Source organism: Ambystoma mexicanum, chromosome 11 (assembly GCF_040938575.1).
Source record: "Ambystoma mexicanum isolate Mex_15411 chromosome 11, UKY_AmexF1_1, whole genome shotgun sequence".
NCBI lineage: Eukaryota > Metazoa > Chordata > Amphibia > Caudata > Ambystomatidae > Ambystoma > Ambystoma mexicanum.
This window is the reverse complement of record NC_090934.1, coordinates 1,413,906,122-1,414,194,479: the sequence shown is the minus strand read 5'-3', so window position 1 is coordinate 1,414,194,479 and position 288,358 is coordinate 1,413,906,122. Positions and strand designations below refer to the sequence as shown.

General features: G+C 46.1%; 1 protein-coding gene across 2 annotated transcripts; it reads left to right on the top strand.

The window, feature by feature from the left end:
• The first annotated feature begins 46,858 nt into the window (after positions 1-46,858).
• ARRDC4 (arrestin domain containing 4) lies at positions 46,859-251,599 on the top strand. 2 transcript variants are annotated; one of them, XM_069625058.1, is made up of 8 exons: positions 46,859-48,251; positions 78,199-78,271; positions 104,704-104,851; positions 142,861-142,963; positions 167,980-168,236; positions 228,009-228,171; positions 230,017-230,177; positions 246,459-251,599. In XM_069625058.1, exons 1-8 carry the CDS (start codon positions 48,002-48,004, stop codon positions 246,513-246,515), a joined length of 1,212 nt encoding a protein of 403 aa, XP_069481159.1. In that variant the 5' UTR covers positions 46,859-48,001; the 3' UTR covers positions 246,516-251,599. The 2 variants fall into 2 exon arrangements, 1 of the variants encoding a protein (XP_069481159.1); XR_011279849.1 differs by lacking the exons at positions 46,859-48,251; positions 78,199-78,271; positions 104,704-104,851; ... (2 more) ...; positions 230,017-230,177; positions 246,459-251,599 and adding exons at positions 126,625-128,823; positions 136,707-136,766.
• The last annotated feature ends 36,759 nt before the right edge of the window (positions 251,600-288,358 follow it).

Here is a 288,358-nt window from a genome sequence, read left to right as displayed (position 1 = left end):
ACGTAATTGCACAAACCCAGAAACTGTTGCATCTGTCTCACTGTTTTTGGTTTTGATGTTTTCGTGATTGCCTCAGCTCTCTCAGGTGTCACTTTGTTTCCCTCATGTGAAATCAACTGACCTATGTATAACACCTCTTCTTGACAGTACTGTAACTTATCCTTGTCCACCTTATATCCCTTGTCTGCAGGAATGGTCATTAATCGGATAGAATCCTGTCTGCACTCATCCTCTGTTTTACTGCAACTCAATACGTCATCTACATATTGTATCACCACACTGTCATGATGCCTACCTCCAAGGAGCCAGACAGGGCCCGGCACCCTCAGAGGCAGGCAACATGTATACTAGGGAAGTCCCAGCCACACCAGATAGGGGCTCTTTGGACTCAGTACTGGCGCCGTTGGCGTCAGGCTCATAAGGGATAACAGTCCTGGCACCATCGGCGCCAGGCTCATACAAGATATGGAAGGAAATGTGTTTGGTGCAAACTTACCTGGCAGACCATGCTGCAATTTCCTTACCTGGTAGATCATTCTACAACTTCCAGATGAAAAAGAAACTACTTAACCACACGGGTGTGGCTGGTGGCAGGATACATAACTTCAGTGGAAGGATACATACCTGGGACTACTTGAAAGGCTATTTAAGCCACGCCCAGACAGCAAACCACACCCCTAATCCAATGCACCTTCCCAGATGCACTGAAAATGGGCCAGATCCTCCCCTGCTCAAGCCGCACAAACTCGGCCAAATGACCTGGCCACTGATGACCCCAGCACACATGTATGTTTCCTTGGCATTGTGATTGTAAATACTGTTGCCGTCCAGCTGCAGGAAAGGATCACGCAGCACAATTTCCAATTACTAATCTGGATAGCGACCATGATGTAGAACAGAGACTGCCATAATCCATGTTACTGATGACACTCTCTGCATTCAGGACAAAGGGGACTCCTGTCTACACATCCTACTGAACCTCTCTGTCGCCTTTGATATTGTTGACCATGAAGACCTACTTAACAATTTATCCACCTGCATGGAGTAAGCTAGAACCGTCCTGCAGACTTTGCCTCCAACCGACACCAAATTGTCTGCATATGCCCAAAAGTTCCCAGCCCAATCAAGTAACCTGAAGAGTTGTGCAAGGCTCTTTCATATCCATGATCATCTTAATGTCCACATGAAACATTTGGGCAACCCTTTGCCAACACTGATATCAAGATACATCGCTATGTAGATGACAAATGGCTTTACCTAAGGATCAAGTATATCAGTGGCATCCATTGGCACAAGCACTATCTGTCCCTCATCCAAGCCTGTATGTCAAGTGTCTACCCGAAGCTCAATTCAACCAGCAAACATTACATGAATTCTCCTAGTAAACCCCACCAGGCGGGCCTAATCCAGAAAAGGCGGAATTAAATAAAGCTTGACTAATTCCGGCCTCAACTTTCACCCAATGCAAAGTCTCTCCGCTTTCCCAGGGGACACAGAAAGTGGGGGAAAGAGTAGTAGCGGTGGATCAATACTGGGGTCCAGAGAGGAGTGGAATACAAGTAGAATGGCGGGGTGTGGGGAGGCAGAAAGGTAGCCCATCGGGGACCCCTTAAAAAAGAGATTGAAGGAAGAAAGGAAGGAACTAGAAAGCTTTCAGAATTTAAACCTGAAGTCAGTCAAGCGGCACATCCTCATGACCGCCATGTGGCAATCAATCACCACCTTACCATTAAAATTAATACGACAATCACTTTGAAAAGTCTCTATGTAGGTCTATTTAGAATGAACTTTAGGCATAGAATCATAAATGCCACTTTGGTTCCTCTAAAAGGTACCCAATATTCTGCAGAAAATCTCAACAGAGGACTAAGAAAATTCAGTAACTTTGCCCCCAGCCTAAAATAACTGTGATCGCTACCTTTTTAAGCAACCTTCATTTTCAAATTGGTATGAGATATACCAATACACATTTTGGATTTAATTCAGTATTAAACCTTAAATTCATGGATAAGCTGTCTTGGAATGGATCAGTTCTTTCAGTAACTTTTTCAAACAACTGATCGCACAGTGTGTGTTGACAAAAGTATGTTTTTGAGCATTTCAATTATACTCCCACACAAAAGATGGCATATTATCAAAAAACACAATGCCAGCCCAAATTCTCTTTACTTCTTCCAGGCTTGGATGAGGGACAGATAACTCTTGTTTGAATGGATGGCACTGATGTACTTGATCGTTATGTTCCAGAAGCACCTCAAAACCTATCTATTTTCTTCTGCTTTTTCTCCTCCTCTCCTCTGCTGACCTCCTGGCTATTAACTGGAACTGCACTGGCTACCTGGACACCCTCTAATCTCGGGCCCAGCTCCCTCCCCCATCAGCGTCACACACCTGCACTGCCCTCCCGGCTACCCCCACACTTGGGGACTGTTCTGTATCCCTACAGTCCCCTTACCAGCCCTTGACACCTGATGACTGCACTTAACCATGCACTTGCCACATGCTGGCCGTTGCTTACTTTTGTTTTCATCTTTTGCCATGTACTGCACTGTCCCTGCCCACTTCCCACGCACATGCGTGATCTGAATGTCACCTGGCCTAGTAGGATCGTTGTCCGTCCTCCCTCTGTTCCCCTCCCTTGCCTCGTCGCGCCTTGAAACACTTGTGTATAGGCGCGTTATAAATGCCATATCATATCATATCTCGAGTACATAGGAGCGCAATGTTTTTCACTACAACACAGACTTCTCTCTCTTTTCATCACGAGTACGGAATTTTTCATCAACAATGCTGTCTTTCCCTGACTACAGGAAGATACCCTTCACTATTTTGACTAACCAAGAAAAGCAAGGGGAGGGCTTCATCCACACAGTCAATACAGAATAAAGGGTCCCAAATACTCCAGAAAGGTATTACCCTTAAAATTAAAAACCAACCCTCTTTTTCCCTTATTACCATCTTGTTTTACCCGCCAAAGTGCACTCACGTGAAAGTGATATCTGAAGCGCTCCAAAGTGGTGCTCGTTCAATTCGCCCTTCACAGCTGGACCATGACACCACACCTTTGGGGAACCGACAGGCCTTTAACGAATATTGTGCCTGTAGACCTCTCCCTTTACCGTTCACAAATGACTGGTCCCCGCAGAGAAGCACCTCAGCCGTGTTGTGCGGATAAGAAACCCCCAACTCCTCTGAAAGCCTGGTGCCCACCCAGGGACACCAAATGTGTGAGTGGACCTTTGATGACTGTAAGTAGGCCTACCTCTTAAGAAACGAGTGCTTATTTGTCTGTAAAGCAAGTTTATTGTACAAATGGCCAGGAGGAGCTAGATGACGTCACAGAGTCAAACTGACCCGAGTATCCTCGAAGCACACAAGTTTTCACATTTTGCAACAGTTAAAACACTCCCACATATTTTATTACAAATCATCCCCCCAAACATAATTGGTCAAACCTATACAAAGCGTTGTAGTTTCCTTTAATTCCCATGCTTCCATGGACATTATTTAATTGCCATCCCCTTTCAACATGTGTTTGCATTAGCTAATATTTACAGCATACCCCTTTTTGGGATCTTTCCACGGTAGGTCATGACATTGTCCCATAGTTACACATTCACACAACAAACATAATTCATTAAAAGTTCCAACTGGCCGGGACCTCTAACTCCAAACGTGATGCACATGGTCTTTGCAAGGAGACTTCAACAATACGAGGTGGGAGGGACACAGACAAGTTCCATTTGAACTGACAATACATATATTATCTGCCAGACTTGCTGGCATCCTTATTTCACACTAATCTCAATGACTACCAATTCACCATGCATGTTCTCCGGGCACATCCCTGAGAACCTGATCGAAACCCATAAAACATTTGCCAACTCTGCCCTTAAGCATCCCTTGCACTGGGTTTTTTGTTGGTCTCAAACTAACTCTACCAGATGGCTGGACTACCCTGGACAATGAATAACATGCTCCATGTACTTAAAAAGATTACATCTTCTCTCCACAATACTACCAAGTTTTAAAAACCTGATCCTGGCCGTGGCTGACCATATGATATTATTGCAGCTGCCCGCTGCCTTTCCTCAACCTTCACCCTTGAACAACAAGTTTTTCCCAGTCACACAGAGCTTATCTCGCATCCGCAGGCTTCTGGGCTTGCACAATCCCTATCTATGAGAGGACTTGCAGCATGCAGATTTCTGTATTCACCATGTACCCCAACTCTCTCAAACACATGTCCCTAAAGACCCCCATATATGTATGTTTGTGCATGTATGTTCAAGATTACAGCATCCTCTCACAGTGTTTTCTCCATTGCAAATCTCCTTTCTCACGTGTGCATATGAAGCTCCTCGCTGCCCAACCTTTAGGTGCTACGAGACACACCACATACCTTCATTGTGTTTATATTGCATCGACAGATTTAACATTATCTTGCTACGCGCATGTGAATCTAAAATGTATCAACTTAAACACAAAGTAACACTAAAGTAACCCTTATCCCTTCCTTATTAACTACAGTAGATACAGGCTAAATTGTAGCACTGTGTCAACATCGCCTTCCCCTCAATCACCAATATGGCTTGCATAATGCAAACCCCTTTTCCGCATTGGGACCTTTATCGACCACACCAACAAATGGAATCGAAAAGAAAGCATTTTTTAAGTCAATCTCTGTAAAATAGCCTGCTCCAGTGGGGATGGTAAACAAAATGGTGGCCGGATTCAGCATCACCAGAAACTATGCCTCCACTATGTTAGACAATGGGAAGAGATCCTGGATCACTCTCCATGACCCACCCTTAGATTTGTAGACAGTGTAAATGGCTGTCAAACGTTGGGTTGGGTCAATGCACGAAACCGTACGCCACTCTGTTCCCTCATCATCTGCCTCTTGTAAGAGAACAATGTCTTTCCTTGTAAGTCCTGCTTCTAAGTGTATGGTGATGGTGGTCGCTGACACTACCCTCTGTAGTGCTGGTCAAAATATAAAATCTGTAGTCATTCGAAATGTGGGATCCTTGACCCGTGGCAACCCGCTTATACTAAATGCCTGGTGTGGAGCACAAAATGCCCTTCTCTGTGAATGAAATAGTGATGTTCAATTTGCTCATAATGTCTGCCTAATATGTTAATGGGAGTATACTTTGACTATAACAAGGGTGCTACAATTTGTTGTGTGCCTATGGTAAGGGGCAACTCTTCAGTTATAGGAACCATTTCTATAGCCCCAGAGAATCCATGCATGTCCATTACTTTGTCCGGCAGGGGAAGGGTACCCTTCATAATACAGGGCTTGATAGCTCCTCTGTCGACCAAAAACGAGAAATCTTTCTGGCCTATCTTCAATGCTGCCTTAGGTTCCTCCTCAGGGTCTGCAGTTACTGAAAGGACTGGGCACACCAGGGCTCCCTGTGGGATGGCCTATTGGGTATTTGTGCTGACCCTGGGAATGGAAACGGGGTCTCACTGAAAACTGCTGCCCCAGTGCAGTGGGGTACTACATTTTGTGCTAACAGGTTACTGTCCCACTGCTGTGGTGTGGGGTGATTGTGACTGGGTCTGTAGGGCATTTGGTTGTAGAAAACAAGGGGGGTCCTGGGAGACTCTCTGCCAGACATGAGTCCTTGTTACAAGAGCCTTACCCAGAGTCTTTAGCTCACTATCTTTCACAGAGAAGAAATATCACAAATATATCAGTCTTTGTCCTGCCCTGGGGCAGTCCAGCACCGAAATGATAGGCAATTCTCCTCTGAACAAGAGTACCAGCAGCAACCCCAGACATGTGTTTTGGTCTGGTTGAACCTCATCAGTAGGGTGTAGCTGTGCCTCTCTAAGAATAGTGAGCAATGGGTCCACATCTGGATTCCCCTAGTAACTTAGGGTGAGACCCAAAGTTACTTGAAATATGCAGATTACAAGGGGGTCCTGGGAGACTCTCTGCCAGACATGAGTCCTGGTTACAAGAGCCTTACCCAGAGTCTTTAGCTCACTATCTTTCACAGAGAAGAAATATCTCAAACATATCAGTCTTTGTCCTGCCCTGGGGCAGTCCAGCACCAAAATGCTAGACAATTTTCCTCTGAACAAGAGTACCAACAGCAACCCCAGAGAAGTGTTTCAGTCTGGTTGAACCTCATCAGTAGGGTGTAGCTGTGCCTCTCTAAGAATAGTGAGCAAGGGGTCCACGTCAGGATACCCCTAGTAACTTAGGGTGAGACCCAAAGTTACTTGAAATATGCAGATAACAAGGGGGGTCCTGGGAGACTCTCTGCCAGACATGAGTCCTGGTTACAAGAGCCTTACCCAGAGTCTTTGGTACTCTTGTTCAGAGGAGAATTGCCTAGCATTTTGGTGCTGGACTGCCCCAGGGCAGGACAAAGACTGATATGTTTGGGATATTTCTTCTCTGTGAAAGATAGTGAGCTAAAGACTCTGGGTAAGGCTCTTGTAAAGGACTCATGTTTGGCAGAGAGTCTCCCAGGACCACCCTTGTTATTTGCATATTTCAAGTAACTTTGGGTCTCACTGATATGAATCGCCACTGCGCTCCCCGTCTCCAAGCATCTCCAATTTAGCAACGCTGGAGGTTAGCATGGAGACGTGGCTTTTCCGCTGCCCGTTTATCGTATAGTCACATGACACAGCGACTACGTGCACTACGCATAAGGTAACGCCCCCTCCTTCAAATATGATTGCCAAAGATTTAAGCTGCTTCTAATTAGCGTTTGTCTTACCATTCCTTTGATCCCGTTTTCTTCCACTTTTGAACTCGGTACGTTCTCTCGACCTGTCTACCGGATTACCCTTGTATACCAAGTTTGACTGCGATTAGCCGTCCCAGTTGTCCCGCCTGCTTGCCGAGCCCGCACGCTGCCTTCATTCTATCAAGCAAGCCATCCTGCCGGCCTGCCTCACTTGCAGCGGCTACCTTAGCAGCTGTCCTGTCTTCCTGCTGAGCCCCCACACTGCCTTCATTCCCTACGGTAAGCCTGCCTGCGTACCCGCCTCTCCGGCTGTTAAGTCTATGTGCTGTTCAATACACTCATACCAAAGCATACCGAAGCCCGCTATTGACGGATTCAAACTCTTCTGTGTTTGGAAATACAGAGGACATAAAGCATTAATTCTACTTTCGCTCTGCTACACACTACGCAGCCCGCAACACTCAACATTGTATCATCAGCCTCTGCTTATGGGAAGAAGTTATGAACTCATGAACTGCCTACCTTGACCAAGTCCAAAACTACCCGGGGAACTATCTTGTGAACTACTGTGTTTGGGACGCTTTACACCAGCAACTGTGCACTTTCTGAACGCTCTCCTGTAGTGAACCATCCCGGATCTAGGTTGCGACCCTCATGCCATTCGGGGTAGTCTTCCTATACTAACCTTCCTTCTTTGTTTCCAGTACTCTTGGTCCCAGTCCAGCCACCCATAGTTTCCATAGAGCCCTATCAAACCCTTTGTTTATTTCTTACAGCCTGGGTTTGGCGGTGTGGATTTCCCTGCTCTTTTGGGTAATCAATTCCTCTGACTGTTTTGTTATACAGCAAAGAGGTGTGTTGCCTTAAAGAGGTCCTCGAGTTGAGGAGGTCTGGTTCTGGATCGTACCTTTGTACACTCCAGCTTGGACTGAATACTTACCGGAGCTGCTCCCTCTTCAGTTATATCCCAGGTTGAGCAACACCCTGACCGGTCCAGCAACTGGTGAGTAACACTCACCCTAAGTTACTAGGGTAATCCAGACGTGGACCCCTTGCTCACTATTCTTAGAGAGGCACAGCTACACCCTACTGATGAGGTTCAACCAGATCGAAACACGTGTCTGGGGTTGCTGTTGGTACTCTTGTTCAGAGGAGAATTGCGGTTTTATTAACAATTATCTAATACAGGGAGTTACAACGGACATCAATGGACATATGCTCGATTTCTCTCAGCAATCTTTTTACAAAACAAAGGTTATATATCCAAAATACATCAGAAGTGAGGTCATACTACATGGCAAATAATGAAAAACCTACTGGGGATTGGGATAGGCTTAACGGGAACATCTAAGTATATTATCTACAGGAACTAGGATTATAATTGGCCACCCAATGTCAGGTGGACAACATATGCCTACCTCTAAAACATGTCACCTTCAGAAACATTAGATACCCAGATCTCATTGGTTATCAAACTATAAGGTCCTTTGTTATATGGACCACTACAATTAGTTGGCACGCTTGTGCCATGTCTGGAACATTCGATTCACTTAGCAGCACGTAAGCCCAGACCCAGGTGCAAGAAGATGGGGCCAGACTCTACCTCCCCACCCAATTAGCCCAACATCCCTCATCACCTATGCCTTATGCCATGAAGATTGTCTTTGAACTTGGCCTTGCAGAGTATCCTTGTCTCTGACAATACACGGGAGTGAGGGCACTCGCTATCGTGTTCTAGGACTCCAAGTTTGAACTCTATTTTCATCCTTGGCTCACATGACAGGAGACCACGATTTGGTCCATTTTGCAGCTTTTAAATGTCTTAAATGAATTAAAATTGGCACCCTTAGTGTTCCTTCTTTGCACCTTAACAAGGGATGATTCATCCTTTGCGCGTTTGCTCCTTTCCAGAATAGATAGCTGACCTTGGTTGCTTCAGTCTTGACTCAGGCCAGACAGCCTCGCCATGGAGCTCCACGGTTCAGCTTATCCTTGCTGGAACATAGTTTTTCTCTTCCGTCTGCATGTGTCCTGGCTTACTAAAATTCATGATATTGATGTTCAGCTTCTATACAATGGCAGCTTTCCCTGCATTCTATTCATTACATATAGCCAGCTTCTATGATGACTTAGTCTACTTGCGTTTTAGCGTCTTTACAATTATTGAAAGGTTGATTCTCTGCAGCACTTTGTGCACATGTAATCTTCTTTTTTGTATTAAAAAGTTCACTTGATTCTTTACTTCGTCATTAGTCTCTTCAGGATCTATACATCCTTTTCAGCCAGCATCCTGAGACGTCGTTCATACTTTTTTATGACATCACAGGCTTCTTTTCTTTGCTCCTTATCATATTCCTTCAGGGAGATCCTCCCTCAAATTGTCGTCCCTTTCGGGATACATTTGATAGGGTTGTCTCAATGGGTATCTTCTTTCAAACTTACATTGCGGTATTGGCACAACTGCTGCTGTCAAACACTGCACAATCTCAGGCTTCCAACATATCAAAGGGAGGGGTTTCGTGCAGAGGCATGCAGCTGCTCCTCTATATTCCCCCTTCTGGTCGAGTCCTCAACCACCTCCTCAATTGTTTCCACATCCAGGTATTTTCTCTTGAAGAAGTGTTTCTTTGGTGTCCATATCTTCATCACCCCCCTAGGGGAGCCTGCTGATTTGACATGTTCATCTACACTCCAGGTCATGAAGTTACATTGTCCAGTCGGGGTACAATATACCTATCGTCCCACATACTTCTTATGATTCTTTGGATACAGGAACTTCATTCCTTCAGGTGCTATGATGCTGGCCTCTATGTATTTTCTGACAGCGTCATCAGTCAGCTCTTTGGCGTTTGGTTCAGGTTTGACGTTGATCATGCTCTTCATCCCTATCACCTTTTTTGCTGCTTTCTTGCATTGGCAATCACCATCCTGACTATGCAGAACCAAAACATCACCATCGCCAATATTACTCCACCTTGAATATGTTCACCAACCACTGAGGGATCCATGAAAACAAGGAAGCAAACCGACTGTCATCTTCAATATCATCCGTCTCATCTTCCATGCAGGTCTGTCAACAACATTGTGGCCTCTGTCAATGTTCCGTTTTGTTCATAGTGAGAAGGTATAAATGTGCAACATGATGGCCCGATTTTGGCACAAACTCCTCTTTCCATGGTTGTGATCATATCAAGGACATACCTATTCTGGAGGGTCATCAGTCGTATGGCCCTCAGCTCTTCTTTAATGGTGTTGAATCCCATGATGGTAGCATTGATCGACTGCAGATGCTCCCATCTAGTGATTTGTAACCACTTGGCATTTGCCACTGCTTAGATTCCAGGCATGAATATAGTCTTCAGTATCGTAGCAGTCTTACTGAACAACCTGTGCTCCTCAGGAATGGTATCATATGCTGTCATCGATTTAGCTGATAAATAATGTTCTCTTTTTGTCCGTCTGAGAATTTCAACTGATCTTCTTTCTCTCAAGTGGGCATCCACTTTTTAGAAATTCACCAATATTCAGGTTGCTTTGAGGAATCACTAATGCTGGAATATGAATGAGCACCAAGGAACACACTCTGCCCCAATCCTTGGGCAACTTCATATAGGCTCTAGATCCACAAGCCCAATATCGATCCATAAGGACTGCTGTCCCTTCTCCCATCCTGGGAACATCAATTGTGGTCTTGCAGTCTTTGTTATATCCCACATGGTTCTTTTCGTGTCTTCGGAAGCATAATGTTGCATTAACCAATGGGATTACAACTACTGGGCCTGATTTGTCTTCTACCCATGTCAACAATTTGGAGTGCTTGGCCCAAGACTTTAAGCATCTATCATTCACCTTCTGCACCTCTTGTACGTAATCTGTTTTCAGCAGATGAGCTGCACAGGACATCATTCCTTTTTCCCATCCCTTCTTGGAATGCACTCATCCATAGATCAATAATTGAGTTTGTTCCCAACATCCAGGTGATCCGGCTACTTACGTCACATAAGGGCAATTCATCCTCTTCATTTGTTCAAAGATCACCTCATCCTGTCCATCCAAGCTCCTTTTCCATTTGTAGAGCCTTAATGTAGTCATCCTGGTATGGAAATGACAATTTTGATCTCCATTGCAAGGTCACCCAACTTCTTTGGAACTGCCCTCGAGAAGTACATGTTGCAAGATGGCTGAGGCACTTCGAAATTGAGCTCTGGAATCTCCTTCGCAATGAAAGTTCTTACTGTATTCATGGCATAGGGGATGAGAGAGCAGACATAGCAACCCTTATTAGATGCTTTTTCCACCACCTTTTTCATGTGTTGGTACCACATTTTATTCCCCGGGTGAGCTGTATTATCTAGATAGGTATTTATACCTTTACTATCTTCATCTGCATCTCTTTGTGTCTCCCAATATATTTATAGAAATCAAAAAGACTGTCTTTATTTGTTTTTACAGTGGGAAGAACCATAGGAACTCTTTCTTCTGCAGAAGTACTAAGATGATAGACCCTGTGAAAAATAAGGAATAAAAAGACAAGAACAATCATGCAAATATATAATGCATAGAAATCTGAGCCTCCATTTCTTGTGCCATCCTACTGCTTGCTGAACTTGTTAAACTTTTATGATCATGGCATCTCTTTCATTAATAATTTTTATTACAATCATCAAATTCCTTTATATTCACAACTGTAAAATAAATTCAATTATAGCAATAAGGAGTCTTCTTATCACTTGACCATTTTTAGGATCCTGTAAAAAAGTGTGAATATTAACATCTCTTCTAACAAAAGCAGGGTAATATTGAATTATGAACACAAAGACAGCAACCACAAGCCGATGAACATCACTGTTGGCAGGTACCATATGTTTTGATCACCTAAAACAACTATTCTCCATGAAATCAATCTGGATACTGGTCTTGCTTCCAATTTCTGATCAAGAACTGATGTTTAGGCATAACTCTGATGCATTATTCTCTACGTCAATATATTTCTAGAAGTTCATTTAAAAATTCCTGGAATTCTCTGCAAGTCCTCGCACCCCCGCTAAAATAAATATAAGGAGTGTCTATTGAATTCCAGTTCAAATAAAGTACGCGTCAATCACTTGTTGTTTTATTGTCCTTCTTCTTAGCCATCGAGCAGGTCTGCACATGCAGAAATTCTTCTTCTTGTCTTGCTTCTGGATCAGAAACGGTGGGAGGGAAGGTCTTGCTTTTATAAATCTTCACGTCGCTCAAGTGCAAGCAAGCTCTTCTTCCTTGTATTTTAGCTGCAGAAGGTGACACTTCTTAGACAATGAAAGGGCCATGGAACCGTGGCTCATGCCACTTCCTGGTTAAATGTCTAATTAACACTAGAACCCCAGCATATAACTTAGGTGGTCGTAATAGTTCAATTGGATTGGTTGCTGAATTATCTTCTTCCGTGTTCTTAGACCGACCCCCGGCGCGTGATTTGACCTGAAATTAAAGAAATACTAGAAGCCACACATGTCAAATAATCATGCATCTCATCACCTAAAGTTTTTGCTATGCTCTGGGCATCACTCTTACTCCTAGACAGAGGTGTGTCATTCAATGCCCTGCTACTAGCTCATGTGGGGTGAGGTGGGGGTCTGATCTTGGCTGATTCCGAAGGGCATATAATGCCAGGGCTAGGCATTACAGCCATCACTTTCTCAAAGTAAATTTAATCTTGGCAATCCTCTCTTTGAGGAGGCTGCTGAGACTCTCACTTTCCCGTTCGCTTGCGGATGATAAGCAGAAGAGAATGTGTGTTTTATACTTAGTAAAATGCTATTTGTTCAAATCGCTCATTAACAAAATGCATTCCATTATCGGATCTTAGTACCTCACACACACCCCACATCGGAAATACTTAGCACACTAAAACCTAAGCTGCACAAGTGGCATCGGGGTGTGTACATGGACCTGCCTCGATCCACCTAGAGAAGGGACACACACCACTAATAGATACCTATATCCATTAAATGTCTGCAGCATATCGACATAGTCGATATGTAAATGTTGAAACTGACCATTTGGTCGCTGTATTACTCCTCTAATCGTTCTCAGTGTATGCCCAGTAGTAACCGTCTGACACACGATGCAATTCATCATAAACAGTGCAATGTGTTTCAATAAATTAGGAATGAACCAGTCTTCTGAAATACTAGCAGCAAGACTTTGAAGAGCGATGGGGAAACCTGCCCCCTCCTCCTCTCCTACAAAATGTATGACATGGAAGAAGGCCAGGAAGCACCACAATCACCCATTCTATTTCAGACTGATTCCCAGTGGTCCCATGAATGACCAATATATCGAGAGATTGCCCCTCAGCTGAACATACTCCCTCAACCAGCCTCACAGACCAGGTGCGGTGCAAATTTTCCTCAGTGTGGACAAAAGAGCCACCGACCGTGATAAAAGACACCTCTATAGACAGCCTGGACTAAGCACCACAAGCCATATTGCTGACGTCGTTAGAGACACCACGACATAGCAACGTTAGACATGAAGCACATGTGCCATTCGCACTTCGGGACACAAACATGCACTCGAATACATGAAGAACATGAGCGTGCAGTTCTATAGTTAGACAACAGACACATATACATACTGTCATTCCTTTTATTATTTTTGCCATTAGCTAAACGCGCCAAGCAGAAACCGCAAGAAGCAAGAGATCCTGAACAAAGCTTGCAGATGCTTACATGCGAATAACCCCATGGAACTGCAGGAGCACCTATGGGACCTGACAGAACCACGCGTGAAGAATTTATGGAGAATGTAGTATAACATGGACATGGTACAATCCACATTATAATTATTTAGGAAAATTACAGCAGGCCACAAGCCTTTCAGAGCCAGAGACGAGCTGAGCTTATTCAGCCTGGGCAAGGAGCAAGACGTGTGAGGCAGGACCCGTAGCCAAGGCCACAATATAGGAATGACATTCCAATCCAAAAATTACAAAGGCACCAGCTGCAGTAAAGGCAAATAATTCAGAGCTGCACAGCTCAAATTCACCGTGGCTGAACACGTGACTCGGCCGAAGCAGACAATGGACAGCGACCAGCGGTGGGAAAGAGAGCCGGTCTCAGGCTACCAGACATAAGACTGCAACAAATTTTGTCCCGGGAGGATAGCTCAGCGGCAACATGTTCGCCTTGGAAGCAAGACAACACGAAGCAACACAGGTTCGATCCCCGGGTCTGCGCTTAGAAACCTCTGGGAATTTAAGCGCATTATAAATACGCAACTAAGACAAAAAACAATTACGCAACAAGAACAAAAAAACTATTCCTGTAACAGCACCTGTGTGAGTGCTTTAAAAATGCAAAAAATAAAAAGATAAAACAAACATGCTACAACATGAGACAAGTGTTGCACCGAGCCGAGGAGCACTCTCATAGACTAAGGTGTATACACAAGTTACAATGCAGACACATTGTCATTCTTATTACCTTGAAAAGGTAAACAGAGAACTGAGAATCTTTACAGATCCCAGGCCTGGGACGTCTAGCCAATCACAGTTTCGTACCCTAGGGGTGGGTAGCAATGGGCAAGAACCAATGGTAAACCCACCACAATGCAACATTGTTATACATAGTAACTTGGGGATGGACCAGGCCAGCCACCTGAAATGCGAGAGCCAATAGAATAACATGTATAGTGTCCACAATAGGTGGTAAGGTGCTCAACACCCAATCGTGGTGCCCAATAGATTTCCTGGAGAAGGGCCCACATTGTGACATCACTCTAACGTACTGTAGTGTAAAACCGGCCTGCGAGCCGAGGAAGAGTGACTTGTGCATGGATTTTCCTTGTCCCTGTGCTGATCGCTGTTGGATTTGTTTGTAATAAACCGCAGTTTGAACTTGCCGTTGATTGAGTCCTCCGTGTGTCTGGGTAAAAGGGATTTGGGCTCTCCAAGTCCGAGGACTTCAGGTGGCCCTCTGGCATACCTGGGAGTTCTTCCCAACAACTTTCTCTAGTTACATGCACGGGGTAATGTAGTTGTTCAAGCACAACTTTCAGTAAAGTTACTGCATCACTGGCTTTTCAGTGCTGTCTTATCGCCATAAAGCTTCTGTGGGGAATAAAGAACATCCCCTTTGTTTCCACAGTTATTGCTCTTCCTGTGGAGCGCTTCCCTGAATCTCTATTAATTCGGTTATTGACAACTTGTTAAACCCTTCCTGTACCAACATGGTTGTAACTGAATTTTCTTTAATATCTTCAATATCAAAACTCAAAATTTCTGGAGAATTGCAACCCTTTTGGCATCTAAATCTGCGGCTTCATTCCAGCAACAGATAAAATCTGTTTGCTTAGTATGTGCTGCGCATTTAACAACCGCTATGTCTACTGTGAGTTGTAGTGCATTAATGGGAGTCATTACGACCTGGGTGCGAAGGGATACCGGGCACGGGTAATGACACCGGTGCCAGTAATCCCTTTTGCGCCCTATTCCGAGGTCCCTTTGCGGGTCCCTCCCTTAACGCCTGGTTTTACCAGGCATTATGGACGGGACCCGCAAAGGGATACCGGGGTCAATAATGGTACTGCAATTTGCGGTACCGTTATTGATGCCTTCCCCCTTCCCATTGAGCCCTATGGGGGCTCAAATGGGAATGGGGAATGGCTTTTCAAATGGGGATTTACCGGTCCCGCAAAGATCGGAATAGACTGGTAAGTCCCCATACCACGAAGTCGGTGGCAGTACCGGTATTGGTGCTAGTCATGGCGCTAATAGCGCCATGACTAGCACCAACCTCGGAATGAGGGCCAATGAGTCTGTCCAATAAGGATGCATGCTACACCGGAGTGCCGTCTGCATGGAGGTAGCCCATCCTTTTCCAACGTGCCAACCCTGCATGTACGGTTGACGTCACGTAGGCAGAGTCACACGGTCACTTTCTGTCCTTTATGTTTCTCGAGTGCGACAATAAGCGCTATTAATTCTGCTGCTTGCGCTGAAAAGTGAGACCAGGCTCTAACGTAATTGCACAAACCCAGAAACTGTTGCATCTGTCTCACTGTTTTTGGTTTTGATGTTTTCGTGATTGCCTCAGCTCTCTCAGGTGTCACTTTGTTTCCCTCATGTGAAATCAACTGACCTATGTATAACACCTCTTCTTGACAGTACTGTAACTTATCCTTGTCCACCTTATATCCCTTGTCTGCAGGAATGGTCATCAATCGGATAGAATCCTGTCTGCACTCATCCTCTGTTTTACTGCAACTCAATACGTCATCTACATATTGTATCACCACACTGTCATGATGCCTACCTCCAAGGAGCCAGACAGGGCCCGGCACCCTCAGAGGCAGGCAACATGTATACTAGGGAAGTCCCAGCCACCCCAGATAGGGGCTCTTTGGACTCAGTCCTGGCACCGTTGGCGTCAGGCTCATAAGGGATAACAGTCCTGGCACCATCGGCGCCAGGCTCATACAAGATATGGAAGGAAATGTGTTTGGTGCAAACTTACCTGGCAGACCATGCTGCAATTTCCTTACCTGGCAGATCATTCTACAACTTCCAGATGAAAAAGAAACTACTTAACCACACGGGTGTGGCTTGTGGCAGGATACATAACTTCAGTGGAAGGATACATACCTGGGACTACTTGAAAGGCTATTTAAGCCACGCCCAGACAGCAAACCACGCTTCGCGTTGTTCTGCTCATAGCTGCTGGACGCTCACCGTGCCTGCTCCTGCTCCAGTCCTCGACCACGCCTGCCAGCATCCTGGAAACACCTAAGGATAGAAAAGGGAAGAAGAAACAGGTGAAAAAACAAACCTTACCTGTTAAAGCTGCATTCCGGATTCAGCGCGCCAACGTTCCTGCAAAAAGACATCATTTTAAATACTCACCGCGTCGAATACATCTCGGCGCACTTCTCTTACCTGCACGTGGTGCCTTCGGCTCTGCGACGCCCATCTGGATCTCCTGCAGCATTCCAGCATCTACGGGGAGACGAAGAGAAGAAAGCAAGGTGAGAAGGGGAAAATAACCAAGAAGCACTTACCCGCCAAGCTAATTCTTCATACCTTCGGGTCGATGCCATTCCTTGGGCATTTCAGCACCCCAGCCCCTATGGGGAAAAAGCAAACATCACATTAGTGAATGCAAGAACCGTAGCAAACGAACTATTTTAAACTTACCTGCTTACAGGTCGGACTCAGCTTCTGCTTCGTACCGGCTCCATTTCTTCAGCATTCTCGAACTCCGGCCCCTAAGGAAAAAGAGACAGGAAAAGACAGTAGTGGGCCTACACCAAAACTCACCTGAAAATCAGGTTTTTGACGGAAACTGCCCTCAGCCCTGAGTCTTCCATTACCTGCAAAAGAGAAGAGGAACAGTTTAGACTCAAGCTTGCCATAAACATTTACGGTACTTACCGGAACAGACAAGCGAACTCGAACTTACTATCCAGTGACGTAACTGGATCCCAACGCGCCCCTGCATCAGAAGCAGGATGGAGAGCTCGCCTTTTCAATCCCTAAGGTGAGTCTCCACAGGGAATTACAGAAGGGTTGCAAGGAGGGTGAGAAGGGGAACAGGAGATCAACACAAAACCCGCAGGGTATTAACCCTTCCTTTTCGCTCACAGAAGGGTATTCATCTGAGCCAGACAAGCCGGATTTGGGAACCCAGCCCACTCCATCTTCAGGGTGCTGAACATCTCCTTCGAAGAGGCCACTGCCGTCCAGACCACGCCCGCGCCTCCGTGGGAACCAGGTGAGCGTTACAGAACGCGAAGCCTACCCACAATTACCCATCCAGGCGCCATGGAGACTTCCGAAACAGACCAACTGGCCCAACTATTGGGGGAATTACAGGCGGAGGTTCACGCCGCCAGCAAAGAAACCAACGTTCTTCGAAGAGAACTGATCTTGTCCAAAGAACGAACCGATGACCTGGCTAAACAGCTTTTGCAGAATCAGGCTGGACAAACGCCATTACCTGCTTCTGGGAGAGAGTACACTCCTATGGCTTCACTAACCCGGTGCAAATTAACCTGCCGGGAAACATGCCTTTGGCCCCACCTGAACGTTTTGAGGGGGGCCCCAAGAAATACGCTGTTTTCATGAACCAATGTCGTTTACACTTTTTATGTAGACCTGGGGCCTTCCCTAATGACCAAACTAGGGCGGCTTTCGTTTTATCGTATCTCAGCGGCTGTGCAGCCGATTGGTCTATTCCGTTGGTAAATCAAGATGATCCTATCCTTCGTGACTTTCAACGCTTCCAGGCTAGTATGGAGAGATTATTTGCCCGGCACGCCCAGGGTGAGGCCTTGGATAACGAACTTCTGTCTTTGCATCAAGGGAACCAAGACCTCCTATCTTATATCGCCACATTTAACAGACTGATCGTGGAAACTCGGTGGCCTGAGAATAAAAGAATCACCTTGTTTCATCGAGGACTTCGTGGAGAGCTAAAAGACGTTCTGGCTCAAATTGTGAATCCACCCCAACTCTGTGAGGAATACATTGATTTAGTGATCCAACTTGATCATAGACTCCAGAATAGAAAGACTGATCGGACTAGATTTGAAACTCGGGCTTTGGTAAAAACCCACACAAACCCCAAGAGTACCGACACTTCGGAGCCAATGCAAAATGGGGGAGTAAAAGGACCCCTAACGCAGAAAGAACGAGAAAGAAGACGGCAAAACCAGTTATGTCTCTATTGCGGAGAGTCTGGACACTTTCTACGAAATTGCCCGGTAAAACCACCCACGAAGGTGGTTGGAGCCACAGACCAAAACCTTCCAAAATCTGATTCGGGAAACGATCAAGCCCGACAAGCGTAGAGGTCCGCTTGCCGAGCGTGAAGACAAACACTTTGACCTCGCATTTCATCATGCCAATGACCCTTGTGGATCCAAAGCAGCCTCAACGATTACATGGCATAAAGGCCTATCTCGACAGTGGGGCTATTGGGAACTATGTTGATCTTGAATTGGCTTCCAGGATTGGTCTCCCTCTCTGACCAAAAATCACCAAAGATGTCATTACCACGGTTGATGGGACCGAAATTGCCTCTGGGCCGGTAACACATTCTACCACAGAAATGACACTGGTTGGCCAACATGGTCATAGGGAAACCATAGTGTTCGACATAATCAAGGCTCCACAATTTCAGGTAATCTTGGGGATCCCTTGGTTAGAAGCACATAATCCTCGAATTGACTGGCGAGCAAAGAGTATCACCTTTCCTAACTGCAGACAAACTTGTTATTCCGGAAATCCACAAGTGGGTCTAGCCTCAGTAACCTCTGTGTCAGCACAATTACCACTTGAGTATCAGGACTTTCAAGACGTTTTTCAAAAAGAACAGGCCAACACCTTACCACCTCACCGGCCATACGATTGTCAAATTGATCTGGTACCCAATGCTCAACCGCCTTGTAGTAGGATTTATGCCCTTACCGAACCAGAGAATCTTCATTTACGCCAGTATTTGGATCAGTATCTTGCCAATGGGTTTATTCGCCCGTCAAAGTCACCGGCTTCTTCAGCTTTGTTCTTTGTGCCGAAAAAAGGAAGGCGACCTTAGAACATGTATAGACTATCGCGCCTTAAATCAGATAACGGTTAAGAATCGTTACCCCCTGCCTCTGATCCCTGAACTCCTCGACCAGGTGAAAGATGCCTGCATCTTTACCAAGCTGGATTTAAGAGGGGCTAACAATCTGGTGCGCGTCAGAGAAGGCGATGAATGGAAAACGGCCTTCCGCACCAAATACGGACTCTTTGAATACCAAGTGATGCCCTTCGGGTTGTGCAACTCACCTGCTGCCTTCCAGTATTTTATGAATGATATCTTTCGAGAACTCATAGATGTTTGTGTCATCATATATATTGACGACATCCTAGTGTACTCTTCCTCGGAATCTGATCACCGAAAACATGTTAAGGCCGTCCTGGAGAAACTACGCCAGCACAAACTATTTGCAAAGCTCGAAAAGTGCATTTTTCACGTCACGGAGGTTGAGTTTCTTGGTTTCGTCCTAACGCCAAAGGGAGTTCGAATGGACTCACGGAAAGTGGACGCGATCCTCAAATGGCCATCCCCTAGTTCTGTGAAAGGGGTTCAGAGCATGCTTGGTTTTGCCAATTTCTATCGAAGGTTTATCCCGGAGTTTTCTCGAGTGGTTCAACCCATCACAGCCCTCTTACGGAAAAACAAATGCTTCAAATGGACTATGGAAGCAGAACAAGCATTTCAGGAACTAAAAACTAAATTCACCTCCGCACCTGTGTTAAAACATCCTCGTCCAGATCTCCCTTACGTTGTGGAAACTGACGCATCTAGTTTAGCCATGGGAGCGGTTCTATCACAGAGGGACCCAGTCTCGAACCAACTGCATCCTGTGGCCTTTTGGTCCAGAAAATTCTCAGCTCCAGAAGTTAACTACGCAATCACAGATAAAGAACTATTAGCTATCAAGTCAGCTTTCAAGGCTTGGCGTCATTACCTTCTCGGCGCAAGACATACTGTTACCGTAATTACAGACCACAGGAATTTGCAATACTTAAAAACGGCCAAAGCTCAATCCTCACGCCAACTCCGTTGGGCCCTGTTCTTTGCAGAATTTGACTTTGTGATCACCTATTGCCCCGGCTGCAAGAATCGCAAGGCGGACGCACTATCTCGAATAGGAATGGGCGATTCTACCCCAACTCTAGATCCAGTTCCGATTATTCCCGAACAGAGAATTTTGGGGGTGATCTCCTCACAAACTCTAGAGGATATTCAAACTAGAGTTAAATTGCTTTTCGACGCTGCAGCCTTGCAAGAATGGAGTCTGAAAGATCCCAGATTTTCAATTAATAACGATTTACCTTATTTCCAGGGGCGATTGTTCTTGCCTCAAAAGGATTTGCAAGATCTCGTTATTGCCCATCATCATGAGACACTAATGGAAGGACACCCGGGCATCGCTAAGACTGAAGAAAAAATTAAAAGGCATTTCTGGTGGCCCTCCTGGCGAAAGGATATACAATCTTTCGTGATGACATGCGCTGTGTGCGCCCAAAATAAAAGTCAAAAGCAAAAACCAGCCGGTCCGTTACGACCTCTGGACATCCCACCGGCACCTTGGCACACTTTATCGCTGGATTTTATAACTGACCTACCTCCTTGTCAAAGATTTAATACTATACTGGTAATTGTAGACCTCTTCTCCAAGATGGCCCATTTTATTCCCTTGAAAGGGCTGCCTTCAGCCTCCACCCAAGCCAAGGAATTTCTTGAGAACGTCGTTCGTCTACATGGTTTTCCATCCATATTAATCTCCGATCGGGGAAGCCAGTTTATTTCTCGGTTCTGGAAGAGATGTTGCCAAATGGCACAAGTTGATGTGCGTTTATCTACTAGCCACCATCCTCAGACCGACGGCCAAACCGAGAGAACAAACCAGACATTGGAACAGTACTTACGGTGCATGTTGCATCAATCAGAATATAATTGGAAAGACATTTTATGGATTGCTGAATACGCGTACAACAATTCTGTGCATTCAGGAATTGGCCAGACTCCTTTTTATACCTTATTTGGCCACCATCCCAGAACTTCGGATCTTGAACCACCTCAAGGCCTTGAAATGCCCACCGTGGATAACTTACATGCCACCATAACCCGAGCCTTCAAAGAAGCCAAGACTCATTTACAGCAGGCCAAGGACAAATATAAGGAAAATGCTGACTTACATCGGAGCGAAGTACCTCCTTACCAAGTTGGAGATCAAGTGTGGCTGGCGACTAGACATCTACCACTTAAAGGCCCGCAAACTTTTAACCCAAGATATATAGGGCCTTATCCAATCAAGGCTGTAATCAACCCAGTAGCCTTCAAACTCGATCTGCCCCCCAACATGTGAATCCATCCGGTTTTCCACGTATCACTGTTGAAACCTGTACAACCCGGAACCAGGCTACTCAAGCCACCAGAACCAATCCCAGTAGATGGGGAACTGGAATTCGAAGTTAAAGACATATTAGATTCTAAGATGTCCAAGTCAAAGTTTTTTTACCTAATTGATTGGAAAGGATATGGACCTCAGGAGAGATCTTGGGAACCAAGCAATCATATACATGCACCTCGTCTAATACAAAAATGTCATCGTAAGTTTCCACACAAACCAAAGCCTCCGGACAGTACGTCCTTGGGAGGGGCCTTGGGGGGAGGTACTGTCATGATGCCTACCTCCAAGGAGCCAGACAGGGCCCGGCACCCTCAGAGGCAGGCAACATGTATACTAGGGAAGTCCCAGCCATCCCAGGTAGGGGCTCTTTGGACTCAGTCCTGGCGCCGTTGGCGTCAGGCTCATAAGGGATAACAGTCCTGGCACCATCGGCGCCAGGCTCATGCAAGATATGGAAGGAAATGTGTTTGGTGCAAACTTACCTGGCAGACCATGCTGCAATTTCCTTACCTGGCAGATCATTCTACAACTTCCAGATGAAAAAGAAACTACTTAACCACACGGGTGTGGCTGGTGGCAGGATACATAACTTCAGTGGAAGGATACATACCTGGGACTACTTGAAAGGCTATTTAAGCCACGCCCAGACAGCAAACCACGCTTCGCGTTGTTCTGCTCATAGCAGCTGGACGCTCACCGCGCCTGCTCCTGCTCCAGTCCTCGACCACTCCTGCCAGCATCCTGGAAACACCTAAGGATAGAAAAGGGAAGAAGAAACAGGTGAAAAAACAAACCTTACCTGTTAAAGCTGCATTCCGGATTCAGCACGCCAACGTTCCTGCAAAAAGACATCATTTTAAATACTCACCGCGTCGCATACATCTCGGCGCACTTCTCTTACCTGCACGTGGCGCCTTCGGCTCTGCGACGCCCATCCGGATCTCCTGCAGCATTCCAGCACCTACGGGGAGACAAAGAGAAGAAAGCAAGGTGAGAAGGGGAAAATAACCAAAAAGCACTTTCCCACCAAGCTAATTCTTCCTACCTTCGGATTGATGCCATTCCTTGGGCATTTCAGCACCCCGGCCCCTATGGGGAAAAAGCAAACATCACATTAGTGAATGCAAGAACCGTAGCAAATGAACTATTTTAAACTTACCTGCTTACAGGTCGGACTCAGCTTCTGCTTCGTACCGGCTCCATTTCTTCGGCATTCTCGAACTCCGGCCCCTAAGGAAAAAGAGACAGGAAAAGACAGTAGTGGGCCTACACCAAAACTCACCTGAAAATCAGGTTTTCGACGGAAACTGCCCTCAGCCCGGTGTCTTCCATTACCTGCAAAAGAGAAGAGGAACAGTTTAGACTCAAGCTTGCCATAAACATTTATGGTACTTACCGGAACAGACAAGCAAACTCAAACTTACTATCCAGTGACGTAACTGGATCCCAACGCGCCCCTGCATCAGAAGCAGGATGGAGAGCTCGCCTTTTCAATCCCTAAGCTGAGTCTCCACAGGCAATTACAGAAGGGTTGCAAGGAGGGTGAGAAGGGGAACGGGAGATCAACACAAAACCCGCAGAGTATTAACCCTTCCTTTTCGCTCACAGAAGGGTATTCATCCGAGCCAGACAAGCCGGATTTGGGAACCCAGCCCACTCCATCTTCAGGGTGCTGAACATCTCCTTCGAAGAGGCCACTGCCGTCCAGACCACGCCCGCGCCTCCGTGGGAACCAGGTGAGCGTTACACACACTTTCAAGGTCGATATTGCCTAGATCCATCTGTAGGACTCTGTTAAAGATTGATGGGGACTCACAGAAACCTTGAGGCAGCCTAGTATGTTTTAGTCTTTTTTGGCAAAATGCAAATTAAGTCAAGTCTTGGTTGTCCTTATGTAACGGGATCGAGAAAAACGCATTTTTCAAATCAATCACCGTGCAGCATCGAGCCTCTACTGGGATACTACATAATATTGTCGCCGGGTTAGGAACGAAAGGAAACTCAGCATCTACAATCTTGTTAAGAGGTTTCCAATCCTGGATAAATCTCCACGACCCTCCTTTAGATTTCTTAATCGTATGCACTGCAGTATTACAAAATGACTCTGATGGCTCCAAAATCCCCTGATTCATGAGTGCTGAAATAGTCTGAAATATACCTTCATCAGCTTCTCGAGACATGGGGTTCTGTTTTGCTCAGGGTAAAATTGCTCCTGGCTTAAGCTTTATTTTAAACTCCCCGATCCCCTTCAGTAAACCTATGTCATAAGGGCCTATGGTCCATAGGGCACTTGCACTTTTTCAAGATCCTCCTGAAAAAATGGTGGTTGCTGCCACATTATCACCATTCACTGTGGGACTTCCCTTTTCTCTATCCTTATCCAGTATGTAATGCTCATGAAGAACATCACTTTGTCATCGCTTCGGTTCTCTCTGAACATATCATCATCAGTTATGTCAGTGAATCTGTACCCTTCCTCAGAAGTTATCACTGTTCTGCATGGTCTATCCTCATCGGCTACTCCTTCGAGCATTGCCATTTCTATTTGCACTATAGCTGCTTCCAACTCTATAGGAATAGTTTGTCCACCCTCCTCATACATGGGTATTTGTGGTCTAAACAAAAATTCATCAGGTCTCCTCACAATCTTTCCCACCAAGCCAGGTAGCCATGTCAATAAAATGCTCACCCCATATAGAAAAATCTCTGGATGCACTGGGACGCCTCGCTGAGCCACTTGCCCTGTGAACAGCAATATAAACTCTGCCACGTTAAAATAGTGTATTCTTGGAGTGAAACACACAATTCCTTGATTCGTAAATGAAATCGTCATATTAAGTTTTGTCATTAAATATCTTCCTAAAATTTTAACCAGTGTCTGTCGTGAATATAACAGAGGAACAGACATGTCACATTCTCCTATGGAAACTGGCAAATTATCAGTGAAATGAACTTGAATGCTCCAGAGAACCCTTGAGCATTCATGGCAATACCGGACATTGGATATGTTCCCTCTCGTATACACGAACGAGTTGCTCCAGTGTCTACAAGAAAAGGATTTGCCTCCTATCGTCAGATTGCCCCTAGGTTCCTCTTGGGGATTTGGTGTCACTGATAGTACTGAACACATCAAGTCATCCTGTGAGCTGTCCTATTGTGGATACAAGTTCATCCCGTCCCTGTGAAAGTATTTCCTCCTACCACAGTGACACCTCCTATTCTGGGTGTCAATACTTGTCCTGTATTTTCATACTGCTGTGTCTGCATAGGGGCTTGTTGCGACTGCCCTTGTGGCGGATTCATTTGTACTTGTCCCTGCTGTTGCACCTGTTGTACTTGCGGTGCTTGTGTCTGATATGATGTGTGATCTTGGGGAAAGCCTTCTCTGGTCTGTGTGCTGTATGGTGGAGGATAAGTTGTCCCCCCCCCCCTCTGGAAAATTGGCATTTTTGTACTTTCCCTTGTCTCCCTCATACACACGCAATATGCCCTGTCATTCCACAATTCCAATATACTGGAGGAACCCTTCTATTAATTCCTCCTTGGTTATATCCTCCCTGAGCACTCTGATTCTCATTCTGCATATTTTGAAACCCATCTTGGTTATTCTGAAATCCGCCTCCTCTTCCTCTATAACCCATACCTCTGTGTCGCGACGTAAACCTATACCCACCTTGGTCCATCAGGGGCAAATTATTTGCCTGTGATATACCTATTGTTTCCTGCATTCCCAATCCTTCTCTGCTTGTTAGTCCTGCCCCTTCTATGGCAAGTTTTGACAACTTTTTCTGAACTAACTTGGCTTCCTCGATCTTCCTATTCTTATCTTTCTTCTTGTTTTTCTCTTGTAATAACCGACAATGGTGCACTATCGTCAGCTGTATCTCAGCCCATGACTTTGCTTCCATCCCTACTTGTTTTTTCATCTGCCTCTGTACTGGCTCAGGCAACTCCTGACATAAAATATGGTAAAATAATACCACTATCTTTTCCCACAGCCTGCGAGTTTGAAGCTGCCATTTCTCCTAAATATCCTAAATGTAAGCAATAGGATCTTCATCTTCCTTTATTTTGCTGGCCATAATTACACCCATATCTGATGTGTCAAAATACTGTACCCTGAGAGCCCTCCAAACATCTGGTCTACAATTATTAAACGGCGCTACATCATGTGCTGCATGTTGTGCAGTCACACTTGAATATCCCGCTCTTCTCCATTTGGCATTAGCCTTCTCACCAAGAATGGTGGCCAGGAGACCTTTATGTCTCCTACGACCAGCGTATTTCCTTCTGTCATTTTCTCTAATTCATATATCAATTTCCCAGCCCCCAAAGTCAAACTAGAGAGCTTACATTTTAAGTTATCCTTATCCATCTGTTGCCCGGAATGTATTGTGGTCTTGCTCCCCCTTTTTATAGCAAGGGGAACTGCGTAAACCCTGTGCCATAATCGGATCCCATTATTAGTCTATCCATGGTGGGAATAATAGTCCCTGTCTGTCTCCTTGTCAGTAAAGACCTAACCTGCTTGCATATGGTGGAAACTCTCCCTTCTCACTATGTGATCATCCTCTGGGACGCTCAGGATATGCTATGGGATCTGGCGTTCTATCTTTAGGATGTTCCAGATTTGACCATCTCACTTCCTTATCCATTTGCAGACTTCCTTCAGGGGTGCATGCTTTCCCTCCTCTGCCCCAAGACTGGACTCTCTTTCCTCATCTGACTTGTCTAGGCCCCAACTAGGGTGACTATCATCCCCCCTCACCCTTATCTTAATTCAGTCTCCTCAAAGACAATGCCCTCCGTTCATCACTAAAACGTGGACCCCTTGCTCACTATTCTTTGAGAGGCACAGCTCCACCCTACTGATAAGGTCCAACCAGACCGAAACACGTGTCTTGGGTTGCTGTTGGTACTTTTGTTCAGAGGAGAATTGCCTAGCATTTTGGTGCTGGACTGCCCCAAGGCAGGACAAAGACTGATATGTTTGGGATATTTCTTCTCTGTGAAAGATAGTGAGCTAAAGACTCTGGGTAAGTCTCTTGTAACCAGGACTAATGTCTGGCAGAGGGACTCCCAGGACCCCCCTAGTTAATTTGCAAATGTAAGTAACTTTGGGTCTCACCCTAAATTACTAGGGGAATCCAGACATGGACCCCTTTCTCACTATTCTTAGAGAGGCACAGCTCCACCCTACTGATAAGGTCCAACCAGACTGAAACACGTGTCTTGGGTTGCTGTTGGTACTCTTGTTCAGTAAAGAATTGCCTAGCATTTCGGTGCTGGACTGCCTGGCAGAGGGACTCCCAGGACACCCCTTGTTAATCTCCGTTCATCACTAAACAAGTTTCCTTCCTCACCTTGTTATAGTGGTACTTGGGATTGATCACCATTCCCTCGAGTTCCATACTCGCTACCTCGTGTTAACTATTGATATGCCTAATCTTTTCTCTACTTTCTTCCCTGCGTATGCAGCGTGCAAGTATGTGGTTATGTGTTGCAATACTGCTCTTGACAATGATTCCCCTTGTGGCCATGGCATGAACATTTTATCTGCAGTGCCCTTTACCCACTCTGCACTGTACTGTTTGAGCATGGGCATATGTTTTGGTCACTGTTACCTTCTCAATTCTTCACAATCTCTATCGCTCTTTGATATTTTACATAACGGGCAACATTTAGACCAGTCACACATGTACACATTTTAAAACACTGTAAACACTTCTTCCCTCGTCTTTACTTTTTAACCCTGTACAGGGTTTGAGACATTACCTTACGTAGTCCTGACTAAAGCATTTTATATTTCACCCTACTCCCACTGGAGTTTAAAATGTCTCCTTCTAACTCCCTTGAATTAGGAATTCTAGGCGGCACCTCTTATCCCTCCAATTATTTCCCTTTACTCAAAATTATTACAATCCCGTCCCCTTATTTGCTATTTCCCTTAGTCTACTCACCATTCGTTATTCAACTCGAGGCCTTCGGTATCGACTCCTCCTTTAATCTGACCACTTTGCCTTCTGTCCGCAGATCGCCTGTGGAAACCGGGCAGGGACTTCTTCAAAGGGGGACCTGCCCACCGTCTCGGTTGTTCTTGCAAGTTTATTTCTATTTGGCCGATCTCCACAGGAAACTCTGTGATCTTCCAGCTAATGGTGTAGGAGGCCTGATCGTCTGAAAATCTAGAGCTGAACTGGTTTGGATCTTTTGAACCATACGCACCCCTACTATGTGAGTTCAGTTTAGGAAAGTGAATGTAATGGATGGGATCAAACAGATAAACTCTGATTCCAAATAACCGAACCAACTCAGGAAGATGGCAAAGTACTGTTTTATTAACAATTATCTAATACAGGGAGTTACAACAAACCTCAACGGACGTACGCTCGATTTCTCTCAGCGATATTTTCACAAAACTAAGGTTATATATCCAAAATACATCAGAGGTAACGTCATACTACATGGCAAATGATGAAAAACCTACTGGGGATCGGGATAGTCTTAAGGGGAACATCAAAGTATATTATATATAGGAACTAGGATTGGAATTGGCTGCCCAATGTCAGGTGGACAACATATGCCTACCTCTAAAACATATAATCTTCAGAAACATTAGATACAGTTTCTCATTGGTTCTCAAACTATAAGGTCCTTTGTTATATGGACCACTACAATTGGTTGGCATGCTTGTGCCATGTCTGGAAGATTTGGTTCATTTAGCAGCACGTAAGCCCAGACCCAGGTGCAAGGAGATGGGGCCTGGCTCTACCTCCCAACCCAATTAGCCCAACAACTCTCATCGGCCATGCCTTCTGCCATGAAGATTGTCTTTAAACTTGGCCTTGCAGGGTATCCTTGTCTCTGAGAATACACTGGAGTGAAGGCACTTGCTATCACGTTCTAGGTCTCCAAGTTCAAACTCTATTTTCATCCTTGGCTCACGTGACAGGAGACCATGATCTGGTCCATTTTGCAGCTTTTAAATGTCTTAAATTAATTAAACTTGGCACTGTTGATGTTCCTTCTTTGCACCTTAGCAAGTTAGGATTCATCCTTTGTACGTTCGGTCCTTTCCTGAATGAATAGCTGACCATGGCTGCATCAGTCTTGACTACAGGCCAGACAGCCTTGCCATGCAGCTCCACGATTCAGCCTATTCTTGCTGCAACATCGTTTTTCTCTTCCCTCTGCGTGGGTCCTGGCTTACTAAAATTCATGATACCAATGTCCAGCTTCTATACAATGGCAGCTTTGCCTACATTCTATTTGCTTCATATTGCCAGCTTCTAAGATGACTTAGTCTACTTGCGTTTCAGCGTCTGTACAGTTATTGAACGGTTGATTCTCTGCAGCACTTTGTGCATGTTTAATCTTCTTTTTCATATTTTAAAGTTCACTTGATTCTTTACTTCGTCACTACTCTCTTCAGGGTCTATACATCCTTTCCAGACAGTATCCTGAGACGTCGTTCATACTTTTTGATGATGTCAAAGGCTTATTTTCTTTGCTCCTTCTCATATACCTTCAGGGAGTTCCTCCCTCAAATTGCCGTCCCTTCGGGGATACATCTGATAGGGTTGTATCAATGGGTATCTTCTTTCGAACATACGTTGTGGCATTGGCACAACTACTGGTGTCAAACATGGCATGAGCTCAGACTTCCAACATATGGGAGGTAGGGGGGCAGAGTTTCCTGCAGAGACATGCAGATGCTCCTCTACACTGTGGTTGAGCATACCCTCCCTGCTGTGGATAATAACCTTGTGGCTGGGTGAATCCTGTAAATGTGTGTGGCTGGGCCATCCCCACGGGTGATCTCCCCCTTGCTGGGCAGGCTCTGGCTGTCGTGGTGTAAAATGTGTTAATACTGGGCCTTCCAGGCTAAGTTTGGAAAATGTTTTGTGTACTCATTTCACTTCAGCTTTTACAGCATTATCTGTGGAGTCCTTATCCTTATCTTGCTGTGCTTTACAAAAGTGTATAATGTGCACGTGTATCTCGGGCCACCCTTTTGATTCTATCCCTACCACCTTCTTTAATGCTTTCTGTACATCTGTGGGAAGTCCTCTTATCAATATATGGAAAAAAAGTGGGAATATTTACATCCCATGCATGTCGTGTCTCTAGTGTCCACATCTCTTGTATCGTTTGGATGTATTATGCAGGGTCTTTGTCTTGCTTCATGGTGTGCATTAAAATACCTTGCATGTATGAAGTGTCTGGGTACATATCCTGCCCATTACAGGGGTGAATACACTCTTCATATTGCGTAACGCAAGGGTAATCCCTGCCGTTTCCTTTTCTAAAGCATAAATCCACTTTCCCGCCACTGCCGTGATGGACGGCAAGTTGTACATCAAGTTGTCCCTGTCCATACTGGCCCAGGGTATATACTGAGGTCCTCCTCAACGCTTTTACAACAGGGGCAACTGTGCCTGTGGGTGTAATGCCTTTGCGCCTTTTGGGGTACTCACAACCACTTTCTTCGCAATTCTACTCTGGAGTGTCTGGACCAATCCCTTCCGCTATCTCGTTTCCTCTCCATCCCTCTTTCATTTAATTTCCTTCTCCTTCTTTCCTTCACTTTCTCAATGTCTTTTTCCTGTTGCTTTCCATCCTTCTCGTCCCAGAGATGCCAGCTCCTCACTCCCGGCTGCTTCACCGTCATCATTGGTGGAATCACTGTCTGCCGCCCCTTCATCCTGGGAGGTCGACTAATGGAAACCTTTTACTGTCGAGTTTAAACAAAATGTTCCTGCCGTCCATGCGTCTGGGGTTATCGTAGCGCATCGCATCTCCTCCCTTTCCCATACCACCTTTTTTACCTACTTCTCTGTTTCTGTTAACATGTCCTCTATCTGGCTGAACGTGCGTTCTTCTATTTCAATTGGTTGCAATGTTTTACCTAAGTCTAATGCCTGTGGTCCCCATGTTACTCCCTCCTCTTCTCTTCCTTACTCTCCCTTTGGGGTCCACTGCAGGAGGTACTCACCACAGGTTAGTGTATCCCACCGCTGGTTGAAAAGTGGGATAGAATCCGTATGGGGCGGGGCTGATGGGACCGCGCCTGGGTCCACAGGTGTGCTAGTTACTATGGAAGGTTGCTTATTTTCTTCCTCAAACATGTTCCAGAGGGCCAGAATGCTCTGTCTACTCTGTAATTCCTTTCCCTTGTGTTTGCATAACAAATAAGCATACATGTATTCAACTATGTCGCTCTCAAATGTGCCTTCCTTGTGCCACACTTAAAAGCATTGCCCTGCCGTGTCCTGCACCCATTCAAATGGTATTTCATTATTTTATCTTGATATTGTGGCAATTTAGTACAAAGGTCATCCAGGGGAGCCGCCATTATTCCAATCAGCCCCATCCCCTCCCCTTTGCACATCCTCTATGCTGCTCTAACAGAGTTGTATACTCCCTGTTGGCAAAAATGTAAATCACTTGTACAAGGCTCAAGAATGTTTTGACTAAAACACAAATACAACCAGATCAACATCTCAATACATCATACCGCCTACTTCTTACTCTCCCACCTCCACACTTCTCAGCCCAATGCATAGCCTCCTCTCATACACAACCCTACATCCGCATTCCAAACCACAATATTCTTCTTCCACTAGTAATACTTACATAAAATTCCATACTATTCCAAACTCATCGGGCCGACGCAATAGCTCTCTATCTTTGTTGTGCTGTCCTTTCTCTACCGAGGAGTTCCCACATCTATCTATAACCAGCATTCACCTTTTCTCTCTTGAAAAGTTTTACAACACTTCAACTACAAATAACCTCACCTTTCCTCAGTCAAAACAAAAACAACAGTGAGAAGCCCCCATACACACTACTGTGACATTCATATCATTAAAAAAATTAAAACATATTAATAAACAATACAACCTTTCCACTTACAACAAGATACCATACAACACTACAATGGCATTGGGTCTGTGGATAAATCCAAAATTCCATCAAACTCAACCTCAAAACAACAACCAGAAAATGTTAAAACACCACCAATGCGCTGCTGTGCTTTTCATGCACTCGTACACTCACCTGCTCTAGGAAATCCGAATCCTCTCGCTACTGAGTCTCGCCTCACCGACCTGCTCTTCTCCGGTTTGTCTCCCAGGATCAGGCAATTTGGGAACTCGGTCGTCGGCCGGACCTCCTCAGGAGTGCACTTTATCTGGTATTGACGGGGCCACATCGCTCCTCCGCAGAGTGTGGCAGAGAGCACTCTTAGGCCTTCGGGAAGACTGGATATCTCGCTGGGGCCTCCAAATGTAGACCAGGGGTGATCCAAGAACAATACAAAATTTATCCAATGGAAGAGCACACTGTGCAAAGAAAAAAACAGCTTTATTAAATAGTCGACTGGAGAACAAATAGCTCAGTTGACCGGAACTGGAATACATTCTCAACTCCACCCAGAAGGGCTTCAATATTTAAACAAGGAAATCACATAGCATACTTTGTCAATCGTTACTATTTTGGGTATGTGCTAATACACAATTGGTAGGTCATCAGAGGGCCCCTATAGGTTCATATAGATTACATGCCCAGATTGGATTAAAACATTTCCTGGAACATCACCCTCAACACCCCTTCATGATAACATGACACTTAAGTGCCCCTCCCCTAAATGTCTTCATTATCTGCTGACATGCAGAAACTATGTCTGCCATTGGTTGAAATATGCTACGGTACAGGTTGATAAATCCCTCAATGCGGATTGGACCCCTTTGTTGGAGACAGCATGAGCCACAGCATCCCACCAAATCTATCTAATTGAATTATGAGGGAACAGCAACAAGGTCAGGGGCAGTGATACAGCCTCTGCAACACCATTTCCCAGTCCCTGTATTGGTTCACCACTTCCCTCGACTTCCTGCACCTGTTAACTCCCCACCTCCACTCTTGCATCGTGCCAGCTCTAGATAGAAAAAACTGTGTAGGACACCATTGGTGAAACTGACTTTCTCGTATTTAATTCTCTTTTACTATTGTACTCGCTGCCTGGTACCCAACCCAACAACCTTTCAAATTATTGTGTGGGACTGCACCTAATATGCAACTGTAATTCTCATCCCATGAGAAACTTTTCCTTCTACAACAATCAATTAGCTACTGTAGGCTTCCTGGTGTCTCACCCTTGGGGAGCTGATCTAGCCTTCCTGCACGTGCCAGCAGAACTTCAGTTTCACCAGAAGCGGTGGCCTTTCAAACACCTAAATATGGCTTCTATCTAGTCTGCCCTCCCTGAGCCTACTAAAATATGGCCTGTTAGTCAATAATATGCCTAACCCTTAAACGTATTACACTTCTAAGTTGTATTTAAGCAAACTTTAAAAGTATTGCACTTGCTGTATGTGTACTTTTCATCATTTCAAGCCGTGCTTACCTATCCCTAGTTACCTGCATGTTAAAACTAAATATAGGTTCTGTGTTTTTGTGCGTATCCTTCCCTGCACAGCACCCTATTCGATAACATGTGGTGCAATAGATGTGATATACGTGTGATATACATGCATTGTGCATCACAATGTCACCCTTCACGTTACGTTTGGCGTTACTGCATTACTTCTTTATCTTGTAAGTGTGCCCCCCTTGTGACCTTTGGATTTGTGTATTCACTGTTGCAATATTCTCCAATGTGGACACAGCTGCCACAGACATTGAGGACACAAACTGCACTTCTGGATTTCTTGACCACTGGTCAATAGCCACCAAAAAATGTGTCTGAGCATTCGTCCAGCCCATAAAATTAAATGGAAAGAAGGCAGCGCGAGAACTCTGCGCACAGGTACTGATGCAGTTTTGATTTACTTCATTTACTTTGCCAAGTCAACAACTTATTTTTGGGAATGCCACCTTTGTAAAATTTAAAACGAGGTCCAACCTTTGTTACTTGCATAGACAATTGTCTGATAACAATAAGGGCACAAAGTGGCCAGAGGTGATACATAAAAGTACAGCAGCTATATGTTCACCATTCTATTGCACACAATGACCCATTTCCATTCCACAAAAGAATGTTTGGGATGTGAATAAGTGTAAAGACTAAAATTTCACTCATGTGAAATCGCGTGAGATGCAACTTTCAAAAACAACGGACACAAGTGTTTTTGTTTGATTTCATAGCAATGTGCTGTTGAAGATTGAAACAACTGTTGAACAAGCAACATCTGCAACTTGACTGTAGATGAAGCCTCACACGTCTCTAAAGAAATTAGAAGATCAGTGTCCTGCACCCATTCAAAGCTCAGTGTTGTTGGTTGCATTTGCCAAAAGATAGAGATATAACATGTGGAAAGATTTTATAATGTTACCAATACGTTGTTTGTTTTGGTTTTTAGATTGTTGCATGTGAAGTGTCCCAATTCACGGGCCAGCTCTAAACACTCTGTGCCACCACACCGTGTCCTGAAGACGGGTCCAGTGGATGTCGAAAAGCATATTAATTTGGCTATAGACTGTCATACATTGTTGCGACTAGGCCCTAGAAACACATGGTTTAGTGTTGAAATAGTCAAGTACAACTATATAATAATATGAGGACACATGAAATGGTTGAAATGTTTTCCTCATGTCCTTACTAACCACACCACCACTTTGGGATAAGAGTTTTTTTTCGACCTTGTTTGGGGCTTATTGATGTTAGTCCGACTTGGTTGATTTCACAATGCTTTTTATGTGATGATTTTTTATGTGATGGTTTTTAATAAATTTTGTACTTTTCTGTCTATACATTAATTAAAATATGTAATTCTCTATCACTCTGTCTAAATACATTTAATGACATAGTTCCTTTTGGCGCCCTTGCAATTAGACACACCTAGTACATGTACAGGTGGGAAGCTGTTGTGGACCCCCGTGTATACACTGAGCATTCATTGAGCCAAAATCAATGTTTACGACTTCCCTAGGACAATCTACTCTTAGCATTGACTGGATCGGGGAGCCATCTCAAGGGAGGCCGCTTGATACCACAAACAGTCTTTCACATAGTTTTCCACCTTGCTTTCCAGCACCGGAAAAAAAACACTTTTGATGAGGATACACATTCGTTTTAGGGGCAGTGATAATGGTGTGCAAGTTCCACAACTCTCTGTATCAACTTAAAGATTATCACTATCTTTGAGCCCTCTAATAACAGGCCCGCTGGCGTGAATATTAGTTCATATTAGTTTGTTTGTTTGTTTGTTTGTGCATTTATATAGCGCAACAAACTCTCAGGTATCTGAGCGCTGCTTATTTCCCACGGTGTGTGGTGCTCATTTATCGACCTCAGAAGGATGAAAGGCTGAGTTTGGCCCTGATGGGATTCAAACCTGCGTCAGCAGACTCTGCACGGATGTCAAAGCGAGCGCTCTTCTCTCTTTGGTATCTGACCGGCTATTTCACTTGCCAGAGATTTTTCAGGGTCATCCTGGCATCATGCATCCTCTTTTCCATATGCGGAAAGAATTGCTTCCAGTCACCACTCAAAAAGGCCCAGTCAATTATTTACAAACACTTTTCATCCCTTGACGCGATGCAATTTCCTCTTCAGACATCAAATGTGGAATTGTGCTTTCTGTTAGCATGCATATGTAATGTTCTGTTTCCAGCTCAACACTCTTGACTTCTAGTTTGGGGGAGCTTCAGTGCGGGACATACAGTCTGCTAAATGATCGCCCCGGTTGATACAACGTGGCATTGAAGTCCTCTATGTCCAATAGCCATTTCTCAATTCTCGCTGGGGGCCTCAAGGAAGACCCAGACATAATCGGAATCAACGGCTTATGGTCCATGATTAGACTGGTGAGCTGGCGACAGCCCACAGCACAACCAGAGGCTCACCTTCTATTTGTGAATACCTCTGTTTGGTAGGCGACAGCGCCCAGCTCGCAAAGGCCACTGAGTGCAACGCTTTCTCATAGTTGCTTTGTAGGCGTGCTGCCCCCAGACCAAACAGACTTGCACCCACAACCAATTCAGATTTCTGACTGGGATGTTTATGTTTATGTTTATTGAATTTATATAGCGCTTTACGCCAAATGCCATTGCCAACTCCGACATGAGAGCCGTTTTGATCCCTGCAAACAATGTTTTCTCTAAAAGCATCCACTGTCTCGGAGGGTCCTTCTTTGTTAAGTTCCTCAACGGCTCCCACAAGCTATGTTTGTTGGTGATTTCACATCTAGAATGTTCTGAACTTTTAGCAGATCTACAGAAATTCCTTACTTCTGGAGTGTGTATCTGTCTGGAGAAATTCCCATCTTTGCCTATGAAGCATCAGCCCGAGAGACTGTAGCCTTTCCAGAACCCTCTCCAGACATTGCATGTGTTCGGTTTCAGGCGTGCCGTAAACCAGCATATCACCACTGATGTTAACTATGCCTTGCAGCCCTGCAAGAACACACCTGATTGCATGTTGGAAAACCTATACAGCAGAGGAAACACCAAAAATATGTCTTTTGTACCTGAACAAACCCTTGTGAGTAGTGAACGTTGCAATATAATGGTAGGAGGGTTGCAAAACCAACTGATGGTATCCAGCCCTCAAGTCCAACTTGGAAAAGAATGCTGCCTCTTGCAAGTAAGACACTATATCGTCAATTGTGGATCTAATATGTTCCTCCCTTCGTATGTCCTTATTTGGTAGCCTCATGTCCATACAAATTCTGACGGAGTCAGGCTGCTTTGGTTTGTCGGCCACCACAATTGGGAAGGCCCATGGAGTAGGCCCTTTCACTTTCTTGAAACCATCAAGAGCAACCAGTTTGTCAATTCCACCACTACTTTGCCCCACAATGTCGAATGGTACTCTCCTGTGTTTTAATGCAACAGGTTGTACTGTCTCATCAATGTTTTAGGTGGATGTGGACCCCTTCATGCAACGGATACAATCATATGCTAGTGCAAACATGTGCATCGCCGAGTTTATGTCCTCCACATACACCTCAAAAGCAAAATTCTAAATTTGCAATTCGTCCACTGCTGCACAGCACAGCAACTTGACCTCACTCACCTCTTTGACAAAAAACCTGGCACATAGTCTTCTCGAGCCATGGGCAACTGTGGGAACAAACACTACTTTTAAAGAAATGGGCTAACCCCTCCAACCGTATAAATTTCTACATAAGTGCGTGTCAGGGGGGGGTGGGGGGGTAACGTTAATGGATGCTTCAGTATCAATCAGCACTGGAGTTCTGGTCGCATCGGCTGGCTTTTCTTGCTTGTTTGTGAGTTTTTTCATGAAGAACTGAACCAGAGTCTTTTTAACAGCACAGGCTTCCTCTATTTGTAAAGACTTGAGAGTAGAGTCCATTCTGGATGTCCTAACCACAGCTAGCTCGTGAGATCTGCTTAGCGTCAGTATCCTTGCCATGCTAATCCTCGGATCACGCAATATCTGTTTCCTCAACTTCACTGAGAAACAGCCTGGTATGACTTGAGCTCGGCTCGCACCTTCATCATTAAACAGCAAACACATAACAGCCAGCTGCCCAAGTCTTGCATGAAAAGCATCCACAATCAAATGTTCATTTCCTTTTGCTTGACAGGTCTCAGCAAGAACCTCTCATAGTACAAATTAACCATTGGGTTAAAATATTCCGTCAGCACTGATGTGGCCGCTGCATATGAGTTGTCAATTTGATGCACATTTTTGAATATTTTATGTACTGTGGGACCTGCAGAGCACAATAACATGGACCTCTTGGCGTGTCATGATTCCTGCCCCTCATGTCCCCAGCCCTCCAAGATGTCAGGCTGGAGCCAGGCCACGATCACCTACATGGCCCTCAAGGGCCTCTCCATCCCTCCAAAGACCCACTAGGAGTCAGACTTGGCGCTTGTGGCACCAGACTCACTCACTCCCGTAGGATAACATTGGGGATTGGACTTGTAGTGCATTGATGGGGACAAGATGGATGCCCCCATATTTCGGTTCCCAGAACTGAATGTGCAGTCTAGTCTTTTGGGTGTGGTTCAGCCCAGAGACACCTAGGATACCCAGAGACTATTTAAGCCACACCCAGGCTGAGAAACATGCTTTGTGTTTTCTGCACCTGCAGCGTGACACTCACCCATACATGCCAACATTCAGATGCACCTGGGAGGGAGATTTCCACAGGGACATCGGGAGACACATATTTCCCCAGAGGAATGCATTGGGGCTACAGTTATTTTAGGCAGGAGACTGTGAAAAATAGCAATATTTTTCACCTAAAAATCGGGAGTCTCCTGCCTAAATCGGGAGGGTTGGCATGTATGCTCACTGTGTTCGGATCAGTCTCCAGTAGGCCTGCATCTTTCTTCTGCGCTCAGCTCCTGCAAGAACAAGAACACTGCTGGGAACAGCATTACCTTGCTGCGCTTCTGCCCATCATTCATCGCTTCTTCTGTTCTGCGGGCATCTTCGGAGGTGTCATTCCCATCCTGGCACGCCCCTTCCTAAGGAAAAGGCAAAAGAACAGAAAAAAAGGCATTAGTAAGCATTCAGCAAATCTTCGCTTATTTTTAAAGACTGTACGAGCTTCAAACGCTTACCTGAATCCCAGCCGCTCTGGGGGAACTCTGTCTCCGGAACTTCTCATCCATCTGCAAGAGGGAAAAGACACTCCAGGTTAGCGTGGAAACATTTAGAGGTGCCGCATACCGCGCTTACTCACCGCATTACTTCTTCATAACCGGCATCCATGCTGAAAATGTCGCGGCACCTAAAGACACAGAAAAAGAACTCAGTTCAATACAAATACGAAAGGGTCGCATCGTGCATCGCGCTCTCACTCACCTTCAGCGCTACTTATCTCAGCAGCACGTCGCCATCCCCGGATGCCGGCCATCATCTAAGGAAGGAAAGGAACGAAGTTAGAGAACTGTTCAAAAGACTTATTATATTTACCTGTCGGACCCTTGCCAGTGAAGTAACTAGGCAGCAACAAGCCTGCATCAATCAACGGGCCCCTGCGCTGAAAGCTGGACAGAGGGCACACTTTCCAAGAAAACAAGGTGAGCTGTGGATCAAAGGGAAGGGTTGGACCCCGGGGAAGAAGGGGTTCAAGCACACAGAGACAATAGGGAGTTAAACTCTACCAATCCTGTGTTTCAGGCCTAGTCTCCAGTCGAGTAGACTCCACGGAAGGGTTCAAGGTCGTAAGAGGTCAGAACAGGCTGAGTGACATCCCCGTGGATACCAGGTGAGCGTTACATGGCGCTGTAATTCATCTCCCTGGTAGCGTCAAAATACATTTCTAGGTGATCCACCAATAATGCACATATTGGGCCCTGACTTGATGGTGGGCCGATGATGTCAAACTCCACAAGGGGTGCCAATGAGCCATGATATGATATGATATGATAGTTTATTTATATAGCACCTTTACACAATGTGTTTCAAAGCGCTTCAAGGAAAAGGAGGGAACAAGGGAAAATACAACAACATTCTTACAGGCCATGAACTGTAAGGATGTGAAATTAACTATCGTACTCGGCCTAACGACATTTCAGATCGTGCAAGTGCTAAGACATAGATAAGGAAGGGAGCGGGAGAGTGGGAAGGAAATGGAAACAGACAGGCGACTACCGTACTAGCCCTGATGACATTTCTGGTAGAGCCGGAGGAAAACAAAAGGTGAGGGAGAGGGGCGCAGAAAGGGAGGAGAGGAACAAAACAAGCGACTATCGTACTAGGCCTGACAACATTTCAGATAGTGCTGGAGGGAGGGGGGGAACAGTAAGGGGAGTGGGGAGCGACAGACGAAGTTGCTATCATACTAGGTCCAGGGACAATTCTGATAGAGTAAGTGCATAGAAGAAAGTAAGGGGAGGAGGGGAGGAGATAGGAAAAGGGAGAGAGGAGGGGAGGACAGAACAGAGAGTAAGCAGTCAAAAAGAGTGGAGAAGCAATAGGGGAGAGCGAATACAATAGCATATGTCAGTAGTAACACATAGGGCCTCATTACGACCCAGGCGGTAAGTTACCGCCTGGGTCGTACCCTTACCACCATGGTGTAAACTACGTTTACACCATGGTGGATGGCGGATTTACCGCCCCATTCCAAGGTGAGTGGGGCGGTAAATCCCCATTTCCCATTTTACCCTTCCCCATTCCCATTTTTGCCCCATAGGGCATAATGGGAGTGGGGAAGGCGCTAATTACGCCACCGCAAATTACGGTGGCGTAATTAGCACCATGGTCCCTTAGCGCCATGGATTTTAACGCCTGCAAAAAGAAGGCGTTAATATCACCATGGCGCTAACGGACCTTGTAATCAGGCGTTAAGGGTCGGCGCCGTTTACGGCGCCGTTAACCCCTTAACGCCTGATTCGTAATGAGGCCCATAATGTTGCAAGTCTGGATACAAGATGAAGATGGGAACAGCATGATTCAGGGTCACCATGAGTACAAGATGCAAAGGAAGTCCAGCATGAGAGTTGAGAAAGGGTGACGCACCATGAATCAATGAAGTCCATAAAAGTAAAATCTAGCATTGTCCACAAGACGGTGATGGTAAAACCAGAATGTATCAGGACAGACTCCTGTGTGCAGGAAGGTGGGGGGCACAGGGGAACAACACGGGGGGACCAGAGAGGGTGGGGATGGCTTGTGGGGACAGAGGGTGTAAACACATGTTAGTGCATGCTTACCTGCTGTCTTAGCAGGGGGTCAGACCCTGGATCCTCCTGGTCTGAACAGGTCCAAACAGGAATTGCCCTTTTCTCTGACTCCCCTTCGCTTTGGACGCCCGGGCGAGAGACGCCCTTGATCTAAGAGTTACATAGCTCTCAACTCACCCGCTTTTGGCGGGTGTCACCCGCCTTGCAAAGGGCTGACTCACCCGCCAAGCCTCATGCACGCCCATTCATTCCAATGGGCGTCTCACCCGCCAGAAACAAAATCGGGTGATTTCACCCGCCTTTGCGAGACACATGGTTGAGAGCTATGGAGTTAAGAGCAGGAAGGAAGAGGCAGGGCTAAGAAGGTGGGTGGTGCTTAGGCCAGGTGACCTAGATCCACTTACACCTGCTCCCCAGCTGCAAAGGAAAAGAGGCTGGAGGGCTCCATAAGTAGGGAAAAGAGCGGCAAGCAGGAAGGCACCAGGTGGGCAGGGCTTGCTAAGTGGTGAAAAAGAGCGGCAACCAGGAAGGCACCAGGTGGGCGGGGCTTAGGCCAGGTGACCTAGATATATGTTGCAAGGGTGGCATTGCTGGTCCCTGGGGATTCCTAGTCATTCCATCGTATCCTTACCATCGACAGACCATTCCATCGAAAATAATGCATTGAAAAAAACGGCATTGAAAGCATTTTTTATTTATTTTTTTAATGGTGGGTACCCCCTTCAACCCCCCTTTTTTACCCTTTAAAGTGCATTAAAATAAAAATAAACCCTTTACCTTCAAAAAACATGCATTCAATGCTTTTTTTTTAGATGCTATTTTTTAGAGGGAAAGGCATTCAATGGTATTGCATTTGATGCAATGACCAGATACCGTCCCTCCCTGGGGCATGCCTATCTCATCTGCCATGACGACACCCTCAGGACCAAATAGGAGATGGGTAAGCTGGAACTGAATATAGTCACACTGCAGATTACTTCACAGCACGTGATACGCAGTCATTGTAAATACAACCGCACGTGCCACTGGATGACACGTTCATCCACACCTACACGTTGGCATGGTAGAACCTATAACAGTTGTTACAGGTTTGTGATTTTTTTTTGTCTATGGCAGATTTGCTGCAGCGGGTGACTCTGCCGTGCCCCTCAGCATGCGCACGTGTTCAGAACCGGTGATAGGGCTGGTGATTGCCTTACCCTGGCGGTCTAGGGAGGTGTGCAATGTCACTTGCAAAACCGCACATGAACCCTCCTTCGTCGCTAGTGTAATGGGGCCTTTTGTGCTGTAACCAGGCTGCCAGGACTGGCTACACAGGATGCTGATGGCACCCCAACGTGGGATTCCCAATGAAAGACAGACATCGTCAGAGAGTGCTTGTGGTTCTCCTCTTGACTGCGTGCCTGAGCATGGCTCCTTTTATTTACGTCACTGTAGATCTCAACCTTTAGTGTCGACAAGGTAGGTGAAAACACCCGATTTTTCTGGGTTGTGTGGGAGCCCATTGAAGTGAATGGGTGTATAGGGGACTTGGAGAGTGAGTCAGCTGATTGCAAGGTGGGTGACACCCACCAAACAGGTATGAGTTGAGAACCATGCATCACCATGTAACATCTCATTATGTGTGCATTAAAGGGACACACAACACCCATCACTTCCTTCCAATCCGGTAATTTCACAGTCTGGGCCCTACAATAAATGTGTGAAGTCTCCTTCCCTGCCCTCTTCCACCCACTCCCACCAGCGGTTGGCACCTATTTGTGTTTCCCTTTGTCTAGCAGGAACTTCCCTGCTTGTTCGGGGTCCAAACCCTTACTGCTACAGGTTTATGAATTTATTTGTGTCTATAGCGGATTCACCAAAGCTGGTGATTCTGCCGTCTCGTGCATGTGTTCAGAACCGGCGTCACGGCCGGTGATCGCCTTACCGTGGCGGTCTGGGGAGGTGCGCAACATCTCACACTCAAAGGCGCATCAACCCTCCTTCGCTGCCAGTGTTATGGGGTCTTTTGCGCTGTATCCAGGCACCCATGACTGGATACTCGGAATGCTGATGGCACCTGCACACCAGATTCCCAATGAAGGACAGGCACCATCAGAGGGTGCTAGTGGTTCCCCTCTCGACTCTGTGCCTAAGCAAGACACCTTTTATGTATGTCCCTGTAGCTCTCAATTTTTTGTGTTGCCAAGGCGGGTGAAAAAACCTGATTTTTTGGGGACGGGTGAGATCCATTCAAGTGAATGGGCGTTGGGTACTTGGCGCATGCGTCCGCTGATTGCAAGGCGGGTAAGACCTGCCAAAAGCCTATGAGGTGAGAACTATGCTTCACCCCATAACATGTAATTCTCGGTGTGCCTTAAAATGACACACAGCACCATACATGCCAACCCTCCTGATTTAGGCAGGAGAAACCTGCCTTTTCAGTGAAGAATATTGCTATTTTTCACATTCTTCCGCCTAAAATAATCCTAGCCCCAATGCATTCCTATGGGAATAATTACGTCTCCCGATTTCTCAGACAAAATCTCCCTCCCAGGTGGATCGGAATGTTGGCATGTATGCAACGCCCATCACGTCCCTTCATTCTGGTAATTTCACAGCCTGGGCACCACAATAAATGTGTGAAGTCTCCTTCTGAGCGGTCACGGGTAAGGAGTCATGTGATGTTCTTGCTGTAGGCTGTGTAACAAACAATAGGGGAGCCCCTGTGTGCAAGTGTGAGTGGGGGCAAAGTATGTAGAATTTACAAAAACCGACAAAGCGGTACTCACACTCGAGACAGTCCTAGATTCTGTACGACATTCAAATTAAATCTCCATAGTAATTTAAAGGCTAGTGTTTGCAAGGCAAATCACTGGGGATACACCAAGGGAGCAGTCTGAGAAATGCTAACCATAAATCTATTGTTGAAAGCATAGTTTTTTTGAGATTTTACACAATTTCTAAAGCAAAAAATAAGTAGAATAGAGCAATTGAAAAAATAAAGAAAAACAGAACATTCATCACAAATATATCAAGTGCAAAAGAAGGGATAACATATTAATCACATCAAGATAAAACAATTATTACAGGCTACCCATAGTTCCTGCAGCATAAGGCCTACCAGGGTGTATAAAAAATTACCCTGGTAGGTATGTAAAAAGAATATTATTTTAGCTTAGTTTGTATATTTAATCTGCCAACGTGTGGGAAAGAATCAAAAGTTCGTTCCTAAAGGGAACAACATATATATAAATCACGTTTCGGCATGCCAAACTGGCATCAGTAGTCAGAGCCTTCCTCAGGGCAGGATGGAGGTGAGTTGATAGTATCACCCTAGAGGGGGCAGAAAAAAGGGAATACTTAAGTCATATAGACAGGCTGCTATACAGACAACTTCAGAGGGATATCATAATTCAAGTGTATGCTGTCATAAAAACACGGACCACTCACCCAGTATAGATTAAAGAACGGAGTGCAGTCCGTAGAAGGCTACTTTTCCAAACCCATTGAACTTCGTACGCTGTGTAACAATGCGGCCAAGTAGAAAGAAAAAGGTAGAGCGCACCTCGGTCACGCTTCTGAAAATGCTGTGGAGAGAATACAGCCTTAGTGAGAGTATAATTCATAGAAAGAGCGAAAAGTCAGTGAAGGAGTTTGTCGGACGCCATCGGAGCATGTTGTGGTATTGCTCCTGATTATTTTATCTGAAAGGTGGCGCTCCGAATCATGAATATAACTAAAGAACAAGCACTACAATAAGTAAAAGGAGTGCAAGGTGCCCAGACAGGGTCATAGAGTTAATGGTGAGGGATCCTATAGAGGAGCATAACGGGGAGATGGCATGCAGGTTTATAAAAGCATGGTATAAGTATACGGGTGCATGCAAGCCCATATGTGGATATGAGCATAGCATAGTGCTAATATCAAGGTTTAAAAAGGATTTATGTTATTGGTATTTAACAGTAACAGGCCCGGTGGGGCAGAGACACACGTAAAAGGTGTCCGCAGGATACCAGTCCGACTTCCATTGGCATCTGTTCAGGACAGTTTAGAGTTCAAGGGCCGGCAAAGCCGCACCTGGGGGGACCAGGGGCCACCTCGGCCTAGTCCTTAGCTGGTGGGAGCAAACCATGGAAGGGTGCTGGGTTGGTGGCAGGATGATGGGCCACTTCCTTCACTTAGGGGCTGCTGCGGGACACTGCTAACAGCAGAGCGCGCACAAGAACTCGCCAGAGCTGCAACCCTCCTGCGCGCCTTCCTTTTTCTTTCCGTTCAGTTCATGCTGGCGTGGGGCCTGCTCCTTTGTAGTGAGCAGGGGCTGCCACGTGCTGTCTTCACTATGCATGATGTTACTCCTACGCAGAGCCTGCAGCCAGCACCCCCTTCCATTGTGCCGACACGGCAGCAGCCTTTCTTTCCTCTCCACGATCTTTTGTTTTGAAACCTGCCAGCCACCGCTACTGGTCCCCAGATCACATTGAGGCCTCCATTTGCACAGCCCCTATCGAGTGGGCTTATAGTACCGCCACTTTTTTGTTCCATAGCACTTATGAAAAACCACTGCCGATGCGGGCAGGAATATTGGGAGGGGCATTTGCAACTTTTTCCAATTGAGGGCGCGCAATGACATGCAGCCCCTTTTCCAGCTGGGCTGCTGCACTCCACACAATCACCCGGCCGGGAACAGTCGGCAGCATTCCTTTGTCTCGTGGCCGTAGCCACCTCCTCCCACACGGCCACCACCGCCACTTTGCACCTTTCCTCTTGTCCTCTCAGGGATCACGGCGTGAGCCCACAGCTCCTCCGTGCCTCCCTTCCTCCACCTTGGGCAGCACCAGGGCTTCTGGCAGCCCGCACGGATGTGCACGGTTTCAGACCACCCGTCATCGCCAATATGGCGGCCTGCCCCTTGGCTTCCGGACAGGCCACGCCAAGCACCGGGATCACCCGGATTTACGGTTATACCATAGCCCTCAACCATTTGTGTTGGAAAGGCGGGTGAAATCATCCGATTTTGTTTTTGGTGGGTGAGATGCCCATTGGAATGAATGGGCGCTCAGGAGGCTTGGCGGGTGAGTCAGCCGTTTACAAGGCGGGTGACACCCACCAAAAGCGTGAGTTGAGAGCTATGCTTATACTGCGATCTTGCAGTAGTCGGACCGCCCTGCAGATTCCGGATCAACGGAAGCTGACACCATGGCTCGGGGCACACAGCAAGCAGCAGCATCGGCCCTGGGGGCACCCAGGCCGTTGCTACACCAATGGCTGTGATCACACAGCAGGACAATGACAGAGGGGGCGGTGTTGCCCAGCAGGGGCACTGTGCAGGGCTATGCTGGTAGGCCCTATTAATGCTGCACAACACCAGCATGGTGCAGACAACAATGACGCAGGAGTCAGTTCTTGAACGACTAACGAGCCGGAACTTGCTCTTCCCTTTTATTGAGTAGGTCACATGGCTACCACCACGTGACCATTGCACAAGAAGTCCTGGGAGCTACCATGCTCCCAGGAGGGGTGACATGCAACATAGGCTACCTACCAGCTAGCTACACAACAGCAGGGTCGGACTTGGGGCATAAAATTGTCTCGAGCACCAATGCAAGAGTGGCCCACAGTTGCAAATAGCAATTCATTCCTTTTGAGACAAATTGAGTTGTACACAAGGGGGCGGTTTTGATCAAATGTAATGCAAATTGTGTATTTTAAAGAATAGTCATTCATTAAAACTGGTTAAAACTACTAGCCCCACAGTGAAGTAATTTATCAAACTGGCCCACATGGTCCAAAAAAGAGGCCCATGTTGCCCAACAAAACTGGCCCACACTAACATTTTGCATTTCTTCAGGCATTGCCCCATAGGCCAGTCCGAGCGTACACCACAACACTGCCTTCCTTCCTTTCGCCTTGAGTGACTTGTTTTGAACATTGTTTGGCCACGTGTCCATGCCGCCATCTGATTGGCCCGCTGTCAGAATGGTGGCTTCTCCCAGCGCGTTTCACGTGAACGCATTGTCTTCTCATTGGGCATTTGTCCCAACACACGCCGGCCGTCACCAGCAATCTGCGTCTTTTTCAACCAATCCCAACAAGATGCGAGAGACCTCAATTCACGAGAACAAAACAAAACAAGAAAGACGCGCAGAGCAAACCGTTGCGTAGCCCTGTGCCCTCTGTAAAACGGAGTGGCCATTTTGAAAATATGCTAATAATGTTCCCCACGAGTATTTTAACATAGGCAGGTGAACATATTTATTTTTTGAGATTGTAAATACTTTCTGAAATATTCTTTTTATTTATAGATCACTATAGTCATTCTATGTATCTTAACAGTGCATTATTTAAAGAATCTGTAAGCCTTTCTGAAAACCTTTGATAATTCTACCTTTACTTTATGAAAATATTTGCTAATTAAAATATGGTAGATAGTGCGAGATTGTAGGATGCCCACACGCTTCCCCGCTTTGGCACGTCTTGTCATGAAACGGTGATGCGTCACGAGACCCCTTAAGATTGCACAATATTTCCGGTCTGCACTGCGCTGCCAGGAAGGCGGGGACTGCGACGCCTCTTCGACAGCGCTGATTGGCTGCGGCGGGTGACTGACGCATTGGGAACGCTGTGTGTTCCAGAAGTGGCCATCGCCCGTATATTTTGCCAGACCTGCTCGCCCGGCGTAACCAATGAGACCCCACGGAGTCGCGCAGGATAAGCCGAGCGCGCAGTGCCGCACGGGGCCGCGTACCCCACCTCCACGCCTCAGAAGGACCGCAGCTGGCCCGGGTCTTCGCTAACTTGCGAGGCTCGTGGGGGCTGTTCCCACCGACCGGGCATCATAGACTAACTGCTAGCTTCTCTGCCTAGTACTAATACTTTTAGCGCATTCTCCCTTTCCAACCCCGCCATGCCTAGATTTTATAGGTTCGAATGCATAATTCCATGGCTTATGTAATTTCATTTTTGCTTCTTTTCGATGTTTTACCATTCTTTTATATCTGAAGTCATCATTGTTTTGCAGCATCTTCCCATTTACACATTGCTGTACCTGCCTTCATGTTTTTATTTATTTATTTATTCATTAGTAAAGCGCGCATAGCCCATAGGCAACTAGGCGCTCTGATTACTTCTTAAGGACATGGTTACAGATTTGATTTCTTAGAGGTTAGGCATATTACATTACTGTTCGTCTTTCCTTTCTAAACACCCTGTTTCTTTTATAAGATTGTTTCTTTTTTTCCTATCAGTCCTCCTTATTTCTGCCTATGAATTTCATGTTGTGGCGCTTTAACTTCTGCAGTTTGTCTTAACTCTGTCCGCGTTCCTTAACTTGTATTTTAATGCACAGCCTTTTTCCCAGTAGGCTGTTTATATCTACCGTGACCTCTTTCTAATCTACATGATGTGTTTCCCCTGTTCATAGTTAAACTCCACGTGTTTTACTAGCCTGTTCATTCTTGCAAATTAATCTTGTATCTGTGTTTAGTTTAGTAACTTTTCCGACTTCAAACATAACTTTGTGTTTAGTCCAGTAACTTCTCCGACTTCAATCATAACTTTGTGTTTAGTCCAGTAACTTCTCCGTCTTCAATCGTAACTTGTCTTATTTTATGTGTATTCCTGAATTTCCAATGTTTTAGTGAAATTATATGTAGATTGACTCATGAGCCTTAATATATTTCTGTCGGTCCTATTTCTAAGGTTCTTGACCCCCCCTTACCAATTTCAGTCCCCACAACTCGCTTTCCATGATTCCCCCAGGCCCAGTGAAGGCATTCACGGTCCTACTGCTGGAGGATGAGGGTAGGCCAGGGTACGCAGATGGGGACTTAATGCGCGGACAGGTGATGCTGGAACTGAACTCGGAATTGTCCTTCTTGGCACTGAGACTACAAGCCCGTGGTGGTGTCCAGCTTAGCTGGCCAGAGTCTGGACACGGTGCTCCCGCGGAAGAAGAAGCAGAGTACTTGAATTTGACACATACCTTGAAGGGAGAAGGTGAGAAACAGAAATGCAGACTTTTGTATATTCTTTTTGTGCATATTGTCATCTCTGGTAAGACTCCACCAACTTGGAAAACATTATACATTTTTCCCATTTATAGAAAACGTATGAGGACCAACCCACATAATTACAGACCCACTGTCTTTCAGGATGCTGACAGAAAAGTATTTGCATCTCTAATTCTTATTAGAAAGCTGGGCTATCGAAAGTGGTCTTAAATAACAGATAGGATTCACGAAAAAAAACAAGAACATCCCTAAATGGTTTTCTTCTTTGATTCCTAAAGTGCTTGGGGGAGGCATGTATCCTCAATCTATATGCCCAGCATTGACCTTTTCAAATGGTGAATCGTGTTCTTCTATGTAAGAAATTAGCCAAAAGGGGACTGGCGATGGACTTTTTAATCCATCTTTCTACTGGAACTGACATACAAGTTAGGCTTAACTATTTAGGCCAATTCTCTAAAATCCTCCCCGCATTCAAGGGTTGAGGCAGGGGTGTGTGCTAGCCCCTTGCCTCTTCAACCTCTATCAGATGTTGGAGACCTTTTAGAGAAAGTGACTTTTACTTCACCTCAATAGAATCTGTTTAACCTTCCGGGTTGGCTTATGCAAATAATTTGAGTACTTGTGGTCTCCACTCAAATTGGTCTACACAGGCTCATCAACTCCGTTTGTGCTTTTACTCAAGATAACGATCTAAAGGGAAACCCATCCAAGACTAAAATATTTAAGTTGGGCAAATCTATAAGGCAGCCTGCCTTTTCGTGATTTATAAAAAATATTAAACTGGAATTTATGGAAAATCTACTTGGGTTTTCTGATTCCCTGGCCAAATAAATCATATTAGTAAATCTTTTGCGAGGAAAGCTATAACCGTAGGTGTGCAAATGAAGAAAATAAACAAGAAATATGTCAGATTTTCCTTGATACCTCTCATTACATTTTATATAGGTAAAGTGGTGTCTAATCTTATTTATGGTTTAGAGCTTATGCTGCAATGGGAGGTTGGTGAGTTGGAGTTTTTGAAAGGCCTTATTTGGAAAATAACTTCTGTTTTTTCCGAATTGTGTCCCTGTGTGGTTTTTGGGCTTTAACTTAGGTATACAAACCTTGAAGTCTAGGGTCCTACCGAAACAGTTTTCGTAAAATTCTACCCCCATCACTTGTTTTTTGAGTTTATTAGCAGTATCATTTGGAAATCAGGAAAATAACTGTTGGTTCTTTCATGTGAAAATGTTCAAATATTCTCTGAGGTGGAAGTATCTAATGACACATTTCTGTATAACGCTGATTATATTAAAAAGCATTAGTACGTAAGGATTGGAGACACTTGCTCTCTATTAACAAAGTATAATCTATTCCCATGTAGCATTGGAACAGAGGACTTTGGGTACATAAGTAACGTATTTGACGAAGTTCCCAAACGCACAATGGCAATCTCACTAAATGCAATTCAGATTTAATCAGTTACCTACCAAAGACATTTTATGCATATGTAATAGATTACATATATAGCTGTCTCTAGAAGTTAAGTTTAAAAACTAAATGGTTAATTGACTTGCTTTGCACAATGTACGCACATTTCACTTTAATCGATTTGTTCATAATGTGGAACATATTGAGACAAATGAATTCTGGTATAGACTATTACTTGGCATCCGCATTTCTATTATATTAATTAAGATTCGGTTTTTAGGACAGTTGCAATTGATCTATTGTGTGAAATGAATTCCTTCCTTATGCATAGTTTTTATGGCATTGATTTTATTAATTAATTATGCATAATTCATTGTGCAAGTTTTGATTTAAACTAAAACACAATACAAAAACATAAGGTCAGGCCTTGCAAATTCTTAAAAATCCCACTAGACCTGCAGGGCGAGTTCCTTAGTTTCCATACTCGACCTATGAGAAATGCACTTGCCCCAAGGTGGCTGGTGACAAACTATTTACCAGTGCTTATTGTAAAATGGTGAATGTAGCCATCAGCACACTTCATGTTTGCTGCAATGCTGTCAAGCATGCAAAGTGAAACCTGTATTTGTCATTTATTGCAAAGTGTGTTTTCCCTCTGTCAGAGTGATTTCCCGAGGGCCGGCATGGCCGTCCGCGGACCTCCGGGCCTGGGGAGGCCCCAACTCCTCCCGCGTCCCCAAAGGAGTATGAAGCACACACAATAGCAAGGTAGATACTGCTATTTATTACAGAAACAGGCAGGGACGAACACTCAGAACCAGATGCATCCGGGAGGCTCTCATCATTAGTGGGCTCGCAGGCCCTTTTTACCGTTGTATGACGCACTACGTGCGTCACCTGGGAAAACTGTCCCCAAAACCTAGCGCTACTTCGGGTTGGCTCTCCGAGTGGTAGGGTCAGTATAGTTGCCTATAGGAAAGAGTGTTATTGGGTGAGGAGGGGTCAGGTGGTACGCTTGGGCCATCCCTAACAATTGCTACAACAAATTTGTTACAAGGGGACACTTGGTGATTGGCTAGACTATATTGGCGTCATGATGCACCTCTCGTATTCTGATTGGTTCATCGGCGAGCCCCCAAGCCTGGGACCATCGTTGTTCTCAGCTCGCGGTGTACCTGCTGCTGGCAACAATGTATGACTGTGTCAGTGACGGACAATGGACAGGTCTGACTAGTGGTTGGTGTGCCTGTCTTTCCCATCGCTGTAGGTGTCCAATTTGTCACTTTATTGTTGCAGACTGTCCCAGACGTGAGACCTCAGCGCTCTTCTGTCCCTTAGGCTTGGCAATGTGTCAGGTCGGCTTGGTCACATGTGGCAAGACCCTGGCTGGAGCAGAACTATGAGCATTTGATTTGTATTTCGGCTCTTACGAGCGTTTAGCAGTGGCAGGTGTAACCTTGGCACGGGGACCTTGGCATGTAGATTACAACATCGCGGCCTTGGCTGTGGGCTCTCGTTTGGGCTCGTTCTGCGTGATCAGCGCTTTGCAGTTTTCGTCTGAGAGGCGTCTGCCTGGGGATTCTTGCTTTGCGGCCTACCTGGGCCTAGTTTCTGGGTGGCGGAACATGGTTCATAATATGGAGGTCGCGAGGGGCGACAGTGTTCATATGCATAAGTAGATACGTAGGGTGGCGTCTTCATGGCGTTTGTGGCGAAAAAGCATCTGTAACCATATACACGAGCTCTTCAGGCATCTTGCGTTTCTGCGTTGCTGTAGGTGGCATATGTGGAAAATAACAACGATGCATGTCTGTGGGTGTATACGGTCCTCTGTCATAGCACTGAGTATGTTCTTCGTGCAGGTTGGTGTGTGAGTGACTAATGTGCATGGTGGCATGTGTTCTTTTCTGTTGGCTATGTCGTCATGGCATCTCTAACGATGATGGCGTTTGTGGTTACTGTTCTAATCGAGTTGGTCCATAAAGTCGACGTCAGTTCCACTTGAGGTTCCCGCATGTGGTTTCATTAACGGGCAGGCTCCCTGGCTGTGTGGGGCATGGCCACATTGGATCTTGGTGTGGAAGTGAGCGGTTTGAATTCCTCTCGCGGGTGGTGGTTGGGCCTTGACGTCCTAGGCCATGGTTTGGATGAGAATGGGGGGAAGAGACTCTCCCATTTTCCCTCTTCACTGCAAAAAATGGGAAACCGACACATAAGGTGCTTGTCCCCCTGCTTTCACCCACACAGCTCCATGTATGTTATGTTATTACTAATTATATAGCGCACGGTCACTCGAAGGCATCTTGGCGCTGGAGAAGAAAAACCACTGAGCCAAGAGCGCAGGAAAAGACCACTAACCGGAAGCACAAAAGAGATGAGTCTTCAAAGCCTTACGGAAGGCCAGATGGTTTGACAATTTTATAGCAGATGGCAGGCTGTTCCACAACTGTGCCGCTGTGATAGAAAAAGCCCGCCCTCCCAGCCGAGAACTGTGAAAGGAGGGCACACACTGCATGCCAGCAGAACCTGATCGCAGAGGGCAGTTAGGAACATAGCGCTCAAGTTTTACCCGAAGGTACTCGGCACCCTGACCGTGCATAGCCCGGTGCACGATACAGAGGGCCTTGAACTGAATACGTTGCGCCACAGGAAGCCAGTGGAAGGAATGTAACACAGGATATATGGGACCCGTAAGGGGTACCCGTTGCCACCCCGCCTGCCAGATTCTGGAGGCGCTGTAATCTGCCGACTAACCCCTTGGGTTGCGCCAGATACAGGGAGTTACAGTAGTCTAGCCTACTCAGAATCATAGCTGCTACTACTGGTGGACGCAGCGTTGCTGGAATCTAGCGGAGCACTTTCCTTAAGATCTTGAGGTGGAAATGCCCCTGCTGACATACCGAGGACACTTGGGCTGTAAAAGAAAGGTCAGCCGTCATAATCGCCCCAAGATTTTTTACTTTCGAAGAAGGAACCGGAAGAGAACCCAGAGACGGAGGCCAGAAGGAGGAAATACACAGTGAGGGATCAGGGGGGAACCCACCACCATCACCTCGGTTTTATCCCCAAACCCCATTCAATGTCAGCCAGTTGTGACCCATCCACTCGGCAGTCAGGCACTTATACAGGCACGCAGACACCTTAGCCTGATCCAGATCTAAATGTATCAACAGCTGGGTATCGTCTGCGTAAGAGTAGCACCTGATGCCGAAGGAACAGATGAGGCAAACCCGCAGAAAAATGTAGATGTTAAAAGACAATGGCGGATAAAACGGAGCCCTGGGGGACCCGGGACACCACAGCTAAAATGTGAGGATTTAGAAAGAAAAGGTGGCAAAGAATAGTTTGAGATCTGTCGTCCAAAAAGGAGCGGGCTAGCAGGGTGGCGTGATCCGCGGTATGGAACGCCACTGAAGGCTCTAAAAGAATCAGGGCGCCGACACCACTCTGATCAACCAGCCTAGCCAAGTCGTGTTTGAACTAGTAGTACATGCAGTGCACACAGGAAGAAACTGCTATTCTTAATGTCTGATCTGAAGAGGTACAAGTACATCTTTTAATCTGCATTGGATAACTAGTTACAACGTAATATGTATTACAAAAACATCCTGTTTTACAGTTAAAACATTTTTACTCACTAAGAAAATACTCATTAGGAATGGGACTTACATTTTTGCTCTTTATAAAATCATTTTACCTCTACTTGAAAAAATAGGGAGCAAAATACTCCTGCTACAAAATCTTATTTGGAGCACTGACAGCAGGTTATTTATTTTAAAAGGATAACAATGGAACCTTAGACCAATATTTAAATGTGAGACACATGCTTTGAAAAAAATATGGCAAGCCGAATGTACAAAATGATTTGCATTTGCAAATCCAGTTCACAAGTTAATGAGCAGGTTTTTGCCAACACCTCAGTTGCAAGATAAAGAACTGACATGCTTCTACCTGCTGCGTCTAATTGGAGGGTTCCTCCCCTACTTCTCCTTCCCACACAGGACCCTCGCAATCATCTCCTTAGTATTATCAAGAATTGATTACGCAAACAGCCTCTACCTTGGAATGCCAGAACGTCTTACTAAACATCTCCAACACATCCAAAATACTGCAGCAAGGATACTCCTGAAACGAAACAGAAGAGACCACATCACACCAGCACTGAGAAGCCTAACTGGTTCCTAGTAAAAAAAAATGCATTAAGTTCACAGCTCTCTGCATCGCTCACAAATCACTACATAGACATGGAGCCAGAAACTGCATTCTCCCATCTAATAGCCAGTTTATGGAACTTGATCCAAAAGGAAATTAGAACGACCGATGATCACCTTAACTACTGAAAACCTGGCTATTCAACTCAACATGACCGGCAAAAAAACGAGCACCTCAAACTCCAATCACCGCAGATCCAAAACAGTCAAGGAACAGTGCCGATCCTGAAAACGAAAATAACACAACCACACTATACTAAGCACCCTGGCTCCTCTCGAGCATACCTCACATGCCCTACAGGCCAGCACACGACCTTACAGGCCAGCCCTACCACACACAACGCACAACCCAAACATCTGACAGCTAAGACAACACTGGACGTTACCCCTCCAGATGGTTCCATGTCTTAAAATCGCATCAAAAATGGCCGTGATTACAATATATTGCAGCAAAAATGCTAGTTTTCTGCCCCACAATCATATAAAGGATGCAGTGGACACCCCCGCAACCCCCAGACCCATTATACCATTTAAGGATAGCGGGGGACACTACTGCAACTCCCACTCCCCTTAAATGCTATAAAGGGGTACACTTTTACAGGGCCAAACCACTGCAGTTTTTTTTTTTAATTTTATTTTTTTACCAGCGACTTTTTTGCTGCGGTTTTATTACCTGATACCCTCAAGACTAAGATACCCCAGTGTGTACAATCAAATCACACTCAAAGTCAACACGCATAGAGGCCAGTTTCTTCTGGTTCTGCGAGCACAACCTCTATTCCTATTCCTCTTCCCTCACTAACCTACGCAAGACACTTTCTTACAGAGCCACATGAGTGCCTGGAGACCATATAAATGGTTCCAGTGCATGGTGTAAGTCAACTTTAACATAATAAACCTGAATTGAAAAGACTGTTGTGCAACCTCTAGTGGGTCACAGGAATGAGGGGACATGTACTAGACATTCCTTCTATCCTTGTCACTCATGAAGTAAAAAAACATTGACTGGTTGCCATCTTTCAAGGGTAGGCGGTATCCTTTTGCAAAGTCGAAGAGATCCTTAAAGCAGGCGTAAATATGTGAAGTCGAAAGCTACTGGCCAGGCACAAAAAGTCACTTGTCCCTTCAATTCTACACATACACCCGGCACAACATTTCTTACTCGCCAAGAGTCTGTTATCTCTAGCCAGTGGCAAGTGCAATTTCTGAATCCTGCTTGGAGGACTGCTTTCACTTGTTAGGCAGGTTCCTGTGCAGTTCCCTTAGGGAGCACTACAGAAGATTAAGACTACAGGTATGAGAAATAAATACCCTTTGGTATCAATCTGTACCACAAAGATTTAGTTGGTAGCTATGGCTAAGTAGTAGGACTTATCTCAAGAGGGAGATGAGCAGTATTTACCCAATAGGTAGTATAGTACTATGGAACAAGGAAACACGGACCAAAGCTTTGTATTAAAAAGAATATATATATTTATTTTACACACTTCTAGTTCAACACTCAAACCACAGTTATTAAAGCAAGTTAAAATAGGTCAAGAAAAGTACACACAACTCTCTGGTTAAATTGTAGACAAGTTTGAGCACGAGTGAAAACTGAGCAAAACAGCACAGCGAAAACCAAATACAAATGGCACTCTAGCAATTTCTCACAAGGGAGGGAAAGAACAAGTTATACAGGAATATACTCTTGGGCACCCTAGCAACACTTCCCAGTAAGTTTGTGAACAAGTTTAGGCAAGGCAGTACTTTGGCATGTATAATACAAAATGGCACTTGACAAGTTTTTAAAGTGGGAAGGAAAAGGTGGTTATAAGAGTTAGGTGCACCAACACAGTTCTAGTTGAGAAGCAATCTAGAGAAGGCAGTTATAACAGGTTCAGCCAGAGTCAATAGGCCTGTGCCAGAGTCAGTGGTACAGGGCAAAGAGCCCAGGAGCAAAATGTTCTTGTAGCTGCAGTCAAGTCTTTGTTAAACGATTTGAAAAGGTGAATGCAGAAGGTGAAAGACAATGTTAGATGATGGGGGCGGCCAACCCAGCAGGTAGGTAAAGGATTTAACACACCTTTAGCGCTACCAAACGAAAAGGGAGGCCTGGCGGAACAAAGTACCTTAAAATGTAGAAGAGGCTCCTGCGGTGGCGGTTGATCCTGGCAGCTCCTGCAGTTTGAGAGATCCAGCAGAGGAAGAGAGACTCTCGTCGTGCACTGCACAGGGATGAAACCAGCCGTAGTGCTGCCAAACGAATAAAAGGTACACTCCTTTAAATCGCGGTCCGGGTGGACAGGTACCTGGCTATCCGGTCTCTGAGTGCAGGGCACTGGTGATTCGACCCAGGCAGGTCCAGGAAGGCGATTGGCAAACTGGTTGGCCCCACCAGCTCAAGGGAAGAAGGCTCTTGCAGATGAAGATCTTCTCTCGTCGTGTAGAGAAAAGTGGTGAGACGCTGCAGCAGGGCTTCACCGGTGGTTCAGTTGGCGCAGATGTCTTTGGCTTCTCTCCTCTTTGGCTTCTTAGTTCCAGTGGCGACGTCTTGCTCTTCCAGGCCTCAGGATCCTGCTTTTATGCAAAAAGGTCCCCATTCATACAGCCTAGCTGTCACTCATACAGTAGAGTGGTCATCCTGGCGGGAGACCCTCCAGCCTATCAGGGCAGAGTGTGACATGGGTTGCTGAGGCAACCCTGTCCAGGGGTCCTACTCCCCCTCCCACACAGTGGTTACACTCCAGAGTCAGTGGCGCCGAAAGGAGGGCTTCTGGGCCTGCCAAAAAGACGAACAAAGGATCCCCGACCTGGGTTAGGATCTTGGAGAAAGACACGAGAAAAAATGTATATTAAAGCTCTGGCAAATCAAACCTACCGGACTAAAGTTAATATAAGAATAAACCGGCGGTATGTTAGAGGCTGTCAGTAAATGTGGTAGCCTCGAACAATGGAAAATTCCATAGGGAAATATTTGCGATCGAATATTTTTGGTAGTAACCACTGCCACCAGCCAGAAACTTTTGAGAGAGGGACTGTACGGTACCCTCTCGAAAATGAACATAAGGGAAAAACTATTAACCCTTGCCAGTACCTCCATAGTAAGATGGGTTGTACTGGTTTTGTTCATAAAGATTGACTAGTAAAGTCAACGGGGACTTTACATGCCCTGGGAGACAGTAGTCAGTTCCAGGGTATGGAGTCTATGTTTGGGGGTCGCTACGACACCCCTGTGTCACTGCACTGAGGGTGCTGTGTAACACATGTGGATAAAGATGGTTTCTATGAGGGCGAGATAAACCCCATAGACATTAAACACAAAAAATAGCCTAGAACACACAAAGATGCCTAAGAGTGGGGAAAAGAGTCACACTCTTAGCAGGAGAAAAAAACAAACCCTTCAAATCCAGCAAAGCGGCTGGGGGACTCTATAGGTAAGGGAAATTAGCCATAGAATGACAATTCTCCCTAACATCACTTTGTGTTGAAATTGTGTCCAGCTTCAGGGGTGCATGCAGCCGCTCCTCTCAGCGTCTGCCTCTGCTTCCTACATTGAAGTGTGTTATGAATGCAGGTATGGAAATATGCTACACCTTGTATGCTTCTATACCAGCATTCACTACTGTGTGTAATGAACGACATGGAAACATTGGCTCAAATATTAACGAGGCACCTGTGAGAAACCTCAGGGTATTCACCCAGGTAGACCTTGGGAAACCCTCATTCAGGTGGCTATGGGAGGGCTGGCACTCTCAGATCCCAACCCTGCTGGGGGTGGACGAGCGAGGGAGGATCACCTGGGTAAGGGAGCCCAGGATTATGCTCGGGGGAATGCCCCAGGTGAGAAGCGGTACTATGCTGAGGAAGAAGGAGAGGCGAATGATATCTCTGAGGCCGTTATAGGCTACAATGTATCTGCCTCACCACCTCCCATTAAATCTCTCCTACCCAGATCCAATGACCCCTCTGTACAGAATCAATCCCCTAAGATTTCAAATTCGCTTGCACCCGAAGATTATCCCAGAATCCCTGTTTCCTTGTTCCCTACCCAACTACTCCTGGTCATTGCCCTTCCCCCTTCTTCTTCACGTCCCGCCCTTAAGCTTCTCCTTCCAGTCCCTCTAGTTCTTTCCCAAAACCCCAGTATACTGCATTGACAACCCACAACCATTCCCACAATCCCCCCGGTTCAGATCACGATTAAAACTTAAATCATTTTTGTTCACTCTCCAACCCCTACCAATCTCGCTCTTCTGAATTTACCAAAACCCCTCGGACGAAGGCTATTATTACATATAACACCTCTTCCCCATCCTACCACGCAGAATACTCAAAACCTCTACCTCCCCTTTCCCGACTCAAACACTTTTCCCCGACTTGAAAACCAAAGGACTAACCCTAGAGCTGTTTACCTAACATGTCCCAACCCCAGTGTCAGACTAATCATGCACTGAATAATCAAGCACTTGCCACGTGTCTGGCTGCACTACCTTTTTGCCTGCACTTATTTATTCATCCCACTTATTATTTATTCTGTTCTCCTCTGTCCGGACATTCCACTTCTCCCCCTCCACGCACTTTCCCCCTCTTCCCTTTTCCATGCACTTGCACATTCTTAATGTCACTGGGCCTAGTAAGATCGTATTTTGTTCTCCCTTTTCCCCTCCCTTTGCTTGGTCGCACTCTGAAACACTTGTGTATGAGCGCGATATAAATAAAATATCATATCAAAGCCATAGTGAACCCGGTGGAGAGAGGCTGAAAGCAAAGAGGGGTCTGCGCTGGGTAGAGGGGGACCCAGGGGTGAAGCCATCACCTGAGAAATGCATAGAACTCAATTTTGTGTTTGTTAGTTGTTTTGTAAACCTATCAGGCCCTCGGAACCTGGAGACACAAACACCGAAGGCCTTGGTATCGATAGTAACTGTTTTAGGATCAAGCCTGGAGCAAGGGTCAGCGCCGGAAGAGGGGGACCCAGGGGTGAAGAATCCTCACTGTCAGTAAAACCAGGAAACAAACTTTCATTTTGTTGAAGGAACTTTTTTGTTATTTGAATACGTCAGGCCCTCGAAGGCAAGAGACTTTCAAGGAAAATGAGACTTGGCCATCGACAACCCCGATAGCTGCAATCAGAACTGTTGTGTTGTGCTGGGAGAGCTCGAGACTGCTGTGCTCCAAGATTCCACCTTACCCCATGCTGAAAACCTGGGGAAGGGAGACCTAACCAACCGCATCTTGCCATATTATTTATGAACACTTCTTTTTTCTTGAAAAATATCTCACACCCTTTTGTATTGTAAGGTTTGGCAATAGGCTTCTTGAGATAGGCCCTTTGACACATCATCACTAGGACTGCCTTATTTTCATTTGATGGTCGACGCTTGCTCCCATCTTAGATTTAAGTTTAGATTGGGTGTTTTTCCAACCTGCATACAGTTTATTAAACACCCTTGAACTGTGATCACTTGTGTCTGTCTTTACTGTTGCCACCACGAGTTTCTTACACACCCCAGTGCTCCCCCCCCCCATGTGCTCAGCCCACTTGTCCTTTTATCAGATTGGTACATAGGACGCAAAGCAGAATAATGTCCAAGTCTACCATCTGACTGTAAACCGAGGTTATATTGAGTTGTTTTCCATCAGGATGAGGTGTTCTTTCAGTTTGCAGTTCAATTATTTTGGGTAATTGTAGAATGCGCAGGGATCAAAATTAATATTTGATAAGCAGGCACTAAAAGCAGCTCCAAACCAGCATTAACCACAGTGGAACCAAGATCTGGTACATATCGTTCTTCAAATATAACTTCCACATAAGATGCTCACATATCACTTTACTTTTTCCATTATTTATGTCCCCTTTTGCTTTAAATATCATATAGATGTGTCCTATTGTTTATTTACAGATTGCCCCAAATGCACAGAGTTGTATTCACGTACGTGTATTTGTTCAGAATCTGTTGGCCAAATGTAGCTCTTGGTAGCTGTTGGCCTCCAGCTAGCCAGGCTCTTTTAGGCAACAAGCAGGAGCTAAATTATTCCCAACAATTTTGAACCCTGAATGGTGTTGGCGTCTGATGGCGAGAAATGTTGGGTGGATGGGAAAATGATCTCAAAGGTGTATTTGAATAAGCATTGTTCACAGACTTATTTACAAAGGTCAGTGAAATTGCGGAAAAAGAGCCACCTCTGTTTGATCCAGCTGAGTTTGGTGCTCTGGTCAGTCGTTGGGTCTAAGTTTGTGGCTGCTGTTCTATTGTCCAAGCACCTCCATACTGGTTTCTTCCCACGTTTTCCGTGGATTTTTGGGTCCCAGATTCGCATGACTAGACGGTTGAAAGATTGCAATTGATCCGGTCTTTGGAAATCATTATTTGAAGACTGTTCTAGTGAATGTTCTTTCAACACATTCTTTATTTCACAAGTTAAGGGGTCCGGCAACCTACAGCTCTCCAGAGGTTTTGGACTACAACTCCCGTCACACCCATCCAGCATAGGCAATGGTGAGAGAATCATGGGAGTTGTTGTCCAAAACATCTGGAGAGTTTCAGGTTGCAGACCCCATCGTTTGGACTGAAAATACAAGTCTTAGACTACTTTAACAGTGATAAATGACGATTAAACCTGGGGATGGCCCACTTAATCTACATTTCCACTTGCTATCTTTCATTCAGCGTAACATTAACATAACATTAATTTGTGAGGGGAAAGCAAGGGGCGTTATGGGCCGATTTTATAAAATGAATAAGCACCTAATCTTTCCTTAAGTCTCTCTCAAGTACGATTAATATTGTAGCATATATTTTGGGCCTCAAAATTGGCATTCTCTCAATTTCACCATTTTACTGCTCTGGCCATTTATAAAAACATTTCCACAGTCACTGTTATGCAGAATCCAAGTAACAAATATATTTTTTCCGAAATTAGAAAAATCGCGACTAGAGCCTATAACATCATTGCCTCTCTTTGCCTTCAAGAGATTAACAAACCTGAGGGACAAACTAATCCACTCCAACCCGAAACAAGAGAGGTCGACCAGGTCCAACTGTGAATTACACCCTATAAAAGAGCACTTTCCATTCACTAAAAAGCTTCAATCTTTCAAAATTGAGGTGAGATCATGAGGTTCCTCTTGAATTGTAAGACCACAAATGTGGTTCTTGCATCCAATGTCCATATGGCCTTCGATATGTAAGAGCGGTAAATGTGCGTATCAATTAACATAGGTCTAGGATTCGATGCAAAAACATTGCTGCACCACTAGTTTCACACTTTTTGGAATACCAGCATATGGCTGATGACTTGACCTGGTGGGTGCTGGACATAGTTAAATATGTCACTAACCCTCAAAAGATACTCCTACCCCAAGAAGCAAGATGGATATACCGCCTCAATTGCCTGGAGGAAGGCCTCAATGCAGAAATGCCCATCTGGGGCACCAACAGGTGAATCTATATTTCTATAGCACATCATTTTCCTCACATGACAAAAAGCCCCCACCCCAGTGTTAGGGGCACACACGCCTGTCTAATATTGAGTATAAACAATCGGCTGCTACACAGATATATATAACCCGTTTAATCACCCATCAGTTCCACCTCACTACTTTCAAATCTTCGAAGTGCCCAGCTTGCACCCATTGTTTGCAGATGAATAGACAGACTCACAGTATCTTAAATCCACCCTCAGATTTACGTCTTTACATTAATTGGGGCGGCCACTCATTTTATTGCTGCTTTCAAATACCATTCCGTTACCTTCATTTTACATAAATCTTATTTTGGTCCCATCCACTTCTTCTTTCTCTCGGTGCTCTGTTTATATTCACGAGAGACCACGGCTTGAAGTTCTAGATTTGGGTCTGATCCTTTATAGTACATATTTAGCTCAATTGGACTTGCTATCGAATCAGTTATGTGGACAGGTAGCCTTTCCAGTGTGGCGCCTCTTAAACATTACCACCGCTATATGGAGCCATAAATCCTGGGTCGGATCCCGCGAGATCTTATATTCTGACCCAAGTGGAGGTTCCTCCGAATGCTTGGTTGCCCTGACAACCACCTTACAAACAGACGCGATAAACCGGTTACCGCAACGATAGCAAGGTAGGTCCAGACCAGAGCTTCCAACCCTGATAGACACTGAATTACAGACTTACTTCTACAGGGATGCTATTTTTGGATGATAGTCAATTCCCTTTAATTTTAGGGCGTATAACTTTCACTGCCATGACAGGTTTGCAACTCCACATTGGGCATCCTGTTATGTCACCCAGGCACGTCACGCTTGCGTCCATTAGGACGACTCTTGGTACAAACATTTACTGCGTATGTAAATTCTGCATTCTTGACGTGGATGGTATGGATCTTTTCAGGCATTCACTTGTGGTAAGTTTCTGGCGACAGCTCACACGGACTTAGCCCACATACCAGGTAGTCTTTAATCTATCCTGATATAGGATTTAGGGCACACTTGTCTTATTCCGCCCTGTTGGGTGCCTTACAGATCATGCTTATCTCTTTTCTGCTTCAAATCTAGTGCACTGCGGAAAGCTTACCCACAGCCTTTTGACTCATACGACCTGATACCTTCAGGTCCACTGCACAGAGAAGTTCCCCCAATTACCTTAGAGGTTGAGTGATCTGGGTAGTCGGCATATCCTTACCATCCATGTAGAGAGGCCACCTCTTGAGAATTTTGGTGTGGTTACGGTTGTGGTGCCTGTTATTCTCTTGCTTATGGTGCAGGACTCGCCGAATATGAGTTCTGGCCACTAAGGTGATGCTTTTAGTTATTCTTACAGAGGTTGTACTTGCCTTTTCAGCCATTGGGGGTCATTCCGAGGTTGGAGGTAAGGGATTACCGGCGCCTGTAAGGGCACCAATGGCGGTAATCCCTTACCTCCGTATTCCGAGTTCCCTTTGCGGGTCCCTCTTTACCTCCTGCTTTTAGCAGGAGCAAATTACGGGACCCGCAAAGTGACCTTGGAGTAAATTACGGCACCGTAATTTACGGCACCGTAATTTACGGTGCCGTAATTACCTCCTTCCCCATTCCCATTGAGCCCTATGGGGGCAGAAATGGGGATGGGGAAGGGCTATGGTGAATGGGGAATTACCGGTCCATCCAACCTTGGAATGGACCGGTAATTACTCCATTCACCATGCCGGTATTCCATGGAGTAAATAGCTCCATGGTTGCCAACCATGGAGCTATTTACTCCATGGTGTAGTCCTAACTCGGAATGAGGGCCCTTGTGTTGTGTTCTGCTTTTACATATTTTTTTATCTCTTGGTCTTCAGGGGTCGCTCCATTCTATTTCATTTTACAGAAGGCAGTACATGGATACCTAATCGCCGAAACATAAAGCCCCCTTTGAAGGACTTGTTGCACATTGGAACGAGGCGATGCAGTTACCGAAGACAACTGCTTTCTATGTAGACCGCTGTTCCATGGTTAGGTTTCTGTTGTCCTGGAAGCCGTCAGTTTAAAGACTAGTTGGATAGCAAGGGCTAATATGTTTAAACTCACAATGGTCCCTCCCTTGACTCATGACCTGCTTCTAGACCCTTCTTTATGATAAGAACCAACCATACTCGCATTTATACATTGTATGGTATGGTAATGTTTATTTGTATAGCCCCTATACACAAGGCAAGTGTTTCAAAGCGCTCAAGGAGGGAGGGAACAAGGGGGAAAAACAATTGTTCAGAACCCTTGAAATTCTGAGACAATACTAGTCTGCACAGGCAGAGTGAAGTGCATATGATGCAATTAACAGTAAATAGGTCTGACGACGATTCTGCAGTTTTTCCAAGTCCATTTAGGTGCCGCCATGCAGGGAGGGAAGACACAGGGAAAACAGTCAGATGATCATCAGGCATGGTACATTTGGATCGCGCAAGGGCACACACAGTTGCAGTGGAGACGGAGGTGGAGGGGGGGACACGTGCAGGGGGGTTCCAAAGTGCGCCAGTCCACAGAGTCTGGGGACAGTGCAGAGAGATGCCACTCTCTTGGGTCATTGACCAAGTGCAGTGGTGGTGAGGCAAGTGCAAGGCCTGGATGGCAGTGCGAGGACTGGCTCGGGTGCCCGGAACCTGTGAGACTCTGAGGTGCACCAGGCAGCCAGTCAGTACGCTGTACGGAAAAGGAGGGAGAGAGGGATAGAGCAGAGAGATAGGTTAGCAGGGAAGAGAGAGAGAGAAGGAGGCGGAGAAGAGGAATGTCTTAAGGAGTTTCCGGAACTTAAGAAGATCAGCCCCAAGACGGAGTGCGGCAGGGAGGCTATTCCATAGGAAGGCCCCCTCTGAGGATAAAGATCTCCCTCCAAATCTCTGCTTGGAGAACTGGCTCACTTGCAGAAGGTTGGAGGTAGAGGAGCGGAGGGCTCAGGAAGGACGCTATTTGGGTAGGCATTGTTGCAGATGGGTAGGTCCCAGGCCCCGGTAAGCCTTGTGGATTATGCAGAGGGTCTTGGACTTGATGCTTCCAGCCACAGGGAGCCAGTGGAGGGATTTCAGCGCCGGAGGGATGCGATCCCTGGGCTTCAGGCGAAGGATAAGTCTTGCGGTTCTGTTCTGGATGAGTTGCATAGGGCGCAGGGCAGAGGCAGAGAGGTTAAGAAAGAGGCTGTTGCAGTAGTCCAGCCTTGAGAGAACCAGGGCTCTGGAGATAGTGAGCTGCTGAGGGAAGGTAAGAAAAGGAAGAATACCGCTGAGGAGGTGCAGCTGGCAGTTGGACTTCTTAGATGTCCGAAATGTGAGTGGAGAAGGAGAGAGTAGAGTCGAAGATGACCCACAAGGTTTTTTGCCTCGCAGGTGGGTGTGGGCGCAGGGCCAAGGGAGGCCGGGCCAGAGTGAGAGCAGGAAAGCGGCAGCAGGAGTCCTGATGCGCACAATCTGTCTTACGTTCAGTCTGATGCTCTTCTTTATGGATGTATTATTTTCTGTATATAATGGCCTTATGTATATACGTTTTTGTATTTTTTTTTAAAGATTCGAAGTGATTCATTATTATCTTTGTAAAATAAAATATCTGTAATCTACCGGATACACAAAATAACGAAATGTGATTTCTGACTGTTGTAAAATTCGCCGTCAGCTTGCCCTTGATGCACAGGGTCAGGATAGAGCAGAGTATCTGTTACCACCACATTCAAAAAAAGTTGCATGAATTCATTTCCGATGACCTAAATATTTCTGATGACCTAAATATTTCCTTGCGGGGCATCTTCTTTGTACTTTGATGAAAGAGCCTATAAATAACTAAAACGTTTAGTCTTTAAAATAACAAGAGATGTGGCAGGCGAATCAGAAAGCCACTGTAAAATATAGTTTTTTGTACCCCGGGTTACTGCTTTGGTAACTCAGGCTGCTAATAGCCTAAATCCCCCTTTCCATGGGCTGCAATGGGGGCAACGGCCCAGTGCCCTCGTTAAAGGCCCTTTCTTCGCTTGGGCCGATAACTTGAGCTGTTACCTCGTTCCAGCCCTTGGAACAGGGGATTAACGCCATAGAACGGGTCATACCATGACGAGAAAGCTTGTAAAGGATCCCAGAAAACTAAAGTGGTTGGAAAAATAAATTTCAAACAAATTGACTATTCAGTTTTTGTTAACCGTATAAAGCAACTATAACTTAAGCAAATTGTATCAACAATTACAATCAGTCCAGGCTACTAGGTCTACTTAAGGTAATCAAAACATTTCAGTAATTTACAGATGACCATGAATCACTATGGTATTAAACCAAAAACCTTATCAGAGTTTGAATGGGCACCGCTATAAATTATCTGTTTCTGTATAGATTGTTTCTCTGTAAATTATTTGGTCCTGTTGCCAGAAGAAACTCCACTTGCACAGTGGAGTACAAAGCAATTATGAACTTTTTTGTTTGGGTAGAATGACGCAAATGACACCTTTGTGTGTACATCTAGAATGTCAAGAGTGTTTATTTTTACAGAGACAAAGGCCTTCTTTTTGGGTGTCTAATGCATTTTGGTCCTAACATCTTCAGGGGCAGTTTCTAGAAAAATAATTATTAAACGAATTGTAAACATTTGCCGAAAACGTTTTTTGCTTAACATATCTACGTTGTCATCATTTTGACATAGTGCACAGGTATTGTTTGCACTTCTATGCACCAGTGGTGCCTTTGCAATTAGTGTAAGATTTCAATTCAGGAACTTCATTGGGTATCTACAATACAATTAAGTTGGACAGTTTTCACCTTTGTGTCTCAAGTATATTTCCCAGATTTTCTAAAAAATTGTTAATGGGTTATAAAGCCCTTAGTCTAACACAGTTTTGCAAGATACCCAATGGGTTTCCAAAATTGAAATCTTACACTAATTGCTAAGGCACCACCTGTGCATAGAAGTAGAAACAAAGCCTGGTGAATATGTCAAAATGATGACTAAGAAGATATGTTAAGCAAAATCTTTATGGCAAATGTTTACAATTTGTTTATTAATTATTTTCTAGAAACTGTCCCTGAAGATGGTCACTAGGACCGAAATGCGTTGGACACCTAAAAGAAGGCCGTTGTCTCTGTAAAATAAATACTCTTGACATTCTATATGTACACACAAATGTGTTTGTGAAGAAAACTTTTTTTGAAAATATGCTAAATTGTATGAATGTAAGAAATATATACGAATATTAAGTGATACTTCACGCAGGTCCTTCCTGTCGTTGTTCCATAATTAAACCAAAAACCGACTGATGTTTTTACAGGAAAAGGTTGCAACACAATTTATAGCATTACCGTGACAAATGATTATTAAAACGTGGGGAAATGATAAGTAATGCACATTGTAAGTAGCAAGCTACTTGCCAGGCATCAGAAATCTGCTTCCCCACTCACTTCTTGACATCCCAACAATACATCATATTTATTCCTGGCCAAGAGTATCCTCAGTGCCGATTTTTAGGCCTGAACCTATTGAAGTTTCCAATCTGAGGAAAACCTGCTTTTGCGATCAAGAACCTGAACTGCTTTCGTTTGGACCAATCACGGAGTGACAAACTGGCTTATTCCAAGGAGGCCCATGCCTAATCATGCGCAGCCATTGATTAGGCCCATGCTTCTCCTCCCGCACTGGCGATTGCATTAATGTTAACTGATTCTCCTGATCACTTATCCCATAGAAACATGAATCCGGTTAGATCCGTTTTCTTTTAAATCATAACCCCTACCTCCACCTTCTTCTCTAACTTTCAGTGTTACACGGATGATACCCAGCTCTCTTTCATGCTCCCCTGAGCCTCCTCTCCTTCCTCGCTCATTACTGACTGTCTCTCTGCGATTCTGGAATGGTGCGCCTCCAATGATCTCTGCCTCAGTTCTAGTAAGACAGAGATCCTTCTCATTGGGACCCCTGCTCCCGCTTTCCCTTTCTCACTCTGGCCACCCTCCTTGGATCCTCTACCCTCGCCTTTCTGTGAGGCAAAAAACCTTGGTGTCATCTTCGACTCCACGCTCTCCTTCTTCCATCAGAGCACAGACCTTGCCAAGAAGGCCCACTTCCAACTGCACCAGCTCACAGGTAATCTATCTTTTCTCACTTTTCACCAGAAGCTCACTGTCTCCAGATATTTGGTCCTCTCCTGGCTGGACTACTGCAACAGCCTTTTTCTCAATCTGCCTAACACTTCTCTTCGTCCCCTGCAAGTAATCCAGAACAGGACTCCTTGACCTCAAGCCCAGGGACTACATCTCCCCTGCCCTGAAATCTCTCCACTGGCACCCGCTGGCTGCAAGGAACAAGTTCAAGACCCTCTGCATCGTCCACAAGGCCTTCTGGGGCCAGGGGCCTCACTATATACAACTCTGCCTAAATGCCTTCCTTCCAGTGCCGTTCGCTCAAGTACCTCTAATTTTCGGAGTGCCAGACACTTCTCCAAGAGACAGTAGGGGGTGGGGGTTAGATCTCTCTCCTCTGCAGGGGCCTCCCTCTGGAACAGCCTCTCTGCCCCTCTCCGACTTGAGCCGCACCACCTGAAGTTCTGGAAGCTGCTAAAGACCTTCCTTTTCACCTCTGCGTTCACTCTCTCTCTCGGTTCCTTGCTAACCTATCTATCTGCTGCCCTGACTGGTTAATTGATATCCTCCAAAACCTCACAGGGTAACAGGCTCCTCCATGACCAGTCACGATCCGAATGACACAAGGCCTAGTAGGATCATTTATCTTGTCTTTCTTATGTCTCTCCTTCCTTGTGGCGCCTAGAAACACTTGTGTACAGGCGCTTTATAAATATAAAATCATATCTGTGGTACCAGCTAATGGGTACAGCTTGCATGGTGGGATGCCGGAGAGACCGGCCTGCCATGCAATACAACATCAATAGTGATAAAGTTATTTAATGAAAGTGCATAAGGAGAATGCCGTTCTAATTAATACATTAGAAGCTAATAACGCATTTTAACGGCTGACTTCTGTACTGGTGCCACTTTAGGTTCACTAAATATTTCGAGTGCTAATTGAATTTCTCATGTGCCTAGAAGGGTAAACGTGTGTGTGTATATATATATATACATATGCCTTAAATGACAAAGAGGGAAAAAACGTGAGGCTCAAAGGGATCATGCCCCAAAATGTTATTGCAGCAGGGACTTGGTGGGTCTCTTCTGCATACTAGACAATTAATAAACGCATTAAAAAGATCGAATCCTGATGGATAAAGCTGACAAGAAGACATGCTGTTCTCCCTTTGTCTTTTTCTACAGGCCCATTATAGGGTATGTTTATAAATCACGTTACCAGGATGCCATCAAGGATGGGCTATGAAACGAACCAGTTCTATGCGTGCGTCTTTACAAAACACCAAATAAATAAGTATAATAAAAATGGCTTCCCTGGAGCAGGTAACACCATTGTAACACCATTGTGTTAAGAAGAGTGTGTTTAGTAACTCTATTGCCACAGTGATGGGTCAGACATTAAACAAGGTGCCTACTTTACAGTGCCTTGTTCCTAGTTAGATCCAAAAGATCTTGTAGAGCCTAGCACAACAGAAGTTATAGAAACCATAAAACATCGAACTATATATTGCACTGGAACCAAAAGCATTCGATTTTTAACATTTGAGAAATGTATGGCTCCTACGGAATACTGTTGTGGAGAAAGTTCATGGTGTAGAATAATGATTAAGGATAATATAGGTTTGATACTAGCACTATGTACATTTTTTTAAAATCGTTTTTTATTAAAGGTTGGATGATCTACATTTTCAATATGATCTGAGGAAAGTCCTTGAATGAACTGGCTTGGACCTTTTTAACAATTGTGCTGTAAATCAGTTGTTATACACTTAGATATTCTAATTTTTATTTGTCATTAGATTGATATGAAAATGGGCTTATTTTAATGTGTTTTCAAAATGTGTATTCAATAATTAGTGTAAGTTTTTTTTTTTTTTTTTAACCGAATCACAATAGAAATAAAATGTTACCAAAGCATTGATAATAATGCAGTCACTGCTGAAATATTGGCAGGGAAGTGGTGCAGTGATCCACTGTGAGAGCTGTCGTCTTGGGATCCCCATAGCAATTATTTTCAAGTATGACCGCTTGCAGTTCAGGTTGCCCAGAAGCCCCTTTGTAGCGAAGCCCTTTCTTTTAGAACTGAGTGGTGATGCCGTCTTTGCAGAGTAAGACTCCAATCAGAGTTTCTGTTGCTGAGTGTCACGGACCAATCCGCACAATTCTTGGTAGAGCATTTATAAGTGCATTGGTAGAACATTACAGACTTCCAAAGTCTCTACTTTTCAAGTGCTGGCTAATGTGCTGCTCATGCCCTCCTGGCATGGTCCCCACCACCTTCACCACATTATGTTCTTTTTCTGTTCCCACTCAAAGACCTGTCTTTATACTTCTCTTCCCCTGGGGCAGTTGCAGACCACTGATATTTTCTCACCCGCTGCTTTAACTAGCACACGTGTTTTTATCCCATCCCATTCTACCACCTCCACTCGAAAAAGGGTGGACTGTGTGGCTGAGGCTGCGCAGAGTGTGTCCAACGATGTGCAAGGCTTAGCTTTTTGTGTATACCATGGCTTCGAGGGTGTACTGAGTGTGAGTGTGGGTGTTTGTGTGCTGCTACTCAATGGGAGTTTGCAGATGCAGCTCAGGGTATTGGGAATGAGCAACAGTGACCAGAGTGTGGCTGACGTTCTGAAGAGGACGGTCCCACGTGCAATGTGTGGCCAGGAGTGTTCAAAGCATGACTAAGAGCGTGTAGAGCATCAATAGAACATAGTATCAATCTTAGGGCTCATTTGTTGGCACCCAAATATTCAAGGGTCTTTGATGTGGATACAAGCTCTTTGGAGCAAATCGGCCAGGAGCAGGGTGGTCTTTCAAAATGTATATCTTCCTTTATAACACTGCGTTAAAACGAGGTTGGAAATGGTGCTCCTGTTCCACCACAAGTCTGCACCATCTTAAAGTACAAGAAACTTACCTTGAGAGATAAACCGCAAGACGACACCACTGAGTAGTGCTTGCCAACGCCGAGGAACCTGCAGAGAGCTGATGGGGTAGGGCCCACTGACAGGCTGATGATGGAGTAGAAGATGTAAATCCTAGAATGAAGTCACTGACCAAATATATCTTAAGAAGGAGTCTGATTCCAACTACACCCATGTGGAACAATTATTCGGATGCTCAGAGGTACAATTAAATGACATGTAGGGGAACAGTGGCTGTGTGTCTTTGATTAGCGGTGACAAAGAACAATGCTGTCCAGAAAGCTGTGTTGGTCATCATGGCTATTATCTGAATCAGCCAGTGATTCCTCAAAGCTTTCGATTCTATTCCTATAGATGAGCACAAGGTGTGCCATCACATGTCTGTGTCCTGCTGCTGAAACCGCTTCCTTTCACCTGCATTCTTAGTACTGAAGGAAGAGCTGGTTTGTGGCCGTATCAGGAAGGCCCTCCCTAAAATGCCCCTATCAGAAAATGATCTTATGGCAAAGTTCACAGTTGAGGGGGAAAGTGCAGGGGTATTGTGGAAAAAATTCATTGGATTGTTAATGCACCAGGTTTCCCTCTTTCTTTAAATGACCTGAGGTAAAGAGAAGGAGCCAGACGAGTATCCAAAGAATGTAGATGTTAGTTGCCCACGTATCACATGGAATCCCAAAAAGAAAACCATGGGGATGAAACTCGAGAAGATGGGGCAATGGCTGGCAAACCTGTTAAATTTAGAAACGGATGGCAAGCAGGTGAAGGTCAGAATGAATGCAAAGATAGTTGTCATAGATTTGGACAGGGATTTGGCAGTGTCCATCAATCCTGTGAATTAGACGAATTAATCAATCATGCATTCACTATCAAAAAGACCTAGCATGACCATTCCATCATTCACTGTCAAAAAGACCTAGCATGACCATTCCCATCCAAGACCTAGCATAACCATTCCATCATTCACTGTCAAAAAGACCTAGCATGACCATTCCATCATTCCATCAATCACTGTCAAAAAGACCTAGCATGACCATTCCATCCAAGACCTAGCATAACCATTCCATCATTCACTGTCAAAAAGACCTAGCACGACCCATCCAAGACCTAGCATGACCATTTAATCAACCCTTTGAAATGTGTGTTTGGTAAGTGGTGAGAAAAAGAGTCATATATCCATCGAGGCTGTATTCCCGGCCCCTTCTACTGTGGGGTCGGAACACTGCAGGTGCCAGTGATTGCGGATCAAGTTTGTTCTTCTCTTATGCGATCTACAATGGAGGGTAGAAAGTCGAGTGCATGCACGTGGGAATGATATTGCACTTGGAGGCCATGCAAATGGCAATAGGGTGTGGTAAACATCCCAGTAATATAACTTTGCTCTCAGAAGCCCATTATTCTCGTTCATGCCCCAAGCCCAGGCAGAAGCAGAACTGAATTGCTCTGAAATATGGGAATGCACTTCACCCCTAGTGCTTATGAAGGTAAGAAATTGAGAATTTAGGTTGTGCAGTCATCGAGAGCTTTCAGCACTGTGCTCCCCGCTAAAGGTGAAAGAATTGTTTGCATTTTTATTGTGCTGCAGTCTTTTCTTCGAGTGACCTGAAGCACTTGCGCGATCTGTCACTAGGCCTAGTAAGATCGTTGTCTGTGTCCTCCCTCTGTTCCCTCCCTTGCCTCGTTACACCTTGATACCCTTGTGTATAGGCTCGTTACAAATGCCATATCATGTCATACAAATGTCATATAATATCACGCTTATTAGTATCTAGATGTACCTAATAGTTTAAGACCCGCCGAATGACCTTATGATGCAGATACTAAGTGCATTTGTGGAAAATATCTTGACTTGTATTATTAGCTGTATTCATAGTGATGGTACATGGTCACTTGGAATTCATTTTGATTATGGGTATAAAGCTCAAATAACGCAAATGCCATATCCTTTACCACTTTTACATACAATGTCCCTTTTCTAGCCATGTCCTGCTATTTTAAGCACTTTATTTGTTGCCCCTCCTAGCCTCAAAACCTTGTACTTTACTTCTTCACCTTTTTTTTTTTTTTATTCTTTCGCTCTTCTTTAATCTTACACAATGACTTTAAAATATGCAATTTGAGAAACTGGACTTTGTTACGTTATACAATATTTATACTGCGCCCATCACCACTACAGTTATCTTACACGGCCTGACCTTGTCCGGAAGGTGGCAAATTGTGACCCTGCCATGGTGAAGCAAAGCTTACAACTGTGGATATTGCCTGAACTTTGAGATAAGTGGTTTGGAGTTGCCTGGCCCTGTTGTATTTTTTGACAAATCTGATGAAAGGCTCTGGAGGTATTGAGGGGACTGTTTTCCAGTTGTTTCAGTATAGGGTGGCTTTTGCACAGCATTAGAATTGCCAAACTACTTGCAGATACATTGTGGGTGGTTCTTCTGGTGTTGGTTACTGCTGTTGACATCAATAAGGCGAAGCCATGACCTTTTGTATTTAGAGTGATTAGTCTAGAACCTAAATGTGCTGCAGTATTGGCAAATAGAAAGGTGTGTACTGAAAAGGTAGAACTGGTGTCCGCAGGCTGCAAGTCCATGCTCCTCTCATTTTGACCACATGCACCTAGATGTCATAATCTTGAAGATTTTTCAATCAACACTGAACTGGAGATAACTGGCTAAGGATTTAAAATCGTGCATGTTCATTTGTTTTGCATCAAAGTGTATGCATGTTTATACAAATGTTTAACTTTATTGCTGTCATATGTATAATGTGCATTTCAAACCAGTCAAGCTGGCATCAATATATTTTGTAACTGTTTAAGTGGTTCAAGGCAACCGACAAAATAATTATAGATTTGGAACCAATTATTCTAACTTATTAAATGAGTAGTGCTCTGAATTTCTTTTTAAATCATCAGCGGTGCCTTGGAGAATAGAAATAAACTATATACAACTAATCCCTCCTCAGGTTCCATTGTGTGGGCAGCCATTTTAGAGTGAATCTTTGTCAGCCTGCATCAATTGTTACAAAATAACAATAATATATGAATACCTCAGACGGCATCATTTCTGAAAGTAAATACGCGGCCACATTGATCACTCACTACCCAGTAGACAAACTTAAGGGGGGGGGGGTGTGTATGTGTGTGTGTGTACACGCACGCACAGGTGAGATTGTGCAGGGTTCGGAATGTGTTAATGTTATGTTAATTAATGTTAAAGGATATTTATACCGGGCACTATCACCACCGGAGTGGTCTCCTGGTGCTCTGGCGGCTCTGAAAGAGGAAGGGAGGGTGAGTTAGTGGGAGGAAGCTGGACAAGTGCAAGAAAGCAGTGATGTGCTGTGTGCGGCCTCAGCCCGGTGGGTCCATTGGCTGGGCCTGGGGTGTTTTCGGCCAGTAGTCATTGTGTACTGTTGTGCTAGTCTGTGTGTTTTTTTGTTTTGTTGTTGCAGTGTAGTGAAGTTTGTGCGGTTAGTTGTGCTGTAGATTTGTGGTGGCGTTTGGTTTGGAGTTTGAGAGGTGTATGCAGAGGGGTGAAATTGTTAGTGGAATTGGTTAATTGGCATCTCTATCCTGAATTGGCGTGTTGGGCTAGCGTAATCTCACCAGATGGGACGGTGGCGCTCCGCGCCTCTGTCGCGATCTGGGCCCTTCCGGCATTCAATGTCCTTTCCATAACTCGCTCCCACCTCCACCAGCCTCCCTCACAACCCCACCTGCCCTCCCTACCCACTTAAGTGGGCAGTGCACCTGCCAGTGTCCACAGTTCAGTTGGATGGGGTGATTGGTAATATCCCAATTAATCCACAACAGTGTGGTACCTAGTAGCAACTAAGGGGCGGGTGAAGATGTTGGATGGGAATGGCTTGGGTTGTTAACTCCGTCTCTATGGGTGTCGCCTGTGTTCCATTCTACCCAACGTCACCCGTCCAGGTGCCATGGGTGATTCTCAGTCGGCTCTGGGAGCTTGTCAGTGTCCTTTCTGGTTTAGTCATTCTTTTTTTCCTTTCTGTTTCGGTTTTCAGTTTTGGTCTGTGGTGTTGAAGAGCCAGGTTTTTAGCAATTTTCTGAATTTTAGGTGATCTTTGGTGTTTCTTATTTCTTTTGGGATGCTGTTCCAGGTTTTTGCAGCTAAGTGGGAGAAGGAGGTGCCTCCAAGTTTTTTCTCAAGGTACGGTTTTTTACTCAGATTTGGGCGCTCTCGTGGTGGGATCCCGGCAAAGGGGTGTTTGTGTGTGTTTTAAACCTTTCTTTAATTAAATGTATCTGGTTAACTTAAATACTTATAAAACAATACATATAATAATACATACAAGGTGAACATTTCATCGCATTCACTTTAACAATAAATCACATCCATGTGTTTGATGTGAGTGTGTGCAAGCATTTGTATGAGTGGAGATGTATGCGTGCTGGTGTCAGCGATCATGCAAATATGTATGGACATATGTATGAGCACAAGCAAAGGTATGGGAGTGCGCTCACAGGGTGTGTCTTTTTTTCTCGGGTGTTTGCACACCCGAGTGCACATGCGCAGCGTTTGAGCTTACACACCGCCAACCTGGCCTGTCGCCTACTCCAAAGGCAATACCGGCTCTCCGTTCTCACCAAGAAGAGAGCCCTTATCCAAGCCCGCATCACTGCGGCATCTAACAATTCGGCCGAACTCTTTAAAATCTGCAAGGAGCTGGCCAATCCTGCTGCAGTATCTACCTCTCCTGTCCCCTCCCAGGCCCTCTGTACAGCACTGGCCTCCCACTTCTTTTAAAAAACTCAGGACATCCTGTCCTCACTCTACTCCTATCACCTCCCCCCCTCTATTCCCTGTCTGGCCTCTGGCCCCTCTGCAGCCTCCCCTCCTCTCTTCTTCTCTGCTTTTCCCTTTTTTTCCGCTGACGAGGTTTCGAGACATGTCCGATCTATGAAAGTCTCGTCAAAACAGGTCCACCCCTGTTCCTCCAAAACTATCAAGGACCACATTGACTCCTTGGCTCCTGCCCTTGCTGACTTCTGCAATCACTCCTTCGCCTCTGGAGTCTTCCCATCCCCTCTCAAGCACTCCCTTGTGCACCCTCTTCTTAAGAAACCCTCTTCCGACCCTTCCTGCCCAGCTAACTATCGCCCAATCTCTATCACTCCCTTCCTGGGCAAGCTCCTGGAGAAACTGGCCATCTCCCAGCTTAATCTCCATGCTGAATCTGTTGGTAGTCTTCATGACCATCAGTCTGGCTTCAGAGCCGCCAGAAGCACAGAAACTGCTTTCCTGAACATCCGTGAGAATCTCCTCTCGAACCTTGACTCTAACATTCCATGTGTTCTCATCTTGCTTGATCTCTCTTCTGCCTTTGATACTGTCAACCACACCATCCTGCTAAACCGTCTCTGTGATAACCTGGGTATCACTGGTCAGGCTCTGGCCTGGCTGACCTCTTTCCTCTCAAATCGACCCTCCCAGGTCCAACTGGGATCTTTCCTCTCTGACATCTTTTTCTCTAACTGTGGTGTCCCCCAGGGTTCTAACCTCTCTCCCTGGCTGTTCAACCAGTATCTGGCACTTCTTGCCCACCGCATCGCTGCTCTCTGCCCCAACTTTCAGTGCTATGCGGATGATACCCTGCTCCTTTTCAGGCTACCCTCGGCCTCCTCTTCTCCTTCCCTCATCTCTGACTGTCTTTCTGCTATCCAGGAATGGTGTGCCGCCAACGACCTCTGCCTTAATGCCAGTAAGACTGAGATTCTACTCATCGGCACACCCACTCCCTCCTTCCCTGCAGCTCTCTGGCCGGCCTCTCTTGGCCCTCTTCCTGCTCCTACCTGCAAGGCAAAAAACCTCGGGGTCATCTTCGACTCCACACACTCCTTCTCTCCTCACATTTCTGACGTTTCTAAGTAGTCACACTACCAGCTGCACCTCCTCAGAGGTATCCTTCCTTTCCTCTCCTTCCCCCAGAAGCTCACTGTCTCCAGAGCCCTGGTTCTCTCGAAGCTGGACTACTGTAACAGCCTCTATCTAAATCTGCCTGCCTCTACTCTCCGCCTGCTGCAACTCATCCAGAACAGGACTGCGAGACATGTCCTTGGCCTCAAGCCCAGGGACCCTATCTCTCCAGGACTGAAATCGCTACACTGGCTCCCTGTGGCTGCGAGGATTAAGTTCAAAACCCTCTGCATTGTCCACAAGGCCTTCTGGGGCCTTTGGCCAAAATACCTTCAACTCTCTCTTCCTAAATATCTTCCTTCTCGAGCTCTTCGCTCATCCGCCTCCAACTCTCTCAGGGTCAGCCGCTTCTCCAAGCAACGAGTTGGGGGGAGATCTCTCTCCGCAGCAGGTGCCTCCCTCTGGAACAGCCTTCCTGCCTCCCTGAAACTTGAGGAGAACCATCTCCGGTTCCGGAAGCACCTCAAAACCTTCCTCTTTGCTTCTGCTTTCTCTCCCCCTCTCCCCTGCTAAATCACTGAAACTGTATTGAATCAGCAACTGGCCACTCGCCAAGCCACTCTCCCCTGCACTGCCTCCCTGGCAACCCCCGCACTACGGGACTGTCTCTGTATCCCTACAGCCCCCCCTCCCAGCACTAGTCTGCACTTATCCTGCACTTGCCACCAGCTGGCCCTTATTATTTATCTTGTATTTTACTAATCACTTTGTACTGCACTTCCCCTCTCCCTTTCCCCCTTGCACTTTTCCCGTCCCCCCTACCCATGCACTTGCGCGATCTGAATGACACCTGGCCTAGTAGGATCGTTTGTCTGTCTCCCCTTGTTCCCCCCTCCCTGCCTCGTCGCGCCTTGAAACACTTGTGTATAGGCGCGTTACAAATGCCATATCATATCATATCATGCACACATTGCTTATGCTCACACACCTATGCACATGCACGCTGCTTCACGCATACTTGTGTACACAAACTGTCATGCACTCCTCTATACACACACACACACGTGTGCCTGCTCCATTACATACAAAACGCCTTCAAGTATACATACAAACGCACAGCAATGCGCATGCAGTGCCACCTCTGCCTACAGTCCTCTGTGGATGCTCGCATTTCGTACACACACGCCACTCTACATGCACAAAAATATGTTTGTATGCACGCAGAGCTGTGTGATTCCACCTGTGAATGCACATACACCAACAAATACCCTTGTGCGTTTTAACGAATACCAGTGCACACAACTCTCCATACGCACTCACCCACCTACATGTGCCCACACAACCCTACCGGCACACTAAAAAAGAGCGTGAATGTTGTATTGTGTGCTGTGAAGTGCAGGGATCCGGTGTGGCCCTAGGTTTACTTTTCAGGTGGGCTGTGGTGTCCGCTTACCCATGGCAGACTTCAGGTTATCTATCAATTTGCCTTACTTTGTAGCATTTGGTAGAGTCTCAAAGCTGCCGTCGAAAATGGTTTCATTGGAGTCAAAACGAAGATGAATTTATATATTTACAGTCTATTGTTATTCTTCAAAGCGTCACTGATGATCACGCCTATGTTTATTTGTTTTAAAGATACAAAATACCACTCCTTTTATCAATAAATTCTATATGAAGACTTTGAATGCTTAGGTGTGTTTTTCCTCTTGGAAGCACAATTTGCATCTCTTCATTGTTGCACTCCTGGGCTGTTATGTTCGTGAAGCAAAGCCCTCTGAATTCGTTTTGTGAACTGTTTCAAAAGGAAATTGACTTAAGCTCGTGTGTGTAGGATCAGGGTGTCTGACTGATGTGGCTTTGCTATGCTGCCAGCTCCATTTATTACTTTACTTTTCTCCCCCTCGCCCCCTCCCCCCTTACCCCCCTCGGTGTTTCACACTGCTAGAAGCGCTACATAAGCCTCTTTATTTGCTATTGTTACAGATGCAGAAGAAGGGCTTGTGACATTGCTTGCTGGAAAACATGAATTTCCCTTCAGCTTTCAACTCCCCCATGCGTAAGTATGAGGACCTACTACTTGAAAACGTTGTCATCGATAATCTGCAGGGTTCTAACGAATTCATAGTTGAATGCTAAGAGAAAATACGGGTTCCATGTAATGATGTCCCCTCAAAAATATCGCCATGCAAAAATGCCGTCGAAAAATGGCAATTTTTTGTGGGGACATTATTGCATGGAACATGAGGGGGACACCCCGCAACCCCCAAACCCTTTTTTTTTTTTGCTTCCCCTGTCCATATATATATATATGTGTCACCCATATAATATCGCCACAACCTTTTCCCGGCGATATTATATATGCGACCATATATATGGGGATAATATTACCTGATACCAAAATACGACCGTAGGAGCCTGCACACTTTCGGTATTTATCACAATTCAGCCGATTTGTTTGAAACAAGATCTCATGCCCTAGACACTACGTAGAAAATATAAGCCCCTCCTTCAAATTCCTCTCCAGATCCTCTCACATATCCTATGGGTATTCTTTTAAATGTTGTGTCGCCTGATGCCGGGTGTATCTTCAAAGTAAGTGGTTAACATCTCCCTGATCCTGCCATGTAGGGCCACCACGCATCGCACTGCCCATGGTTGTTGAATTCAATACACTGCTGCCTGCCCAAACCGGTGCTCACATGCTGCATTGCACATGGAGCGTTTGATCTGGAGGAGCATTTAGAATGCACCCCTTGATGGATTTTTCTGGGCTCAGATAATGGGCCGATATGTTTTTAAATGCAACTCTAGGGGTTTTGCTATAGGTTGAGCGTTAATGCCAAGAACACACAGGAGCACAATTTCCTCGGCCGTAACATAAATGGTTGCAGTAAAAGCCTTGCGCGTAAGGCTTTTATGCCACGATTTACATTACGTTACGTTGGCTGAACCCAACTTACATTTCCGTCGCTCCCTTCCTCTGCACCATACAAATACTCCCGGCATTTGCGCCAGCATGCACTTTCATGGGCGCAAATGCTGCAGATCCCTAAGTAGTTAACCAGCTTATTGCGCAAGCAAAAAGCAGGCAGACTCCATAGGCGTCCATTGTAAACATTATGCCTACCTAGCAGGCAGAGTACACTGTTGGCATTTGGGAGAGCAAAAGGCGGCATACACAATTGTGTGCCACCTTTTGCACTCCCCTATGCAAATGACGAACATTTGGCGGCTTGGACTCCTTTATGCTGAAGTGTTAATGTAACGGCTCCCCGCTGCCAAATTACGGGCTCAATGATTTTCTGTATCGTTCCCAGAAGGGTCATTACCGACCCTTCTGCATGTTTTCATGCATGGCAGGCTGTGATCTGCTGCTGGACCATATTCATTTACATCAGGCAAAAGACAGCGGAAATGCATTTTTTATATTTTATGTTATGTTATTTTGCATTTATATAGCGCCTTATGTACCATTGGTATGGTCTCAAGGCGCTGGTAAGTTGAGTGCGCATGTGAGCATAACATTCAGATTTCAACTATTGCACATTCAGCCTTTTTGAAAATCTTCATTCGTGTTCTGAATTTAATGCAGTTGTGGCAGTAACCTCCTGCTCTTGTAGTTTCTGCATGACATTACAGGAGTTGGAGCATGTGGAAAACTGGTGCAGACTACCCCAAAGCTCATAATGAGGGGCCTACATCAAGTTGGTTCTTACACCAAATCTGGTGCTGCAGAGCTCTATAGTAACACTACATTGCATAGCAAGTGTTTACAGGCTTCGTAAAGCCCTCTGTTCTATACCACACAAGACTTTCAAACAGGGTGGATTTCCCAGAAATAACCCAGGTGTGTAAAGAGTATTGAGGACCGACTGACGTATAGGTGGCACGAAGAGACAGTGGGCCTGATTCATGGAAGTGTTTTAAAATGGCGCAGTCCCATAGGAAAACGTTCCATGAATCAAGTGGAGTCCATTCAAAGGGAACGAAAGAAATAAATCTGGGGTCTGCAACCTGTGGCTTTGCAGATGTTTTGGACTTCCACTGCGATGAATCTTAACATTTTACTACGCTGGCTAGGAGTGGTATCTGCAGTCCAAACATCTGGAGAGACGCAGGTTTCAGACGCCTGCAATAATTAATTTGAGACAAAGAGCGCCTCACAGACTAAAACAATTGCGTTCTTAAGTCGTATTTTAAAGGAGCGTGTTGCTAAGGGCATGCTTCTTTATGTCCTTCCAAGGTTCTATCGGCAGCTATGCAGCTGCTTGGCAATTAGACCATTCCAAACTGCGGAAAAATTGCTATCCAGGCAGAAGGGGAAAAATGGCAGGATTTGAAAAAATCATACCGGTTAAGTCGTAGATTCGTCTCGCCACAGCCCAAAGCACAGTACAAAGCTGCACACTCCAGGTACAATTAAGTACGTGGGTGCTCTAATTCTTTTGAGGATATGGATAACAGTATTATGCTTTCCTTCTTTACTGTTAAGCTTTCAGCAGAAGAAAAAGTTAGACATTTTAATCCAAATAAATCACTTTTCCCTGAAACCTTGGGAATCATGTGTAGTTCCTCCTTTCTTTACACCAATCCCTAAGCACTCTATCCTTGACCTCACTTCCTGTCTGTGACTTTTTCTTTGATGTGCTTCCTGCTAGTCCATCATGATGCAGGTATCCAACGGGTAAATCACAACTAAGAACTCTTAACCTGATCATCGGAACCCAGCAGTTGCAATGTTCCAATGGAAATGCGAAAACAGGCCGTCATTTGAGGCCGTCATTTGAGCCATCAATGGGTTGGGTGCTCACTTTCCTTTCACCTCAGGTAAAAGTCTTCATGTCCAAAGCTGAGGGCATAGAAGGCATGTATTGCCTTGCAGGGCCACACATGTAAATTAACGCTGTCATTAAACCTCTACACTGTACATTTGACTCTGCATGTCAGCAAGGAGGGATAATACTCACCTCTGTCTTTAGTAGCCTGAGTTCTCCAATTTTTATTTTATAACTTTTTATTTTGTGACAAGACACGTAGACGGGCATTATGTTTATTCACAGTTTACTCTCCACCCACGAAGCCACTCTTTCCACTGGCTTCAAATAAGTATTCTTAAAAGTGGAATTTCCAGACCAATCCACTGCTTTTTAAAATATACTTCAGGCTGGCCCCTTCGCCAAACATCTTTTGCTTCGTGGTTCCTTTATCAGAATGTGCACCAAAGAATGAGGAGTCTTTACAAGCTTGCACCATAACACGACGCCCCACGTGTTCTATGTTAGGGGCTGAACCCACCTGAAACCCCCTCCTAAGGACGATAAGCACTGTGTTGTTCTCCCACCTGCAGCGGCAGCGAGGATGGATCTGTAAGGCTGGATAGGATACAGTCCTGATATTAGTCTGTCTGTCTAGAAACTGGAACAAATCCACTTCAGGGTTTCTTATGGGAGAGATGTCCACCACTCTCGTCAGAAACTCTTTCACACAAAACCAGATACAAAGGCATGACTAGTTTAGCTGAAAGCTCATTCAGAGACATAGTGGAATCATCATTTCAGTCCTCCAAATGATGCAATACGTTGCTCGCATACCAAAAAGTCTCATATTGACGTACTCCTTTTGAGATGTTGACAGACCAAATAAAAATAGCTCATTGGCTTCTCATTCAGTACATGTTGATAGTTAGTTATGACCGATCAATATGACTCTAAGCCATTTCCCCTGGGAGAAAAGCCAGAAAAGTAAGTACTAACATCACAGGTGCTAAAATGGCATTGAAGTGCATTGAAGGAGGCCAGGAGTGTTGACGGGATACTGGTTAAGTCGTTCTGCCTGGAGGAAGGTTGGATGCACTAGTCCTCTCAGATCTGATAGATTTTTCAGAATCTGGTGAAATTTGCTTGGAAAATCAGTTTCAGAAGAGCCAGAAAACAAGCTTGCCATTTCCAGAACTGAATCACTATTAGCTACAACTTCTTTCTCTGCTCTCGAAAGTAAAGTCCTTGCTACAAGTGTGCATGGAGAGAAGCATAATCTATATACGGAACCTGTGTCTGCAGAAACGCAGCTGTTCTGTTGCGTCTCTGTCCAGCCTCCAACTAAAGTACCTCCACATCTGGCAATTCAGGCATGATGAAATTAAATCCATGCAGGTGGGAGCCCATGTGTCCATCATAGCCTTGAGCATATGTAAAGGGAGACGCGTGTCGCTGAAATCTCACAAGTATCTGGACTTCCAGTCCTCTACCAGTTGGATTGACCTAAAGTTCTTCTGCCACCAGAAGTTCGGATCTGGCATCACCAAGATGATTGTAGCGAATCTCGTAAATGCTGTCCAACTGCAGAATCGCAAAACCATTCACTCAATCTCCCACCAGAGACTTGATCTTGAATGAGCCTAACCGCTCCAACTGCAAAGTCTGTTTGTTCGAGACAATATCCCTCCACATCTCGCTCCTTAGCCCAGCATGCCGAATCTACACCTGTAATGAAGTCTGAGACAGATCAGAGTATTGCGGGTCAATTCCAGACGTTTGTGTGCTGTAACTACCTGGGCTCTGACTACCAATGTAGCTCTATAGGAGTTGCTGAGTGAGTGGCATTGCTTCAGCATATGCCAGACTTTGGCGTAGGTGTCAGATTGTCCCCTTTTGTGGGTCCTTTTTATTTAGGGGTCCTATTAGGTATAGGCTGGGTAAAGGGTTATACAAGGCATACTATCCTCACCTATTCAGCTGTAAAAACCTATCCCTTGGCTATCATGGAAGCTAGCACCTTCGTAATAGACTTCATTTTTGATAAGCATAGTTGCAGTGATGCCTCCTTGGGGTCCATCAGGAATCCCCGAAATGTCATATATTGACCCAAGAGCCGGTCTGAAACTTTCCATTTGAATTTTAAAAGTCTTGAAGTAAGTCCATAGCCAGCATGACGAGGTCTGACACCAAAGTCCCCTCTTGATGCACAAAAATACTGATATATCATTCTGATGCCTTGGCTCCGGAGGAATGCCAGTACCATCCTCAGCAGCTGAAAAACCAAGAAGCGTAAGAGTCCAAAGGGAAGACTCATTACTTCCCATACTCGATACCTCCTACATAAATTGCAGAACTCGCCTGTGAGGGCATGACTAGGGACATCAAGTGGGCCTTTTAAAATTCAGATGAGCAGGCCAGTTCCCGTTTGCAAGACGTCACATAGAAAGTGCATATATTCATTTTGAAGTATTCGTGGATCAACCACGTGTTCAGCTCTTTCAAGTTCTTCGCTGGACTGATCTTTTTTATTTTTGTAGATGAGGAAAATTTTGCAAAGAGTCTCTTGGATGACAGTAATAGTCTACTAAGGATTCTATCACCGTAAGAGCAACAACCTCCCTGTGACTAGCTCCCTGTCCTGAAGGGGGTGGGGGGCTATACTGGAAAGGACGTGGTTGTTTTGATCAGAGGTTAGACTGTGTCTATGTGAAAACCTTGAACAGTCTCCAAAATACAGGTATCTTCTTTTTCCCTCCTCCCTCCAATTGCTTACAATAAGAGCTGCCCTTCCTCCCACTGGTGGAAACAAAAGCACAGTATTTGCTCTCACCAGAGGCAATGGTACATCTTAGTCATCCTCCAGCCATAGCTGCAGCCCCTTCATCCTCTAGGAAAGAAGTTTTGCCGTGTGGGTTGTTCCAACATTGGGAACGTGTTCGACCCTGGGACTTTTGATTGCCCTGGAATCCGCCAGATGAGCAGAACGTTCTGATGAACCTGCCATGTCCCTGCAAAAGTATGCCAAAAAAAAAAACAACGTTTATGCTCTGGGGCCACCTTCGGAAGAGACCAATTCACCCAACTTCGAAGCAGAAGGTTTTGCTGCCTAAATGGGTCATTTGGTGCTGCCAAGAAGGCAATATGCTCTCCGCGCCCATGCTGGTAGTGCTGCGGGATAACTAGTTTGCTGATATCTAGTGCTCTCATAGGTAAGTCGATCACTTTAGCCAGAGGACCAACAAGATTCAGCAATTTGTCTGGGCAAGACCTCTGTGAGCAGTGAGCCCCTTCCCAGTGTCCTGCAGGCCATTAGCCGGAATGGTGAGCATTTTATAGTCTGTATCTGGAGTGAGTGAGAATTTGTTTTTCAGGTATGATCAGGGCATTCAGCCATCCAGTAATTTCTACAGCCTCTAAAAACCCTATTCTGCCAGACCTATCCTTAGGACGCAGGTAGTGTAAAGGATCGGGGTTGAAAATGGAATTTGGCCCTGCTCCCACACCTCAAAAGGGCAGGGGCTCATAAATTGGTTTTGGGTTTAGATTGCTGTTTGCACTTCTGGGAGCCTAACTGTGTTAGGAGTATTTTTGTTCTCTTACCCCGAGAGTGAGGGGATCCCCTCTCTGCCGTTCACTGTGGAAGAACTACTAGCTCCCATAGTCTCTTCCCGTTGGCCTAGGATAAGGGACAGACCCAAGGATTACAACAAAAAAGGCTGCCTTTAGCCATGCTGTAACATAATTGGCCCCCAGCCCCCCCTAATCTTTAGCTGACGAGGCATGACGCAAACTGAGCATGCTGGACCCCCTCTATTGCCCACTAAGGTAGTCTCGAATGAAATGGGATGTCGGTTCGCCATATATTGGTGTGTGACCCATCCAGAGATATTCTATAGAATCCAGCATTTTCTTGGTATGTTAAATGACCTCCGACATGGCTAGGCACACTGTTGGATCCGTAGAGCTGCCCAAAACGTGCCTGAAAAGTAGTGGCAAAGCTCAGTCAGGGTAGGCTATGGCCACTTCCTTAGATTCGCTGTAGAAAAACTGGTATTTCTCAGAATAATCCTCCTGGTGACCGTCACCACCCCCCGGATCAGACTTTTAAAAACTGGACATTACAATTGGCTTAGTTTCAGGATTTCCCAAAATAACTCCACTGGCAGGCTAAGCCACCTGAGTGAAACATGGGATGACTGTATGGAACAAGGCAGTACATGTATCTTCACTGTCTACATCGCACTATATAAGGCCAGAATAGGCTTATTGGGACAATGCCGGTAATGTGACCTTACCAAGAAGCAGTGCTTAATTTGTAAAAAAAATAAGTGCCAGGGCCCAAAAAATCTTGGCCCAATAATGCCAGCCCCGGGTCTGGCGGCCGCCACCCGCAGTGCGGGCGCCACGGCCTGGGCCAGTTCAGTGCTAGACCTAGATCGACCCACCACCAGCTCATCACACTGCTGCTGCTCCATGTCACATGTTTGGTGCTGCAGCAACTGCTGGTACAGGCTAGTAGTGGGATGGATGGGGAACGCATCGGCTGAGGCACAGGATGCAGACCCCTGCACTACAGTGGCCTTCAGTCTGAGTACATGCTAGATTCCATAATATCATGGACAGCTGTGTAATACGGGAAGGTGGAGATCATTCTCAGGTCCGTGAAGGCCAAAGGACTCAGTCACAAGGCCAATCGTCCAGCTGTTAAGGGTGTTTCGGCAGCCAATGAGTGTTAAGCAGCAACGTTCTGCGATATGCATGTAACACACACAGCACTTGCATAGTTGTACTTCAATAACCCATACCACCTTGAAGCATGGCCTAGATAAACACTTGTTACATGCATTTGATCACTGTTAAAAGAAGTGACACGTGTTCATGACACGCCCTTATGCGCGGTTATGCTTTGATTCATTGCTATACTTAGTTGTGTTATTTTATGAAATGTATTATGATATGTTCATTAGCCTTGTGCTGTACTATGTAAGTATGCTGTGCTATGGTACTCTACGCTATGCTTCTTTTATTACACTATGGCATGCTATGCTGGGTCATGTTATGTTTCGCTATGCTATGCTATTGCTAGGTGACGTTATGGAATGTTTGCTGTGGTGTGAACAATACACTTGTGAGCAATCTACTGAATTATTTTCTTAACTTCAAAAAGCTGCACTAGCTTGTCAGATAGCACAGCAAGGTGCGTGCTCATTCTGACATCTGTGCACAGCTTGCTGATGCTGGTTCAAATCCTGTCAGGGCAAACTCAGTCCTTTATCCTTTTGAGGTCGAAGAATTGAGTACCACGCACTGGGATAATAATATCAACTTAGAAACCTGAGTGTTTGTAGCGCTATATAAAACTATGTTATTAGATAATATTAGAAGAGGGCGCCCGCCGCCCTGACACTGAACTCTGTGTCCCAACCTGCTGCCATGGGAACACCAAGAATCTGGCCACACCACACGTATGTGGATTTTCGGTTCTTTAGCCCGAGGGCGTGCTGACAAATGTTAATAAACTGCAATGGGTGTTATGTACTTGTGCGCTGCAATACAAGCATGCCAAGCAACAATCACGCAAGATGGCTTACCATTTTATTTATTGTTTGCTTGTTATGCGAACAATACATAAATCAATAAAATGGCCTGCCCTATGCTGGCTCGCCTCTCGGGAACATCTGCAGGCCCTACGTCATGATTTCTCGAGCTGCCTGCTCATGCCCAGTGTCAGCCTTGTCCGTATGTTTTACTCTGTGGGGAACATTATGAGTATGGTGGTAATGGTTAAAAAAAAAAGTGATATTGTAAATACCACCTGTTTTTTAAATAAGACATAAATTATGAGTTGGGGTCAATCGTGATATTTCCTGCCTGGGGTACATAGAAAAGTACTGCATGGGGCTAAGATAACACATATGACCCCATACAATACTTTCTATGAACCCCTTGCCTGCAGGAAATACTCAATACAATCCCAACTCATAATTAGGCAGTATTTAAAAAAATAGACGGCACTGGAAATGACAGAGTATTACCGGTAACACCAGACTCTGACTCATGAGGTCCTGTGTGATTATCAAGACTACATGCCCTGGTCCTTCTAATTGACCCGGTGCACCCCAGCATTGTATTACTTCTGTAGGGTTGCAAATGGTTGGGAGGGAAATCCGTCCTCTACGGAGAAGCTCTATGCAGCATTTGCGGTAGTTGCTGTGCAGGGCCCAAGCCCCAACAGACAATACATTGAAATTCACTCTCTTTGTATTGTGGCCACAACCCAATGATAATATAGCGCAGCTCCCAGTACTACTGCTAATGTTCTTACAGTGCAGCTCATAAACAAGGAATGATAACAAACAACATATTGCAGCTCATGCAACCAACCAATATTCACATAGTTGCCAACATGTTCCATTCCAATCTGGTGCTTATCCAGTCTAGGGGCCTCATTACACGGTAGGCGGTAAGGTTTTACCGGTACCGGTATTTTACCGGTACCGGTAAATCCTTACCGCCTTACTACGAGGTCCCTTTGCGGGTTGGGTAATTTAACGCCTGCTTTTTGCAGGCGTTAAAAACCAACCCGCAAAGGGACCCAGGGAGCTAATTACGGTACCGCAATTTGCGGTGCCGTAATTCGCGCCTTCGCCATTCCCATTATGCGTTATGGGGCAAAAATGGGAATGGGGAAGGGCAATGGTGGAAGGGGGAATTACCGCACCGCCAACCTTGGAATGGGGCGGTAATTCCCCTTTCCACCAAGGCGGTGCCGGTATTTTACCGGCATGAACCATGGCGCTAATAGCGCCATGGTTCTCCGCCTACCGTGTAATGAGGCCCTAGGTCTTTTCTTTGCATTCTGGGACTTGTAGTTCTGCTTATCTCTTTATAAAACTCAGACAAGTCCCCAAATTTAAAGAAAAAACACAGACTGCAATCACCCACAGAGATAGAGTGGAATGGATCATGTTGGCAAATGTGTATTTAGAGCATTGCGGCCTCCAGCAAGTACAAATTAGTTCCACCCCCAGCACACACCAACCAATGTTCGCAGTACTGATAACCCGAACCAACTAACATCCACACTCCTTGTGCGTCCAAAACGTGGTAATCGTTTTTTGAAACACATACAGCTGGACTCCCAATCCATGCCACCTGAATTCCCTGGGACACAGATGGAAGGGAAACCAAGGACAACGTAATGAGCCCCCTACTTATCATCGAGGGACCCTTTGGTTACATATAACAGGACTACGTGACTGGTGACGCTGTGCCATCCCAATTGCTAGACCCACACTACAAAGACTAGCCAAGACTAAAGAATACATGGCACGCACGTCGGAGCAAAGACTGGAGCGCCTCACACCAACACCATAGGCAGCGCATTAAAAACCCATGCGAGCATTGTATTCAGGATGATAAAGGGTCGGGAAACACCTGCGAAGGCGGAGCACTCCCTAACAGCCTGATAAACACTAGTTCCACAGTACCCTATCATTATATAGTCCGAAAACATCTGGGGTACTCACTTTGACGACAGAAAAAACATTTCGGAACTGGAAGAGCCTGCGCTGTGCACAGTAAAAATCAACAAAACAGCACTGAAAACAGCACTCCTGGCCTCATACCTACACCATCCTGAATTCCCAAGGGGGAAACTGCGCGTTGAGGGACAAGAGCCACATAGTCTTGGCAGCAAACACCTGGTCAAAAAATCATGGATGAAGAAATGTATAAAGTCACTTCAGGGTTCAACACTGAGGCAAATGAAAATCACTAGTAAACACCAAACGACACTGACTTCAAAGGAGTAAGAGTGCCAAATTACAACAAAACGGAGCCTTGGGGGACATCCACACAAATGGCCACTGAGGAGAACCGTGACGCACGTGACTAGAACAATGACAAAGATGCTGGTCCCTCTTTGACTCCTCTTGAACGAAACAATCTGAAACAGACAGTCCTCTGCTTACGTTGTGTCCAACTAACCACCAGGACCAAAGCTAGCGATTCGTGGCGCACTCGCTCCCCCTCTCAAAAGGGCTTCCAGACAGACATCTGCCTTTGTATGTGGTGGGGGGCTACCTCCGTGACTAGAAGCATGAACACAAGACAGCCGGGCCCGGGCGGCGGTGCGGTCTCCTTGTGTCCTCCTGGCTCAGTGACTCCTGAGTGCTGCCTCTGGGTCCTCGGTCCTGGCAAGGGCCCAGGCCCAGCCAGGCCCCAGGTGGAGTGTGGATACCACCAGGGGACCGCGCCGCCAGCCCGGACCTTGGAAACTTCACACTGCTTAAGTTACACGGTCAGAGAGTGTCCACTTACCTTATTTTGAAGTCGGCTGCTTACGGGGACTCTGTCTCCTGTCGGGGCCTGGGGGGGCAATGGCAGACTGGCAGGCACTAGTGTGAGTGAAAAAGCAGGGCCAAGCCCCCAGCAACTTGGCTGCACGCAACAAAGCAGTGCCGCAGGCTCTCTCGAAGACCAGCGCCACGCCTAGACGCCTTCCGTTCACAGTAACTTGTGAAACGAAGGTGGCGCTGCGCTGCCTCCTGTGGCAATAACAACACATCACCATGTTGGTCAGAACAGCCAATGAAAACTGCACATTCTGGTTACTATACAGAATGTATCAAAATACTGCATAGTCACAACAGAATGGTCGTTTTCATTGGCTGTTTGCAACAGTTTGTTGTTGCATTGCTATTGCTGGTCCCCAGGGCTGTCACAAGGGTTGGTGAGGCATGGGGCAAAACATTTGGTGAGGCCCCCTTATAATTTTTCGCACTGGGCCAGCGGAGTCACTGCTGCAAACAGGAGATGCGAGAAATCTCCCCTTGAGTTTGTGTGGAGGACACAAATATGCTTTATTACTACAACTGCAGCAAAGTTAGATTTCTCAACTGAAACTTTTGTATCATATGTATAAATGATCATCATAAATATATGTAGGATGGCATGACAGCGTGTGGTTCGTGCGGAGAACCCTGCCCCTGTGTGCGCATTAAAACACACATCATACACAGTGACAGATAGATGATGTACAGTAGAGGCTGGTGAATTTCTGAACTGAAGAGGCTTAAATGTTTGCACCAATTATGCAGAATCGACAGAGCACAGTAAGGGAAAACAAACCAACCAATGGGCGCTTGAGGGGGTTTCTCACTCCCACGAAAATGTTTGAAACATTGGGTTAAAATTATACATTTTACAGCACTTTCTTTGCAAATTGGGTAGAAAGCCATACAGTTTGCAATTGGTTGTGTATGGTAGCACATGGAACAACCGAATAGTTGCAAGTCACCAACCTTTGCCCACAACATATGCCAGTATAAAAATATATTCATGCTGGTTGTTCCATGTATGTGCATGCAGGCTGCACCAATATATGCCAGTATTACTATACATGGACTCCCAGCCAGTTAAAATGCCATGCCGCAGAAAGCATGTTCAGGCTGGCTGTGCACCATAAGTGTTATTACTGGCTAGACTGGCCTACATTCAATGTGGTCCAGTTTAGCCCCGTAGCAACACTTATGTTTGCTTTGGTCATATCTTAACTACTGGGCTCAGCTTTTAGATGGCCCACACCTCCAGTGATTAGTATAGCATTATGAAATTAAATAGCTAATGAATTGGGGTGGTACGACTAATGGCCAAACGGAATACGAAACCGCTATTCAGCTTCCTAACAGGGCTCGGGGAATTGGGAGGGAATTGGGAGCAGGACTGGATGAAGATGTGTCAGAACTGGGGGGGGCCCATTTCATCTTGATTTTGGGGGGCACCCCTTGCCTTACCGTTTGGGGAAAATAGGCCAAGGCACCTATGGAGTGCTTAAATCAATAATGAAATCAAAAGAATGCAGAAAGGTGGTTAAAAGCTGCAGACTATCAGTATGTTTCTGTGTCATAAGACTGCCAATATGGGGCAGCTGCGTGAGGGACCCTTTCAACTGTAAAAGCTGAAAGGCCCAGACACCATCCCTCAGTGGAGAGTCCAACAGCGCAATTATTTTATTGACCCCTCTCACTAGCCGCTTTCAAAACTGTCATCTAGCCCCCAAAATGGTGAGGCTGGCTGCGCCCCTGTCTGGCTGACGTACAGAGCCATAGCGGATGGAACAGGACACATACGTTAAATGGTGCCTGGGCTTCGCTGTTAATAAAGGTCTTTCAATTAATAAACCATTTCACTTTTAGCACCTGCATTCATATGCATACATTTTTAGGCAATTGAAATCATGATTTGGGGTTAGCAATTGCATCTAAGGGGAGTGATAAGAAGGCAAGTGGGGACATGGGACATAAGACAGCTCATTCTCACACCAGCCCATATGTGTGACATTTCAGAAATGAAGGAGAGGGTTAACTGCTTGTAACATTGAAGCATCACCAGAATAGTCTCATTCGAATGCACAATTTAGTTAGATGCCCCCACAAGTAAGTTAGCCTCTGCCCCATAGCCTCTGAAGTTAGCGCCTCTCCCAACATTTAGGTCTTCGCTCCTTCCCCTGAAATTGTATCCTAGGTGCAACCCTGATGCCATGCCCCCACTCCTAAATTTAGTGGCCTGTTGGCCGATAAATGTAGCAGTTGGGGCTGGAACACACACTCACATACAACATTTTTACCTATGCATTCATCCACCAGTCACACAACTCCTTGCATGCACGCATACATAAAAGCAAACAGCATTGACACAAACAAACACCAACATACAGGGTCGGACTGGAACAAAAAATCTACCCGGGCACCAAAAATAAGTGTCCCACATTTCCCAAGAGGTCCAGAGGCCCTCAAGAAGATATGCTAACAAAGGACTGAGGATAAAGTTTCTGGAAAGCTTCATGACAACAGGTCACCACTTTCCAGTCCTGGGCTTCCTTTTTTGCAAATCACATGAATCGGCTACTTATGTCTAGCTCCCAGAATACATTGTTATTTCATGAAATCCCAGGACTGGGAAATGGTGTGCCTAGGCTTTGGAGTCATTTTATCCCACCAAACGGATGGATGGATGGCCACAGTCTGAACCCTACAAGTGCACTTCAAAATGGAAAGTTGATCAACTGAATACCCAATTTGATAGGTTATTATCATCCACTTTACTGGCTAAATATTATTTCCATAATTTAGGTCCATGTTACAACTGATTATCACAGGGCTCAGAAGTGAGAAGAATAAACAACCAAAAAGGCAAATCTGTCGAGCAATCCTGGGATGTGAAAATACATGGTTAAAAATGGAATCCATTTCTCTTTAACACTTCACATTACAGCAGCTGTCACAAGCACTATTTGAAAATGCAAAATGCAGCTAGATGACAGGAAATAATGAAGTAAAACAAACGTTTTTTTTTCTAGTTCATAAGACAGCCAAAAGATGGAGAGAGACTAGCGTTTTAACCCTTCATTGCAAGTTGCCTACAGTACCAATAATGCATACATGGGCTGCATCACAGCTCTCATAGAGCAGCCGTTTGTAGAGCTTATACAATTTGAAAATTCTCTTACGTGTATATAAACTCTTACACCTTTTAAGGTTTGCTTACCTTCAGTTTTCCATGTTTTAGTCATTTTTATCTCTGAGGCTCCAGTGTCTGTCAGAAGCAGGGTTTGGAGAGGGCAGGCCTCGCCTGTGCCAGGAATCACATCACATGTGAGGGCCCGGGAACTTGATTAATAGCTGGTTGCCATGCAACCTGGGCTGGAGCAGGACTGTATCACTTCTTGAACTCTTAAATGGCACCATGTTTCTTGCAGAGCTGACACATAGGTGCAGCCCAGCAAGAAATTAACAAAAGTAAAACTTTAATGAAAGGCAGCTGGAGGAAAATAGGCCCACACACATTAGGAGATAAAATCGTCCCATTTAAAGCCAAATTGATTTCGGGAAATGTCCATGGCCTGCAATGATTTATGATGGAAGAGGTGTGGAAGAAGAACTGTCTCTGCGACTCCAGGTGATTATTGTGCCCTCTGTGATAATATTCACAGTCGAAGTACAGGTAGAACGTGTCCTCCTAGCTGCAAACCAACAGTGAATAAATGGACCAGAGCTCCAGAAGGAGTGTTGGCACAGCAAAGTACGCCCTTGTGCTGTATGGAAAAGTGAGCTTTGGTATCTTCTATCGGATGACCTCGCACTAGCTAATCTACGGGACCAGACTATGGCCATTACTTTCATAACAATTGCATTTTAGGGGTATTTCTGTAAGTGGGAGCCTTGCTTCAGAGTGACGGTGTGCTTCATAGAAAGTAAGGCAGTATTTACATTGGTTTTATATAATGCTCATCCTGCCTTGTAAGCTATTTCAGAGCACTCAGGTGAAAGGTTTGCGGGTAAAAACTAAAGTTGCTATCCGTGAGGTCAGTGTGTAGTCTGAGGACTCTTGCTTGGTGGGATATGTGGGGCTTTGTGCAAGTTAATTGGCTTCCCACTCGCTGGTGTCAGGAGCAAGTTGAACGATTGTGTGAAAGCGTCTAAACTTGAGACCATCTTTCGAGCCGATGCCAGAGTGCTCGATCATATCTTTTGGGCTTCTTTGGCTATTACTGGACTGGCCTAAAAGGGGCTTAATTTGGTGCAGTAGATTTTAATGGATGCAGGGAGGGGTGTCAAATAGACGAGAGGTAATGGAGCTCATGGCAATTTACATTGGATGAAGGGGTAGTTAAGGGGAGAATTTAGGATCTAGGAGAGAGCTCAAAATAAAATGCAAGGTTTTGCTGTTCATGTTGTAGGCTGTTAGTTTGTGATGGAGAGCTGAGCTGTTTGGTTTCTTGAACTGGAGGTTTGCAGTGATATTTGTCATCTACTTTGTGAATATAATTGGAGAAGCCAGAATTTCAGTTTTAATGTTATGTATTTCAAGTTCTGTTCTGTTTTTTTTTTTAAGACACTTTTTTATGTAGACAAAGCTGTGGCATATAGGGCCAGTGAACAGTGGCGTAAATATGCTGAAAATGTTGGGCGGGGGGGGGATGACATCTAAAGGAAAGGTGCCCCTGCCAAATTAATGGGGACAAAATGGTGTGCAACGAAAGTTGGGGGGGGGGGACAAACACCTTTGCCCCCCCCCTTAATTACGCCCATGCCTGTGAATTAAATGATTACCTTCGAGTTGGGAGATGAGTTTGTGTCTTCTGCACGTGGGCTGCAAACTCTTAAGCGATTAGCATATTATTTAACTGTGTTTTATAGCAGCAACCTTTCCACACATTCTTAACCATATATATATATTTCTGAGGCTTGTGGAATCTGCTTAGATCACATGCTGTGCGTAGGCCGACATCTAGTGGAAGCTGCGGAGTATTAGTTTGTTTTTCGAAACTCGAAAATGGGCGTCGACACAGGGCGTGCCAGTAATACTAACCCTAGTGTGACGTCCACTGTACCCAAGATCCCTCACGCGTCTAGGATCCTCAGATTGTTTTTTTCCGCCATACTGGTTGGAAGCATTTTGCGGAGTCCCCTGGCCTTAGCCATACTTTTGCTAAAAATTTAAAATAATAATCTATTGACATCCTTCCCCACCACAACGTCGAACTTCGACACTCGACGCCGGCTGGAGAAGAAATCGACCGTCGGCTGCTGCATGACGGATTTGGGCCTCGGAAGGCCGCTGGGCTCGGCCCGGGCCTTGGAAGGCCTCTGGCCTCGGCCCTGCAAGTAGGGAGAGTGGGGGGTGGTACATACTCTACACTCTTGGTATATAGGTACACCTTATACATTTCCTACACTTAACAGCCCGCTGCCTCAAGGTGCGTATGGACGGTACCCCTTTTCAATTCTGCCCCAAGTGCAATCGCAAATACCCTTGGGTCGACAGGCACGCCACGTGCAATCTCTGGTTGCCGAGGGACCACCCCGAAGTGAACTGCAGAGCGTGTAGTAGGTTTAAACCTAAGGCACTTAAGGACCGTTCGACGAAGTGTTGGGCCCACCACGCCAGGCAGGCGGCCATGGCAGCGGAGGGCGCCTTCAGCGACGGCAGCGATGCCGTACTTTCGGACGGCGAGGGCATTACGGCGTCGAAAGACAGCCGAGCGCAGGTCCCCGACCTCGGAAGGTCGTCCGGCAGGGCGGCTATGGGGACGACCCCCGGCGACACAAGCGCTTCACATACTACACACACTAAACACACTAAGTCCAACCGAGACTCGACGACGTCGAGTTCTCGGAAAGAGGCACAAACAGAACGGTCCGATTCGGTGTCCTCTGGGCGCTCTCGATCAAGATCGCTGCACGACTCCAGGCAATCATCCACTCTTGCCAAGAGTGCCTCGCTCCCTAGGCTAACAGAAGTTCGATCGTCGGAAGACGAAGACGACTTCCACCCCCAGGCCGCGCTCCAGGAGTCGGAGCCCGCAGTTAAAGCCAGCGAGGCCCCACGCTCGAAGGACAGGGACTCCACCCCCGATCCTCGACGCCAGGCGTCGAAAACCTCCGGAGCCACTAAAGGACAGGGAAAACATTTTTCCACGCACAGGGAGGGGGGAAAACAGCAGAAGAAAAAACCTTTGCACTCTTCCACACCTGTGAAACCCACCACTCCCCCTAAACAGACAGACAAAACCAGGTCTACTGATACATCTAATACCAGCAAAGCTACTCAGGATAAATCCCATAGGCTTGCTGAGAGAGTCATTCCCAGTTCCAAAAAATGGTCCAGTGAAGACATAGATAGGGTCATGTCAAGAATGTCTTCTTTGGCTGATTTTTATGATAAAAATCCTGAACATTTCCTCTTGTATGATCCACAAGGGGCGACACCCTCAGGCTCTACTGATCCTATCCCCCCGAGTAAAAAGCCCCGGTTTGAAACTCCGATGAGGTCAGAACCCTTCGCGGTACAACCATACGCAAGCCCATACTCACGGTATCAAGGAGAGGCTTCCTTTGGTGAGGACCAAGAATTTAGTATGGTAGAAGAGCAAACCGGGACGGGCTACTATGGGGATGAGGAGGATCAGGAAGAAGAAGAGGAGGACCCGGAAACATACAGAGTAGATTCCCCGGTAGAGAACAAAGCCCCGGTTACCGACTCCCCGGTCGATAACCAACCCCTCCTAAACGAGGTTCTCGCACGCGCAGCAGCACATTTCCACATTGACACCCATGGTGTCCAGGAGGAAAGGGACTTCGCAGAAGAGTTAGTGGGAGAAAGGAGGCCTGTTGCCCAGACCATCCCTATCCTTAAGTCCATTCAGCGGAGAATAGATCCGTCCCTGGTGAACCGGAACCTCACCAGAGCAGTCAATCCCAGGGTTGAAAAACTTTTCAGGGCGGCCCAGTCTGACCCTCTCTATACAAGAGGACATCTGAAGCCAGACTCCCTAGTTGTCACCAACACTCGTAAGAGGGCTGGAACACCCTTGTCATCGTCTGAAGCTCCTCCCGACAAGGAGAGCAAAAAACTATACGGTTTCGGCAGGAAAGTAGCCTCAACGTCCGCCTATCGAGCAAGGATTGCAAACTCCACCACCCTGTTGGCCAGCTACAACTGCCATCATTGGGAAGAAGTCGCGGCACTCATAGCCTCTGCTCCTGAACCTTTAAAGGGCCAGTTAGCTCGGATTTCCGCAGAGGGTAGAGCCGTGTCTGGTTGCATTTTGAAAGCAACCTTCGACGCCGTGGACAACGCAGGCAGATTGATAGCGGAAGGCACTGTTATCAAAAGACATGCGTGGTTACGGCAGTCTGGTTTTAAGGCAGAAACCCAGGCATCATTATTGGACAAACCGGTGGAAACCGATCTGTTGTTTGGTAAGGCGGTCGAAGACGCACTGAAGAATGCCAAGGACGAATACGAAACACTCAAGTCCCTTGGCCAGTTAACCAATAAACCCCCTAACCAGAGAGGGAATAGTAATTTTCGTTGCCCACGCGGCCACAATTCCCAGAGAGGATCTTCCTATTCCCAGGGGCAGGGTACACAGTGGAACAACAACCAACAGTCTACCCAGGGTTACGGCAGGGGTAATAGGAGAGGTCGTGGTAAAGGCAGAGGCAGCCCCAACAAGGGAGGCGGCACGCCTCCACCAAAGCAGGTACGCTCAGTTCAGGGTCCCTTCTCACGCAACCCCAGTAGGGGGACGCATTTCCAACTTCACCCAGGCTTGGGAAGGGATCACATCAGACAGATGGGTGCTGTCAACAGTATCCACTGGATATTGTATAGAACTACTACAGCGTCCCCGGAACCATCCTCCACGACAAAGAGTACATTCTTTAGAACATCAGAAGATTCTCCTCGAGGAGATCGCCATTCTGCTAGAAAAGGACGCGATAGAACTCGTCCCGGGACACCAGGTAAACAAGGGTATTTATTCAACTTACTTCCTTGTGTCAAAGAAAGATTTGACAATGCGCCCAGTATTGGACTTCCGGCCTGCCAACAAGTATGTCAAGCCCCAAAAATTTCGTATGACCACGCTACAAGAGGTAATCCCCCTCCTAAAAAAGGGGGATTACATGGCAACCTTGGATATGAAAGATGCTTATTTTCATATTTCCATGTTCCCAGCGCACAAAGTATTTGTGCTTCGAGGTGGACAGTCGACACTACCAATTCAAGGTACTGCCCTTCGGGATAGCTTCAGCACCAAGGGTATTCACCAAGGTACTGGCGGTGGCGGCTGCACACCTACGCAGGGAGGCAATCCCAGTGTACCCTTATCTGGACGACTGGCTCATAACGGGGGAAACCCCAGGAATTTGCAGGACAAACATTCAAAGGACTAACGACCTCCTCCACGAGTTAGGCTTCTCAATCAACGAGAAAAAGTCAAGCCTAGTGCCAAGCACCTCAAAACAATTCCTAGGAGCAATCCTAGATACCCAAGAGTGGTTGACCTTTCCTTCAGAAGAAATAATTCGGAATATACTACTGCAAATTCCGCATTATCAGTCCGGTCAACAAATAACGGTACGCAAAGCAATGCGTTTACTGGGCATGATGGCGTCATGTATTTACCTGGTCCCCCACGCGCGCCTGCGCATGCGTCCCATGCAAGAATGGTTGGCGAAACAGTGGTCTCAGGCAAGTGGTCAGTGGGACGATCTAGTGGTCGTTTCGCAAAAACACTGGTAGAATGCCTTCACTGGTGGACAAGAGAGAATCTCGCACAGGGGAAACCCTTTTACGATCCCGAAGTACAGGCAATAGTCACTACAGATGCATGCCTGATGGGGTGGGGAGCTCACCATCTCCACCACACAGCTCAGGGTCTCTGGTCTCACTCAGTGGCCAAGAACCACATCAACCTGCTAGAGCTTCTGGCAGTATTCAGAGCGCTTCAGGCGTTCGAGCCCCACCTACTAAACCTGTCAGTGCAAATCCGGACGGACAGCACAACAGCCATGTTCTACCTGAACAAGCAAGGAGGGACTCGCTCGCCAAATCTGTCCAAGCTTGCCCAGAAAATCTGGATATGGGCACTCAGACGGAACATCTTCCTGTCATCACAACATGTTCCAGGGGAGCTCAATTCCCTAGCGGGTGCTCTGAGCAGAGACTCCCTCCCAGAGGAACACGAATGGGTTCTACACAGAGAGGTCGTAGAAAATATCTTCTCTTAGTGGGGTTTCCCCACTATAGACTTATTCGCCACAAGCGAAAACAGACAATGCCCAGGATTTGCATCCAGGTTCCCCCAACCAGACTCCCAGGGGAACGCCCTGTGGATGAACTGGTCAGGGATGTTTGCGTACGCTTTTCCACCAACTCCTCATCAGGAAAGTGGTGAACAAGATGAGCAGAGAGTCGATGACGCTTGTCCTAGTTGCTCCCATATGGGCAAGACAACCGTGGTTCCCAGACCTACGCAGGATGGCGGTGTGCGAGCCCATCAAACTTCCAGCCTGGTACAACCTAGTGCACCAGTAACCCAACTCAATGAACCTGGCAGCATGGCTCCTGAGGTCATAGAGTTTGGACATCTCAATTTGCCACAGAGGTGTATGGACATTCGAAAGGAATCTAGGAAACCAAACACAAGGCACTGTTACTTTGACAAGTGGAAGAGGTTTGTTATCTGGTGCCAGAGTAGATCAATCAACCCGGTTGATTGCACTCCTTCCACTATTGTTACATACATGCTCCACCTGCTAGATGCAGGATTGGTTTTTAACTCACTGAAAGTACACCTGGCAGCCCTGTCGGCTTACACCACTTCCCATAGCAAGGTTTCATGGTGGAAAGTACCAGTAGTTAAAGCCTTCATGGAAGGAGTAAAGAGACTTCACCCTCCTATTTCAAACCCACCACCTGGGTGGGACCTTAATGTGGTGCTAGCCAAGCTCATGGGCCCCCCTTTCGAATCCATGCATAAAAGCAGTCACAAACACCTGACTTATAAAACGGCCTTCTTAGTAGCTATTACTTCTATAAGAAGGGTCAGTGAAATTCAGGCTCTGTCGGTGCAGGATCCCTTCTTTACTGTCCATAAAGACAAACTGGTTTTACGCACACACCCTAGGTTCTCACCTAAATTTATATCTAAATTCCATGTAAACCAGTCCATCGAGCTTCCGGCTTTCTTCCAGGACCCGCAAAGCTCGGCTGAGGTGAAACTACACACCCTAGATGTGCGTAGGGCGGTCCTCTACTATGTAAATAAAACCAGACCGCTAAGAAAAACAGATCAACTGTTTGTCTCCGGAGCTACAGGCAGAGAGGGGGATCGCGTCTCTAAAGGTGCCATCTCGAAGTGGATTATTAACTGTATCCAGCTGTGTTACTCACTCTGTGAAAGAACTCTGCCTTTCACGCCAAGAGCCCACTCTACTAGAGGCATTGGGGCCACTCTGGCTTTCATTGCAAATGTACCCCTTGACACCATTTGCAAAGCAGCTACTTGGAACTCTATTCACACTTTTACTCAGCATTACTGCATTGACACCCATTCCAAGGCAGATACACAAGTGGGACAAGCGGTTCTAAGACACTTATTTGCTCATGACCCTTCTCACATCCCACCTCCTTCTTCAGGTACTGCTCGCTAATCTATGCACAGCATGTGATCTCAGCAGATTCCACAAGCCTCAGAAGGGATACATTACTCACCGTAATCGTATTTCTGATGCTTGTATCTGCTTAGATTCACATGCGACCCACCCTTCCTCCCCTCTGAGAGAAGGCGCATGATTGCTTGTAGTCTTACCTCTCTGTCTATCTGCTTGGATTATCTGTACTCGGGCTACTCCTCATGCTACCTCATGTCAGGAAAAAATTACAATCTAAGGATCCTAGACGCGTGAGGGATCTTGGGTACAGTGGACGTCACACTATGGATAGTATTACTGGCACGCCCTGTGTCGACGCCCATTTTCGAGTTTCGAAAAACAAACTGTAATACTCCGCAGCTTCCACTAGATGTCGGCCTATGCACAGCATGTGAATCTAAGCAGATACAAGCATCAGAAATACGATTACGGTGAGCAATGTATCATATATATATATATATATATATATATATATATATATGAAACAAAGGGGGGTCTGGGAATCTCTCTACCAGTACGAACACACCCCAATGACCTGTTCTTGGGTGAATAAGCCCTGGGAGAGGCTCTACCAAGTCTTTAGCTCACTGTCCCTTTCACAGAGAAGAAATGTCCCTGCATATCGGTCTTTGTCCTGCCCAGGGGCAGTCCAGCACCGAAATTCTAGGCAATTCTCCTCTGAACAAGAGTACCAACAGCAAACCCATACACGTGTTTCAGCCTTGTTGGGCATCATCAGTGAGGTGAAGCTGCGCCTCTCTAAGAACAGTGAGCAAGGGGTCCACGTCTGGATCGCCCAGGTAACTTAGGGTGAGACCCAAAGTTAATTTATGCAAAACAAAGGGGGGTCTGGGAATCTCTCTACCAGTACGAACACAGCCCAATGACCTGTTCTTGGATGAATAAACCCTGGGAGAGACTCTACCAAGTCCAGACGTGGACCCCTTGCTCACTGCTCTAGACACAGCTTCACCTCACTGATGATGCCCAACAAGGTTGAAACACGTGTATGGGGTTGCAGTGGTAGTCTTGTTCAGAGGAGAACTGCCTAGCATTTCGGTGCTGGACTGCCCCTGGGCAGGAAAAAGACTGATATGCAGGGAAATGTCTTCTCTGTGAAAGGGACAGTGAGCTAAAGACTTGGTAGAGTCTCTCCCAGGGGTTATTCACCCAAGAACAGGTCATTGGGCTGTGTTCGTGCTGGTAGAGAGTTTCCCAGACCCCCTGTTATTTTATATATATATATTATATATATATATATCTCCTTACATCTTATCTTTCAGCTATCCTCAAAGACCCAGGCACCAGTGAATGCCCCATCCATACCAGACTCAGTAAAATGATTTGGCATGGGTAATATAATTTGGACCCAGGTTTCTTGATGCCCAAGCTTGCAATGTGACAGCAGGCTGCATATCCTCCCATCTGTGGTTTTAAACCCATGTAACGTGGGGAGGAAACTAGAGGGCTCATTGGGGAGCTGAATCAGAGGCGAGCCAGGGGGCAATCTGACTTCTTTCTAAGAGCCAAACACGAGCAGGAATGGTAAGATAACTATATCTGGCCGCCACCCCACTCAGCAAAACCACATCCATGCCTCACACCCGTCCACCCTCCCTTCAACATAAACCCTAATTTGGCATCCTGATCCTCCCTCCCCTCAACACCTGACTTGCACCTGGCATTCTGCCTCCACAACAGTTTATAAATGATTCATATTTTTTATATTTATGGTCTAACTGTATTTTATAAACATGTATGAGTGACGCATTCCCTACAGACCATTCTTATCAACGTTCCTTATAGTTAAGAAACATAAGGCCAGTAAATTGAATTGATTTGCTCAGGTTCACATATGACATGTGGGAAGTGGGATGTAAACCCTTGTTTCCCAATTGCACAGTTTACAACTAAGACCGCAGAGGAGACGTCATCTTCTCCTAATCCATCTTCAGTTTTAAAACCAACAAAACACGTTTGTGCAAAGTTGTTGTGTAATGGCTACACGTCATTGTTTAATACTGGTTCAATACATCTGGCTTTCAAAGCACCAAGTCACATGATCAAAATACCCAGCAACAAAAAAAGAGAAATCTTAATAGAAACACGCGTTTGAAAAGCAAGAATGTACCACTTTGCCAGAAAAAACGAAGGGGCAAAGCCAATCCTGCAATTTGATGTACTCGCATGCAACTTGGGCACACATTTGAACAGCAGTCACTCAAAACGCTAAGCTGCCTTTCCCGATTTCTTATTGACCCGGTTTTCCTTTCCCTTCACCAACCAGTGTCCTTCACTTGAACTTTATGTTCTGTGCCCCTCTTTCGTCCCTTATAATGAACTTTCCTTTTCCTCCATCGCTAAACACGTAACTCAATTGCCTTCCCTTAACCCACGCTTGCCCTCTTCCCTGGCCCATAACACTTATTTCTTGTCACTCGCCCCCTTCAATTGCCTATCGCACCAAGCCCATCCCTTGCTCTCACTACTTTGCGTTGTTGGCATAGACTGCCTGGATTTTCCAGTCAGCCTCTGTGAGACACAAGGGGATGGGTTGCAGTCTTGCTGGTAATTGTGGTACCTGGGTCTGAACTTGGACAATGCAGAGTTAAATATACCAAGAAGACTGGACTTTCATTGTGCTCCCAAGTTGTACATGTTGGGAAGTCGGCTGCACAGAATTCATAGAAGCAGGCGAGGCTGCAAGGGGAGACATCTAGGAGCTGATGATGCAGCTGAGTAAGGGTGGCTTATTTCTTTTCTGTTTACAGGGAAGATTTTTGTGTGTGTTCTGTTTGTTTGATTGTGGCTATGTGCTGAATGTATTTGTGACTGTGTAAAGTATGCGTGTTGACGCTGCAGCATATCTACATGTGTATTTGTTGTTGATGTGTATGTGTGACTTGTGTCTTCTGAGCAAGAAAGCGAAAATCTGTCAAATACCAGCGTTCTGGTCTACTAACATGTAATGGCAGAATTGTACTTCTTTCTGTGCCCGTTTGCCAACTGTGCCAGGAAATGTCGGCCCCACAAACCATACGCTAGCCGTTACTATAACCACTATGCAGTAATGGGCATGGGTGCTGCTCAGGGTGCTATTGAACTCTTTCCGCAATTAACTCGCAAGTGAACAAGATATTTACAACATAGGGGAATAATTCTTACACAAAGACAACAATGAAACACTCTAATCAGATGTGACGCTTACTTCCTCTGCGAGAAGGAATCGGGATAAGCTGCTGAGGATCAGAACAGACCAATGGTGTGTGTCCCGCTGCAGTGCCAACATCAGCATCGAGGGGCACCAGATCTGCCCTTTAAATGCATAGACTGTGGGCCATATGATCATGCGCCTGCCACCTAGACTGTTCTCCCTCACTCACTGCGGAGACCCACGTGTGGGGGCCAAGCAGGCATATTTGCAACATTGTTGAAATCAACACGACTACCTCGTCCCATTTACACTAACCCTACCTTGCGGCACTCTGTTCCTTCCTGGCTGGATGCTGAAGGGTGTTTTTCTTTGTATTTGTTTTTAAATATTGCAGCCCTGGCTCTTTCCAACTCACCGCTTATTTAATGGTATCTTTAAATCCTTGTAATCCCTCAGATCCAGGGTAGCAAGCGAAGCAGACCTTGTTATGAGCAACAAGGTATGCTTTTTGACACAGTTCGCACCATTAATTGCAACGTATTAGCAACCCTGCCAGGGGAGGAAGGGCGTCAAATGCCCTCCGAGCCGATCGGGAAGCTAGGAACGGGGCTTTACCCGATAAAGCCTGTTCACTGAGCCTCTTCAGAGGCGGGAGGCCACCTTCTTCCCAGCCAGGACAGCAGGTAAGTGGTCCCCCGTCCCATTTACCGCCCACCCCACTTAACTGGAGCTTCCTTTTCCCTTGCCGGTGACGGGAACACTCACTGTTCTCGCTGCTTCCCGTCGCGGCAATGGCCACCCTGGTAAGGGAGAGGGTACAAGTTCCCTTCTCACTTTTCCATGGCGGCCATCTAGTTTAGTCGTTTTAAAAAAAAATGTTTACACTGAGAAACTGCAAACACTGGGATGCTAATAACAATAAATCCTGATTGGCACAGGCATTACCATGTCTGTTAAAGCCCCAGGGCTAATGTTAAGGCACTTGCTTCTCTCATGCCATGTAACTCTGCTCCGGGGCATTATCTGACTCGGTAATGCCCCCGCCAATCGGGTTTTATTTCTTAAGTAATGTCATTTTCCCTCTGCGTTACTGCCATAGTTGACATTGAAGCCTATATAAGATTGCATGGGGCTTGAAATGGGTGTCCTTATTTGGTTTACTTTTAGGTTAATGCCTACAAAGTTTGACTTGATATACATTTGTTGTGGTTTTCTCTTGTCTGAAAATATGTCCCAGTTGCGCCTGTAGAAATTCATGCATTTTAGCCGGCTATCTCACCCCATTAAAGCGCAGCAGAAAATGCAGCCGACGAAAATGTTGATTTATTTATTTTTACTGCAAATTTCAGCTGAATTCTATTTGGGGTGGTGGGTTAGGGTAGTAATGGGGGCAGGGGTTACAGGGGTCTCCCCCCGCATATGCAAGTCAGTTAAGCATTTACAATCCACAGAAACCACTGATCGGATGTTCTCATGTCCTGTTTAAGTCCCCACGCACACAGCACTTTGCAGTAGTTTGTATGTTCTGGTTTACTCATGCCAGCTCCTGCGCTGCCTCTCTGTATTTCAGGTCGCTGGTAACGTCTTACACTGGAAGATACGGCAGCATCCAGTATTACTTGCGCGCCGCCCTGGAGCAGCCGTCTGCACCAGTGCAGAGCGTGCTGAGAGAATTCCAAGTTCTTAGCCACATTGATGTCAATTCGCCACCTCTGCTGGTAAGGAATGCCATGATCCGTTTGTTCAGATTGTCTCGCCCCCTTTCAGGGGTGGCCACTGCTTAGAGCTTCTTCACTGCCTGTTCTTAGCTGCCATTCCCAGCTTTACGCGGATAAACAGGCTACCCATGTGTTTATTTAGGAAGATGCACAGGTTGCGTCAGTTGATCGCTCTTGCCGTAGATGTTCCTTTCAAAGGGTCCGCATCTACCAAAAACCAGGATAATGGCCGCTTGAGGGACTGTAATTACAGGAGGCTGCGTTCTAATCAGGCCGGCCAGTTAGCTGTGTGTCGTGCATGCTTCCGCTTTTCTGCTCATTGTCCCGCATTGTGTAAGTGCACACAGCTGCTACTGCAGAGCTCCTTTCAAATACTATTTCTTAATGGCATGTGATGAAATTAATGGATTGAATGGCAGTAATCACTAAAAATGCTGCCCTGTTTTCAAAAAGGATCAGGCAAGCACACCGAAAAAAAGACACGATGGGAAGGTAACGAGTTTGATTCTTTTCTCTTTAGCCATATTACTAAAATAGTGTCAGATTATATACTTTCTACTTGATAGTAACTGCCAGGGGCATTATACTCTATATTATAATTGCAATGATGAAGTCCTTATTAAAATAACGTAATCTTCATCTGAACACTAGCTTCACTCTTCGCTTGTGGTGTTCTCATTCACGTCTAGGTTTTAATTTTAGAGAGAAGAAAGTCCAATTGGTTGCCTTTTGATATATGAGGATTTCTTACATCTAGCAGCACAGACACCTGTAAAAGGACTTCTCTGTGTCATCCTTCCGGGAGGAGAACCCTCAGTGGTGGTACTTTGTGTAAAGTGATACCATGCGTGATCACATTTTTTAAAGCGCCTGTTTCCTTTTTCCCATCATTCATTTAAATTCCACTCTTCTTTCCAAAATTAAAATTCTGTGAATCCGCTGTACCTCCTTTATGCCTGAAAAATGACACTCGACACAATCTTCTTACTTTTGAACATGTTTGGTCTCGAGAATAGGCATACATGTGTTTTTCTCTGGGTTTCCTTGCATTGACCGTTACAAAACTACATTTTAAATTCAGGAACACAATGACCAAAATGCAACATAACATGAGCCTGAAGCCAGGACTGGCTGCTTTATTTCATATCGAACATGAGACAGCCAGACCTCGCTGTATGCTGCCCTATGGTGGATGTATGCTTTATATTCTTTGAATCTGTTACATTTCTAGCCTTTGTTTTTCCTGATCTTTAACTACATCACGTTTGTGTTGAGAAGCAAGGCTGTATTATTTGCTTTAAGGTGTTACTGGTGTCCATTGCACCCCATTCTTCTTCTTGTATCTATACTTGGTGTATTTACCTTTTTATAGTTCATTTTAGCTTTTATGTACATTATTGGTAATAAATAAAGTATTATATTTTCTGTACTTAACTTTGTGGACGCACCTTTACTTCATATCATTTGTGTGATTGTTACGTTACACCAGTCTCCACTTCTCCTAAAATTAAAGCCTTGCTGTCCTGTCAAACTTACCAGGGGGAGTTTGGACTGACTTAAAGTGGACAGCCATGCACACCCTCCTACAGTTCGTCTCTGATCCCCACAGCAGGAGTTAGGTTATTAACAGGTACAGTACATATATTTTCACAAATTCAATTAAAGGGAATGCCCACACACTATACCTTTTTTTAAAAAAAATAATAAGGATTATAGAAGAAAAGGCAAGGGATAAAATACTACTTCAACAGCTAACTAAACTTTGTAAAATAAATGCAATACTGTGGCAGGTAACTAGCAACAATTGTAAATGTTCTGTAACACTTCAATATAGAGCCTTTCACAGAAGGGGGGAAAAGCAATCACAGAAAAGTAAAACTCTTTTCCTATCTAGGCTAGAATGTTTAGTAAGAGCCCAACGGGGACCATGTGTGCAGATTCGGGCTTGTTGCGAACTAATTGAAGGAGGCAGACCAAAAGAGGACATTTCAAAGATGTGTTTTTGTAAATGCTAAAGAAAGGCCTCACTATCCTTATCGCTACGAGGATATTCCCCACCTATGAAACTAAAATAAAGGGTGCTCATCTGTCCTCTAAAGAAATAAAAAATTGGCCTCCGTCAAAACCTACTTTCTATCAAACCCTACCACTATTGAAAACAGCATAAATAACCAGAGACTTGTGCTACTGGATGATTGATAATGCTTTAAACTTAAAGTTCTGTTTATTCAAGGGATTCTTTTTGTCTCCCTTTTCTGTCCAATTGTCCCTTTGAGTCTATGGAGGTGAGCCCGCTAAGCAAAACCTTCCTTAGGGGTCTGGGAAAGTGGGACCTCATGTGGAGTGTCTCCCCTCTAGCGGGACAAGGACTCCCATTCCCATAAGGAACTCCCTTCAATGAAGACCGGATCTGCTTAGATGTTCCTTGTTCCCAAATAAACAATACCCTGGCAGCAGAGTATGTTGGGGAGAATTCTCATTCTATGGCTAATTTCCCTTACCTATAGAGTCCCCCAGCACCTTTGCTGGATTTGAAGGGTTTGTTTCTTAGGCATTTTTGCTACGTGTGTTCTAGGCTATTTTTGTGTTTAATGCCTATGGGATTTTCTCTCACCCATAGGAACCATCTTTATTCACATGTGTTACACAGCACCCTCAGTGCAGTGACACAGGGGTGTCGTAGCGACCCCCAAACATAGACTCCATACCCTGGGACTGACTACTGTCTCCCAGGACATGTAAAGTCCCCATTGCCTTTACTAGTCAAATCTTATGAACTTAACCAGTCCAACCCATCTTACTATGGAGGTACTGGAAAGGGTTAAGAGTTTTTCCCTTGGGTTCATTTTCGAGGGGGTACCTTAAAGTCCCGCTCTCTAAAGTTTCTGGCTGGTGGCAGTGGTTACTACCATAAATATTCAACCGCAAATATTTTCCTATGGGATTTTCCTATTGTTCGAGGCTAACACTTTTAGTGACAGCCTCTAACATACCGCCGGTTTATTTTATTATTAACTTTACTCCGGTAGGTTTTATTTGCCAGAACTTTAATATAAATTCTTTCTCGTGTCTTACTCTAAACTCCTAACCCAGGTCGGGGATCCTTTGTTCGTTCTTTTGGTGGGCTTCTGCCAAGAAGCCCCCCGTTCGGCGCCTCCGAGTCTGGGGTGGGTCTGTTGTTTGGGAGGGGAAGTAGAACCCTTGGACAGAGTTGCCGCAGCAACTCAGGTCGCACTCTAACCTGATAGGCTGGAGGGTCTCCCGCCAAGAAGACCACTCCACTGTGTGAGTGACAGCTAGGCTGTATGAATGGGTCTCTTTCTGCATAAAAGCAGGGTCCTGAGGACTGGAAGAGCAAGATGTTGCCACTGGAACTACGGAACCGAAGGGGAGAGAAGCCACAGACATCTTCATCATCTACACCACCGGTGAAGCCCTGCCAGATCGTCTCACCACTTTTCTTCCACACGACGAGAGGAGATCTTCATCGAAAGAGCCTTCTTCCCTTGAGCTGGTGGGACCAACCAGTTCACCCATAGCTTCCACGGACCTGCTTTGGTCGAATCGACAGTGCCCAGCACTTGGAGACCGGATAGCCAGGCAGCTATCGACCCGGACCGCGATTAAAAGGAGCGTACCTTTTAAACTTCGTTTGGCAGTACCGCCGCTGGTTTCATCCCTGGGTAGTGCAGTGACTTGAACCTTCTTGCACGACGAGAGCCTCTATCCTCTGCTGGACCCCTCGACCTGCAAGAACTACCAGGAACAACTGCCACCACAGGAGCCACTTCTTCACGTTTAAGGTTCATTGTTCTGCCAGACCTCCCTTTCCCCGTGGTAGCCCTAAAGGTGTTTTAAATCCTTTATCTACTTGTTGGGTTGGCCGTCCTCTCTCTTACATTGTCTTTCGCCTCGCATCTACCTTTTCAATATTCGTCTACCAAAGTCTTGAATGCAGCTACAAGAACATTTTTGCTCCTAAACTCTTGGTCCTGTACCACTGACTCTGGCTCAGGCCTATTGACTCTGGCTGATTTGTTAGATCTGCTCTCACTAGATTGGTTTTCAATGAGAAATGTGTTGATGCACCTGAATCTTCTAAACCCCTCTTCCTTCCTACTGTTTTAACTTGTGGAGTGCCATTTTGCTCAGTTTTCATTGACTTATCTTTCTGCTAAAGTGTTACTGTGCATTACTTGTTCACAAAACTTCAGGGAAGTGTTGCTAGGGGGTGCCTGAAGATATTTCGGTTTAACTTGTCCTTTCCCTCCCTTTCGTTAAATTGATAGAGTGCTATTTGTAGTTGGTTTTCACTGTGCCGTTTTGCTCAGTTTTCACTCTACTGCAAACTTGTCTGCAATTGAATAGGGAGTTGTATATACTTTTCCTTGACTAAACTTAACTTGCTTTATCAACTGTAATTCATGTGTTGAACTAGATATGTATAAAATAAATGGTCCGTGTTTCCTTGTTCCATAGTACTGTACTACCTATTGTGTAAAGCCTGAATACTGCTCATCTCCCTGAGATAAGTCTGACTGCTTAGCCACAGCTACCAACTAAATCTTTGTGGTACAGACTGATACCAAAGGGGATTTATTGCTCTCACCTGTAGTCCTAATCCTGGGTAGTGGTCCCTGAGGGAACTGCACGGGATTCTGCCTAACAGAGTAGACCAGGGAAGGCAAAGGATTGATAAAGCTCAGGGGTCACAGCCCTTGTGTGTGAAAGAGTGTATAAGGCCAGGGAACACGCATGCCCCTTTAAGAAATGTAGCCACTGTTATTTTCTTTTTTTTCAAGAATACTCTGGGTCAGAGATGGACCCCACTGGAACCACCCCACCATCCCACACCACCTGTTCTGGAGAGGCGCTGGGCAAACCTGCAAATAAAATGGTTAATACAGGCGATGGGCTACTACTGAGTCCCCGATCTTCATCTTCCTATTCTGTGTTTAGAACTGCCATAAATATGGGTAAGGGATATACCCATGGCATAACCCCCTCTGCATGATAACCCTTAGCAGGTACGTCACCTCTCCCTCTGCATCGCTTCCCAAACCTCTCAACTTCCCACTTTCCCCACATACCCCTCTTATTACCACCAATTTCATTATTTGGGCAGCTGCAGTCTGCCCCTATTAGTGAAGTCCACAACAGTCATTGAATTAAACACAGTATCTTGGTTCATCTTTGGCTGCTTGCTCCGGGGCATCAAACATCATACTTCCCCCAACTTGAAACCCCCGCTCTGGCGCAGGTGGCTGTCGTGGGGCACTTGCCTCAGCTTCATGGGGCGTTGGGAGCCCTTACTTCCTCATAGGGCTTTGGGAGCCCTTACTTCATGGGGCTTTGGGAGCCCTTATTCTCCTTATGAACTTTGGGAACCCTTACTCTCCTTATTTATTTTATTTATTTAAATGTATAAACTGCACAACGTCCCTTAGGCATTGTGGCGCTGTTACAGAAAGTTTACTTGGTTGCTTGCGGCGTACAGCGTATTGATGTCGTCCAGTCATAGTTAATAGTTACAATTGGATACAGTATGCATAATTTGTTGAATAGGTATGGTATGGTGAAAGCTAACCTATATATTTGTGCATAGGTTGAGTGATACAATAACATGTTAGTCTGTGCGCTTTTCCTTGGTTACATTGGAATTAGGTTGCAGATGCTGATATTGTATACATGATGGTAATATGCAGGAAAGGAAAAAAAGGTTGACAGTAAATGTTAGTAGCATTGAAGGGAAAAATCGAATGTTAGAGATTGCGAGCTGATCCTTGGTTACAGTCGTAGTGGCTAGTGAAGTGGAGCGAAATGCAGTGAAAGGGGCATGAGGTGCAGGTGGAGAACTAGCATGCTATGGGTGTTGGCTAAGTGACTCGAGCGCTAATCTTAGTTGAACAGCTTTGTCTTGAGGGCTTTACGGAAGACGGTGTAAGATGCTTCATTTCTGAATGAGGAGGGCAGGGCACTCCAGTTTTTAGGTGCTATGTGTTGGAAACTGGAGCCACCCGCTTTGGTTCTTTTGAAGGTGGGGACGCAGATCTGGTTAGAGGGGTGAGCTCGAATGGGTCTGGAGGAGGTGACCGGTATTATTTTCCTGGTTAGGTAAGGGGGAGGCACTGCGAACGAGGCACTTGTGAGTGATAGCCAAGGTTTTAAAGAGAATGCGCTCCTTGACTGGAAGCCAATGTGCATCTCTTCTGGCTTGTGAAAGATGTTCTCTTTTTGGAATACTCCGCACAGCATTGTTCTCAGTGATTTGTAACCTTTTTTGGTTTTTGGCAGAGGTAACCATGAAGAGTGCACTAGAGTAGTGCAGTTTGGACCTGATGGTGGCCCTGGCTATTGTGAGGCAGCTTTTGGATGACAGATGCGGTTTGACCGCATTGATGACTTTAGTGGTGAGCGTGGCAGAAGACTCAATGGCACTGACTTGTCGCGTCAATGACTGAAGACCCCAAGGGTTTTGACAGCTGGTGACACTGTGATCTTCGTATTGTCAATGTTGAAGTTACAGTATTAAGGATCCAGTTTGTTGAGTGTGTCTTTATAGCCTACCAGGAAAATCTCAGTTTTCTCACCTTTGAGACATAGACTGTTAGCTGCCATCCACGCCTGGGTGGCAGCATAGATGTTATCTAAAGTAGCTGAATCCTGTTCATAGGACCTTGTAAGGGGTAAAAGGACTTGGGTGTCGTCAGCATAGTTTGTGTAGTCTATGCCGAGTTCATCCAAGTCGTTGAAGAGAGGTAGTGTAAAGATATTAGTGTGTGGGCGCAGTGCAGGAACCTTGCGGGACACCACAGTGAATGGTGGTGGGTGCTGCGCATGTGTGATCTGAGAACACCCTCGTACGTCTTCCCTAGAGAAAGGAGGAGATCCAGGATGTGGCGTCAGGTGAGAATTGAGCCAAATGTAATAGTTGTTCTATCATGGTCAACGAAATCGAAGGCAGCCGACAGATATAGTAGAAGTAGGAGTGCAGGATTGCCTTTGCCCATTATATCGCTGAGCTGGATCTTGAGATCCAGTAGGGCAGATTCAGTCCATGGCCTGGGCGGAAACCAGATTGCCTCTTACCTAGTATGCTGTGTGTGGGGCATTGGGAGCACTTGTTCTGCTTCATTTCCTCCGTGGTGGTGGTGCTTTAAATAAATGTCCCTTGTTTCCTTCGTGGTGGTGCATGGTTGATCCTCAGGTGGGTGAAATCCTTGTTGGATTGCGCCCAGGCCCGCCCACCTGGGCAGAGTCAGCGTGCCCAACCGTCTGACTTGCATTGAGCCCCGGCCGCATCATACTTTGCGGCTGGGGCTCCAGTTAAGTCCTAGCTCTTGCCACTCTCCCTGTCTGGCCCCGGGGAAGAGCGGACGCCGCAAGGCTCCCCGGTGGTGCTGGTGACATCATGCAACCCGATGGTGCCGTCAGGGCTTTCATCCGCTTCACCACCCGCCCCGGGTGCCCCGTGGGGGGGTGTACTCTGCCATGGGCACGCCAACACATTCACCTGGGCCGCCACACACAACTTCTCTCAATCCAGGGCCGCCCAGACTGGCCCCTGGGCAGCCGACAGCCCTCGGGTCGTGCCCCGGTTCGGGTCGCCTCGCCACTTGGCTCTGGACTGGGGTGTTTACTTTGTTTCACCCGGGCCGCACCGCGGATGTGGCCTAGGACTTTTCTGTCTTCCTGTGCTCCTGGACTGGTCCCCCGGCGGGCCATTGTCTCCCAGGCCACGCTTTGCTCAGGGTTAGCCCTGCACATGCGGCCCCGGGCACAGGTGTTTTTCTTCAACCGGGCCGCACTGCACACGCGGCGTGGGGAATAATTTCATGCCGTGGAGTAGCTGGCAGACGCACCCCGGCTCGACTCCTTCAAAACGCCCAGCAGGGAGGGGGGCGCTCCAGGCTGCGACCTCCCCCAACACCCACCCTCGCAGGGAATTCGGCTGTTCTTTTCTTGCTGTTGTGCTCTTCAACTGCTATGCTTTAATCTTTCTCCTTGCAATCCTTCCTTCAACCGGCGTTTTCTAATGGCCCATCCTCTTCTGCAAAGTCCAGTCCATGTCCAGAGTTAGGGGAGGCCTGTCTATTGTCCCTCAGTCTCAAGGTTCCATGTGTTTCCCCATGGTGGGGAACGTGGTACATTCAGGTAAGTTCTTGATAAACACAAACACATTTTACCATACATAAATGTGCTTTTAAAACCCCTTTGTGTTTTGTCTTTTTTTATATACTTATTTATGACCCGCCTAGAAAGGGAAGAGCTGTATCCCTTTAAGGAATAAAAATACCAAGAGAAGAAATAAAACCGTGGAAGCCTGACAGGAAAGTAAAAACCAGGGGTAAAAGAATAGGTGAATTAATCTGAAGTTGTGGGATAGCGACAAAGGGGGGAAAGCCATACCCCTTTTAAAGAGAGAAAATGTAGACCACCAAATATAGAAAGGAGTACTCTAGGAGAGAGTGATCTTCTTGGGAAAGATTGAAACATTTTATTACTTATTGACTGTGCCAAATGGATGGATTGAAAGAAACCAGAAGAAACATAAGGGATCGGAGAACCCCTCTGTCCTGGAGGAACATTATTTCCTTTGCTTTTGTGCAGCTTGGAGCTTTGTTTGGTAGTTCAAGAGGAAGCAATACAATTATAGCTCAGAGAAATCCCCATTTTCAGCTTGTTTTTAGTTTAGAATGTAAGGGGCAGTTTAGGATTTTGGACACAGGACTGAAGATGCTTTTACATCCCGACACAGATGTTCTTCGTTTGTTTGAGGCAGGGAAACCCCTCAGAGTTCTGGATAGATAGGATTTCCGCAACCCCTCTTATTGTTTTGACAATAAAACATTATAACCAAAATGTAACATGCCATTGTGTCCGAGTGTTCCTACTGACCCTTTACAGTACCCACTGGATCAGGGGGAAGGAGTGCTGCAGTCGGTTCCTTCTGATCTTCTGGAGAGGCATAGATTTGCCATCTGATTCAAAGGATGCTGGTCACACCTTTTGGTCCTGCCTAAGCAGCAGCCTTTCAAGGACGGGAGGTTCAGTGTTACAGCAGTAGACAAAGTGAGCCTGTAATGGGGTCTGCTTTTATCTGCCTTGGGAATCAGCGAGTGACCACAGCCCTGCCGCACACCAAGCGTAATCCGAACAGAGGTGTGGAAAGCCAATGACAGACCATTCCAGCAAACTCACTCATGCATGCAGGAAGGGCTCTTGTACAATGGAAGTGAATCTACACTACCTTAGACATAAGCACTGGTTTAAGGCCGGCTAGAGCCTCAAATCATAGATGCAGGCATCAATCGGTCCAAGATGACCGCCTCCTCTCACACACACACAGAGGCAAACAAAGACAAAGTCCATTTTGTGAAATGTAAGGGGGGGGGTCAAAAAGGACCCAGTCAGGTAAAATGGATTCCACCAAATGGAGCCATTAAAGAGTTACGACTAGCCTAACCACAAGATCATCGGAGGTACCCACTATGGGATACCTTTCTGACTCGTAAGGCACAGAACAAAAAAACCACCTAGGGTCGGGCTTTTTATTAAGTCCATAAGCCAGAAAAACCTACAGGGGACTACCTCAACAGGTAGAAAATGGTTTGCTATCCAATATGAACCATGGGCTATCTGGTGTTCTGCACCAGGGCTCCACTCATTGTGGATCCCTCATCGAGGATCCCTTTCATTTGCTGCGTTGCCACTGGGGTCTGTAGTGGTAAATTTGATGCGGTCTGTTACCCCATGTACCACAATGCCTTAAGGTTGTTCATTCACTTTGACAATGCACTCCCGTTACCATTGAGAACTGCAGTTCCCAGATGGCTGCATTCTCAATTGGATCTGTTTGAAACTGGACACAAATATCAGAATCTTCAAAACTAGTGCGCTGCTTTGTTCCTGTGCTCTCCTGCAGATCCCGGGTTAACTGTTTTTCTTCTATCAAACTACTTCAGCCTGACCTCCCTGCACAACAGTTATCTTCTTCTCCCCAACACTAAAAAACTATCCTTTGGATCGTTATCATGTTCTGGGTATGTCTCTCAGTGCATGTGATATTGTTGGTCTGTCTGTCTGCACAATTCGTTTTATTCTTGTCTTTTTTGCTTTCATCCTCATTCCGTCCAAGTGGGTTGTTTCTTGAGATTTCTACAATTGTGACTTTTTATTCATTAAAATGAGAGGAGGGTGTGGAGAACAGGATCCTTAAAACATATGCAATGCCCTGCCTACCCATTGAGAGACAGTGGTTTAAGGTCTTGAGAATGATTGCTGCACCTCATGGGTATTCCTTGGAGAATTCACACTCCTTGGCCCAGGTGGGTATTGCAGACTCAGAAAGCGATCTGACACACCAGCAGGAACAATGGAAACCATTGCCATTGGCTAACACCGAAGAATTGTTTTAAGAAATTGAAAGGGTAAGGCAAATCTATATCCAGAATAGTTACCTCTCCTATCACAAGTGGCAGATTAGGAACTATTTCTGCTTGGAGGCTTGCCAGCAGACAAAAGAGCAACCCAACTCTTGGGCAGAGTTTTACCAACTCTCATGAAATTCAGAATCAACAAAGTATTTCATGCTGTTACAGTTCTCTTATACAGTAGTTAAGCATGTTCATGTGAATGATATGTGCACTGAAAGCTTTGGGCAGGACTGCTCTGAAATTTTATCGACTTTGTTTTTGTATCTTTGGGAAAATCAATAAATATACATTCTAAAAAATGTAATAAGAGGAATCTATCCTCTCCTTTTGACATTTGATGTGCTTGACGGACGAGAGATGGATCAATGTGTTCCTGGGGAAGGTTCAGAGGTTTCTCTCTTTCAAATTGCATAGACAGCTGACACATGCTTGGCCTTTTCTTTCCAGAAAACCTGGGCTATGAACATTTTCCCACAAAATAAATTCCATTGTGTACTTTTAGAGGGAAAGATCATTTTAAAATTACCTTTACGAAAGCTGGGTGTTGCTTGAACACAAAGTGCTGAGATTCAAAATATTTTGCTTCCTGCTCCTATCCACCCCTCAAACTTGGATGTTTCAAAAGTCCCAGTGGTGGTGTAGGATCACGGTTGTACTTCGCCCTCATAAAACCTCTGCTCACCAGCTCAAGCACGAACAAGCCCACCTGCCCCTCAAGCCCTTCTTGCTGGAACAGTGAAAAGGGGTCAATTACACAACCTCTCCCACTGTGTCACTTTGTTTGCCATGGCAAGTATTGACATCACTCGGATAATGCCTTTCCCAGCTCTTCGCTGGTACTTTAATGCACACTCGTTTAACATTTTCATTTGGGAATTTTAGCCCTTTGTATCATGTGAAGGATTAGTTTTGTTCTCGTCTCACTAATGTTAAATGGCAGTCTAAAGGGAGTATAGAACCCTTCTGGCACACACTGAAACTGCTTGGAATAGACCACAAAACCTCAAACTTGTCTCGCAGTGGCACATGTCCACATTCATTGATTTGATAGGCCTGAACACTTTGCTGGAAAGGGCCCATGGCATGCAAGTAGCATGGTGTTGTCCTATATCACTCACTCTCATGGCCAGCTAGCCCTTGAATTAGAGTTGATATCACAGTGGTTTCTTGGAGATGGTTAGTGTTTGGTGCTGGGGTGAATGGAAGGAAGAGATTGCAGCAGGAACAATGTTGGCTGGTGTTGCCGGGAGTAGATACTGAGAAGAATTTGCTTCCACTGAAGGTCAGAGACCAGAAAAAATAAAAGGTGGTCATAGTGATTACATTGGTACTTCTAAAATGCTATAAATAGCAAGGGCACAGTTCTCATTACGTTTGCCTATGCACCCTCATCATGAAACAACAAACACCCATTCTGTTTTGGCATAATTGGGCTATTCAGTGAGATTTACCTTAATTCTGTATGCACAGCATGCACAGGAATATGCATTTCCAGTAATAAAACATCAATCAAAAGACAAGCTACAGGGCAACAAAGGAGGCCCGGAGAAGACCACCGCTGTGGGAAAAATTGTCATGTTATAAAATAAATGGCCATTTTCTCCTCCCCACTTTTGCTTTGCCACCATTTTCTATCACTTTTTTCCACACATGTATTATTGCAGAAACGTCAGTCGCAGGGCATGAGGGATTATTACTGGAAATAATTTGGGTGCTATGTGTTCTGGTGGCACTTTATGAGAGCTTGAAAAAGTAATCTCAGATACACTACTCTCCTTGCTACTGGAGTCTTTCCTTTCTAAGTTTAATCACATTGGAATTCCTAATAAATTGAAAGAATTCCTAACTGGAAATCAACCAATGGTGGATTTGAAGGATCACAAAAATAAGCATGTGTTAGACGCTCCTCTGCACATCAGAACACTGCTAGCACCTCCACAACACCTTCCCCGGTTTCCCACACTACTCCTCCCAGGTTTCGAGACTCACGTGATTTGGTTGCCCCAAAGGACCGAAAGCTCCGTACCGGGTACAATTTACGTGCCCCGTTGCAGCCCTTCCTGCATTGGCAGTTGCCATGGAGAGCACACAGCAGAAGGGGCGGCAGAACGCTTCCGCATCGAAAAATCGTCCGCTCGTGATTCAGAGCGATGTTTCCCACGTGACGATGGAAGGCGTCACGTGACCAGGAAGCGTACAGTACATAATGCTTGATGCTCGGAGCACTCACCGCTTCTCAGCTGTCTTTTGACTCTGGCGCTACGTCTGGACTCTGCTCTTCTGTTTACCTTGACTTTGGATCACTCACCTGGACTCCCTCGGATTATCCTTTGTACCTTTGCTTGGAACTGTTGACTCATCGCTCAACCTCGGCCTGTCCCTCAACTGCTTTCGGATCATCCCTTTGAACTTTGTTTGCCTTCACTACGCCATTGCCCTTTGGGGACTCACGCTACGCCTCCAGCCGTTGGTTCGGGTTGGCTGTCCTGTATCCACGTGTGACTCCGGTCCCTGTTGTTCTGGGGACTTCCTTTCATCTGAGTCTCGAACCTCCCTCACTAGGTCTCCCGGGTTTTCCAACCACCGGATAGGTAAGATTATTCAGACCCTGTGATTTTTGTATTTATTGTATTTGCCTGGTACTTAATCCCGTTCTTTCTGCAGCAGCATCGGTGTTCCTGAGGTTCTGTGGATCCGGGAAGCAACATCTCCCACCTGTGGCTCGCACAGCTGGGTTCTTTGGTTCCCCTGTGCGTCACTTGGGGACGGAGGCATCAACGGTCTACACGACACTCAAGTCAGAACAGACTGAGAAGCCGTATAGTCGTGTTGAACAATGCAGGGGTCCACGGAAGAACCCATAGCTGCTTTAGTACAGGCAATTACAATATTAAGGGCAGATATGGCCGCCGCAAACACCGTGATTCACCAAAGGTTAGATTCCATACAGAGTGCCAGCATTCCCTCCCTGCAGACTCTGAATTCGGGGATGCTGCCGCTCCAGCCACGCCTCCTCCAGTGGCAAGTTCCCCAGCCCCAACCCCGGTGGTCCTTCCAGCCCCTTCTCCCCTGGCTGCTCCTGAACGTTACCAAGGTGACCCCAAGAAGTTCAGGACCTTCATCAATCAGTGCAAGTTACTCTTCCTGTGCAGACCTCTGGCCTTCCCCAACTCCACTGCTAAAGCGGCCTTTACCCTGTCTCATCTGGCCGGAACAGCTGCCACTTGGGCTAATCCTTTACTGGAGAACAATAGTCCGGTTCTCTATGATTTTGACCTACTAGTTACCGAGATGTCCCGAGTCTTCGATACCCGACACAAGGCACAATCCAGGGACCTGGAGCTGTTAGAACTAACCCAGGGTAGAGGGACCTTGATAGACTACATCACCCGCTTCAATCCATTGGTCGCCGAGACATCATGGCCAGAAAGCAAGCGGGCGGTTGTCTTCTATAGAGGGTTGAGTAATCCAATGAAGGATGCCTTATCAGTGGTCCCCTCCGTGCCCACTCAGCATCAAGAACTAGTGGATCTTGCCCTGCAGGTAGATGCACGTCGCTCAGAGCGCAGGGCTGAGTTGGGTTTTTCCCACCCTACAGTGGTCAATACTCCCGCCTCCAGCACTGAGGAACCCATGCAAGTGGGAGGGTTATGTAGTCCCATCACGACATCCGATAGAGAACGTAGGAGGGTGGATAATGCATGCTTTTATTGTGGCATCACGGGACACTATGTTAAGGAATGCCCCCGACGTCCCAAGAAGTTCCAGGTTTTTCGGACAGCTCGACCCTAGACCCAGAGACCAGGTCGAGCTTCCAGTCCTCATCTCCGGGTGCCTCTCCTGCTTTTGCTCGTGTTCAGCCCATCTCTGTACAGGCCACTCTTTGTCCCGCTGCGGGTATCTCCCACGCAGTCACAATCATCATCGACTCTGGTGCCACGGGGAACTACGTAGACATTGCCTTAGCCCATTCCCTCAATCTGCCTTTAGTGTTGAAAACTCGACCCGAACCGGTTCAGGCTGTAGACGGCACTGCCCTAGTCTCTGGTCCCCTTAGGCATCAAACTTCCCCCCTCTTATTGACTATACAAGACGTTCACACAGACGCTAAGTTTTGACCTGATTACCACACCCCAGTTCGGTATCATATTAGGGATACCCTGGTTGCGTGAGCACAATCCTCTCATTAATTGGCAAACAGGCACGGTCTTCTTTGAGTCAGATATCTGCCAGAACTATTGTCTCCCAGCCCATCAGGAAGCAGATACCCCATCACGGGCCCTGGGAGCTCTCGCTCATCTCACACTGAATGACGGTGGATCAATGGTTGTGGATTCCCATACTGTTGGAGGGGTGGTTCGCGGAATTCCCCCTGAGTACAAGGCATTCGAATCAGTGTTCGATCGCGGTTCTTCCGAGGTGCTTCCCCCACACCGGCCATATGACTGCCCGATTGAACTAATCCCGGGTTCTGCCGTTCCTTCGGGCAGGATCTATTCCCTGTCCCCCTCGGAAGAACAGGCTCTGAAGCAGTATGTTCAGAACGCCCTATGTCTAGGCCACATCCGCCCCTCTACTTCACCAGCCGCAAGCCCTATTTTCTTCGTTCCCAAGAAAGAGGGGGATCTACGTCCCTGCGTGGATTACCGGCGCCTCAATGCCATCACTAAAAAGGACAGGTATCCAATCCCTTTGATCACCCCCTCCTGGACCGCTTATCCCATGCCTCGGTTTTTACCAAGCTGGACCTTCGGGGCGCGTACAACCTAGTGCGCGTCTGCGAGGGCGATGAGTGGATAACGGCCTTTTGCACCCGTTACGGGTTGTACGAATACCTGGTCATGCCCTTCGGCCTATGCAACGCCCCGGCCACGTTCCAGCGTTTTATGAATGACATATTCAGGGACATTCTGGACGTGTACATGGTTGTTTATTTGGACGACATCCTGATCTTTTTGCGAGATCTTGATGACCACGTGCAGCATGTCCGGGAGGTCTTATCCCGTCTAAGGAAACATTCGCTGTTTGCCAAACCCGAGAAATGTCAGTTCCATAAAACGTCTGTGGAGTTTCTGGGCTTCCACATCACCCCTGGGGCCCTGTCCATGAACGAATCCAAGGTGAGGGCGGTCTTAGAATGGCCGATACCTCAGACGCTTAAGGCCTTGCAGGCCTTTTTGGGTTTCGCCAACTTCTTCAGGCGCTTTATTTCGTCCTTTTCCACAATTGTGGCCCCACTCACGGCTCTGACTAGCCCTCAGGTACACTATCAGTGGCGGAAGGAACATCAGGAATCCTTCGAAGCTCTGAAGACCGCTTTCACCACAGCACCGATCCTTCAGCACCCCAATCCCGAACTCCCATTCATAGTCGAGGCGGACGCTTCTTCCTTTGCCCTCGGTGCGGTGTTGTCTCAGACCTGTCCGACCACAGGCAAGTTGCATCCGGTGGCATACCACTCCCGCAAGTTTTCTAGTACTGAGGCCCATTAAACTGTAACGGAGAAGGAACTTCTGGCTGTCTGGATGCCTTTCGTGTCTGGCGCCATCATCTCCTGGGGGCTAGGCATCCGATCACTGTCTACTCCGATCATCAGAACCTGCAGGACTTGGCCTCCCTGAAGTGCATCAACAGCAGACCGGTCCGGTGGCATCTCTTCTTTTCCGCCTTTGACTTTCACATCACTCATCGTCCTGGGGTCACTCATGGGAAAGCGGATGCCTTGTCACGTTCTCCGGGTGGGGTCTCGTTGCCCACCTTCCCTGATACTGTTCTAGGCAAGAGTCACGTGATCTGTCTCTGTACTCCCTCTCTCTCATTGTTGGATTCCGTGCGAGCATGGACGAGCAGTCACTCTGACCAACTGAGGGATTGGGATCCGGTGTATTGTGACGGCTTGCCTTTCGTGTATGATCGTTTGTGTCTTCCCACGCCCAACACCCGTAACCTGGCCCTTGAATGGTCTCATGATGCCCCCTTTAACGCCCATCCCGGCCAGGAGCGTACCATGGATCTCCTAAAGCGCTGGTGCTGGTGGCCCTCTATGAAGCGCGACGTGGAATGTTATGTCAACTCCTGCTCTGTGTGCGCTCAAGCCAAACACCGAAGGGGCCGCCCAATTGGCCTGCTGCTTCCGCTACCGGTACCCCCAAGACCGTGGCACACACTGACTATGGATTTCGTGACCGATCTCCCCAGGATGCGGGATTTTGATACCATCTGGGTGGTGGTGGATACATTCACCAAAATGGCTCGCTTTGTCCCCTGTAAGGGGATCCCTTCGGCCCCGGTCCTGGCTGACTTGTTTTTCGAATCAGTTTTCTCGTTGTTTGGGCTCCCTTCTGTCCTTATCTCTGACCGAGGGTCGCAATTCACGTCTCGTTTTTGGAGAGCTTTGACTAAGCTGCTTGGCATCGATACCAGGTACTCCTCGGCCCATCACCCCGAGACTGATGGGCAGACTGAAAGGACGAACCAATCTATGGAGCAGTATCTCCGGTGCCTTATCTTACAGCAGCAGTCCTCCTGGTTGAGTGTTTTACGGCTTGCCGAGTTCGCCTATAACAACGCGGCTCACTCTGCTACGGGTCTCTCTCTTTTCTACGCCCTCTATGGCCAACACCCCAAGGTCTTGCCCGTCCCTGACGCTTCTGTCTCTTTGAATCCTGCGGCCACTGCTTGTCTTAGGGATCTGTCTGCTGTTCATGCTCGTACTCTGGTCCACCTTACTGAAGCAAAGGCCTCCATGAAGTCCCATGCTGATGGCAAGCGCTTGGCTGCTCCTCCCCTTGCGGTGGGTTCCCGGTTGTGGTTGTCTTTCCGTCACCTTCGCCTAGTTGGTTGTCGGAAACTTCTGCCTCGCTTTGTTGGGCCGTATGTGATCGCCCAGGTTGTGAATCCAGTGGCTTTTCACCTGGTTCTCCTGAGCTCTTGGCACATCCACCCCGTTTTTCATGTCTCCCTTCTCAAGCCTTGTCCTGATTCCTCCCGTCTCCGTGCCCAGGTGGGCCCGGTGTCCCTGGCCTCCCCTGATGTCTTTGAGGTGTCGGCTATTCTGGGTTCCCGTTGGTTTAGGGGTGGGCTCCAGTATTTGATGGACTGGACGGGTTATGGCCCGGAGGAGCGCTCTTGGGTTTCCGCCCTGGACGTTAACGCTCCTCGGTTGGTGTCCCAGTTCCATCGGGATCACCCGTCCTGCCCGGGGTCGTGGGCCGTTGGGGGTGGGAGGGGGGCTATGTTAGACGCTCCTCTGCACATCAGAACACTGCTAGCACCTCCACAACACCTTCCCCGGTTTCCCACACTACTCCTCCCAGGTTTCGAGACTCACGTGATCTAGTTGCCCCAAAGGACCGAAAGCTCCGTACCGGGTACAATTTACGTGCCCGGTTGCAGCCCTTCCTGCATTGGCAGCTGCCATGGAGAGCACACAGCAGAAGGGGCGGCAGAACGCTTCCGCATCGAACAATCGTCCGCTCACGTGATTCAGAGCGACGTTTCCCATGTGACGATGGAAGGCGTCACGTGACCAGGAAGCGTACAGTACATAACGCCTGATGCTCGGAGCACTCGCCGCTTCTCAGCTGTCTTTTTACTCTGTTTGGCGCTACGTCTGGACTCTGCTCTTCTGTTTACCTTGACTTTGGATCACTCACCTGGACTACCTCGGATAATCCTTTGTACCTTTGCTTGGAACTGTTGACTCATCGCTGAACCTCGGCCTGTCCCTCAACTGCTTTCGGATCATCCCTTTGAACTTTGTTTGCCTTCACTACGCCATTGCCCTTTGGGGACTCACGCTACGCCTCCAGCCCCTGGTTCGGGTTGGCTGTCCTGTATCCACGTGTGACTCCGGTCCCTGTTGTTCTGGGGACTGCCTCTCATCTGAGTCTCGAACCTCCCTCACTAGGTCTCCCGGGTTTTCCAACCACCGTATAGGTAAGATTATTCAGACCCTGTGATTTTTGTATTTATTGTATTTGCCTGGTACTTAATCCCGTTCTTTCTGCAGCAGCATCGGTGTTCCTGAGGTTCTGTGGATCCGGGAAGCAACATCTCCCACCTGTGGCTCGCACAGCTGGGTTCTTTGGTTCCCCTGTGCGTCACTTGGGGACAGAGGCATCAACGGTCTACACGACACTCAAGTCAGAACAGACTGAGAAGCCGTATAGTCGTGTTGAACAATGCAGGGGTCCACGGAAGAACCCATAGCTGCTTTAGTACAGGCAATTACAATATTAAGGGCAGATATGGCCGCCGCAAACACCGTGATTCACCAAAGGTTAGATTCCATACAGAGTGCCAGCATTCCCTCCCTGCAGACTCTGAATTCGGGGATGCTGCCGCTCCAGCCACGCCTCCTCCAGTGGCAAGTTCCCCAGCCCCAACCTCGGTGGTCCTTCCAGCCCCTTCTCCCCTGGCTGCTCCTGAACGTTACCAAGGCGACCCCAAGAAGTTCAGGACCTTCATCAATCAGTGCAAGTTACTCTTCCTGTGCAGACCTCTGGCCTTCCCCAACTCCACTGCTAAAGCGGCCTTTACCCTGTCTCATCTGGCCGGAACAGCTGCCACTTGGGCTAATCCTTTACTGGAGAACAATAGTCCGGTTCTCTATGATTTTGACCTACTAGTTACCGAGATGTCCCGAGTCTTCGATACCCGACACAAGGCACAATCCAGGGACCTGGAGCTGTTAGAACTAACCCAGGGTAGAGGGACCTTGATAGACTACATCACCCGCTTCAATCCATTGGTCGCCGAGACATCATGGCCAGAAAGCAAGCGGGCGGTTGTCTTCTATAGAGGGTTGAGTAATCCAATGAAGGATGCCTTATCAGTGGTCCCCTCCATGCCCACTCAGCATCAAGAACTAGTGGATCTTGCCCTGCAGGTAGATGCACGTCGCTCAGAGCGCAGGGCTGAGTTGGGTTTTTCCCACCCTACAGTGGTCAATACTCCCGCCTCCAGCACTGAGGAACCCATGCAAGTGGGAGGGTTATGTAGTCCCATCACGACATCCGATAGAGAACGTAGGAGGGTGGATAATGCATGCTTTTATTGTGGCATCACGGGACACTATGTTAAGGAATGCCCCCGACGTCCCAAGAAGTTCCAGGTTTTTCGGACAGCTCGACCCTAGACCCAGAGACCAGGTCGAGCTTCCAGTCCTCATCTCCGGGTGCCTCTCCTGCTTTTGCTCGTGTTCAGCCCATCTCTGTACAGGCCACTCTTTGTCCCTCTGCGGGTATCTCCCACGCAGTCACAATCATCATCGACTCTGGTGCCACGGGGAACTACGTAGACATTGCCTTAGCCCATTCCCTCAATCTGCCTTTAGTGTTGAAAACTCGACCCGAACCGGTTCAGGCTGTAGACGGCACTGCCCTAGTCTCTGGTCCCCTTAGGCATCAAACTTCCCCCCTCTTATTGACTATACAAGACGTTCACACAGACGCTAAGTTTTGACCTGATTACCACACCCCAGTTCGGTATCATATTAGGGATACCCTGGTTGCGTGAGCACAATCCTCTCATTAATTGGCAAACAGGCACGGTCTTCTTTGAGTCAGATATCTGCCAGAACTATTGTCTCCCAGCCCATCAGGAAGCAGATACCCCATCACGGGCCCTGGGAGCTCTCGCTCATCTCACACTGAATGACGGTGGATCAATGGTTGTGGATTCCCATACTGTTGGAGGGGTGGTTCGCGGAATTCCCCCTGAGTACAAGGCATTCGAATCAGTGTTCGATCGCGGTTCTTCCGAGGTGCTTCCCCCACACCGGCCATATGACTGCCTGATTGAACTAATCCCGGGTTCTGCCGTTCCTTCGGGCAGGATCTATTCCCTGTCCCCCTCGGAAGAACAGGCTCTGAAGCAGTATGTTCAGAACGCCCTATGTCTAGGCCACATCCGCCCCTCTACTTCACCAGCCGCAAGCCCTATTTTCTTCGTTCCCAAGAAAGAGGGGGATCTACGTCCCTGCGTGGATTACCGGCGCCTCAATGCCATCACTAAAAAGGACAGGTATCCAATCCCTTTGATCACCCCCTCCTGGACCACTTATCCCATGCCTCTGTTTTTACCAAGCTGGACCTTCGGGGCGCGTACAACCTAGTGAGCGTCTGCGAGGGCGATGAGTGGATAACGGCCTTTTGCACCCGTTACGGGTTGTACGAATACCTGGTCATGCCCTTCGGCCTATGCAACGCCCCGGCCACGTTCCAGCGTTTTATGAATGACATATTCAGGTACATTCTGGACGTGTACATGGTTGTTTATTTGGACGACATCCTGATCTTTTTGCGAGATCTTGATGACCACGTGCAGCATGTCCGGGAGGTCTTATCCCGTCTAAGGAAACATTCGCTGTTTGCCAAACCCGAGAAATGTCAGTTCCATAAAACGTCTGTGGAGTTTCTGGGCTTCCACATCACCCCTGGGGCCCTGTCCATGAACGAATCCAAGGTGAGGGCGGTCTTAGAATGGCCGATACCTCAGACGCTTAAGGCCTTGCAGGCCTTTTTGGGTTTCGCCAACTTCTACAGGCGCTTTATTTCGTCCTTTTCCACAATTGTGGCCCCACTCACGGCTCTGACTAGCCCTCAGGTACACTATCAGTGGCGGAAGGAACATCAGGAATCCTTCGAAGCTCTGAAGACCGCTTTCACCACAGCACCGATCCTTCAGCACCCCAATCCCGAACTCCCATTCATAGTCGAGGCGGACGCTTCTTCCTTTGCCCTCGGTGCGGTGTTGTCTCAGACCTGTCCGACCACAGGCAAGTTGCATCCGGTGGCATACCACTCCCGCAAGTTTTCTAGTACTGAGGCCCATTAAACTGTAATGGAGAAGGAACTTCTGGCTGTCTGGATGCCTTTCGTGTCTGGCGCCATCATCTCCTGGGGGCTAGGCATCCGATCACTGTCTACTCCGATCATCAGAACCTGCAGGACTTGGCCTCCCTGAAGTGCATCAACAGCAGACCGGTCCGGTGGCATCTCTTCTTTTCCGCCTTTGACTTTCACATCACTCATCGTCCTGGGGTCACTCATGGGAAAGCGGATGCCTTGTCACGTTCTCCGGGTGGGGTCTCGTTGCCCACCTTCCCTGATACTGTTCTAGGCAAGAGTCACGTGATCTGTCTCTGTACTCCCTCTCTCTCATTGTTGGATTCCGTGCGAGCATGGACGAGCAGTCACTCTGACCAACTGAGGGATTGGGATCCGGTGTATTGTGACGGCTTGCCTTTCGTGTATGATCGTTTGTTTCTTCCCACGCCCAACACCCGTAACCTGGCCCTTGAATGGTCTCATGATGCCCCCTTTAACGCCCATCCTGGCCAGGAGCGTACCATGGATCTCCTAAAACGCTGGTGCTGGTGGCCCTCTATGAAGCGCGACGTGGAATGTTATGTCAACTCCTGCTCTGTGTGCGCTCAAGCCAAACACCGAAGGGGCCGCCCAATTGGCCTGCTGCTTCCGCTACCGGTACCCCCAAGACCGTGGCACACACTGACTATGGATTTCGTGACCGATCTCCCCAGGATGCGGGATTTTGATACCATCTGGGTGGTGGTGGATACATTCACCAAAATGGCTCGCTTTGTCCCCTGTAAGGGGATCCCTTCGGCCCCGGTCCTGGCTGACTTGTTTTTCGAATCAGTTTTCTCGTTGTTTGGGCTCCCTTCTGTCCTTATCTCTGACCGAGGGTCGCAATTCACGTCTCGTTTTTGGAGAGCTTTGACTAAGCTGCTTGGCATCGATACCAGGTACTCCTCGGCCTATCACCCCGAGACTGATGGGCAGACTGAAAGGACGAACCAATCTATGGAGCAGTATCTCCGGTGCCTTATCTTACAGCAGCAGTCCTCCTGGTTGAGTGTTTTACGGCTTGCCGAGTTCGCCTATAACAACGCGGCTCACTCTGCTACGGGTCTCTCTCTTTTCTACGCCCTCTATGGCCAACACCCCAAGGTCTTGCCCGTCCCTGACGCTTCCGTCTCTTTGAATCCTGCGGCCACTGCTTGTCTTAGGGATCTGTCTGCTGTTCATGCTCGTACTCTGGTCCACCTTACTGAAGCAAAGGCCTCCATGAAGTCCCGTGCTGATGGCAAGCGCTTGGCTGCTCCTCCCCTTGCGGTGGGTTCCCGGTTGTGGTTGTCTTTCCGTCACCTTCGCCTAGTTGGTTGTCGGAAACTTCTGCCTCGCTTTGTTGGGCCGTATGTGATCGCCCAGGTTGTGAATCCAGTGGCTTTTCACCTGGTTCTCCTGAGCTCTTGGCACATCCACCCCGTTTTTCATGTCTCCCTTCTCAAGCCTTGTCCTGATTCCTCCCGTCTCCGTGCCCCGGTGGCCCCGGTGTCCCTGGCCTCCCCTGATGTCTTTGAGGTGTCGGCTATTCTGGTTTCCCGTTGGTTTAGGGGTGGGCTCCAGTATTTGGTGGACTGGACGGGTTATGGCCCGGAGGAGCGCTCTTGGGTTTCCACCCTGGACGTTAACGCTCCTCGGTTGGTGTCCCAGTTCCATCGGGATCACCCGTCCTGCCCGGGGTCGTGGGCCGTTGGGGGTGGGAGGGGGGCTATGTTAGACGCTCCTCTGCACATCAGAACACTGCTAGCACCTCCACAACACCTTCCCCGGTTTCCCACACTACTCCTCCCAGGTTTCGAGACTCACGTGATCTAGTTGCCCCAAAGGACCGTAAGCTCCGTACCGGGTACAATTTACGTGCCCGGTTGAAGCCCTTCCTGCATTGGCAGCTGCCATGGAGAGCACACAGCAGAAGGGGCGGCAGAACGCTTCCGCATCGAACAATCGTCCGCTCACGTGATTCAGAGCGACGTTTCCCACGTGACGATGGAAGGCGTCACGTGACCAGGAAGCGTACAGTACATAACGCCTGATGCTCGGAGCACTCGCCGCTTCTCAGCTGTCTTTTGACTCTGTTTGGCGCTACGTCTGGACTCTGCTCTTCTGTTTACCTTGACTTTGGATCACTCACCTGGACTACCTCGGATTATCCTTTGTACCTTTGCTTGGAACTGTTGACTCATCGCTGAACCTCGGCCTGTCCCTCAACTGCTTTCGGATCATCCCTTTGAACTTTGTTTGCCTTCACTACGCCATTGCCCTTTGGGGACTCACGCTACGCCTCCAGCCCTTGGTTCGGGTTGGCTGTCCTGTATCCACGTGTGACTCCGGTCCCTGTTGTTCTGGGGACTGCCTCTCATCTGAGTCTCGAACCTCCCTCACTAGGTCTCCCGGGTTTTCCAACCACCGGATAGGTAAGATTATTCAGACCCTGTGATTTTTGTATTTATTGTATTTGCCTGGTACTTAATCCCATTCTTTCTGCAGCAGCATCGGTGTTCCTGAGGTTCCATGGATCCGGGAAGCAACATCTCCCACCTGTGGCTCCAAAGGTCGCACAACAGGGTTCTTTGGTTCCCCTGTGCGTCACTTGGGGACGGAGGCATCAACGGTCTACACGACACTCAAGTCAGAACAGCATGAAGGATTTAATACCACCAAAAAGGTACTTTCAATTACCTTGATCCACTGTTGTGGTAGTAAGGAAGTAAGGAATATGCAAGTTACTAAAAATATATTAGATCAAACCGAACCGTCGACTACAACCATGTGTTACAAACACTAATGTGGATCTTTTATGTGTTCCTTTGGCTCTGCAAAATGGGCTCAAAATTGTTAATGATTTAGAGGAAAATACGGCTCAGTGTATGGAGGTGTCTAAGTTAAGTGCGATAGACGAGGAGACTGGTGGAACTGGTCGAGAATTATTTCTCTGTGAACTCAGGAAGTGAGGAAAACATGACCTACAAAAGGCAAACCCAAACAGGAATGTGTGGGGGTAAGAATAAAAAAAAAAAATCCTCTTGAAATACTACTAATCGTTCCTCTCGTAAGAGGCAGCCCACAGTAATTCCACCACTGAGTACTGCTCAGCAAAAAAAAACAACAATGGGCTAAACTGCTAATAAGGAAATGGGAGATATTAATAGAGTAGAAACAGCCTCTGTGGTTTCTGCTCAAAGTGATCATGTGAACATTTTAAATACAAATCAGACAGAATCACAGGCTGTTCAAACTGATGCATCCCTATGGGCCATTGGGACAACAATGGGCCTCATTACGACCCAGGCGCTAATGGGTTAACGGTGCCGTAAAAGGCTGCGGCGCCGTTAACCTATTAGCGCCTAATTACGAGGTCCCTTTGCGGGACCCGACCTTAACGGCTGGTGTAGACCAGCCGTTAAAGTAGGGACCCGCAAAGGGACCTTGGTGCTAATTACGGTGCCGCAATTTGCAGCACCGAACTTAGCGCCTTCCCCATTCCCATTGAGCCCTATGGGTCATAAATGGGAATGGGGAAGGGCCATGGAGGAAGGGGGAATTACTGCCCCGCCAAACTTGTAATGGGGTGGTAATTCCCCCTTTCTCCATGGCGGAGTCGGTAAGTTACCGGCATGGACCATGGTGCTAATAGCACCATGGTCGCCAGGGTCGTAATGAGGTCCAATGTCTTTTGTGGTGGACCTGTTAAGGGGTCCACCGTAGATCAACGCAACTGGAAGCAGTGTAGGAACAGACCTATGTATTATGGTCACTTTATGCCTAAACCCGGCGCTTGCAGTTTTGACTGTGCTGCAATCGAGTGATCGAGTCTAGCCTAAAAGTGCACCCCAGAACAATTTGTGGTCTGTAACCTACCAGCATATTGAAGGGCTCAAAGGATTCTGAACTCTATCAAGGGTTGAAAGGGGATTGTCAGGGAAATAAGGCAGGGGCTAATTTTAATTGCAAGTTTATTGCCTGACAATAGGGATGTGTTGGTAATGTGAGAAATCTGAAGGTGTCTCACCCGCTAGTCCCCGGGGATCTGTCAACCAGGTGGCCAGGACATGGCCATCGCTTTTGGATCCAGTTCCTGGGGGTGCACTAATGCAAGAGGATCACCTGGAAGAGGGGTCTTCTGGGAGTGGAAGTGGAATACCGGAGGGTGAAACGCAGTATCCCCTTCCCTGTAACACCTTTTCCCCATCCTACCAGGTAGAATACCTAGAAATTCAACCCCCCCGACCCCTCTTTCCCGACACAAACACTTTTGCACGGACAGCCCACCATAAGCGACAACAGATTAACACCAGAGCCGTATACCTGAGATGTCCCAGCACAATGGTCAGGCAATTACGAATTATTACACGCACTGGACTTCATCACACTTGCCCACACGGATAAAAGGCGAGCATGAAAGCACACTCTGAGCGAGGCAAAACACACGAGGAAACAGCAGTTCCAAGATAACATTTCTTCATCACCTCTGCGTGGGAGCAACATCTTTTACCATGCTCCTGCTATCTCTGCACTGCTAGCAGGACTTTTCCCTCTCTGGTCCCTGTTGGCTTAATGAAATCATTGAATGCAGCACGATTGCACCGTTTTATGGTGTAATTTCGACTTTTTATCATCGGATGGATTCTGTTTACTGAAAGGCGTACCATGGCAACACGCTTAGTTTAGAAAGGATCAGATTCCTTTTTTAATTGCTTGGTCCTTTGATTCCTGCCCCTGCAAGATGGACGCTCCCCTGCAAACCCTTTGAGCACCCTCGTGGCCTGCCTGCTCCCCTCCCCATGGTTGGCTATGCTATATTATCCAACCACCAGATCCGGGAGGCGAGAACTGACCCTTAAAACGAAGACCCGCAATGAAGGCCCTGTCTGCTACCTGGACGTCCTGTATGGTCCTACTTTCACCCCTCTACAGCTAAATGGGACTGGCGCGATCTCCTTGGTGGAGCATGAGCTATTGTACATTGTCCTTTCAGTGACCATGGGTTAGTTGTCTCCCTCATCTGTTCCTCCCTAACCTTCCATCTTCGCTCTCCTCCCCCTGACTATCACTGTTTCTGACCTTGTGGTCTGTACTGTTTTTGCAACTTGTTGCTAATTCGAATTTTGCTGTGGCCTTGTGGTCTGTAATGTTTTGCATTCACTACTAATTCAACTTTTGCTGTGCCCTTGCGGTCTGTGCTGTCTTGCAACTTGCTGCTAATTCGAATCGTGCTGTGCCCTTGTGGCTGTATTGCATGTTTTGTTTTTGATTGTGCCCAGTGACCGCATTTTGCCACTCTATCCTGCTGTTCCAATCCTACTCCCTCACCCCCCCTCTCTTCTTCACCCTCCTCCACATCACCAATGGCTCTCTCCATTTCTCCTATCTTCTCTAATTGTTTCTCCATTCACTATCCTAATCACCTCACTAAGTCTAGTAGGAAGAAGTTTAAAAATGATATCTTGGTCTCTAACCCAGGTCTCCCTATTGCTGACCCCTATACCAGCGCATCCTCTGGATAAAGTCTTTCCGTCATCCTCTTTGTCATTCGTTCGCAAGACCTTTGGACTCCTCATATGATCTCTGTGCTCTCTCCTTTCTCTTCCTCACCCATTAATGGTGGCACCCGGTGGGAGGCCCTCTTGGACCCCTCACACTCCTCCAAGGAAATAATTAATGTCTGCCAGAATGGCACTCTCCTGGTCCAAGGCCCTCAGGCCAACCTCCTCCTCTTTGATAGATGCTTCCCTCGCCTCATCAACTCCCCTCCTTCTCCTGCTGTGCCCTCTCTTACCTCGCCGGCTTCCTTGCATCCCACCTCTGCCTCATCCTCTGCTTCCTCATCCTCTTCTCCCTCCTCTGGCCCTTCTCGGGCTCCTCCGACACCTCCGGAGTGCGTACTTCTGGTTTGTACCCCTCCAGAGGGTGTACCTCTGGTTTGTACCCCTCCCCGGAAGTCTTTCAAGGCTGGCAACCTTCTCCATATTGCCACTCTCAACTCACGCTCGGCTGTCAAACACTCCTCTGAGATCTGCCACCTCCTGGAAGAACTCTATCTCGATGTCCTCGGTCTCACTGAGACATGGTTCACGGCCAGTTCTGGCACAAACTTTGACACTCTCCTCCCTGATGGCTACAAGATCCTCTCTGCGCCCAGACCCAAACATTCCAGTGGGGGTGTAGCCTTGATCTTCCCTGAGTGGATTCCTGCATCTGTGATTCCCACGCAGGACTATTCCTCCTTCGAGTGTCTTGTCTGTAGGCTCTCTCTCTCTCGGCTGCTCTCTGACCATTGCTACTTTCAATCGGCCACCTGGTCACACCACTTCCTTCTTCTCTGAGTGGGCTGACCTCTCCTCCTCCCTCCTGACCTCAACCACTCAACAACTCCTCCTCCTTGGAGACCTCAATATCCACCTGAATGCTTCCTGTCCCTCTTCCGCACTCTTTCAGGACCTCTGTGACTCTCACTTTCTATTCTTCCCTCTGGCCTGACTCACTCTGCAGGGCACACTGACGTTCTCATCTCCTCTGACCTGCCCCTCTCTAACCCTCTCACCACTCACTCCTCTCTCCTGGAGTGATCAATTTCTTCTCTCCTCCCATCTCTCCCTCTCTACCCCCCAGGCCAAGCCTGCTCCAGCACTTCCACCAACCTTGTTGGTCATCCGGCCAATGAAGCTTGTGTCAGTTAAGGCTTTGACCGCCACTTTCTCTCCCCCCGCCACCCCTGGCTAACTCTCATCCTGACACTACCCTTTCCATGCTCCACTCTGTTATCTCTGACACACTTGATGTCCTTGCCTCTGTTATGAGAATCAGCTTGAAGTCCAAAGCCAAGTGCAACTGTGGGTACGACTCTGACCTAGTCACCCTTAAAAGTGTGAGTGGAAATGGCAGGCATCTTGTGCATCCTCTGACAAACTGGCCTGCCGCCTGCTCCAAAGGCAATACAGGCTCTCTATCAGCAGTAAGAACAGAGCCCACATCCAATCCTGCGTCTCTGCGGCATCTAACTACTCGGCCAAACTCTTTAAAATCTGCAAGGAGCTGGCCAATTCTGCTCCAGCAGTCTCTACTTCTCCTGTCCCCTCCCAGGTCCTCTGCACAGTTCTGGCCTCTCATTTCATCTCTAAAACGCAGGACATCCTATCCACCCTCTTGTCCTCTCCAGCCCCTCCCTCTTCTCCCTCCGCCACCTCATGGCCCCCTGCAGCTGCCTGTCCTCCCTCCTTCCTTTCCTTTCTTCTGTTCGTCCCTGACCAGATTTCCAGACAAGTCCAATCTATGAAAGTCTAGTCAAAACAGGTTCTTCCCTGTTCATCCAAAACCACCAAGGCCCATGTAGATACCCTTGCTCCTGCCCTGTCTGACTTCTGCAACCACTCCTTCGCCTCTGGAGCCTTCCCTTCCCCTCTGAAGCACTATCTTGTGCACCCTTTCCTCAAGAAACCAACGGCCGACCCCTCCCTTCTGGCTACCTATCGCCCAATCTCTATCAATCCTTTCCTGGGCAAGCTCCTGAAAAAGCTGGCCATCTGCCAGCGTAATCTTTTTACCGATTCTGTTGGCTGTCTCCATGACTATCAATCTGGCTTCAGAGCAGCCAGAAGCAAGGAAACTGCTCTCCTGAACATCCGTGAAAACCTGCTCTTCACCCTGGATTCTAAGATCCCTTCTGTCCTCATCCTACGTGATCTCTCCTCTCCCTTTTGACTCGGTCAACCATGCCATCCTGCTCAACTGACTCTGTGACAAACTGGGTATCACTGATCAGGAACTGGCCTGGCTGGCCTCCTTCCTTTCTTACCGCCCCTCCCAGATCCAACTTGGGTCCTTCCTTTCCTCTATCTCACTCTCTACCTGTGGTGTTCCCCAAGGCTCTAACCTCTCTCCCTGGCTTTTCAAACAATATCTGGCACCCCTTGCCCAGCACATTGCTGCTCTCTGCTCTAATTTACAGTGCTATGCGGATGACACTCAGCTCATTTTCAGGCTCCCCTCTGCCACCTCCTCTCCCATCTCTGACTGTTTGTCGGCTATCCAGGAGTGGTGTGCCGCCAATTACCTCTGCCTGAATGCAGTAAGACTGAGAGCCTCCTCATTGGCACACCCACTCCTTCCTTTCCTTTAACTCTCTGGCCGGCCTCCCTTGGCCCTCTCCCTGCACCCACATCTGAAGCTAAGAACCTTGGGGTCATTTTCAATTCCACGCTTTCTTTTTCTCCACCCATCTCCGACATCTCTAAAAAGTCAAACTATCAACTGCACCTCCTCAGAGGTATTCTTCCTTTCCTCTCCCTTCCCTAAAGCTCACTGTCTCTAGAGCTCTGGTTCTTTCTAGGCTGGACTACTGAAACAGCCTATTTCTAATTATTCCTGCCTCTACTCTCCGCCTTTTGCAACGCATCCAGAAGACCGCGAGACTTGTCCTTGGCCTCAAGCCCACGGATCGTATCTCGCCAGCCCTGAAATCTCATCAGCCGCTTCTCTAAGCAACGAGTAGGGGATAGATCTCTTTCCTCGTCTAGGACCTCCCTCTGGAACATCCTCTCCGTCTCTCTGAAACTTGAGGAGATCCATCTTCTTGTCTGGAAATACCTCAAGACCTTCCTCTTTGCCTCTGCCTTTGCTCTTCCTCTCCCCTGCAGAGATCTCTGTGCTTCGCACATGGCTACCCTCCGATTTCAGGCCCGGGTCACTGCCTACCCTGCCGCACACTTGCTCTGCCTCCTGGAAACCCTTGCAGTTGGGCCTGTATCTGCAACCCTACAGTCCCCTTCTTGCCCTTATCTTACACCCGTTGTCTGCACCTTACTCTCTCACTTACCACCTGCTGGCAGCACTGTTTGTTGTTATTGTTGATGTTTTGATCACGTGTTCTGCACTTTCCACCCCCCTCTTCCCCATTGCACTTTTCCTCCTCCCTTCTCCCCTGTACTTGCACGTTCTCAATGTCATGGGGCCTAGTAAGATTGTTTTTTTGTCCTGCCTTGTTCCCCACCCCTGCCTCGTCATGCTCTGAAACACTTGTGTATGGGCGCAATATAAATAAAATATCATATCATAATACAAGGAGACAGACAGCGAGACCAGAGAGAGTTGCAAGGAGGGACGTGCTCGTGACCTCCAAAGACCGTTATTTTCGTGAGCCTTGGAAATTAAGAAACCGAAGACCAGGAACTAAAGCTGGTCAGACCTACACAGTGTGTCACAGGTACCCAGGTCTCTCCCACGTCGATAACCAAGGCGGGGAGGAGCGATTGGTGCTGTGGTACTGTCCTTGGCTCCTACAACAAAGCAGCATCAGAAAAGACAGCACAGCCGGTGAGTCAGAGAGACTGATGCCAAACCAGCTTGTGTTTTGAACCAATTTTGCAAACTGCAACATTGTATAAAGAGAACGGCGTGTGAGGTGTTTGTGATGAGTGACGCGCAAATCAGTGGAAGCCAAAGAAGTTGAACTTTATAATTGAACTTTGGGAGGCCAAGGAAAGATAACATGCGCAGAGTGGTCCGGTGCCAGGTGGGTGCTCATTCGAGTCCCTGTTAAGTATCCAAATGATGCTGAGTGTGAGAAAAGGAATACTGAGATCAAAGTTGTCATGCAACGGGTCAAGTTAACCCTGTGCACATTTGAAAGTCTTTGATAGTTTAAAGTACATCACAATTGGCCTGAGCCCGGCCGAGGGGAATCCAGGGTGAACTGTGAGTCACCTGAGAAAGAATTATCTGAACATAGTTTGAAAGGGATCTGAGCCCGGAAGAGGGGAATCAAGGGTGAACATCCAAATTGAATACTGGAAAAGGAAAAGAAGGTTTTTGTATACCAGGCCCTCTGAGTCAAGAGACTTGCAAGAAGTAAAGGGGCTTGGACACACAAGGTCCTGAACTGTGAAAATGAAACTATGCTTGTGTCAAAGAAAACGAGAGTGTGTGCTTTGCTCGAGTAAACCGCCTTGTCCTGTGCTGAAAACATGGGGAAGGAAGGCCAACGACCCGAATATCCTGACTTATCATTTTGTGAACACTTCTTTCTTTTACATGAACATCACCCTACATTATTTCTAAATTAGTGGTAAGGATTGGCAATAGGTTTGTTTGTATTTGACAAGACTTCACTAGGACTGCATTATTATTATTTGATGGTCGTAGCTTCCTCCAGCTGCAGATTTAGGTTTAGATAGGCGTATATCTCACCCTTTTGAAAGTTCAACAAACACCCTTGAACTGTGGTCACTTGTGTCTGTCTTACTGTTGATACCATGCCTTCCTTACATTAAATAGAACACCCATCGTGCATCTATTAGGTGAAGTGCCTAATATACATGCAATATCCTTGAGGGACATCGATAGAGTTGATTTTGTAGACCTGCATAGAACAGACCTTAGTGTTTTCTTTCTTAACTCTAAAACAATGCTCAATGTTATCCTTGGGGAGGGTGCAGTCTTTGAGGCAAACATGGTTTGATTTGTTTGCTCATGTTGAATCTGTGTATGATTCTAATGTGAACATATTTTCAGGGGGGACTGACCCATTGCCATGTGCAATTCTTGTCTCAACAGGTTTCGGTGGGATAAAGGGAAGAGAGGTTACCTTTGGAAAGGCGAAGGCTATACATTCAGGTAATACCCAAGATTGGTCTTGGCTGTCAGGTGCACTTGGCCAGTCAAGGCAAGGAGAATATAAGAATATACGTAACTACAGTATCACCTTGGATTTAGGTGCCTCCCTCAAATTATTATCCTGGAACACCAGAGGCCACAGGAATGTATTTACAAATTCGGTCTTGGTACATTTTTGAAAAGCTATAATTTTACTTGATTTCGAGAGACCTGGTTAATGGAACATCCTTCTTTTGATGGCTACATATCACACTCTCAGGAAGCATATAAAGGCCTGTTGGGTAGACCTTCGGGTGGACTCCTGACTTTGATTCAATCCTGTGTTGGGTTGGAGGTAGTAGTAATGAGGGAGATTGGTAAGGGCTTGCTAGCCACACACGTTAAGCTGAACAAGGGCAGGACAGGTGATCAATATCTACTGGAATGAAGGGGTTGGTGCTTTATAGCATATTTTGGCAAACATGTCCTCTTATGTGAGGGATTGGTGTAGTAAAGTGAAAGGGGGACATCCTGTGGTAGTGAGCAACGTAAATGCCTGGATGATAATGTGGTTGCTCTGTTGAAGAAAATAAAATCCGCACAATTGTGGATGTTTTTGGTTGAAGGCCCTACAGGGGTTGGGACTGCAATTGTTAAATGGGTAAATCCCAAGTGACATACCTTCTAAACCAACCAAGGACAAATGGTAAATCTTGTTCATCCATAGAGAACACATTTGTGGGGAATTGGCTACATTTTTGATGTTGTAGTTTCTACGTATCTGAGACAAAATGGAGTGACCATGGTGTGTTGACTGCAATGTTTAATCTGAGGCCGGCCTTCGGTGACCTGACAGGTCAGAGGGATCTATTAGTGAACACGGCTGGAAACTGCATTAGCTGGAATCCCAAGAACATTAAATTAGTGAATGAGTCACTTGAGGTATGTATAAGTGAAAGCTCCTTCTTATGGAAACTTGATACATTCTCGGCTGATCTTTTTGAACCTTTTGTCAGTGATTTGATAAACCAATCAGTGGGTAGTAGATTGACTCGAAGACAGACTAGGCGAAAGAATAAGCATTCATATGACGCTGTGCTTGTTGAAAAGAAATGAGCATTAAGAGCCCAGATTAAATCTATAATAAATAGGGAACACAGGGGACATTGCAGCATTTGTCCTTGAAATTAAGGAGACTTAAGCATGTTCTAAAAATTGGATGAAGGGACACAAACTGCTCATGTTGGAGAAGCACCAGAAAAAGTGCTTGAATTCCTAAAAAATAAGAAATCGTGTGAGTTCTGAGAAACTGTTAATGAGGATTCATGCACACAGTTTGAAAATAGGTTCGATGCAGTCTCAGAATTGGACTGGGTGTTGCATTTCTAGAAAGCATTTGCAGATGATAACCAGGTGAATATACTTGGTTCCCTTTTTCGAGCTACAGGTAGATGGTTCCTGTAAGTTGCCTTTCAGTAACATTCTATTGAAGCCATCGGGAATATGATTAGTTTGCCAAGAGCACCGGGGCCTAATAGGCTTTCCAATGCCTTGTTTAAAAACAATTGGAGAAGTTGGTTGATTATCCTGGATCTGCTCTTTAAACATATATTGGAAAGTAACTCTTTTCTTGAGTCTTGTAAAGTGGTGCATATTGTGCCGATTTTACAAAAAGGGTGTGAGAAGCCATATGGGAAATTATCGACCCATCTCTCTACTCACTGCTGAAAGCAAGGTGTTTGCAACCTTGCTGTTTGAAAATCTGGAGACCTGGGCCCTCAATGCAGGAATTCTTCAAAGGTGACATACAGGATTTCATAAGCACATCAGTAATTATTTGAACTGAGTTATTTTAATGAGCGTACAAACCTTGGTGTGGTTGAAAAAATATGAGACTATTCACAGCTACGATTGACCTGTCTGCTGCCTTTGATGCAGTGAACAGGATTAAATTGGAGAGATGGGGAATCCTGCACAGGCTTTTGGTGGCAATATATGGACAATCTGTGGTTCAGGTTTGTTTAAATTCTGATGGAACTTTGTCAAGAAGGATTCCGATGTACAGGGGAGTCAGACAAGTGTGCCTTTTAGCCCCTTGTCTTTTTAACCTGTACATGTCGGATGTGGGGGAATATTTACTCCCTGTGGCACCAGCCCCACCTAATTTAATCAGTTGAGAGTAATTTGGCTAAATTATGCCAACAACTTTCTTATTTTTGACACCACTGAAATAGGTCTGCAAAGGCTATTAAATGCCTTTGGAATTTTTTTTTGTGATGGGCCATTCCCTTAAGATTAATGTTAAAAAAGACCAAAATTATGCACAACACACGGAAGAAAGATTGTCTGGTTTTAAATGGAGAGTTGCTAATGAGATTGTGGACAGCTTTATTTATTTAGGTGTTCCTATCACTTCAAGATCTAGTATAATACAAAAGTAAGAGAATGGCTTAAAACTCGTGCCTTAGCTTTGGTAAATTGATTGGTTCGGGGAGATGCCCGATTTGGTAAGTTTTCCCCATCACTTGTAATGAGATTCTATGAGGGGAAAATCTTGCCGAAAATTCTCTATGGAATTGAAGTGTATTTTTGGAGGATGTTAAAGATTTTAGCACAAATATAATGTATATTTTGGCATGAAGTGTTAAAAATACAGAAAGCTGTGCCCCTGGTTGCGGTACAGTATTAATTGGGTGTAAATTCCCTAACCAACAGAGCGCAATGGAGATCTTTAGCATTTTTTGGGAAAAATGATCTGTCCATTGGCCGATTCTCTGTATCATGATTTGGAGAAGACCATCTCTAGTAGAAAAGCTCCTTTTTAAAACTGAAATAACTTATTTTTTCATAAAAATGTTGACTCAGTTGAATGTTACTACAGACGATCTTGTGCAGAATCCAGTAAAGGGGAAATTGCATTTATATCAACAAGCTTGCATTCATACAATGGAACAAATGCATGCCTATGATTCTTTGAGCCATTTGCAGAAGGATCACAAAAAGCGAGGAGTGTTAGCTCTTTATTTATCAATTTATCCTAAGCAATCAATTTGGTGCTCTTTTACGATGCTCTGCTGGAATTTGGTTTGTACTAAACAGATAATGTTACAATATGATCTATGTGCTAAGAGTACAGCTAATTGTCGATTCTGTGGTAATGGGGAGCAAGTGGAAGATCTTAAGCATTTAGTCATGCCCTATGCTGCGTTCAGGTAAATGTTCAGTGTATTTTAAAACATTTCAGGATAGGTGTCCTGCTAATGGGGGAGTAGATATCTGGCATGATTGCTTATCAGGAAGAACTACCTCTACAGTCTTGTCAGTTGTTGGCTTTATTGTCAGTTTAGCTTTGAATTACATTTGAAGAGATATTGTGTAATTTATCAGCATTCACTTATGAAATATGAAATGTTTGGTTTTATTTTGTTTTCATGTCTTAATTCTATGTATTTCAATTTTGTAAAACTGATTGAATCAGATTGTTTTTTTAATTAAGTGTTTGTTAAAAGCTTTATTGCCAATAACAATAAGAGTGATGATGCATGGATTTTATTTTAATAGGAAGCCTCTGGCCTCATTACAAGTTTGCTGGTCCGGTAACTACGGTACCGGCAAGCTTGCCAGTACTGTAGTTACCGAAACGGCAAACTAAGAGTTCTGCTTGCAGGTGCCTTTTCGCCTGCCAGGTGCATCCGGCTTCCCCATTCCCATTGAGCCCTATGGGGAAGAATATTTTCCGGCATCCTGGAATGGGCAGTTACCGATTCGCCAGGGTTGGAATACCCGGTAATTGCCCATTCCAGAGTGCCGGGAAAGAAACATCTTCGTCGGCAGCCGTTTTACTGGCTATGCTACCGCCAGAGTCGTAATGAGGCCCTCTGTTTTATGCTATATTGAAAACTGAAGTGTGTTGACTTGAAGTTTGATAAATCCCAACCACTGGCATTGCTCTGGGTATGCCCTCTGGGTATGCCCTCCAAGGCATTGTTTTCAGCCTACAGTGCTATTACAATTTATGAAGAACAGAATTTTCAAGTCACCTTCTAGCGCACCTAAAGTTAATGCTAACTATAGGTTAAATGATGTTCCAAAAATCCAGAAAATTCAATTCAAATTCATTGATTAGATATAAACATGCCTAAAAGAAAACAAAACGAAACAAAAAAAACATATATATAACAATGTGTTTTTATAACTGATGTGCATCTCTAGCACTGTTTATACATTTGCAGTCTCAAATCCAATTGATAGCGAATTGGTCTTTGGTCGACAGTGTTTTTATTTTGATAAAGGTAATTTGGGTGCTGCTTGGTGGTGACTAGTAACACTCAGACTGCCGAGTGTGTCACAATTTATGAAGAACAGAATTTTCAAGTCACCTTCTAGCGCACCTAAAGTTAACGCTAACTATAGGTTAAATGATGTTCCAAAAATCATGTTTGTTGTATCATGAGGCTTTTTTATTCCAAAAATGATCCTCCAAAAATTGTTCTTAAATAGTAGTGCCCTCTACACGTGTTTCACCAAATCTTTTGGCTCATCAGGAGGGATTTATAACACAAAATTCAATTCAAATTATATTGATTAGATATAAACATGCCTAAAAGAAAACAAAACAAAAAAATCATATATATAACTGATGTGCATCTCTAGCACTGTGAAAGAAAAGGAACAATATTTGTATCACAAAAATAAAAGGGCAATACTATTTAAGAACAATTTTTGGAGGATCATTTTTGGAATAAAAAAGCCTTATGATACAACAAACATGATTTTTGGAACATCATTTAACCTATAGTTAGCGTTAACTTTAGGTGCGCTAGAAGGTGACTTGAAAATTCTGTTCTTCATAAATTGTGACACACTCGGCAGTCTGAGTGTTACTAGTCACCACCAAGCAGCACCCAAATTACCTTTATCAAAATAAAAACTCTGTCAACCAAAGACCAATTCGCTATCAATTGTATTTGAAACTGCAAATGTATAAACTACAGTGCTATTACACATGGGGAAAGACCATATGAAACTCAGGTGTTCTCTCACTCAAAAAGGTGTAGTCCTGCTTTATTACCTCCTAGGTCAAATCCCTTGTGCACGAGACAATAAATGACCCAAGCCATGTTCTGGCCTCATTGCGCAACATCAGTGAGGTGTAGATTGGGTTCAGAATCCTCCCATCTATAACTCAAAAGGTTTGTTTAATCTGTATTCAAGTCAGATTGTAAAGCATGCAGATTCTGGGAGCGTATAAGAACATATTTCAGTTAAACTAATGTAGTTATTGCAAGTATCATGTATGATTAGAACATGTAATCCCTTCCAATTTTTTGTCACAAGCCTGTAATAATTATCTATTTGATTAAGACCTCTAATTTCTTTTTTTGCATTTGCATACCTTTTACAAATTCTAAACACGTCCACACATCAAAGCCATTATGTTTTATGGAAACATTTAGCACCCATTGGTATGTTTGCATTTAATGGTGCCATGTTCTAGTCTCCAATTGTTCTCATTGTGTTTTCACATGTAGCTTTAAAATGGTTCCCATTTTTAACACGTGTTAATTTTGAGACTTTTCCCAGTATCACTTTCCAAAAAAGGAATTGTGTCCTCTTTTACTGGTTAACCCTAGCTTTCATCTTAATTATCTGTTAGATTATTATTATGAATGACAGAACTATAAAAATACAGTTCAAAGTCAAAATGGGTCCAGGAAAAAAGTCACTAAGCATTTCAAATATTCTTTGTCGGAATCGAGCACCTCCTCTTCTGAAGAAAAAAACAATGCTATATTGTATACATTTACAAGAAGTCCTAAAGTATTGGTCATCTGCTGCACAGTGGGGTTTAGAATGTATTTATATAAGAAATAGTGTTTTCAACCTGTGTCACACGTTTCAACTTTTCTGACTTTAACAATGCAGAAATCTTTTCTGCTCCTCTCTTGATTGTAAGAGGCCCTTGTTAGGAGGCATGACCTGGAAACATTCTTTTTTAATATATATTGACAGGTTAGGTTTTCATTGCTTCTTTAATTGCAACTGTTCCAAATTGTGCATAAAACATTGTTGCATGTGGTGCTTGAACAAAAACGTTGTATACCTACTTCCTTAGACTCCGGTTTCAAGATGCAAGGAGAAGACAGTTGGATGTTCCTTTTTTGCATCAGGTCCAGTTTCTCTGAGTGCCAAAATTGAGCGGAAGGGATACTGCAATGGTGAGTTTACGCTTTATTATTACTGTTCTCTATTTGCTTATGTAAATATAAAAATTAGAATTTTTGAATTTTTTAGGTGACATTGGCTATTGATCGACAATACCTGAACCAACCTCCTATAAAAGCACTTTTTATTTGAAAACGGTTTAAGAACAACTTGTGAAAATGCTTTTCGCGGATCCTTTGTTAGGCACTGATTTACACCATATTAACGGGGCACTCACTAACCACAACAACAAATCACCTGTTACAACTGGATAACAAAGACCACAATTGTCTTAACACCCAAAAACGAGTTCTTAAATTTGCTCCTTTGGGGAGTGATTTCTTTTTTTCTTTATTTTTTTGTATTTTATTTTTAACTGTGGGAATTGAAGGACAAACCGAAAAATGATGTCTCGATTCCTGTCACACGTTGCAGTAATAGATTTAACAAAACTCCTCAACCTGACATACAGTGGTACACTTCAGAACTGCAGAATGTGCTTTCAGTAGTGAAGGCAAATATTGCTACATTCTCACAGGAATTCCGTTGCCAAAATATTTATTGTTTTGTTCCTTCAAAACAGTTTGAAAGAATCTCTGTAAAATGTCTCCCTATAGAGGAAAATTGGATACATTAGTTTTTTTGGGGGGAGGAGGTCAAGGCGTTGAAGTTTGATATTTGTACAATATATCCTCTTGTTTGCAATTGCGAATTACTTCACTTTAACCAAATTATGGAGTGTCCTTTAAATTCAATGCATGGTGCTAACCAGCACTTCAATAAACGTGTCAAAGTCAAGATACTAAGGCTACTGTTTGAATTAGGCTGATATTTTCCAAGAATTACCACTTGGGTTTACTGCATACAGTATCCATTGGAGTAGAAGTTGTTGGTAAACAAATATGGCATGAAGAACTTCTGAAAAACTCCATGCACGATTGTCTTTGTTTTTCTAGACAAGGTATGGATAATGGACATTTTTTTCATTGTAGTCTTTTCTTGATCAGATTGGAAGAAGCTTAGTACGTAGGCATCAGAGATGAGGTATCCCCATGCAGAAGGTTTTGTAATTTATTTTTTCTGAAGTGAAAAGATGCGCTTGTACTTCAGATAACTTACAAGAAAGTCTCTGGACTTTTTTACCCCCTCCAAGCCCCACAAGCTACAGTGCACAGAAAAACGTAATAGGTTCAAGATGGTGTGTTTTCTGTTCCAGCCAGACATAATATATGCATCAGTGTGCAAAACAGAGCGTGCTCTTCATTCTTTTGCATGTTCATACAACAGCTTTAAAGAGTCAGGTTGCCTATTAAGTGTGTTGCATCATCCTTGCAGTTCCAGACATTTAACACGTTTGGTATCGGGCATATTGAGCCATTGAAGTTGCAGCAGTCAGAAACATGTGGTTTCCCTTTGATATCCTGGCACTGCCTTTAAGTTGCAGCAGTCAGAAACATGTGGTTTCCCTTGGACATTCTGGCACTGCCTTTACAGTTCCCAGATTTAGGCTAAATCTTGAAAATAGAACCCAGAAGGATGGCGCACACTCTTCGGGTGCCACTATTACCCGTTTGCTGTGGGTCTTTCAGAATGATAAATGCGTCCTCACCAACTGTAAATGCAGCTTGCCTTCAGCAGCCTCAGGTTTCGAGAGCTTTGCACGTGATGAGCTTGCAGTTGAGAGACTACTTCTTGTGAAGGTCCCTCAACCTCAAGAGCCTTGAGGTACAGAGGTCTGTGCATTGCCATCAATAGAGCCTCTGGTTGGTGCACAGGAACTCTTGGAGCACCTGATGAAAACAGCAGTCCATGAAAGCCCATACCCATGCCTGATCCATGTAATTAAAAATCTACAGTGGAAGGTGTTAGACATCTTTCATATCCAAAATCCGACATTACAAGTCTCTAGGCAAAAGACCACTTGAATGCCATCTGTACTTCTAAAGGCCACCACTCCACCAGAGCAAGGATGGGGTACAGAAACTGACTGGAGTGATGTCTTTCAATGGTCCCCAGACTGTATGCCTTACGGGATCTTTCCCTCAGATAATTTGCTATCAATCGTGGTATGTGATAAAACTACGTCAGTACCTCCCACTTAGACACTATCATGTTTGAAACTACCTAACAAAAGAATTTGACACTTAGTTTCCCTGGCAATGGAACCCTTTTGTTGTGCAAGTCTCTTTTAAATACAAGCACAATGTTAGTTATAAAAAATATACCAAATCAGATCAACTATTCCTGTTCTCAGTGGTAAGGAACCACTGTCCATCATCCTCATCAATCCAACCCCTGAACAAGGAGTGCAAACTACTTGAAGATGTACTAAATTGGTGCCAATGGCAGCTTCCCATTGCTAGTGTAAATATCATCAGCTCTGTTGCTGAGAACTAACAGATCCCTCTGGGATTTGGTCAAACATGCAGTGTGCTTGCTCGCTTTTAGGGGAGGGGTTCAGGTGTGCGGCTGGAAGCCCAGTAAGGGGGGTGTTTCCCCCATCAATGTGAGATCACTAGGTCTTGGACCAACGTGCAGAATCTGTTTGTCAGAATGAAGGGTTTGATATTTTAATCAATACTTTGCAAGAATAGATACAATTTCCTGGTGCGTCTCCCACTGTAACAGTGATCTGTCACTGCCAACACAATGCTCTTCACCATCCTGCAGCCATGACACCTCCTTTTTAGGTTAAGGTGCTGCATATTGAAAGTGAGAGTCCCCCAAAAGACAGTTAAACTCTACAATGAGAGGCAATCATGTACGCACCCCAGCAGGGAATGAGACCAAGACCAAGTGCGGATGAGATATAAAAGGCTTTATCTAAATCAATATAGGGCATGCAAAGGACTCTGCAAACTTCGAGAGCGCTCTGTCTGACAGTAGCAAAGACAGTCATATTTATTACAAAAATATGTCATGAATTAGATAAGCTATGGGGGCACATAATCGTGGAGATTGGGTGGTGAAGACTAGCTACTATGTACAATGTAGGAGCGGCGCTCCATGATTGGCGGAGGTCCACGTGGTGGTATCGCTGGGTGCTTGGGTCACCTGGGCTCATCGGGGTGGAGTATCCGGTCACAAGCTGTTCATGTGGATACACGGCTGCTGCACTAACATTTTGCCCTTGTGGCCACACATACACATTCATCACTAATTTCTATGTCAATTTAACCTGCAAATCCTAGAACTCGTTAATGTAATACCATAAAAGAGACAGAGCGTGAGGTAGTATACAACTCTGGGCTTCCTTAATACATCATCATAAAACCACTGTAACAGAGGACCCAGTATCATGATTCCAGGTGTCTTGTCAGGGGGCACGGGTTAGGATTCCATTTTGTTAGATGTAGTAAGAGACTGGTTTACGGTATGTTAGTACAAGAGTGAATAACTGCCTCTATGGTCAGTCTAGGTTAGGGTGAACTGAAATACCATTAGGTCAGAGGGGCACATAGCGGGTGCCTCAAAAGGCGGTGGGCTGTGGGGCCGTGCTGCTCATAATTCTTCTTCTTAACCAGGACATGGCGGTACACAGAGATTTTATGGTGGTGTCAGGGGGCATGGGGACGGGAATGCGTGGTGCAGGCTAAACAGGAATGCAGGGGGGTGTAGCTGTATTATTCCATCAGTAAACCAGGGACCTTCAAGCCTCAGCCGGGCCTTGGAGGGAAGAGCGTGGGAGTTGAATACGTGGCTCGCTAGGAGGAGGGGGAGATGGCCTTGTAGTTTTTCGCGGGTCTACATTTATCAAGTAGCATGCACATCATTGTAGAGACAGAAAACTGAGGTATGTCAGTACACTTACAGGTTTACATATGTACATTCATCTACGGGTATATCGTACTTATACACACTAGTTTACACTTCTTCGTGGTTTATGAATACTGTATTTACAGAATCAAATAAAAAAGCTTTTGTTAACATCACAGCATTCACAGTTCTTCATTTAGTTGCGGGAACACATGGGGAAAGCTAGCATACAACGTGAGGTAGAATGAGGTTGGTATATACGTACAAATTACAATGTTACACTTATACTTGGACTGATGTACATTCTTGAGGGTGAACAATTTCTTCAAACGACATCTCATGTGCCAACAGGTGGGGTGTTACTTTAAATGGCTTGTATCTGTTACAACACTTAAAATTGTGTCTTGCAACCTTTGGTTGGTGACAATAGGTTCGGACATACGTATGTTGGACAACTTTACATGTAAGTGTTCTGGGGTAAGAGAGGGTCGCTCTATTTTAATATGAACATTCGTTTCAATATGAACAATCAACGTTATAAGTTTTGAGTCTCCTCGCGAATGGTTTAGCAGCATGGTTGAGACTGGGTGGCACATGAGTTCAACATTCATGTCTGACACTTCAAACGGAGAGCAGGGTAGGGGACTAGGCACAATATGTATCATGTGTGGGGGTCTACAGGGGATCAAGACATGTTTATAGGGACAGCATTGTTCTTTCCCAGGCCTCAACTTAAGCTCCGGTCACCGTCAGGGCAATGATGTACCTCGGAAGGTAAATGATACAGTGTTTGTTCGATTACTTGTTTGTGCCTATTTGCTCATGAAGAAAGACCTTCAGTGGATCCGCCATGGGTAGGAGGCTGGGGGAAGTGCATGCTCGCTGTGCACGATCAAGTGGGGGAGAGCTGCAGTTCTGCAAGCTGCTTGTTCCACAGAGGCCTGAATTAGTGTACTCAAAATGGAGTCTAAGTATATTACAAAATCGAGTCTATATCATGCTACAAGGTGAGCCGTGCAGCCTCATGCGTCGGCCAGCAGCCATCCTGCATCCCGGGCCCAGGCGCATGGGGGGCTGCCGATGAGTCATAAGCCTCACGTGAGAGAGGGGTGTAGGGGGGGCAGGGGGTCTAAAAGACCTTTCCTCCCATAGAATATTTTAGGAATCCACACTCCACTGTCAATCTTTTCCGTTCCTTGTTTCATCATGAAAAACCTCCCTACAGCCACTAGGAGGGCCGAACTGATGATCAGGGGGAGGGGGCACAAGGCTCTTCAGAAGGAGTACAATGAATGCTTTTGATAGAAAATGTCAGCATAGAGCCCATGGATCTATGTGAAAATATTGCATCCGTTACTGCGAATGTGAAAATGCTGAATTATTTTTTTCTTTTACCCATTTCATGGCATATATATGTGCCCCACCCACCCACACAATCCCCCGTAACCTCCCATCTTTCTTTACTTGCCATTTCCCCACATATATATTTTCCCGGGAGGATAGCTCGGCCGGCAACGTGTTCGCCTTGGAAACACGACGACACGAAACGACACAGGTTCGATCCCCGGGTCCGCGCTTAGAAACCTCTGGGTATTTAAGCACGTTATAAATACGCAACTAAGACAACAATTACACGACTAAAAAAAAGAATTCCTGTAACAGCGCCTCGATACCCGCGGGCTGTGTGAGCGCTTTAAAAATAAAATAAATATATATGCATTGAAATGGGGCTTTTAAAATTCGGCATTTTCGAATTTGAAGTGGTGGTCTGCGATATTTTCACTGCACGAGGGCTCGGCATACAAAAGTTTGAATACCACCTCCCTGCAGAGTTGCAGCATCACTCTGATACATTTGACAAACTCTTTCCTCTGCCTCAATGTGCCTTGCGCTTAATGGGTAAATGTCCCAGTAGGCTGCTGAGCATGTTGGAGAGAGGTTTGAGACGTCTCTCAGCCTGCCAACCAACATACTAAGCAAGGTGAAACAGCCAACTGCTGTCATAAAATTTCAAGCAACCCTTCCTCTGAAGCAAACGTTCTTGGCTTCCACAACCCTTAGCAGGCAGCTCATGATAATGTCTTTCGTTTCAGACTGCCCTTTCCCTCCTCTGCCAAATTGCAGATGCTTTTTGTGCTACTCATGGGAAGCGATGAATCTGTTTGAGAGAGAGCGAGAGGAGAGAGAAATGGATAATGGGATTGAAGGTAACATGAAAGGTCCACTCCTTCCTTTCCCCAAACTAACCGATTCCACTCTTAAGATCTTCTTCTACTACCTTACCACCCCTAGCCCCACCATAGACCCAGCCATTACCGTATCAACACTAACTGAGCCACGACTAAGCTCGCCTCTTAAGTTCTATTGCATTTCCCACATCAGAACTAACCAGACCAAAAGCCCTATAGTGTATGAAATCTTGGGCTCTTGCAAACGGATAACCTACTCCCAGGTTTCTTCCGCCAAACCGATAGAAAGAAGATTGGCACTCAGGAGCCGGGTACTTCGGACCTGAACCCATGGACACCACAGATTTCACATCGATTTCTCCCACTGTCTTGCTAATGAACGCCCACCCATCTTTTTTTAATTTTTCATAGAGCCACACACAGCAGGGCCACCAACAGTGGCGTAAGGGAGACACGACCACTTAAATTATATTTTAGCTTGGTATTTTCAGTAACAGTGAAGGATGGGGCTTTGGTTTTGCCTTTTGATTCTGCTCCATTCATGGAGGCAGCAATAGCTTTGCATTTAAAAGCCTCAATTTGAGATATTTCTGCCTCCCACTTTGAACAACAAACCTTTTGATTGCAACCAAAAGTTATTTTAAAGGTATTCTGCTCTTGTATACCTGGGCTACCGAAATCTGTTTTTGTGTTATTCGGAGCCGCAAGTATCTAAAGACTCGACCTGTTTGAATTCCTCTCTGTCAAGATAAAAGGATTGCTTAATGCTGCTTTTGTACCAAAAATCTTAATTTTAAGCTTCTGAGTGTTTGTACATAATATCTTCATGTTACAATACTCTTCTGTTATAGTGAGCAATTTGTGGAAGTTTACACCATTGGTATGAACTTGTAGACCAATACTTTGTTCAATGCTACTGTGTTCACTGAGATGTAATCTATATGGGAAGAGGTGCCACCAGCACAATACGTTGCTTGCAGAGGAGTATCTAGAGCAGAATCCCTATAGGCCACACAGAAACCATGGATTCTGACCCAGAACAGATGCCTAGGTGAACATAGTATTGCTGTGTGTCAGGGTTCCCCAGAGCTTTCTGCTCAGAAGGAGGGTCAGGTTGTTCAAGGTAGGGATGAGGCACAGGGGGTATTGTATTGTTTATTTATAAAGCACTTATTCACAAAAACGAGTGCTTCAAAGCGTGCCAAGACGGGAGGGGAGCATGGGATACAATCATTCATAAGGCCTTGGAAATGTCTGCATGATATACAATAATAAGCATACTAGGCCTGACATTTCTGCTCATTCAAGTGCATCACCAGGTGGTAAGGGGGGAGAGTGGGTACAATCATAACAAATGACAATAATTTAAGTGCGAGATCTGAAGTTAGGATAGGAGGGAATAAAAGCAGGTTATTGTGCCTTTATAATGTGCCACTAACACACATGTTTCAGGTGCACACTGCAAAGGGGGTGGGGCAAGGGAACAGACAGACAATGAGCTTGCTACCTATTGATTCTGAGTCTGTAGTGTGGGGCTCTTGGGTTAGTCTTCTTCCTTAACCTACTTGCAGGAACCTGGTGTCATGCCAGTCCAAGATGGATTTAGTGGCATGCAGCACTGATTGGCTGGAGGATTTTGCGATGCGGTTTGAAATCTTGTAAAAGATTCTAAACTGCCTTTCATTCAGACTACAGCTAGAGCAGGTCACAGCAGTCACAGCTCCAATAAAATTACAGAAGACCCAAAGAAGATTTAAAGATTGTAACCAGAGAAGGCAGAGGGCAAGCAGGAAGTTAAAGGAAACCCAGCAGCTCACTGAGATAAGTGATTTTTTCAGATTTGAACTTATGATAAGATAGGTTATTTATAACGTGCTTAATACCCTGAGGTTTCTAAGCGAGGACCTGGGGATCGAACCTCTGTTGCAGTCCCCGAGCTATTCTCCCGAGACCGAGATTTTATGGAAAATTCTGTTTAAAGAAAAACTTGTTAAGAAGCCAGATGTATAATAGTTAGCCTGGAAAGGTTGTTGGCTATTGTGTTGAAAACAAAGTTCCCAGTGTTACCAGCGAACAGTTAACATAAGTTTATTTTGCTTAAAAAAAGTACAGAAGAAAGTAGTGTTCTTTGGCAGTAACTAACATGTGCTTGCTAACATAATTAACTACTGCGCGAGATATGCGATAACTTAATTAACCTTGTCGCGCAAAGAAGGTCAATTTTTGTTTATTCAGGCGCCTGTGTAGCTGGTAGTGCAATTGTGCTTACAGTTCTGTGCGGTTCTGTCTTCTGAAGGCCTTTTCGAGAAAAGGACCTTCCAATGTGGCCAACGTCACACGCTGATCCAAGAAGCCAGCACTAAAAGGAAAATAACGACATTCGGAGTAGATCCAAGAAGCGGCAATGTCGAGTGCTTTGATTCACACTTTGTGCGAAAATGCACGTGGGCATTTCTACAGCGAGTGACTTTTCTACAGAGAGTGACTTGACAGTAAGTGAGGCGCAATTGCGCGAGTTACACTCTGTTGTTTTTTTCATTTCCATAGTTCATTTTTATATATATGTTAAAGAAAAGAAGAAAGACATCAGTAGCCATAAAAGTTGACACATAGAGGGCTTTCAAGATTTTTAAAGATATACTGCAAGACTAGAATAACAAAGGTGACACAATAACCAAACAGAAGATTTCTTTAATTCAAAAGTCATTTTGAATAGCAGCAGAGAGCAAATCTCCAACACAAGTTATATATCAACCTTTCAGAAAATAAGCAAAGGCCACAGGTAGATGGGATTATCCTAGAGAGGGTATACAATACAGTCAGCCAGTGAGACAGTTGAGCACAAAGTATTAATAATTGTATGTGTTTCTTTGTAGGTCAGTCAAGCCGTTGTTCTCCTGAAGGAAAGTCAAATAGGAAGGGCTTTAAGCAAGACCTGTCTTTTATTATTTTCTCCACTTCCCCTTTCCCCTCAGGTTTGCCTGCTCAGCAATTTTAAGTATTGTTGGGTGAGCAGGTCTAGGGAGTCAGAAGGGCTAGCATCATCTACTCCCGCAGGAACAATGAGCTGGGACCTGATACTGTTTACTCTTTTTAGGTAATTTGTCATCATTTTCTTACTGTGGATTCCATCCCTCCTCAAAGTCGGTGATTAGCTTGTTATCTGTGACGAATCTAGCAATATCGTCACTGATTCTCTGGAGGGAAGCTTCTCTGACGTGGCCAGGGAAAGGCAGAAGCTACCTGACTCTGACCCTGGGGACGACTATCTGTGGGAGGACTGCATAGGGTAGAATAGACTCCAGAGAGGCAGGAAAATACTGGATCAAAATAATCTTTCAGCTCTGTTTCTTAATGATGCCCATGTGCCTTTGCAACATATCTGTATGGCTTATTGTGACGTAGATGAAGAATTCCCAGGTTTTATTAGCCAACAACCTTATTCCCCCCTTTGTTAGTACTGAGGCAAGGAAGAGGGATGAGCAATGAGGATGACCAGAGCCGGTAAGCAAACGCTGCATTCTAGTCTTTGAAAAAGGGTAACCAATGATGTGCAGTTTAAAACTGACACAGCTGAACAGAATGAGAGAGACTGAGACTGCTGCTGAAAGCAGCTTGTGTGAACGCCGGTTGAGATACCGGAGGCGAGCAGACACTGGAAAGCAGTACAGAGGCTGACAAGAACGATGTGCAGAGAGACTCGGTCAGGAGAAGCTTGCAGCTATATTGCTATAGGCAGCTGGACTGCCAGAAGGAGAGGAAGGCAAAGCGGGAGCCAAACGGCCTATGGGACGCACTCCCAGTCAGCGAAACAAAGGGGAAGAAGATGGAAAGACGTGAGAAACCCCGAAGCCACCTGGTAAACCCAGGTAGAGCGAATGGGTTACCAGTGCGGGGAGAGCAAATACTGCATATCATCAAAGGCGGAAGAGAACCCAGTTAAAGTAATTGAAGGAACTGATACACATGCAAATATTTTAAGACTGGGTCGGTGACCCAATGCTGGGAAAGAGGAATGGCTACGAATGTGAGCAATTGATATTGATATTTTATTTCTATCGTGCTCGTACACAAGTGTTTCAGAGCGCGACAAGGCAAGGGAGGGGAATGCGAGAGAACAAAACAGCGATCTTACAAGGCCCAGTGACATTGAGAACGCACAAGTGCATGGGAGAGGGGGAGGGGAAAAGCGCATGGAAGGGGGAGAAGTGGAAAGTGCAAAGCAGAGGAGAAACAGATAAATAACAATAAATAAATAATAGAGGCAACAAACATTGGTAGTGCAGCCAGCAATTTGCAAGTGCTAGGTTTAAGGCAGCAGGTAGGGTAGGTCTGATAAGTGCAGGAAGAAAAAGGGGGGGCTGTATGGGTACAGATAGAGACCCCAGTGCAAGGGGTGGCCCGGAGGCAGTGCGGGAGGGTGGCAGGGCGAGCGAGTACCTGGGCCCGAGGACAGAGGGTGGCCAGGTGCATGTGCCAAGAGAGAACAGATCAGCAGGGGAGAGGGGGAGCAATTGCAGAAGAAAAGAGGAAGGTCTTGAGGTGCTTCTGGAACCGGAGATGGTTCTCCTCAGGTTTTAGAGTGGCAGGGAGGCTGTTCCAGAGGGAGGCCCCAGCCGAAGACCGAGATCTACCCTCAGCTTGTTTCTTTGGAAGACGACTGACCCTGAGGGAGTTGGAGGTAGAGGAGCGAAGAGCTCGGGAGGGGAGGTATTTGCAGAGGGATAGCTGAAGGTATTTTGGGCCCAGTCCCCAGAAAGCATTGTGGACAGTGCAGAGGATTTTGAATTTAATCCTTGCATCCACTGGGAGCCAATGGAGAGATTTCAGAGCTGGAGATATACGATCCAAGGGCTTGATGCCAAGGACAAGTCTTGCAGTCCTGTTCTGGATTAGTTGCAGAGGGTGGAGAGTAGAGGCAGGTAGATTTAGAAAGAGGCTGTTACAATAGTCCAAGCTAGAGAGAACCAGAGCTTGGGATACCATGAGCTTCTGGTGGAAGGAGAAGAAAGGCAGAGTACCTCTGAGGAGGTGCAGTAGGAAATTTGACTTTTTAGTGACCTCAGACATGTGGGCGGAGAAGGAAAGGGTGGAGTCAAAGATGACCCCGAGGTAGGAGGAAGGCCAAGGGAGGGCAGCCAGAGAGTGAGGGGAAAGAATGGTGAAGGAGTGCCGATGAGGAGGATCTCTGTTTTACTGGCATTCAGACAAAGAGCATTGGTGGCACACCAATCTTGAATGGCAGTTAGGCAATCAGAGATGAGAGAGGGAGAGGAGGTGGCGGAGGGCAGCCTGAAAATGAGTTGAGTGTTGTTAGCGTAGCACTCGAAATTTGAGCAGAAAGTGGCAATGCAGTGGGCGAGAGTTGCCAGGTATTGGTTGAAAAGCCAGGGCGAGAGGTTAGACCCCTGGGGAACACCACAGGTAGAGAGGAAGATAGATGAAAGGAAGGACCCAAGCAATGTTAAGAAATGGTCATTGAGCAATACTTGGAAAGAGGAGATACAAATACAATTTTTTTTAAAAGAGGGTCGATGACCCAATATTGGAAAGGCATCATTTCCTGGATAAAAGAGTGGGTGGAGAATGGAACAGCCCAGGCAGGATAATGAACCAGGCAAGCTGCGAGTCTGGGGCTCCCACCCATGAGAAGATATAAAAAGCCCTGGCAGGAGAGTAAACCAGGCATTGTGCAAATCTTGGATCCACACCCAAGAAACAAAATGTTCATATCCTGGCAGGAGAGCAAACCAGGAGTGAAAAGAGAAGTAAACTTGAAATTGTGGAACAGTGATAATGAATACAAAACGGAAGAGTCATACCCCTTTCAAGGATCAGTAATAAAGTCGCAATACGCTGGCAGGAGAGTACACCCGGAGCAGAAAGAGGAACAGTCAATGGAAAAGGGAAGAGCCATTTCCCTTTTTAGACTAATTGAAATACAGAGTGTGAGGAACTGAACATTCAAAGGAATTGTGTGTTTAAAGAAGATTCAAGGGAAAAATCCCCCCACCCCTTTTTGAATAACCTTGAACTGTGTTAAAATGTTGAATGGTGAAAATAAAAGGAACAAAGGGAAAGAGTTTTGTTCCTTGAAACTATAGAAGCATAAAAAGTGGTGGAAGTCGAGGGCGAAGTCGTCCCAGTAGTAGTGAAATATTATACAAAGAAAGATGCAGGGGAAGAGCCCCTTTGGAACAGTGGAACATTAGTTGACCCTTTTTTCAGCGGTACCAGACAGACAGTGGAATATGCGAAGATACATTGGGGAAGGGAGGACCCCTTCCTCTCGTGGACCTTGAATTCCTTTTCTTTTCTGCACCTTCAAACTTTGTTTAAAACTTTGAAAGAAAGCTACAAGTACATAGCTTGCAGAATCACCTTATACTCATTATATTTAGTTTAGCGTGTTAGGGCCAGTTTAGGGATTTGGACACTGGACGGAGGATTCTTTCTGGTTGAACATCCCGACAGACGTTCATTACTTTTGTTGAGGCAGGGAACCCCTCTGATCTAGGCACAGGGAGGATTTCCCCCAACACCTCCAACTATTATTTTGACAATAAAAGTCCTATTTCATATTGAAACTTATTACTGCCTTACTTTTGGTTCCTTACATATCCCATTCATTTTTTTTTTAATGCATTGTAACGAAGATTAAATGATGCATAAGAAAGCATAATTGTATTGATAGTTTTTTATTGTTCATGAACTGCCCACAAACCTCACCAGAGAGTACAGAAAGGAGAGAGTAAGGAGAAAAGGAAGATCCGCCTTCATAAATAAGCATACAAAAAACGGACTCTGGTGGATGGAAGAGCACACAATGCGAAATTACCATATGTTATTAGATTTCAGTTGCAGGTGCAGTACCAGTTAAATAACCCGCTCTAATGATCTGTTGAAAGTCACAAGTGAAGGCCTTGCAACATAAACCTCAATGGCACACAAAAAGAGCTGTTTTTTTCATTTTTTCTCAGTACTGGAGCAAAGGAGGCTGCAGGAAAAAGGTGAGCCGCAGCGTGGGGCAGCTAGCATTTTGCAGAACAGTTGTATATGCAAATTATGTATATTGGCAGGAGTAACTACCAAAAATGCTATCATAGCCCAGCACATTCCTCTACAGCCCTCCTACTGAATAAATACTCTACAAATATTGAAAAATCCTGGTTCTTTGCAGACTCGTGCTGCTGACAAGTGCTAAGAACCACAAGGATGTTCCTGCTGCTTAGATATGGGCTTTACAACCCGAAGGCGATCCGGGTTGGAGCATATATGTCAACTGTGGTTTAGTTGGTGGTGTTCAGAGTCCGGACATGGGCTGCAGGTAAGGATAAACAAATGATGTCATCTTTGATGTCCTGTGTTTTAGTCTTCGCAGTGCACGGTGGTGGCGCAAGTTATGGTTGCTTAGCTTACCATAACTGGCGAATTTCAGGGGGGTTTCGGTTTTACTTGTAAACATAACGTCCCTTTTAACAACGTTTTTCATTGACTTTCATAGGTTTTTATTAGTCCAACTTAACCATAACGTCCTTTTAACAAAGTTTTTTCAGTTAATTTCATGGGTTTTTACCAATGCGTGCTATGTTCCTACAACTTACTAATATCATACTACCCAATATAGCAATATTTGTGTCCAATGTACAGTGTCACCTTAAAACACTGCCCTTTCACACCTTCTAGAATCATTTTTAACACCTCTATACACTTTTTACAACTATTTCAAGTAGTTTTGCATCTGTAGACGTCTACGAATATCTCGTTGGGGACCTTCCGGACAGTGCCACACGACCATACGCTGACACCTAGCATTATGACGTGTCCGAGAACCTATCCGCACTTCACGATAAGATCTGTGCTTAGCGGACAGTTTTGAACTGCATTTTCTACTGATCTAGGAACTTTCAACTTTAAAATTTCCCTTCCACAGCTCCAACACCTATTCCTACTCATTATCCATTAACAATCTAGTACACAGTACATACATTTAGCAAAACTGTTATTTATCTTAAAATGGCATCAGCTAATGTCATCCGTCCTCCCCAAGAGCCACCACCGCTGCTGTAATCAAGGAGCATGAGAAACACTGCCCCTTACCTTAGAAATAACACACGTGCAACATTTTCCCCTGTCCACCTACCCACTCTATATTAGTGTTTGGTGCCTCTTCTCTCATTTCCTCTCCTGCCCAAAAAAAAATACATCAAAAAACAACAAAAGAAATTTTCCTTTAGGAACCACCTTTCACATTTAAAAAGTAGAACTAAAAAAAAAAACGTATAGACTCAAGATTTTCCAACATTTCCATTTGCATTTTGTGTTCTGCTAATGGGAATATTGTGGCCTTCATCCTCCGTTCCATTGACTGAATGGTGGATACCGGCCCGGCAGTCCAAGTTATCAGCCCAAGCGAAGCGAGGGTGGATAGCGAGGTCTCCGGACCATTACCCCCCCCCCCCCATTCCAGCCCCTGTAATGGGGTATGAAGGCCATTATCACCCTAGGTTCCCAAATAGTGGGAACCCAGGGTGCTAAAAAAAAGGATTTTTCTTCTTACAAAAATCCTTTTCCAAGATGGCCACCATGGAAAGGGAAGGCGGGGTTCCATACAGGGCCCCTCTTTGCTTTCCATGGAAGCCTGTAGAAGGCGAAAAGAGAGCCCTATGACCTTATTACCACAAGCACATTTTTCTTCCCTTTGAAATCTATCTCAATTTCGAATAACTTTACCACAAAGCCAGTGGTAGTTGGACATTGCCACTTTAACCCCATGTGCTGTCCCTCGTGGTCATGGCCAGTAGCTGGATTGTCCGTATCATGACCTTATTCCATGACCCAGACAATCTGGCCACTGCCCATGGCCACAGGCTACACCTCAGTCACCAAAGATATACCACTATTTTTTGTACCTACATTATGACACTTGTCAAAAAATAAAACACGGGCACATTTGCAAAACCATGCTTTCAGGTCCTTGCCAGTGCTCCTTATACAAGTTTGCTGGAAATCCACCCATGTTTTATTTTTTCAAAAGTGTCAAATGTATGCACATACAATCGTCATACAACCTAGCCCCCACTTGACAAAATCATTCAGACTTTACGAAAACATCTAGATCTATAATCTTTTTGCAAACCTTTGTGTAGATTTGTCAAATGGCACCACATTTTGTCATGATCCCTACCCCTGACCCCCACTGGCAAGTCAGCCTGCCAGGTAGGGCCAGGTTTCGGGGTTACATTACGGCCTTAAAATCTCAACCGAGACTCTCTTGGAGTCAGTCCTGGCGCCTTAGGCACCAGGCTCATAATCACTATGGAGAACACCTTTAGGTTGGGACTATTTTACTTGCAACTACTTTCTTGGGGGCTTCAGCCAACATGGAGGCACCCACATAGCTCAGTTCTAAAGAACTGAGCTATGTGGTATAGTGTTTAGGGTGTGGCTGGCCTGGGACTACTTTACTTGGACTACTTTACCTGAAGACTATTTAAACCACACCCAAACAGCAGAACACGGTTTGCGTTATTCTGCTGTTTGCAGCGTAACGCTCACCTTGTCCAGTTGGATCTCCAGTATTCTTGGATGCCAGCTATCCTTGGAACTGCGTACCTACAGAGATTGTTATTGGAATCCTACCTGTGAGTAGCATCCTGTCTCCAGCCCTTCGTCATCTCCTCATTCTGTATACCTGGGACATTCGATCCAGCGTACTCCATCATCTGGGCACTGCATGCTTCCCGGAATGCAGCAACCTGAAAAGAGGAGAGAGAAGAACAGCATTAGTGAGCGCATACTCACGGTTCCACTCGAACAACGAAAATCACAAGATTCTTACCGGATCAGTCGCCTCTTGTTCAGCATCATACCGGAACATCAGTGCAACTGGCAAAGAGCACCGTGGCCTACGAAGGAAGGGGAAAGACACAGGTTATCATACACAAGGCAAAACAGCGTGGCGCATTGCGCATTACTTACTGGACAGCATCGCGCCTTTATTTACCAGCTCGTGCTCAGCTCCGAACCGCACGAAAAATGCCAAAATCTCTTTGCATGCCTAAAGAGAGGAAATAAGACATTAATAACCATAAGGGGAAGGAAGGAAGGAAGGAAGGAAGGAAGGAAGGAAGGAAGGAAGGAAGGAAAGAACATAATATAATAAAAAGACCATAAAGCAGCAAGACCTACCTTAAAGACACTCAAAAGGGCTTGCACCAGTTAAGTAACTTGGTCGCTCACGCCCACACGAGACTATGCAGCCCTGCCACGAAGAGCAGGACGGAGAGCACACCTTTTAAGGAATTAAGGTGAGGAGAGGGCCAAGGGGAGGTTTTGAATCCAAGGGAGGTGGGCAGACACCCTACTAGAGACAGTTAAGTCTTGAATCCAGCTCTCCTGTATGTATTTCAGGCTCAACTTCCGTCGGAGGCACTACCCAGGGATCGGTCGAAAGGGTTTGAGGCGCATATCATCCAACCAGGGCTGAGTGGCGTCCCCGTGGCTACTAGGTGAGCGTAACAGAACGCGAAGCCTAAATAACATAATCCACCTGGGCGTCATGGAGATATCAGAAATTGACCAATTGGCTCAGTTGTTGGGGCAGTTATGTGCCGAAGTTCATTCAGCCAGGCAAGAAACCAATGCTCTCGGGAGGGATTTGATTGTTACTAAAGATCGTACCGATTAAATCAGTAGACAATTACTCCAATCACAGGCAGGACAAACCCCATTGCCTGGAAACATTCAGCCGGCACAAGCACCAATCTCATCAAACAGTCCAGTACAAATAACTCTCCCTGGGCAGTTCCTTTAGCTCCACCTGAATAATTCACGGGGCATCCCAGGAAGTATACTACGTTCATGAACCAGTGTCGTCTTCATTTTCTTTGCAGACCTGGTGCATTTCCCAATGACCAGGTGCGGGTTGATTTTGTTTTTGTCATGGGCGCTACTCCCGGAAGCAGACCCGTCTTCCACTACTCCGGACCCAGCAGACCCCTACAGGGGCCCTTTGGACCATGTCCTGGCGCCTTTGGCGCCAGGCTCATGAAGGGTTTCAGTCCCGGCGCCATAGGCGCCGGGCTCACATTGATAAACAGTGTAATAATCCTTGGGTGGACTTACCTGAGGCAGACCATGCTGCATATTTACCCAGAACAATCCAGTCTGGTTGAAGTCCCCAGCCATCAGGGCTGGGAGGAACTATTCCCTCCATTCAGGAACTTACCTGGGTGGAACCGGTGGAAGAACACACATTGGAAGCACTTCTCTGCTATTTAAACCACGCCCGATGGAAAACACGTGCTTCGCGTTATTCTGCAGCAGCAGCAGGACGCTCACCGAGTCGGCTCCTGCATTCCAGGTCCAGAGTCATCTTCAGCTTCCGCGCAGCAACCTGTGGATGAAGAAAGACACAGAACAATACTTACCAGATCCCGGAATCCAGTCACCGGCAAAACCTGCAAAGAATAAACATAAGGTTAGAAAAGTGCAACTCGCTCGCAGCCGCGCCCGCTTACCCGATCCATCCGTGATTGCAACGGAGCTAACCACGGCCTTCTCTTCGGCAGCTTCTCTGCACCTGAAAGGCAAAGGACATAATTAAAAAGGGGTTCGGGTGAAGGCAGTCGCATTCATCTTAACTTACCAGTTCTTGCACGCGCAGAAGCGGCCGCATCAACCTCAGCATCCCGGCACCTGAAAAACAGGAAAAAGACATTATTTGAGGTGCCATTAAAAGCGGCCAACGAACATTATACTTACGTGCATCGGCACGTGCAGTGGCAACGGATATAAAGCCTGCAGCATCCCGGCACCTGAAAACTAGAAAAAGGACATTATTAGAGGTGCCATTTAAAAGCAGCCAACGAACATTATACTTACGTGCATCGGCACGTGCAGCGGCAACGGAAAACTACGCCCACAGCATCCCGAGGCCTGAAACAAAGGAAAAGGGACATTATTGAGGTACCCATCTTTTAAAGCCTAAAGACTACAGTATACTTACAGGCATCCGCTCGTGCAGTAACGGCGGCATCGCTCTTCGGCATCCCAGCACCAGTGCCACAACTAAGGCCGCAAAAGACTTGAGCCTCAACACTGAACTCATCCAGTGACGTAACTGGAATCCACGCACCCCTTTACCAGACGCAGGTTGGAGAGCTCAGCATTTATACGCCTAAGGTGAGAGCTCGCCGAGACAAGTAGAAAGCTAGGCTGTGGGAGAAACTGGCGATTGGTGGGAGAAGGAATCCCTCAAACGGTGATTAACCCTTTTCCTTCCACCTGCAGAAAACTTACCCTGCAAGTCAGACATTCGATAAGAGGAAGCCCAGTCCTGAGAGTCGTCCGAGCTCTACGCTTCTCAATTGAAGAAACGATAGCAGCCCAGCCGAGATCAGCGCCTCTGTGGGAATCAGGTGAGCGTTAGTTTTGTCATATCTGAGCGGTAGTGCTGCGGATTGGTCGGTACTATTAGTAAGTCAAGATGATCCATTGTTACATGACTTTGGGGGGTTTCATATGAAAATGGAGAAACTCTTTGCTCGTCATACCCAAGGACAAGCATTAGACAACAAACTTGTATCACTCCGTCAAGGGAATCAAGACTTGTTGACGTATATAGCAACCTTTAATAGATTGGTCGTTGAAGCTGGGTGGCCTGAAAACAAAAGAACCATGCTATTTCCTCAAGGTCTACGGGGAGAATTGAAGGAGGTCCTAGCTTAGGTGGTTGACCCACCTAAAGACTGTCCTGAATTCATCAATCTGGTTGTGCAACTAGATCACAGACTACAAGACCGAAAGGCAGACCAGACTAGATTAGAAACTCGAGCTATGTATGTTCGGTCAAAGGACAATGCATCACGTGTATTGGAGAACACTGTAGAACTAATGCAAATCGGACATGTACGACCCCCATTAACAAAAACCAAAAGAGACAAGAGAAGGGCAACAGCAACTATGTTTATACTGCGGAAAATCAGGGCACTTCCTCAAAGAATGCCCAGTGAAACCTCCAAGGAGAATTGTAGGGGCCACAGAGAAGGAAGATAATAAGGAGTCGGAAAACTAACTAACAAGCTCGGCAAGCAAAGCGGTCAGTTTGTCAAGTGAGAAGAATGACCCACCGACCTCACACTTTACAATACCAATGATCCTAACCAATCACCAACAACTGTCTCGGATGCATGCTGTCAAAGCATAGATAGACAGCGGAGCAGTTGGGAATTATATAGATCAAGAACTGGCAGCAGAGATGGGGCTTCCCTTATGTTCAAAGTTGACTACTGAAAAGGTTACCACTGTGGATGCGACAGAAATAGCTTCTGGACCAGTAACCCAATGTACAGCAGCACCAACCCTACTGTGCCGGGTCGGACACCGAGAATCAATTGCCTTTGATCTCATCAAGGCTCCTCAGTTTCAACTAATATTAGGGATGCCATGGTTAGTAGCTCACAATGCTCAAATAGATTGGCGTGCAAAGAAGCGGGCCTTTTCCAATGACTGTGCTCTTACCTGCTATTACCAAGGAAAGAAGGAACCCGATTTATGCACATCTGCGACTCCCAGAACGGCATTAGTACTTGGCGCGACTAGTACTTTACCAAGTGAATACCAAGATTTTCAGGATGTGTTCCAGAAAGAACAAGCTAATACGCTACCACCACACAGGCACTACGTCTGTCAGATTGACCTCCTACCTGGTGCGCAAATTCCTTGTGGCAGAATCTATGCACTTACAGAACCAGAAAACCTCCATTTGAAATCTTATCTAGACCAGTACTTGGCAAATCGGTTTATCCGCCCATCTAAATCACCGGCAGCCAGTCCCTTATTCTTCGTACCAAAGAAGGAAGGAGATTTGAGAACTTGCATCGACTATCGCGCACTAAACCAGATCACCGTAAAGAATCGTTATCCACTGCCACTCATTCCCGAATTATTAGACCAAGTCAAGGATGCCCAAATTTATACCAAACTAGACCTTAGAGGGGCGTATCACCTGGTTCGAGTAAAGGAAGGAGATGAATGGAAAACCACCTTTTGTACCAAAAAAGGCTGATATGAATATCAGGTAATGCCTTTTGCAACGCTCCCGCTGCATTCCAGTACTTCATGAACGATATCCTGCGGGAATTCATCGATGTTTGTGCCTTGGTTTACATTGATGACATCTTAGTATATTCTGCCTCAAAACAGAACCGTGTCGAGCACGTCCGCTCTGTTCTTACCAAGCTCCGCCAACATCAACTGTATGCCAAGCTCGAAAAATGCTCTTTTCATGTAACCGAAGTTGAATTCCTTGGTTTCATCCTCACTCCGAAAGGCATCAGAATGGACATCCACAAGAAAGATGCCATTCTAACTTGGCCGTCACCAACTTCGCTTAAAGGAATCCAGAGTATGCTGGGTTTTGCAAACTTTTAACCCTGATTTCATCCCAGACTTCTCTCAAATTGTACATCCAATTACATCATTATTATGAAAAAACACTAAGAAATTCAAGTGGACCGATGAAGCAGAGAAGGCTTTCCAAGAGCTTAAGAAAAAATTCACTTCCACTCCAGTTTTACGACACACTCGCCCAGACCTCCCTTATATCGTAGAAACAGATACCTCTAGTATGGCTATTGGAGCTGTTCTCTCACAAAGGGACCCTGAAACTGGCCAGCTACATCCCATGGCCTTCTGGTCACAAAGATTTTCACCTCCAGAGCTCAACTATGCTATCACAGACAAAGAACCTTTGGCTATTAAATCAGCTTTTAAGGCATGGCTACATTATCTCCTTGGAGCCAGACATACGGTCACTGTAATAACAGATCATCGAAACCTGCAATACCTAAAAACAGCGAAGGCTCAATCTTCACGTCAACTACAGTGGGCCCTTTTCTTCGCCGAATATTATGTAATCACATATCGACCTAGAGTCCAAAATGGAAAGGCGGACGCCTTGTCCCGCATGGGCATTGATGAAAAGGTATATACTACTCTATGTCCAGTAGCCATCATTCCAGAGGACAAACTCTTAGGCCTTACAACAACTTTGACACAGACTGAACTTCAAGACAAGATTCAGCATTTAATGGATCCTAACACTTCACTAGAATGGTGTGCTCAAGGAGAACAGTACACAGTTAAAGATCAACTACCATATTGTAGGAACCGTTTATATTTGCCAAAAAAAGAATCACAACAGCAAGTCATTTCAGGTTATCACGATTCCCTGATTGAAAGTCACACTGGAATTGCCAAAACCATAGCCAAAGTAAAACAAAACTACTGGTGGCCCACTTGGCATAAAGACATTATCCAATTTATCCAGTCATGTGGCATTTGCGCACAAAATAAATCTCAAAAATAGAAACCAGCTGGTCTTCTTCAACCATTGAAAATCCCTCCTGCTCCATGACACACACTTTCCCTCAATTTCATTACAGACGTACCTCCCAGTCAAGGATTCAACACTATTTTAGTGGTCATAGACTTATTCTCAAAAATGGCACACTTTATACCTTTTAAGGGTCTTCCAAATGCATCTAGTTTAGCAAGTGTTCCTGAAAAATATTGTACGGTTACATGGGTTTCCATCAGTTCTGATCTCTGATCGGGGTATTCAGTTTGTGTCCAACTTCTGGAAAAAGTGCTGTTCGATGGCCCAAATCGACATCCGACTATCCACCAGTCACCATCCTCAGATAGATGGCTGAACAGAAAGAAATAATCAAACACTCGAGCAAAACTTGCGTTGCATGCTGCACCAAGTGGAAGGAAATTGGAAGGACTTGTTATGGATAGCAGAATATGCTTATAATAATTCGTTACATTCCAGCACTGGACAAACCCCTTTCTACATCCTATATGGTAGACACCTACGTACTTCTGAATTGGATCTTCCAAACACTTTGGAAATGCAATCGGTTAAAAACCTACATACAACCATTTCCCAGCCCTTCAAAAAGGGAGCTGAACACTTGCTCCAAACCAAGCACAGACAAAAGAAATTTGCTGACCAACACCGTAGAAAGGCCCCCGACTATCAAGTTGGAGACAAGGTTTGGTTAGCATCAAAATATGTACCCATAAAAGGAACCCGGACCTTTCGTCCTCTGTATTTGGGGCCTTACTCAGTCAAATCCATAATCAATCCAGTAGCCGTCAAATTAGCATTCCTATCCAACATGCAAATTCACCCTGTGTTCCACGTATCACTCCTGAAACCAGTACATCCAGGTACTCTGGTTACAACACCACCAAAACCAGTATTGGTCGACGGAGAACCAGAGTTCGAAATGAAGGATATCCTGGACTCCAAATACACCGGGTGCAAGTTATATTACCTATTTGGAAAGGATACAGCCCTCAAGACAGATCCTAGGAACCTAGCGAAAACATCCATGCATCACGTCTGATTAAAAAATTCCATCAGAATTATCCAACCAAACCAGGACCAGGCAGAAGAACCAACGTGAGAGGGGCCTTGGGGATGGGGGGTGGGGGGGAGTGCTGTCATGATCCCTACCCCTGACCCCCACTGGCAAGTCAGCGTGCCAGGTAGGGCCAGGTTTCGGGGTTCCATTATGGCCTTAAAATCTCACCCGAGCCTCCCTTGGAGTCAGTCCTGGCGCCTTTGGCACCAGGCTCAGAATCACTATGGAGAACACCTTTAGGTTGGGACCATTTTACTTGGAACTACTTTCTTGGGGGCTTCAGTCAACATGGAGGCACTCACATAGTTCAGTTCCCAAGAACTGAGCTATGCGGTATAGTATTTAGGGTGTCGCTGACCTAGGACTACTTTACTTGGACTACTTTACCTGAAGACTATTTAAACCACACCCAAACAGCAGAACACAGTTTGCGTTCTTCTGCTGTTTGCAGCGTAACGCTCACCATGTTCAGTTGGATCTCCAGTATTCTTTGGTGCCAGCTATCCTTGGAATCGCGTGCCTGCAGAGACAAAAAGAACATAGTTATTGGAATCCTACCTGTGAGTAGCATCCTGTCTCCAGCCCATCGTCGGCTCCTGATTCTGCTTACCTGGAGACATTCGATCCAGCGAACGCCATCATCTGGGCACCGCATGCTTCCCGGAACGCAGCAACCTGAAAAGAGGAGAGAGAAGAACAGCATTAGTGAGCACATACTCACAGTTCCACTCGAACAACGAAAATCACAAGATTCTTACCGGATCAGTCGCCTCTTGTTCAGCATCATACCGGAACATCACTGCAACCGGCAAAAAGCATTGTGGCCTACGAAGGAAGGGGAAAGACACAGGTTAGCATACACAAGGCAAAACAGCGCCGCGCATCGCGCATTACTTACCGGACAGCATTGCGCACATCGCGCCGTTATTTACAGGCTCGTGCTCAACTCCAACCCGCACGAAAAACGCCAAAATCTCTTTGCATGCCTAAAGAGAAGAAATAAGACATTAATAACAATAAAAGGAAGGAAGGAAAGAACAGAATAGAATACAAAGACTGCAAAGCAGCAAGACCTACCTTAAAGACACTCAAAAGGGCTTGCACCAGTGAAGTAACTTGGTCGCTCACGCCCACACGAGACTAAGCACCCCTGCCACGAAGAGCAGGACGGAGAGCACGCCTTCTAAGGAATTAATGTGAGGAGAGGGCCAAGGGAAGGTTTTGAATCCAAGGGAGGTGGGCAGACACCCTACCATAGAGAGTTAAGTCTTCAATTCAGCTCTCCTGTATTTCAGGCTCAACTTCCATCGGAGGCACTACCCAGGGATCGGGGAAAGGATTTGAGGCGCATATCATCCAACCAGGGCTGAGTGGCGTCCCCATGGATACCAAGTGAGCGTAACACATTATAAGCCTTTACAATATTTTGGGACTCCCCCTCTAATTTTCCCCCCCCTCTTGACAGACTCCCACCAAATCTTGCAAACTCACCCGGAATCAGGTCAGGGATATAATTGCAAAATTTCATGCAGTTTCATTGAATGGTGCCAAAGTTATATGCCATCCAAAAACTGCCCCCAAACATCTGAAGTGTCCCCGAACTTTTCAGGACCGTTCGCGAACATCCATACTGTTTGCGGACTTTCGCGACAAAAACCACCCGTTTGCTTCTTGCAGCCATATCCCATCCCATTCTCATCACCCCTCCCCTCCGCAGAGATTATTTGATAAGGTTGACAAGTGCAATGTTGTGTTTTTTAATATGTTTTACTGCGATGTCCGCGAATCCAAGATGGCATGCGTTTCCAAAGATTTGACGCACTTCACGCTTTTCACCATCCAATCAGTGGGCACATCTGATCTCTGTGGACATCACGTTGCCCTCTAAGCCAATCGGAGTCCTGTCCGCGGACCGAACAGGGAAGTGCGCCAGCGGAACGGACCTAGATATCACTAATGTTTTGGGACCTACTTTTTAGTTGTTTTAATCCACCAAATTTACAAAAGCACACTTTCGGGACCAATCCGCTGCTCCTGCCGCAAATTCGGTGGAAATCCGTCCAGTGGTTTGGGCTGTAGGCGTAAGCAGTTTTTTTTCTCTATTCAGTCTATGGAAAAAGAAATTTTGGGACCCCTCCTATAACTCCCCCCTCCCCACTTGACCAAACCTCACCAAACTTTGCAAAAGAATTCAGAGTGAGCCATATACATTTTTTGCAAGGTTTGGTGAGGATTCGTCCAGAGGGAGCAAAGTTATAAGCCGCCCAAAAAGTGCTCTTCCTATGTGTTTAGCAACTTAACCATAACTACATGGCTGCTACCGCAGGCCATGTAATATGGAATGAATTGCCCAATATGCAATACTAAAAAATGGTGAAAAGGGCACTCTGTGTTAAACAAATAAGCTTTTTTTGCATCAGGTGTTGAAGATATGCATGCGATGCTTTGAGTCACTTCTTTTATAGCCAATGTTGTCCATGCATGTGACTTAAGTATTGAGCACAGATGTTCTGCTGCTGCAGGCTTGCCTTATTTACTTTTTCAATTTCTTAAAATTGTAGCTAGCTGCCATTTCTCATATTTGTCCTACAGTGGCCAAGCTTGCAAGACCCGTAGCATTGATATTGACCCTTTTCTGTCCTACAGGTGAAGCCATTCCAATCTACGCAGAGATTGAGAATTGCTCCTCTCGCCTAATTGTGCCAAAAGCTGCTATTTTTCAAACACAGACTTATCGGTCAAACGGGAAAAGCAAGACCATCCGACAGATGCTTTCAAATGTGCGTGGAAACCACATTGCTTCCGGAAGTACCGATAGCTGGAATGGAAAAACCCTGAAAATCCCTCCAGTAACACCCTCCATCCTTGACTGTGGTCTCATCAGAGTGGAGTACTGTTTAGCTGTGAGTACTCTCCTTACCTTGCTAGCAACCTTCACTGAATGTATGTAGCACGTGTGCATTGTAAAAGAGTTTGTTGAATGAAAGTGTGCAGTGCTACGTAGGAGCTGGAGTGTTCTGAATGCCCAGGTACACTTTGAAAATACTTTAGTCACTTAAAAGTTCCATCATTATTTTGGACCTTCATAAGATTGGTAATGTTCCATCAATAAAGATGGTTATGGCTGTCGTTTTATATGTGCAATTTTATGACCTTACTTGTAGGGGTTGATTTATCCAATTTGTTTATCATTTTTTTTCGTTGGGATTTACTTGAAACTTTGCTTTCTTGAGACTTCATGTTTGCTTTTAAAAAACAAAAAAAGTACTTCTGCTCAATAGGTTTAGATGTCATCAAGGTGATTTACCCTCTACATCCTAACAGACCCGCCCTGCCATCCAGACCTATTCCGCTTTATCATGCAGACACCTTAATCCGTTTTCTCCATCTATGTTGAAAATGATGTATTTCAATGCACTTCGGATCTCACCCTCTTAAGCGAAGGGCATGTGGCGAAGCATATGCAGCCCACTTCATAACGAACAATCCTTGTCCACATCCAGTCGGGGAATGGGGTGGCCTTGAAAAGTCCACTAAAAGAGAAAATCATAAAAAAGGACAGAGACGTAGTCCAGTATCATGAGAAATATTAAAACACTACTTCCAAGGACGATCCTGGAAAGAAAAGTTCCCCACTCCCAGTTCTCATTGTATTTTAGAATATTTATTTATTTACTACTCCAGCAAGGGGCTATCTCAGTTCTAGTTTGTGCGTTACCAGATCAGGGTCCATGAATCCGGAATATAGATCTTGCCTTCATAGTAATGCACAAAGGCGCAGTTTAGATTAACACTTGATATGTCTTTTCTGCTATCGCCCAAGCCTGACACTTCTTGCGTCTAGAAGAGACTTGATTGGCCAGAGAGATTGCAAAGGTTACTTTGGCATGAAAGCTCCTATCTGAAGCATAATTAACACTGCACTGAAAAGACGCAAACACATTTTTGATGTGGATGTCGTGTTTGCTGGTAAATATGGCACAATCTAGGCCAGAGTTACATAAAGTGGCACACGTAAAGAAAAGTGCAGAGGAATGCGCTTTTTATTTGCTTGTGACACTTTAAGAAATGTGCATTTCGCCTTATTAACAAAGTTGACCTCAGCGTTTCTTGGGTACTGTGCAAAAGATGCACTGGCCAGCCTCCCTGCCTAAATTAGTTTCGGTAATGTGCTCCTATGACAGGGTTCCTGCACCCAAGTGGGTGCTGGGGCCATATTTCAGCCCATCGACGTGAAATGTGCGACAGCAGTGTTTCACGTTGCTGCAGAGACACTTAAAAATAACACATGCCCAGTTCAGGAATGTGCACACTAAAATGCATTTTCAGAATATGGAACATTTTTATTTTGGTGCAACAAAAGGTATGCGCCAGTACGTCTCATTTCCTGCACCAAAGAAAGCTTTGAGAATCTGGCCCATACACTTTAAAATGACTTCCGAAGCAACATTGTTAGCTTTGCTTTCTGAGGGACACGGTGCAAATACAGCGAATTGCATTTACTTTTACGGTGACCCATGAATGTTTGAGTTTGAGTTCAATACACTAGCTTCTGATGGCCTCGCATATCCTCTTTTTATAACACGTTATCTTCTTATTTGGGTCTAATGGGGGTATGAGAGAGATGGGGTCACCTTTTAAATAGGAGAGGAGTAGGGCGAAAGCTACCTGTGCGTCTCTGTCACAATCTGCTTGGCATAAGTGAGACAGGGCCTCAACATTTCCCGGGAGGATAGCTGAGGGGCAACGCGCTCACCTTGAAAGCAAGGCGACACAAAGCAACACAGGTTCAATCCCGGGTCCGCGCTTAGAAACCTTTGGGTATTAAGCGAGATATAAATAACCAATCATATCATACCTAAAAGTAGGAGGGCTGGGTATAAGCCCCAGTAACAGTGACTCTTTGGTGTCATTCAGCCCCCTACTCCTACTGTGAAATACCATAGAAAACACCAGTAATGACAGACACTCAAAACATTTGCACGGTTTTACATGTTAATGAATAATAATGTATTAGATTGACTTATAATTAATTAATCATGCATATAACTAAATAGATATGGATCCCTGAATGAAATGCTGGCTCATAAATTAAAACTTAAGTTACCTACTGGCTAGGTGGTTGACATGGGTAGAGCAGCCATAAAATAAACTTAAATTCATTTACTAAAATCAGTACTCTATTATGCGCTCATTACCCAGACAGTTATTACAGGCTGCAGAGCAGTGGGACACTGCTAACATTATTTTTTATCTTAAAGCAACATTCGCCCATAAAAGTTCTAGCCTCTAAGCGAGCACTTAACAAAGGGTGCAGAAGGGGCTTCTATTTCTTGCGTTCAAACATCTGTCGAGACACCTATGAGATACCCATTTTGTGAACAGGATCAGTAGACCATTATCTTCCCTCCCAAAAGGGTAAACAATTACTGGTGCAGCTCGTTTGAGCATCTGGCCACAAGTTCAGAAGTGGCATTGCCCTTCTAGAGGATCTCTGGAAACTCAGTTGTCTTTTTCAAGCCACGTATACTCTCTACTTAATTAGTCCAACCTTTTCGAGGACTTTACCCCTCCCTTTAGAGGTACTAGAGAAATTAATAGGGCATTGAGGGGCTGTTGGACACAAAACCTCTTGGTAAATATTAATCTGGATGAGGGGTGTTATGGGACTGTAGAGCCCTCACCCTCTTATCAGTACTTGATGCAGATTGAGAACACAATGGGCTGATGTACCCTCACCCTCTGCTAAGAACATATATTGCCTCCCCAACCTACCTCCTACCAGTCATTCGGCCAGGTCAATACCCTCAGCCCTCTGGCAGCAAAATCCTGGCTAGCCTACACCTACCTCTCTTGGGTGGCTTACTTCCAAAGGCCGAGAACCACTCAGTTCATCTTGTCTGCGATTCATGCTGGGTCTCCCTTCCCTCCGATGGCAATAGTCCTGGAACCGGTTTAAGGTTCTCACTTACATGAAACCTTTCTCCTCACTACAATCGTGACCTTCTCCGACGACACCCAGCTTTCCGATCTCCACTGTCAAGTCGGTGTTCCTGGCTAATGTCACTCCTGTGTCTCCAGGCAATGGGTACTCAGATAGCACACTGCACCTAAAATTAAGCCTTCCCCACCACATTCCAGGCAGGTTGTCGAATGAATACTGCTACAGAATTTCTGAGTGCTGTATCAAATTGCATTCCTCATTATTACTTTTAAGCCATTATGGGGCAGTAACTATCAAATAGAATATTCTGGACCCAACCATGGCTGTGCTGTGAACTCGAGCATCTGTCACACCTGTATCTTTATTTCAGAAAATAATTTGGTATTTTTAAAAATACTGCTCACTTTAGACTCTGGTTGGTAATCCCCTTTGCATACATCATACTTACATAGCGTAAACCGAGCTGGGAAGCAACAGAGTGCATTCAAGTTATATTTAGACATGATAGTTTGTATGGTGCTCTCCATAAGGGGCACAAGAAGTTAGTTAGGGGCTGCATGGTCTGTTGTTTGAGGGTTTGTGCCATATGAATGTCCACTGGAATGTTGTTCCAGTGTCAGCACATAAGTGACAATGGGCCTCATCACCAGGTTGGCGGTATCGCTGCACTAATTGTGTTGGGATACCGCCAGCGCAAATAGCGTTACTGCTACTCAGTCCGGCCCAATTAGCGCCGGATCACAAGTAGCCCATTGGACTCAATGGGGTTGGGGTGGTGCAGATAGTGCTGCGCTAATAGCACAAAAAACGGCCCAAAACCTCCAGCAAAAAGCTGGAGGTAAAAATCTAATTTTCCACCCGACTCATGATAGGGTCAGCCCTTAAATGCGACTTTAATAGCATTACCACTGCATTTAATGGCTACCGCCCAACTCTTGACGAGGCCCATTGTATTTTCCTGGTGTTTGTTTCTTTTCTGGCATTTATTAGTTTTGTCTCCCAACCTTGCAGGTACTGGTACTGCACTTAGCTTTGGAGATGGTTAGCTCCATGGCTAGATTCAGCAGGCCTTAAGTTGATACATCCTTCAGAGTAATGTAAGACACTGTAAAGATGATATGGGCTGCTTTGTTTGTTTATTTATTTGTAACGCGCACCAGACACCGAGGTATCGGGGCGCGAGGACAAGGAGATTTTAAGCTTACATAGTTACATATTAGCGTATAGAGAATAGCAAAGTTTGCAGATTACAAATATATTACAGTGATAAACAAAAAAGATGGGATACAATACAGAGCGTCATTTAAGTTACAATAAAGGTCATCATAAGTGTAAAGCAGCTTGTGGGGAAACAGGAAGTGGGGGAGAGAGGTTAGGAGAACCTCCTCTGTTTAATCTGGGCTTGGAGATCATTAGATTTAAGCCAGTTGATAATGTGTAGTCTGAAATGTGGGTAGGTTTGGTTCACCCTGAGGTAGGGTGGAAGGGAGTTCCAGAGTTTGGCGGCTTTAACAGGGAAACTGTTCCTGCCGATAGTTACTCGTTTGAAGGGGCAGGACTGTCAGACAATTAGTGTAAGCCGCTCTAGTGGGTCGGAGTGGCAGTGTTTTGCTAGCACCTCGCTACCTGACAGAGAGGTTTGAGTTATTGAGGGACTTGAATGTTAGGCGGTTTTGAGTCTGATTTTGTCGAGCGTGGAGAGCCAGTTAGCCTGTCTCCTAGCTGGTGTTGGCAGCTAGTGTTGCATCCCATGGTAAGGGTGATATGGTACATTTTTTAATGACCGCGATTAAGCGGACTGTGGTGTATTGCACTTCTGAGGTAGAGGTCCCTCAGAGGAATTGGTTTCCTCCATCCATTTGCTACAGTGCTAATGCATGAAAGGCAGTCCTGAAATCAGATTGTGGCAAAAAAGGTTTTGTTTTTAATCAGTGTTAGTAGCTATTTTGTATGCACGTGTGGTTGGGTGGAGCGCTTTGTTTATATCCAAATTTACAAAATTGTGAACTTCATGAATTTTATGAAACTGTATAATTGAAACCTTTTTGTACCAGTGATTGCTGTTGCAGGCTAGGGGTTTCAGTTTGGCATAACAGCAAAAACGATGCGCTCACTTTGCGTTTCCACTGGTAGTAGTTCTTTTGAAAGACAGTTCCATTTCCCTGAAAGGAGGAGATGCACTAAACTACGTAAGCAGGGGGGTTCGCGTCGCCACGCTTGCGTGTTGGTTTGTGCTGGACATGGGGATATGGGGCACTGGACAGATGGGGTGCTAGTTGTCCCCATTCATAGGAATGTGCTAGTACGTTTTCCACTGTGGTCCTTCTACACATTTATCTTTAGCTGCATTCCACCATGGGCTTGCATCCATCGGTCCGTCTGTTACTAGCAGCGCAAAAGGCAGCGCGCAAGGCAACTGTAAGCAGGTACATTAATCAAACATTTTGTGATCCTATACTTAATCCCTTGGAAGCAACTAATAAAACGCAAGATGACTCAAGGGTCTCGGATGAGATATCCCTGACTTCAAGTAATGGTCGGGTACTAATGGCCCCTGCTGCCAATGTATATCCTGCTGACTCTTTTCTCATTCATCAGTTAAAGGGCATATACTAAGCCGGGAGAAAAAAGGATCTTTCCTACAAATAGATTTTTCAAATGACCAAATACTAAACAACAATCTTAATGGTAGACAGAGAGGTACTGCTATGGGAAATGTGATTAAAGATAGGCTTAAAGACTTGTGGATAATGAAACCATGGATAGCACAATCTCTGACGTTAAACCCAGGAAAGCTGTGATGGCTAGGGAAGAAGGTAAATCCTCCATGATTGTGGATACCACGCCATATGTGTTTAATAATCCATCAAAATGTCCCCCTGAATGCAGGGTCGTTGAATAAACATGCCATTGATGTCTGGGATTATATCACAGAGAATAATATTGATGTACTATGTTTTGACCGAAACATGGCTTAGTGACTCGAGCTGAACCAAGATAGATCTTGCGGTGCCAACAGACTCTTCCACTATAAGAATCTGGAATGTGGTGATGGAGGTGGGAGTTGCTGTCATTGCTAGGATAAATCTTCACTTCTTTGAATAACTTAGCAGCTGTAGTGGTTGTGAAACCGTCCATCTTAAGCTCTTCCCAAAGAACAACAGCTGTGTTAATGGTATATTTGTAGTTCGTCCTCCTGTGGATATGCCTGGATTTAATGATGAAATGGCTCACTTGCTAGCGCCACTAAACAGACCCAGCTGTTCTGCTATACTGCTGGATGCTCTTAATGGAGGGCTGGGTGACGCAGCTGATAGAGGCCCTACTCTTGGAACTTAATCTTAATAGCATTGACATTACTGTGCATAGTTATGGTACTGATCAAATCATTACGTTGTATCTTATTTTTTACTTTGATCGGTCGACTGATTAGCGTTTCGCTTGTAACATCAGCATTGCGCAGTAGTTGTATGCACGTCGTTTTCCATGATTTTATTGAAGCATAATTTGATGGATTCAACTTGTTAGGCAGGATGTCTCTTTGCGGTATTATATAATCTACAAGTGTTTTCCTATATAAGTCTAGATGTTTCCAATTGACTCCAATGCTTGTAACGCTAGCTTAAATCTGATTGGTATCATTGGGTATGATGCCGTTAGAGACAGGATTTTCCTCCAGAAAATCGCTTCTATTTGGTTCCAAATTTGCCTATATATATTCAGCATTGTTTCGCTCCCATACGACAAAATGGCTATGACCTTTTGGCGGTAAAATGTCATCACTGCTTTCAGGGAGTATTTTCCATACTTTTTATGTATTGCCAATCCTTGTCGGGCTAAAGAGACTTGCAGGCCGATTCATGGAATAATTAGCGCGGCGCAAGTGGGCAAAAACGTGCGAATCGCAGTGGAATAGCGAAAATCGCAGTGCAAGTGCGAAAATCGCACGAAAAGCAGCGCACGTCGATTCATGGAAGTCCGTGCGCGTGAAAACCAGCGGATGTGCGATAAAAAGTGCGCCGAGCACGTTGGCGCACAGGCCATCTAACAGCGTGCGCCAGGTCACAGCGAAAATCGCACAGGCCACAGCGAAATTCGCACATAGCGCGGCGCACGCAACAAAAGTAGGCGGAACACGGGCGTAACACTCGGAATGGGGAACAACTTGCAAAAACGTGGGCGTCACGGGGGAAGTACAGGGCACAAGTGCGCGGAACGCCCACACGCTCGCCTACAACACGTATTCATGGAATAGAATAGGGCAAAAAAGCGCACGCTCAAACAAGCGCACAGGCACAAACACGACCGCCACAAGAAAGCAGGCGGTAGCGTCTCTGCGGCTGTAAGAAATGTGCGCCAAAAGGTGCGCCAACAAATAGCACCCATATACTGCCATGATGAATGTCCTATACTGTGGCCCTCCAGGACAAATGACGTGCAAAGGGGTACCCACAAACACGGACACGCTGACAAAAAATATGTGTGCGTGTATACCGGGGTGCGCGGGAAGTCTCACACGCGATTTGGCCGGGTACGTGGATTTCAGGGGTGCGCGGGAAGGTCCACACGCGATTCCATCAGGGTAGGTGTATTTCAGGGGTGCGCGGGAAGTCCCACACGCGATTACAGCAGGGTACGTGTATTTCAGGGGTGCGCGGGAAGTTCAACACGCGAATAGGCTGGGCGCGTGTATTTCAGGGGTGCGCGGGAAGTTCCACACGCTAATAGCCTGGGCGCGTGTATTTCAGGGGTGCGCGGGAAGTTCCACACGCGATTACAGCAGGGTACGTGTATTTCAGGGGTGCGCGGGAATTTCCACACGCGAATAGCCTGGGCGCGTGTATTTCAGGGGTGCGCGGGAAGTCCCACACGCGATAACAGCAGGGTACGTGTATTTCAGGGGTGCGCGGGAAGTTCCACACGCGAATAGCCTGGGCGTGTGTATTTCAGGGTGCGCAGGAAGTCCCACACGCGATTACAGCAGGGTACGTGTATTTCAGGGGTGCGCGGGAATTTCCACACGCGAATAGCCTGGCCGCGTGTATTTCAGGGGTGCGCGGGAATTATCACACGCGATTTGGCTTGGTACGTGTATTACAGGGGTGCGTGGGAAGTCACACACGCGATTAGGCTGGGTGGGTCCTCACAGGTGTTCCCTGTACACCCTCGACGGCCCCTGCAGGCAGCCCACAAAACAGGGGACTACCCTGCACACCTGCTCATGTCTCCCACCACCCCCACCCCCACAGTCACCAGGGGCAGCCTCCACCAGGCCCCCACCATGTCTCCCACCACCCCCCTGCCACCAGGGGCACCCTCCACCAGGCCCCCACTCATGTCTCCCACCACCCCCACCCCCCAGCAGTGCAGGGGCAGCCTCCACCAGGCCCCCACCCATGTCTCCCAGCACCCCCACCCCCCCGCCACCAGGGGCAGCCTCCACCAGGCCCCCACCCATGTCTCCCCCCCACCACCCAGCAGTGCAGGGGCACCCACCACCAGGCCCCCACCCATGTCTCCCAGCACCCCCACCCCCCAGCCACCAGGGGCACCCACCACCAGGCCCCCACCCATGTCTCCCAGCAACCCCACCCCCCAGCCACCAGGGGCAGCCTCCATCAGGCCCCCACCCATGTCTCCCACCACCCCCACCCCCCAGCAGTGCAGGGGCACCCTCCACCAGGCCCCCACCCATGTCTCCCACCACCCCCACCCCCCAGTCACCAGGGGCAGCCTCCACCAGGCCCCCACCATGTCTCCCACCACCCCCACCCCCCTGCCACCAGGGGCACCCTCCACCAGGCTCCCACTCATGTCTCCCACCACCCCCACCCCCCAGCAGTGCAGGGGCACCCTCCACCAGGCCCCCACCCATGTCTCCCACCACCCCCACCCCTCCGCCACCAGGGGCACCCTCCACCAGGCCCCCACTCATGTCTCCCACCACCCCCACCCCCCCAGTCACCAGGGGCAGCCTCCACCAGGCCCCCACTCATGTCTCCCACCACCCCCAACCCCCAGCAGTGCAGGGGCACCCTCCACCAGGCCCCCACCCATGTCCCCTATCACCCCCACCCCCCAGCAGTGCAGGGGCACCCTCCACCAGGCCCACACCCATGTCTCCCACCACCCCCACCCCCCCGCCACCAGGGGCACCCTCCACCAGGCCCCCACTCATGTCTCCCACCACCCCCACCCCCCCCCCGTCACCAGGGGCAGCCTCCACCAGGCCCCCACCATGTCTCCCACCACCCCCCTGCCACCAGGGGCACCCTCCACCAGGCCCCCACTCATGTCTCCCAGCACCCCCACCCCCCTGCCACCAGGAGCACCCTCCACCAGGCCCCCACTCATGTCTCCCACCACCCCCACCCCCAGCAGTGCAGGGGCACCCTCCACCAGGCCCCCACCCATGTCTCCCACCACCCCCACCCCCCCGCCACCAGGGGCACCCTCCACCAGGCCCCCACTCATGTCTCCCACCACCCCCACCCCCCAGTCACCAGGGGCAGCCTCCACCAGGCCCCCACTCATGTCTCCCACCACCCCCAACCCCCAGCAGTGCAGGGGCACCCTCCACCAGGCCCCCACCCATGTCTCCCACCACCCCCACCCCCCAGCCACCAGGGGCAGCCTCCACCAGGCCCCCACCCATGTCTCCCAGCACCCCCACCCCCCAGCAGTGCAGGGGCAGCCTCCACCAGGCCCCCACCCATGTCTCCCACCACCCCCACCCCCCAGCAGTGCAGGGGCACCCTCCACCAGGCCCCCACCCATGCCTCCCACCACCCCCACCCCCCCAGTCACCAGGGGCAGCTTCCACCAGGCCCCCACCATGTCTCCCACCACGCCCACCCCCCTGCCACCAGGGGCACCCTCCACCAGGCCCCAACTCATGTCTCCCACCACCCCCACCCCCCCAGTAACCAGGGGCAGCCTCCACCAGGCCCCCACTCATGTCTCCCACCACCCCCACCCCCCCACCATCCAGGGGCACCCTCCACCATGCACCCACACATGTCCCTCTGCCCCCAGGTCCTGACGATACTCAATCATGGCAGTAATGGGCAGCATACCCAGCACAAACACCCAGGCAAGGATTGCATCCACCCACATAGTGAATGCAATTACATGATACAACCCCAATGGCAAGTATGTAAATGAACACATGTCCGTCACACACACATACAAAATGGGTGCAAGTGAATGTCAAAACCCATATCATGACATGTATGAAACCAATGAGAAAATACCACAAGTGAAAGTAAAAAAAAATTGTATTAAAGATGTGAAATAAGTAAACAAATCAAACACACAACAATGGGGATAACAAAATAAAAGGTCCATGTCCGAGAACAAATGTAAAAAAATATAAAAAATTAGGAATCCAAAAACAAATGTAGTCCAAAGCAAAATCATGTTGAAGGAAAATAATGAAAAACCATTTCCTCATGGTGAACACAATAATTAATAAAAGAAATGTACATTCAAAAAGCAAACTATATACACGAAAATTCAAGGGTCCATGAGCCCAACACCATAAATGAAACCTACTACTACCTAATTAAAAAATATATACAAAAAAGTGGCCATTGTCCGAGCGGTCCAAATAAATAAAAATGAATAAAGGAAACCTAACACTAACTAACTAAATAACTATATACAAAGGCAGCGGGCAAGTCCTGCGGCTCACTCGGTGATGTTGCTGGCCAGGGCATCATCGAACTCCATGTCGATGTCCTGGAGGCGGGACTCTGTCCTGGCCCCGAGGTCTCGCAGGGATAACCCCATGTCCAGCTCAAACTCCCTGCGAGCTTCCTCGAGGCACTCAGCCCGCCTCAACGCCCGACGCATGGAGAACTCCGCCCTGACCATGGTGAGCCGCTCCTCTTCCGCCCGCTGCCGCTCCGCACCTATCCGCTGGACCAACTGCTCCCACACGGAAGACACCACCATCCCAGGGTTGCCCTGCCCTCTGGCCGATGCCTGCCCCTCTGATCTTGATGGCCCCGAGCCATGATGCCTCCCACGTCGAGCCCGCTGCTGCCTCCGACGCCACTGCCTCTGCTAGCACGACGGCATCCAGGCTGATGGAAACCACCGACGCCGTCGTGCACGTGCCCTGCCTGATGATGCTGTCACATCTTCCATCTGCTGGGGTCCAGTTGCTGTGTTGTCCACCCCTGCTGGACCTCCGACTCCCAACTGTGGCAGGGATGGGATCCCCACCGAGCTGGCTGCATTGGTCGGGGCAGGTCCACAGGGGGCCCTGGTGGAATCTGGGCTGGAAGACGGCAAGGAGAACGACTGGTGTATAGCCTGCACAGAGGAGGAGAGGGCCGCCACATTGGCCAACACATGCAGGAAACCCCCGAACATGACCGATCCCAATTGGGCCACGTCGGCACGGTGCACTTCGTGATGACGTGCGTGCTCCTCCCGGGAAGCACGCACGGCATCACGAATCACAGCCGTGCGCATCGCGACCCCAATCAGGACCTTCTCCGCACGGCCAGGGGTTCCCACGTCCGCAGGTGGAGGGGAGTCAGGTGACATGGACATCCCCTCTACCTGCGGACGGGCCTGGGACGGGGCATCCCTGCTGGTGCATGGTGGTGCACTCACAGGGTCAGGGACAGCGACATGCACAGGCCCCTCCACGGTGACCTGTGCTGCCTCCTGCCCCTGGCCCTGGACTGCACCACTTGCACCAGCAGGGATGCCCCCACCAGGCCCCATGTGTGCCCCAGTGGCAGCCTCCTCCTCCTCTGTGCAAACCACCAACCTGGATGGCTCCTCACCGTCTCCCACCGTAGCAGGCCCCTGTGGGGGCTCACCCACCCCTTCCGCTGCAGCCGTGGGGGCATCCCCGCCGCCTTGCTCCACAGCGCCGTCTCCGCCCTCTTCTTCACTAGCCGCTGCGTAGAGGGAGACAAAGAACACAAGCATCAGGGTACTGTACAATGGTCCCCTAGACAGGAAGCAATAGCAGATGACCACCACTGTCAAAGTACACTTCCATCATGTCCCTCCACAACACATGGGTCAGTCCAGGCAAAACACACACAGTAACAGGCATGCTGCATGCCATGGACATTTCCATGCATGTCCAATGGACTCTTGAAACATTCAATGATATGGAACTCACATGCATCATGGCTCATGCATTTCACATGCACACACTTCACCTCAGTCACATCCATCTGGCCCCAAACACAACAAACACAGCGGATACAAGGGCAATTTGGCTGCTTCACTGAATCTGTGCATTGTCACACACATGTGTCATGCATCCATGGCATGCACAAGTCACAGACACGCAGGTCAGCCACACAGACATGGCTACCACATATGTACCTGGCATCGGCACCCATCCCTCACCCCCACCCATGTCCCGGTACAGAGACTGGCATGCTCTCATGTTCAAAATCTGCATAGGGGTCCCCATGCGGCATTTGAACACATGCAACAACCATGTGGGTCACACATCACTGGTTGCACATGCATTACCATAATGTCCATGCACACATACATGCATACATGGCCTATGGCACACATACAGGCAAGTATCATAGACCCAGCACACAGCAACATGCCCTGTGTCACACAGTAATGCTTGGACACTTACCGCTCAACTCCAGACGGGCCTCCCTCTCAAGGATCTGGGCATGGAGCGCTGGGCGTACGCGTTCCAGGACCCTCATCTGGATGGAACTCATGCGGCCCCGGCCCCCCTCCACGAGGCGGCGGGCCTTCACAAGAGTCCTGGACCTCAAGTCCTCCCAGCGCTTCTTGATCTTCTGGACGTTGCGGGTTGCCACCCCCTCCGCGTTGATGGCAACCACACAGTCGGCCCAGATCCTCTCCCGTCCATCCTTGCTGGCGTGGGACGATCCAAAGAGGGCATCATACTGCCCCAGGACATGCTCCACCAGGACACCAACTTCGGTGGCAGTGAAGCTGGTGCCCCTCTGCCCCTCTGGCCTGGGGTTGCCACTGGTGCCAGATGTGGAAGTGCCCGACATGGCAACCCCAGAGGCAGGTGTGGGTGGGCAACTGGGTCCTGGGGCTGGGCTGTGGAGCAATGTAATCCCAGTTGGTAGTCTTCAGTTCCAGCAGGGGTGGACACAGCAACTGGACCCCTGCAGATGGCTGATGTGCAGGCACCAAATGGCAGGGCACGGTGGCAGCAGGCAGGCAGGCAGGCAGCAGCAGATGGCACGTGGGAGGCTGCTCGGGGCACGGGGGGCAGTAACTCGGCCTTCTGGGCAGGAGCGTGGTCTTCCGTGTGTTTTCGCGTGGCCAGCTTGATACGGAGTGATTTGGCACGTGAAAATTTGGCACGTCAGCGTGAAATCCGAGGAAAGGCCCTTAGCGCGTAAGCACGCATACGCGATTCTATTGGTCCTGAGTCCCTCAGCGCGTAAGCGCGTATGTGACGTGACCCGCACGGGTGTTCCCCACCCAGCACGTGATGACGGAGCACACGTGTAAATACTGCACGTCAGAGTGTCATCGCGTGTAATTGGACAAAAGTGCGCGTACACGCGATTGGCCTATGTACGTGTATTTCAGGGGTGCGCGGGCACTTACACACGCAAGTACGTCAGCGCACCTGTATCCCGTTGTGCGTGTGAATTTCCACACGCTATTGGACTGGGAACTGGATTCCAGGGGTGCGCGGGTCACACGCTCGCCTAGAACACGCGCAAAGCATGAATTTGCGCACTTTAACAATAACAAGCCAGACGCCAGGATGAACATACCGTTCCTAGCAGCAGTGGCAGTGGGCTACCAAAGGAGGAGGAGGAGGATAGTCAGGGCCAGAATATTCACACCCAGAACCAGCCTTTTCGGGATGCCTGATGACCAGGTGTATGGTAGGTACAGGTTTCCACCACACATAATACTGGACCTGGTGAGTGAGTGGGAGGATGACCTCACTTCACCCACCCTGTGCTCCCAAGCACTCAGCCCCCTGGAGAAGGTCCTCAATGTACTGCACTTCTTAGCCACTGGATCATTTCAGCGGACAAGTGCCATAGTGGGTGGGGTGTCACAGGCCACCCAGTCACGCTGCCTACACCAGGTCTTGAATATCATCACTGCACGCCCATCAGTCCGCAGGCACATATACCTGCCCAGAACACCTGCAGAAAGGCATGCTGCCGCCCTGGATTTTTACGGTGTGACACGATTCCCCAAAGTGCTAGGTGCCATCGACTGCACCATGTGGCTCTACGTCCACCCCAGGGCATCTGAGCACATCTATAGGAACCGCAAGCACTGGCATTCCATCAACGTGCAGGTAGTATGTAATGCCAAGGGAATCATTACCTCAGTATATGCCAACTATCCCGGCTCCACCCACGACAGCTTCATTTACCGAAAGTCTACCCTATGCCGGGACCTAGATGCTGGGCGGCATGGCGATACATGGCTGCTTGGTGAGTATGTATGCCACTGCACATGCATGCATGTTGGATACTGAGCAAGGTCACAACCCCACCAATGATACCAATCACCACCTCCACAGGGGACAGTGCCTACCCTCTCAGCCCCCACATGATGACGCCAATTCGGAACCCCACCACGTCACCCGAGGTAAGATATAACACAGCCCACATTACAACCCGGGGCATAGTGGAGCGCACATTCGGAGTGCTAAAGTCACGCTTTCGCTCCCTTGACCGTTCTGGCGGGCAGCTGTTATACGCTCCCCCAGTAGTGTGCAGGATCATAGTGGCAGCATGTGTCCTGCACAACGTTGCAACACGCCGGGGCCTGGCCGTGGACATGGTGGTGGCCCCACATCCCCAACCACATGCACAGCCGCTGCGTATGGGAGGGGAAAGGGCACGTGGGGAGGCAGCCCGTACACAGCTAGTGGTTTATTACTTCACATAGAAATCGCACCCCTGTGGAGTGCACACTGCCCTGGCACATTCCATCTGACAATCAATGATGACTCAACCTGACACTGATCCTGAATGTCTGGAGAATGAACCGTGAATACCATATCAGCCTGAGATTGTTCACCTGGAAGTGTCACAATGTGTGCATCCCTACCCACACAGACACCACCAATGCAGTTTTGTGGAGTTACACATTTAAGCAGCTAAAAAGAATACCCACTTGCAAAATGCTACAAGAGGACAGTGCCATGTCAGCCAACCCAACCCCAGCACCGCCACACGACACACCGTGCCATGTCATGCTATTTGCAGGTAAACAAAGTAATCCCCACAACATGACACTAGTGTCACTATGTACAGTGTCCCTATTAGAAACCTGCAACACCTGAAATGCTCACAGCAATGCCGGACCAACAACATACTTGAGCACGTACTACCATTAACATGACATCACAAATTTTACATATTAGTAGTCTCACCACCTGGAAATGCCTGCACTCCCACCACCGCCAACTGTGCAGTGTTGGCGCCATGTAGAGTTGTAGGTGCACTGCTGCCAACATGGACCCCATCTCCAGACTAGAGGTCCTTGTGTAGACATGAGGAAGGGACCTGCAAATTGGGAGGTAGACACAGAAGATGAGTTACACATCAATGCAACATGCAGTGTACAACACAACAGCAATATGCACTAGGAATGTATACACAGTATTGACTACAGACTGCCCACACAGCTCATGGGAGTCCAACGTCACTGTGTAATTCACTGTCACTTGGGCACACCCTTTGCAAGCCCATGGAAACGGGAAGCAGGAGGGGTGTGTGTGACTCAAACCCAAGCATCTGAACCAAATACATTACAAGCCTGCATGTGCCCAGCCACAATGCAGCGTATGCCCACAGGAACCACGGAAGCCAACAAATCGTCCCAAAAAAATAGGGAATAAAATAAATAACAATAAAAATAAAAATAAGAAACAATCAAAAATGGCCATTGATGGGCCCGGGGGGGTTGGGGAGGCCACCCAGGAGGTCCGGGGACAGGATGCACACCAGAACCCACCTGCGTGGATCCTGGGAAAATAAAACACCTCCATGGGCTCATGGCCCACACGGCTACCCTGTTGTGGGAGTATCACTGCTGTCGCTATTATCACCCTGTGCAGCTGCATCCGGAGGTGGTTGCACTATGGGAGGCAGCCCACGCAAGGCCCTAGTCTGCTCCTCCATGGCTGCAAGCATGCGGGTGTGGTAGGTCTGGTTCTGGAGGATGAGTGTGCGGAGGTCCCCATGCAACAACTCACGGGATGCCCGGACCTCCGCCCTCGTTGCCTGCATCTCAGCTGAGAGCGTACGGGTGAGACGCTCCAGCTGCTGTTCTGTCCTTTGGTGTGTTGAAGCCTCAAGCTCAACAAGAGTCGTCCTGAGGTGAAGGAGCTCCTGCCTCAGGGCTTCCCTGTGGCCCTGGGACTCAATGGAGATGGCCTCCTGCAGAGTCGCCAGTGCCGCCCGCCTGTCCCTGTTGGACCCCAACATGTCCTCCCTGTGTGACTGGCAGATGGAGTCGGTTGCCTGCTCTAGTCGCTCCATCAGCCTTTCTGGGGGGACAATGGAAGTGGCCACCCTATCCATGGCCTGAGCCATCATCTCGGATGATGCAGCCTGTTGGGTTGCCATACCGTAAATGGATTGCTCCCATGCGGTATTGCCAGGTGGCGTACGGCCACCACGTCGGCGGGCACCACACCTGTCTGGGGCAAGGCGAACTGCGCCTTGCTGTGCCGGCACTGCCTGAGGCTGCAGGACTGCATTCCCCCTCTGATCTGCTGGCCCAGGAACAGGATCAGATGTCGCGGAGTGTGACCCTGCATCCGTAACCACCAAAGGCGTAGCTGCCAACACTGACATCCCCATGGAGGGTTCTGACCCTGGTGCAGGTGGGTGAGACAGAACAGTATCCCTCCCTGGAACACTCACCTGCGACGGCACGTAGGTCTCATCCGAATCAACACCTGAGTACAGCTCGGGGGAGGTGCAGCCAGAGACACCCCTTGAGAGCACGACCTGCAGCACTTGTGGGTTCTCCCCCACCACCACACCACGTCCCTCACTGGTGGTTGGTCGGCCCTCGGACCCCTCCTGGGTCTGCACCATCTCCACAACCCCAGCAGTATCAGGTGCGTCTTCCCCTGCAAAGACATGAAAACAAAGAAATGGAAACAGGCATTAGCACCATGGCACACAATGAGGGCTGAGAAGCAAGAGAACCAGTACTTGATTGACACATGTCCCACATGACTAAAACCCTCCCATGCATGCACCCTCACTGCGTATGAAGTGCAGGCAAATGGCACACACTGATGACACCAAGATGGAAAATGAACACATTTTCTGCATGCTGCCTGGCAGTGGCATCACACATTGGCCTGTGATTGCCAGGTGAAACACACATGCCATCACACAGATGGCATGTACCATTGCTAATGAGTGAAGATGGAGAGGAGGGCAGCACCTATTCATTCAGTCCAGTTCCCGCATGTAATTGCTTTTCTAATTCTAACAGGTCAGATTTTTCACCTGGAGCTGCCAGTCTGAAATGGTCCAATTGCACAGGGACATGTGTGTACAAATGATATCCAGGTAACAAAGTCACTCCACTTCACCATAGCCATGTCAGACATGTGACTAGTGGACAGCGACATGGCTAGTAAAAGTGGGGGAATGCAAACAATCTGACTGAATGAACAGTGAAAAATAAGCATCTATCTTGTGGCAAGGTGACACTTCAAGGGCAACTGGCGTGCAGTTGGGCTAGATGTCTACTGTTGGCAGAAGGGATACTGCTATGGCCAAATGCAGCTGCGCAGGAATGATTGCATGAAGCACATGGCTGACCCATACGACTCAGGCGCACACACTCTCACCTGGCACACAAACAGAAGCCCTCACACACACACCATGCACATGGATGACACACACATGCATGTGCACTCACCGGACAATGCCTCGTAATCAGCCAGATCTCCCACGCCTTGGATCTGTTCCTCCGTGACGTAGGTCCCAGCGACTGACTCATGTGGAGTGAGTTCCATGTCTACTACTGGAGACCCACCTCCAGTCACTAGAGTTGCGGCATGACTTGAGGCCAGCTTACTCTTTGCCCTGCGCTTTAGGTCATTCCAGCGCTTATAGCAATCATTGGCTGTGCGCCTCACGATTCCAAGGGCACTTACGATGTCCGCAACGGTCTGCCAGTGTGCCTGGCGTTGTGCAGGTGTGGTCTTGGATCCTGCAACAATGACCATCTCGTTGTCATGTCCGGACACATACTTGACAAGTGCATTCAGTTCGTCATCCATGAAGCTGGGCTTCCTGGACGGGCCGGACTGTGTAGCCGTGTCTGGGGCATCAGCCTGTGCCGGACGAGCACTCTTCCTCTTCCGCTTGGAAGGTGGTGGTGATCCCGAGTGTCCTGCGCCGCTCTGGACACTAGGGGCAGGAGCCCTGGTGGACTCTGTATCAGGAGTGTGGGATTGCACACTCAGCATGGGAGTTGGTGCAGGCATTGGCTCTAGTGTGATGGTGTCAGGGGGAATGTCAGCAGCATGGACTAGGACCGACACTGTCCTGGCTGGGTGTGTGAGGGCTGGGGTGGATGGAGCCGCAGCTGCCCCTGCAGCCTCTCCGCCCTCCCTCCTTGGTGCAGCAGATGACCTTGCTGCCCCAGATCCACGTGGCATGATGGCATCAACGTGCACCAGCGCACGTGTCGTAGCCCTGCTGACCTGGAAGTCAGCCATGGAGTCAGCCAGGTCTGGTGCCACAATGGGCTGGTCCAACAAGGGCTGAGCATGGATGGTGTCAGCCACATCAGCCTCAACGGGAGGGGGGGAGGGGGGGGATTATGGGTGCCCGTGACTGGTCCTCCACACATGGGGGGGACAGGCTCACCCTGCAAGTTACGACCACGTCCCCTACCGGATCCACCACGGCCACCACTTGTGGCTCTTCCACCTTTGCCACCCTTACGGAATCCTCGCCTCCCAGCCATGGCACTGATGTTAATGTGCGTATGGGAGTGGATGTAGACTATTGTCCTGGGCAATTGGGGGTCAAAGGGGTTGGGTACCAGATGGTAATTGTACCCTAGTGCTCTAGCAAGGCTGAATGTAACCCCTGGGGAAAGATGACGGGTCACGCAATGCACAGGAGGCCCAAAAAAGGGAGATGACGTGCACGCAACCCCTCCTAGACCACGTGTGCAGAAAGAAAAACCTGCACTACGCTGTGGCACCCAGTAACACAAGAATGAACGTATGCGTGTCACACGCAGCCTAGAATGACCTCTGAAGGGGTAGGCTACACACGGGGCAAGCACAGATGTTAGATACGTGCGTGACTCACCGTCTGCCTGGTAAACGAGCGTGTAAAAGGAGCACGTTTGGTTGGCAACACCCCCGCCAAAAGAAGATTTGTACGCTGTCTGAGGAGACAGGACAACAGTAGAAGGGAACACTGTTTGAGGGAACAGGCCCAGGTAAACCAGTAAGAGAAAAAAGAGAAAAAGCTGTCAGAGGTAACAGGGAATACGAACTTGAAACGCCGTGAAGTAAATCGCGTGTGAAACGACAAGAAGTACAGAATTCACCCACTCGCTCTCCACGAAAAGCACGTACAAGGAAAACGTGTTCTACACGTACCTTTTATACAGGCCCACACGTCCAGCGTCACTTATGCGGCGTGTACGCGCTAGGGCCATTTCCACCAATTACACGCTTTGTCACTTCTGCGTGTAGGGCCATTTCCACCAATTACACGCTTTGTCACTTCTGTGTGTAGGGCCATTTCCACCAATCACACGCTTTTGTCACTTCTGCGTGTAGGGCCATTTCCACCAATCACACGCGATTACACTCTGACGTGCAGTCTTTCCACGTGTGCTCTGTCATCACGTGCTGTGTGGGAAACACCTGTGCGGGTCACGTCACAGACGCGCTTACGTTCCTCAGTTTTCACGCTGACGTGCAGGATTTTCACGTACCAAGCTGGCCACGCGTACGCACACGGAATACCACGCTCCTGCCCGGAAGGCCGAACTACTGCCCCCCAGAGCCCCGGGCACGCTCCCACCTGCTACTGCCTGCTGCCCCTGCACTGCTGGGGGTTGGGGGTGGTGGGAGACATGGGTGGGGGCCTGGTGGAGGATGCCCCTGCACTGCTGGGGGGGTGGGGGTGGTGGGTGACATGGGTTGGGGCCTGCTGGCAGGTGCCCCACAGTGCGTGGGGGTGGTGGGAGACATGGGTGGGGGCCTGGTGGAGGCTGCCCCTGCACTGCTGGGGGGTGGGGGTGGTGGGAGACATGGGTGGGGGCCTGGTGGAGGATGCCCCTGCACTGCTTGGGGGTGGGGGTGGTGGGAGACATGAGTCGGGCATGAGTGGGGGCCTGGTGGAGGGTGCCCCTGGTGGCTGGGGGGTGGGGGTGGTGGGAGACATGAGTGGGGGCCTGGTGGAGGCTGCCCCTGGTGGCTGGGGGTTGGGGGTGGTGGGAGACATGAGTGGGGGCCTGGTGGAGGCTGCCCCTGCACTGCTGGGGGGTGGGGGTGCAGGGGGACATGAGCAGGTGTGCAGGGTAGTCCCCTGTTTTGTGGGCTGCCTGCAGGGGCCGTGGACGGTGTACAGGGAACACCTGTGAGGACCCACCCAGCCTAATCGCGTGTGTAACTTCCCACGCACCCCTGTAATACACGTACCAAGCCAAATCGCGTGTGAGAATTCCCGCGCACCCCTGAAATACACGTACCCTGCTGAAATCGCGTGTAAAACTTCCCGCGCACCCCTGAAATGCATGCGCCCAGGCTATTCGCGTGTGGAACTTCCCGCGCACCCCTGAAATACACGCGCCCAGGCTATTCGCGAGTGGAACTTCCCGCGCACCCCTGAAATACACGTAGCACGCTGGGAGACATGAGTGGGGGCCTGGTGGAGGGTGCCCCTGCACTGCTGGGGGGTGGGGGTGGTGGGTGACATGGGTCGGGGCCTGGTGGAGGCTGCCCCTGCACTGCTGGGGGGTGGGGGTGGTAGGAGACATGGGTGGGGGCCTGGTGGTGGGTGCCCCTGGTGGCTGGGGGGTGGGGGTGGTGGGTGACATGGGTGGGGGCCTACTGGCAGGTGCCCCACAGTGCTGGGGGGTGGGGGTGGTGGGAGACATGAGTCGGGCATGAGTGGGGGCCTGGTGGAGGCTGCCCCTGCACTGCTGGGGGGTGGGGGTGGTGGGAGACATTGGTGGGGGCCTGGTGGAGGATGCCCCTGCACTGCTGGGGGGTGGGGGTGGTGGGTGACATGGGTGGGGGCCTGCTGGCAGGTGCCCCACAGTGCTGGAGGGTGGGGGTGGTGGGAGACATGAGTCGGGCATGAGTGGGGGCCTGGTGGAGGCTGCCCCTGGTGGCTGGGGGGTGGGGTGGTGGGAGACATGAGTGGGGGCCTGGTGGAGGCTGCCCCTGCACTGCTGGGGGGAGGGGGTGGTGGGAGACATGGGTGGGGGCCTGGTGTTGGATGCCCCTGCACTGCTGGGGGGTGGGGGTGGTGGGAGACGTGGGTGCGGGCCTGGTGGAGGATGCCCCTGCACTGCTGGGGGGTGGGGGTGGTGGGGGACATGGGTGGGGGCCTGCTGGCAGGTGCCCCACAGTGCTGGGGGGTGGGGCTGGTGGGAGACATGAGTCGGGCATGAGTGGTGGCCTGGTGGAGGCTGCCCCTGGTGGCTGGGGGGTGGGGGTGGTGGGAGACATGAGTGGGGGCCTGGTGGAGGCTGCCCCTGCACTGCTGGGGGGGTGGGGGTGGTGGGAGACATGGGTGGGGGCCTGGTGGAGGATGCCCCTGCACTGCTGGGGGGGTGGGGGTGGTGGGAGACATGGGTGGGGGCCTGGTGGAGGATGCCCCTGCACTGCTGGGGGGTGGGGGTGGTGGGTGACATGGGTGGGGGCCTGCTGGCAGGTGCCCCACAGTGCTGGAGGGTGGGGGTGGTGGGAGACATGAGTGGGGGCCTGGTGGAGGCTGCCCCTGGTGGCTGGGGGGTGGGGGTGGTGGGAGACATGAGTGGGGGCCTGGTGGAGGCTGCCCCTGCACTGCTGGGGGTGGTGGGTGACATGGGTGGGGGCCTGCTGGCAGGTGCCCCACAGTGCTGGGGGGTGGGGGTGGTGGGAGACATGGGTGGGGGCCTGGTGGAGGCTGCCCCTGGTGGCTGAGGGGTGGGAGTGGTGGGAGACATGAGTGGGGGCCTGGTGGAGGCTGCCCCTGCACTGCTGGGGGGTGGGGGTGGTGGGAGACATGGGTGGGGGCCTGGTGGGGGATGCCCCTGCACTGCTGGGGGGTGGGGTTGGTGGGAGACATGAGTGGGGGCCTGGTGGAGGCTGCCCCTGCACTGCTGGGGGGTGGGGGTGGTAGGAGACATGGGTGGGGGCCTGGTGGTGGGTGCCCCTGGTGGCTGGGGGGTTGGGGTGCAGGGGGACATGAGCAGGTGTGCAGGGTAGTCCCCTGTTTTGTGGGCTGCCTGCAGGTGCCGTGGAGGGTGTACAGGGAACACCTGTGAGGACCCACCCAGCCTAATCGCGTGTGATAATTCCCACGCACCCCTGTAATACACGCACCCAGCAAAATGGCGTGTGATAATTCCCACGCACCCCTGTAATTCACGTACCCTGCCAAATCGCGTGTGATAATTCCCGCGTACCCCTGTATTACACGTGCCCTGGCTAATCGCATGTAAGACTTCCCGCGTACCCCTGTAATACACGTTCCCTGGACAATCGCGTGTTGAACTTCCCGCGTACCCCTGTAATACGCGTACCATGGCTAATCGCGTGTAAAACTTCCCGCGTACTCCTGATATGAAGGTTGCCCGCTTTGCGTTCCTTGTTTGGCAGCCCTGTAAACTGGTCCAGGGTTAGCGCAGCCCTTTGCGATGATTTAGCGATGTTGATGGCTTTTCCTTGCGCGAGGGCGTTCTTGGGGGCGTTACTGGCGCTGCTGCAGGGTCGCTGCGATTCTCTGCGCCACGGCTGGTTTGGGAGCATGGAATCCATGAATACGCTGTGCGCGGAAATTGGTTTTAGCGCACGTGCCTGGCGCACACAATCGCACGCGGACACTCTGCGCCAGTCGCTTGCAACACTTTTCTGCGAAATTCTATGAATTACCCTGTTGGTCTTTAGATGTTCAGACCATCCTGCTTCAATTTTGGATTGGTTTAACCAGACTCCTAGATACTTAATTGTTTTTACCACTTTAATCTTTTTCCCTTTGATGAACACTGCCAAGGGTCTAGTCCTGTGATCAGGGCAATACGTCGGTGCCATGGCTTGTGTTTTAAAAAAAAATATTATTAACTTATTCTGTTCAGCACACTGTACTAGGTTAGACAGTCTCTGCTGCAGCCCTACTTGCATTCTGTCAAGGAGGACAATATCGTCTGCATATAGCATGTATGGAATTTCTGTGTCATTCAATTTTGGTGGATTGGTAGATATCATTGTTCGGCTCTCTCCCAGATCTGATGTATATACGATGAATAGTGTAGCAGCCAAGGGGCAACCCTGCTTTAAATCATTTGATGTTGGGATTATCTATGACATCACGCCCTCATAAGACCCTGACACGGATCGACTTCTGGGAAACCATAGTAGTTGGTTTACCCCAACACTATAAAATCTGAAAAGGAAAAAGAGGTAGGGTGTAAATGCATTAAATCCAAAACCGATCTAAATAAGGCAACATAGAAGACTACAGAAAAGGGTTATAGATCAGCAATTTTTGTGGTCAAAAAGGAATCTAACAATCAAATTGTGAACGCAGACAATAGCATGAGTAAGCTATTTAAGATATTTAAAAGGTTGGAGAGACCAAATGCACCAAAGTCCTTTACCCCTATAAACGAAGAATGCACTAAAGTCCAACAGGCCTTTGCTGAGAAGATCAGATAGCAATAACTTAGTTACATTAAACGGAACCATCTTTCAGTACGGAACCAGCAATACAAGTTCAGATATACAACCTCAATTATTAGAATCTAAGGAAAATGGCACTCAGTTAAACTTTGAATTTAAACCAGTCTTTGACCGAAGTAACAAAGTGCTGGAAAATATGCACCCCACTACATGTAATTCCGATATTATCCCTTCTAAACTTGTTATAGGTAATTACAAAATCTTTGCCGCTTTTCTTACGTGATTTGTGAACTTTGCCTTCCTGTATAATACTATACGTGGTAAACTCCTTGCCTGAAAAAGGTCCTTCTGAACCCTAGAGATGTTACAAACTTAAGACGTATTACAAATGTTCCAAATTTCTTTAGAAAATTGCTGACAAGACTGCAGCCATACAGCTTCAGGAACATCTAGAATGCTCTTCTATCCTTCCTTTAAGGCAATCTGGCTTTAGGCCAAATCATGGCGCAGAAAGCACCTTGTTGGACCTTCAATTACAAATGCCAAACATCATTTTTAATGTATACATTAAACCTCTGTGACATGCTTACTGGAATGGACATTCAATTTACTAACTATGCAGATGCCACCAAGCTACTGATGGAGCTCAGTGGTGACAATACCAAGAATTTGGATAGATTAACTCTCATTTTATGACTCCGTCAGTCACTGGATGTCATCTCTGAATGGCTCAAAGACTGAGCTCATGATTTATGGATCCTCATAGGCTAGAGCCAAACTTGACCCCAGGTATTCAAACTTCAACATTGAAGGCAGCATTGTTGTAGTATTGAAAAGAGAGAAAACATTGGGTGTCTATTTTGAGTCTTTCCTAAGTACAGAGCTTCATGCAGAACACGCAGCGAGAAGGTCACAATATCATCTAAGACTGTTGAGACAAATTAACCCTTTGTCTCTGTTAGGTAAGAATTGGTGCAGTCACACTGTGTGAGACTACACAACACTTATCTGCTTGGTATTAGGTAACCCACCTTTTGGTATAGGTCTGTACTACACAGGTTGGTAGTATAACTGAGCAGCCAAGCCTATCTCAAGAGGGGCAAATGTGAGCTGTAGAGCTGTACAATTGAAATTCATAAATACAAGTAACCAAGTAAAGCTCAAGGTTTCAGTTGTAAATAGTTATTTATTTAACATCAGTTTTTAAATAAGCATTCTTTAAAAAGGCAATTTGTTGTAACAATTTAAATATGCTTTAAAATGACTTTTCAGATATTCGAGGAAAAGGATGTGACAGTAGATTCGCCGTCACATATGACCAATTTTCTTTAAATAAATGAATGTTCTGCTGATCAAGGGGAGTTTTAAAGCGATAATTAGGGGCCTTGCGATTGATTGGACCTCCTGCCTTCGGAAGAAATCCATGAATAATATGAATTTATTGGAAGCCCAATTGTCAAAATTACAACAAAAATATGCCCGACCTGGGAGGACTAAAGATAGGTCTAAGATGAATCGGGTTCAGGAAAAATTGCCAAATGCAACCAACTTGATGGCAGAACGGGGTCTGTTTTTTTCACAACAAAAATATTGGGTGACTGGAGACAGAAGTGGACGGTTTTTGGCAAATAGATAGAAGGATATGAATGGGAGGCCCTTTGTTCAGGGAATTGAGGATGAGAGTGATCAATTGGTGTGGAAGAATACAGAGGTTCGTGCACGTTTTAGAAATTATTACAAAGCTTTAAATACGGAAGAGGAATCCATATTAAATCAGGATCTGGAGAGCCTATTTGAGCATATTCCTATTAAAAAATTACCATTTGATTATAATAGATGCTTGAGTCAGATATTGAGATTGATGAGGTATTGTTAGCGATTGGGCAGCTTCAATTGGAGAAATCTCTGGGTTTAGACGTGTTACCCATGGAGTTTTATAGAAAATGTGTTACATTTCTGGCCCCAGCATTATGTAAATGTTTAACTCATGTTTACAAGGGAAGTGCTTGTGCCAGACAATGACTGAGGCCATGATTACAGTGATACCGAAAGAAGGGAGGGATAGTAAAACATGTAAGAACTATAGGCCAATTTCTTTGTTAAATGTGGATATCAAACCTTTTACCAAGGTATTGGCAGATAGATTGGGTGGTTGTATTGGGAAAATAACTCATGAATCTCAAGTGGGGTTCATGAAGGGTAGATCTGGATATAACAATATAAGGACTTTAGTGGATATATTAAGTCTGTACAGTAATGAACCTGTCAATGCTGCCTTTGTCTTCATTGATGCTGAGAAGGCATTTGACAGAGTAAACTGGGATTTTCTGGAATTTACAATGGTGAAAATGGGATTTGGAAGTAGGTTTAGAGGGATGGTTTGTTATCTTCAGGGCTCTGCTAATAGGTCAATGGTGAATTATTTAATCTTGCTAGAGGAACAAGACGGGGATGTCCTTTAGCACCTTTTTTATTTACCATTGCCTTGGAGCCTTTGGTAGGACTGATACTGAATGAACAGAGGATTCATGGCCTGAACTTTGGGACAAAGGAATTTAAGGTGCACTCGTACGCTGATGATATGGTGGTGGTGCTCTCGGATCCTGAGAAGGGTAGTGTGGTACTTAAGGAAGTACTTGGAAAAAGTGGACAGGTTTTCTGGTTATAAAATCAACTGGGATAAAACGGGTGTTCCCACTCTTGATGGCTGTTACAAGGGGAGATTTTGCAGAGTGAAATTGTAGGTGTCTGAGATGACTGTAACGTATTTGGGGATTTTCCTTATTAGAGATGTATGAAAGATGGTTCCGTTTAATGTAACTAAGTTATTAGGAACCCTTAGGAGAGACATCAGAAAATGGTCAAGACTGGATTTGGGCGAAGATTAATACGATCAAAATGTCACTTCTACCAACGATCTTGTATATTATGCAATCAATTCCCCTTATTTTCTCAATGAAGTTGCTTAAGGAAATTGTTCGGGTTTTTCAGGATTTTCTCTGGGGTGAGAAAAAGGTTCCTAAGATTCCAAAGTTTATTTTGCAAAGAGACACTAAGGAAGGGGGTTTGGATATCCAAACTTGGAAAATGATCACAGGGGATTCATCTTGAAGAAAGCTGCCCTATATGCGACGGCAGAGACAGAACAGGAACCGATCTGGTTGGCAAAAGAGGGGATGCCTTGCTACAATTTCAATTGGAAAATATCTTTTCTATGGGAAAGCTGCCTAAAGGGTCTGCTAAAATACCGGCTGTTATGGTGGCCACACATTTAATGTCATGGTGGATACTTAATTTTAATGGGAATGTGTTTTTGAGCCATAAATCATCGATTTGGCATAACCCTGAGTTACAACTTGGGAAAAAGACTTTGGGCCTCATGACGACCCTTGCGGTCCGGAAATAACGGTGGCGGTAAACCCGCCGCCACCGTTGTTTCCGGACCGCCTGATCCCGACCCCTGCAGGCGGGAGGTGATGTTCCCGCCAGGTCTGACCTGGCGGGTTTAACACCGCCCGCCTGCAGGCGGACGAGGAAACACCGGCAGCATTACAAGATGCTGCCGGTGTTTCCATGATCCCGATTCCCATTGAGTCCCATAGGACTCAATGGGAATGGGGATTTACACCATTCCGCCTCCGTGATTCCCGGAAAGCCGGGGTTGTGATGCCCCGGTAATTCCGGGAATCACGGAGGCGGAATGGTAATACGAGTCCGGCGTTAACCAGGCGGTTTTACCGCCTCGGTTAACGCCGGACTCGTAATGAGGCCCTTTGTATTGGCGAAGCTGGAATTCAAAGGGGATCTTGTCGCTAGGGGATTTATTACGGGATGGGCACTTATTGTCCTTTGAGGAACTTCAAAGGGTGTTTCACTTGAGCGGGAGAGAGAGAAGTAGGTTTAAGAAATTAGAAAGTCTTTTCACCCGAGTATTCAGTATGTTATCTGTACCGATGGAAAAGGAACCAGCGGGTTGGACCATATTTTGTCTGTCGCCACGTAATGTATCTACGTATCTGAAACTCATGGAGAGTGATTCAGTGTTCGAGTCATGGAATAATTTGAAACAGAAATGGGAGATAAATTTAGGTTGTGTTATCAAAGATGACGTCTGGAAATGTGTATGGCGGGTTGGGTATGGTAGTACGATGGAAGTTATGTCTTATCCATCAGAAAGTTTTGGGGCGATGGTACTGGATGCCTGTGCGTATGTGTGCTTTAGGGTTAATAACTGAGGATTTATGTTGGGGATGTTGGAAAGAGAAAGGAACATTGATCCATATGTTGTGGTATAGCCCCAGAGTATTACCCTTTTGTTGTGAGGTGCTATATAGGTTGGATATGGCCTTATCGATTACATTTCCAAGAGGACCGTTTCAGGTTTTTTTGTTAGCAAATAATGGGCGTTGTTTAACGGCTCATCTGTATGGATCTTGGATTGATACAATCTGAGTGATGGCAGTAAGACAGATATTGAAGGTGTGGAAGACCAGGAAGAAGTCAACAGTGGAAGATTGGATTAATGATGTAGTGATATTATCTGAGCTTGAGCTAGTCATGTTTAAGAGACAGGGTAAAGAGGAAGCCTATTGGACCTTATGGAAATCCTTTATTGATTTGTTTGGTATTAGGACATCGAATGAATAGCGTGGTGATTTGGGTGATCAGTTATGAATAATAATACTTTTTTTTTAGTATTCATAGTCGTTTGTGTCAGTGTTTGTTGTGTATTTTACTCTTGTCTAAATGTGGGGAAAGTGGATAATGTTCATTGTAGAGCTCTATTGTTTTTATATTGAGCATCATTGCCTCAATGAGCCTAGTTTATGGATGTTTTTGGGGATATGTTTGATGTTTAATGTATGTATATGATCAGATTTGTAGATATTGCTGTATGCATTTGCTTTGCATTGCTATCTTACATGTACTTGTTTGACACCAATAAATAAAGATTTTAAAAAAACAAGTTAGTGGATAATATTTGGATATGCTTCTTACACAATTCCTTCACCCTGAGGTGACTTCAATCACAAGGACAGTAATGGCATTTATATATCACACTAGTATACTTTGTAGATTCTGAGTTGCAAAAGGGAAAGGTTAGGAGAAGTAAAAAGATCAGAACAGTTTTTACAGCAAATGTTTGGACAATTAAATCCTTCAATGAAGTCTAGATAAGTCTTTCCCAGCAGTACCAGTATACAACAAGCTACCACCTATGAGGGACAAAAAGTATCAAAGTCAATGGACTGGAAGAGTGCCTTCATGGAGCCAGGACAGCCAAAGTCATTTGGGACACAGTCTATGGATCTGATGCACTTCTTGGGTAAAAAGTCTTGGACAAAGTTAGTTTCAGAGAAATCACTGTAGGGTCACAAGATGTAAAGCCTTTGAGAAGGGAGTTGAAATCAACTCGAAAAGAAGGTAAGACAATGCAATTCCCAAGTAAGAAAAGGGATGTATACGATTTGGTCGTATCAATTTGCCTGTGGCCGATTTGAACACAGATATATGCAGGGGGGGGGGGAACCCCCTGTGTTTCCCTCAAACCCCCTTTATTTCCCTCAAACCCCCTTTATTTTTTATTATCCCAAACCCATCCGTACATATATTTGCAGTCAAAACGGCCTCAAAAGTCGTCCAAATCGGTCACGCGCAAAACTGCCACGGTCAACTTGGGTAATACCGAGAAAAGCACGGCTACAGGCAGTGAGGTAAGTACCCCAAGCCTAAACAGTACCTCTGGTTAGAAGAGTGGTCCAGCTGGATTCTGTCTTGCTACAGCGGTGCAGACCCTGGTTCCTGAGCCTCAGTCATGGAGACAAGAGGGAGGACGTCTGGAGGGCTCAAGCGGCAGTACTCGGGAGGTTGTCGGCAGCTACGGGCTCTTTTCAGCTCACTCGCGGTTTCAGCACTTAGCAAACAACACTGATGCGGATCACGGATACCGGTTGTACTTCCTTCACTCCCTCGGTCCTGCACTCTGGCGAGGGCACTCTGGGTCTGGAGGTCCTGCTTCTGGAGGGTCCTTGGGAGGCTCCTGGAGCTTCTAGCCAGATTCGTTACTGCCACATATGTTGCACTCGACTACGGACACTCAACCCCTATAATTGGGCTCCCGAAGCAACAGAGAGGCGCAGGAAGTCTGGGATAGCTGTTCAGTGAAGTTCGTCTCAGGGTTAGTTGGTCCCACTAACACAAGGGGAGAAGTCGTTCCATCCGGAGCTTCTCTGTCGAGGTGAAAAAGGAGGTCAGCACAGCAGTAGGGCTTCACTGGGCAAGTCAAAGGTCCAGGAGGTTGCAGCAAGCTTCATTCATGGTTTCTTCGTCGGGTGTTTCTCCCAGTGGTCGACTGTGCCTGTAGTTCCAAAACACTGGACAGCCGGCCAGTCAGGACTATTTACAGTCAGGCATTCCTAGAGACCAAGGACAGGGGAGTTTCGGGACCCTCCCTCACATCCTGTCCTTCCTGGCACACTGGAGCCAGAGGCGGGCTTCAGGGCTGAGGCCCGCCAAAGGCAAGACAAACAAAGGCCTCAACGCACAGAGTAAAACCCAAGAAATACCTCACAAACAGAAAAATGCAAAAAAAGAAGACGGGCCATTTTGACAAAATGGTCACCCAGGGGTGATGTACTGCAGCTGATGGTTCAGCCTGCAGTAGAAAAGCACAATGGTAGGAAAAAGTAAACCGCTGCCACCAGCCATTTAAAGTAGTCAGGGTAACATAAAAATGTTACATGAAAATGTAGGATAACAGGCTACTAAGTAACTACCCAGCACTCCACATAGGATGGTGTGTGCTGGGCCCACAAACAAAAAAGGTAAGTAAAGTAAATTTTACTTTACCATTCTTGGGAACTGTTGTTCTGCAGCATGGGGTCTGGCATGGATTCACACGCTCATGAATATTCCCTGTCGTCAGACTGGGAATCCTCAGTAAAAAACCATTTCACTTTCGTTTATGAACTGTCATTCTCTTAAAAACCAATCACTGAGCTCTGGGTCATACTGCCCCCAGCCAATGTCTGCCCTCTCCCTAAGCCCCTTCTCTGGCAGCCATCTTTACATTTTTACCGCACGTTCAAGTGTTGGGAGTCCTCGCGTTTTGCTCTTTGAGCTTTGTGTTTTTTCTGTGCTTTTTTTTAGTAGGAATTAACTATTTTGTTTATCGAGCTTGTGTGCTCCATCAATTATTCATCCAATTAACGGGAGCCGTTTTTCGGATTTTACAACGCCCCTCAAGGGCTTAAATCAGCGAGTGTTTATTCTGGAGGCTTCTAGAAGACCATCAGGCCTACACTGCAACGGATCATGTCGGAGGAGAAGGACAGGGCTTCCCTTTTCAAGCTCTGCACCAGCTGCAGTTTGCAGAATGTCTAAACCGACGACAAGCATTCCCAGTGCCTGTACTGTCTACACCCGACGCACAAGGAGGAAGGTTGGAAAATTTGCTGTGGCTTCTCCAAGCCCATGATGAAGGACTGGCACGCCTGTCTGGCGACGTGGCTCAAGGGCAGGGTCTCTACCCCGGTTGGACCGCAGATACAGGCCTCATCAGGATCCAGCCAACCTGAGCGGGCTTCTAAGTCCTTTGAGGGCCCAAGACCAGGCCAAGCACCGCGAGTCCGCTTCCGTCGGGGTGGCCGCGCAAGCAGGGGTCCCGCGACTGTCAGGGCGCACTCATAGTCTCCATCCACCACGATCTCCAGCCATCGCTCCAGTTCTTTGTCGAGAAGGAAGTCGGCTACCCTGAGGAAGCTGTGGGAGAAGACGGAGAATTCCAAGCAGGAAAAGGGATCCGTTCTGCCGACGAAGGCTCAGGTGATCCAGGCCAAGACATCCTCTGCGATCAAGATTCTTGAAGCTGCCCTCTCGGCGGAGGCCCTGGCTGTCGGCCAGAGTGGCCCTTCTTCCCAGGCGGCGGGCTTCGGCCAGGGCAGCATAGGAGACTCCGGAGAAGAGGATGCCGGACCTCAGCCCAAGGCCGACCCCTCAGGACCCAAAGAAAAGGGGGGGCAGTGGAAGAACTACAGGGCACGGACATCTCAACGTCCGAGGAAGACGTTTCCGTCCACACCATCGCAGAGGAGATGGGTGACTATGACGATGAGAACGTTGGCGAGTCGCCCACCGACTGTGTAGGAGGCGATGACACAGGCCTGGGTCCCGCAAGCACCCCCCTGGGATCTGTCACAGGACATTCTATCAACTCTCCACAAGCTCATGTCGGAGATTCAGAAGAGGATTGACAGCACTACCGGCAACTCCACAGGCGGGGACCACATTGACACCGGCCACCTTCGCCAAAGAAAAGGAGGAGGCACCTTACGCCTCCGACCCAGCCATCACTGTCTACACCCCCCAGGGAGACAGGGACGGACACAGCGACGGACACAAACGACAACGGTGGACACTCTCCGCCACCAAGGGCATCCTCCAGGCGAAGACTATCTTTTCATTCCATGATTGCCCGCACATCCCAACTTTTTCAGCTCACCCAGGAGGAGAAGTAAAAGGAGGGTTTCCTGTACTAATGCCGGGAGGCAAAGAGGAAGACCATTTTGTCGATTCCTGAATGCCAGCTGCCCCTGGACTTTCCTTCTGGAGGTACAGCTCCCTCTGCACAATGCAGTCTCCTCTGGACTCACAGGGCCAGTGTCAGGGCGGTTTTCTCCTCCTCAAGGCCCCCCAGGGGTCTCTTCAGCTCTTCTGTTCTTCCTCTGGCTTCCTGCACCTTCCAGCATCCCCCAACTCACTCAAAGTGTGCTTTCCTGCCCCACCTTTACTACTTCCTGGGAGTAATGATTGAATCCAGGTGTGAGTGGTTGGAAGGGAATGCCTGACCCTGCCTGCCCTCGTTAGCGGGACAACATGGAGTTCGTCCATAGGAGTTAATGGCCCAGGGATTCCTATGGGTTATCCTTATTCTCCCAATCTCTCTCCTCCTTGTCTTAGTGGTTTTAGGGAAAGACCGTGTTGATGGATTAGAGGACTTGTATTTTTTCCAAAGAATACTGTAAAACCCATGTGGGTTTTCGTCAGGGTGAAGGGGGTACCTGTAGTGTTTGGTACAAATGGGTTGTTGTAGGGCACCGGGTGACCTATGTACTTTCCTTCTCCCAGTTCTTCTATGCTTTGCTCCGGTTTGGTATCTGTTGGGATTATGTGGGGCATAACGGAATTGGTTCTAAAATGGTGTATGGTAACAGAGGAAATGTGTGGTAGGGAGGTGTTAATCCATTGTCGCTCACTGTGAGTTGTGCGTGAGAAAGTGTCCATGTCTGAACAGGGCGGGGGTGTTGAGTTTGACACCCTAGTGGGTAGGATGGGGGAAAGGTGTCATACGGTAGGGTGTACCGCATCTCGTCCGTGGTATTCCCCCCCCCTTATCATAACCCCGGATTCCCCTACCCAGATCTTCCCTCGCTCGTCCAGCCCCTGGGTTGGGATCTGAGGGCACCCGCCCTTCCTTCGCCACCTGAATAAGGGATTCTTGGGGTCTACTTGGGAGAATACCATAGTGTTTCCCACAGCAGACACTGTAAAACGTTGCACCCCAGGGACACCGAAACCTCTCTACGTTGATTGGCTCCCTGTCACTGGTCCCATAACACCTGCTCCAATGCTCTTGCCTCCCAGCTCCCCTCTCATGCCTTGTTGCCAAGTTTAGTCTGAAAAAACGATACCAAACTGTGGCTGGATTAAATTAACTGAATTTGATTTCTATGGCAATTCTCCTTGTGCATTTAGATACCTAGATAGTTGGCCTAGAAAGCATCTTCTAGAATGACTTCAACAGGGATGCGTTCTCCTTAGAAACTTCAGCCTTGCAACATTTCTGCACACTGTTTCTAAAACTACATACTGCTGTCACAAAAAGGCATGCATGTATTTGTATTTATTTATTTGTAATGCGCACCTAACCCAGGGGTAGCCAGGCGCATGCAGTTCTTTTATTATGGGCGGTCTGCGAGAAATGCTTTCCTAACATGGGCCTACAAGAAAATGCCTTCTATGCCGTTCACATATTGCTCAAACAGCCTCCCTATCATCTACCTCTGTACGGCATCCTGCACTCCCACCCTGTGCCCACACTATACAACTACCCATTGCTATGCCCAAAAGCACTTACCTTTCATTGCATTCCACCATGATACTTCTCGAGCTGCGACTACTTATGTGTCCCCTTATGCAAGCTATGTCGCGTTCAATTAGCTCCCCACCACTGATGTCACCCACCACACCACACTTGGCGTCACCATGTTATTTGCTCAACTGGTACATGTACCTCCCTTGGCAGCATTGAACCTGGACCTTTACAACATATACATGACCGATTAATTGATGATGTTGGTCCTACACGTCCCCTTATGATTGTTCAGGTGGTAGTATGATGGATGAGGAGATTTATTGGTGTGATACATGGGCCAGCATAAAGAGGCTTTTAAAAATTGTCTTTGAATTGTTTCTTGTTATTTCTATGTATATTTAGAACCTTTTGTGCCAAATGCCAAAAATAAAGAATATGAATGGCTAAAAGTAGCAGGGACTGGTGGTTTTGTCAGGCTACATCATTGTTTTAACTGCACATGGAAGTCTACATACGTTATCATACTTTGATTAAGAGTAAAGAGTTGACATCTGTCATTCATGCCGAGGCTGCAAAGGATCTGAGGATTGCCTCAGAGGCTTTTGTAGGGAAGTCCTTAGAGGTGCTTTGGCGATTGGGTAATTGTTGTCAGTCGTTGCTGCGAATGGTTGGGATAAAGAAACAGTGGATGGGAGTCCCCTACTTCGCTGGCTAAGGGGAAGCAAAATCTATGTAGACAGAGGTCAAGTCAGCGGAAACAAAATACATATTTACTTCAAGCACATCGTCCCACCATAACAAAACTGGAGACCGTGCTCCTGGTCACTAACCAGATCACCATACAGAAGTCAACACATAACACAGAATGACATATTAGTGGAAATTTAATTTATTTCAATACATTAAAAAAGATTAAATAGTTTACAATACTTGTGCAATGTAACAAGTTCAATCATACAATTTAAGGAATAAAGTGCATACAGTGGTAAAGTGCTGGTACCAATCATGAGCCTCTACGACGAATCAGCAAGAAATGAATCAAAACACGTACGTACAGCATCCCTAATTTGTATTTCCATGTGTATGTTTTTTATATATCTGTGTGTATTTACTCTGGTATTGAGTTTTGTTTCTGGTAATTGGTCCTCTCGCATTTTGGATCATGATAACTGATTTGTGTTATTTTTGAGGATTTGTATTGTCTAGAATGTGCTATTAATATACTTTTGCTATTTGCACTTTCTAATCACCATTGGGTGACTTTTGGCTCCCCATTGGAGTGATCTCCTTCACTCTTCTGGGGTGACCTTCCAGCCTCCCTTTGTGTTGATATTCAGAATTATTGAGATTGATTCATTTCTTGATGATTCGTCGTAGAGGCTCATGATTGGTACCAGCACTTTACCACTGTATGCACTTTATTCCTTAAATGGTATGATTGAACTTGTTACATTGCACAAGTATTGTAAACTATTTAATCTTTTTTAATGTATTGAAATAATTAAATTTCCACTAATATGTCATTCTGTACTATTATGTGTTGACTTCTGTATGGTGATCTGGTTAGTGACCAGGAGCACGGTCTCCAGTTTTGTTATGGTGGGACGATGTGCTTGAAGTAAATATGTATTTTGTTTCCGCTGACTTCACCTCTGTCTACAGAGAATGGTTGGGATGACTGCATGAGCTGAACAATCCAGCTTGATAAACTCATGGAATATGATGAGCGGAGTAGAGGACAAGACTAAAGCATGCACGTTACCCTTGATGAGGGTGAACTTGGATGTGTTTAGTGTCCATGGTTTTGAATATGTCCATGAAGGCTTATTTAGCAGTTTTGATAGCTGCAGTACCCAAGAGGTTCAAAATGCTGAGCAAGATATTATTTGACTTGTTAACTGATGTTGACCTCGTCATGTCAGTTATGTTGGCCGAGATAACTATGTTGGTGCCTGGGGAGTGATAAATAAGGTGAAATGCTGCATTTGGGAGTATGGGCGAGGTGGAAGTGGCTCGGGTAGAGTTACATAGATAAGAATGGCAGTTTCCTGCAGGGTGCTGGTTATGCCGTCTTTCGGGCGTTCACAAGGCCATCACCACCCAGTCTCACTCTATGCATGCTTGAAGGCTGTATCCTGATGGGATGCGGTCATTGAGTATCTGTGCTGCTGTAAAGGTGAACCAGTATTCTGATATAAAAATTGAGTAGTTATGCAGAGCTAAAGGAGCTGATGATTCCTATGTTAAGTAGGCTGGATAGGATGCCAGAGTTAAGGCATCGAATTTGTAACTTGTTTGACGAAATTGATCATAGTGTGTCCTCCTACGTGAATCTAATGCCCATGCAACTTGTTCATTTAGATTCATGGACAAAAGCGGGGGGTAAATGGTCGAAAGATATTGGTTTGCAGATATCAGAGAGGGTTTGGGATGATTTACTCAAAGTTGGTCAATGGACAAAGATGGCTAGAGGAATGAGATTAATAAAACAAAGTTTTGAAGCGCCTATATTGGACCCTGGTCAGAATGTATAAATGAAAGTTATATGAAGACGACTTGTGTTGAGGGTGTGGAATAGAGAGGGGCACTGTATTGCATCAACTTTGGAGTTGTTCACGAGTATGCACTTATTGGAGAGAGATACTGGATTGTATTGTATTTGTAATTTATGTAGCGCCCTTTACCCATTTGTATGGCCTCAATGCGCTTTGTAGTTGGAACGCCCTCAGTGGCCGCAGTCTATGTTTAGGAGGTTCTAAGAGTTTAAATTAAAGATGCTTGTGTGCATTTTTGCCCGCTTAGGATTTAGGTGGGCTAGCTAGGCACCAATTAGCATCCCAGAGGTCAGACACATGAGTGAGGGCTGTTTGCGGTTTAGGATAGAGTTATAGTGCTGGAGATTCAATGTGTGCCCAGCTAGACCGAATAGTTTTTCCTTCATCGTTGCTGTATACTAGTGGCAGCGGTGTTGAGGTACATAAGGGGTTTCATTGTGGACGGCTATGTATGCTGCTAGACCGGAATAGCAAAGCCATAGCTGCATTCTAGGGTACATGAATGGGTGGCCGTGCCTGTGTCCACAGATGTGGAGTAAGGTATACATACCGTAGATTTGGCTGGGGTTTGACTGCAGTGTTCCTTTTCTTGGTCCAGTGTTATTGGCTGGTTTTTCTATTTGTAGTCTCCTTGGAATGAAAGTCTGAGCAGAGGGAGAGGGCCCGGAGGGATGATGGGACAGAGGATGGCGGGGACTTACCTGGCCTTGGCCAACTGGTCATGGTATTAGGAGCAGGTTTTGGAGGGCCTTGAATACAGGGGGGGAGGGAGGGGCGCCTTAATGGGTGTACCAAATTAAACCGTAAAGTACAATAGCACCTGGATTTGGGACACCTCTATAGAGGGACACCTGCGTTTGGGACACCTGGAAAGAGGGAGAGAGGCCTAAGTAGATATACAACTGTAGACCGTCAAATACAGTAGCGCCTAATTTTGAGACACCTGGACAGTGCCTAAAATACAACAGTAGACAGTGAAATACAGTAGAGCCTAGATTTGGGACACCTGGATAGTGGAAGAAACGCCTAAATGGTGGATACAACGGTAGACCGTCAAATATAGTAGCAGAGATGCCTAAATGGGCATACAACAGTAGACAGTAAAATACAGTAGCGCCTAGATTTGGGACATTTGATAGCGGGATAAACTCCCAAATGGGCATACAACAGTAGACAGTAAACTACAGTAGCACCTAGATTTGGGAGATCTGGAAAGACAGTGTAGCACCTAGATGGGGGTATAGCGATGCAGGTAGTAGCTATAAGGTTTCGGATACCAGGGCCCAATCTGACTGGACTAACACAATCGATCTAGATTCGAGATATGGCTAATTAACACAATCTATCTAGATGTGAGATATGAACAATGGCTAATCTTCACATTTCACTCAAAGTGTGAATTCTATCTGAGTGTAACGCATGGTTAAACTTCACCTGGCCAGAGGGTGAACTCCTAAATTGGGGCACAACAGTAAATGCAAAACACCTAAAGGTTGGTACACAGCAGCGATAGCAATAATATTTACTATCTGGCTAATTTTGGTATGCTATGTTATGTAGGTAAGATGGATGGCATGGCCTTTGAAATTGTACTCCCCACCCAGGCCCTGCATAGAATAGATCTGAGTTTGGGTATTAATTTTCCGAGAACAATTGAGCATGTAATTCTATTACTTTGTGATGGGAGATGTTCAGTTGTGCAAGTGTTTGACGACTGGATCGATAAGGCTTTGATGATTGCTATAAAATGTATTCTAAAAGTCTGGAAAACTAGAAGACAAAATACACCATAGATGATTGGCTAGTAGAAATGCTAATATTGTCTAAATATGAAAAGGTAATGCTGATGAATAGGGAACGTGAAGATCTATATCTCTTGTTGTGGAGTCCATTCAATAATTTGAGTGAGGTTTTTTTTAATTTTTTTTAGTGTTGTGGTGTTTTCTGTTGTGAATGTGTGTACAGTGTTGGTCCACTATCTGTCTGCTTATGGTTTAGAAAATGTTAAGTTGTTTTCATATTTAGTACTTATTTATATTGCATCAGATTTAGATGTACTATAAGATCATATTTAATCTATGCCTAAGGCTTTTACATTTTGTATAATGCTCTTATTGTAAAATATATAGTGGATGTTTATACGAAATTATAAAGTTTAAAAAAAAAAGGAAAAATAAATAAATAAATTGGGTAGTCGAGGTAGGGCTGTGTCGCGTAGCCAACCGACCAAGCATGGGGCAGGGCTTAATCATCAGTGGCAATGGCTATGTCTGTAGAAGGAACTGGCATCAAAACATGTTTGCTATCTAGCGGAAAACTGGAAGAAGAGTGGGGAAAGTGTGAATATGACTCGCTTTAGAACTCATTTAGTTAGAGCTTCAGCAGGTTTAGCTGACCTTGTAACGTGTGAGATGGCTTGCTGTGGGGTATGTTTCCATAGTCGATCCCGTCTAAGCCATTTGGCATAAAGTCTGAGCCTCATCAAAGGATAGGTGACTTGCCTTGTTTTGGGGTCCTTTTATTGACACTTGTGTGCTTCTTAACATATCTGATGACTGGCTTGGCACATCTAAAAGGGAACAGAAACCAATCGCAGCACTGGACGATGGGACCAACGTCCTGGAGAAGAGGAGAGGCAACACATTGACTGAGCGAGGGGTGCAAAAGGTTTTAAACTTAGGAGGACATTTGTAGAGGACAAAGTTAAACTCTGAAGGTGAGAGTAACAAAAATGGTAAATGATGGTTACCTGATGTTCTGTCCTGGAAACCATATTCAAGAAAAAAGAAAATCATCTCACAATAATTGCAGGGTGCGGAGCATTCCTTGTTTATCCCACCTTCTTCCTTCATTATTATATCGACTCTTTCAACTATCATGCTTCCAACGGTGGAAGAAAATTCTGTTGTAATAATCTGTTTTATGAAATCCCACAGCATAGAGGAATGCCCATTTTCCCAAACCATGTGATATAGGACTCCCTCAGTATCCTAATTCTGTAGGACAGACCCTTCAAAAAGTTCCAAGAGGGATGATTTGTCAACCTCTGCACATTCTGTGGCCCACTCTGACACCCCTGGGAGTTACTCAATCGTTGACAGCTGTTAGGACTGATTTTCTATTCTCTGGCCTGGTGGACAGATGTATGAAAGGCCAACCTATATTGTGACGGGGACAACTCCGGGAGCTCTAGCCAAACCAGTTCAAGGTAGCAGTGATGAGAGATCTATGCTACGTCTCAAGAGTTGGTGAGCTTGTAAATGATCCACAATGAGTACACACAAGGGGAATCACAAATTACACTTAGAAAGTATGTATAAACATAGTTATTTATTTATGACCAAATATTACTATAAAAAATGACTACTAACAAGTAGAAGTATCGCACAACACTAATAATAGATTACATATATACAGTCACTAGAGTAGGACATAATACAAATCAAACTCCTGTAAAAGAACGTGCAGATTAGGTTTATGTACTACAGGTCCACAGAGAATTAGCCCTAACTTCAAAAGTCCTTACCTAAGTTGTCTGTGGCCCTATGCACACATGTTCAGGTAAAGTTCTGACAGTTTGTGATGCAGGAAAAAATTAAGATGTGTTCTCTGGGGTCCAGTGAATGGTTCCAAGGGTTAGAGGACAGTTTATTCTATCTAATATGAGTACCCCCTGTACTCCGATTCTTCCCAGGACTTGGCAGGTCAATTGAAGAAGGTCTGAGGTTGCTTTTCCCACCGTCAGTCTCAGTCCTTGATTTGCAGGGGTTGCAAGTTTGAGCTGATCTCCGGTCGGTGTCTTTCGCTATTGCAAGGACTCCCAGATGAAGAATGCAGAAAAACACGATGCAGAACTGGACTCGATTCAGGTAAACTGTTTTGGACGGTGGTCACTGCAGCACGGCGACGCAAAGGGGCTCATTTGTCACAGCCAGACTTTCCCTCCTATCTCGGGTCCCCTTGAGGCTAGGACTCCGAAATATTGCCGAGGTAGGTCTCGTAGGGCATGCTGAGGATCCCCCAAGTTACAGGCCTCAATGAGGAACGGCGATGTCGGCAGCACAGTAGCCCAAACTCTGAGCTGGTCAGCTACAGGACGGTTCTGGGACACTTCCGACGGCTCTTCTTCGCAGGGTACCGAGCTGACATCAGGAATGGATGTTCCTTCCACTCCACGGGTCGCAGCTCCCTCGGAGGTGCAACAAAGGCATGGTATCAAAGTAAGGCAGACACAAGTGATCACAGTTCAAGGGTGTTTATTAAACTGTAAATTGGTTGAGATAAATGCCTAATCTTAACCTAAATCTAAGATGAGAGCAAGCTACGACCATCAAATAATAATAAAAATGTTGTCCTGGTGGAGTCTAGTCCAATAAAAAGTGCCTATACTAAGAAAACCTATTGCCAACCCTTACTGTTATGCTACAAAATAGGGTGGGATAGTGTTCTCAAGAAAATAAAGAAGTGTTCACAAAATGATGTCGGGATGTTATGGCCAGGGTCACCCTTCCCCACATTTTTAGCACGGTACAAGGTGGAACTCTTGAGCATAGCACACTCCTGGGCTTCTCTGGCACGCACTTACAGCTCCTTGTTCCTATATCAGGGCCTTCTGTGCCCAAGTCTCTTCTCATGCAAAGACTCTTGCTACAGAGGGCATGATATGCCAAAACCACAAACAAAAAGTTCCTTCGATTAATCTTCACGTTGGATGATTACCCTTCACCCTTGGATCCCCCTCATACAGGCTCAGATCCTTTTCTCAATCATCAGCCTCCCTCAGTCGGGCTCAGACCAACCACTCACTGTGGTCATCCCTCAGTCGGTTTCATAATTTTCCTCATAATGTAGTTCACTTTGCTTCTTCACAGTGAGGGATTCACTTCGCTTTGCTTTTCTTTTGACGTCCCTCTGTCGGGTTCACTACCGCCTTTCATTCATCTCTTCATTTGTAATATTCAAAAGTCTCCATGTCTTTTTATTCAATTGCACAATGTTAACATCAGGTCCCCTCATCCGGGGTCAGACCTCCCAAAGCATTTGCCAGTTTTAAATGGAGACTTCCGAAGGACGATCACCTGCCGCCGGATCACTCTGTTAGCCTATGGCAAATGCAGGTTTTCCCAAAATCGCAATTCACATAGCATTCCCCTCAGCTGGGTGCAAATGACTGTTTCACAATGCACTCAGATGGATTCACGATTTCACTTTCGTTCAAACATTTACATGTCTAGGACTTTCGATTGTACAAGGGGTTTGGCCTGACCCACGTATGACCACCTTGACACCTCACGGCGGCCTTCCTTATGGCCTCATGGTATTTGTTGCACTTTTGTACTTTCACATTCTCTTTATTCAGGAGAGGGGTACCAGCTAGAGACCTTCGGACGAGCGCCCACCTGGCGCCGGGCAACTCTATCTCTGGAACCAAGTTTGTTCACAACAAAGACCTCTGTCTTCTTAATGTTGCCACTGCAACCCTGAATTTAACACAGTCCTGTCCACTATCAGGTTCTTCCCACTGTCTGGCTGTGCTAAACTCATTGGCATTTCTTTTGCTGCTGGAGTCAAGGGCGGTACCACGATGGCAACTGCATCTCTGTCCTGGCCAGCTGGATGACAGATCCTCGGGGACTAATGGGTGGGACACCTTCTGGTTTCTCACACTAGCTACAGTAGTAATTCATTTCAAAGGACTTTATGGCATTTCAAAAAGTTCTCCCATAGGAAACAATGGGTCCAAATCCCATAAATCTGCTACCGTTATAGCAATAAGTAAGGTGAGTTCTCTCTTTCACCCTACAGATACCGAAGAAGGTGCAATCAGTGATAAGGGACACAATAGGGGGACCTGCCCATGGTTTGAGAACCAGCAGGCAAGTCAGGCTGATTGAAGAGAAAGCACAAAGCACATTCCAGACAGTGGCATTTGATGGTAGAGGGCTCTCAAAACCCCACTGCACAAAGAGAACCAACTAAAGGAACAGGATCCCAGGCTATAGAGAGAAGTACTCATGATAACGGGAAGTGAAGAATTAGGCACAGAAACCAAGGGGTGGGGATTTTGGGGGTGGGGGGGCAGTTGAGTTTGGATGTCTGTTTTAGGTATGGCTAGTGATGGTTTGGGACACATAGTAGAGTAGAGGGGCCTTAAACCACGGACCTAGACAACCAAAGGAATCGCAAACAGGACTCCTGAGAGGATGACCCTCGAGGCAGGAGACACATCGTCCACAAACATTGTGACAGAAGCCTGGAAGAACCCAGCCAAGGTTTAAGGTCATCCCAGGGGAGTACGAAGGGGCAGTCAGCCAGCAAGCGAAGGCAAAAGGTAACCTGTGATGCCAAAACCTCTAGCTGAGGTAGTAGCAGAAGGTCGCTAGATTTGCAGGCCAAGAAGACCCCCTGCCTTAAGACACTTGAGCCGGAAGGACTTGCCAGGAGGTAGCACTGCAGAATAGTAATATACCCCATAAATGAACAGGTAGTCAAGCCAGCTATGCAATGGCGGGAGGTGAAAAAAGAGCCCAAGTTGGGATTCCACCAGCAGGAAGGGAAGGACACAGCATCCAGCTAGTATGGCAACACCTAAGCATCATCCCTTAGCCAACAGCAGTATTCCAGGTGTTTGGAACAGAGTTCACGCTCTCTGAGGAATGCACATGATCTGAAACTCTGGTTTAGCCAAAATCACAGCTGCCACTAACCTACTCCACAAAGCACTTCCAGGGTGGATGACACCCTGTGACCAACTTTGTGTGCTTCAAAGGAACCTGTGTGTCAGGAGCCATATTGGCTACTCTAAGGAAGGCATAGTATCAAACAGTGAAGACAGACACAAGTGATAACAGTTCAAGGGTGTTTATTGAACCTCAATGGGTTGGTTAAACACCCATCTAACCCTAAATCTAAAGATGGGAGCAAGCTAGGACCATCAAATGATAATAATGCAGTCCTAGTGGAGTCTTTGTCAAAATAAAAGGTCCTATACTAATAAACCTACTACCAATCCTTACTTCTAAATACATGCCACGAGGCTACAGTTCAAAGCATAGGTTTCAGGACCTGCTGTGCCAAGGTCTCTCTACCATTCAAATTCTCTTTACTGCAGAGACCCAGACATAACAAACAGGCACGAAAGTTCCTTTCTTTCCAGGTTCTTCACATTCACAAGGTCTCTGGTTCACTATTCACCATGGGTCTCTCTGCTTCAGGTTTAGACCCGCTTTAACACAATATTCACAGTTGGTCTCCCTCAACTGGGCTCGGACCACGGATCTGCCTCATTCAGGCTCAGACCCCTTTTCACAGTGTTCTCAATTGGTCTCCCTTGTTCGGGCTCGGACTGTGTCAAGAATCAGACTTTTGATTGTGCAATGGATATTGCTTAAACTGTCACAAGACCTCTTTGATTCACTTCATTTCTCACTCGCATCTTTTACTTTTTATAACTTGTAGGTGGACACCTTACAGAGACCTCCTGGTGCTGGACCACTCTGTCACAGGTATTGTATCTTCTTTTAGTTCAAACATCCATCCGCAATTCAGCTTTCCTTCAGTCTTTCATCACACGGACTATAAATCTTCCTTCTAGCCCTCTTTATACAATGTTGCCACTTACAACCTTGACTTCAACACAGACCGGTCTTGCATCGGTCTCCCCAACTTACTGGCTATGTTAATCCTACTGGCGCTACTTTAATCCTGGAGCCAAGGATGGTACCACAGCAGCTGCTGCTCCTCCTCGACTCGATCAGCCATGCAGGAGGGCCCTGGGTATCTCCGACACACAATACAGGATTCTTCAGTCTTGTTTCCTGGCCGTATGCCTTTCAATCTGAAGGACTTTGGAAAGTAATTGTTTTCCGACGGAAAGGTCAAGGACCCTTCTTGGTTTGCTGTCTTTCTCCCCTTGTTCAGCTGCAGTCTCAAACACTGTTCCTTTGTGTGCTTTGCCTCGCTCAGAGTGTGCTCTCGTGCTCCGCCTTTTATCCATTGGGGAAGCTTAATGGAAGTCAGGTGTGAGTGGTTACCATTAATTGCCGGACCCTAGTAGTGGGACATGTCCGGTACAATGCTCAGGCGTGAGTCTGTTGCCTCCCAGAGCGGGCTGTCCGTGTGAAAGTGTTTGTGTAGGAAAAAGGGTGGTGGGTAGAGTTCCTAAATATCCTACCGGGTACGATGGGGTAAAGTTGTTACAGAGAAGGGGATACTGTGTCTTGCCATCAGGTGTCCCACTCCTACCCCCTGCCCCCCCCCCCCCCCCGGGAAGACCTCTCACCCAGGTGATCCTCCCGCACTGGTCTACCCCCAGGGTCTGGCTCCAAAGCAGATGGTCGTGCCCTGGCCACCTGGGAAAGAGATTTTCGGGGACTAACGGATGAGACGTTCTGGTTTCTCACACTACTAAGGGGGGTACACCAGAAAAACGACTGCAGAGGAACGTTAATCACAGCAAAAGATTTAGGAGACTAAGGAAGTTTAGAAGTCAGAACTCGGAAGTGCAAGCACAACCTTTTGAGTCCCATCCTTTGCTTGATGTCCAGCCAGGATATAATCTTGCTTCTGAAGACCTGCGACATCAGACTTCCCCATTGGCCAGCATAGAAGGGGTTGCAGTAGTCTAGGCATTAGTTATCAAACCCTCAAATGATAGGATCAGAGTTCTACGGGAATGAAGAGAAGCGGACATTTGAATTGCTTGAGCTGGAAAATAGCAATTATTTTTCAACATGGATGATTGCGGGGGAAGTGACACAAGCGAGTCCATTAGAGACACCAGATTGGTAACCAGGTGGAGGCTGGAGGGAACGTCTGTGAGGGAAAAAAAAGGGAGGGGGAGGGACGCAGAATCATTGAGGCTAGCCCTGCTGGGGACAAGAAAGGTGTATTTCCTTGATTCAACTAGAGCCAGTTAGTGGCCAGCTATGATTTTATTGCATCCTGGACCCCCAGTTAAGGCCGTTGATTTTGAGGGCGAGACATGTGACTCTAAAGCTCTGTGTCATCTGCATAAGAATGATATGAATTGGTGGTTAGTTTGAAAGAGAGGTGGGGATGTAATTGTTAACAAGGAGATGGGAGAGATGGCAGCCCTGGGACACCCCACATAAAGTGTGGGACGTCTTGGGCAGGAAATGGTCCAGGGACAACGATTGAGTGGTTAGAAACAAAAAAGTTGTTGAATCAGCATTGGGCCACAGTAAAATGATAATTTCTTCTGTCAGGTAAGTTATAGTCCTGTGTAAGCTATCATATCGAATGCAGCAGATAAATCCAGCAAAAAGATGAGGGTAGCTCTTCCCTTATATGCTGCTGCAAGGGCATCACCCAAGATAAATACAATGTTGGTCTCTGCCATCTTGGGTTAGACAGTTGATTGACTGGGGTGGAAAATGTCTTTTTCACGGATTACATTTTGTAGCTGCATTGTAGCAACATTTTTGATTATTTTAGGCAGCTGATGCAGAATGACAATGGGCGTGTCATGAGAGCGATCCAATGTGAATTTCTTGGGTGAATATTGAACAAGAACCTATTTAAGGGAGGAAAGAAAAAGGCCTTCTAAGAAACAGGAGTTCATGATGGAATAGGAGTCCAGAAAGATTAGTAGTGGAATTGGTGGGCTGGTGGGCTTCATGACGTTGAGCAAGTGTGCCATGTACTCGTAAGGTCGCTGTTGAAAGTCCCATTGTTGTGTCTAAGGGGAAAGGAGAGGTGCGGGTGGGGGGGCTGATTAATGAGTCTACACTCTTGGGTGTTCATTGAGCACGGGAGACCCTTATGTGTCTACATTTTGTTGAAAAAGCAGTGATGAGATTATTGCATAGATCTAGTGGTGGTAAGGGTTCTTCAGAGGTAGGTAGAGTGATCTAGAGTATGGGTGGAGGGAATTCTTGTTTATCTCGTGTGATAGCTTTGTAGTCTGTCATAAAGCTACCACAAAAGACAAACAAGAATTACGAGGGGGGCCTTATCTGGTTTGAGGGACATTTTGTGCTATTTATGTGTTTTGAAGGGCTCCAAGTTTTTCAGTTTGTCATTGGGATTCGTTTGCTTTTTATGTATTTATTTATTTTATCATTTATGTACTTATTATTTCAGAAAGAGACAGAGTTGTAGGGGTTGGTGAGAGATCATACTGGCTTATGGAGTGAGAAAGGAGTAGATTATCCATGGACATCCCCTTCAGGAAGTGGAAAGCATCAGTCCCATTTGAAGCCTGTTTAAAATGTTTGATTAGAAAGTAAAATGATGTGTCCTCCGAGCTAACTATTGAAGTTATATGGAAAATCTACCATAGTCTGTTTTGAAACAACAGTGCAAAATATAACCTTATGTCAGACATAACAGAACAGTCATCCACTAAGTAGGTAGTGTGAAGGCATCATGAAGCAAGACACAGACAACAGATTCAAAGTTAAAACAAAATGTTTTATGAAATCAAATGTCAGGATGGTAGAAGGCCTAACTTTCCCTATGCTAAGGTGGGATTTCTCTACCTGAACAAAACTAAGGAAAGTCTGAATCAAAGAGTTCAAATTAAATGTCTTGTCTGTGTCCAAAACCTATCCTTGCCCTCACAACTAAAGCTAAACAATGTGTAGAAATGGTGATCAACACAAAGTTCAGAGCTTCTTCAAGCTCTTACCTTCCTTTTCAGCGCCCCGTGCCCAAGTTCAAGAAAGTTCCACAAAGGCCTGAAGGTTACCTTTCTCAAGTTCCACGCACTACAGTTCTGCACACTCCTCAGGGTTCCCTTCCCCAAGTTCCAAGCAACAAAGTTCAAAAGAAAAGAGTCTTGAGGCTTTGTTCTGAGGACAACCATGGCAGTTCCTCAAATCTCAGGGTTACCTTCCCCAAGACTTCAACTCAGCCACTTGTACTTGTTTAAGTCTTTTCAAAAGTTCAAAAAACTTTAGGTCAACCTGACCCTCCTTCTATATTGCATCACCAGCTCGCTTACAGTGCTTCTCCTCGACTTGTTTCACAATGTCTTTTGGTTTTCACAATTTAGGGCTCACTGTTCTAGGTCCAGTTATCAGACCACACGGTCCACTCATCACAGGTTGTGCAGCCAGGATCCCCCGGGTGTACAGTCTCACATTCACTTAGCTTCTCTTTGTCGGCCTCTTGGCTTTTTGTGCAATCTTACACTGTTCTGGTTTCTCTTTGTTAGCCTCCTGGCTTTGCGATAACATGTCACACACCTCCTGCCAGTCTCTGGACCTTGGTACACTGCATCCATTCCTACAATTCACTTTGTGGTAGTCTTATTCATGCCCCACCTTTCTATGGCACTCCTTCACAATTGTACTCTTTTCCATCGGTTGTTTTTGCACTTTCCTTTTTACTATGATCTGCCACTTTGTTTTGCTCATAAAGTTGTGTTCAATATTCCTAATTTCACGTTTTCATTTATCTCGGCATTCAAAATGCACAGTTAGGCTTAGTTTCGAGTTTTCTAATTTTCCCTCTTGTTCACTTGGAACAGTTCAATTCATACGGGATACAAGGAAGCACTCTCGTTGTTCATGGAACTCTCACACACGACTTGCCACGCATTCGCTGGGAGATTTAAACAATTGTACAATGGACTGTTACTTTGTTTCTGCTTGCGTACCTTCGGTTCGCGTACAGAGCTTTTCAATGATGATCGGTTTGACTCTGCTTTTACTCTAGTTTCCACTGCTACTGTTGAGATAAGCATTCACGTGTACATCAATCCAGTGTTTTTAGGATTACTGAAATTCACTGGCTTTAATGAAGTGTTCCGCTGACACAGTGAAATTGGAATGCGACTTCCACTGCTTTCAGGCTTCACAACGAGGATTCCGTCTGCCCCTCGGGCACTCCAAATTTTCACTTCGCTTTAGGGTTAACGTGCATTCTTCTGAGAGTTGTCCAGCATGGTACCCCGTTCCGCTGCGCACTCAGTGCAGCCTGGAGCACAAACTTCTTCCCCAAACACAGGTAGGAACCAAACTTCATGGAGTCCTTCATCCCGGCGTGCTCTGCTCCCTGCGGTTGACCTGGTTTGCCACAGCCCTACCTGCTACCACGTATCCTCACAAAAAGAGTCCCCTGCTGGTCCTTCCCACACAGGCCTCCCTGTTGCTCCCTCTGCTGTTCTCTTGTTCTTGTTCTCCTTGTATAGACCTGCAACCACTTCATAGGTTACAGGTGTGGATTCTTAATCGGGCTTGCCTGACTATAATTAAAAGGGACATGCCCGACCCTCACAGTGCTCTACAGGCATCTTCCTCGTCCCTGTACTAGAGTGGTGAAATGGGTTTTTGGTGTTCATTACTCTGTCGCCTCTTCCTTGTCCCAGTACTGTCAGAAGTAAAGTGGGGAAAATGGGGGAAAATGAGGGGAGCTGTTTTGCCATAACCTTTAAAGGTTGGAGAGGGTTAGGTTTGTTTTCGATAGGGAAAGGGGAACCATGTCTCTTCCTTGACCCTTCGCTGCTTCCCCCACTTTATGGCGCTTCTATAGTGATCGTACCTCTGGATATTTTCCTAGTTAGTGGGATAGGGATAGCAATACCCCACAATTGCCTCTGGGATAGATAGTTCTTCCTGAAAGTGAAATACGTAATACTGTGTCTCGCCTGAGGACATATCATTCCCATTCTCCAAGGACCCTCCATCCAGGTGATCCTCCCTAGCTTCTCCACCCAGAGGGTCTGAAATTAAAAAGCGATGGCCTTTTCTTGGCCACCTGAGAAGAGGATACAGACGAAGTGGAAGTGAGGATGCCCTCAGGGTTCTCAGAGTAGATATAAGTGAGCATAAAGAGTGGGTTTAAATACATCCTGGGGATTTTATAGGAAATAAATGAATACCCGGTTAGTGTATACTTTTGGAACCAATTAAAAAAAAAAAAAGTGCAGTACTTTTTTCTAGGGCCATGGTCTCCCACGCTTTAACCCACCACATGTTTAAGATCAGACCCTCACGGCTCTTCCAGTGTCTGGCTAAGAAGAGTTTGGCTGCGGTAAGGTGATTAGCTCAGACCATCAGACATTGGTTAGGTCACCTTGGCAACGTACCCCAGTCGCATCATCTATGGGTAAGGTATTTCGGCAACCTTTTGTTTTGGAGAGTATTTCTTTGCAATAGATTTTGGATTTCGGGTAGAACCATCACAGATGTGGGCCAATCCGGTTTCTCTGTATTCTTTCCAGCACAAAGGCTACTGTTCCAGCCATATTTTGTGGATGCGTGGTGGGGGAGATATCATTGATAGCAAATCTTGTAGGAGCATTCTTTGTTTTTGATTTTGCACAGTGAATTATGTTTGCTGTTCCAAATGTGTGTCCAGGATTTGGGGTCGATTCGAACACTCTGTTCCTCCTCCCACCTCTTCATGCACTGGAATGTGTCAGGCGGGTCAAGTTTGTCAAGGAACTTATAAATGTGAGAGAGTCAGTTTCCCGAGGAAAGTCCAGTCAATCCTTTCAAATGCTTCATGCGCATTTAGTGCTAGAAGTCCCATGGGGACGGCTTTCCGGTTTCCTGACTCAATGTTCAGGACACTTTGTATTATCGTGAGCTCTATGGTTAGGGATGAACCTAGTCGGGCCAAAATTGACCAGCCTGGGAACGACCTTTGCTAACCAGGCTGCCAAAAGCTTCAACGTATATTTTGGCATCAATGTTAAGTAAACTAATCGGGAGATATGATTTGCACTCAAGGGCATCACTCCCCAGTTTTAAGAGCAAGGTGGAATTGACTGGGATAGTGAGAATGAGTTGAACATTTGAGCTAAGGGTTCTAGAAGTTGTTGACTGAATGTTTTGAAAAAGAGGGGAGCGAGGCCTGAGTTTTTATTGTTTAGGATGGTACAGATGGCTAAATCAATCTCCATTGTGATTGGGCGTTCAAGTTGAAGTTGTTCTTGCTCCCTATGTTTAAGGAAGGCAATCCATTTTAAATGAAGGGGATGGTTGTGGGTAGCCCCCAGCATCAATTCCTTATATATATCGATAACCAGGGTCATTTTTTCTTTTTCCATGCAGTGGATAGTTCCCTGCATACAGGTGAGCAGAGGATTCTATTTTATTTCAATGGGGCGAAGCTTGACATTTTTCAAAGAACGCTAGATGCTAAAGAATGCAGGGAAAGCAGACCTAGCACCTGTGCAGCTCTGACTGCTTTGAATGCTGTTTATTTTGTGAATGTCTATTTTCTAAGCAGCCTGAATGGCTGTCACACACAGTACCAGTGAGCAGGTCAAAATGCCATGTTTGATGAGCTGTTCTGGGTGGTTACGGCCTTCTGCCAGAGTTAATGGGCCAGATTGCATCATGGGCCATCAGTTTGAGCAGTCGGTGTTACCGTCCAGTAGGGCCTCCCAAACACTGTATTATGACAGTTAACACAACAGTCAGGGGACCTTGCCCTTTTCGAAGCAGACTGTAATTGTAAGACCGAGGACAATAGCTCAAGTGTATTGCAGCAGATGTGAACAGTACAGGGAGTGTGTCGACGCTGATAAGCGGGAGCAAGGGAAAACTCCTGCCACTGTGGTACCGCCTTTGGCTCCAATTACGAGGAAATCCTGATGGTTCATCCCAGCCGGTGAGTCGAAGGGAGAGCCGATAAGAAGCAGGCTGTGGTGAATGAAAGTCGCAGAGTGGCAAAGTGTGAGAAGTTCAAAGAACTGCAAAATTGTAAAGAGGAGACCAGCTGCAGAAAAGGATTGGCACCACGTGGGTGCTGCTTCAAGAAACTCTGGTGAAGCTCTATCTAAGTGAAACTAAAGCAACCAGAAGGCCGTAGGATAGCCGCCTCGATATGTCAAAGTGGTCATAGAGGAGGTCAAGCAAAATCCCTGTACAGTCGAAAGCCTTTGACCTAAGAACTGTAAATCAAGCAAGGGAAGTGAATCCCGCCACATAAGAAAGCAAGGGAAGTGAATCCTGTAAACATTGAAAGTAAATATGAATGTGAAATTGGCAAGAGTGAACCTGGAAGAGGGAGGCTGACGAGAAGGGGGCAAAGTCTAAAGTCCAAAGGAACAGTATGCTGACAAAGGGGAACCTGGCCGAGGGATGTCCACTGGAACTGTTTAAAAAGACATTTGCAAGTGAAGGGAAAGCCATAGTGAACACAGAGGAGGGAGGCTGAAAGTAAAGAGGGGTCAGCGCCCGGAAGAGGTGGGACCCAGGGGTCAACAATCCTCACCCAAAGAAAAACCAGGAAACAAACTTTCATTTGTGAAGGAAGTTTTCTTTTGTTATTGAACATGTGAGGCCCTCAAAGGCAAGAGACTTTCAATAGAACTGAGCATGAACTGTTGAATCTTCCTTCTTTTGAAATGTTACCTACAAAATAAAGTGATCGTGAAAAATAATTCAGTTTTTATTTTATTGTTCATTTATAACGCGATAGCTTGGGAACCCTGTATAATAACTCTTGTAAAGAAAAACAGGACTCTAAGAATGAGGTGGAAACAGAAGATAAGGAGAGGCCAAATGCAATACTATCTGGAGTACTACAGTATAGAAGGCCATCTTTTTCCACCCTTTCTCAGACTACTTTTATTAGTCAGATCAATTTGTAACAGTTCTTCGGAGGCTTCTGGAATCTGCTTAGATCACATGCTATGCATAGGCCGACATCTAATAGTAGCCGCAGATTATTACAGTTTGTTTTCGAAACTCGAAAAGGGACGTCAACAGGGCGTGCCATTAATGCTATCCCTAGTGTGAGGTCTACTGTACCCATGGTGCTTCACGCGTCGACTTCCCTCAGATTGTTTTTTTTCCACCATCATAGTCGGGCGCAGATCGCGGAGTTCCTTCTTGGCTGTCGCCATTATTTGGAAAAAGTTTAAATATAGTATTTCTTTCTATCCTTTTGATAATCCGTTGATAGCGACGTCTTCGGTGACTTTTTCAAGGGAAAATTACTATCACTCCGACTACAACAACCCGTATCAATGTTCCTTTGTCACGGCCTGGGAAGGCCTCAAGAGGCCTCGGCCCTTACAGTAGGGAGAGTGGGGGACGCTTCATATTTTAGTCTTGTTGAGAGAATGCATATTTCCCTTTACTCACACATGTTTAGCCAGGCTTACACACCCATACACAATGGAAAACACACCATTCTTGTAATAGAAAATTCCCCTGGAAAGACTTGCACCGGGTGTGCAATCTCTGCCTTCCGTGTCGTACAAACTGTTCAGGCGTGAAACACTTAAGGACCACAAAACCAAATGCTGGGCCCACCACACCATGCGGGCCGAGGCCGCCATGAACATCGAGAAAGCCTCCAGCGACGGCAGCATCGATGTCTACAGTGATGCCAAGGGAGATCGGGATCCATCGGATGCCTGCGTGCTAACGCCCAACCCCAACAGGCAGGCCGGGGGTTCTGCTACGGGGACGACACCCATCGGCACTAGTACAACCAAGTCTCCCCACACAAAACACTCATCCCACAGCCAAAAGTCGACCATGCTGCCGACCAAGGCCACACGTGGCGTTGAGGGGAAGGTCCGAAAGTTCCCTGTCCTCTGGGCCTTCACGATCTCCACACGACAGGACCCCGAAACAGACGGTAAAGTCAGTTTCCAACACCGTGTCTACACCCTCGAAAGATGCGTCGACGGCCTCCAAAAAAAGACATTCGAAGCTCAAAATCAAGCGAGTTAATCAAGAAACATGTGCCCGAGACCCTAGTAAAGGGCCGTACATCAAAAAACCATAGGTTTTCGACGCCACAGGGAGAAAAAGCCCAGGCTACAAAAATCAGGGATTTCAGTACACCAGAGGGCACTCTGTCAGGGGCTTTGCACCATAAGAAAACCCCTACCACATAGCCAACACCTCTACCCACTACTCCTACCCCTACCCCCTCTGCTCTGCCAAGCTCCTCTCAATGGACAACAGAGCAATTTGATAAGGCGAATATCATGTTTTATTAATTTCTTTGATGCCCATCCGGAGGGTCCTGCAAAACTGACAGGAAATGCCACAAACTACTTAGAGCGGAACAGCAGACACCCAGTCTACCGCCAAAAAAGCCTGCCTAGACTCCACGCAGGCTTCCACCTCACATCAGGACCTATGACAAGATGCTTACTATTATACCATGCAAGGCTACCAAGACCCTGGCACTTATACAGACCCAGACGACCAAGGGGACACGGTGGACATGTACCAATATTACGATAACTGATGAAGATGTTTACATCATCCAGCCACCAGATCACATAGACCCACCAGTGGCACACTCACCGGTGGATAACCTATCACAATATAATGACCTGCTCCTGAAGGCTGCAGAGCACTTCAAGATAGACACACATGAAACACAGTTCGACAAGGACTTAGTTGAAGATATCCTCCGGGATTGAAATATCAGCAACCCAATGTATCCCCCTGTTACAATCAGTGCAGAGACACATCCAACCTTCTCTGCTCACACCAAATCTAACGCGGTCAGTCAACTCGCGCATCAAGGAGATGTTCAGACCGGCCCCCATAGACCCCTTATACATCAGGGGGAAATTAAAACCAGACTTGTTAGTGGTGACGACTACAAGAAAAAGAGAGGGAACCCCTCTGGCCTCTTCCGAAGCCCCCCCTGATAAGGAGAGTAAGAACAATTACACCTTCGGAAGGAACGTGGCCTCTTCGGCAGCTTACCAAACTAGAATTGCTAATAACACAACGCTATTAGCCAGTTACAACTGTCACAAGTGGAATGAGATTCCCGAACAAATCGAATCCATCCCAGAGCCCCTCAAGACTCGGCTCTTGCTCACCGTCGTAGAGTGGAAACAAGTAGCCAACTGCATCTACATAAACAACTTGGACGCAGCGGACAATGCAGGAAGAATTGTGGCAGAGGGCACACTGATTAAACGCCATGCTTGGCCACTGCAATCAGGCTTCCAGCTTGAAACACAGGCAACCCTCCTCAATATGCCCATTGAACCCAACGCTTTGTTTGGCAAAGCAGTGTAGGATGCTCTAAAGAGCGCAAAGGAGGAATATGACACACTCAAATCATTAGGGCGGCTCACCAACAAACCGTTTGGACAAAGAGGAGGTTACGACTTTAGCCGTTTTAGAGGTCAAAACTCTCAACTGGCTTCAAATTATAATCAAGGAGGCCAAAGCTCATCCTGGAGTACGTCACATGGACAGTCCTCCCAACAGGGGTTTCAAAGAGGCCAAAGAAGGTCTCGAAGTAGGGGCAGATTCTCTACCTCTAGAGAGGGCTTAACCTAAACAGTGACCACCCGAAGTGATTCCCTCCCGTGTCACTCCAGTAGGAGGCCGTATTTCACACTTTACCCACGCATGGGAGGGAATCAATTCGGACAAGTGAGTACTTTCCACCGTGGTGGGTGGTTATTGTATAGAGCTGATCCAACGACCATCCAACCACCCGCCAAGACAAAGGCACACCTCCCAGGAAGAACAACGTATCCTGTTGGAAGACGTAAAGGTGCTGTTTCTAAAGGACGCCATAGAAATTGTCCCGCTAGGGTATTTATTCAATGTACTTCCTTGTGCCAAAGGAAGACCTAACGATGCGCCCTGTCTTAGACCTGCGCCCTGCGAACACCTGTGTCAAGCCACAAAAACTGTGCATGGCAACGCTACAGGAAGTGATTCCACTGCTGAAGCAGGGGACTACATGGCAACCTTGGATAGGAAAGATGCATACTTTAATATTTCAATGTTCCCCAGCACACAAGGTTCTTGCGTTTCAAAATAGCGAACCAACAATACTAGTTCAAGGTACTACCCTTTAGCATAGCCTCCGCTCCAAGGGTATTTTTCCAAGGTACTAGTGGTAGTGGCAGCGCATCTACACAGGGATTCCGTCCCAGTGTACCCTTATCTGGACGATCCCTGCCAAATTTGCAAGCAAAATACTCAAAGAACAATCAATCTCCTGTTCAAATTGGGGTTCTCAATCAATCAACAAGAAAAAATCAAGTCTCGTTCCAAATGAGACCAAGCAGTTCTTAGTAGCTGTCATAAAAACAGAAGAGGGTCTAGTCTTGGTTTCAAGCGAAAGAGTGCAACACAGTCTGCTGCAAATATCTCAGTATCAATGCGCTTGCCCGGGATGATGGCATTGTGCATTTACCTGGTCATGCACGCACGGCTGCGCATGCGTCCAATGCAAGAATGGTTAGCGAAACAGTGGTCTCAGGCAAGTGGTCACTGGGACAATCTAGTGGTAATTTCGCTAACCCTAGTACAAGCTCTACGCTGGTGGACAAAGGAGAACATGTTAAAGGGGAAACCTTTTCACAATCCTACAGTGCAGGCAGTTGTCACTACAGACGCATCGCTTACCGGGTGGGAGCCCATTACCTTCACCACACAGCGCATGGCCTGTGGACGCAGAACCACTTAAATCTTCTGGAACTAGCAGTGCGCAAAGCCCTGCAAACTTTCTAAGTGCACCTGTCAGGCCAGACAGTTCAAGTCCTCACAGACAGCACCACTGCCATGTTTTCTATAAACAAATAGGGGGGCACACACACTCCAAGTCTGTCCAGGTTAGCACATAAAATTTGGAAGTGGGCACTCAAGCGGTGCATGTTTCTAACATCACAATATGTTCCAGGGGAACTCAATTCTCTAGCAGACTCATTAAGCAGCGAGCCTCTACCCGAAGAGCACGCGTGGCAGCTCGACAGCAACATCTTCATACTATGGGGTTACCCACCTCTAGACTTGTTTGCCACAAGAAAAAACACGCAATGCCCAGACTTTGCTTCCAGTTTTCCCCAACACAGGTCCAAGGGGAACGCCCTGTGGATGAGTTGGTCAGGAAAATTTGACTACGCTTTTCCCCCAACTCCTCTGAGCAAGGTGGTAAACAAGATGCACAAGGAACAAGTGACCCTAATCTTAATTGCTCCTATGTGGGTGAGACAACCTTGGTTTCCACATCTGCGCAAACTGGCGATGTGCGATCCAATCCAACTCCCGTTCCCCTAGAACCTGCTAACACAGCACGGGGGGACAACGTTACACCTTCCATCTCAGTCTATGAACTTGGCAGCTGGGCTCCTGAAGTCATGGAATTTGGACATTTAAATCTTCCTCAAATATGTATGGACATCCTCAAGGAGGCACGTAAACCAAACACTAGACACTGTTACTTTAACAAGTGGAAAAGCTTTGTAATATGGTGCCAGTCAAAACAAATAAATCCTATAGAATGTACTCCATCACAAATTCTTCATTACATGCTCCACTTACTAGACTCAGGACTAGTTTTTAACGCAATCAAAGTACACCTAGCAGCTCTATCCACGTACACCACTTCGCAAAGTAAGGTGTCCTGGCAGAAGATCCCTGTCATTAAGGAGTTTATGGAGGGAGTAAAAATACTCCACCCCCCCCCCATTTCAAACTTGCCTCCAGGGTGGGAACTAAATGCAATACTTGCAAAGCTCATAGGACCCCCCCTCCCTTTGAGCCTATGCACAAGTCCAGCCTTAAACACCTCACATATAAAATAGCTTTTCTGGTGGCTATCACCTCCATAAAAAGAGTCGGGGAACTACAAGCTTTGTCAGTGCAAAACCCTTTCTTTGTTATCCACAAAGACAAACTGGTAGGTTTTCACCTAGTTCATTTCTAAGTTCCATGTCAGGTTTTCACCTAGTTCATTTCTAAGTTCCATGTCAGGTTTTCACCTAGTTCATTTCTAAGTTCCATGTCAATCAGTTCATCGAACTACCAGCTTTCTTTCCAAATCCATCAAGCTCACCTGAGAAACCACTCCATACACGAGATGTAAGGAGGGCGGTCCTTTACTACGTAAACCAGACCAGACCGCTTAGGAAAATAGACTGCCTGTTTGTCGCAATAGCACCTGGCAGGGAAGTACACCACATTTACAAAAGTGCCATCTCCAGATGGATAGTCAGATGCATACAGCTCTCTGCCGGTCACACCAAGAGCTCACTCTACCAGGGGTACAGGAGCTACCTAGGCCTTTATTGCAAATGTCCCTCTAGACACTGAAGGCTAGTCCCTTATTACGCACACTCCAGAATAACGACAACCCACTAGGGAAATAGGCCAGGATATAGTGTTGCAAAGATAACAAGGTTTAATTGCACAGAATACAAAGATCAGCAACAGACTCTGCTACTTGAGAGCGCTCTGTGCCTTACAGTTACAAAAAGGGGCTTAAAAACCCCAAATGCATCATAATCTACAGTAAAAATGGGTGCCACTGATTGGAGGCACCTTACACATGAGCCTGCTACATAGGGGATGCCAGGCAGTAATTGGTTGTTCTTTCTCGTCGTCTGGATCCACGTGGGTCAGCTGGGATCATCCTCTCAGTGAAGGTCAGGGCACACATTAATACATTGTTTCTGTCTAAACTAAACATGCTAAGCCTGGTTATTAATTAATTGTGGCAGGCACCTGGGCGGCACGGGAAATGGTGCCAGGGAGAAGGGAGGATAAAATACAGTCACGCTGACCCACACATTCAGGGCTTCCTTGATACCGCAGTTCCCGCATTCAAGGTCTCCACCCGGGGTTTTGATCTTTAATTTATCCCTCCCTGTACCTCATGTTACAAGGGATATGTTTACATGTTTGAAATACAGCCGTGCATGCTTAGATCCTCTGTGGACACTCAATTTGTGTGGGAACAGGGGGGTTTGGTTACTTATCAGGGAATGCAAAGGTGTGGGGCTCTGGTCAGTGGTGTGGGGTTGGCTCTGGCCTAGCTCGGTGGGTGTTAGAGGCCAAATGGCAGTTTAGTGGAGATGAACGGACGCAGCGTGGAGCCTGGGTGGTGTTGCGCACACTTGCAGGGCGCATTCCTTTGGAAGATACTAAATATTCGCAACACTGGAGGAACAAGGGGGAAGTGAACTTCAGTGTAAACGGGGCTCTGCGGAGTCGGTCTGTCTTGCAGGAATTAGGCCTGAGGAGCAGAGAACATGAACCATTTTACCCCTTTTGGGCCTAATAAAAAATCATAGGCTATGGAGTCATGGGCTATGGATTTCTAGTGCCGCGTATCTACCTCTAAGCACTACAGTGCCTCTACAGGTGGCCTGATAGTACGCATAACTCCCCCCCCCCGTACGTTATATCACCTCATATGGTGTTTGTCTTACCTGGAAGTGTCTAGGGGGGTGGGATAGGCACATTTCCATCCCAACAATGCAATTTGCAAAGCGGCTACATGGAGCTCTATTCATACTTTTACTCAGCACTACTGCATGGACACACACTCTAAAGCAGATCCTCAAGTGGGACAAGCGCTGCTAAAACGTCTATTTGCCGCTGTACTTTCTCACAACCCACCACCTTCTCCAGACACTGCTCGTTAATCTATGCATAGCATGAGATCTATGCAGATTCCACAAGCCTCAGAAGGGATATATTACTCACTGTAATCTTATTTCTGATGCTTGTATCTGCTTATATTCAGATGCACCCACCCTTACTCCCCTGTGGAGTAGAAGGTGCATAGATGTTTTCTGGACTTCACCTGTTATAAATCTGCTTTACTACACCTGTACTCACGCTCCACTTCATGCAACCTCATATCAGAAACAAAACGATCTGAGGGACGTCGACGCGTGAAGCACCATGGGTACAGTAGATGTCCTACTGGGGATAGTATTACTGGCACGCCCTGTCGACGTCCCCTTTTGAGTTTCGAAAACAAAAACTAATACTCTGCAGCTACCACTAGATGTCAGCCTATGCATAGCATGTGAATCTAAGCAGATACAATCATCAGAAATACGATTACGGTGAGAAATGTATCCCATATAATGGCAGCATGTTTGTATATTTTATCCTTTTTTTCTGGTGTATTATTTTGTTTTATCGATACACTTCCAGACTTTGTGTCCCGTGGGAAAATTTGACCATGTTTTAACAGTGTTGGTGACAAAGCCCTAAAAGTGGATCAGATTTTAATTCACGTGTTACTATAAAATACTGACTTGAGTGTTCTTTTTTTTTTGTAGTTTAAGTAACTTTTCATTTCAAGAACTTATTCTTGCTAACCATTTCAGTATAAAAAGGTAGTGTCACAAATAACTGGAGGATTTTATTTTGCATTTATTTTTCTTGTTGTGTCTGCTTGTTTCTGGTGCCTTTTGTCTGTGTAAATTGTTGCTTTTTTTTCCTTGCTCGTCTTTCTTCTTTTATGTACTGCTTACTTTCTATTTTTTATAATTTGTTTATGATTACACAGGTTTACATCCATATTCCAGGTTCTAAAAAGTTAATGGTTGAACTACCTTTGGTGATCGGCACAATTCCATTTAACGGGATCACTAGCAGGAATGCAAGCGTTGCTAGTCACTTCAGCATGGACATGAGCTGGCTTGCGTTGACATTACCAGATGTTCCCGAAGGTAAGACATTTTGGGCATTTTATGTCTCTACTTTGTTAACAAACTTAAATCTTTTTAAAGAAGTAGAATAAGGAATTCTCAGCTTTTGCATAATTCTCACATGATTTGCCCAAAATGAGTTCATACTAAAAGGATGCATTGAGAACCAATGGGGTCGATAGTAATAACACCTAGGTCAGAGAGAAATTACTTCTGCAGTGTTTCGTTTTAGTCCTTATGAAATTATTTTTCTATTGGATTGGATCTATTTATGTAGCTACCTAAAGCCACAGATACGATTTCTGATATTTTTTATGATGGGGGTTTCGTATAGCGGTAAAATGCTCTATAATGCCTGTTTCCGGTGACTTTGAGACAGTGATGTGCACCAAAGCAAAAATAAATGCCAAATTAAGACATCTGCACCAAGCCTGAGGAAGCATCAGTTCAAAGCAAGGACTGTGCTGGAGCCTTAGGTCATAGTCCCGTCAGAAGGATCCTGATTTGGTCCTCTGTAATGTGCACCCCTTTTCTGTAGGTAGTGTACCTTAGTTTGTCCTATAACTGGTAACCAGACATCTGCACTCAGCCAAGACGTGTGTCTCCTCCTCGCTTCTACTGTCGCATTGAGAAAGTGGATGAGGAAGAGGAGGACCCTTCTCGGTTAGCCAGACATTCTTTGTAACAAGCTCTCCATTGACTTGAGACTTATTTGTCATCATGTCACATCGAAGAACTGGCTCTTGCCACAGTAAATTGGCTATTCAGTTCCCTTCTTCCTAATGTTCCCAGTACCAGAAAATTGTCTTGTAGTGTCAGTGTATTCTTCAAATTCAGCTTAACATCATTGACATTTTGCATTTCACCAATCTTATGCTTTTGTGTTCTATTTAGTTTGTTTATAATTATTTTTTGGCATATTTCCCATTTTATTTATTATTATGTTCTGTTCCCATGGGAGTTTGAGACTAGGTGTCCAGTGTTGAGATCATTCAATAACAATACATGGGTATGGCAGAGGTAATTCTTGTAAACGTTAAGCTAGTTGAAAAAGGGTTTTGGAATTTGATGCATTGGATGTTGAAATACCCAATAAAATACATTGTGAAGTAAAAGGAATATGGACTGAAACCTGGATGAGGTAACATGAATGGGAGGTCAGTTGAAAGTTTGGCCCATTGTACATTTTCTATCTGGGTTGGTATACATAATTGATGGATATTGGGAAGGTGGGCCGTTTTGAAGTTCACAGATACATGACAATTCTTGTCAAAGTTTTGGGGGGGACAATTGTTACTGAGCGATAGGCCCCGCGCTGACGGGCCCACCCTGTAGGTAACGACCCACTCCGCAAGTTAAGGGACTGAGTGCATCAAGGGTGGCGGGCCATTACCTACAGGGTGTACCCACCACCTCGGGCATATCGCCATTAGCACCCGTGTAGTGTACTACACGAGTGCTAATGGTTTTAAAAAAAAGAAAACATCGAAATATTTTTCTCTCTGTGATCAGGATGCCTCGGGCGTCTCGTTCATAGAGAGAAAATACTACACCAACATGGTGCCATGGAGTTGATGATGGCCACCCTGGGACAGGAGCGGTGGCTGGGACCCGACTCCGCAATCAGGTAAGTGGGATGGAGAAAGAAGAGGGTGAAGGGAGCAAAAAAAGCAGAGTCTGTGGGGGGAAGATGGCGGGCAGGGTAACCAGCCATCAGGCGGTTTGGAACGCGGGCTGACACTAGTCATGGTGCTAATGGCTGATGTGTTTTTCTTTTATACCAACATTTCCCATGTGTGTGTTTACAGTGTTTTGTATTGATCAATTGTTGTGGTGTTTTCTCATCCTGTTGTCCTTTCTTCCTAGCGCCACCCAATTATGCTGATGTTGTGTCGGAGGAGGAGTTTTCTAGACATACTTCACCTTATCCTCAACCCAGTGATGGAACTCCTGATGGTGAATTTCATTGCCCTATGTTTGCCTTAATGCAGGAGTTCCGTTTTCAGCCTCCACCACTCTACTTCGAGGTAAATAAATATTACTGGTCCCAGTTTGCTAGATAGGTACTTTCAGTGGTAGTAAATAATGTGCATCTGTTGGAAAAGGAGGCCCAGTTACACCATTGGACATAATTGCCACTCTAGTTTGCTGGTTAAAAGCCTAAACATAGACAATTTTGTAAACATGAATATGTTTTGTATTTGATTGATGTGATTTATGAAAGTACCACATGCAAAGGCAGTAATCCACTTCAGAGCAGGCACAAGAAAAGAATGAACAAAAGTAAAGGGAAAATGGAAAGAAGGAATACAATTTACCATTCACAGTGATTCGTACAATAGAATATAAGAATAGGTTAATCAGTGTAAGTCTTGTGCCAATAAACATTGCATTTATGAGTTAGCTGCGCTATCTGTTGTGTGAATACTTTGTCCCTAATATCAGTGAAACATAGTACAAAATCTGGTCACTGCAGAGAAGGTAGCGGACCCATATAAAAGCGCTTCAAATGGAGAAAAATTGCAAAGATCAAAAAAGAGCAAATGTATTTCGGAATATATTGAGGTTCATTCTGCTCTATCTAAGTGTTTTTGCAACTTAAATATGATTAATTAGCTAGAGTACTTAAGCTGTCTTTGGCCGGCCTTCGCCTACACATGTTCACTCCTTTGAAATGTAATCAGGGATAATCTAACTTGAATTTATAATTGCTTTTGGTGTATATGCAGTGTATTAGTAAGGGAGAAAACAAATTGACAAAGAATACTAATTCGAGAATGGGGTTAAAAGCAAAATGAAATCACATGAGCATTGAGTCGAAATGGTTGTAATTATAATGTGACATTGTCAACAATGTGATGCAATAAATATGTAATTAAAATACAGGAAATAATAAACTCAACAACGCAGCAAAAGGGAGAAAAGAGAAAACCGAATTGAATATAGAATTTATTTAAGAGTAATTGTTCTAGGTCAACTCTGGTGTTATCCAAGTTAGATACATAGAGATCCATATGGAGGGTTAATCAAAACCTAAAGTATTGCCAAGCTGAAATAATCATTGGCGTTCTTATTTAACAATAGGTGGCTTCTGGATCAAAAAATGGGGGATGTGGTGGAGTAAAGGTGTAAAAATATGATTAAGAAAAAACGTGGCATTAAGAATTCCTTTCGTTTTGGAATATTGGTGACCATATCCTTATGGTTCCATTTACGTTTTGAGCAGAATATGGACACGAGTTAATCAATAACCTATTGCTGGGGAACAATAAGGATAAAATCATGAACACTTAAATAGCTGTGAGCTGGTATTATATGTTATTGGATATCAACGTGATGTAAAAGCTACCAGCTAGATGAGTTGCTAGACAAAGGTTCCTTTGAGCAAATCATGGCTTGTATTCTGGCATTCTTAGCCTATTTTGCCAATTGCAGTGTTGTAATGCAGCCACATTTTCTCGTGAGTTCTGAAGTCCTACATTATTAACAGATGATCAATGGTGATCACTGGTGTGCTCATTAAAAGTTGATAATGAGCAATGAGATTCATTAAAAATAGTACTGCCACAAATACGAGCAGCTTACCCATTTTAGTGGAGTCTGTGCTTGTGTGGTTGCATGTTCCGCGTCTATAAATGGTAAACGGGTGAACACTGCAAGCATGTGAGTAAATAGGCGGGCAGAGCGGGGCAAATCTTGAAACTTGTTCTGTGAATAAGGAAGGTTTGTACCCAAACAAATGGTAATTGAATGAATATAGCTCAAATTATTGCTATTTTGAGTAGGTATTTTCAGATATTCCTTTACATACCCGATAAGCACTAAACATCGTTCCGTTCTGTGTCAAAACATGTTTGTGTTACTTTTTGGTTCAGTAGTGTAATCAGCATGATGTATTGAACGTTTCGTTACACAAATCCATTATAATGGCAAACTAAGTTCTGATTACACATTTCTCATGTCTTCATGTAAATGGTGGATGGATATGTAATCATGTGATGTTTGCGACATGTTTAGAAAGTGCCCAGAGGAGCACATTTAACTTGCGGTCAGTTCATTGTTAATCCAGTCTAACAGGAAAATTACATTTGCTTCCCTTTTTCGCATACAGAGTTCATGATTGCCCCCTCTTTCATGTTCTGCTTCCTGAAATCCCAGAAAACGCTCTTTCAGTCAGTGAGCAGCAAGTGGGTATCTTGTAAGCCCAGTTTTGATTGTTCGGAAGTGCTCTCCAATTTGTGGTTTGAGTTCTCTTTTGGCACTGTCCACATACATGATGTTACAAATGCAGCATAAATGACAGAAGTGTTTTGCAATGTATACATTGATCAGCACATAAATTAGGGATTTTCTCTCTAGCGTTTTTGTGCACACTGTCTAGGCACCACATGTATGAATTCTAGAAGATTCTTATTGAGCCCTTCCCCCTCGTATGCTAAGCACCAGGAAATTATTTGCAATAAAATTGGTCCCATTCTCCTCTGACATATTCTGTATTGGAGTATCATGTAGGATTTCATAAATGTGGCCTCTGAACACCTTGCAGAATCGCTACAGATAAAGTGACTCATTCAAAAATATATGGCCCTTGTCTTTTTAACATTGTTGGTTATAAGAAGAGCTTTTCTGATCGGTACACTATCGTCTCTGCATTTACCCCAGTGATTCCTAGTTCGAATTCCTGGAAATCGTTTAAAGTACCAATTATTTGAAATCGTGCATTGGGTTCCAACAAACTGGTTTTATTAAAGGGATCTTACAGGTCTCTTACTCGTCTGAAAACGTTCTTTTTAAGCAGTTCACTTCTCAGGTCTCTTGAATCTTGTGAACATGTGTTTATTTGGGTTTGTTTTGTTCTTCTGAAAGTTTGTAGTCTCTATGGTGTGGATTTATTTGAAATTCTTCTATAGCTAGATCCAGGCACTAGTGCATGAGAGCGCTTCAAAATATCAACAAATATAATTCACACAAGTTACCGCACAAAACAACCAAAAATAACCTAACTATGCAACATCACCTTGCCAGTTCGGAATTACAGAAAAGCCCATCAAAAAACAAACTACCACAACCATGATTTCATGGTTTTTCTTTACTTCAAATAGTCAATGATCATACCAAGATAATTGGGCACGGCATTCCACGCAGAAACAGCAACTCCTGAAAAAGATATTTTCTTAGTGGAAGCCAATTTCAAAATACAGACTTCTAAACCTTGAGATGCTCAACTTGTAAGACCACTTGAACCCCCTGAAATTGAGTTTCTCAGCCAAGTAACTGGGTGTATGAATAGCTTTATAAGTAATACATCACAATTTAATGGCAATCCAGAATTCTAAACGAAGCTAGCATAAGGAGAGCAACATCTAAATCATCTTATCACATTTCTGTGCTCCCACTACCAGTCGAGCTGCAGCATTGAAGCAGCTCTCAAAGGAGCCAGCAAAGAAGGTGGTATGGCCGACAGGATAGCATTTCCTTAGTAAATGTGAGCTAGCACTAAGGCATGTACCAAGGTACAAAAGTGACCAGGTGAAATGAAAGGTTTACGGATCTCAAAGACTCTTGCTTGTTGGTAGTCTTATAGGTGTTTGTGTAGGCAGTTGTGCCATTTCTTACAATAGATTTGTGGATAATTTCTTGGGTAGTGTAAAGTGTTTTCTGTCTGAATTCTTCTCCCCACTGAAAACTATTTAGGGGATTTCAAAACTGATGAAATATGGTCATCTGGCCACTCTGATTTTAACTAGTTGTAGTTACTTGATGAGATGGTCTGGGTAATAACCAATCTGTTGCTTTAGCCCAGTTTGCTCACAACTAGTGCCTGTACTACTTTTGTGGTTCATTCAGAGAAGGGAGGGGGATATCTTTCAGGAAATGCATTTGTTAAGGCACAGTTTTCAGATTGCCGGAAAGATTTGCAGAAAATATCATTTCTAACTTTTTCAAGTCAGAAAGGGGTGTGTGCACAGCGATTATGACCACTGGAATGAGATATGCAATTTTGGATTTAATCGCAGTTGGAACATTGTGGTTGTTCATTCATTAAAACACAGTTTGTTGGCAATCATCACATTTAGTATTGTGGGTAAGCATTTGGAAATATTGTTGTTCTCTGCTGTTTTTTCATTAGTCTTGTAAAATAGTTAATAGTTGTAAAATTAGTCTACTTATAGTTTAAGGTGTCTAGAATGCATGCTATTTGATGCAGAGAATCCTTTAATAGTCCCGGTGAGAGCAAGGATTCTTGTAAACTCTGCAATGCCATGATGTATTTTGGAGCAGACGTTTCACATTTGTACTTGTGTTTGAAGGATTCCACCAGTGTAGCATCTTGACATTTAAAGTTCAGTTTATACGAAATGATTGGTTCTTTGTTCTTTCACCGACAGAAGTTTTTTTTGATGGAATGTTTGCCATTCCACCTGTCCAAACCCCCACCCTCTGCTTTTAAATGCACCCCCCCTATATATTTTGATAGTTTCAATTTAATTATTTTGGGCAAACATTCCATCAAAAAAAACTCCTGTCGGCCAACCAGCGATCCATCCCCAGGCCTCAAAGTTTGAACTAGGCACTAGCTATTGTTTAGTGATAAATCAGTCTTGACGAGTAAGACATTGCATGCATAGAACAGAAATTCATCACCCTTGCCCCGTATCAAAAACCCCTTACCTCTGTGTTGGGCTTCATGATTATTGCATCTCAACCTGAGGATGGATTTCTTTTATTTTGACTACTGCATGTTGTTTAGGTACTCTGGTGTGGTCAGAAACCTGATTTTCATGAACAAGGTCTAAGGATTCAATGTAAGTTTGAAGTGGTGTGTTTGTTAGTATTTATAACATTTTGTCTACTAAAGATAGATTGGTGATTGGCCTGCAGTCGGATAGCTTGTAAGCTATTATACATTTTCCTCAGCAGTTGCTTTATAGTTGCCTATTTTAGTGCCGGCTCTACTGTTTTTCCATTAAGAACAATTCACTGCTTGGTTTGGCCACGCATGGGGCTAGCGTGTGCATTTGATCTCTGTGGCAGAGCACGGATAACGGTATACTTGGTGCGTCCGTTTTACATAACACTTCAATGAAGTGTACCTCATGTATGCTTTTAAAAGTATTGATTTTGGATGCCATCAATGGAAGAATCTGGTTAGTCTGAGCTTTTTTCTCATGGATTGAATTGTCAGACATCTGATCGTTTCTCTTCCAGTTCTAAGGTTGCCTTGATTTGGCTAATGGTTTGTCCGGTATTGGAATAATGCTTCATTTTTGTTTGGGGTGTCAAACAATCTGTGGAAAGTGATATTCCTTCTCTGTGTGTTGCATAGCCTGACTGTAGCTAGTGCATCCACGTTTGCATGAGAAAGACACTATTTTCTCTCCATTCTTCATAGTTCTTCTTTCTTTCCAGATACCCAAGTTCAGATGTTAACGTTTTTTTTATTGAGGGTTTTCTTTTCCTAAGAGGATAGGTGGTGCAATAGTTACTTCCATCTCATTATTTAGGGTCAATAAAAAACCTCCATGTTAAGTAGTGGATTTTTGAAGATAGCTATACAATTTCATTTATGTCCTGCTGAAGGACAAAAGAGGCTCCTCTGAGAACACCAACCAGTGAGAAATCATCTCATCCCAGAAACAGCATGTACAATATCAGAGAGACCACTGATGGACTAAGCAATCGGGTGAAGAGCGCTTGTGCCATCCCTTCTGAACTCCCTAGGGCGTCGAGCCAGGGGCATCCTAGTTAAGGGCAGAACATTTAAGGGCGAAGACCAGCCTCTTAGCCTAGGAGCTTTTTCTTTTCTGTGCTCTGCTACTTGTCTGTATGTACCGTTAATTGCTTCTTCTCAGCTGCACCCTCTCCATGCACTTCTCATGCTATCTCTTCTTTTCCCATTTACTTCTCTCTTCTATCTCCTCCGCTCAGATCCATCTCGACTCTCTCCCAATCCCTGTCATCTTTTCTCCTCAAGGCCACCTCGCTTCGGACTCCACTACCCTTTGTATTCACAAAACCTAGTCCAACCCTAACTTCCATTACACATCCTCCTCTGACAACCACCCCCATTGTGTCTCTATTTCTCAGGCTCGATGTTGCCATGCTTAGGCATCTCACTCTCTTTCTGTTGCTCTCTGTCTGCATTAAAATCTCCTCCTTTACTTCAGACCTATTCCTTCTTCATTCTTCTTCTCTGGACCTCATTACCCTTACTTCAACCAGATCCCTTCCTCTGATGCTGCAACACTCACTGCCTTTCATGACCCTGTCTACACCTCCACTCACCCTCCCAGTCCCACTGACAGGGGTGGTGGTTTAGGACTGTTTTCATCCTTCAAACCTCCTATGTCGCTTATTCCCCTATTCTCCTGCTAATTGTCCCTCATTTGACTACTCCATCTCCACAATCACTGCCCCCTACAGCATACATATTGTCTCTCTACCGGCCACCTGGTCCAGAAGAACAAATCTTCAACCACATCTCCCCACTAATTGACTCTCTCCCTCTGGATCACCACTTCATTGTCATTTGTGACTTCAATCTCACCTCTTGCTCTTTGATGCTTTAGCTACTGACTCCCCTCCACGGCTATAGATTATACCTCTCACATGCAGCCTGAAAACAACAGTGCAGAAAAGGTTTATCTCTTGGCAAAAGACAAGACACTCCTCTGATCTCCAATATCTCATTGCTCTTCAAAACTATTCCTCGACTCATAACTCTGCCAAACGGAACTTCTGTCGCTCTTTCATTTCGTCTCAATCCTCCCAACGTAGGCGCATCTGAAAATCTCAACTTAATTCTCTCGCCTCCATCTCCTCTAATCTTTCTGCAAATGATCTTGCCTTCTACTTTGCGTCTAACATTTCTACCATTCACAAAACCCCCTGTAATTACCTTCTAGCCCCACTGCTGCTCACTTTTTTCTCCACCTCCCGCTACTATGTCTTCCTTTGCCCCACCGACCTTGATGAGATTATTGCTGTAATCCACAAATCTAACCCTTCCTGTGCCCCCACTGCCCATGCACATTAAGCACATAGCTCCCAGTTTTGTTTCATATCCTACTCCCTCTTAAACTAATGCCATTTTCCCCTCATCCTACAAAACCTCTACGGTCTTCGCCCTGTCTCTCTTCTACCACACTATTCCAAAATCCTCGGGCGAGTACTATTCAATCGACTCACTGAGTTCCTTGATGCTCACAACCTCTGGGACCGTCTTCAATCTGGTTTCCGACCTCTGCAATGTATAGAGTCCGCTCTCCTCAATGTCAGCAACTTCATCTCTTCCTCTCTGCATACAAACCTTTCATCTATTCTTATTCTTCTCAGCCTCTCTGCTGCCTTCGATGCTGTCGACCATTCTGACTGTCTCTCTACATTACTTCTCCTTGGCTCCAGAGAGGAGGCCCTCGTTTGGTTTGCTTCATACCTTGCGCCCCCAGACACTTTCAGGTGTCCTTGAGCAGCCTTACCTCCCACTCGCCCTCCTTAATGTTGGAGTTCCCAAGGGTCTGTCCTTGGTCCACTTCTCTTCACTCTCTATACCTCAGCTCTTTGCCCCCTGATCTCCTCTTGCAGCTTCTCCTATCAACTCTTCACTGACGACACTCATATCTTCTTCTCCCTTCACTCCTTATGCGATGAGATGTCATAGAACATTTCAAACTGTCCCTCTGCCATCAAATATTGGAAGGCATCTCACACGCTCACCTTCTACTCCCCCAAGACTGAAGTTCTTCAACCAGACAAAGAGGCTATCTCTTCCTGTCCTCACAACCTTCCTAACTCTGCTTTCGTTCGTAACCTTGGTGTTATCTTCGCCCCATCACACATCTTCTCGCTCCTCTTCTCCAAATCTGCTACTGCAGCCAGATTCAACCTCCTCAATATCGGAAGAATCTGATTTCTTCCTTTAAACACTGCTAAACCACTAATATCCTTGTTGGTCCTTTCTAGATCAGACTACTGTGCCAGTCTCGTCTATGGCCTCCCGAACCATTCTCTTTAACCTTTGGACAAAGTCTTCAACTTCACGGGCTGCCCCCTTTTCAACCTTTCTCGCTTTACCTCTACCTCCTCTGCCTGTCGCCAGACAGGCTGGCTATCTATGAAACATAGTGGCTAAGTATAAACCTCTTCTTATCATCTTCATTACTATCCATGGACTTGCTTCACCCTACCTATTTGCTCAACTCACTCCCTACTCTCCTCCTCGCTCATTAAGATCATCCTCAGCTCACCTCCTTGCCCCCACGTGAGCCCCCTGTGCTCCCTCTCGTTTCCTATCTCTCTCTCTTTCTCTTTTTACCCCCCCTCCCCCCGCACCCTCTCCATCACTCCCCTTCTCTGGAATGCTCTTCCACTCCCTCGCCATACTACTTCAACTCTACCATTATTTAAATCCAACCTCAAAGCTATCCTTCTTTCTGAAGAACTTGTTTCCTGGCACTTTACATTACTGCATCACCCTGTGTACCCCTCCCTACCCTTAATGGACCACCCGTCAGCACTTTTAAATCACCCCTAATCCTTAATTCACCACTTCTCCACCATACCGTTCCTATGTCATTCTTTCCTGTCCCTGTCCATGGTTTGTTTCCACCTTCCCCCTGCAACATCTAGTCTTCCACATTCTCTCCCCCCATTGTAAAAGACACATGTTCTCTGCTCTGTTATCAGTGGTACATTCTGTGCTCGTTATCCCCATAATGAGACTTCCTAATTTATTTATTTGACCAAGTCATTTCTATCCAGTAATTTGATTTCACTAAAGACCAGAAAGTGATCTGAAAAGTTGTTTGATTACATGTGGTTATATTACACCGATCACTACCTCCTCATCATCAACGACCACTACAAAGCTGACGTGTGGCACAGTCTATGTTGCATAAATCTGCAACAACTACGGCCACCTCGTCTACCGCCAAGACTTATGTCTTGCCATTGATAGTCCCAAGAGGGATTGCACAGGCTCGAGATCCATCATCTGCATGGTTGTTCCTACACAGACCCAGCTGATCTTCCACTCAAGGAGTTCCCTGAAATTGACTCTTTTCACCCCCCCCTCCAATGTCTCTGGCGGTGAAGCTATTTGATGTACTTCCTGAGGAACACAAAAAGGAAGGTTTCCTTTATCAACGGCGTGACTCCGTGAGAAATGCAGTAGTGGCCATGCCAGTCCTGGAAGACATTTTGGGAGGAGTGTCTGCTTGTGATGAGATGCACCACCCAAAAAAGATTTCTTCGAGAAGTCTAAGGCTCCTGAATCCACCCCAAAATGCCTCTCTACCCAACGTGAAGCAAAAGAATGTCTTGTGAAAGCGTCACCAGACCTGAGGTTACCAAATGTTTTAGTAAAAACTACTGCATATTGTCCTTAAATACTCCGTTCATCCTGAATGGGTTTATTCATCTCATCAAATGAGGAAGCCATATGTATGTAAAAATGCATTAATCTCTTATTTTATTCAGATTGTTTTTCCATATGGTTTGAGCAGAAGCCTCTACCGCTGATGCATTTCGGACCGCAGGCCTTCTTCAGGGCCGGTTCACTTGGATAGGTCATGAGAATTTTTTTCCTTGGTGTCTCCAGAAGCTATTGTCAAGACACTGCTGTTTAAAGTCTGTAAGTACTCTTCCATGTGCTTTCGAAGTCCCGGTTCGGTGCAGCGAATGGCTGTTTCCAGCACCTGCATGTCCACAATCCCACGATCCTGCTGGATGCTAATGTGGGTCATCCTCTTCTTCAGTTGGCGAAGATCGTCCTGGACCTGCTGCAGTATGTGCCCCATGCCGCCCGTCCCCAGCCCTGCCATGTCGGGCGCTCGCCTCACTGTGTACCGAAAGTGGCCGGGATTCCGTTGTCTCGGCATCCGCGCAAAAATGTTCTGGCAATCGTTCTCACCCTTGCTTTATACATCTTGGCAAAGAGGGAAAGCAGCTGAATGCATTTGGGAAGAGAGGCATCTCCACACCCACCACCATCTAAGCGGCAAACTCTATGGCTATCATCCCCCGTTATGACCCGGAGCTCTGATAAATATTGGGCCCTAACCTTGATTTCCTGCCAGATGACAAGCGAGAAGAGGCACTGACTCTCTGGCATGAACGTGAAGCGGCTTCGGACCTATCATTTCCATTCCGGTGGGTATCGTAGACACAGGGTTCAGGCAGATGGGTGATGAAACTGTGTTGTGGCGTCAGCCACCAATTTCCGTCCAAAATTGCAATCCAATGTGGATGACATGCTGTTTGATAGTATTGAGTTATTTGGCAAGAAGGTGGATGACACTTGTGAGAAACCTGAGGGTATTCTCCCGTGCAGGCCTCAAGAATCCCTTATTCAGGTGGCCTGGAAAAGGCTGATGCTCTAAGACCCAACTGTAGAGGTCAGACAAGCGAGAGAGGATCACCTGGATGCGGGATCTCTAGGTTATGCTTGGGGGAAATAACCCAGGTGAGACCCAGTATTGTACCGAAGAGGAAGGTGAGAAGGACGGAGTCCATAAGGCTTTTGTAGGTGGTACCATCTCTGCCTCCCTTCCTCTCACCGCATCTCTCCTGCCCAAATCCAACAAACCCTCCAAATATTAATCTCCTCCTCCTAGGATCCCAAACCCCTGTATATTCAGAAACCACCCTAATACTCCGTCATTCTCATTCTTGTCTCTCCGATTGTTATTTTCCACACTCCCAATCTGCTCAAACAAAACACTACGGTTCTCACTACCCCCCCCTGTTCATCTTATGATAATAATTCGGGTCATTCCCGTTTGTTTCACAAACCCTACAAAACGTACCTTTCCGAAATCACCTACCCCCTAGGAAGAAAGCTATAATTCCATATAAAACATCTTCCCCATCCCACCACATAGGACATTCAAAAACACTACCCCACCCGCTCTCCGACATGAACAGTTTTGCACACCACAGACAACAGACTAACACCCGAGCCGTTCACCTGACATGCCCTAATGCATGGGTCGGGCAATTGACCCAAACCGCACACACCTGCCGGCTCTTTCATTTCCCCAGGGGGATAAAAGGTGGAGCATGAGAGCACAAGACGAGCAAGGCAGACCGCACGCTGTGAGAGCTGACGCAGCACGGCAGTTCAGGAGGAGGAGAAAGACGGCGTATACCGAGAGGGTGACAAGGAGAGAAGCAACCATGCCCTTTTTGACCAAGGCCCGTGAATTCTCTGCAGAAGGAATCGTAAGACCACAGCGTGTGTTGCAGCAGATGTCGACAGTACACGAGACCCTCCTCTACTGATAACCAAGCCGGGTAGAGATGCTTGTCTCTGTGGTACCAACCTTGACTCCAAAGAGGAAGCAAGCTAAGTTGTTCATCACAGCCGGTAAGTCGAGAGGAGATTCGATGAGAAACCGAACTGTGTTAAACGAAAAGTAGCAAACTGCTAAATTGAACCGTGTAAGGCTAATAAATAGAGTTATTCAGAAAGTGCGAAAACCAGCAACAGAGGAGTCCGGCACCACATGGGTGCTCACTCAGGAAACTTTGGGCGATTACCCGATTGTTGAAAGTACCATAACCAGAAGGCCTTGGGGAAAGGCAAAAAGGGGTCCAAGTGGTCATACAGGAGTCTTGTAAAAATCCTCTTTTCAAGATGAAAGTCTTTGACCGACAGATGATTGAGAAAGTTAAGGGAAGTGAATCCTGCATCGTAAGAATTGAATGAGAAAGGTACAATTGACAAGATAGTCGAGTGAACCCGAAGGAGGGATGCCAACAAAATGGGGCGAAGTCTGAAGTCCCTATGAATAGTGCGTTTACAGAAGTGCACCTGACGAGGGATGTCCACCGTGAACCGTTTAGAAAAAGTTGGCAAGCATGAACCCTGCAGAGGGATGCCGACAGAAAGGGGCGAAGCCTGAAGAACTTTTTAAAAAGACATTAAGATTTGTGAATGCAAGAAAGGCCATCGTGAACCCGATTGAGGGAGTCCAACAGTCAAGAGGAATCTGAGCCTCAAAGAGGGGGATCCTAGGGTAAAAAGTCATCACCCAAAGATTGGTGAATATAAAAAGTAGAAAGCGTATGAACGAGCGCCATAGTGAACCCGGCGGAGGGAGGCTGAAAATCGAGAGGGGCTTGAGCCCGATCGAGAGAAACACGAAAGACCAGGCAAAGTGGATTGTCCGCCTTGACACTAAGCAGACAGGAGATCACAAAAGACCAGGTCAAGAGGATTGCCACCCCGGCATTTGTGGAGATACATTTGGAAGGAACGTTTTGTTTATTTGTCTTGCATCAGGTCCTCGAAGGCAAGAGGCTTTTAGGAGTAAAGAGATTTGACCGTCGCCGGCCCTGATACCTGAGTGGAACTGTCTCTTGCTGAGTAAGCTGGAGACTGTGCGAGTCCCACCTTGTCCCAGTGCTCAAAATGTGGGCAAGGGACAACCCTGGCAATCACATCCTGACTTATTATTTGTGAACACTTCTTCCTTTATTAAAACCCCTATCCCACATTCTTTCTGTAATTAGTTGTAAGGATTTGGCAATAGGTTTTTTAAAAAAATATTTAGTATAGGCCTTTTACTTTGACAAGATTCCACAAGGACTGGCTTTTTTTCATTTGATGGTCAAAGCTTGCTCCCATCTTAGATTTAGGTTAGGCGTTTTTCCACTCTGCATTTATAGTTTAATAAACACCCTTGAAGTGTGATCACTTGTGTCAGACTTTACTGTTGCCACCATGAGTTCCTTACACGTTCTCCAGGCCATCAAGGCCTACACGGACACTGCTCATTCTCTGGGAACTGTGCAGTTTTCCCAAAGCCTCTCTGGACCACAGGTCTGCCTATTGATCCCAAACATCACATCCAGGCTCATCCAGGAGGGTTATAAAGGAAGATATCTACGTTGCTGCGGTTCTTTCCTCAGAAGCCAGGTTCCAAAGCTGGCCTGATCAGGCCCAAGCTCCAGCCTCTCCACACCCCATTGGTAGGGTGACTTTCCAACTTCGTCACACGGTGGGCTACCATCACCACAGACAAGTGGGTGTTGTCCCTCATTCAATTAGGCCACACTCTGAAGTTCATTGGCCATACTGTATCCATTACTCCTGTGCCAAAGTCCAAAAAACACCAGCCACTGCTTCGGCGCAAGGTGCAATCCCTCCTTGCAAGGTGAGCAATAGAGCCCATTCCACCTCATTTGCAAGGCACAGGGATACCCCTGATACTTTCTGCTCAAGACAAAATCTGGTGGTTGTAGGCCCATACTCGTCGTACACAGGTTCTCCCAGCTTATCCACCACACAGAATCTGTTGGTGGTCTCCACGACCACCAGTTTTGCTTCAGAGCAGCCAGAGGCACAGAAACTGCGCTCCTGAACAACCCGGAAAACATGCTCCCAAATCTCGATTGCAACTCTCCTTCCATTCTCATCCTTCTTGACCTTTCCTCTGCGTTTGATACAGTCAATCATTCTACCCTTATAAACCGGTTCTGTGATACCCGTGGCATCATGGACTTGGCACTGGACTTGCTCACCTCTTCCTCTCTGACTGACCATCCCAGGTTCAAGTGGGCCCTTTTCCCTCCTCCATCACACTCTCCACCTGCGGTGTCCCTTCTTGCTCTTCAACATCTACCCTGTCCGTCTCGCCTATTTGATCTCTGCCTTCTCTCCTTCCTTCCAGTGTGTGTTGTGGGGACGACATGCAGCTCTCCTTCAAGATTACCTCCACTGCCTCTTCTTCCTCACGCATTCCTGACTGTCCGACTGCTATTCAGGCATGGTATGCTGCTAACAATCTCTGCCTTAATGCCAGTAAGACTGAGATCCTTCTCATTGGGACCCCAGCTCCGTCCTACTCTCTGGCTGCCCACCATGGGCCCTTTCCCGTCACCCTCTTGTGAAGAAAAGAATTTTGGTGTCATCTTTGACTCCTCTTTCTCTCCTAACATCATGGACCTTGCCAAGAAGGCCCACTTCCAGCTGCACCTCCTCAGAGGCATTCTCCCTTTCCTCAGCTTACCCCAGAAACTCAATGTCTCTAGAGCTCTGGTCCTCTCTAGGCTGGACTACTGCAACAGCCACTTCCTCAATCTGACTAAATCCTCCCTTCGCCCCCTTCAACTAATCCAGAATAGGACTGCAAAACTTGTCCTTGACCTCAAGACCAGGGAATGCATCTCTTCACCCATACACTCTCCACTGACTCCTGGTTGCTGTGAGGATCAAGTTCAAGACCCTCTGCATCATCCACAAGGCTTTCTGGTGCCTGGCATCCTGCTACATCCAACTCGTGCTCCCAAAATACCTCCCTGCAAGAGTCCTTCGGTCTTCTAGCTCCAACACTCTGCAGATGAGATGCTTTTCCATGCAAAGAGTGGGGGGTAGATCTCTCTCTTCTACAGGTGCCGCCCTCTGGAATGTCCTCCCTCCCCCTCAGACTTGAGCTGGATCTCCTTAAGTTCTGGAAGCTTCTCAAGATCCTCCTTTTCTCTTCCTCCTTCCGTCTGCCGTGCTAATGTCCCCCTCTGCCTCATTCTGACTGGCTGTCTGGTTCCTTCTGACTCATACAGGGCGCCAAGCTCTCCTCGACCAGTCTACCCCAGCACTTGGTCTCCCCTGGCCCCCGGCCCCTCCGAATCCTGCACCTGCCCTAATGGGCTCCCCCCTGCACGCCTATTGAGCCCACCCAGCCCCTTCGTTTGCACGTAACATGTGGACCTTCTTTCCCTTGCACACTCTGCATTCCCCTAGCACTTGTCCACCTGACCTCCCCTTAGTACTGGCATAGCCCAGGGCCCCCCATCCCCTTAGCTAATGCACACTCACCACTCTGACCTGCACTTCCTTTCCATTCTTAACATTAGCACATTCTGCTCTGACTGGCACTTCCCCTTCCTCCCCACTCCCATGCACTTCTTTTTACTGTACTGGCACGATTCGAATGACACAAGGCATTTGGCTGCCATTTCACGTTATACATGTTCCCCATGGATGCCTTCACTATGGACAGACTGGTCAAAGAAATCCTCAAGGGACTGTTTAGGTTCTTTCTCCCTGTCGAAGCTCTGACTCCAGCCTTAGAGTTGGATGAGGTCCTCTCTAAGCCAATGGGTCCTGCCTTTGAGCCACTACACAAAGCATCTGTGGAGTTGTATTGAAAGGCCGTCTTCCTGTTTGCCATTACTTGTGCCAGGCGGGAAGGCATAATTCAGGCTCTTTACTGTAAGCCTCCTTACTTGACTTTTCATAAGTCTAAGGTGGTCCTTCGCATGAACCCTTCTTTCATGCTAAAGGTTCCATCTTCATTTCACCTTAATGAACCATTGCTTTTGTCTGTGTTCTTTGGTTCTCCTTCATCTTCTGCGGAACGCTCCTTGCATTCTCTGGATGTGGTCTGAGCCCTAAAGTTCTGTGTGGCTCTCACTAATGACTTCTGCAAGTCATCACCATTGTTTGTATCTTTTGTTCCTTCCAACAAGGGAAACGCCCTTTCAAAAGTCTGGTTGTCGGCATGCATTTTACAGTGTCATTGGCTGACTAACAAGACCCTTCCAGGCAGGCCTATAGCACACTGACGAGAACTGTGGCTGCAACTACAGCTTTCCTGTCGGTGTTCCCCTGCTGGATATTTGCAGGGCGGCCACGTGGACGTCTGCCCATACTTTCCTGATGTTCTACTGCATCAATGAGAATTCCAGGGAGAAGTCCCAGGTCGAGCAGGCAGTGGAACGCAGCCTGTTTGGGTGGGGTGAGTTCTTTCCTGCTTGTATGTACTGTTTTATAATCTTATTCAAACAACATGTGAATCTATGCGAGTTCCAGTGTTGGAGAAGGAATTTGTTACTTACAAGGAACTCCTGTTCTCAGGCATTAGTATCTTCCATAGATTCACATGCGACCTTCCACCTACCCCGCTTGGCTGTTCTTGGCTCACATTGCCACTTCACGTGAAGACAGACCCCAGGGGTTGATCTAAGGGAGACTGTGAGGTAATCGAGCACATAAGTGAGCACTCAAGCAGTTTAAAATGTAAAGGTAAATTGATTTAATGTTACAAAGGATTCCCAGCCTGTCGCAGGGGAAGATTCAAATAGCATGTGTATCTATGAAAGTTACCAATGCTGGAGAATAGGCGTTACAGGTAAGCAACCTATTCTATCTCTGTGGATGGGCAGGAAGACTGTGTATAGACCCAAGTGATGTCTAGTAATTGCTTGATTGAAGCCATTGTTGGAAGAAGGGATGGACAATGGATATGTGCACTTGTAATTATGAAGAGTCTAGATCTAATATTACTTTCACATATTTTCCACAGATTGATCCGCATCCCTGTGGAATTAACGAGCAGCAGCAAACGGCTTCATTCATATAATCTGAAGTGGTTGGAAGTCCAGTACTCTGCAGCTTTTTTCACAGAAGCATTATTCGTTTGCATTTCCGATGTGCCCTTATTTTTCAGCTCTAAGCGAAAGTGCACTCTTTAATGGGTAACACTTCTTGTTGAAAGAAATAAGTAAAACCACTTGCAAAACTCTACCATTAATATCGGAAAGCTGTTCTCCCATATTTCTTCTGATGAATGTTAAGCAACTGAGGCCAAGAAGCATAAAAGAAGCCAACTGTGAACCATAAGAAAAGCGGGGTTGATGCAAATGGCAAGCACAAGGTACACGTGAGGTTAAGTTGTCAAGGTCCATGTCCAAACATTGGGAAATAATTCCTTGCCTTTTACTTCTTGATTTTAATCGCAAAGAAAAAAATAAGGTAATCCAAAAAAAAAAATGAGATTTTGGTGCGTCTAAAAAAAAGACTATGGACAAGAAGTCGAGGAGCAGATCTCTGGTGCATTGAGCGGCCTTCAGGAGCTCCAGATAACATTTCAGGCACTGCACCATTCATCGTTCATGGGCTGTGAACTGGTACTGAAGAGCACTGTGAAAGTAAACATGTCACACCTGTCCATAAAGGCAAGGTTTATTTTGGGTACATGACATAACGAGACACATCTGTTTGTTAATGTGAAATTGTTAAATGATATGTTTGATAAGGGAACAGGCTAATCCCTGGTGCTAATCTTGCGATTTGTGATCTGTCGCCCTTTACCGTCGGTAGACCTATTAGATCCTTTGTAAAATGAGTTTCCTGAAAAGGCATTTCATGTCTCTTCAGGCTACCTCCCGAGGGCTTTGAGATACAGTATACAGACCCTTTTACATTATCCAGACGTTTTGCACCTTTGCAGAAACAACTGCCTATTTGCCCACGAGGGTGGCAAAGGCGCAGCCTATCACTGTTTTGCCTTACATCATATCGGGAGTTAAATTCCCAAACTGCCTAACACTAGAATGTTTTTGCAGTGCCTTGCCACCTTCAATCACCCTTTACACGTGGCTGTGCTATTTGATGGGCGTTTTTCAGTCCAATCATCTTTACATATTTTCCGCCAGGCGTATTTGATGGAAAGATTTACTGATTCAAGTACAGTGATGTTTTTTGTAAAGAAGACTGTGCAACCTTCTCATTCAGCAACTGCCGATAAAGACAGAGCAACCAATGCAGGTTTCCTTACACTGACCTTGGATCTAGACTTTTGTTTACAATAAGGAACAACCTTCCTCTATTTACAGTTTATTGTTACACAAAAAGCAGTACAGATATTGGATGTTTGTCAAGTTTAGTGTTTATTTGGCAGTTTAAGCATTCATAAAACTGTCGATTCCCATTGGTGCTGCATAACACTTTGGCAGCACATATAGTAAAATTGGAACATACGCCTGTGTCCAGTAATGTTTCAAAGGGCTTCTGAAAACAGTAGCACTAGTCACAAGAAGCAGGATTATTTTTCATTAGATAAAACAAGTTAATACTTAACATTATTGTAAGTAATATTTTTTCTTCTGTCTTCAAAGCACTTTCAGCTCCAAACACAAAAACGAGTGCACTTTTTAGAAACGGAGATCCTGTTTTTATAGAGCCCATATTAATATGACACACATGTATCCATTATGGAATGTTTTAGCACAGTATGAATTCCTCAGCGTAGCCTTAATACAGGTAGTCTTCATTAGTCGCCTATTTCAAACAACAAGTTTATCTTCAACAAGAAAGTAACACTCATGTGCATTATTTATTAGCTTGTACAGCAGGGTCCCCCTTTTAATGATTTTCCCACCTCAGAATGATTCCTCCGATCTATTGAATTTTATTTCCATTATCTTTGAAGATAGGTTTCTCTCTCTCTCACACACACACACACATAAGTTTTGTATAGCAAAAGCCACCCCCTCTCCCCTCTGTTTGGCAGCCTATACGCTGCTATCTTCAGACTGGTAGCCTTCTGTTAGTTGCATTGGAAGCACAGCTACAAAACAAATTACTTTTCTAGGAATCTTAAACAAAATGGAGTGCCTTTTCAAATGTGTTTTAGTGTAAACCGTATCAATTCTTCTTAGCAAAACTACCAAGAAAAATATAACTACCATTGCTGCAATAAAAGTAATTGTGTTCATACGTTTAATTTTGAATCCCATGTAAATTGTACTTTTAACATGATTTTGCTGCCAAACAATTCTGATTTTTTTTTTCCCCAAAAATCAATTTTTGTCTAAAAAGACAAGTGAATTGATGGCAACAAATAATATACAGATCGTGTTTTTTTAACCAATCTATGACTGAAAAAAAACCACATATGTGTAGGCATTTTTTTTCCATGTCATGATGAAGAGTTGTTTATGGGATCCGTTTTTCCTCCTTTTCCTTACTAGAACACATGCTAGTGCCACAACACTTAAAGCATTGTAAACCACTGCTTATGATTTGCTTTAACACGCTTTCTCAGTTAAAACCCAGACATTTCCCTACATTTACTACAGGTATTGCAGAAGTTGGGTGGTGATCCAGTTACAATTAAATTTAAAAACTGAAGGGACACGTCCTATTTTAAACAAAAATATCACCTTCCAAATTTCATGAAACACCTATGGGAAGCAGCTTCTAGATATCAAGTCCCAATACTTTTCATGTATTATTTTACGACAGTATAGGGTTACTTGCGTATAGAACATTGCATTTCATTTAAATGAGCATTCTTATTCTGTTCAGTTTCATCAAACATTAAAAACACAGAAAAGGACTACGCTGAAGACTGAGAAAGAAATAGCCAGACTATTTTCTTAAATGCCCAGATCGCGGCTGTTTTAAGTCCTCGTCTAGGCTGCTGTGCAGCCAAGATAAGTGGACACATGGAGATACGTGAATGCCAAAGAAGAGCTGCTAAGTTGAGCGGGTACGTATGGAGGTTCCCACCCATACTAATGAATCAATAGCAAATGAATGACCCTTGAAAACAAGATGTATGTTGGCCAGAATTGCCTTAACTTTTTTTTAGAAAGTTAGATAAAATAGCTGTTCTTCATTTAAATGTCTTTATATTCACAGTTTACTTTAAATATGAAATTAGTCCTTGCTATCTCTTCCATGTTAACGCTCCAGTCCAGGTCCTTTTTGGACCAGGGTTTTTATTATAGTCCATATTTCACAAGATTGCAGTTGATGCTCTTGCAGGTCACAGGCTCTTTAGCTAAAGCGTGAAATGTCCACTTTTCTGGCAGAAAGGAAACAGCACAATGGAACCGCTCCACTTCTTATACTTTTACTGAAGAAGCAAATGTGTGTCGATTCCTTTAGTACATCACCACTTTAATGGAATAATTCAATGTTTCTTTTACAATATCTCAAAAGGGAAAAGAAATCACCAAAAATAAAGTAATCTTGAGGAATTTGAATGGATTCTAATTCAGGATTGTGAGGGAAATATGAATGCCACAATGTGCTTATTACTAATCTGTGGATTATGAATGATTTATTTAGTTTTTACAAAAATGACTGCAACCAAAAAGATGTAAATGAAATAGCAATTTCAAGTGCATCTTTTGAAGCCATGTCTCTAATATCTACAGAACTGCTGTGGCCTTCTCTTTTTTCTCTTGGCTGCAGACTGAAATTGAAGCCAGATGTAACTTTAGAATGCAGCTAAAGTAAGATCTAGAGATGGGGTGTGAAACATCGGATCCTGCAGGCCGTTCCTCTGGCCCTAGATCCAGACTCCTCTGCCACAGAGGCTTGGGTTTCTGTATGGGGAGAGAATGACATGTAACCAGTTTCACTGCAGATCATCGGGATCCCCACCAGACTAGAAGCTGCTGTAAACCTGAAATGATGGGATATTAAAGCAAGGGAAACAATGCAGTGTTGAGCAAAAATGGAACCAACAAAACAATACATGGACATACAGTGGTCTGACCATTAGGCAGGTAATTTCTTTTTACAAAACCCTGAACAGTATTTGTTTCTGCAGCCATCCCGTAGGAACTAGGCAACCTTTTTAATAAGAGAAGCACTTATTTTGAGCTCGGCCTGAAACATACCATTACCAGGAAGAATATACAGTCATTATTAAACTGCCAGTTCCCTCAGGAGTCTAGCACATGCTTACTTTACAAAATGTGCTTAACAAGGTTCCCGTGCATGAAAGATTCACACTGAAAGCTTGCAGCATAAAAGTAAAATAAAGTTGTATTTTGAGATGCAGCTTGTCCAACCTCTTTGTTTTAAGAAGGTGTAATTCCTCAGTATGGTGGTAGTGGCAACTGTATCAGGCCTTTCCTCTATGATAATTTGGAACAAATGTACGTTTGTTTGCTCCACAACCATCGTTTCTAATGGGCACACGTGTTCTTATGGGCAACGCCATGATTTGCTGCAGAGAAATGCTCTTGTGAACTGTTGCTAATTTAGCATCTGTAGCATTGCAATATGTGTTCCCTGTCGAAATATGTTTATATCCTATAGTTTCTTATCAAATGTATCCTGAAAGATAAGAATTTCGTGTTAGCCAACCAAACAGTGTAGTTTTTATATTTAAAAAAAGCCAAAAACAGATGTTCTTGCAGCAGCAATACCTTTATTAGGCTAACTCCATATTTTAGTTTTCTGCAATCATTCAAATCCACTTGGCTCTAGTGCATCTTTTTAGCCTCCTTTTAAAAAATAATTGGGAAGGAAATCCCCCTCACCTCCCCTCTCTGAACCCTCCGGAGTCGTTTAAGTCTAACTCATTTCACTTGCACTATTCTCTTGCACTATGCTTTAAAAACCTACTAGCTGCGACTCTGTATTATGATGGGTTTCCTTTTTATGGCTACAGTGGTGCGGCCCACATGAGGTGCTTAGGCATGTAACCAGGGCCCCTGCCTGATTTGAGTTTGACACCCCAGTTCTAGAGAAATCTTGTTTGCACAATACTGAGCACTGAATGCACGCATTTCATTTTTGAAAACAGTGCAGCTTTAATGTCGAAATTAAATGTGTTTTTGTTACGTTTGTCTTTTAATGCTGTACCCATGTTTGTTTGAGCCCTGTGGGTTCTTCCTTTGCTAATAAAATATATTAAACCAACATTTCATTATATTGTTAATGTCCAAATTAAGAAAAATGGCTTCATGTTTTTCAGCTTGGCAGGTGTGAATTGTAAATCGCAGAAAGCTTTTATTTCCCCTTTTGTTCCAATTCCATTGTGTTCCTGAATGTAATTTCTTTGTGTGAAATTATTGTTCCAAGGGAGATACAACTGACCACACAGGGATGATTCAACACATGTATTTGTTCTCTGCAGGGAGGGGTAACGGAACAGCTACTGGAGTAGGTGAGCAACACAAAATGAGAGATTCTCTAGGACCAGTGTCAGCATGGTTGATTAAATTAACTCAGGTGAAGGGCCTATGCTTAGAGAACCTAAAATTCTGAATCCGAGGTCCGGTAGCCCACATAGTTTCAGGGAACCACATCTAGGAAAGTGTTCAGGCTTCCAGTTTGTAAGTGTGCCAGCACAATTCTTTATTTGGCATTGACAGATCCCAACGAGGAGTAGTCCTTTTGGGCTCTGTAGAAAGGATGCACTAATACCGGGCAAGACCAATCCAATTACCTCTCACCTCACTCTTATCCTGGTGGTCTGCTGCCCTTCAGAGGGGTAAGACGTTGCAATTTCCCTTTCTTGCCCTTGTGATCCTCTTGGAAGGCCACCCCTCCCCAACACACGCTTGAGTCCTGTATCAGTCTTCATTAATTATAACCCCCAACCAAGAGTCAAACTCTTGGGTATGAGCACACCACTGGCTTAACTTAGGCTCCCAAGGTTTTCAAATGTGTTTTGTTATCTCTGGTGGCTTTGTAGCTACAACCAGTAACTGAGTGGGAATCGCTAGCCGTATTCACTGGCAGCTCCTATTGAAGATATGGCTGCTGCCAGCCTCCCATAAGGCTTCTTAATGGGGCTTCTCGTTGAAGTGTTAGCCCTTCTACAGTGTGTCTTACTTAGCTTATTCACCTCCTGTTCTTTGGCTCTCTTACAATGTGGCCTATTTGGCTTGGCCACCTCTGGTTATTCTTCTCCCCTGCTCCTCTCACTGGTTCAAGATCAACTTGCTGGAATACTGTCCTAACGCCCACACTAATAGCTTACTTGTGTCTCCTTTTATGTGGGCTTTTGCATTCATTGTTCGAGTTAGCATTCAGATGTCTGTTTCACCCTCAGCCCGGCGTTGTGTGTTTTGTGTGGCCTAATGAGTTTCACCACTTCCCCCTTTGCATGTCATTGTTTCCCCATTATTTTCAGCTGCTGTAGGTTTTCCAATGACTGAATTGGTCCCCTGGCCCCAACCACAGCACAAAGGCAAAGCTTGTCTGAAAAGAAGAGGAGAGTGGGCACCGCTACGTTAACACAAAATATTTGAATTATTTGGTGCAAGCTACAAAAGGATCCATGAACTAAAATTTTAATTAGCATTAAAGGAAAACTGAAGAAAATATCCACAGTGATGACTGCACCAGAATAGTGAAAAACTACTGGCGTTCTACTTAAATGTCATAATTCATAATAATTAAATGACAAATTATTAGAATAGCATATGTTTATGGCATTTAATGCTCAATATTAGGCAGATCATATTGGCCAGTGCAATCCAGACCATCTAGGGTCCTTCATCAGAGCAACATCTGTAAAATAGAAAAAAGCACATGGCTAAATACATAATTCTGCCTAGAAAAATGTAACCAGAAAGAATTCTTAGTGAAGTAACAACATACCTGGCGAGATGACATGCCAGACAGGCTGCAGCATGTTTAAAATTAAAAATGCATGAAGTCAAAGTAAAAAAGGGGAACATTAATTTAAAATACCCCCCAAAAAGTGGGTAAGATCAACAAGGTAATGTTTTGACATGTGAATGATACTTAATTATACCGCTTCCTGGCATTGAAAAAGATATATATGAAAACATGGTCCTCCCAGTCACGCATAATTCAAAATCTATTGGATACCTTCTACCCCAAAACGTTCCTATCTTCAAAAATCGTTCCAGGTGCAAGCTATATTCAGAAAGCATTTTCACTCTGTACTGTGTCATTCCTCACTTAACTGGTGCTTGAAGGGACATCGCACATACTCTTGACACACTACCCCAGACCAAAGACATCAAGGTAAAAGGGATTTGGGGGTAACATTATGAACTTCACTTCTGTCCACTTGAACAGATGCAAGACAGGGACAGGGCGGGAGAAATAAGAGAGCGAGAGAACTGAGGATACTTTGTTGTAAGTCTGTGATTTCCCTTTAGTGGAGTCTTGAAAGTCCTTCAAATCTTGAGATATTATTTGATGTGTCATTCTAACATTCCCTGATATACATTCGCAGTGCACAATTGTGGGATGAATGACAAGTTGCAATCAAAATTCAAACTCATTTAAGTATAATAAAATGTAGACCCCTTACCTTATGCTGGGAAAGGCACCATAACCTGATTAATAAACGTATTTGTTTGCATAATTAGAAATAGCCTGCCTTTGACAATCTCGCTAGGACGCAGCACACGCCCATTCGATCACCATAATGTCAAATATATTTCTAATCCTAAAAATAATCCACCCCTACGCAGCATTCTTAATGCTGTGACTACATTGCTGTGTATCAGCCAGTGCATTTAAATTCTTATATATCCCCTAATCAATGAACAAGTTAATAACATTTTCTCTGGCATCAAAAACAAATATTGGTACGGTGAAAGGTTGCATAGAAAAATGACATTTGTGTACACACATTCGTTCACCCCCTATGTGAACATGAGGTTGTGGGTTTGTAGCATGTAAATGCAATTGGAATGCACGCTATACTGGGTTGTATGTTATTCTGCAAGTTTTGGTTAGGGAAACAATGTTATCAATTAAAAGCACACAGAATATTGATTCACACATACAGTACAGAAATAATGGTTTTCTGATTTCCTAATACAAGGATGAGTATCCTTCCCTCTTTGCAAATTGGATCCCACCGGTGCAGAGCCATTCTTCTGCTTTGCAATGTCAAGCGAGAGGAAGATGTATGTTGTATTATTTTGATTTTCTTCGGGAATAGGTTGCTAAACTCCCTTTTATTTCCCAATTCACTGTTTTAATTGCTGTGGCTTTCACAGATCACAAATTATCAAGCAGATTTCTGTTTAGACTATGAAACGTGGCCACCGATTCACAGTCTCAAGTGTTACACAGTACCTGTGAATACTCTGGATTCAAATTAATTACCACTTACAAAATGCTACTCCCATCGGCATTGGGAAGTGTTCTGTTTTACACGGTGCTGGCAGCACAGAAAATGTATATTTGTTCTAAATGTAGTCTCCCTCAGCGTTAGTACAATGTCAGGAGGATACAACTCACACTAGCAATCTACAATACCCTATTTCCAAAAATAATTTCTCAGCCCAGTGATCTGTGCGCAGAAAATGCAATTTTGTTTACAAACGGTCAAATTCACTTGGATTAAAATATGAGAAATACATTTGCATTTTACACAAAAATACCAAGGTAGTCTCCTTGAAATGAGCACCTCCTAGTGGAAATCACCTTCCCAATCCCTCGCACTCCAGTGACTTAGCAAGGAAATTATTCTAGGGGACTTATCTAATTGCATTTAGGGAACCTTTATACTCCCTTTAAAATATACTTTGCAACACAGAGTCAGAATGGGAGGTCAACCCCTCCCCGCTCTTGGACAGCAAGTCTGCTCCAGGTAATGTTCTCATGGTTAGGACCCAATTCTTTAGTTCATGACCAGGTTCATTATTCGTCCATTTAACAGGTGTCGTCCCTTCTGTGCAGCTTTTGATTCCAGAGTCTGCTCCTATTCCCTGTATGTTCCTGCTTTTCATAATCTCTCATATTCCCACTCATTGTCATTGATTAAGTCACAGTTTTTGATTGGTCCCATCTGTCAATTGGCTGGCTTCATAGACTACATGCAACAAGAAACATGGTGGCTAATATGCTCTTAATATTTTGAATGCAAAATCATTTTCCATATTTCACTGCAGCAACATGCCACCTCGCTGACATGGATTTCTGGGACCCCAGCCTATGGACGTCTCGCTATGCAGCACGAATGCATATAATTTTTCATGAAGTTATCAAAAATGTGAAGATTTATTTAAAAATAATAGGTGATTTGAATTTGATTTGTTTCCTAAGAAGAAGGAATGTGTCATTATTGTAAACATTATTCCTTTTGTTTCCAAGTAATCTGGTTGTGGCTTTATCAGCAAAATTCATTTTTATGTTCCTGAATATTATTGTTTGACAGAGCTCATATTTCTGGGCATCTTTAAGTTTCAGCTTTTGAGTTTCATTTGTAAAGGTACTCTAGCAGGCCTCTCAGTCAATAATAAGTCTGGCTGACCATCTGCATGGATTTATTGAGAGCCAAGGTACAAAGGTGACACATTAAGTGCACAAAGTTTCTTTGAAGCCTGATCCTTGACACAGGCCGGGCTGTGATGGGAGCAATTCTGATTCTTATCAACCAGTACACCTCACTTTAGCTTATACTTACATTTAAATTGTATTTATAAGAATATCTTCTATTTGGATGAACTCGCAAGGGTGGGGGCCGCTCATAACGTAGAGGGTATGTTCCATAAGGTCTTGTGAGCCTAATAGGTTTTCATGATTAAAAAGCAAACAAAGCTTATTCCTGCCAGAGGGCCCATCCAAATCTCCAGGGAAACATAAGCTTCCCAACATTGGAACATGTTTGCAGAGCCAGCAGAAGAAATTAGTTTGTGAGAGATTTCACTGACGAGCTTTCCAGCATTGCCTAAGTCAACTCAAAACATCATAGTATTTTTTTTAGGCATGGAGGGCTGATTTACTTCTAGTGTAATGGTAAAGTGTAAGCCATTCCTACCAAATAATTTCAGTGGCTTCATTCCTTTGTATTTAACATGTTCTAAATAAGAATCATTTTGCAATTTAAACACTGCCTAAGGTAGTACACTGTGATTGTTCCTTTTGGCTTCAGTGTGAGCACATCGTGTTGAGCGCGCCCAGAAGATCCCACTATGCCAGAGGTACTGGAATCACTCAAAGCCAAACTCAGTGACAAAGTTGACAAACTGCAAGACACAGTTCAGCTTTACTATCATTCAAATAAAGCAGGGACACCATGCAAGCGGTAACATCTTGAGTCGCTCCTCAAATACATACAAAACAACACTTTAAGTACATTTGATGCATCTATCGCGTCAGACATCATCACAATTTTACAAACCCTATGGGGATTGGCTAAGTGGTGTGACTACATATGAATCATATAGGGGTTACACAGTTAATTGGGTAAATAATATATGATGGCTCCTACTGCGTCCATACCAAAACACATCACTTCTAAGAAAACCAATTGGCTGTCATACTACATCGTGGACGGCATGACACTAAGGGATTACATTGGTTGCCTTTTTTCTAACCAACCTTGGAGATTTCGACAGGTCAGGATATGTGCAAGACGGGTAGTAGAGGTAGAGAGGCCCATGAACTGTCTTCTATTCATTAAAGAAATTACCATCCCTCATTCCTTAGACCAAGAGCTTGGGCAACCTCTATGTACTTGACCTTGGGGGTCTATGTGTGCTTTTAGGGTGTACCACAGGTGTCATGTCTTCTGCTGGCACCTAAAGAATAGCCAGTGTTTTTCCTTTTACAAATCACGTGCTAGAGGACCATGAATGAAGTGGAATTACCTCCTATTGAGATTTTAGCTATTAATGTGTGTGCTGTGTTTTCTGTTGCTTCTAGGGACACTCTTAGGTGTATCTCTATGGGGTCCGGTTTGGCCCACTGTCCTGTTGCATTTGGATAGCAAAGGTCAGTTGTGCTGTAAGAAGCTTGTATTGGGGAGTTTGCTGTCTATGTCTTAGGAATCACTATCTTGTGCCTTTGATCCTCTGTTGCTGCAGTTCCCATCCCTATCTCCTGACCTTGGCACTAACTGCCAACTACTGCCTGAGCTTTGCACAGCTCTGTATTTCTGCAGATTCAGCCTTTTGAGTTCTCTGAAAAGCCTCAAGGCTTTGTCTATTTAAAAGCATGCTGCAGCGTCCATTTTAAAGAAGATGGCTACCCTATTACACTTATATTCCTATATTAATGAGCTATACTCTTGTGTTGTTCGTGTTGGATTCAGCTTATACATTAGTTATGTTGGTGTTCTTCATGTCTTTTGGTTGCTGTGTTAACATCTTTCATCTACAAATGCTCATTTGACCTAGTCTGCATGTTCTTCCTGTGGAGTGAATTGTGTCTAGTGTGTGCGCCTATTGATTTTACGATATCTTGACAGCTTTTGAATTAGAATTGTCTCTATTCCTTGTTGTACCTGCCTCGGATAAGGGCGGTTTGGTTGTCTGGGTAAGTAACTCTTCTCACCTGTGCGGTATTGGATTGGGGGTGTAGCAGGGGATGTAATCATCTTCCTCCCAACGATCACATTTTAACTTGCAAAATTATAGATGAATACATTGGCAGGTGTTGTCTTCAACATTGTTTTCCTGGTCTGCAACTGGCACATATTTGTTTTGCATTTAATGCATTGTCCCAATTTGACAAGACACCTCATTAAATGACTGCAGACAGTTTTACTTTATTAATGTTTTCAGCACTAGGTGTGGGTTTAATGTTCTGGTTTGTGGCAAAATGTGCACCATTTGTCAGATGCAGTCCCTTTTGGAAGCAAGTAACTACCTACATCTTGCAGGTACACCCTTTTCATGATAAATGAAGCAACGCACCAATCTCCATTTGTCTTTGGTTTTTCCCTACAGAAACCACTGAACTCAAAACTCAATTGCTAATGAATAGTCTCAAAATTTGTAGATCTCCTTTGGTATTTGTATGATTTTATCAGACCCCCACAAAACTAACATAATCTAGTTCATTTAAAACTATTTCTTATTCTTCATGTGATCCTAATCCTGCAATCCAAGCCTACTTCCTAAAATGTATAGATAGCCCAGCTTCCTAGTTAAACTATTACTCACAAGGAGGAAACACCAAACCAGCTGAATGGTAAATAATATGTTTCACATAAGGGATAAATACTCAGGAGGCATCTAGGGGACACATGAGTAATAAACTGGACACCCAAAGGGGAGCCCCCCCAGATGAACCATTTAGTGGAATAGTTCAACAGCCAGGTTTACACATAAACCCGGTCATATTCAATGGGCTTTCAATTTGCCTCAAAGAACATCATACTCAGAAACGTATTATTGTTTATATATACTTATTTATAATTTATTATGTAGGCCATAGGTCCTACAATTTCAACTCTAAAAATGCTGATTAAACCGGTTTATACATTTACAGATAAAAAGCATATATGAAAAGATAAAACAGTGAACAGAAAATCCTACATTCACTATTATTGCCTAAATAACATCACATATTTCGCAATAAATTGTGCACAATCCAATCGCTTTTTTCAATTTCATATGCGAAATGTGTAAACAGGGGAACAAATTCCCAATCTGACAAATCAGTAAACAAATCAAAATAGTAGGCATATACATGGGTGACACAATTAATAAATTCTATTTCAGAGAGCACAATCATGTAATACCTTACTTGCCCTATCTGTCTAATAAATCACAGACGGTTTCGATTTTATAGTGTCACCAGGTCAGGATGTGATTATGGTCTATTATAATGGGTGGGGGTCGGCTGTGGCGTGGGCTGCCTGCTGGCATGTGCACAGGTGATGGGGGTACATTGTGGTGTGGGCTGCCTGCTGGCATGTGCACGGGTGATGGGGGGTCGGCTGTGGCGTGGGCTGCCTGCTGGCATGTGCACTGGTGATGGGGGGTACGTTGTGGTGTGGGCTGCATGCTGGCATATGCACGGGTGATGGGGAATCCGTTGTGGGCTGCCTGCTGCCATGTGAATGGGAGTTGGGGGGGCTGTTGTGGTGTGTGCTGCCTGCTGGCATGTGCATGGGTGATGGGGTGTCCGTTGTGGTGTGGGCTGCTTGCGAAATGTGTTTGCGGGTGATCCAAGCACAGGCGTCCTTTTTCACGCGATTGGGTTGGTGCGAAATGGGTACACATATTCCGGGGGTGCGCGTGGAGTTTTACAGGTGATTGGGCTGGCGCGAGCGGGGTACGCGTATTCCGGTTGTGCACAAGGAGTTTTAGACGCGATTGGGCTGGTGTGAGCAGGGTACGCGTATTCCGAGGGGTGTGCGCAAGGAACGCACCTTCCCCCGCTCGCGCCAGCCCAATTGCGCGTAAAACTCCACACGCACCCTCGGAATACACGTACCGTGCTAGCGCCATCCAAATTGCGTGTAAAACTCCTTGTGCACCCCTCGGAATACGCATACCTGTATTCCGAGGGGTGTGTGGGATATTTTGACCCATTCCAATGTGCCCCACTGCATCACTTTACAAATGCTGAAAGAAACAGCCCAAAATGGATGCGCGGACTCCTGTGCGCGCCAAAATCTTTAAATTGCGTTTGGGTCACAACCAGAAAAAGGCTGCACACCCTGCCCCACACAGTCAGGGGCGGTTAAAACAGAGTTCTCACTGCAGGAGCATGCCAGTGGGCTCTGCCACATTCAACATGGAGTAAAGCAGCAGAATTGTGCTGAAAACCTGAAAATGCCTTTTAAAATGTTAGCTTTGCAACCTTAAAAAGTGCTGTTTTTGGCGCTAGATCCATTCATCTCCATTGAATCATTGAGATTAAAAGGGTACTGCAATGCCCAGGATCATCCAGTGTGGCTCAGATGAACCGGGCCTCATTGACTGACAGCTCTATAAAATGTGTCTAATGAAAAAGCAGCCCAGGAACCCTTGTTTACATTTTCCACAGGGAAATACATAGCTAACTTTGCAACAAGTAACAGAATCAGCTGTGCAGAGAGAGACTCTAAACAAAGGCAGGATGCATGTATCCAGACTGCAAACAATCCCAGGACTCAAGGGAAGAACTAATGCTGACTAAAATGTGTTTGTGCCGCAGAGGAAAATCAGATTTAAAGAACTCAGTTTAATGCGTTTTTTCATGAATGAAGTGCAAAATCGCCTGTTGTGAAAGCATCTTTTTGTTTAAAGTCTTAATGCTTTAAAAATGTCAAAGGATTGCTAATGTAAAAATCCACCTATAATCTGTGTTCATTTTATATGTTTAAATGAAAGATTTAGGTGAAACTTAAAGTTAAACCCAGTATTGAGTTAATTAGCTATTTAAAAAAAAACAATTCTGTTCTGAAAGTCCTTAGCCTGGGAAAGGTTGACACTTCACTGCTTGCAGGAAAAGCTAATTGCTGTTGGGAGGCTTCGCATACTCTTGACAAAGGACCTCATTAGACATTTGTCTCGGCCCCAGGCAAAGACAATAGCAGGCTTGGACACTCATCCTTCCAGGGGAGAGGCAGGAAGCTCCACTCTCCATTGAACTTCAAAGGACTTGCCATTTGCTCACACTTTGGAAGAAAGAAAAAAAACGACATGTGTTTTTTGGGTTTAAAATACTTGCTTTGCCACTGAACTTCAAGACATTTAACTTGGCAGCAAGAATAAGTAAACAAGTGAAAAGTACATACACATAAATCTCAACTTACGCTAGCCAGTTGAAAACTTTGTAGGATTTCTTACTGCGTAAGGAACAAACGTTATGAAAAAAGACCAATTGTGCAGAAACTATTAATGCTGCAAATCTAATATTGTGTACCCATGTGCTAGGTGCGATTGCACATATATGTACTGAATTAGGAAATGTTAGGCCAAACCTTCATGGTTCAAATTGCCAAAATTCAACAGAAAGGCCACACCAAGTCCCACCGACTTGGGAGTTGGATGTAACTGTGACCCACGAAATATGTAATTTATGTATGTGATTTTCTTAGAGGGTATAAGTATATAAATAGGTGTTTGTGGGAAAGTTAGATTTTAGTCCCAATAACTATGGGAGGTTTCCATATCAGATCATAAAACATGACAACCCTTTCTGTCATCCAACCAGCCAAGAGCAAGGCAGAACTATGCCTTTGACCAATCATAGCCTTGTGGGTGTGGGTTGTAAGTCTGCCCCTACCATAAACTGAGTGATGTCATTTGGCAGGATATATAAGGGAACCTCACAACACACGGACACACACAGATTCCTGACTCCATCCTGATTTCCACATGGCACCCTGTTCCTGAATTCTCCATCTTTGTTCCTGATTCCAGATTTCTTTACAAAGCAAAGGCCTCAGCATTGCTGAATTCTTTTTCAGCTAGGCCCAAATTCTGAAACCATCCCAAAACCAAAGGGAAGCAATTTGATCCAGTTTGGCTTGCTACCATTAAGGCTTGCCTGCTGAAACTTGCCATCCCACTGATCTACAGTGTCCAGCAACCAATAGGGTCAATCCAATCCAGTCCAGTCTGAGGTGCCAGTCCAGTTGACCAGAACCACCCAGCTGACCTAATCCCACCAGAAGTGCCCTGCTGTTCTTAGACCTGACCCATGGGATGACCAGAGCCCTTGATAGTCCAAAATCTTAAAATAAAGTGGACTGTAAGTATCAATAGGAATCATAGTAAACCATAGCAAATATTGCCTTATCCCAATCTATAACCTATCCCATCTTTAACTTAAGAACCTATAATATTGTCAGAACCGTTCTTGCAATTCTGTCTGTGATTCCGAGTGTTAGCGATATCATCTTCATTTTTGTCTACTAAGACCATAAGCCATGAGTGATTTGGATTAAATAAAGTAATTCCCATAAAGAAAACGTGGTATCCGCCACATGAAGGGTTACAAGCGGCCATGTAACTGTGGAGATTCACAGGTGGCATTCTCTTTTAGCCATTAAATCTAGTTTAAGTAAAATCAACCTGTCATTTTAAAACTGATTTTTCTGCTTTTCTCTGTTCTATTTTTTTAAAAACACCTCTCTTTCAAACTTGTACAACTTCCTCAATTTAATAGCTAGAGGCTTAATTTTAACTCTGACTTAAACCTAAGTCCCTTAAAATTGCATATGTATTTGACCCGTTTTTCTTAAAAATCGTTTAGTGAAATTTAGGTGGGAATTTGCATTTCTGCAAAGTTTTACATGTGTGATTTCCAATTCAAAGTATTTCCAAACTTCCATTAAGATTCCAAGTGTTTACTGTTGCTCATACTAAAGCTTATGATTGTTAGCATCTTTTCAGTGTTGCGCCCATAGAGATTTATATCAATTTAAGGACTATTTGCACACTTTTCATTGTTTTGCACAGTCATTTTCGAATGTCAATTTAAAGGTGTAAGATTTCCAAAACATTTTTCTCTCTTGTTTGGGGAGGGACGATTGTATTCAAACCCTGTTACACTGTTCTATATTCCTGAATACCTGCTGCTTACTTACATCTGTGTAGAATTGTTTTTGTGAGTTGAGAAATGTGCAGGGTGAAATCTTAACTTAAGCCAAAACTTTTCTTCCCCCTGTTTTTATATTCTGTTGCGTAAAAGTGAATTCAACGGTATTATCTACTTTCTTATTTGTATTGTCACCACATTGGTGATTGCTGCCCCATATATTAAAACATATGTTTGATTTGAATTTTAAATAAATATTACCTTTACCAACTAGCCTGATTCCTGGTCCATTGTGACCTGGGGGTATTTTGAGAAGGGGCGTGATATGAGTGGTATATCACTCAGAATATTGAACCTATAGACACAATAGATATTTCATTTGCGCATTGCATGCTAGGCTGAGACCAGGGTGTATTGCCTGAGATTTGGGGGCTTGCGTCGTCATTTTGAGTTTGAGTTACCACCCGTGACAGTCTAACACAGCAGACTAACCTGTAGGGTCCAGACACCTTGTTTGGTAGGTGTACTGTGCTACACTGTACAAGCACCTCTCAAAATAAATACTCCAAAATAAGGCCTGTTTGTAAAAGTAAAAGCAAATCAACCCTTAAATAATTCATAAAGAAATTGATAGTTCCAAAATGGCGATCCCTGTAGAAATCAATATGGCTAGGGAACACCTCCTGCATAAACTGTTTGTCAGGGGTGAGTGGCCAGAACAGAAGGAACATGTCTGGCTGCAGGAAATCAAAGAACAGGTCACTGCCATGGACCTGGATATATGGCAGGACAAGGGCTCACTATACCAAGTTCTTAGTGAACTGTGCATGGCCCCAAAAGTGAAAGAGGAGCTGAGTAAAATTGCCAGAATAGCGGCCTACCTATACCTCCACATAGGAGTAATGCAGGAAAAGCATGCTGAGAACATAGTTCTGGCAAAGAATCAAGTGGAAACACTAGAAAGAATCCAGACTGATCTAGACACTGCAGGACAAAGGCTACAGAAGAGCCAAGAATTAGAGACAGAATCTAGACAGTATCTTACAAAATTAAAAGAGGATCTGGCTCTCATACAGAAATAGAATGCAGAGCAAGACACCCAAGTACAGGCACTGAAAGAGGAGTGTCAGGAAAGGGATGACTCTCTGCAACAGAGTCAACAAAAACTGGCACAACAATTGCAGTTTAATAGAGCCTGCGCAGAGCAGCTACAAGACCAAATAGAAACATTGGAAGAGGAAAATAATAAATTAATTATTAAAGACCTCGACTCTCAAGAGGAATTTGATGAGGAGCACCAGAAATCCAATGCATTCAAAAAACAAAGGGATGACCTGGCTGGACAGAGGGGCACCCTAAGTCAGGAGAGGGATGCCTTAGACCAGGAAGTAAGCCAATTAGGAACCAGGCTAGAGGGAAAAAAGCTGGCCCTCCAGGGGCTCAATGAATTAAAAATAGAATATGAGAAGCTACTAGAGCACACCAGATGGATGGAGGATGCTCTGGAAAAGAACACCCAGACCAATGATGCTAAAACTCAGGAGGTGAGTCTCCTGCAGCAGAAATTGGCCCAATACTCTCAGACCAGGCAGGAAGCACAGAGAGACCACGAGGCTCTCTGAAAAGAATGATGGGCTCCACCAACAGATAGCAATGCAAGAGTGAATCATTGAGACTAGTAAGGCATTGATAGAGGAACAAAAAGCTCAGATTTTTGCACATCACTAAGGAATAGGGGCTGAAAGAGAAAAAGTAGAGAGGGACAGGGCAACCTCTGAGCATCACATCAGGACCCCTGTACTCAGGGACTCAAACCCCTTCAGTACCATGAACTATGCCAGCTTAATGTCCGCTGGCTCATATGAACCAGGGGCTATGGGGATGGTAGACTTCAACAGAATGGGTAAGATGGGACTGACAGATCAGCGCCTCGCAGAAATTGATGGATGGGCGTCTCTGTACAGATCCCCAAATGTTAGGGCTAACGTCTCTGATCAGGAAGACTCCTGTGAGGGGAGAGTCAGGGAACTGGATCCACAAACATAATGCCTTCCAAGAGATCAGTTTGTTAAATTTGGTGGGGAACTCCAGAAAATAAAGCCCAAAAAGAGTATCCTAAAGACCTCTTCCCAGGTAGGGCAGTGTGGGGGGGGGGGGTACACCTCCAATCCTGAGAGCAGGGGAGAGTCAGAAGACTCTTCTGAGCACCACAGGCATAGAGAAACTGTACCCCCCCCCCCCATTCTGCAAGCCCTTCTCAAGCTTGCAGAATCAGGGAGTGCCTAGAGGATCAGATAGCCACCTCCAGTAGTAATGCCTCCGAGTCAGAGGATGAGTGGACGTGGGTGACTAAGGCCAAAAAGGCAAACAAAATCAAGAGGGCTGTGCAAAAATATCCCCTGAAGCAGATCAAGGCCATTAGGAGTGTTATAACTCCCTATCACAAAAATGCCAAGTATTCAGTCTGGGAACACCTTGAGTTAGACGAACAGATGATGGACACTTTTCATCTGAAGATAGCCAGAATTGCATCCAATATGTGAAATGGACATTCTCCCCTGAGTACTCCAGTTTCTTTGCAGGACTGGAGGATCAGAACCACTCAAGATGGTCCACCTGCAGTGCAAACATCTTAAAACACTTCTCTGTCCATTGAAATCCCCAAGAAGCTCACAAGCGGCCTACAATCTGCAGTGTGGGGAAGATCAGGCCCCTCAAGAATGTGTGCAGGAACTCAAACGTGCCTTTGGCAGACCACCAGGAGGGTGCGCACAGATAGTAGGGAGTTCATCAACACCCTTTTCCATGCACTCCCCAAATATATTATGACCCAGCTGGTGAGGGACTTTCACGAGAAGAGATCAGTGGTCTGGGTCATAGAACAAGTGACCTATATTTATGAGGTGCAGAAACCTGTAGACAACAAGAACACCAATAAAAACCCCAAACCAGCCAACACCCCTTCTGCTGCTAAGGTGGAGGAAGTGAAGGTTGCCCCCATTTTAGATCTGGAGATGGGGGGGGCCTAAAAATATACCGGTACAGAACCTACCCAACCAAAGAACCAGAAGGCCCCCGGGCCAATCCCAGATAGGTAGTCAGGGAGGTAATCCCACAAATGGATCCCTAACGCCTCTGATTACATTAGCACCGATACAAAGGCAACAAACCCATTCTGGGGTATGTGTGGACTCCCCAGGCCCAATGGGGGGGGGGTCCAACCAGGTAGGTAGCAACCCAGGAAACTTCCCTCCTAACTTTCCCCAGGACGGCAGTAATCCCCCAAATGCCGGGTTGAGTTTCTTTCCCCGGTACCCTCAAAACTTCAACCTGCAAAACAACCCTACTTTCTTTCCCCACTTTCCTGAGCCCAGACAGCACAATCCGGGAGAGGGGAGGCCAAGGGTGGAGGATTACCCAATTGGTTTGCTGCACCAATAGCTAAAAAGGTACAAGAGAGATTGCTATACAAGGATCTTGCATTGGAATTGGCTGTGGAGGCGGTTAGAAGCATGGGACAGACATGCAAATACATGTCAACTATGAGAGGAGACAAGCAAGGGGGTGAAGTTGCGGCAGTCAGAGGCATGAGAAAAGCTGGCACCATCAGGCAGGTCAAGTGTTTTAAGTGTGGTAGCAATCGCCACATTTCTTCAAGTATGTTTTGCTTGGCTAGAAATGTTAATTGTTTAAAATGCAAAAGGAGAGGGCATTTCGCAAGAGTTTGCAAGGAGCCGGGCAGGTAAATAATGTAGAAGCAGGAATTCCTGAGCAGGAGGAGAGCTCTGTAGTTCCACAGAATCACCAAGGGAAGCATGTTTTGGAAGTAGCTGAAATGTCTTCTCAAGGGAACGGGCCAACTGATGTCATTCTGATCGAAGGAAGAGTAGTTACTATGAAGGTTGACAGCTGTTCACCTTGGACACTTATCTCAAGGAAGACATTTGAAGGATGTGTGCAAGGAAAGGTGGAACAATTGAGTGAACACATGATTGAACCGTATGCTTACGGCAATGTGAAAATCAAAGTTTTAGGAAAGTTCCAAGCATCTATAAAGTACAAAGGCTGCAGCTGTGAGGCGGATGTTTGTGTAACTCAGGCAGGGTCTTCTCTTTTAGGTTGGGCAGAACAGTGGAAGTTAGGCATAATATACAACCAAGTGCTGAATACCCCATTACGGTTGCAGAGGTAAAGGACGAATGGGAACAGGAGTTTCCTAAAGTGTTCAGTGAGAATTAGGGATGTTGAAGGGCTTTGAGCACGAGATCATACTCAAATGTGGAGCCATTCCCAAGGTGCTTAAGGTCAGACCAGTACCGCAGAACTTGAGCGATAAAGTAAAACAAGAGATCGAGAAGCTGTTGCAGGGGGAAGTTATCAAAAGGATAGAAGGTTCTGAATGGTTGTCTCCGGTGGTAGTAGCAGCTAAGTCTAATGGAGAGATAAGACTATGTGTGGACCTGAGAGATTTGAATAGAAACATTTTGGTTGACAGACATCCGCTTCCATCATTGGAGAAAAATTAACGACTTTGAATGGCACAAAACTTTTCTCAGTGATGGATTTATCTCAGGCCTACCACCAAGTACCTTTAACAGAGGCATGTCAACACCTAACTGCATTTATGACCATTTTGGGAGACTTCAAGTATTGCAGGATGCCATTCGGACTGGCGACATCTGTTTTCCAAAGAGTGATGGAAACTATAATGGAGGGGGTGCAAAACATTGTGATTTTCCAGGATGACATGTTGACTTATGCTAATTCAGAAGAGGAGCATGATGAGATTCTTAAGCAAGTGTTTGGCAGACTGAGTATAGCTGGATTAACGGTGCAGAAGAGCAAGTGCAAAATTAAAGTCAACAGTGTAGAATATTTGGGGCATGTAGTAGACAGGGAAGGGGTGAGGCCAAAGGAAAGTCTGGTAGAGGCTATCAAAAATGCACCGTGGCCAACAGATGAGGATCAGGTGAGGTCATTCCTTTGGTTGGCAGCGTACTATCATAAGTTCGTAAAGGACTTTGCAGTGATCTCCACGCCTCTGAGAAGCTTACTTAGGAAAGGTGTTAAATTCATGCGGAGTACGGCGTGTGGTGAGGCATTTGAAAGAATTAAAGAAGGTATAATCAATGCACCCTCAATTGGAAAGTTTGAAGAAATATTTAAAATGGTCTATTGTCCAAAACATTGCCAAAGTTTCTCGCTCAATGACAGAGTAATTTCCTTCTGCACCCTTCAAAGGACGCGAAGTAAAAGCTATTACTCTCTCTGAGTTACTCTTGTCATATTGTATCAATGTTGCACCCAACCCCCACTATACTGGCATCTATCACCACAAGACATCTATCAGTTTGGATAAACATTCCAAGCTATTGTGGTAGATAGGAAGGCGTAACTGTTCAGACTGGTTTACATGTCCTGCAATGTAGAAATATATTTTTCTTAGGGTGATTAGTGTGACCAATTAAAACTGCGGAGCCCAACTTTCACTAAGAATCCCTTTTCAGGGAATAATGGGTCACAATAAAAAGTGTTTCAAATTTTTTAATTCTGTTCATATTTATGTTCCCATAATACTCTTTACTGCTATGCCACAAGAAGAGCGCCTCGCCTAATTCCCTCTAAGGGTTTGAATGTGCCCCTCTTGTGGCTATCGACAATGCCCACCATTGCCACCCATCATGTGAAGTAGCCACACTGTTCTATTGAACGCCATTTTGTGCAAGTATTAGATCAGCGTAATGGGGGAAGAAATGACGCCTAAGGAAACTAAACCTAATTTCATCGAGTTGCTTTGTGTATCTCTTTGAGACGTATATTTGGTGAAGGATTCTAGCTGAGGGCTCGTTTTCCTGTTACCTGTCATTCGACGGCAGGAACCCGTTACGTGCAGACATGAACTTGGGTCGATGCCCAGCGACGCATTTCATCATTTGCACGGTGGAGTGCATGACTGCAGGGGAAAAAGCGGCATACAAGCATGTGCACTGCATTTTGCCCTGGACGTTTCCACTCTACCATGCACATTGAGTGAACGCTGCCTGCCATGTACGCACGCAGGCAGCGTTTACAATGGATCCCCTATGCAAGGCTTTTACGCACGTTTCTTACGTTGCCCCGAAGACCAAAACGAGCTCCATGGTGTTTTGATATTAGTGTGGTGCTGCGCGGGTAGTATATGCGCACAGAAGCATACTTTTAGCTCACATTCACGGCCACTCACTATTCCGTTGATTGCTCTCGTCATTGACTTGGTATACAAGCCTGCAACTGGCTCTGGAGCGGCCCCTGGTGCCTTTCAGAGGCACCGCAGCATTTCTCGATTACTCGGGCTATGGGAAGGTCAGACAGCCTCTGCTTGGGTGGAGATGCTGCGTGGGAAGAAGGTTAGTGACTGTGGAATACGTTGGCCGGCTTCTAAACTTGGCTACCGCAATTGACCACACAATATGAAACTGGACACATCATTTTAACCCGTAGCCTTACACCAAGACCTGCCAAAAATAGGGAAAACGAAGGACTAAATTCCCATATCAAACTTAACATTAATTAAAATAAAAACAAAGAGCAAGAGCTGCATCGTGTGTGTCAGTGAGTGATGCCACGGATATTTAACTAGCTACATCCCATGTTCTGCATAGTTCTAAAACGGTAACTAGTCAATTCATCTAAACCCATTCCATCTAATACCATTCCATCGAAATGTTTCCATCTAATGCATGTTTTTTTGGGGGGTAGAGGGTTAATTTTTGTTCAGGTGTATTTTAAAGGGTGAAAAGACAAAAAAAAAATAAAATAAAATGCATTAGAAGGAAATTCTTTGGATTGAAAAATGTCCATCGAATGGCATTAGATGCAATGGTTTTAGATGAAATGACCATAAACCTTCTAAAACTCAAGTAGCATACAAGTGAAATTTGTGCACAGAAGTGTTCCACTGGCTCCAACTTACTGTCACTCACTTCTTCATGTTGAACATACTTGGCCATGTCAGTGGTGTACTGAGAGGGGTGGGCGGGGGTATTTTGCCCCGCCAGTGGCTCTTTCAGTAGCTGTAAACCGGGACATGTAGCTGGTGGCTGGGCACTTTGCCCAGACGCCAGCTCAAATGTCCTGACAGTGGGACACCTCCCCTTCCCCACCCTCATTTTGACAATGAGGCTGCCAAACGGGAGGTGTCCCGCTGCCAAGGCAAGGACGGTGCTGAGCAGGAGCACACCACACGGCAAACAGGTGTCCGTGTCCCACCCCGCTCTGAGCCACTGCAGCCTGCAGTGGTGCCCAGCACAGACACCAGACAGTGCTCCTGTCTTCCCCTCTAGCTCCAGTCCTGAGTGAATTCACCAATTCGGATTCAGAAAGAAGTCAGATCATTTCCTTCCGGCTCCAGAAAGAAATTACCTGACTCCCTCTGAAGTCAGACTAGTGAATACACCCATGACTGGGGCTGAAGGGGCAAAACGGATCACTGCCTGGTGATATTTTTCTAAACAGTTGGTTTATCATACAAGCCCATAAAAAAAAAGTCATGCCACAGTATGAAAGGGCTAGACTGGCTGCCCCCAAATGCAGACTATCCAAGTAATAACAGGGTTTTAAACCAAGTATGTTTTCTGTTATAACGTGGTGAGACTGACATTTGGGGGCAGCCAAGGGACACATCAGGGCCTTTCAAGCTTTCAAAATGAAAGGGGTCTCAAGTTTCGGGGGGTCTCCCAGCAACTGCCCCCATGTTGCCAGTCAGCAGTCTTATAACACAACAATGGACAGCTCGAAGAAATCCGGCAGCATGCAAGCTATCTTATGGTCGAAAACCAAAAATCTGACAGCACAGCTGAGATTGGTTGACCGGAAATACGGAAAGTTCTCACTCCAACCAGCTATAAACTACTACAAAGCTAAAATTGTGTCTTCACTGACCTATGGCATGGACGTCATACCTTCAATCCCTCCCTTACTCTGGCAAAAACTGGAAGGTCATATATGGAGAGCCGTCCTGGGTCTACCTAACTCGACCCCGATCGCTCCGATCAGGCGAGAACTTGGCCTTCTGTCTCTAAAGGCAGTAGTGGACTATAGCTCTCTTCAGCTATATAGGAAAATTATTCACCCTGAGAGTCTCGAAATCTATCAAATAATGGCAACAGAACTGGAAAAAGGTTTCTATCGGACTATGAACCAGTGGGCTGCGGATCAAAAACAAAAATTACAGCAAATAGTGTGTACTGAAGATGAACTGAAGGAAAACCCAACTAGGATAAAAACTAAACTAGAATGCTGGGACTGGATCAACACGACTGATTTAGCATCATCGTACAAACTTCTAGCACACCTTCCAATGAACACTAACAAATTGAAAGAACCGATGGTGTACTGCAAAAAATACCTTAATAAACTACTGATGAGAACTCTTCTAAAAGCACGCCTAAATGTCTTACCAACTAGAGAAATCTTAGCTATCAGAGGAGGCTTGGAGAAAAAACTTGTAGACTCTGTGCAAATCCCGAGGACATTGAATCGACAAAACATCTACTGATGCATTGTCCGGCTCTTCAGCCGGCCAGGATCGCCTATTTCTCCACTTTGACGGCCACCTCCTTCACGGTGAACGAAGATATCTGGTTGAAGCGCCTGATAACAGGAGAAAAGACTCGATGGCACACGGCTGCCGCAAAACTTCTGAACCTGGTCTTGGAAAGAATAAAAGCGACACCGGAAGTTGGGGTCTGATCGCACCATCAACGAATCTAATTGCAAGGCTCGCATCACTTATCAAACAAAATATGAAAGGACTTCATTGAGATTGGAATGCGCTCTTGTAGAAATCTTTTTATGATTAAATACAAGTAAATAAAAAAAAAATAACAATAATTAATTTCTCTACTTTCCTTCTGAGACTTAAAAAGTGTACTCTGCAGCGCTCGCATTACAAGCTGCATTTTCTCTTCTCACTGTGTATACAGAAGTGTTATCACCTCATTGCCCTCTAACACTGGTTCTTCCACATCGGCCAGTTGCTGACAAAGAAGGGTTTAGTGCTCATCAGTGGGCATTTAGCGTTTAATCTCTCGTCTAGCTAGCCATCTCGTGATAATCGGCAGATATTAACCTTATCTTTGTCGCCATTGTAATCTATCCACCCCATGGGTGCCTCAGACTGTTTTCGCTGAAAGCAGGGCACCTTCAACCATCATGTCGAAATGGGCCTCCACAAATCTTCATCCAGGCCTGGGGCAGCCAGTCTAGCCATGTTTAACTTAGTGTGAACTATTTTCTGGGCATCCATGATAAACCAAGTATGGTACGTGTTATTACTTGCCTACTCTGGCTTCTTGAGCCAGTCAGTCTAGCTCTTTCTTACTGTGGCATGACTTTTATTCTGGACAGCAGTATTGCCGTGTGCTCCTGCTTGGCCGGGCTGCCTGTAGACCAGCAGTCTGGAGCTGGACACAGGCAGCAATGTGGCCGTGTGCTCCTGCTCTGCAACATCCATGCACAATGGTGGGCGTACCGGGAGCACATTCTGTGTCCCACTCCAGGCCCAATAAGGGGCAGTGTCAGGTGCAGAGCAGGAGCACACAGCTACACGTCCCACTCTTATCCGAATGTTGCAGGGAGAGGGTACAGAGTCAAGTCATCATATGGGGGCAGGAACGATATGTGTGTCAGTTTAACATTCATTTTGCATGGTGCATTTTGGGGGAAAGTAGCAGGACTTTTTGTGTGGCTTAGCCTCCCAACCCCCGCCCCCGCACACTCTTGTAATGCTGGATACTGACCTACGCCATGTGGAAGGAATTTCTAAGCGCACGAGTGTCAGACATCGAACACTGGTTCTGCCGCCTGCCTTCCAGGGATAACAGCCCTTTGGGAAATGCACAGGGTTAGAGGAAAGAGCCTGTGCTTCTTTAGAGGAGATAGCCGGTGGGGATGACTGCAGTCTCTGGCAATTGCAAGAGAATCCTAACTCTGCCACTTGTAAACTTGGTGTGATTCTGAGCAGGTCACTTAAGCTTCCTCTATCCGAGTTCCCACATCGGCCAACATTAGGGAGGAGTTAGAAACAGGTCAAATGTCAGTACTGAGTAAAATAAAATCAAACCGCAATGTATAGTACCTCGGCTTGGCCAGGTTGCATCCAAAGCTGCACCATGTGCACCACCGAGGTGCACACTTGATGCATGGCTGATCTTGTTCTTCAAGGTGTCTTCATTTCTAATACCCTACTTCTGGTGTCCTTTAAACACAGCTTATGTGCTCAGATGTTGTTCTCGGCCATAAGTGAGCTTTCTGACTCTCCCGCCACTACATTGAACCAGAACTCCAGCGCGATGAGAATTGGCAAATGGATCCTTCCTTGCACCGCTCACTCCCCCCTCACCGCCAACCCCGTTCTCTGCTTTTACGCCAGAACATCCCACCCAAAGCTCCATACGGCTGATGAAGCTTGCAGCGATGCAGTCCCGCTCCTTGCACTATTGTTCTACTACATGTGTCAAACTGTGCCATGTGTTGCATGTTACTTTTCATTTCAGTGGGTTGGCAAAAGGGGCATTGCATAGGGCTTCTTTCACCAGAGGGGTCAAAGTGACTATATAGCTTTTCCACAAACATCAAAATCATCCCAACGTGTAGTAGTCTTCTTTACGGAAGCCTCCGCAATATCAATCCCTATAAACCTGGAAAGAGAGGGCAGGTAGTGACCCTCATAGGAATCAGCACTAAAGAAGCATGTGCGCGCTAGTGCGGCGGTATTGAACGCGCAGCTCTATAGATGTTCTGGCCTGCACTTCCCGCAAGTCCTAATCAGTGTAGACAATGGTTATGACTCGTGGTATCAGACTAAAACATCTGGACAGCCACAGGTTGTTGACCTCTAGTCTAGTTATGTTTTGTCATTCTGCACTGTATTTGTAAAGTAGTGGTAAAAGGCCAGTGGTGTGGACTCACAGAATTGAGTGACCATTCACTAGTGCTTTGCTGCACCTAACTGTGTTGCCGGTTGATCGCAGTCTGTAACATATCACTAATACAAAAATGGTAGCAGCACCCCTCTCTAGAAAGAACGTGGTATGATAACCTGTTCTGTGTTTTTTTTCCCCACTTTGAGAGTCTGCAGCCATCGCTTTTAGCTCACTGTACTTTTCACAGAGGAGGAATATCCATTTGCATATCAGTCTTTGTTTTGCCCACAGCGGCAGTCCAGCACCGAAATGCCAGGCAAACCTCCCTTGAACAAAAGTACCAACAGCAACCCCATACACACGTTTCAGCCTTGTTGGGCTTCATCAGTGAAGTGGAGCTCTGCCTCTCTGAGCACAGTGAGCAAGAGGTCCATGTCTGGGTTCCCCCTGATAACTTAGGGTGACCAACCCCCAAGTTCCTTACAAAACTGGTAGCAGGCACCCCTCTCTAGAAAGAACATGGCATGATAACCTGTTCTGTGCTTTTTTTCCCCATGTTGAGAGTCGGCATTCATCGCTTTTAGCTCACTCAATGCATTCACAATGCCACAGCAATTACAACATGAAGACCCATCCAGAGGCTGTCCAGTAATTTGGGGTTGCAGTGCTCCGTGTGAGACTAAATGTGTGATTAGAATGGGTTGGGGGAGCTTTAGAAATGGAGCATCAGACTGGCGAGAAGTTAGGTGATGCTGTGCATGAGGAATTTAGGTGATGGTGTGCTTGGAATCCTGTGATGGTTTTGAAAATGTTGGGATATTCCTCCCTTCCTATTAAAACAAAGCTTTAATTGCAGTTGATAACAAGGAGTAGAACCAAGCTTGGCTTGTCCTAGATCTTCAAACAGGTGCATAGGCTTGGCCAGAGCAGAGAAGAAGGGTTGGTTGTTGGAAGGATAATGGTAAAAAATGTGAGGTGGATGATGAGGTGGGGGGGGAGGCGAGTGGCTAGAGAATATCCAAGAGTCATGATCTTTCAACCAGGGATGCTCAATGCGGTGGAGGGGGCTGTGCCCCGAGACCCGATTCTGAAGGGACGCACCCGGGCAGAGACCGAAACGACTCTTGCCAAATGTGCGCAAACCGCACCAATGGGCCATTTGCGATGAGTTTGCATCCTTGTGAAGAATTGTCTCAGGAAGAGGGAAAGGACAAGGAGTGAAAAAACGTCCATTTCCTCTGCTGGCTCCGGTCCTTCACAGACAGCCAATAGGACATGATTTGCCATCTCCTTGCTCCAAGGAGCCACTTAAAGTCAAGACTAAAAATAACTGAGGAGTCATGATGTTGCCACTACCGTGTAATATAACATTTCACTCGCCCGTAAGGGGTGCTCACAATATTCTCATTTAGTCTTCTAAGGCTGGGATTGGTTGAACCAGAAGGCAAAGTTACAATATGCATGAAAGAATAATGTACATTCCACTCCTGGCAGAATATATCCTGCTCAGAAATGCAGCAACTTACAATAAGCAATTATGAACATTTTTAGAACCAGGCAAGATGTGATATTTATGACAACTTAGCACAATATATTGTTTTTGCCCTCACCGTCCTCCTCTGAGTCAGAGGCAAGCTGAGTTGCCAGGAAATCGATAGGCTGAGGATCTCGCGACATTGAGTTAAATGCCCAGGAATTCATGATATGATATGGCATTTGTAACGCGCCTATACACAACTGTTTCAAGGCGCGACGAGGCAAGGGGGTGGAACAGGGGAAGACAGACAACGATCCTACTAGGCCAGGTGTCATTCAGATCGCGCAAGTGCAGGGGTAGGGGAAAGGGAGAAAGTGCAAGGGGAGGGGAGGGGGGAAGTGCAGTACAAGGTAAGTAGAATAAAATAAATAAGGGTCAGCTGGTGGCAAGTGCAAGGTAAGTGCAGACAAGTGCTGGGAACGGGGGCTGTAGGGATACAGAGACAGTCCCGCAGTGCAGGGGTTGCCAGGGGGGCAGTGCAAGTGGAGAGTGGCTGGGCCCAGGACCGAGGTCGGCGACAGTGGCCCAGTTGCAGATTCGGTGCAGATTCAGCGAAGAATTAGCAGGGGAGAGGGAGAGAGAAAGCAGAAGCAAAGAGGAAGGTTTTGAGGTGCTTCCGGAACCGGAGATGGTTCTCCTCAAGTTTCAGGGAGGCAGGAAGGCTGTTCCAGAGGGAGGCCCCTGCCGCGGAGAGAGATCTACCCCCAGCTCGTTGCTTCGAGAAGCGGCTGACCCTGAGGGAGTTGGAGACGGATGAGCGAAGGGCTCGGGAAAGATGCATGGTGTTGCTGCAGATTGCACAGCGAAAACCGCTTGGAAAGTCGAAACATCAACACAGCCCAATAGAACAAGCCCTGACAAAGTCAAGCATTGCATAGACATTTGCCACTTGTTCACCATTTGTCATCACATGCCTAGGGACACTTATGATTGCCCAGGCAGTGTCAAGGTGTGGAAGAGAGACAAATGGCTCCCCGCTGCTTCCAGAGCAGCCCATGCTGCAATGTCACACTCTACTACCTGCTTATGCCAGAGAGCATGCATACCTAGCATGCCATGCTGAGTGTACCCACAAGCAATGCATTGTGTTGCCTGCAAACAGATGCACACAGCTAAGTTGCCAAGTGATTTAGTGAAGAAAGTTTTGTTGGTTCTGGTTGTCTGGTTTTCATGCTTGTAGGTGTGCTTGCGAGTAAAAAAAACAAATGCATTTAGCCACACGACTATCACACCCACTTCCTCTCCACAGTTTAAAATCCAACACTGTCTCTATGGAAACGCTCCCCTCGTGGGCCTCTCCTAAGCAAGTCATACAGAAAGAAGCAGCAAGACTCATCCTGCACCTACTCGTACACTCTCGCATCACCCCTGCTCTTTCCCAACTCTGCTGGCTCCCCACACCGCAGGGAATACTGTATACAAACCCCCCATCGTAACTCTACAACAAAAAAACCCATCCCCCCCATTAAACATCAGACAAGCTGGCCAAAATCTCCTACACACTGCACTCTGCAAACTAGCATGCACACAAAAACAAGTATCATCCAGTAAGCACTCAGAGCCTGAAACACCTATCACTCTACATCCACACTGCACCCTTCATCACTACTTTCCGAAAAAAGCCTCAAAACATGCATCTTTTCCCATAGCTAATACAGCCAGTCCACCTCTTCTGCCATTGCCTGCCTACACTTTCTTCCTACATGTCCTGAAAAATGTTACAACTTCAGTTTCACCCCCTTCCCCGCCATTTGAAATTTGGAACCTTGAAAAGCGCAACTGGTTCTGCGATGTGCATGCGCTGGAGAGTGTGGTCAGGTGACTTGGTGTAAGGGTGTCAGTGATGGATGATCCTAGGCAAAATGATGCAGAAGAAGTAGTGTGAAGGAGGGAGTATTTGTGTGGCGAAGGGGGCAGCAGTGTGGAGAAGCGGGTAGCATCAAGTAAGACGGAGGGGTCATTTCTAAGGGTGCGTGACATTGGAGGCATAGAAGCCAAGAGGAGACATAACAAAGGTGGGCGCTGATTGAGGAGAGAGTGAGTGTGATTGTTTACAACCGGGTGTCTGCCAGGCACATTCCCTGCCCCTGTATAACACTAACAATTGGATAGAGTAGGGACAGTTAGGCAGTCCCTCAGGGAGCCTAGTCAGATGACCTTAAGGGTGCCACCATGAGTACAAGTCAGTATTTGGTCCATATTCTGAAGCACTAAACTGGGGTTACAGACGCCTGCATTAGGAAGGAGGGTCATAAAACGAGACAGAGAGATGGACGACCCACAGGCCCATTAAAGATTCAATAAAAAAAAAACCTTGAACCATCTCAGAGAGTTGGAGTGATTTTTGTAGTACCGATAACAGAGACAAAATGAGTAAAGTGAATGAGGCAGACACGCAAAGAAAGCAAATAAGAGAGAAGAAAGAGAAGATACAAAGAAACATTAAAAAAAAGGCGGGACTGGCGAGGAGAGTATTTCTAGGGGGCTGCCAATGAGCAAAGCGAATACGGGATGCTGAGTGAGGAGAGCAAAGGCGAAATACAGAAGTGGGATTTGAGGGGGCTAACACCTTCAATCATTCATGATCAACTGTGCTGCAAGGGGGCATGTCCATTTCCATATGGGAAGGGCATTCGGTCTCCTTTGCACCCCACACACAGCATGGATTTTGGAATGCAGTGAATTGTTGATCTCCTCAGCTCTCTATGGCTACATGGTAACCATTGGCTGTGTTGCCAAATAGAAAGTCCAGTCCCGCAGACCTCCCGTCCCCTTCTAAATCAGTCTGTCCGATTGCCAAGGGGTCACCATCAAGGGAGCCCTGCAGGTACCAGTGCTAGATCACAGCAAGGCCACCAGTGAGGGCAGGCCCGAGGCATGTTCTGTTATAGTGCTTTCTGTACCATTGGTATGATCTCAAAGCGCTGCATGGGCATTCTGACAGTCAAACGGAAAACCAGGCCTTGTACATGGAAACAGTGCAGCCCCTGGTTAAAGGAATGTGCTTTTTTCAGAGGACAGACACAACCTCCTTCCCCTCTCCCTCCTTGGATGTTTTGGGAGCAGCAAGCCTGCTCAAGTGTTTTGCTACCAGGATTTCACCCAGGTTGTCATGTTCCCAGTGCCAGACGACATAAAAGTGTCATCAAAGCAAGTCTTGTATTGGGATTTTGTTTTCCAGGGAATATTTCACTATAAATTGTTGGGTTTAAAAGCTGAGCACCTTTTATACTTTGCCAGCGTAGTTATTGGAAAATCTCCTCTCCCAGGTTATTTTTCCCAGTGTTCATTTTTTTTAAAAGGCCATTGCTCTTTCGTCTTGTGCACTTACTTCTAAGGGGGTAGGTCAATTGAACTAAAGTTGTATGTTTCACTTTAAGATATGTTCACTTACTGTGTGTGTTCTCATTTTAAATTTTGCTGTAGGGCAGAAGTTCCCACACCGAGCGAAGCGAGAGAGGCCTACCCAGCCACAAGTCAAAACACTACATTTTGCAGCACATTTTGCATCAGGAATTGGAATAAACATATGAATTACACTCAGGTATAAACAAATAACATCTCAGCAACTGTCAACCTAACCTGCTGAGTTGCCTTTGCAACATTCTGCTGTACAATCCCCAGCTTCCCCCTGCTATTCCTGCACCCGCCAAACAGCTTTTGCCTGCTCACCCCCTCCAATCAAGGCTAACGAAACTCCCTTCTCATTTTGAAGTGAGCAGCACTTGATCATTTTGCCAAATGCATGTTAACACAGTCTTTTTTCTTGTTTTCTTTATTAAGTGCATTTGCTAAAATTAACCTTTCGCACTACATTAAAAACCATAAAAAAACATAAAACAAATTACAAGCAGACAATTGTAAGTACACACAATTAAAAAAGAACATATTAAGCATCATAATGAAAAACAGGAAAAATAACACCTTTTGTTTCACCTTTTCTCAAAAGTGATACACCCCAGTGGTAAGAACAAGAGCTTCTGCCCCATTCAAAAGACCCAAAAATTGGTCAGACCATATGTTACGATATGTTGCATACCGCCGATCATACATAGGTTGAAGAAACAGACACTGGGTCAAGATATGTCGAGCTGTCTGCATTTCATCACCACAAATCCTACAGGTTCTAAGGTCACAGGATATTCCCGTCCAAGCACCAGTGAAAGATAACACTGGCAGGATATTGAACCTGGAGATATAGTATAAATTGCACCAATCGAGGAAAACGTTATTTAATCTGGTAGCTGCGTGGGCTACTCCCAAGTAAGCCCTGATGGGTATATTGAGCGTATCTGGGACGTAAAGCCAACATATCAGTAGATTGGGCACGGTCAAAGACGTGTTCTATCCTCAATTTTAGCCAGATGATAATCATCGAGGAAGGAACAGTACCTAGATCAATGTCCGGGAAGTTAACACATCACCAAGCCTGAACCCAGCAGTAGAGGAGACAGAAATGCTGTGATTTAGAAGAGTACAGCACTCAATCAGGATATATTTTCTGTTTTTTGTTTGCCCCATGCAAATACTTTGCAGAATCTCCACAGGGGCAGAATTACACTCCTGCCCCTGTTGTTCAAGGAGAACGGATGCAACTGCGTACCCTGCCCCAATTTACTCAACGCGATGCATTTATTTTTGACCCCCCAATGTTTTTTAGGACTTGAGGCCTGTTGATTTTGTTAACATTTGAAGACCTGCAAAAATGCTTACGCTCACTGCATCAAGACCTCCCAGGTAAATAGGCTCTATCGCAATATAAGGTCACCCTGTCTGCCCCAGGCCCAGTCGCTGGCCTGGCATGACATCCTTGGAACCTGCTTAGAGTTTAATTCCTTTGATAGTCAACATAATCCTTATCTGTAGCTTCTGAAATAAATGCAGATTTCTAGTTTGGACAATGTGGCACCATATGTGCACAATAAAAACAAAAACAATTGTGCAACATCTGCAGTAACACCAGTTAGCTTCAGTTAGCAAAAAACAATCAACATATTTGTACAATGCTTTCCACAATCAGATAGTGTTTTCAAACCAAAGTTTCAAAAAGACAAATTGCAAAAAATATTCTACCTATTATATTTGGGAAGAAATGTGTTCAAGTGCCTGAATTGCAGACTGGTCTCAAATCCCGGCTTCAACACTTAACCAAAGTGTGTGCTCCTGAGCAAATCCTTTTATCTCACTGTGCCTCATCTACCAAAATTAGAAGTCACTGCAAGGTATTCAGCTCACACTGCTACTTCAAAAGAAAGTCTCATCCCTGATAGTTCCACATTGGGATACATATTAATAGTTAAAATTCATATAATGCACATTGCAGTTTTGTCTCCTGCCTTACTCATGCCAATGAGATTTTTAATTTAACTTCTCATGCAGAGGCGGACTGGGAAGAAGAGCTAGGAAGCAATTGCCCCCCAGGCTGGCTGAGATGTTGCTCCCTGGGCCAGAACTGCAAAATGCAAAGAAAATAATTAAAAAAAGGTAACATTCTTATTATTGTACCTTGATTCGAACAAACCGAGTACTCAAGGCCTGTCTGGATTCTGTTTAGATGAGGTGAGACACTCAACATGATTTCAGCAATGTTGCAGACATGCGTAAGTGGCCTCCACAGTGGGTGGGTGAGTGAGTGGGAGAAGAGACCAGGCGAAGGGGCATGTTCACAACACCCAGCTGCAATGTATGCAATTACATGAAAGATCAGGTGTACCTGGATGGTAATGTTGGCACCACCGCGGCCCATGCATTAGTGGTCTGTTACACTCCTCAACAGCTTGCCACGACTTCTACTTACCAAGGAAGCATGGATCCTTATCTTATTAGAGTTTGTACTCAGTTTAATTCTGCAGGCATGCAGCAGCAGCACATTTCTTGATCCCTGGCAAGTTCATTATGAGAAGAGTTTACTAGCACCCTGAAAAGCACCCTTGGATGTTACTATATGGTCGTGAGGATAGTTCAGGGGCAATGCATTTATTTTGGATTCAAAACAACACAGAGCAACACAGGTTGGAATCCCAGCCCCGCGCTTAGGGAGTGGTCTCTGGTAATTAGTGCATTGAAAACAATTCATTCATTCTTTATAGGGTTGGCTGTTGGATTGTTTGTGGTACTCACTTGTGGGCACGGTTGAAAACCATGCACAGAAAGCTCTAGCTCTGAATGATGCCATTAGTGGACTACAAACTAAGGGGCTAATAGAGAGTTGGGAAGATTATTTTGGCTGAAATACTGCTGGACAGAGTTATCACTGCCACTAGTGGTATTTCTGAAAATCCGTCCAATTTAAAAAGTTACCATTGGCAGAGGTGGTATTTTTTTTTAATACCCCCAGAGGTATTCGGAAATACCACCTCTGCTGGTGGCAAAGTAAAAAAGATTTTTTTAATCAGTTCTCAACCATTTCCACTTTCATACGAATTTAAACATTTTTCATTGTATTGAGCATTTGTTAGGCGCTTATACAACAGAATTGTGTTTCAAAGCGCCACAAGGCTAAATGGGAAGGGAACAGGGGAAAGAAATAACATTGGCAAACAGGAAATACACAGTCGTGGTCCTACTAGGCCTGGTGGTATTCAGATGTGCAAGTGCAGCAAGGAGATGTGCAGGAGATAGGGATGGTTGGGGGGAGGGGGTGAAGGAATGGAGAAGTGTTGGTTGGGGGGCCCAGGAGGGAAGTGACAAGGGGAGCCAAGGAGGAGGCCTCAGACTAAGTGCTAGTGTGGGTTACTCCCTAGGGTGGATTTAGAGGTGGCAAACAGGGGCCCGCAGGGACAGTGCAGTGCAGTGGGGAGGGGGGTGTTGGTGTTGACTGGGTAGAGGGCCTGGAATCTGGTTCGATTCATGAGGACCAAGCAACCGGTCTCAGTGGCAGTGGTGTGATTATCAGGGAAGCAGGAGTAGGAAAGATATAGAGCAGAATTTTGTTTGCCGTTTCTGGAATTTAAGAAGGTCCGGCTCAAGTCTGGGAGGAGCATGGAGACTGTTCCAAAGGGAGGCATCAGCCGATGAGAGAGACCACCCTCCCCCTCCCCCCCCCCACTCTGCTTGGAGAAGCCTTTGACAATCAGAGAGTTGGAGTTCAAGGGGTGGAGGGGTCTAGCAGGGGAATATTTAGGGAGGGGTAGTTCGGGATAGCGTGTTCCCAGGCCCAGAAAACCTTGGGATGATGCAAAGGGTCTTGAATTTGATCCTTGCTGCCACCAGGAACCAGTGGAGAGATTTTAGGCCTGTGAGATACAGTTTTTGAGCTTGAGGCCAAGAATAAGTCTTGCAGCCCTATTCTGGATTAGCTGTAAGGGGCGTAGGGAGGAGAGAGGGAGATTGGGAAAGAGGCTGTTGCAATAGTCCAGCTTAGATTGGACGAGAGCTCTGGAGACATTGAGCTTCTGCGGGAAGGTGAGGAGTTGGAAGTGGGGCTTCTTGGTAAGTTCCATAATGCGAGGGTTGAAGGAGAGGGCGGAGTCAAAGATGACCCCCAGGTTTTTGACCTCACAGGATGGTGGGGGTAGAGGGCACAGAGAGTGCGGCCAGAAGGTAGGAGGAAAGGAGGGCGCAGGTGACCCAACGAGGAAGAACTTTGTCTTACTGGCATTAAGAAAAAGATTGTTAGCTGCACACCATGCCTGAATGGCAGACCGATAATCAGGGACGAGTGAGCAGGTAGTTTAGGAAAGTTTGAAGGAAAGCTTTGTGTCATCAGCATAGCACATGAAATGAGGAGAGGAGGAGGAGATCAGGTGAGTCAGAGGGCGAGATAGATATTGAAGAGCCATGGCGATAGGATAGAGCCCTAGGGGATGCCACAGGTAGAAAGTGTGGCGGTGGAGGAGAAAGGTCCCAGTTGCAAATGGAAAGGGCAATTGGTGAAGAAAGAGGTCAGCCAGTCCAGTGCCCGGTCAGTGATGCCGAGGGTATCGCAGAGGCTTTTTATGGGACTAGAATGGCTGACTGTGTCAAAGGCAGAGGAGAGGACAATGAGAATGCGAACAGCGGGAGAGTTAGAATCGAGTTTTGCAACCATGGTTTCACAGGTGTTCAGGTAAGCAGTTTCCGTGCCTCTGGATGCCCTGAATCCAGATTGATGGTCATGGCGGCAACCAACAAGTTCAGTGTGGAGGGTCAGTTGGGGGAGGACCAGCTCCTCCAAGTGTTTACCCAGGAAGGGGGTAGTGGAGATAGGGCGATAGTTAGCTGGGCAGGATGTATCAGCAGACAGCTGTTTTTAAGAGAGGGTGTACAAGTGAGTGCTTGAGGGTTACAGGGAAAGAGCCATTGGAGAAGGAATGGTTGCAGGAGTCACCAAGAGCCGGGTGAGAGAGGAGTTGTGGTCCTTAATGGTTCTGCAAGAGCAGGGGAGCACCTGTTTGGAGGAGACGTTCATAGAGCGGGCACATTTAGAGATCTTATCCCGTGCTATGGACAGGAGGGAGGAAGGTGCAGGGGTAGAAGGCGGGACGCTAAGGGACTATACCCAAACCTTTCTAACCTGAATGGACTGCTACAGACTTAACACCTTATAGCTTTTGTGTAAGGAACATGTATCATTTATTTTGAATGTATTCCTTATGTATATAACATTTATTTATATACACAAAATAATGACATGTCCAGGTATATCTAGAACCAGTGTTCAAACAAACAATATCTTAAAAACAGTAACCAGGGGCAACCTGAATGCTGCATGAATTAAAAGAACCCTGGGGTCTCTCAAAGTGTTTCAAAGAGGAGCTAAGGGAGGCAGTGGAGCAGGCATGGGAATGGAGATGGGGGTGGAGGAGAGTGAGGACAGGATGTCTTCAGTTTTATATGTGAAATGGAAGCCCAAACCAGTGCAGGGAGCCTGGGAAGGAAGGAGAGAGGTGGAACCTGGAGCTGGATTGGCGAGTTCCTTGCAGATTTTGAAAAGCTCTGCAGTGTTGTTAGTGGCTCCATCATTGCGGGCTTGGATGTCGACCCGCTTCTTGGAGCGTAAAGAGAAACAATATTACCTTTGAAGCATGCGGGAAGCCAGTTTGTCAGCGGGTAAACCCAAGGTCTTCCAATTCCGTTCAGCAGCTTTGTAATTGCGTTTCAGAGATACTAGATCAGAGTCATACCAGCCGTTGTTCTTGGAGGCAGGTTTTAGGCAGATCCTCATGACAGGGGCAAGGATGTCAAAGGTGTTAGAGATAGAGAGGTGAAGATTAGCAAGGACAGAGTCAGAGGAAGAGTCAGAGGCGGGAGTTGGAGGGGGTGAAGGTAGAGTCAAAAGCAGTGACTGACACTCGCTTCATCAGTCGGATGACGGTGAAGGAGGCTGGCACTGCTGGGGGGGGGAAGACTTGTCTAGTAGGTCAAGGGGCCCCAGATGGGAGGAGAGGCGAGAGTGGTCAGGCCAGGGGAGGGGGTGGTAACCAGATTAGAAATAGGAATGCTGTCAGAAATAAGGGCGTCCAGAGTGTGCCTGGCTAAGTGGGTCCGGTCAGAAGGGGGAATAGTAAGAGAGGGAGTCACAGAGGGCACGGAACTGTGAGGTGGATGATTCAAGGGAGTAGAGGTGGATATTGGAGTCATCAAGGAGGAGGAGTTTGGATGAAGAGGTTGAGAGGGTGGAGGCCACGTCAGCCCATTCAGAGAAGAAGAGAGAGAAAGGGCCAGGGGGCCTGTAGATGGTAGCGAGAGGCGAAACCCCAAGCCTACAGACAAGGCATTCAAAAGAGTAGGATTCAGTAGGTATGATGGAAGCAGGGACCCACTCTGGGAAAATCAGGGCCATCTCTGTGCCTGTTGGGCCTGGGTTTGGAGAGGATTTTGTAGCCCTCAGGAAGGAGAGGGTCAAGAGCAGTGACAGTGCTGGCATTGAACCACATCTCAGTAAGAGCGAGGATGTCTAGGTCAAAGTCTTCAAGAAGGGGACAGATGTCAGAAATGTTTGACAGCAAAGCGATGATTCAGAGTAGCTAAGTGAAGCTCGTTACGACCTTTGAAGGTTTTCCAAGGGGGGTACAGTGGTGTGGTACTCCTGTCGGTGGTGGTGGAGAGAGGAGAGGAAGAAGAAGGAGTGGCAGGAGAAGGGAGTAAGTTTATGAGAGAGGGCAGGCGCCAATCTAGAAGAAGAAGAGTAGGTTGAGAACCTTGGTCCTGATTGTGCCATTGTGGTAGACATTAATGATACACCTAGAGGATGAGAAGTATCCCAGGAGTACCGCCCACCTACTGCCACCATTAATGGGTGAGGAGAAAGGGGAGAGAATGGAGACCAGATGGGGGTCCTTAGGTCAGTGCAGGGGACAGAAAAGAGGATGTCAATGATAGTCTTCCTGGAGGTAGCATTGACGTAGGTGTCAGCAATAGGTAGGCCTAGTTTAGAGTACAGGAGAGTTATTAAAGCTTTTTTCTTCCAGACTTTGTGAGAGAGGTAGGATAGATGATAAGCAGCAGTTGGAATAGATAGGGGGAAAGAGAGTGCCAGGGGAGTAGCAGAGGAGAGAGGGAGACAATGGGAGCTGCACAATGCACGCAACTCACCAGGAAGCCTAGCAAGCCAGGCAGGCACAGAAGAAGGAGGTGTGCAATAGAAGACAGTCAATGCACAAATTTAAATGCACACTCAAATTCGGAATTTTGATCAAGGCACTAAAATTCAGAAGAAAGCGATCAGTTTGCAAGTTTGATTTAAGTTAGAGGGGAAGGGAGAAATTATTCAACCAAGAACAGAGGGTCCATGGAGGGTTAGAGTCCAGGACAGGGCGATCCGGGGTGCTTACCGGTGCAATGCAAAAGCAAATTGTTCATGGCCATTGAATGCATGGGTCACTGCCAGTTTGTTCCTTGAGGAGCATGGCCTGGGGACAAGTTGATGGAGCAGCAGCATGAAGAGGGGCTCCCTCTAGCTCTGGGCAGGGCCAAACAGAGTAGAGTACAGCCAGGGCCTTTTGAACGGGCATTGTGAGGGGGGCCAGCTAAGCCTGCCGGGTCCCTGGTTGGTCCTGAATAAGCAATTCCTGGTCAATCAGGTGTTGTGAGGTGGGACCCTGGGGGGCAGCAAAGAGGAGGAAGTTACCGCGAGGAAAGGTGGTGGCCTGGCCATTTTTGAATGTCCAGATCTCTTCAGGTACCAATGGCCACTGATGATTGAAGGCCTTGTATCTAACATTGAGGTGCTGTAAAGGCACAGGGGTAAAACAGAGGCCCATGTGGTGGCCTGTCCCCACAAATCTCGAGCAGTGATTTGTTTGTTTTCCAAAAAATAAAATTAAGATGAAAAATAAAGTATACTTGAAAAAGAGAGCAGCCAGGTGCCAACAAGCACGAAGTTACCTGGCCCAGGTGGAATTTGGCCTTGTGGTTGTAGATGGATAGGCAGGTAATAATGTTGCAGCCATCCTCGCGGCTCATCAGCCGGCAGTGACATAACGAATCATACATAATGGACAGAAAGATGAAGTGTGCATCTCATGTGGAAGTTGGATTTGTCGTGCGAAGGGAGAGTGGGAACCAGGAGTGAGAACTGCCTCCTCTGTGGTTGCTCCTGGTGATACCTGGCACCCAGGAGCTGGTTTTAGTTCCTGCTCATCAAATCTTATTTTCGAACCCTGCTGCTGTACATTTGTTTGTGTGAAAAATGTCCATTCTTACCCTTTTATGCATTACATGGTAAGGTGGAGCGAGGGCATCAGAAATGCACACCTTTTATGATACGGTACGAGAGGTTATTTATAACGCGCTTAATACCCAGAGGTTTCTAAGTGCGAACCCGGGGATCGATCCTGTGTTGCTTCATGTCGTCCTGCTTCCAAGGTGAGCACGTTGCCCCTGAGCTATCCTCCCGAGACTTTTCACACCCTTACCATGGCCCTTTGTAAAAACTGTTTTCACTGCATTGAATGAAACCGCCTGCCCTTCCCATCTGTACAGTAGAAACAAGTTTTAAAAGAATTGGAGCCAATATGTTTTTTTTTTACTCCACCTTTTAGGTAAAAGTAAAAATAGGTAGATTTGCGGCAGAAAGTCACCTACCATACTGCGACCTGTATTATCATGGAATACCGCTAGTGGTATTTAATCAAACTCTGAATTGGTCACACAGTAAAATCGGCGGTATTTGATGGATAATACTGATTTGATCATTTCAACCCAACTCTGAATGTCCCCCGTCTTATTTATCCTCTTGTCCAGAACACTATCTGACCAGTAAAAGACACACATACAAATCAACAGCATGTTAGATACAATGTCACATAAGCACAGATGCATCCTTTCACATATACTTTACTTGGCCACAAATAAACTCAATCATCATAGTCACACAAACCAAACAAACACACACACACACACACAAACACTCCACCTTCTTTGAATACACAAATAAATGTCACAGGTTACTCGAAGTCCTCCATTTCCAGATCCCAGACAGACTCCCTTTGCAGTTCCCTCTGCATCCATGAGCTGAAATAGGCAGCCGACTTACCAAGAAAGGGCCTTTTGGGAGCACACTAAATGCCAAGTCCCCTCTGCTTCTTTTTTTCTCTGCATTGTCCAGGTCCAGACCCCATAGCCACATTTGTCAGCAAGACCCCGACTTCAGCTTGAAGACATGTCAGGCAGGGGCTGACGAGCAAGTCAAGGTAGTCTACTGTCTGCATGCAAGCCTGGGCAATGGAAGGCGTGAGTGACAAGGAATTGGTGACTGAGCAATGTGGGCAAGTGAAGTGGGTGCGAGCAAGGTAAGGGAGTGGATTGAGTTAGCTAATGAAGGGCGCAAAAGAGGAATGGAAGCCTGGGAGCTAATTGTAAGGAAGGGGTGAAGAGGCATCGCGGATGCAGAGCAGGAGAAGAACATTTGAGTGTGCTGGGTGAGGAAATTGGGGTGCATGAGACGTATTTGTAAAGGTAGGACATCCACTTAAATAAATGTTGCTGAGATCTGCACCTAACCTGCGTGCTACTGCACCCGATTGTGGGTTTGGCTGCACCCCTATTTTTTCTGACAGAGTGATGCATGCTTCAATTAAGACTTCTTATATTTTGTCAGGTTACCTTATTGTGCGA

Coding starts and splice junctions, on each gene's coding strand:
- ARRDC4 (XM_069625058.1), top strand. CDS start 48,002: ATGATTCCCCCAGGCCCAGTGAAGGCATTCACGGTCCTACTGCTGGAG. Junction 104,852..142,860: donor TCAATTCGCCACCTCTGCTG/GTAAGGAATGCC, acceptor CTACTTCCTTAG/ACTCCGGTTTCAAGATGCAA. Junction 230,178..246,458: donor CTCCACCACTCTACTTCGAG/GTAAATAAATAT, acceptor TATTTTCCACAG/ATTGATCCGCATCCCTGTGG.